Here is a 288358-nt window from a genome sequence, read left to right on the forward strand (position 1 = left end):
TTAGCGAAAGTAAGTATCTTGTGATCGCTTGCCGTGGTTTTTTTTTCCTGTGCTAACAAAGAGTCTCTGTGTGTTGATTGCAGAACCGAAGCACAGATGCCTTTCAATGTGTGTGTATTGACTATAGCTTAGAAATATAGAAGCCCTTCATAAATTCAGCAGAAAGGAATGCTAGTCTGAAATTGTTAATCTCTGTATAAAACGCATTGATTTTAGCACTTTCAGAGGTTTAAAAAATAGATAACGTTATGTGCTTCCCGACAAAGCGGCACTTCTGTTTCTAAAACTAATGACAGATATTAGGTGTTTGCTTATTATAAAAGAACTCTCTTTAATAGAAGTCGCTTATTCGCATAGGTTAGCTGTCAATAGTGATAGCTCCTTTTTGCCTCCCCTGTCATCTGAGGGTTTTAAATAATGGAGCAAAAATATCATCCCGAATTTTAGCGTACAATGTAAAAAGAGAATAAAAGTGACTTGTCTCTCATGCCAAGGAAGCAGCTAAACATTATGGTAATGAGTTAAATGATTTTAGATTAAATATACTTCTAAAAATAAGGAAGAAGCTATACCTGACAGCTGCAAGAGTTTTGTCATCACTGTTCCTAGCAACAAATTCAGCTTCTATGTGGATGGAAGCATTTCCAGCTGAGTTTGCAGCCAGAATACACTGAATCAATCCCTATAACCAGAAAAAACACACGTTACAGACTTCAACTAGGGGGAAAAAAAAACAGCAATCGAGGAAACAGTTAACTGGCAAAATGGGACAAAAACAGGGGAAAAGAGAGATGGACAAAAGGCAAACTTTTTCTTTTTTTTCCCTCTCACACAAATAACTTTCCCGAGCTGCTGTAAGCAATAATATTGGTATTTAGCATGAGTCCCAAAGACTCATATTCCACCTTTAGCCCTTTTATGTATGTAACAGCAAGAGAGAGAAGGGGAGGCACACCAAATATCCTTTCTTTTTTCTGCACCATAAAAGGGACGATGTGAATTGATGCATAACTCAAAAAACTGCCTCGGTCCCTGACATCACTTCCCAAATCACTAGGAATGTTGAGATTCTCCTGGAAGTTTTCATATGAGCATCAAGGTTCCCTACTGCAGTCAAGGCCATGGTACTATAGAGACAGGGTCTTTAGTTATAGTAATAGCAGTCAGACTTATATACCACTTCATAGTGCTTTACAACTCTCTCTAAGCAGTTTACAGAGTCAGCATATTGTTCCCAACAATCTGGGTCCTCATTTTACCAACTTCAGAAGGATGGAAGACTGAGTCAACCTTGAACTGGGATCAAACTGCTGGCAGTCAGCAGAATTAGCCTCTAATACTGCATTCTAACCACTGGGCCACCATGGCTCTTATGTCGCCTGTTCAATGTTAGAGAGGGGAAGAGATGCTCACCACTCCTTAGGTGGTGGAAATTTATTGAAAAAGTAGTGGCTAAGGAAGATGTCAGTCTTGTGAAATCTGGTAACGAACTGATGCAGAGAAGTCAAGAAGCAAGTGCATGTGCACGGTCCCGCTGCGAACCAGTAGTAAAGGTAAGTAGAACCCACCCCTGTACAGTACCAGTAGTGGGTTGCTACCGGTTCGCCCCAGATTGGGTGAACCGGTAGTGGTGGTGACAGGAGGATCTGCCCACCTGCCCAGATGTCTCTGTGCATATGAATTGGTAGTGGCCGAAATTGAAACCCAGTACTGCATAGCACACTCATAATCTCTTGAGGCATATTAGGAAATGTATGTCTAAATAACTCCTGGCTGAATAAAAATTCTATATATCCTTATTTATTGATTAGCCCTTGGGCCATATCAAAGTGTAGAGTTCCAGAAAAAAATTATTACAAAAGTTTGGTAAAACAATTTAAATTTAACATTTTTTTTTTATTTAAAAACAAACTTTATTCAATATAAAAAGATAAAAATTATACACAAAGTTCTTAACTCTAAAAATACATTCAAAACTACTTATAAACAAACTAACAAACAGGATTACCTGTCTATAATATATAAGTATACAAATATATACCTTAACCTTTGCTTCTTTTATCTTAATGACGGTGTACATTTGTTACCTTTGATTTCCTACTATATTTGAATTACCCTTTTTTCCATTGATTAATCCAATCATATCATCTGTCCCATATTTTGAAATACTGTGAGTCTTCCTTATCATTTAATTTTAAAGTTAGTCTATCCATTTCTGCGCATATAAATATCTTTTGGATTATTTTCTGATCTGTTGGCAACTGTTCTGATTTCCAGGATTGAGCTAAAGTTAATCTGGCCACCGTGATTATATGTAACATAATGTACTTTATTTCCTTTCTACTACTTTTTTTGAGTATACCTAACAGGAAAATTTCAGGTTTTAATTCAATATCTTCTTCCGTTATTTCTATTATCCAGGTTCTAATTTTTATCCAAAATTTCTTAATTTTTGGGCAAACCCACCAGAGATGATAAAAGGTTCCCTGTTTTTGTTTACATTTCCAGCATATCGGGTTGAAATTTACATCTTTGCCAATCTTGCCGGGGCTAGATACCATCTGTACCACATTTTATAATGGTTCTCTTTATATGTTGTTGCTTTTGTTATTCTATAATTATTTTCCCATATCATTTCCCATTCTTCCAATTGTATGTTTCTTCCAATATTCCTAGCCCAAGCTATCATTTGACCTTTAACTATGTTTTCTGCCAAATCGAATTCTAGTAGGTATTTGTAAAACTTTGAGATTATTTTTCCCTCTTTGGTTTCTAATAATTTATCTAACTGGTTAGGTTTTATTTCAACTCCTCCTTCATCATTGTCTTTTTTGTATCTAGTTGTATTAATAGGTAAGGCCACCAATCCATTTCTATATCCTGGTCTCTGAGCTCCTGCCGTGTTTTTAGTTTTCCATGTACACCCAAAACATCTTTATATCATATTATTTTTTTGGGTGGCTGATATATTAGGATGTATGGCTGCCTCTAATGTAGATATCCAGCCTGGGACTTTCATATAATGTTTATTTTTAATTTCCAACCAGGTGACAATTAGTGAGTTTCTAATTATATGATTTTTGAAATGTATGTTTTATTTCCAATATTCCACAGATAAGAATGCCACCCTTTAAATAAATCGTGGCCTTCCAATTTCAATATTCTTTGATTATCCAAATTGACCCAATCCTTAATCCAAATCAAACTCGCTGCTCTATAGTATTTTTCCCAGGCTGGTAGGACAAAGCCTCCTCTAGTTCTATCATCCTGTAATATTTTTAAATTTATCCTCGGTTTTTTTCCATCCCATATAAATTTTGAAGTTATTTTATTCAGATTTGTGAAGAAGGTTTTCTCTAATTTGACTGGAATAGTTTTCTCTAATTTGACCGGAATAGGAGTCCCTTTCTAGATCGGGACTCCTTACGCACAGTCACTGTCACAGTCATGCTCTCGTCATCTCCCGCCTGGACTATTGCAACACTCTCTACATGGGGCTCCCCTTGAGGAGCATTCGGAGGCTCCAACTGGCGCAGAGTGCGGCCGCGCGGGTGGTTATGGGAGCGATGTGGCGTTCCCATGTAACACCTCTCCTGCACGAGCTGCACTGGCTCCCGGTGGTCTTCCGGGTGCGCTTCAAGATTTTGGTTATCACCTTTAGAGTGCTCCATGGCTTAGGACCTGGTTATTTATGGGACTGCCTGCTACCACCAATAGCTTCCCACTGGCCAGTACGGTCTCATAGAGAGGGGCTCCTCTGGATGCCGTTGGCCAAACAATGTCGACTGGCAGCCCCCAGGGAGAGAGCTTTCTCTGTGGGAGCACCTACTATCTGGAATGAGCTCCCCCCGGAGATATGGAGGATCCCAGATCTGTACACCTTCTGTCGCGCTCTCAAGACTTTTTTATTCCATCAAGCCGGCCTGGCCTAAATCTTTCCCCTTTAAAATGTAAATTTTAATTTGTTTTTAAAATTATTGGGTGTTTTAAATTTGTCTCGGCCAAATTGTTTAATTCAGTTTTATTCTGTTTTTAAATTTTGTATTTATATGTTTTATTCTGTGGCTGTTCACCGCCCTGAGTCCTTCGGGAGTAGGGCGGTATACAAATCCAATAAATGAAATGAAATGAAATGAAATAGTTTGGAAGAAGCAAAGGAGCCTTGGGAGTATGTTCATCTTTATTGCCGCGATTCTTCCTAACAGTGATAATTTAAGTTTCTCCCATCTCTCTAGGTCTTTTTTGATTTGTTGTACTAGCTCTCCATGCACTGCCTGCCCCACCACATACATCAGACAAACCAACAGAAGAATAAGTGCACACATTGGAAAACACAAGAACTCAGTCAGAAAAGAGGAACCAACTTCTTCCCTGGTCCAACACCTTAAAGCCACAGGACACGAAATTGACTTTTAAAAGACCAGAACTATCGCCAAAACTGAACACTTTAACAACAGAATAATCAGAGAAGCCATCGAGATAGAAAAACGCCCACACAGCATGAATAAACGAGATGATACCACCTGCCTACCAGCCATTTGGGAACCCGCCCTTATTGACAAACGAGTCCCTAAGACAAAGAATGACACCAGACCCACACTCACGAAAACAACACAGGATGTCACCACCACACATCCACGCAAAACCCAAACCCACACCAATGATGAGGCATGACCACAAACCAGAAGCCAGACCACAGCTGCATCATTAGCCACTTTAAACCCCTCCAATCCATACATGAAGCAAACTGATACCCACCATGAAGAGGTGGCACGACCACGAATGTGAAGCCAAACAACAGCAACACAGCTCACCAGCTCAAATCCCCCTGCAACTCAGACTAATCCGAGCACTACCAAGCCCCCACCCAAACAGAACACACCCCCAACCAATCAGAGCACAGCCAACCCCCCATCCAATCAGAGCACAGCCAAGCCCCCAACCAATCAGAACACACCTCCACCCAATCAGAACACAGCCAAGCTCCCACCCAATCAGTTCACACTCCCACTGGCAGTTAAAAGGAAGAAATAGCTGCGATCACCCATTGCTTCTATAATCTTTTTCCATATAATTCTTGTACCCTTAATTTTCAAATTGATTTTTAGATAAGTGTCAGACTTAACTGGTAAAAGTTGCTTTTCTTCTATAGCATCTTTTGAACACAGTCTATCTATAATGGCAGACAGTCTTAAAGAAAATCCGTGCTCTAAAGTTTGACATGCCAAATGTTCCTAATAGCTGAAAAGCAATTAAGGGCCAATTTGTGAAAGTGATTAAAAATGAGGCATTGTGAACATTATGTCCATAGAGACTACATTACAGCTGTGAGTTGGTTGAAATCCCTTGACTCAAGTTCCAAGCCAACTGCCAAAATCTCAGTTCCCCCAGATTATTCATGAGGAGTACCTGTCCAGAGTGTAAATGGTTGATATCACAATGTTTCCTTTTTCAAGAGAGACGTTGCTGAGCAAACTTTACCATCTCTGCTGCAAAGCCATTCCTGTGCCTTCCAGAATGTCTAGTTCACCATGAAGTCTAGATTTCAGCAATGTTATTTTCTCCAGAATATCTCAGAACATGGGTGGAATGCAGATTTTCTGGTTTATGGATATATATGATATAAAGGTTAATTATTATTAAATGACCATCATAAACAGCAGCTCTCTTGGGCTCTCATTTCAAACATGTCCCATAAGACATTAGTGAATATTTCCTCTGGGGATACAGGGAGAGCTAAGGAGGCTATCAGGTGACAAAGAAATGCAGACCAGAAAATGCTGCCTTGCTACAGTCAGATAAATTTAAAGAAACCCTTAAGAAAATCTTAAATTTTGCTACAGCTGTCTGAAAAATAACAACAGAGAAAATCAGAAACCTCTTTTACAGAGAAGAGAATAGTCAGAATAGTGGAGATTTTGGTATAGATAAATATATTTGTTTCTGGCAAGTGGGTAAAATATGAATAATTTTGAGAAATGCAGAATGTCTGTTAAGTGGTATTTAACTGTTTTGCAGAAGGATATCAGTTGCATTTTCAAAAAAGTTGTTTTCAATCTTGCTATAGGACTGTTAGCAACAGTGGTGGGTTTTGGATTATGTTACCACATGTGTGCACCCTCACTTTGTGTGTGTGCAAGCCTGCCTTCCGTGTGTGCGCCTCAAAAATGTGTCTAAATAGGATGGCATAGGGACGGTGTGGGTGGGCCCACCACCCGTGATTTCCACTACCTGTTCGGGCGGACCGGTCTGGACCTCTGGTTAGCAGGTACCATTAGCTAAAGAATTGCTCTAAGCTAAAGAATTGCTCTAAGAATTAGAAACAGCAGTAAAAGGATCAGCCAGTTGTTCTTAATAGTTCGTGCCTGAAAATGCAGTTGCAAAGATTGGCACACTAAGTTTATACTTCAGACATGGCTGCTTCAGTTACTGTGTGTTTTCATTAGAAAAGTATTTCATCGTTATGCCTCTCCAATAAAGTTAATGGTTAAGGCAAAGCCCACCCGCTGTAAATATTTGTGTGCCACTCTGTAAATAATAGGTATTGAGCTATTGTCTGTTATAATGATAGCAACTATTTTGTATTTCCTATTTTTTTAAAATAAAACTGAATGAAGAAGAACAAAAATGGATTTTATGGATTTTTTTTCTTTTGCCACACCTACATTATAAACAAAGTTATACACAACAGGAGATGGGTAAAAAAATATTCTTATTAATTTGATGCAACTATCCTGATTATATCTTCTAGGTTTCATTCCACTTATTTGCTATGGTAGATTGTTTTCTTCATGGATTATCTCTGGTCACTTCTGCCTGATTCTTCACTTGCTTTGCCAAGGTCATCTCTCATATTACTTGATTTGTGTGAAGAATGCTATTTAACTGTGCATGCCTTCAATTAAAATTTTTGTCTGGTTCAATGACAGACAAAAATACAGTGTGTAATCATAACCTGTGATTGATTTATTCAAGTGGAAAATAATGTGGTATTCCTTTTCTATATAAGAATATTTCATAACCAATGACAATGGAGCTGAAATCTTTGCATTTTTTTCCATCTTGGTATCAAAAGGGATGGGATGGCTCAGTGGCTAAGATGGTGAGTTTTTCTATCAGAATGTTGGCAGTTCAGCGGTTCGAATCCCTAGCACTGCATAACAGAGTGGGCTCCCATTACTTGTCCCAGCTTCTGCCAACCTAGCAGTTCGAAACCATGTAAAAAATGCAAGTAGAAAAATAAGGACCACTTTGGTGGGAAGGTAACAGCACTCTGACCATATGACCATGGAGACATCTTTGGACAGCGCTGGCTCCTCGGCTTAGAAACAGAGATGAGCACCACCCCTAGAGTTGGAAACAAGTAGCACACATGTACGGGGGAACCTTTACCTTTTTATCAAAAGGCCAATATGAATGAATACTTTAAATCAAGTCAATTGAATAAGTATGAATGAATGAATTTATTTATTGATTAGCCCTTGGGCCATATCAAAGTGCAGAGTTCCAGAAACAAATCATTACAAAAGTTTGGTAAAACAATTTAAAGAAATTGGAATAACACACGATTAAAAATGCAGTTAGAGTAAAATACGATCTAAAATGAAATCAGAATAAAATACAATAGTTTGAGATACAATTTAAATATGATTAAAATTATATTATATAAGTATTTATACAATGAAATTTCTAAAATATACACATGTAGAAAGTAATATTGCTCATATTACTATTCCATTAGTTCCCAACAGATAATACAGAATTTTGTAAACCCCCTGATCCCACAATTGATTTGATTAGTAGGAACCATGAACAAACAGTACTTATCCTATACTAGCAATATTTTTAAAAAATTATTAACATTAATAATATTAGTACTATGAACTATACGAAATGCTGTATTTGATTTCTGACTCAGGCAATAGTCAGAAGCCAGACATTTGTGATTTAGTTAATATACAATAATTAAGCAGATCCTGAGTTATGTCAGTGGGTAAACCAAAGTAGTGAGTAATAATCTCTCGGTGTTCAACTGAGAAATTGTGGAATGAATGGAATTTGGATTCAGATTTTGTTTGTGTTCTACAGAAGGTAGATCACTAATCACTAATTCAGGTAACTATTATATGTGAGAAACCAACATTGATTCTTTTTCCCCCCCAGATATTAACAGGATTACCTCTGAATCAGGATTTAACTAGAAATAATAAATTCAATTGGAATAAAATAGAACAGGACTACTACCAAATAAATGCATTTACAAAGGAGCCAATAGACTGTAATTATATCTTTAAAATAAATTGCACCTAAATTGTCATAATTGTACAGAGATTGCAACTCCAAATACAAATTGCTATCTTAATGCATGCACTTAAAAGATAAAATATGTTATAATTTTCCAAGTTACCGTGAAGAGCAGCAGCGCTAAAGTTACCCACATCAACAGTATTATTAACAATATATATCTAGAAATTATGTTTCCAGATCAAAGAGGCTTTTTTTAAAAAAAAAATCAAAATATTGTGTGGTAGTAGAATATTTTTTTCTGTCTTTTAACTGAAGTTATACTCTGCGGGAATGCTATTTTTTCTCCATTTTCTAGTTAAAAGATGGAGAGTGCCAATAAAACTCTATATCTATGTTACCTATATTGTTCCCAAATTTACTACGTGAAAGGTTTTAAGGATTTGTCTCCATTTAAAACACTATATTAAGTTTTTGATAATGACAGTTTGTCTTAAGATATGGGGGGAAGAGAGAAAGTGGAGAGAAAGTAGTAAAAATGGAAAGAACTTTGGGGCACTGCCTCTACATTTCTGTCTGCATCACTGTCATATGGAAAAAGGTGGCACATTTAAATCACCCATTATATTGTACATAAAAGCAAGGTGTGGGCTCTACAGTACATTTAGATTCCTGTAATGACTTACTATATTGTAAGTGGAATACTGTAGCTGGAAGTGTTGAATACTTAGCTAGGATATTGGAAATATGCAATCCCAAGGTGTCAATAGACATATGTAAGCAGGGGTGAAATCCAGCAGGTTCTGACAGGTTCTGGAGAACCAGTAGCAGAAATTTTGAGTAGTTCGGAGAACCAGCAAATACCACTTCTGACTGGCCCCATGAGTGGAGGAGTCTGGTCCCTGGAGTGGAGTAGGAATGCAGATTTTGCAGTATCCTTCCCCTGCCATGCCCACTAAGCCACACCAACCAAGCCACATCACGCCCACCAAGCCACGTCCATGGAACCAGTAGTAAAAAAAAAATTGGATTTCACCACTACATGTAACCCATTCTTGATAGGGTGTGATTGCAAAGTATTAACAGAAATTAGTAAATCCATATAAAGTTCAGAATATTATTTATAGGCATGCTGCCTATATTTTTATCAGTTTGGAAATTCTTACCAATTTGTAATAATAGAAAACATGAATTTTTTTCTACCTTAAAAGATTTTGTTTTTCCATGACCCAAATGCCATCACACAGATTTTAAGAAATGATCTCATAGCAGCATTGGTTGTAGGAATGAAGGTCTTTAATTATCTCCTTGATGTGGATTGAATGGAGGTTACAGCTAACACAATAAGATGCATAATTGTGGGTGAGAACTAGATGGTAGCAACAGAGAAACATAGGCTCTGGGTTGCCAACTAATAATGACCTCAATATTTGCACCCCAGATATATTATCTAATTGAATCCATTTTCTCCTCAAGACAGAAAATGGATCCAGGAGAAGGATAAACATGCAGACTGAACATCATTCACTTTTTTGTCACTAGATGCATTTTGAACATGGAAATGATGTTTTATCAACTCATAGAATGGCCAACATGGAGGAGCTTTGTTTAATTATACATATGCTATCACAGAGGCACGACCAATTTGCCAATCAGAAAAAAAAATGGTAAAAATGTTCCTCCCATTTTCACTCTCCAAGTATACTTCAGTTTACCTATGATTTTATTCTTTTTTTTCTGGGAATTCCAAGGATAACAGGCCTCTTTAATTTCTTAGATTAAGGAATTCTTGGAAATAAGATGATGATAATTTGCAGCTATTTCCCATTTAAGTTTTCATTTTTTTAAAAAAAAAGGAGGTCCTCTCCTCTCCTCTCCTCTCCTCTCCTCTCCTCTCCTCTCCTCTCCTCTCCTCTCTCCTCTCTCCTCTCTCCTCTCTCCTCTCCCTCTCCTCTCCTCTCCTCTCCTCTCCTCTCCTCTCCTCTCTCTTTTTTCCCAGAAGACAGGTGACCTGGGAGTCTAGTAAGTTCCAAGGGACATGTTTGCAAGCACATTGGTATCCATAGCATCATCTTACATATTTAAAGCTTTAGTTCAATTGTTGGGGGGGACACCCAGTGGCCATATTATATTTAATGTAAATACAAAAATGTATAGCCTTTCCTGTCTATGAATGTTTTTTGGGTGTACATTTCCCCCCTTTTTATATAATGCAGTTTATACATTTTCTATCAAGTTACATGGAGATGTTTGGTTGATTCTGAAAGGTCTGCAGGTTATTTGGTTATCTGGTATTTGGGTACCTAGTATTTGAATGCCATTATATTTGAATACCAAGGCTGGGGGGCATGGGTGGTATTCACTTATTTTCCCTACTGGTTCACAAATGTGAGTGTGCGCACACATGCACAAGCTATGCTAGTATGCACCGCCTCTGCGCATGTGCATGCCCTTCCGCGCATGCACACAGCCTCAAAAATGTGCCTAAAAAGCACATCATAGAGTCAGGGTGGGTGAGTGGAGCCACCCACAATTTCCACTACTGGTTTGGGTGATCCGGACAGAACCAGCTGAATACCACCACTGCTGGGGGGACTTCTAGGTAAAGCAATGGCAGATAGATATCTCTGAAGGAACAGAGATAAGGCTGTGGTGAAGGCAACAAGCCTTTCCAAACCAGGAGAGGAAGAGAGTACTTGTACTCTGGATGGCTGCTTTTTCCAAGACACTGCAGAATTGTGGTTGCCTCATGAGTCTGAATACTGGGACACATGGAAACAATAGCAAGCCCACATCCACAGCTCAACCTGTAAGGACACTGAGTTCATTAAACCTCACTTTCTATAGCACATTGGATTTCAACCTTTTTAATGCTGAAAGTGATCTTCTGAGCCGCAGTTCAGAATGCAGCTCCCAAATGCCTGATCCTTCATTTCAGAATAAGAAGATTTACCATAAGGAACAATTTTAGGAATTCAAAGAATTTAAGATTAATGACAAAAAGGTTGATAAGAATTCAATTTAGGAACATTTAAATGATGTAAGGGACCAGTCAAATTGGAAATCTCATAACTTTTTCTGAAGTATTTTTGAAATTAAGTTAATAAAATGGGAATCTGTGTTCATGGGAACACAGATTGTTTAGACATTTAGCGAAGAGACAATTGGCAGACTTTGCAAGATAAAGAGGGGAAATTTGAGACAGAGCACATGATCATAGAGATGAGAAATAATAGAAATAGAAATAATATTGTTGCCAAGAAAACTACATGGATGTCTCCATGAAGTCATCAGGAACTAAGAAACTCAATTTCACATCCTTTATTTTTCTCTCCCCCTTCACCAACCTTTGATATATTATATCTTGTCCCTGACTTTTTTTCTCTCTTTTTATTTCTTTTCTTTTTTGTCAAAATTTCTTTTCTGTTCGGTTTCTCCTTCAGTTTCTCTTTCTGATGAGTAGGAACACTAAAGGATACTGGCATGTGGCCTGACATATTTGAAGAAAAAGTACAGATCTGACAAATGCTAATTAAAATGTAAACCAAATACTTCCACATTCCTAATTCTGGCACTGAAGTATTTGACATATGCCTGGTCTTCCATTGTAATCAATACTACGTATTTGCCAATGGGCAATAGTTGGCATGCCAACTGAACAGATTTTAATTAGCTGGACCAAGAAAATGTCTAAATGAGGAAAATAACTCATAACCCACCTGTAGTAAGAATAGATTCACACATTATTTCTGAAAATATTTCAGAAAAAAAAAAACCCAATATGGAATTACAAAAAAAGGTGTTGTTTTTTTTAAATATTCCCATTTTCTTTACTTCTTAGGATAGTCCTTACAGCACTTTTGAGTCATTCCTGCAGTTTTCCTGACAAGATTTTCAGATGTGGTTTACCTAGAGCAGAAAGACAAAGAGAGTAACTGTCCCAAGTTCACCCAGCAAGTTTTGTGTATAAGGCAGGACTAGAACTCACAGACTTCTGGTTTCTATCCTGATGCCTAAATCTGGCTCTCTTACAGCCCTTTATGATTTCACTTTAAAGCATAAATAACCACATTCAGAGTTTTTTAAAAAAGCTTTTCTGAAATGTTACATTCTCTAGTTCCAATAGCTGTTCAATTTAGGAATAAAATTATTAAAGTGTAGGTCTGAGGCAGACAAGAATTTGCACTTTATAATATACTTTTTGGAGCTATGATGAACCCAACTGTTAAATGAAGCACCAGTGTGATATAACATAAACACTGTTGTCAGAAATTATGCTCAACTGAAAATGCTAGGAAAGATTGCTCAACATTTAATCATTTATTTTTCTGTAGACCTGATAGTATTTTTTGTTTTCTTTTCAAATCTTTGATGTCTTTTTAGCATACATGTAGAAACACAGACTAGAAATCAAAGCATTTGTCTTCATTTTTCTTATTCATCTGCAATTCGATAAATATTTTAATACATACTTGAAGACTTCACTGCAGGACAAGTTCTTAACATTGGAGTTCTCAAGCAGTTTTAAAATGACAAGAAATTTCATTATTATAAAATTGGTACAGTTGCTTGAGGCAAATTTCAATTTCAGTAAAAATGCTTTTTTGTTTTGTTTTGTTTTAATGCTGTTCCCTGGTCTAGTGGCTGATGATCAGATATGTAAAGTGTTATTTTTCTTCTTTTACATTGCCCAGTTTATTTCCTAAAGCACTTTACAACACGGCATGGAAAATCCCATTCAGTTAAAAAATGGGACAGATTTTTTTTTCTTTTGTGTACATTAATTATTTCATAGATGGACAATACATTTGGAATTTTAAGATGTGGTGGGTACAGTCGCAAAATGGCTGCCACAAAAAAATTGCTTATTCATAAAATGGCTGTAACCATAATGGTTTGGCTAGTCACAAAGCAGGCATGGATAAGAAGATAAAATTTGATCCTGAGGATGATCTTATTGATCACAGTGCTTTGCTTTTATAGAGTTTTTAATTGATACATTTCTATGCATTAATTAAAAACACATTTCTTTAAAAAAAATCAGACTGGGCAGAAAGTGTTGGGAGCACTAAGGATGTCATCATACCAATGTCCTGGATTACTTAAAGGCATAATCACACTGGTGGCTTGATTTTAGTCTCTTTCCTGAAATTACTGATTTCTCTTTTCTCTCTGTTAATGAGTTGACATTTTCAATGTCTTTTCCACTTTAACCCCAAGATCTTTTCTGTAAGTAATCACAAGTCTTACTTTGCTTTTTACATTAATAACATCAATATCAACCATTATTTTGTCATCTAGGAGAGCAAATACAAGCCTGGATCCTGCTGATTTGTTCTTTCAATAGTACAATTACCCATGAGTGTTCAGCTTCAGTGAGTTACTCATCATATTGTTAAATGTCAGCTTCTGATACTGAAAATTGTTGTTCTTTCTTTTATCACAGACAGAGATGGTACCTAGTTGTTTGTCCATTTATCTGTGTTGTTATAGCACCCTTGACCCATATTGGTTTGGACTGTGCTTCAGCTACCATGGCAACCATGATACCCAATGTCATACTGGCTATGTTCTTTTTTTTAATGAAGACATGTTGACCTCACTCCAGACACCACATTTTTCACTCACTTCTTCCAAATCACTTCTGTCCTTAACAATGACTTTCCAGTGTTCAAATCTTGCAACGTCTCATTTTCTGTCACCAGTCTGATCTGAACCTCTTCAAATGTTCTGTCTCTTCTCCTTTGCCAATCCCTGCAAAGTTTATACTGCTAAAGTGTGCGTAAATAAATGTTTATATTTATATTTATGATTTCATGCCCAAGGCTTTGTCTTCAACTATCAATGGTTCTGTTTTATAATATTTATACTTCCATTATGCAACATTTTTTTTGGTTTGAAATGTATTTGCTAGGATATTTGAAATAGGATATTTTAAAAATAGAGATTCATCAATGAATTTCAGTCTTTAATGACCTTATAAATAAGGAGTTATGGGTTTTATTTCCTTATGAGAGTAATGTTTCATAAATTATTTGCACATATAATATATTCAAGTCTACAGAGTTGAATATATTTGAGACCATTGATTTCAACTAGTTTAAACATGTAATAGGTTCTGAATTTAATCCCAAAGTGAAAGAAATACAATATTTGTTATTGGAACTATTTATTGGAACTATTTATTTATAAATCATACTCAGATTTACAATCCAACCCTCCTGTTTCAATAATACAAAATCATTTGGACTCTAAACATATATATGTGCTATTCTACATAGATCTCATCATGCATTGTGAAAGGACTGATGTTCATGAAATCAGGTAACATAATAATCATATAACAGGAGTCAAAGAGAGGTAACCACATATGTCCTATGTTAGTATATTATTTTCTCCTGTTGTGTAATTAACTTTGTGGCATTTGTATCTAAAAATGTATGACCAGTACACATTATAAATATTAGTACAATGTAACTTACATGAATGTTTCAGCAGAAAGAAGCATGTAGTTGACTTTGTCTCAGTTTAGAAGGTATGCAGTGTTATTCTAGAATGGAAGGTTTCAATGGTCATAGAGTAGGCTACAAAGTTGAAGACATCTTGGACGAAAACAGTGGAAAACAGCAGAAAACAATTTCCATATTAATGCCCAACAATCCATTGTTGTATCTATGTAGTGTTCAGGAATTAGTTGCAATTTGAGGGCATACTTTGTTTTATTTACCTTTTTTAAATGTTCAGTTTGGCTACTGTTTTTGTTTGATTCATTTTTTTCACATTCAGTACCATTATTATTATTATTATTATTATTATTATTATTATTATTATTATAGGGGGAGAGCCTTCTCTGTGGGGGCACCTACCGTCTGGAATGAGCTCCCCCCAGAGATACGGAGGATTCCGGATCTGCGCACCTTCCGCTGCGCTGTGAAGACTTTTTTATTCCATCAAGCGGGCTTGGCCTAATCTCCTCCCTCTTTTAATATGTAAATTTTAATCTGTTTTTAAATTATTGGGGTGTTTTAATCTGTCTGGGCCAAAATGATTTAATTTGATTTTATCTGGTTTTAAATTTTGTGTATTTATGTATTTTATTGCTTGGCTGTTTACCGCCCTGAGTCCTTCGGGAGTAGGGCGGTATACAAATCAAATAATAAATAAATTAATTAAAAAAATTATTATTATTATTATTATTATTATTTATTAAATTTATATCCCGCCCTTCTCCCCAAAGGGACTCAGGACGGTGAACAGCCAAGAATTAAAATAACATACAATATAAAAGTTAAGATAATTAAAAATAAATTAAATTAAACGGCCTCCCAATTTAAAACCCCTAGCTATACAATTAAAAACTAACCCATAAAACCCATTAGAACAGAGGTCTCCAACCTTGGCAACTTTAAGAGTTGTAGACTTCAACTCCCAGACTTCAACTCTAGGACTTGAAGTCCACAAGTCTTAAAGTTGCCAAGGTTGGAGACCCCTGCATTAGAAGATAAGGCAATATTCATAGAAGAATTGGGAAACACAGTCAGCTAAAAAGGAAGTACTTACCCTTATGTGTCAAGTAGTGATCCCAAAAGAAATCACACTTTTTAATGGTTATCAGTTTTTGAAGAAAGGAGGGAAAGCTCCAGTTATTGATCTTCATGCTTTTTAGTCATTGTTTTAAAACCTGATGTGGTATCTAATGAAATATTTAGCATCGCAAGAAAAAAAACCAAAAGGAGCAATTTTTTTGGATTCCTGATGGGTAAAGCTGAGCCTGCTACATTTTTGCATTCCAGGTATTCAGGAAGCACAGATGTTGATCCATATCTGAATGACTGCAATGAGATAACCAATCACAATTCCTAATTCCAACACTTAAATTATTTATATTTTCCCCAACTTTCTAACAACTCCACTAAATTATTCACTTTGTGAAGTCTTAGCTACTTATCTTTCTAAAAGACTATGCCATCAATTCTCTTTTTTCTTCTTGTATCACTTTACCACATCACCTAAAATTCCCAGGGGTTGAGCCAGAGGGAGCTTGAAGGATAATGAATCATAAGAACTGTGAAAAAAAAATTCCTATCCCAATTAACTAGTTTTCCAGTAATCCTGAACTTCCCTCTCTCATGAGAGGGAAAATCTGAAGAATTGATTGTCTTAGCTGGGACATTTTTCTTCACAAGCCCATTAAACTTTAAGGCCTGTGAAAGGAGTTCTCATCCAGTCCTTTTGTTACACAAGAACAAGGCATTATTCCTGCTGTCAAGAGCAAACTGGCATCACTGTTGCTTTCATTTTGTTGTTAAATGGGGACCTAGCTAGAACCTTTCAGGTTCCAGTCATTTTGCTGTTCTTAGGACCCTTCAGCATATCCTCAGCCTACCTAAGCCTGAGGATAGCCTACTGCCTATGACTCAAGGGCAGGAATTCACAACATTCTCCTCAAACTGTCCCCCACTTTCTCCCCCTTGCTTCCTATTTATTTTTCAACAATATCACCAAAGAAACAGTGAAATTATGAATCTTTTCTGTCTTAGGCTCAGTACTCTTCAACATCTTCATAAACAATCTAGATAAGGGTCCGATGAAATGTTAGTACCACTTTATGCTGCCTTAGCAAAACCACACTTGGAATACTATGTTCAGTTTTGGTCATCATGATACAGAAAAGATGTTGGGACTTTGGAAAGAGTGTAGAGAAGAGCCACAAGGATGATTAGGAGACTGGAGGCTAAAACATAATGGTTGCAGGAACCACATATGTCTAGTCTAAAGAAGAGAGGAACTAGCTAGCAGTCTTCTAATATTTGAGAGGCTGTCACTGAGAAGAGAGACTCAACTTATTCTCCAAAGCACCTAAGGAAGGAGAATTTTTTTGACAATGAGAAGAATTAGTCAATGGAACTCCTTGCTTCCAGAAGTTAGGGATGCTCCATCACCATTACAGGTTTTAAGAAGGGATTGGAGAGTCATTTGTCTGGAATGATATAGGGCAGTCCATACTACCAAGTAAAGAAAGAGGCTGAAATCTAGAAAGGGTTTTCTTAAACTGACTTCATTTTCTGCAAGTTCATGCACAGGAACTAAGACTGAACTGCAAAAAAGCACATAAGAGAGTGTATTATTTATCCTCAGATATATGATAAATTGTATATTAATTTAATGTAGAATATCAACTTGTAATCCACAATAATTACTAGTTTGCAGCTGGATATAAATATTCGTCTGTCTGGATAGGCAGAAAGTGGGAGCTGAATTCTGAAACTCTGCACTGACTATATGATGTATTTCAAACAGATATGTGTATATAACTTCAAACTTCTGGAAAAGAAGAACCAATTCTTAAGGGAAAATGGAATATTGCCTGACCATGTTCCCATATTTTACATACATAGCTATTAACTCTTCAGCATACAACATCTACAAAATCACTCTTCACTTTTATAACTTTATGTCTTATTTAGTATGTGATTTCAGGAATTGGGAACACTGTTCCAGTAAACATTATAGGCCAATTGAAAGAGTAGATTTCTGCAATGCAACTTCAACTTAAATGATTCTCCGTTGATTAAAAGCTTCCTCATATTTTTTTGCCCTCTGACATTTGTGAAAACAGAAAAGGCTTCTGGACAGACACTGTAATACTCACACGTAGTAATCAGTTCTGTTCTTGTGAATGTCAGAAGGGGTATCCAGTTGATCAGAGGAAAGTCAAGAAATATGGTGGACTCCCTTGGAGAAGTGATGGTATGATTTTTCTTGCTTTGCAAAAGAACTCTTACAGAATAAGACTCTTGAACTTTTACTGAAGCAAAATATTCCTTTGAACATGTTTATGGTCCTATAAAATAACAACCAATGTTATTATGCTTTTCAAAGGAAAGTTAGTATGAGTCCAGATAATGATTTTTGGCTTTTGCTTAAATTACACAGTCCCATGATACCTAAGGACAAGTTGGAGAAAATAAAAAGAAGAATTCAGACCATAAGCATCCCTCTTAATACAAAGAAATTTTATTATGTTTTCCTTTGGTATTTATTTATTCTCTGAACTTCTTAGCACAATAGTCGTAATACATCAAATATGCACGATGCACATTATACTAATATATTCCAAAGAATAAAAGAGAAAAATCCTGTTGGGAAAGTGCTAATATTTATATATGTGTGTGAGTCTATAAGTAATGCAGAATGTGTGTACACTACTGAGATTTTAACATTTCCATATCTGACACAGAATTGATTTGTTTTACTTTGATTGTATCCTAAGAAATGAGACATCAAATGTAAACTTCTAAGAGAAGTTTTAGAAAATGCCATGTTTAATAATGTCCAGAGGTACTCAAATTGTTTCTGTTTTTTTTTTTTTGCATTTCCCCCCATATACTACTGCAATTAAAGACTACAAAGCATTATATGTTGATGTTTCTTGGAGGTGCAGCAGTACACATACTGTCACGTAATAAGTTGATTCAAGCATTTCCCTACATGAACATAAAGAGTTTCTTTAGAAAACAAATGCATAAAAAACACAGTGGGATTGTAAATTTGCCACTGCAATACCAAAGGGTAAAATACTCTTTTTCTGCAGGAGTATATATTTACAAACTGAAATCACACTACTCCCAAGAATATTGGGTTAGAGCTACCCGCCATATGGAAAACTATATCAATATTAGTTCTATTTCCATATAATTACTTTTTTTTTAAGAAATTCAGAAGTTTATTATTTCTGAGATCCCCAGAGAATTCTATGAAGAGTTTCAAGCTGGTTTATTTAGATTGCTTTGTAAAGTTAATAAACATGCCTCTGTTTTTCTCAGATTTCCTGGTTTTTGTGGTATTTTTTAATAATGATATCCCTTTGATACATGGACAGGATTCAGTTAGAAGCAGGCAACCGAGCCTCAAAGGCAATGGTGCAGTGGTGGGTTGCCCCCAGTTTGCACCGGTTCTATAGAACCGGTAGTAAAACCGGTGGGAGGCTCCACCCACTGACCCTGATGTCATCAAAACGCTTCTGCGCTTGAGCAGAAGAGCACGCATGTGGCCCCATTGCGAACCAGTAGTAAAGGTAAGTAGAACCCACACCTGCAGCGGTGGGATTCAGCCAATTTGCACCACTTCGAGAGAACCAGTTGTTAACTTTCTGAGCAGTTTGGTGAACTGGTTGTTGGAAGAAATCATTAGGGCAGAGAACCGGTTTGTTAAATTATTTGAATCCCACCACTGTTCAAAGGTCATTTGCAAAGATACTGGATTCAGAAGATCATACATGGAATGTCTTAAGGGCAATGGCAAGGAATTCTAGGTATTATGTTCCCAACATCTAGAACAGTGGCTAACATTTTCGGCATAGAGTGCCGAAACTGGAGCGTGCATGTGCCGGAGCGCTGGAACCTGGAAGAGAGCAGCTGGCTGGTGTTCATGCACACCAGACCAGCTGTTAGTACACATGCATGTGACAGAACCTGGAAGAGCAGCTGGTGACGGCGTGCGTGCCCACAGAGAGGGATTTGTGTGCCACCTCTGGCACCCGTGCCATAGGTTCACCATCACGGATCGAGAGAATGCATATTTTCTACTCTGAACTATCTACTCAACTCTCTCAGCTGAAACAAAGAATAAAATAACCTTTTAATAGATCAAATAGACTTGGATTCGGAGACTTGTGATTTAATCCCTACTGTATGTCTTTGCCAGTCAGTAAGTCCCAGAGTTGTTGCTATTGTTGGGCTATATGTAGGGAGATTCCCATGTTCACCACTCTTAAATTCACAGAGGATAGTGGGACATAAACATAAATATAATTTTACATACATATTATCTATCTATCTATCTATCTATCTATCTATCTATCTATCTATCTATCTATCTATCTATCTATCTATCTATCTATCTATCTTTCTACCTACTTACCTACCTAGCTACCTACCTACCCATTTTTAATTAAAGAGAAAATGCATCCTTGTTTCTCCATCAATATTTGTAAAACCTTACTTCTGCCGTAGTAGTTCTAGGCAGTGATGGGATTCAGCCAGTTCGCTTTCTCCCAGAAACTGATATAAATCTCTGGAAGGAAGCTTCAAATTTTGCCTTCTCTAACTAATCACAGTGGGATGACAGTGATCGGAATACGGGAAATCTCTGGACAGAAAGTATTGATTATTTCTCTGAATAAATAAATAAATAAAATAAATAAATAATTTTATTTCTATACCGCCCTTCTCCCGAAGGACTCAGGGCAGTGTACAGCCAATTTAAAAACACAAGACACAACAATGATTAAAAATTAAAATAATTAAATAAATTTGGCCGGATTAAAACCCCAAAAAATTTAAAATACCCCAATTAAAATTATTATGTTGATAGCCCGGCCTGGCGGAACAACAGGGTCTTCAATGCGCAATGAAACACCCGGAGGTCGGAGATCTTACGTATTTCCGGGGGCAGTTCATTACACAGGGCTGGGGCTCCCACAGAGAAGGCCCTCCCCCTGGGTGTCACCAGCCAACATAACTTGGCTGATGGCACCCTGAGGAGTGGGAGGGTGGGAGCGGACTGGTCGGTGGGAGGCTATTGGTGGCAGAAGAGGTCTCGAAGGTACCCTGGTCCTATGCCATGGAGCGCTTTAAAGGTGGTAACCAACACCTTGAATCGCACCCGGAAGACCACTGGGAGCCAGTGCAGCTCGCGCAGGAGGGGTGTCACACGGGCACAATGGGTTGCGCCCATAACCACCTGCGCGGCCGCATTCTGGACCAGTTGGAGCCTCCAAGTGCTCTTCAAGGGGAGCCCCATGTAGAGAGCATTACAATAGTCCAGCCGGGAGGTGACAAGGGCATGAGTGACCGTGCGCAAGGCGTCCCGGTCCAGAAAGGGCTGCAACTGGCGGATCAGGCGAACCTGATAAAAGGCCACCCTGGCCACGGCCATCATGTGCTCTTCTAAAGACAGCCGTGCATCCAGGAGGACACCCAGATTGCGAGCCCTCTCTGTGGGGGGCAAAGATTCACCCCCAATAGTCAGCGATGGCACCTGCTGACTATATCGGGACGCTGGCAGCCACAGCCACTCGGTCTTGGACGGGTTGAGTCTGAGCCTATTCCTCCCCATCCAGACCCGCATGGCCTCCAGGCAGCGAGACATCACATCAAGGGCATCGTTGGGGTGGTCTGGGGTGGAGATGTACAGCTGAGTATCATCAGCGTACAGATGACACTTCACCCCAAAACCACGGATGATCTCACCCAGTGGCTTTACATAAATGTTGAACAGAAGGGGCGAGAGGACCGACCCTTGTGGCACTCCCCATGCGAGACGCCTCGAGGTCGACCTCTGCCCCCTTGCCAACACGAACTGCGAATGGTCGGAGAGGAAGGAGGAGAACCACCGCAGAATGGTGCCCCCTATTCCTAACCGTCTCAACTGCTGCAGCATGATACCATGGTCGATGGTATCAAAAGCCGCTGAGAGATCTAATAGGTCTAGGACAGAGGAGCAACCCCTGTCCCGAGCCCTCCAGAGATCATCCACCAACGCGACCAATGCCGTTTCTGTGCTGTGCCCCTGCCTGAAGCCCGACTGGCACGGGTCTAGATAGATAGCTTCATCCAGGTGCCTGGGCAGTTGTCGTGCCACCACACTCTATTATCCTCCATATGCCTACTATTTACAGCCATAATTATTAACATTACATGTTACTTGGCTCTTGCACAACTTTAGTAAATCACATATACATATCATGCATCAAAATTGTCCAAGTGACACTAATGCATTACAAAATAAGGTCCTCAAAAGTGCAGACAGGTGACACAAAGAAGGATCTTTGTCTGTGGCACTTGTAAATCTAGAAGTGGCCTGCATGAGTTGCTTGTTTCAATTACTTTTTTAAAAAAATAATAATTATTTTTTAATTGTTACTCTTACAATACTAAACAGTATCAACAGTATCAACAGTAGAGTCCTTCAGGTTTCTAGGTTCTACCATATTTCAAGACTTAAAATGGACACATAACATCAAAAAAGTCATCAAAAAAGCACAACAAAGAATGTTCTTTCTGCGCCAATTCAGAAAGTTCAAACTGCCCAAAGAGCTGCTGATTCAGTTCTACAGAGGAATTATTGAATCTGTCATTTGCACCTCCATAACTGTCTGGTTTGGCTCTGCAACCAAACAAGACAGACACAGACTTCAACGGATAATTAGAACTGCAGAAAAAAACAATTGCTATCAACCTCCCTTCCATTGAGGATCTGTATACTGCACAAGTCAAAAAGAGGACTGTGAAAATATCTACAGACCCCTCACATCCTGGACATAAATTGTTTCAACTTCTACCCTCAAAACAATGCTATAGAGCACTGCACATCAGAACAACTAGACACAAGAACAGTTTTTTCCCTGAATGCCATCACTCTGCTTAACAACTAATTCCCACAACACTGACAAATAATTTACTAAGACTGTATTACTATTATTCTTCTCTTCCTTACTAGTATCTATCTGTTCCAACTTATTACTATAACCATGTTCTTGTATCTATCAATTTATATTGTTTTTACTTGTTTCCTAGTATGATTTGATAGCTTATTAGTAACATTGACTATCACTAAGTATTATATCTTTTTATTCTTGATGAATATATTTTATTCTACTTATGTATACTGAGAGCATATACACCAGACAAATTCCTTGTATGTCCAATCACACTTTGCCAATAAATAATTCTCTTCTCTTCTCTTCTCTTCTCTTCTCTTCTCTTCTCTTCTCTTCTCTTCTCTTCTCTTCTCTTCTCTTCTCTTCTATTCTATTCTATTCTGAAACGGAAACAGAAGTATGAGCTTCTGGCTAATGGATGACAGAGATAGGAGCTACAATATCCTGCCTTACCTTTTTAGAATTTTGGAGACTTATTTTGTCTGCACCAAGAAAATTGAAGAGGCTTCAAATACCGATTCAGGTAATTGCCCAAAATGTTTTCACCAACTGCTATGGAAGATATGCCATCTGAGGGATAAAGATGAAATTAAAAAAGGCTAGCATATCTTGGTTGGGGCAGTTCAGAAAAAAAGCAAAGGTAGTTAATGGTTAATTATACAATGATTTCCCATGTACAATTAGAAATAGTATTATTATGGAACTTAGTTCAAGTATCCAGGTAGGTGACTGTGTGCTGAAAAAATGTTTTTTTTAACATAGTTTGGAGATTTATTATACAGAAGAAGCAAGTGATTTTCTAACAACTATGGATTTGAAGGAATCCTACCCAACAAAATATTGTTATATTAGCTTATTTGCGTAGTTGAGATGACAATACATATTCAAGGCACCTTAACTATATTGCAGTACAGTATATAATATGTAGAATTGAAACCATTGGTATAGATTTTTTTTAAAAAAAAATCATCAGCCATCAGGATTTGCAGATGTGTGCTTAAACAGGACTATCCAAAAATAATTGACAAGGAAGCCCTGTGGAGGTGATTATCCTTGAAAACTGTTTGCTGAGTAAGAGTGATATGACTGTTTTAACAATTTTTTTAACTACCTTTGCTGCTGGTTAATTATACTTTGGATATCAATGTTTTAGACTGCAGTTGAGTGTATTTTCAGTATATAGTTTCAAGTTCATATAACATTTTAGGAACATTATGAAACTGTAATATTGTTCTTGACACACACACACAAATCTAAATATAAAATAGAAATTTATATCAAATATACATAAAGTGATAACCCAATCTAAAATTGCTCACCTCTGAAGAACAATTGCAACTTTGTAAGCTTTTGAGAAAGCTGTTTCAGAGTGGGTGCCCACCGGCCCTTAAGAGACCAATATAATCTATAGGCAGAGATCATTATTGAAAAACGTTCTCCACACTTCACCTAACTTCTTATCCCATGAGAAATATGATTCTATGGGTCAGTTCCACCCACATATAGTAAGCTACCATTAGGAAACAGTGACTTTGCATGGTGTTTAAGAAACATAAAATTTATTTGCTTCCTCATGTTAAATATGAATGAAACTTCAGCTTCTATTCAGTGGAATGTGGACAGAAGCATTTAGGAAGGGTCTATGACAATTCACTACAGCTAACTCACCATGACTAATTTGCCATGGCCAGCTCACCACAGTCAGCTTGTCATGGCCAACTGACTGTGAAGCAATTTGCCACAGCCATCTTGCCGCAGGACAACTCGCTGCAGGACAAGAGTTACACTAATATCAAAGAAATATTGGAATAGAATCATTAAAGAAAGGATGCAAAAGGAGGAACCGAATGAAATGTGAATGGCAAAAATTTTTTTTTTTATTTCTTGTAAATAATTGACTAGAATTGTTCAATTGTCTCACAGCGAGTTGCCCCATGGTGAGTTGGCCGTGGTGAGTTGTCCTGCAGCAAGTTAGCAGTGATGAGTTGGCCACGACAAGTTGGCCATGGGGAGTTGGCTGCAGCAAGTTGGCTGTGGCAAGTTGCCCCATTTTGATCTAGAAAAATTTGCTTAAATAGGGCTTCTGCTCTGTTTATAGTCACACCAAGAGTAAGCCATTTACAGGACCACAAGAATCAAGCATCAGTGCAATCAAGATAATATAATAACAGAATAACATCATAAAAAATAGATGAAAGGCAGGTAACTGAGAAAATCAAGCTTTGCATTGAATGAATGAATACACATCAAAGAGTCCTCATTGAAGGATCCTGTGTAAGGCAGCAACAATACATGAATGTAACAATAAATGCTACATTCAGGTTGATTTCTAGGATCTAGATGTTCATAACTGTATGAATTCCTTATCTTGGAACATTTCTGTCTTAGACATCTGTTCATCTTACCTCTTGCCCTTTTATTTTAATTTTATTTATTTAAAGAGAAAAGCTCCAACTTTTCTTAAATGGTTCACTTCCACTTGCTAGCTATGAGCACAGTCTAAGCTCTAACCATGCATCTCTTCCTCCTACAAGCTTCTTCTGAGATAACAATAAAATAACAATTTATTATTTTTTCTACTAGCATCCCAGTAAACATGAATATGATGTCCCCAAACAGGCCTTGCCACTCAATATAAAAAAGTTGAGACGATGAGTTGAGGTCAGGATAATATGATTTATGAAGGGTGCATATACAGCTCTATAGTTCTTATTTATATTATCCATTCTTAAGCAGGCAAAATAGCCTAGTGTAGTATAAGTCTAGCTAGAGAATTCTAAAACAAGACATCTTTAGAGGGTATTTTCTTTAAAAAAAAATGAGCCAATTTCTAGCAAAGAAAATTCTTCAGCAAAGTAGAAATGGAAAAGGGAATAGGATTTCCTTTCCCCAAGATGAAGTCATGATTAATATGCTGCATTGTGGAGACATTTTAACCTAAAACCTCTTGGGAGAGATAAAGTGTCAAAGGAACTTATATTCTTAGCTAAGAAAATGTTCTGATGGACATTGGCTCTCTGCTTCAAGAAGCATGTTGATGGAAAGTTTATAGCTATTGAAATCTGGGCAGCCCCCTTTGGGCAAAGAGAAATGATATGACCAATCAAGTATTGTTTTGGCGAATACAAAGACAATAATATTATTTGTCTGAAGATTAATTATATTTATTACTGTAAAGAAGATTCTGTGTGACAGGATAAATCAGATTACCTTGCAGAAACCACACCCTATCCAGAGGGACGTGGTGGCTCAGTGGCTAGGATGCTGAGCTTGTTGATCGAAAGGTTGGCAATTCAACGGTTCAAATCCCTAGTGCTGCGTAATGGGGTAAGCTCCCATTACTTGTCCCAGCTTCTGTCAACCTAGCAGTTTGAAAGCACATAAAACATACAAGTAGAAAAATAGGGACCACCTTTGGTGGGAAGGTAACAGCGTTCCATGCGCCTTTGGCATTTAGTCATGCCGGCCACATGACTACAGAAACATCTTCGGACAGCACTGGCTCTTTGGCTTTGAAACAGAGATGAGCACTGCCCCCTAGAGTAGGGAACGACTACACATATGTGTGAGGGGAACCTTTACATTTAACTTTTATCCAGAGTTAAAAATTGGTAATGAGATGAAGTCTGGATGCTTCTTCAGAGTGGCTTAGATTATTATTTTTCCTCATATTTATATCCACTTATATATTTAGTAACTCTGCAGAAGTAATCTCTTGCAAAACTATGAACTGTGTTCTACCAAAGCAATGCATTCTTTTTTTTTTTTAATGTAGTTGTGTAACTTTCTGAAATAAAAATCTGTTTCAGAGCCACTGGGAAGGGCGAGAGCCATGGAAAATGTTTACTCTATAGGTGGCTAGAGTAAAGGAAAATATAACCCAAATTTGAAGAGGAAATATATGTACTGAGAAACTTATATTATACAAGTAAAGTGAGGTTGGATAGACCTAATTGTTTTATAAAGATATGTAAGATGTTCTGTCTTCTCCGGATTATAATATAGATATACAGTACCGAGTACTAGATTATTAAGGTACTGTTTATAGGTATGGTAGTCTTGTTGGTTTTTGTTGTGTTGTCTTGTATGTTTTGTTTGTTATTTATATAATGTGTCGTTCTCTTTTTGTTTTTAATGGAAAATGTAAATAAAGATTATTTTTTAAAAAATAATAAAAAAAGAAAATGTTACTTTAGCATGAAGAGGCAAAGAATTGATGTAGAGAGAAAATTCTGCATGAGAACACAAATAGGAAAAGTCTACCTATGTCACCTTGAACTGTCACAAAATATATCTTTTCTAATTGCCATTGAACAGAAAGTGCAATATTAACATCTCCAGTATGTTTAGAGTTTTATATTCTACTCTGTTCTTACCAACAATAGATTCTAACCCTATGGGTTTTATAATGTAACTGATTTAAGAGAAAGTTGTAGACAATTATTATGGGTATTTTTGCTTATTTCCCTCCCAAGAAAATTAGATGTTTTAAAGGTTTGATTGCTCTCAAAATATATACATTTTTTTAACCAAAGCCATTCTGTCAAATGTTATCCTCCCTTTTTCAGTACATATTTCTTTGGTTCCTATCTATCTGTTTGCCATTATGTCTAAAATGATATTAAAAATCATTTGGATTGTATGAATGCATTTCCTGATCCAAGCTTTTACTCCTGATAAGAACATCATGCTTCATATTCAAACATTAAATTGTACTAAATTCTACTCTTTAAAAGGGGGGAAATGCACAGTTTTGGATGTGTAGTCAATTCTGAAGTGATCTTGTGCCTAAGTTCTTACTGATTGACTGATATGGCTGACATTTACCCACTGCTCTCTAGCCTGGTCATTTTAGGGAATGGTTTACCAACATTTTAGAAATATGACTGACTGGCCTTCAGTCTATTACTATAAAAAAGGCATGATGTGTGGGAAGGACATGAGTAAAACAAAGCAAGTAATGTAGAGCAGGCAAAATTTTGTAGGAATTATTATTCCTAAAAGGCCAGTTAGAATGGAAATTGTGTGTTCAGAGTGGCCCATGCAATGACCTCAGCAGGTGGTTCAGCTGCTGTTTTGCAAGGCAGTTGATTCTGAGAATTGCAACAGCACTGAATGGGGAGAATTCTCAGTAGCTTCTCCATGCTCACTGGAACGTTGTGCTCAACCACTGAATCACTCAATTGGTTATAGTAATATGATCTTCCCAATCTTATTTCAAGTGTTGGATCAGCACAATAACTTTCAGTCTCCACTTTGTTGATCATCAAGAATGACCAATTCTCTGTTTGCTTTTCTGAGGAGATTTTACAAGACAAACCTTAAACCAGAACCTTGAAAATCTGAACCCGTATCTTTCAAATATGCAAGAAACCTGGCACCAAGATGATTAGTCAAATTTTGATACAAAGACTAACTGTTGCTGGTGCAATTTTTACTTAGTAGTTTCTTGAAATTAACTTTTTCCATTTCAAGTATTACCAGAGTCCTAAAATAAAACATGCCAGGCAGGGGTGGGTTCTACGTACCTTTACTACCGGTTCGCAACGAAGGCCGCGCGCGTGTGCTTGCTTCACTCACGCATACGTGCACTCCTCTGCACATGCGCAGAAGCATTCTGATGACATCAGGGTCGGTGGGTGGAGCCTCCCACCGGTTTTACTACTGGTTCTATAGAACCAGTGCAAACCGGGGGCAACCCACCACTGATGCCATGATTCTCTGAAACCATTTCAACCAAATAACTTGTAGAAAAGGCAGCTTAAAGTCAAGCTTTTTGACTTTTGTAACTTATTTTTTTCTTCTTGCTCTCCTGAACTGTAGAAGAGAGCAGCTTCCTAAATTACAAGATTGTCCAATTATAATGTAGGTTGTAGCTGCCAGATATAGAATGACTACTACTGCACTTTATGAAAGTTGCCATTGGAAAAAAATACTCTGGAGCAGGCCTCAAAAATCTAGTGCGACACTTTCCATCTCCTGTCTTTGGTGATGTTTGTTCTAAGGGAGGACCATACAAAGGCAAATGGAAGTTTCATAACCATAATCATCATCATAAGTTTATTTGTCAAGCATATATAAGATAACAGGTAAAAGTATAGACATAATTTGAATACATGAAAAGAGTAAGTAAAAAGGAATATTAGAACAAGGATGGTAGGCATGCTGGTGCAGTTATGCACCACCAGTTTGGGTAGGCCAGAGGACCCTCCAAAAGCAGATATACCTAGGAGAAAGAAGTGGGTAGACCTTGACCAAAGGAAACTTTGATTTAATTTAATAATTCAATTTAAACCAGTCTGTGTGCTTAATAGTTTCTCCTGGTTTCAGTTTGTCAGCAATTTTGCAGGAACTCTGGAAGCCTATCCAAGATTTTAGGAGGACATATGAGACCTTCAATTCTCAGATTTCATATTTCTATTCTATGGATGTCAGTACCAAATGACACTAGAATGAGGGTTACAGCAAAAGGTCCTGACTCTCTTGGATGATTTTACTGGAGATGTCTGCATTAGCATGAAGTATTAATGATAATGTTTCATTTGATTCATCATTTTTGCTATGATTTCTTTTATGGCTGTTAATGATCAGGCTCTAATTATCTTATTTTGGACACATGTTATGGTGACTTAGCTCTTTGGAGTGGTCTACAATACTGGGAAAGGTGAAAGGAAAAAGAGGAGGACCACTAGCAGCGAGATGGATGAATTTAATTACATAGATGAAGGGGTCACCATCACCAGTTCAGCATCAGTTTCTTCATCAAGATGCTGAACTGAATTTCTGAGCTACAAGGAAAGCCAGTGATCTAATGCCCCAGTCCAAATCCCAATGTAAACATAGTGTTTACTAACTTAGAGCTATTAATGAACTCTTAGCTAAATATTGCCCACAGGGTTGTTTTGAAGGGATAAAAAAGAGAAGAGAGGAGGAAGAAGAGGCAGTGATACCACCCCCAGCAGCAACAACAGGGCATCTTCAACTTTTTCTTGTATTTACCATTTTACATACTGACAAATCTAATGTTTCTATTAATCATATCAGTTGATAAAAGAAATAGCCTTCTATAAAATCAGTATTTCTATGAAATGTAAGGGAGGAACATTTTATGTACAGGAGGTAAAGAGAAAGATTTTTATGTATTTGGATCAATGCATTCTCAGACCTTTCCTTTCCTTTCCTTTCCTTTCCTTTCCTTTCCTTTCCTTTCCTTTCCTTTCCTTTCCTTTCCTTTCCTTTCCTTTCCTTTCCTTCTTTCCTTTCCTTTCCTTCCCTTCCCTTCCCTTCCCTTCAGTGGTGGGTTTCAAAATTTTTTACTACCGGTTCTGTGGGTGTGGCTTGGTGGGAATGGCATGGCTTAGTCGCCGTGGCTTGGTGGGCATGGCAGGGGAAGGATACTGTAAAATCTCCATTCCCACCCCACTCCAGGGGAAGGATACTGTAAAATCTCCATTCCTACTCCAATCCAGGGGAAGGTTACTGCAAAATACCCATTTCCTCCCGATCAGCTGGGACTTGGAAAGCAGAGAATAGATGGGGGAGAGGCCAGTCAGAATTTTTACTACCGGTTCTCCGAACTACTCAAAATTTCTGCTACTGGTTCTCCAGAACTGGTCAGAACCTGCTGAAACCCACCTCTGCTTCCCTTCCCTTCCCACCTTGCAGAACGCATGATGTCTGAGGACTATACTGACAAGACAGGGCAAGGAATAGTAAAACAGCAAGTGGTTAGACTGTACTGTGAAAAATACATAATTGGGTTTTTTTGATGGGTCTGAAGCCCCCTCTTGCTTGAAAAAAAAACAGAATAGGAAGTGGGGGAGAAAGCATATTCAGGTCTTGATCAGATTTCAGAATCAGCCAAGGTTAACTAAGTGCTATAATCTAGTTGGACAAATGAGGAATATGGAACTTCACATTTCCTGTTAGCCATGAATCTTGTGAAAACAGGCATCTTGTGCTGAACCAGCTTTTGTGAAACTGCTTTGTTTTCTAGCACTGAACATGTTATCACATACTGATTAAATTTTTTCAGAATGAAATGGGATTAAATTATTGTAACAAAAGATGACATAATAAAATAAAAGGCTATGCATTAATGATTTACATTTCCACCCAGTCACCCCAAATACTTCTTCAATAAAATGAGTGTTCAAGCTATCGGCTTCTTGAGAGGTTGAATAGACATAGAGACCTGAGATCTTAGATTATATTATTTTATTGGATTTATCACATCTTTATTGGCAAACAACATTATTTTGTAATAACGTTAGATCAATAACTATGCATATTTGCACCCCCTCATCTTCCAGGCTCTGAACATTTGCTTTCTCCTGCTTAGTTATAAGTTACTTGACTTGGTCCTGCAGTTCAAACATTCCCTATTGAAATAAAAATCTGGACCTACCACTATATACTTGTTCCTGAATTAATTCTGAGTAATGGATTTAAGAAAACAAAGTCTCAACTTTTAAATTGGTGAATGCACATGGTGTTTCTCTGACTTGGATAGTTTTATCTGGCTAAACAAGTTCAGACCTATAGAGTGCTTGCATGGGAGGTTCACTCCCGTGTTAAAGTTGAACAATAAGCCAGAAAAAGACATGCCAAAATGCTTTCATATTGTGTTGCCTTCATTTATTAATCAGGAGGATTCACACTAACCTCAAAGGACACTCTATTTATCCAGTTGAAATGTGTGCATGGAAGCCTTTAGTATACTGAGCTGGCTTTGTTCATTTTGTTTCGGTTTATTGCAGGTTTGCACGTCTACAAAGTTAGCCCAGGATTCCTTTGTGGCTTAAGTGAAACAAAGAATGGCCTACTTGCAGCCTTTGTCAAGATTAAACTCTGAGAGCCAGAATAGCATAATCTTTTTTTTCTCCTCCTGCCTCTCATAATATCCAAAATAAGTGGTCTGAAGCTGTTGCTTTGGTCAATGATAAGACAAACTTGTAACATAAAATAGCCTTCTTTATGAGTTGTTCAATCTATTGTTGGGGCATCAGTAAATTGACATTCCTCATATGCATTCAATGTACCATTGGGACAGCGGTAAAATTCTCTGAAGTCTGCTACCGGTTCTCTGAGTCTGCTACTGAGCATGCACATCACATGCATGTGCGCCTGAGGTGCACTGGCACAGCACTAAAAAAGGAACATTTTGAAGTCTTCCGAGTCTGCAAAGGTAAGTAAAACAGCGGGGGGGGGATCCACTGTGCCACGTGATGTAGATTAGCTAGAAAGCAGGAAATCTGATGATTCTAGCTAATATAAATCACACGTCATGGCTGATAATCGCCCAGCTGATTGTCAGAAATACCACTTCGCCCGAACTGGTAGCATTTTTTACTACTGGTTCGGGAGAACCAGTCTGAACCAATAGCATTTCACCCCTGTATTGGGAGTCTTCCTTCCTTCCTTCCTTCCTTCCTTCCTTCCTTCCTTCCTTCCTTCCTTCCTTCCTTCCTTCCTTCCTCCCTCCCTCCCTCCCTCCCTCCCTCCCTCTCCCTCCCTCCCTCCCTCCCTCCTTCCTTCCTTCCTTCCTTCCTTCCTTCCTTCCTTCCTTCCTTCCTTCCTTCCTTCGTATGAATGAAAGTTTAGAGTTCTGAGTATACAGTAGTGATGGTTAGGATGTTTCAGTCATGTGCTTTTGTAGCAGACACTGGAGCATTCTGTCTTGTCTCAGAGGCAACCTAATTCACTGTCAGCGACTATGAATTCATTTTGCTCCATATTCCAAAGTATGAGTGAGAAGGAGACTCTCAGATATTTCTTAGTTTCAGGTTTACCAGCGTACCCCATCTCTCTTTTCTTGAGGTTATTACATAACCTGAGCCTATAACCATCCATCTGGTCTGCAACCTTTCCTGGAATATTGACTGTTTCCAACCCTTATAATCTAAGCATCCAACTTTTTGCTTTCAGGTATCTAAATTTGGAAACAAATAACTGAGACAAGCATTATAATTAGCAATGACTTACTCTAAAAGCATTGGTACTGCTTCTTGAATTTCAGTTAAGACTATGAATTATGGTACAATGCTTACTAATGCCCATACTGAAGAAAAGACTCTTGAATGTTTATTGCTATAGAAAGTGTGCTAATATTAAGTTTTTTAATCTGCATTTCAAAGCTTCCCTTTTCAGCAAACAGCAATAATTCTATGTACAAGCCATTATTGACCCAAAGTTCTTACCTTTTTCAGCAAACAGCAATAATTCTATCTGCAAGCCATTATTAACCCTAAGTTCCTACCTAAACTTTATTTTTTAAAATAAGAAGTGTCCTTCTTCATTATTTCTCCTTCTCAATGCAATATTCCTAGTGAACTATAATATTTTCCAGCAGTTATATCCTCTGAACTGTCTTCAAAAGCAGAACCACACAGAATGAGTTATGTGAACCTGACCTTGATACTACAAGGCAGAATTCATGATTTTTCTGGTCTAACTCAAACAAGGGAGTGGGGGGGGGGAAGGTAATATGTATTCTGACAGATTGTTTGAAATATGTACTAGATCCTGTGGCAATCTGGTGTTCCACATAAACTTTTAAAATCTTATTTGAAAATAGCTATCACAAAGAAGGGACAGGCTTGTGTACGTAATGACAAAATAGATAACCCACCCCTCCAAAGATGGTGGCTGTGAACAGGATGATTTTGTCAGCACATAAGAATAAACCAAGAGTTATGTTACTGTGCTAGCCTCCCTGCTATGTTACAGTCTCCCTGAATATGTGGCTTGATACTGTCTCAGGTTTGGCAATGTTCTTACTCAGGCATATGGTTCTAGGAGACTTCAATCTGCCATTCCTATAGGTAAATTTGAAAGCAGCACAAGGTTTCATGGATTCACAGTAGGGTCAAGTGCTTTGTCTTGGTGTGGTTGTGATGTGATTTGGAGTTATGGGACGGTAACATCCCCCTTTGTCATGGGCAGATCATTGTCTGTTGAGCCTGAAAATATTGTACATACTACTGTAGCATGTATGTACACACACACACACACACACAGAGAGAGAGAGAGAGAGAGAGAGAGAGAGAGAGAGAGAGAGAGAGAGAGAGAGATGTGGAAGATATTTGGGTGGCCCACTTCAAGCACTTAATGAACCTACTGGATTTCAAAAGGAACTTGTGGTTTTGCCTGAACTTTTCATGGTATGCATGAGTCTTTGGTTATCACCTGGAATGAAATGGTGGCATTAGACCAGATCATGACCATGACAATTTCAAAATGCATTTGGTTGTAAAGCAACAGAAGGGATGCTTAGAGTATTGCTAGAGGAAAACTTAACAATGAATCTGCTTTGATGTAGCTAAGATCCTTTGTGATAGCCTACACAGTGATATTATGAGCAGCAAAGAGTGCTTATTTCTTGACTTTTATTATGTCTTCTGAGTGTTGATCAGCAATTCTGTTCAGGATGAAGTAAGGGCTGGTGGAGCATCTTCATGATGACTGTGAAGTTTGTTCTCAACATATGGTAAATAAAATTGCTCTGAGATAGATCCACTGAGCAGCTCCTATGGAGGTGCTGTGATGTTATCTGAGAAAACTTTGAGCTGAGAGTCCTTAGGAAGAGAACAGGAGGAATGGCCACCTGTATATTAGATCTATGTCCCTCCTAGTTGGTCGAAACTTCCATGGAATAAATGTGTGGGTAGATCTATGTGGTAGTAAATGCTTTTCTGAGGTTGGAGAGGAGGTGGTTCCAGTGGCCTGAAAGAGGCAGTGGTTGGTCCTCTTCTTGAGAGATCCAGCTTATCTGGACAATTTTTATGCAGTCTCCAATCTATTTGTCAAATTTGTATGGCTGCCCATCTCACACATATAAAAAGTGAATTTGAGCAGCAAATAACATTGTTCTATTTTGCAATAGTGGTGAATATCTGTAGCTTGGGTGTAGGATGAGGGTGAAGGTTCATCCTCCAAGCTTGTGGGTTGGTTTCCGAACATTTCATTACCAGGCTAGGTAACATTTTCAGTGGAGTTTAGGGGATGTCAGTGTCAGTGTTCTTCTGTTTATAAGGGCTTTGTGTAGTCAGTAGGTCTTGTGAAGGTAAGGCCATGTCAGGTGAGGGTCCCATCAGGCCAGGATCATGTGATCAGTCTTGTGGTGGGCCTTGTGATGGGTCAGATGTGAGTCACCAATGAGAGTCTTGTGATGGGTCTTGTGATTGGTAGGTTATATCAGGTGAGGGTCATTGGGAGATGAAGTGCTGGTTGTGGAAGTTTGAGGATCAGTGCTGTCTCTGGTTGGCTGTGTGGTTGACTTGGATTCTGAGAGATTCATAGGCTGGTTGTAGGTCAATGTGTCTGTTGATAGAATTGCTTGTGGAGTGCCAGGCATCGATAAACTCAGAGCATGGTGGGTGGTAGTGTGGCCAATGATTTTTCTGTTGTTCAAATTAAACTGGTGCTGTTTGGTGTCAGTTTGGGTAGAGATTAATGATTTGGGATCATGACATTTGACTGCCAGATGGTGTTCATGGATCCTAGTTTTTAATCGATGTGATGTTTGTCCCACATAGAATTGTCTGCAATTGTTACAGTTGATTTTGTAAATTACATTGTTTCTTTCATCCTTCTGTATCTTGTCTTTGGTTCTGGATAATTCCTGGTGGAGTGTGGATAATTCCTGGTGGAGTGTGGATGTGGGTTTGTGGGCTATTGCTATTGTTCTTTGCTGGATGTTTATTTTGGCACCATTCAGAGTTATTTTATTTGTGTTGGGCAGCTGTATAAATGCTTGAAATAATTAAATTAATAATCCCTCTAATCACATTAGAATTAGTTTTTCCTTCCATAGCCAGAATGCCTGCAAGTTAATAAATATACAGGTATAAACAGGCAGCTAAGTTTCCATAAGTCTGAAACATTTTCAAAGAAGTCAACTTATTCTTGCATTCTTGGTTACTGCCATTGCAAGATCTGGATAACGATGTTTCGTTTTTGGACCTAGTGTTAATAATACCAACACTTCTGTGCAGAGAAACATGGTAATTACAGGGATAACTCTCAAAGCTGCAGGAGGTAGTCAATGATATCCATCCATGACTAGCTGCTATAGAATTGCCAGTTAATTAGGATACAATCTCACAATAGCAGTATCTTCACAATAACATAGAGCAAGCCACCATAAGGGTGAGTCATTCTTAGTGTCATATTGGAGACAGACAATCAAATGTCTTCTGGATATTGCAGATAGCAGAACAATCTGTGTCTGTGCTTTTAATTTAGGAATGTATTCATGACACTTACCGGGAATCTGGTGTTCCCAAATGTCAGTATCTTCCAAATGTAAAGGTTACTTGTACAAGATATAACTTTTATCAGCCTGAAGAAGGAAGGGATTTGGGGAGCTGTAGTCCAACTAATCTGGAAAACACTATATTGTACATTATAAAGACACAAACTATGGCCTATAGCCTTTTTTGTTTCTTTGTCCCAACAAAAGTCTCCAATAGTTGGTGTCAATTTGTAGATATTAAGGCGATTTTAAATGAATGAAATAAGTATTTTAAACATTGTAGAGACTTGATGCTTCCAAATTCTCCCTGTTATCTGAAAGACTGAAAATACTGGCTCTGGTAATTTCACATTATTACTGGCCAAAATCAAGAAAGAATCAGAAATGGTAGAGTCAGTCAGTCAGTCAGTCAGTCAGGGAGGGAGGGAGGCAGGCAGGCAGGCAGGCAAGAAGGAAGGAAGGAAGGAAGGAAGGAAGGAAGGAAGGAAGGAAGGAAGGAAGGAAGGAAGGAAGGAAGGAAGGAAGGGTGTCTCTCCCTCTAAAATTGGAAGAGAAGTTATCATTAGTATATAGACATAATTGCAACTAATAGAGCTAAGTCACAAGGAGGAACAGAGTTATATGGCACCCACAAAACCTATACTGAGGTTGGATTTTATATTACCCCATATTGTTCTGGGAAGCTGATGCATCTTTGAGCGTGTGCCTATCTATCTTTTTGCACACACAAACACAAAAACTTGCATAGATACATATTCTGAAATAATTTCTGTGTTCTTCATTAATATAGGTTAATGTTTTGCCGTTTTATTGTGTTTTAAAATTTTGAAACAATTTTGCAATCTAACCCACACATTCTAGTTGTTGGGTGTATGTGTTAAATGATAAACAGAATACACACAGTCTTCAGAGGTCCTCCAAGTTTTAGGTTCTACTTGTGGGAGAATTATGGGATGGGGAGCAGATGGAGAACTATCTATGCTGTTTTAAACTGTGTATCAGAAATGCCAATCAAAATGTAATACATGTACTGGAACCTATCTGAATGTTCGTCATCACACATCTATTAAAAGAGCCTTTGTTTTTAGCCTAGTAATGATTGTAATTAAATTGATTCATGGAAGTGGGAAGGTTGTACAGTATCACTCTGTCCCTCGCTAATTAGATTTGATTAATTTAAAGCTTAATATTTGTCAGGAATGTTCTCTAAGCATAGCTAAGGCCTTTCCATTTACAGAAATATTGCCACCCCAGCACTGTTTCTGACGTCATGTGATTCCATCTTCCATCTCTACTGGCAGCAAAGTTAATTTCTGTCTCCACTTCACTGTACTGAATTGCTGCCAAAGATCTTTCTCTCCTGTCTGTCTCAAGAGCAGGGCCAGTGCTACCATTTCATGCAGGTAGTCTTCATTTAGTGACTGCCTCACTTGCTGACCATTTTGAGGAAGACTATTGTAAGAAGAACCACTACTCACTTTGAAAATGGTTTTCAGGGCAAAAATTAGGTCCTGCTATTCAGCAGGTTCTGACAGGTTCTGGAGAACTGGTAGCGGAAATTTTGAGTAGTTTGACAAACCAGTAAATATCACCTCTGGCTGGCCCCAGAGTGGGATGGGAATGGAGATTTTGCAGTATCCTTGCCCTGCCATGCCCAACAAGCCATGCCCAACAAGCCACACTACACCCAACAAGCCATGTCCACAGAACCAGTAGTAAAAAAAATTGAATTCCACCACTGATGAGGTCTGCATGTAAACACCGTTTCACTCAACTTGAAACATACTCCACAGGTTTGACTAAAGGCCAAAAAAGCCGGACTAAATGAAAACATAATTTATTCGTAAATTCTAATTTATTTAATAAAAATACAAAAATATAAATATACATATTTATATTTGTATATATATATATATATATATATATATATTTAGATAGATAGAAAAATATGAATCAACACAGACATTTTTAACTCAATAAATATGGCAGTAATATTCATTCTTTTTTTTTATAAGGAGTAATCAGTTTATGTTATAGGATAGGGGACAGTATAGGGGACAGTAGCAAGGAAAGTGAAGTAAAGTGTTATTTTTTTTTGAACAAAAAGTTGTGTTCCCAAAGTCCTCCTGAAAGGCACAAAAAGCCTTGTAAAGATATTTTACCCACCTACCCCCCAATTAATACTGTATTGAATATCCTCTTTCTAACCTCTTAGACAAAAAAGAGGAGATATTACTTCTGTTTTAAAAAACAGTCATTTTCATTCACACTGACTTATTAAGCAAACTTTTACTAAAACATACACTTATGTTTTGTTTGTTTGTTTGTTTTTCCAAGTAAGAGAATATAGGCCACTTTAATCTAATTACAGAGGTGTTGATCTCATCAGCAAGGAGCTACTCACAAAATACTACTTTCAGGCTGTGATCTAAGAATCTCCAATATCCATGAGGTGCTCCTTCCAATAGGACATCTCCCCCTACCCAGTCTCTATAGTTATAAGGAATATTCCATGTGCATATCATGGGTCTGTCTGCACAAGGCCACTGCCTGGCCTCCTCACTCAGAAAAAAAAGGAGAAGAGAGGAGAGGAGAGGAGAGGAGATCCCTGCTCATGCACATGAATGCTGGAGCTGCATCAGTAATCTTGAAGGAGGCAGTTAGTCCTGGTCACTCTCATCTCCACCATACATGTCTGCTAATTTTTTAAATCGTGGCCCCCAGTCACTCAAATAATCATAGTCTTGATTTCCACCATCGGCGGTAAGTGACTCCAAAGAACTAAGTGAATTTGCTATAGAATCATTCCCTTCATAGGCATATGTTGCTAAAGAGTCATAAGGGGGTGCAGTTGGATCCAAGTCATTTTCCTTTAGTCTACGATGGATAAAATCTTGAATATCAATGTTTTCCCACAAAGATGCTGTCCTCCTTATCTGGAAAATAGTTTCTGGCATCACATCTCTTCTCATTTTGCTTTCCTCTCTGGCTTCAGGGTTCCTCAGCGTGCCAATATCAAAAGCTTGGGTATCTTCCTCCCCACCTCCTTCATCGTTATAGGTGACAACGTTGTCTCGGACATCATCTTTTGAAATGATCAAGGGCTCTTTTTTCCTCTGGCGCTTCATTGCAGCAAACAGCACAACCAAAACTGGAAGACAACAGTAACAATACAGATGGGCGATGAGCACTGAATAGGAAATTCATGGATTAGGAACAATGTTGGCAAAGCTAAGAACCTTTAACATTCATTAACTGCAACAGGTAAGATTAAGATAAATATTACACTCTTAATTAAATGAAGGGAGTTAAAAAGAAAAACTCATTGAAAAGAGCTTCTTTATCAATATGGAATGAAGCGCAGGAATTATTCTTTAAATATTGTTTGATGATATAATGGCCAACATATGAATGGGCTTGTTAAAATGATTAATCTAACCAGGATATATTTACAGTGCATTCAGAAAGTATTCAGAACCCTCTTCACTTTTGTCAATTTTGTTATGCTGCAGCCTGATTTCTAAAATTCTGTTTTCATTTTGTCATTAAGGGGTATTGACTATAGATTATTGAGAGAAAAAATGAATTTCAACAACTGTAGAATCAGGCTGCAGCATAACAAAATTGACAAAAGTGAAGGGAGTCTGAATACTTTTTGAATGCAGTGTATATTTGAGCCCAGTGCAAATGAGTTTCTTATGTATGTTGTGATTTATCCATAGGAGCAAGAACTTTAATTTTTAAGCCAGATTCCCACTTTCATAGGAGGAATTATGCATCTTAATATGTGCATAAGATTTTGTTTCAGTCTGACACTGATCAGGCATGAACAGTGAGCAAGATTCATACATATCCCAGAACCTAAAGACATGGAAACATTTGGCTCTGAAGGCATATTTGAAATTCTGGGGAAATGTCAGAAGTACTACCATAAATACTGCCATGGGATGAGTAGGGCAATTCAGAAAATGGGATAAGGCCAAGCCAGCAAACTAAATTAATTAAAAAAAAAGCAATACAAGCATTTTAAGGCATAGATAACTTTTAAAAAGGCTATATATTTTCTCCACTACACCTATAAATAGCTCAATTGACTTTTTCCCCTTTTCTAAAATAAATGGCATATTCTCATCTTAATCAGGTGAACTACACCTCTCCAATCCATATTCCCCTCTTTTTAAAAGAAATGCATAGAATGACATGATTGTTTCTCCAGTTTTCTCATATATTATATATGGTTCTGTTATTTGAGTTTTTATGTATACAGAGTTAATTGGTAAATACAGACCAGAATTACTGTAGCTTTGATTAGTAAAATATTTATTTTATTTATTTATTTTGTCGCATTTCTATGCCGCCCAACTCCCAAGGGATTATATGTTGTTTACCTGCATTTTTGTTATGTGATTCTGTTTGAAGGACTCTTTTGGAGTGCTTTTTATATATTATATAAATGTGCAAAATGGTGGAAAAGAATTCTTTTTCAAGGTCTCATTATCTGTTTTCTGGATAATAAGGGCCATCTCTTTTGAAATCTTAGCTTTAAAATAAAATTATGAAAACAATCCATTATCAAAATGGACTCAATGTATTCTTTTTTCCCTTCAACATCTTGTCAACTGTTATATGCTATCTATGCTTACCATTCTATATAAAATAGGTTTTCTGCTTTCTGTGTATAAAAATATTTGTTTTATTTGGAGTAAGCTCTCTTGTAATCTGTTTTCTAATTTCCCGAAATATCAATATATCAACTTTGGCCTAGTTTTGCTTTTTATCAATTCTTTTATGAATCAAAACCCCTAAAGTAGTTTTTTCCCTTTTTCCCATTCATTCACATTCCTTTTCTAGATCTTCTTAATTTTCTTCTTTTCCCCAGTCTTCCTAGCAATTTCCCTCATAGCCTTTTCCATTAGGCCAAAAGGAGCATCTTGGAAACACTAGTGGTCAGGTCATCCATTATTATGGTCGCACATTTGTATATTTAGACAATAGCACTAGGTGCCACATTCTTGAAAGCCCTTTTGTATATTTCGTATCCATGGATACCAAATGCCCAAAGAAAGCTTTCATTGTACTGAGAATCATTTAAAATGTTGCAGAAATAAATTGACTAATAAATGCAGGTGGCTTATCTGGTCTGGTCTATTCTGTTCAGAATGTTTGAACGCAGCACTGAGAGGGGGAAAAAACCCTCACAATGCTTGTTGGAATAATAACAGGATTCTTTTTCTGCCTTATCTACAGAGAGAGTTCACAGCAGCTCTTCAGTTTCCACAGTCAGCTTCCTCTAGTATTTTTCATCGTTGTTATAAGGAGAAATAACATCAAGTGTCATACTTAAAGACTGACACTTTATTTAAAAAACAGATCTTAACAGCTTGGTTTAAAAAAACAAACAAACATGCTATCAAATTACTATTTGGATGCTTTATGAACTTTTGCATGATTTCCACAAAAGTAATCTGACAGCATATTTTGAAATCCTTCAACAGTTATCTATAAATATATTTTAAGTGACTGGTTGTTGCTAGGCCTTTCCATCATCATCATTATTATTAGCATATATCATTATAGTAGCCAGGATACGACAATGCTATGGCACAACAGTAATCTGGCTTGCCAAGGGATCAGACCTGTTATAGGACATGTTTGCATGCTTCCCAAGGTGCACTACAGGAGGATAAGTTCACACCATAGAGAAAGATGCTCTTCCTGTAGCATCCACTGTTAGAGAAAAATTATTTCTCTATAGCTGTGCCTATTAATGGCTTTTGGAATGTACAGATGTGTGTGCCAATCAGAGGGCAGCTAATATGTTTGAATCTCCAGGGCCATCCCTAACGGTCACAGTTAACAGTACAAAATGAGATTCTTAACAGAAGCATTTGCTCTTCAGTTTGGTATTCAGTTTGCTGTTCAGTTTGCTCTTCTGTCTAGTATTGTATTGTATTCTAGGATCTTCCTTTAGATAACTGTGAGCAATCTGGAAGTCCATTGGAAGAGCAGTTCTGTGATATATTGTGGTATTTCTTCTGAGGAAGAATATTCATAGATAGCATAGTTTAGAGAGAATAGGTATGTATATAGATAGATAGCTGACAGTATAATTTATAATAGTAACTTAGTGATGTTTATTAATTGTATATTCATTCATTCATTCATTCATTCATTCATTCATTCATTCATTCATTTATTTATTTATTTATTTTATTCAATTTGTATACCGCCCTTCTCCTAGTGGACTCAGGGCGGTGTACAGCCAGAACTAAAACACATACCAATACAAAATTTAAAATTATTAAAAGAATTACATACTTTGGCCCAAATTTAAAACAATTTGAATTAAAACTCATTGACAGATTAAAAGCTAAAAAGCTAAAAAGCTAAAAAGCTAAAAAAACTATATATAAAAGGGGGGGTTTCATGCCAGCCCTGCTTGATGGAAAAGAAAAGTTTTCAGGGCACGGCGAAAGACCCGGAGATCCGATATCGTTCTTATCTCCGGGGGCAAATCATTCCAGAGGGCCGGAACTGCCACATATTATTATGTTTTTATTGTGTAAATAAAACCATTTGCTGTAGGCTGCTTCAGAGGCTCATTTGTTTAAGTAGAGTTTCATAGAGATAGAGGTTCATGGTTTATTGATTTATTAACCTCCACAACATCCACCAAGACCCCCTCCCTTTCCAGAGCTACTGCAACCAGGAAAATTCAAACCCATCAGGAATCGGATTGCCTGCACAGAGCACCAGCTCATCTCCCTATTGAAGTGTTACCTATCTATCTACTTGCATAGAACATACTTTCAAACTGTTAGGTGGACAGAAGCTGACACAAGTGACAGGAGCCTACCCTGCCACGCAATGTCTGGGTTCGAACTGCCAAAGCGGAAATCATCTCCAGTGTCATTAAACCAAGTGTCTCGTGTCTTTCTATCCAATACACAGCACTATCAACATCATCAACATCATCACAACACAATCCAAACTGTTCTGATTCTATTCTCCCTCTAGTATTTTTTTTTGAGTACACCTTTTAACTTTTCCCATTAAATTTTTATATTTCCAGAAAATGAACTTTAAATTTCAACAAACCAGAAGAACCAAAAACATGAAAAAATATATTTAAAACTTCTGAGTGTGAGAATCAATTTTGGTGTCATCTGATATTTTAATAAACCAAACTCTCAGATTCCATAGTGAAATGTGTTGGTTGAATTCATGGAGGGCAAGATGATTAGAGAGTAAAACTCAGGTGCATCCCATTTTCTACTCACAATTAACTGAGGTGCAATAATTCAATGTGACAAATAAAGTGAATTTTGATACCAGTTAACCAGATGGGATCTTGAATTTTAAGAATTGTACAGTACCATGTTTCCCCCAAAATAAGACCCAGTCATTCATATATATATATATATATATCCACCAAAAAAGGCGCCAGATATTTGGGGTGGGGGGTGTCTTCCACTGACTCACCTCACTTGCGTGCATCCCCCAACCTCTTTTTTTGCTGTGAGAGGCCTTTAGGAACTTTTTCTGCAACCAGCAAGGGCATCAAAGCTTTCCTGAAGGCTTCTGCAGCTGATAACAGAGCTCTGGATAGATCCGGAGCTCTGTTATTGGCTATAGAGGCCTTTAGGAAAGCCTTGCCGGCCTTGCCGTCTGCAAAAGAAGTGGGCCAGCAAGGCAGGTATCAGGATGTGCAAGGCAACTGTCCTTGCACATCCCAAGTAGGGCAGCTCCACCCCACCATCCCCAGCTTAATTTTTACCCATGCGCTTCACCCTACCCAGTGCACCCCAGAGTGGGTGGGGTCTTAATTAGGGCTTATTTGGGGGGGGGGGGTTAGGGCTTACAGTATATTGGGTGTAAGTGTAAAAATCTACTTAGGGCTTATTTTCAGGATAAGTCTTTTTTGGGGGAAAACATGGTATATAACACATGATTATTTTAAGGAGTAGGTGAATGCCTGTTTTGCAATAAGAATAATGGTAGGATTTTGATTTTAGTAATACAAATATCACCAGTGTGATAAACAGCTGATTTTGGTGCATTTACCACTGAGTAATCCCTAGAAATTAGCAATTTATTGCTATCAACAGCCGTTCCCATCTACGAAGGACCTCAGAACATGTAGTACTAATGAGCAAAATTGTTTACACATTAAGTATCTGGCAGAATCTCTAAATGTTTTTTTTAAAAACTGTAGAAATTTGAAATGAGTTATCAATCAGAAATGAAATGTACTACATTACTGTTGAATATAAAAATCAAATCTGAGTCATGCCATCATCAGTATCAGAACTATCTTTAGAAATATTCCATTTTAAAACCAACCTTTAAATAACTAAGCCAACAAGCTAAGTGCAGCCCATTGGTGATGTATGGTAGTCCACAAGTATCTCAGTCAATCTTTAATTGTGCTGCATCCTTGGCTTTACAAGACTGAGAGTTCTCCAGCACCTAAATGCTGGAGAATTTACCATTTGTGAAAGCCTGGATTAAGGAGATTCTTCTGAAAATATAGTCTCCTTGAAACAATTGTTGTTAGTTGAAAAGTCGTGTCCGACCCATCGCGACCCCATGGACAACTTTCCTCCAAGCCTTCCTGTTGTTATGGTCCGCCAGCAGCCTGTGGAGCTAGCAGTGGAGTTGGACAGTGAGGAGGCTTGGGAGGACCATTGGCCAGTCCTGGAGTCTGCGGAAGGCCCTGATAAGGGGTCTGCATCGGAGGCAGAGATAGAGCCAGGGCCATCTGGGAGTGATGCGTGGACTCCGGAGCCTCCAGAGTCAGACAGCAGAGAGGCAGAGGAACTGGAGGAGCCTGATCTTAGTGCACACATGTGCAGAGCTGCCAGAAGGCAATATCAGCTAAAGTAAAAAGGACAACTCGGGAGTAAGGCCAGGAGATGACTGACCCCTCCCATAAGGCTTAAAAAAGCAGCAAAGGCTCTTGGGCTCTTTGTAGGAAAGCAACATTGTTAAATCTGTTTCCAGTCGGCGTCTCTTGTTTCTGAACTTTGTGGAGCTTTGCCAAGAAAGGCCTTTGGCAGGGTGCCAAAGAAGATAAAGGTTTGTGATAAGGCCAAAGGACTTTTTTTGAAGGACTTGTTTTGGAATTAATTTGGACTAAGCTGGGAATGAAGTAATTCTCAGCTATTATAATAAAATAGATTTGTTTGAGACTAATTGTGTCTTGTAATGACTAAGTGAGTCTAGGTCACAACACCTGTTCTCTACCATCCCCCAGAGGCCATTTAAGCTCACGCCGACTGCTTCAGTGACTCCATCCAGCCACCTCATTCTCTGCCGTCCCCTTCTTCTTTTGCCCTCAATCATTCCCAGCATTAGGCTCTTTGAAACAATATCCAGGTACAAAGAAGGAAAAAGGAAACGGTCCACTTACTTAGCAGAATAATGATGCAGAGCAGAATGGCAATGAGTGCGCCTGTGCTAAGACCTGCCGGAAGGAGCAAAGCTTCAGCGTTACAAGACTGCATATTTCCCCTGCTGTCACAGGCACACACTCTGATGCTCAGTGTGCCCGTACTACTCTGGATGGGGTAGTCATTGTCAAATATTATTACTGGCAGGAGATAGGTGCTCATTTTACTGCGGCTATATCCATTCCGTCTGGTTACAACACCTGCCGTGTTATCTGCACCAGAAGAACCAAGACACAGAAAATTATATTTAAAACATTGTCAGCAAAGGACTCCAAGTGTAACATAGAGAGCCAATAATGAAAGCCCACCTTTGTTATCCACAATAGAGAAATTTGGATGGACTGTGTATTCTGGCACCAGTTCAAAAAAAAATTTGTGTCCACGTGGTGGTTCATCTTTATCCACAGCACTAACAGTTTGTATCAGCTGCAAGGAAATAATGATATGTTGTCAGGCAATATAAATGTTACATCTTTTGCTTTGTAGCATAATCTGCTCAGATAAATACCTGTAGCGGTGTAGAGAGAACCACATGGATCAACTTTTACTATGGTTTTACTGAGTTTAACAGATCTACATACAAAGGAGCTCTAGCACAATTTCCCACCGCTGTGAGGGACTGTTCCTTGTGATTATCCTGGCAGCATGGAAGCTTCCGGCCTAATATGGCTTCCACATGGAGCATGTGATCATCTGAGGAGTGAGGGGATGGTTTTGGGGGTTTTGATTTACTGAGGGAAAACCCGGACCTCTCAGATTCAGGTTTCCCCAGATGTGCCAGTTTACCTATTCTAGTAAAGAAAACTTTGAAAAATGCTTGCTTTGGAGTTTTACTTGGAGTTGGGGGGTTTTCTGGAATGCTGACATATCCATCAGTTGCTCAAACATAATAGCTTTCAAGCAAAGGGCCAAATAACTTCTGTGGGTTGCTGAAAACTAATAAGATTTATTTAAAAATAAATAAATAAATAACAAATGCCCAATTTTAGCATTACCAAAGTTCCAAAATGTGTAATCACAGGGACGTTTTGGTATACCATAAGCCATATTCACATTTCAAGTGGCACAACAAGGAAACCTTACATTAAGCCAGCATCCTATATGTGAACTATAGCATATTGCCCAGAATATTTTGAAGTGTGCAGGATGAGTATGATAGATGTTCCCTTCTTTTTAAAAACCATTTTCTACCTTTTCTTAATTATTGTACTTTCCATATATAATAACCGAGGTTTGTCTGGGTGAATGGTTTGCAGATGGACAAAACATCTGTAACACAAAATTATAAAACAATGACAATGTAACTGTAGGAAAAAAATATTAACAATTGGAGCTGGAAACCATCGGCAATACATAAACCAAATTTAAAACTAACAGCAGCTGCAGGGAAAAAAAAGACTTAAGAATATGCAAGGAAGGATATTAGAGGATTGGGAGAAAAAAAAACAGAATCATTAGTGCTCCAAAGACTCAAATATTAGGCAAGTTTTTCTTACGAAGGCAGTCTACTAAAGATATTCAAGAACTGCAGTAGCAGGAACAAAGGAACAATGACCTAATATGCTAATGTTAAGGTAAACTGGGGGATGGGGGATTGCAGGATAAACTGGCAGTCTGGATCCTACCCAGTTATGTCTTTCAGATAAAAACCAGCATCATCTTTCATACCAATTCAAACTGATGATTAGTGCAGTTATCAAACTCAAAGTGCAAAGTGCAATCAATTCAGCAAATTCCATTTAACAGTTTAGTTTTTTTCCCCTACTTAAAAAAAAAACAAAACATCAACCCTCCCTCCCTCAAACATCCCCCAACTTGAAATTGTCAGATTTTTTCCCCCCAAAGGCAGTCCCATGCTTAACACATTAAAATAAATCAAATGGGCTATGTGCTGATGAACTCTGAAAAAGATTTTTCTGGAAAGTAGCTAACTGGTTGGTGTAGAAAACTAAATTAATTAGCACTCCATCCACAATGCTACTGGTGATATGTTTTTTTAAAAAAAAATATTTTGTCAAGCACGTATTAGATAACATATATAAGTATAAACATGATTTGAATACATGGAATAGATATGAATAAAAGGGAACATTAGGACAGGGACGGTAGGCACGTTGGTGCACTTATGCTTGCAGACCGCTTAGGAATGGGGTGAGGTCAACAGTAGACAGTCTAAGGTTAAAATTTTGGGGGTTTGGGGATGAAATCACAGAGTCAGTAGTGCATTCCAAGCATTGACCACTCTGTTGCTGAAGTCATATTTTCTGAATCGAGTTTGGAGTGGTTTACTTTAAGTTTGTATCTATTGTGTACTCGTGTATTGTTGTGGTTGAAGCTGAAGTAATGATTGACAGGTAGGACATTGTAGCAGATAATTTCATGATTATTTATAATAATGGCTTGATTCTCACTCACAAGGAATATTTTTTTGTCTGTACTGTATCTCAGATTAATGGCTCTAATTCAGCCCATTTCTTTGTCCAAGTATTGGATGACAGCATCAACTCTGTCTCGCTTATTCCAGAAGGAAAGGACTCGTGGCTCTCCTTTTCCACACTGTCCCTACTGGCAGAACAGGAAGGCAACTATTTCTGGAGGACAGAATCCGATAACATTGCCCTCTATTAATCCTCTACTCTCTGTTAAGGACTTTTTTTTTTTTTTTTTTGTTCTAAAGTACACTTTTCCATTTTATGTTGCCTCAAGTGCATTTCAGATAACACATGTCAACAGTTCATTGACTACTCTGTAGAGAAAATAACGCCTCTTCAACTGACTCTGTGCTTACCATGCTTTCTCTTTCCTTGTAAATCTGCCTTTACCAATTCTGCAAAAATACAATGCTTGCAACACTTGCCTTATAAATAGAATGTTGCTGATTATAAAGCTGGCAGATTTTTTAATTACTATTTTTATTCTTTTCTTTTTTTTTTTTAAAAAAAAAAAAGGGATTCCCCCTGGACTTTCCAATCTCCTTCGTGACTGGTGTGCCACTGGATATATTGCCAAATATATAGGTACTTATCAGGTAAAGATAGAAAGTTCAAAGAAAGAAAATTAGTATTAAAAATAAATTATACCAGGTTTTGAACCAGCAACCTACCGTGTTTTCTTGAAAATAAGGCCCTGTCTTATATTTTTTTGAACCCTGAAATAAGTGCTTGGCCTTATTGCCATGCACTCAAAAGCCCGATTTGGCTTATTATCAGGGATGACTTATTTTGGGATAAACAGGGTACTATTCAGAAGATAAGGGCTTTAGGTATGGTGAAAGTATAGCAGTCATTGTAATAGTAATTCCAAACAGCATGATAAAAGTATAATGGAATAAAAAAGTATTTTTTTACATGCACATGCATTTTGATGCTTTATGTTTGTGTGTGTGTACACAAACATATATAACCATATATTTAAGTTTCATACATAAAGTTTAATTAAGTTTAAGCGTATTTGATGTGTGTGTGTGTGTATGTGTACATGAGCACAAGCACAAGCACAAACACAAACAAATATATATGCCCTGGAACAGATCCAGAGGAAGGAAAGTTGTTAGGAATTACTTTCCTGGAAGGAAAATGTAGAAGAGCTCAGCAGCAAGGAATTGTCCAGCGGAAGGACAATTGCAAGCTGTTGCCAAAATATTTCTCTACAGGATTTCTTAAATTGTCTTTAGAGTCAGATCAGCCTGAATACTGCTTAAATGATAAAAATGCAGATAGGCTTGTCTTTGGTTTAAAAACATTCTTTGTGATTTCTTTACATAATCTTATAAAAAAATAGTGCTTTCAAGGAAAGACCACAGGCAATTTAAAGCATGAGTGATGAAAAGGAAGTGCCTCCTAAGTCCAGCCTATATAAAAGATATTTCTGGTCTTTAAGCTTGTCTTTGCAATATATTTTTTTCTTTTTTTCTTTTGCCTTGCAAATCCTTGCCTTCTGCTTCCCTTAATAAACTTAGCCTGTGACTGCAATAATGTACTGTATACGGCTCAGGTATACTGTCTGCAAAATCTGCAGACAGATTGCTTTGTGTTTTATAGTATGCATTCTCCTAGAAACGCATAGAAAATGGCTTACTCCTAGCTGCAGCTAGTAAGTTACTGGAGTGCGCTGAATAATTCTCAGTGTTCAGTTTGGCAAGCTCAGGAGTGACCTTCTGAAGTCTCCAGTCACTTTGAGTGCCTTATGTGACAATTATAGCCACTCCACATGTGCTGCCCCACCGTCAAACACATTTCAAGTCTCTGTTCAAGTCCTTGAGATGAAACAAAATGCTCAGCTGGAGTTAGAGAGGGCACTGTGAAAATGATCCACAGCTGAAGATTTCTACTGGCAGACAAATCAAGTCCATTTTGCTTTTCACTGAAAAGGGACCAACACTGAACCACAAAGAGTAAGATTGGAAAAGTGGCAAGCAATGCTTTACAAGTGAAATGCACAACGAAATGTGTTGGTTGACTAGGTTTTGCTCCATCTCAGCACCTAGTCAGCCAGATGATCCACTTCAGAATGACTAAAAATTCAGGATGGAACAAAGTTGATTCTAAAAAGCTAAGTCACTAGAAGCAGGGAAGAACCCCAAACCTAACCCCACCTCAGATTGCGATAATCAATAATCTGCACATCTGAATTATGGCACAATGGTTTTGAATTTTAAAAAAACCAAACATAAAATTCTTAGGCTTCAATGCAAATCTACTGGAAACTGTTTTCAATGCAATTTCACTGGTTATTTGTAAGTTTGTCAACAATGCTACTCCAAAGTCTATAAGTAGTATACAAAATCTCTCAAAGTACTGATGGGTTGTCTGCTACAGCAAAGCAAGGTTGTGGCATACACTTGAAAGGAGACCAGGAACCCTGTAATTGTGGAGTCTGTCTGGCAAGAACAAAGAATGCTTATTCACAAGGAATATGCAGGTGTAAAGCTTGTAAGGATTCTGGGTGGTTAGAAAGCTGATAAAAGTAACAAAGAGTTAGGCAACTTGCAGACCTCAGATAGAAGTTAGGAATAGAGATGGCATGGAGCAAATAAAATGTGTATTAGATAACTCCTAAAGCATTCCTTAGCTAAGATCTAGGAATAGGGATGGCTGGAAACCAATAGAACAATTGTTAGATCAATACTAAAATGTTTATTAGATATTTCTCCTATATCCTGCCCTAACCCACTTTCTGCTTTAGTAAAAATGTATAAACCTTTCTTAATCTTTTGTTCTGGGTTCTTGGCATTTTGGCCAAGTAATCCTTTTCTTAGAGTGCTTCAATAAAAGGAAATAAAACCTGCACCTTGTGTCTTGTGTCCTTCATCGGCCTCGGCACCAGGCTCAGACACAAATTGGGAACAACAGTAGCATGCAGAAGAGCAGTAATATAAAAACTAAGCCTAATAAATCTAAGCCTAATAAAACAATAAGCCATAAACAAAGCAGTATTTGAAGCACTGTTTAATATCTAAAGGTTTCTACAGAAGGCCAAAAAAAGGGTGAAGGCCATTCTTGAACTAAGCTCTTTTTAAAAAGAGGGCAATCATTAGAATACCATTGTCTTTCTCCCTTCATACTGTATCTCCTTATAGGAAGGCTTTCAACAAGTGGGGGATTCTACTGGTTTAAGCCGGTTCGGGTGAACTGGTAGCAGTGGTGGGAGGCTCCGCCCACCCACCCGGACATCATTAAGGATGCTCTGCGCAAGCACAGAAGGCTCTGTGCATGCACAGAGGTGGCACACACGCTCACATTTCTGAACTGGTAGTGAAGGTAAATGAATACCACTACTGCTTTGAACATATATCCATAGAATAGAATAGAATAGAATAGAATAGAATAGAATAGAATAGAATAGAATAGAATAGAATAGAATAGAATACAATACAATAGAATAGAATAGAATAGAATAGAATAGAATAGAATAGAATAGAATAGAATAGAATAGAATAGAATAGAATTCTTTATTGGCCAAGTGTGATTGGATACACAAGGAATTTGTCTTGGTGCATACGCTCTTGGTGTATATAAAAGAAAAGATACATTTGTCAAGGCAATATTAGGCGGGTAGAAATATATGTGTGCATGAGTGTATGTACATTTTTGTGGCTTTTCTTTAGAAGCTGAAGGTGATATTGTATTTTCTTCTCCCAATAACAATCCTATGAGATATATTCAGCTAAGAAAGTATGATTAGCCAGAGTCATCCAGAAAGCTTAGGTGCTTGAGGGGAGAACCTGAACCTGGGTTGTCCTGCTATCAGGCCAACATCTTAATCCTATATAGTTTTGGCTCATATTGGTTTTACAGTGCTTGTGGTTGCTTTGCTTTTGCTCTGTAAAATTTTGATATAGAAACTGTTAATAATATACCTTTTTCCCAAATGTAAAATGGTTCTTTTCTTGTTTGTTTGTTTTTGATAATACACTCATGGCCATGGCTTTTGTATTCATTTTTCAGAAAGAACTGATTCTTCTGTATAGTTTGAATAGAGATAGAGGCTAGCAGTCTCCATTCAGTGCCTTTTGTTTGTGTTGTACTGCAGTCTATTTTGGCAGATCATGAAAATCTACTCCTGCAAAAACTTGCAATAGATTTTTCGTTCAGTGTTTTTCCCATTTGCTGTTTGTGACATAAATCTCATATTAAGGATACTGGTCCAAACTGGTACTCTCAAATATGTGAAACTCCAACTTCAATTTTTTTCTAGACAACATATGACAGTTAGCTAAGGCTTATTGCAATATTCGTATAAAATATCTTGAACATACCAGGTTAGAGAAATTGTTGAAACCCAAACTTATAAAGAAGAAGAAGAAAAGAAATAACTACCTATGCTCCCATCCTGAAAAAAAATATAGAGTTTAGAAGAAAAGGTTGTTGTTGGAGGATACAAATTATACATATAATAATTATACCATAACTATATTAATAATTCCCAGTATTCTGTCACACTTTAATAAAGATCCCAGGCAGGGAACACAAACATATATGCATAAAATAGGCCAAATACTCAGTGAACAATGAAATAGGGTCAATGGTATTTCTGAATATTATTTAAATTATTAAATACTTTTATTTCCTCTTTAAAAAGTGTTTGCCATTCTTTCTAATAAGAACAATATTTGGGGCAAAGATACAATCCTTCATTGATTAATTGATTATGTGCCATTAAATTGGTGCTGATCTTAGCAGTCATATAGATAGATGTTCTTCAAGGTATGCATTACAGATTTCTCAAGAAAGCTAGGTCTTGCCACAATGTGTCTATACTATATTTTGAAATACTCATTTGCTCCTTGAGTGTCTTGAGAACTCTGGATTGATTCGTTCAATGGTCTATTTATTTTATTGTGTTGTCGTGGCTAACACAAAATCTGCCTCTTGCACATCTCCCTCAGACCCTCATCCACCTTCACCGACCTTCACGGCACCTCTTGTGCAATCTCTTGCACATATTCGCTGACCTGCACTATGTCTGTTTGTGTAAGCTCTTGAAGTCTCTCCTCTCATGTACTCCTTGCACCCTCCCAACCCATGCTGCACTTCTCACGTACTCCTTGCACCCTTCAATATGCCTCTCACACACTTTTCATTTTAAAACATGAAGAGATTTAATTCCTAGTTTGCAACAAGATTGGTTCTTCTAGTTTACTCTCAGCTACACAAGAAATAACCTAAGATCTAATAAATTGTTATGGAAACCCCTTTGCTAAGACATTATAACCCATCTAAATCATTAGAATAGAACAGAACAGAATTATTTATTGGCCAAGTGTGATCAGACACATAAGGAATTTGTCTCCAGTGCGTAAGCTCACACTGTACATATAAACAGCAGGTCATAGGTCATATATGTTGATAGATGGGCATCTATGGAGGGAGGGTGGTGAACCAAAGTGTGTAAATAACAATATGAGTGTCCTGGTACTAATAAATAATAGTGATATTATGTCACTGCTTACTTGTTGTTCTTTTAGTACCATTGCTGTTTGTTGTAGAAGCCACTGTAATGTAGTATATCTCCTTATTCAGACTTTTCCCATTTGCTTGGAAAACTTCAATGCTATCTTTTTGTAACAACAAGGACTAGAAAAAGTGATATATCATCAGTCAAAATTATTGGTTTCTGAATAACAGTCATCCGTGGGTATTAACAATATTTTACTTTTTCAATCTTTATATAATTTGCCATATAAATGCACTGTCCCTTTCTGCTTATAGTAACACTATTTTTATGTGTAGGTCTTCTGATGGAGGAAAATTTCCATTTATCCTCCTACTTAATAGAGTTATGGAAAGACTACGAATAAAGATATGGCAGTAAGCACTCCAAATTTTGAATATACTGTAAAGTACTTCCATTGTTCACAAAAGAACCATGTTGTGAAAGATTAGTTTTTGCTTTAAATTGGTGGTTTTGCTTTTCAGAATTGCTGTTACTGCTTTAATTCAGCCTAGGTTGACATCTGCAGGCACAATAAGCCAGATAGGAGTCTAAAAACTGTCAACAATTCTAATTCCTCTGTCAAGACAAAGCTTTACAACCTTTCCTGAAGCACTGTATAAGAAATGATTTTCCATACATATATCAAATCAACTATTTACCAATTTGTAGATGTTCACAAAAGCAAGATAAGCAAGGGAATTAGAGAGACTAGTAATAAGAACTTACAGTTCCAGAGAATGTAAGAAGGAATTGTCCTAGAAGTTAAATTTTATCTATTTGTTTTAGGAAAATGTCAATTCTTTCAAGTTTTGTTGAAATGACCTTGATTTTTTTTTATTGATAGCTTTCTAAAGATGTTTTATTCCTGCCTTTATGATTTTTAGAAATAAGTCAGGCAGTGTACATAATCAACATGCCTTCTTCCTCCTATTTTCCCCACAACAAACTCATCAAGTGAGCTGGGTTGAGAGAGAGAGTGACTGGTGCAGTCACCAAGCTGGCTTTGATGCCTAAATCAGGATTAGAACTCACAGTCTCCTGGTTTTTTAATAAGTGTCTTAACAATTGGTTTGAACTGGATGATCTTGACAATATATAAAATACACATTAAAGGGAACTGATTCTATAAATACCAGACTTTCATACCACTATCCGAATAATTACTTTTTTTTATGAAGTATCCTTATAGAAGAACATTCCTCACTTGAGTCACTTTGTGTGTGCTTTTTTAACAAAATGAAATAAAAAGTAAAAATGATATAAAGTGTATAGCAAGCTGCAAGCCCATAGGCTTTACAGATATATAAAGACAAGACCATTACTGCAAATCAAAAAATATAACTAACAGACATGTGAATGGAATCTGGACATTTTATAATAAAAACACTCCAAAATAATGACAAACATATTTTGAAAGACAACATATTTAATTGAAAAAATCTCAAAGTTTAGATTTGACATGGAATGAAAGTTTCTGAACTCTTTTGTATAAGAGGATATATTGGAAGATGGGACATTGTACTCACAAATATTCTACTGTGTCATGGGGGGGGGACAACTATGGTTTAGTATGAGTTAAAGATAATTTGACCAATCCAAAGGTTATTTTTTTCCCTCACCTCTTGGTAAAGCCTTGATAAGGCCACCTCAGGAAACCATCTAAGAGAGGGGAGGAGGGGCAGGTTAAAGTTCTTAATAAAAGTAATATCAGGAGGGCAGTGTAAGTGATATAAAAAGACAAAGTATAATAGGAATACTACATTATAAAATCCATCTCTACATAAGTTAGAAAAAAAGGGACTTTGTGTAATTGCCTTTACACAAGGCAGTTACATCTTCCATTTCTGTATTTAGTTGCCTTTTTGGTAAATGTTGTCTTTATCTTATATAAGAACTAGGAAAGCTTTACATTCCAGTGTTTTGAATACTGGTAGAAAATGAAAGGTTTCATGTTAGAAGCCACAAAAACATTAAAATGATGATTTATATCCCATGACAGCACAGCACAAAAGATGTGATTGTGTATTCTGCACAGTTGCATTATGTTGTCTGTCAGAAATAAGTAAATCACAACCCTTTTCATTCAAATAATTGTTCCTGTGTTTTTCTAAAAAAAAAATAATAGTAAACACTGAGTAACATCAGAAAACATAACATTTGTTAGGCTGCAATGCTTCCATTCTACTCTCTCTAATTTGAGTTGCATTGTGCTGGCTGTAAATAGAGCCAAGCTCTAAATAATATCTGAACTCTGACTAAGGGGAAGCTTTAAAGTCACTTCAGTCAGCCTGATCTCAAGTGAGCTAAGAAGCTGGAGAGTTAAGTCAAGTCACAGCATATGGAGGAAGCTATTGAAAATGCAGTTGAGGAATGCATAGGCCTGTTCATCTCCTTCAGAATTCTTAGTGGAGCAACTTCATTGAGGTTGCCTGAACATAAATTTTACCTGTACAAAATCAATTAATTAATCAGAGGCAAGCTAAATAACTAAACAATCCTTTAGCCAACTGACAGCCCTACTCTAAAAAAGGACATTTGTTTGTATGTAAGTGTGCATTAGTAATCAGCCAAGCATATAATTCTTCCTATCTACCCTGAACTAGCTATTGATTTTCTGCTCCATATGTAATGCCCTTAAAAAAGAAGACTTTTTTTTCCTGTTGCAAGGCATCCTTAGTTAATCTGGTGTAAATACCTCTATGCAGAGAGCACAAACTGTGTCCCCAAACACATTGCTGAGCCTCACCGAGGCAGTTGAAACATGACAGCCAAATTACAGTGCTTAATATGACAGAAGGAAAAGTCCATTAGCTACACAAGTGGTAATGATATTATTGATTTGTTTTACAACATCTTTAAATGAAATTTTGTTCATTTCCCGGGGCTAGTATCTCATAAACAAAGGTAGGAAAAGGCGAGGGTGTGATCCATGATTGATTCTTGAATGTCAATTTGCATGAAAAGTGGTAATAAAAGTGTGATTTTTAAAAAACAATTGAGATGGTTTTTTTTTTTAAAAAAACAACTTTTGGGGGGAGGCCAATTGAACTTTTGAGTACAGAAATGCATAATTAAAGGAAGCTTTAATCATGTCTTTCTCTTTTCCCTAATAATGCAATTTTTAAGGCTGTGCATGCTTTGAAAATGATTTAGAAGTCTTTTGAAAGCTCAAGAACACATTGTGCTGCTGAGCACACATGTCTTTTTTCAAGCTTCTGTGTATGCCTGATAAGATTTCAAATGACCACACAGAGAAAAAGAAAAATTAAAGCGAGAAAACAGACTGGAGAAAGATGAACAAAACACACACAGGCCAACAGATTGTGTGACTTCAACAAACATAAATAGCACATGTGTATGTATGTAATGTATGTATGTATGTATGTATGTATGTATGTATGTATGTATATACACACACATTGGAATGTTATTTGGACTAGAGAAGTGTGGCCAGATGTTAGTCAATAGAGAATAGTTAAGACCGATGGGGTGGAACTACCAGCGGGCCACATAGCAGACATATAGACCATCTTAAAATACCTTGGTATCCCAAAATTTGTTAGTATCCCTCAAATACCAAGAAATCCCAAATACCTTGATATCTCACATGGGAACCATGATGAGAAGGGCAGGACATTAGCAACATCCAAGTACCAACAAAGGATAAGCATGTCCTGAAGAGTTAGTTCAATGGGAACAACAAGTTCCATGTCATTGACATTTATGCCCTGCCAATCATCAGATTCCCTGTCAGTATAGTGAATTGGCCAAAGGAGAACATGGAGGCTGCTGAAGTGAAAATTCAAAGGTTCCTCACAAAGTACAGAATATCCACCCCAAGTCCAATACTCAGAAACTGTACGTCAGCCAGAAAGAAGAAGAGCAGGATCTTGTGAGTGTCAAAGCCACCATCCTGAATGAAACACAAAGCATCTGGAATACCTTGGTAAATTGGCACCAAAAGAGGAGTGACTGAAAAAATGCTTGAGGAAGCACCAGCCATGGGTGAAAGATCAAGCAGAGGAAGTGCCATGACAATGCAAGACCCTGCATGAGATGTAGACACACTGGCTGACATTGAAAATTCTACCAGTGGCTGGAAAGGGCTGGACTGAACACTGAACATACCATTAACTAGCACCAGATCCATAGAAGCAGGGATCTACCAGATTAGACATTGTAGTCCACTGTAATTAGTTAGCATTATTGTGCCATGTAAAATAGGATTTAATTTTTATTTATTTGGATATTCACTGCAGTCAAAGCTTTTCACAATTTAGATCCAGTAAATTATCCAGTACATTAAAATATCTATGGTATAACATTAATAACATACAATAAATCTGGAAAAATATGTGTGAATTATCTAGAAGAACCTGCTAGCAGCATAACTGAGTGACCCCAAGCAGGTTCTTCTAAAACAGCAACTCTATGTCAGGTAGACTGAGATGGATTGGAGAAAATTGTTCTGGAATACCTCATACCTATATCATCTAGGACTAGCCAATTTAAACTGCCATTTAAATTGCACTTAGAAGCCAATAGAAAGTCAATCCAAGGACTAAAACACAGATGTAATGTGTTTCTGTCAGCAAGTATTTTCCAACAGCCAGACTATTGTAATTTGGACTAGCTCAAACTTTTTGAAGGTAGTCCCAGGTAGAGTGCATTCCAGATGTAAATACAAGACTGTCTTTCCCACTTGAAATCAACTTGTTCATTCAGCTGATGATGGGAATCTGAGGCCCAAACACAGTTTCTCAGTTGTAAAGTAATTAGAGTAGTAGCCTTGTTTTTTGAGGATTACATCCCTCTAATACAGGGCTGTCGAACTCCTGGCCCATGGGTCAGATGCATTACATGCTGGCCATGCCCACACCTGGTTTAGCGAAGGGGGAAATAGTCCCAATACATCATGTGACCCCGCCATGACAATGTGGGTTTGACACCTCTGCTCTAATAATTGGATTAACTAGCTTCTTCAATGATCAATGTCCAAAAATTGACTAAAGCAGAACTTTTGTGGAGTGTGCTTGGAAATTACTATGATGGTGTTTAATTTATGGTTCTATTTTTGAACTTTAAATTATTCATTTATTTTTTTTATTGCTAGTTCTATATGTGTGGTTATATTATTGTTAACTCCTGAAAGCTGTTATGTATTGCCATGAAATCAAATCAATCAATAGCATGGGGACCACATCTGCTTTCTTTCACTCAGAACTTTGGTGAAGAAAAATAGTTGTTACGGATGAGATTAATGAAATATAGAATATTTTTAAAAATAATAATAAATTCATTTCTATAATTGAGACAGAGCAAAATGCTGACACAGTTAATCAGACATGATAATATTGCTGTATTACCTGTCCTGCTTTTGCATTCTCGCAAACAAAAGTTTCATAGAACTTGGCAAACTCTGGGGCATGATCATTTATATCCAAAATCCGAATGAAGATGGGAGTCTGAGTACTTTGTTTTGGATTGCCTGAAACAAAACGGACAAGATGGAATTTGATCACAATATTATATACTTCTTTTTCTGAGATTCAAGAATAAGTGTCAGTGCCTATGTTGTAAGCATGGCACAACTCAAAGTATGTTTTAGAAATGTCGTTCTGAAATAATATAATAGCAAAAATAAAAACAAACAATGTATTCCAAGAATTAGGAGCACTTTCATGGCCATCTACCGAGGGAAACAGAGGAGTAAATAATGAAATATGAAATATGTCTCATGACATCTTGACACAAACTCCATTTTTCTTAAATCATGAGTTTCATGCAAGTAGGTAGGGGGCAGAGCTTGCATTGTGATATCATAATGTTGCTCTGTCATTTTGTCAAAAGCTTCATTTGCTACCATTGCCTGTGGGGATATCAAAGTATTTATTTGGCAGAAGGAGAGAGTATATAGATTCAGTGCAATCCTATATATCTCAATTCAGATATTTCTGTTTTCAACTGAATGTCTTACCAAGTACATTTTTTTAGTGTACATAGGACTAAAAATAATAAAACCTTTATTTTGGCCTTGGCTGTCAAGGGCTCTGTGCAATTAAGACATTTCTAAAGTTATCCCACCAAAACTGTTTTGATTGTGGCAATATAGAAATTTAATACATGAATAAAAAGCAATATTAACATTTTATATTGAAGCTGAAATCCAACACACTTTCCCATTGACTATGTAGGACTTCCTTCCAAATAAATTTGTAGAGGGACTAGGCTTTGTCATCACTTTTTAGAAACTCTCTCTAATTGCAGCAGTCCCATGTTTTTACTCTGGTAGACTAGAGAGAGAGAGCCTATTAACTTTCATGTAAAAATGAAAGAGAAGATCTAATGCTCAGCACGGCAGATGTACTTTGCAAGAAAAAGTTCACTTTCCCAAAGGTGCTTTTTCAGGAGCCAACTGGACTTTCTTGTTTTTTCTTTGAAGATGTTTCACTTCTTATCCAAGAAGCTTCTTCAGCTCTGACAAGATAGTGGGGAATGGAATCCTTCCATGACCTGGATGACTGAGAATCTCTACAGACTTTTAGCTATACAATTTGGTATGAATACCCTTTGAATGGTTTGGGAGTAGGAATGGATTTCTGGAGGTGGGGGGGGAGGGGATTGCAGACTACAGGAACTGGGGCACTACTCAGGTGACCCTGAGGACACAAATAAACCTCAAAGTGCTTCTAAAAGGATGCAAATAACCAGCTGTCTGCAAGGAATATAAATCCTTCCATTCCCCACTATCCTGAAGAAGCTTCTTAGATGAGAAGTGAAATGTCTTTAAAGAAAAAACAAGAAATTTTTGTTGCCTCCTGAAAGAGCATCTTTGGGACAACAATGATCTGGATGACGGAGAATCTCTACAGAAAAAGATCACTGGTTCAATTTTCAGTATTTTCAATTCAGATGAGTAAAATGAAACTGGACGGTTGCTTATAATAAATCAGAGAAACTATCTATTAAATTTAAAACTGATGGGTGGGACATTCTGGCAAGTTGTTGAGTAAAATTGCTCACCATGTTTGCCACAATAATTTGGTCAAGCAAAATCATTACATGTTCTCTATTTAGCGCTGATCAGTAAAAGACCAGTTAAAGCTAGTTTAAAACTATTACCTATTTTCTCACTAGATTTTATGGCTATATCATGTACAGTTTTCTTACTTTCCTTATTTTATTTTTTAAAAATCATTTTCAGGATTATTAGCAAATGCCGGAAAAAATTACACTGGTAAACTAACAAAACAAACAAATCTAGCATATCTTGAAGAAAAAAAGTATGCAAGGATTTGTTTTCCGTAGGTCTGTTCTGCCATCTAGTTGCAGCCTGGATTTTTGAAACTCATATTTGGTAGCCTTAAAAATTGTTCATCTTTATTAGCATTTAAAATGCACTAATATCTTATTTCATACATATTGTACTAAAAATGAATTTGTAAAACCTGTAAGTATAATTGTATTGGGTGTCATGTTGTATAAGCAAAAATAGTGGAACATACATTTGGTTGCTGGGTATAAAGTCATAGATCACATAAATAATAATGCATGGATAACATTTCAGCTTTCAATATAGCATTTCCTTTTCTTCCTTTCAAACTGACTTTATAGCGTACATACAACTTACTAATTTCAGTTGCAACAACAGTGAGGTTATGCCATGGGGCTGCTTCTCGATCAAGGGTCTTAGAAACAAATATTGAACCATTTCCTGAATAGATGTTGAATATTCTGTCAAAATCAGTGTGGCGATCCAAAGAATATCTACCAAATGATAAAATAAATCTTATTATCTTCTATTACAACACTGCTTTGATTTTTGATTTTTTTTGTTTTAAGAAAGGCTTAAGATACTGGACAGCTACAAAAGTTCATCCATTTAATAGTATAGAGTTAGCAATGGAGATTGTTCCCATTTTAATTTAAGGAAAAAGAAATAAAATGTATTTATTGATTGATTTGCAGAAATTTATTTAACTGTTCAACTCAAATGGCTCTTGGCATTTTTCCTGGAACAAACAGAAAACAGAAGAAAATGCAAGGAAATAGAAGAAAAGTCAACATAAATATATCTAATACTGGTTTTTCTTATTATTATTTTCATGTATCAATTAAATGTACACTTCCACAAAATAGCAAAAAAGAAAGAACTCCAGCATTTCAAAAACCTAAGCCATTCTGTTGTATTTGTACTCTTATACAGCCATGTCAAAATACCATATGATATGCAATGTTGTTATGGATACCAGTTTTGATACTGCCATTAGATGTCAGAAGTGTGCCAGTGTCTAGTTTAGGATGTATACTTGTATTTTTCATAAATCTTTCTCTTATTCTGATTTACTTCCCAAACAGTTGTAATGACAACATACAAAAGAGCCTTGATAGTACAGTGGTTTAGTGCACCCTGTTATTAACACAGCTGCCTGCAATTTCTGCTGGTTCGAATCTCTCCAAGGCTCAAGGTTGACTCAGCCTTCCATCCTTTCTAAGGTAGGTGAAATGAGGACCCAGTTTGTGGGGGCAATAAGCTGACTTTGTATAAAATATACAAAAGAATGAAGGCTATTGCTTAACGCATTGTAAGCCGCCCTGAGTCTCCGGAGAAGGGCGGCATATAAATCAAATCAAATTAAAAAAAAAAAAACCAGTAAAAAGATGTGCTAAAAAAAAAAAAAACAATTCGGTGATCGGAGTTTCCACTCTAATTAATGCTAAATTCTGAAGAACCCAACTATAATTCGTTTGCAGGGTGAGGAGCTCAGTTTTAATGGGAAATTTCCAGGGGTGAAATGTTCCCAGTTCGGACCGGATTGCCTGATCCAGTAGCGATGGAGACGGGTGGTTTGGAGAACTGGTGGCAAAAATCCCTGCTCCCCCACCAATGCCCAGCTGAGCCGCACAATCATCAGAGGCTTTTTTTTTTACTTTTAAAAGCATTTTTTCTACAACCTCTTCGGCCGAAAAAATGCTTTTAAAAGTAAAAAAAAAAAAGCCTCTGATAATCACGCGGCTCAGCTGGGATCGTCAAAGGCTTTTAAAAGAAAAAAAAAACCTTTTTTCTTTTAAATGCCTCTGACGATCCCAGCTGAGTTGCCTGATCGGCAGAGGCTTTTTAAAAAAGCGTCTGCTGATCAGGCAACTCAGCTGGGATCGTCAGAGCCTTTTGAAAGCATTTTTTACGACCTCTTCACCGAAGAGGTTGTAGAAAAAATGGTTTTAAAAGTAAAAAAAAAAAATTGGCCACACCCACCCAGTCACATTACCCCCACCACCACCAAGCCACGCCCATGTAACAAATTTTAGATTTCACCACTGGAAATTTCCTGAGGTTTTGAGAACCCAGAGAGGAAAATTGTGTTTTTTTTAATGCATTTGCCCAAGTTGTTTCTTTCTTTGCAATGTTTAATTTCTATCTTTCAGTAAGCAAACTGTGAATTGATGGATCACATTTGGGGTGGATTAAAACAATGCACATTACCCTACAATATAAAGTAATTCTTGTCTAAGATGTGATTGATAAGAAATCTTTTTTGTTTGTTTGTTTGTTTTACCACTTATGGTTGTCATTGTTAAAGTACGTTTCCAAGCTTTATGCACTTCGCAGACTATTTTTTTTAAAATATTAAACTTTTTAAAATATTACTGTTAACATTTCTTGATAACAATTGGATAATTGTTGGATAATTGCAGCATTATAAGAAATTACATATTTATATAGCAATTGTATATAACACAATCTATTTTAAAGAAATCTAACTCTATACACTCATACAGCAACATACTTAAACATAACATAACAGAAAAGATATAAGAAAAAATAAAACAAACTCAAACACCTAAGCAGCAGAAAAGATTTTAAAATCTTCAAGCCAAAAAATGTAAGGTGACTGATAACAACTTAAAAATTAAACAAAACTAAAATGTGTTTATATACTGTTAAACACAAAAACCCACACCTATTTAATGTTAAGAAAACAAAAAACAGGCTATTAAAATGATGCTAGGTTTCTCCCCTTTCATCAATATGGACATGTAGACCATATAGAATCATTACATGCATTCCCATACATACTGTATATGGCACACTGCCATTTAACAAATACATAACATTCAGGTAGTTCTCAATTTACAACCATTTGTTTAGTAAGCATTTGAAGTAACAAGAGTATTGAAAAAGTGACTTCTGATTGGTCTTCGCACTTATGACCTCAGTCATGGGATCAAAATTTGGGCACTTGGCAACTGGCATGTATTTCTGATGCATGCCATGTTCCAGGAACATAAGATCACCATTTGCAATCTTCCCACTTGTTTCCCAACAAACACAGTAAGAAGACAGATTCGCTTAAGGCGGCACATTTCATTTAGCAAATACAGTTATTTGCCTAACAGCCATGGGAATTTTTTTTAAAAATCAGGTGCAACTCGTTTAAGAATTGCTTTGCATAGCAATGAAAATTATGGTCCAAATTTTGGTCATGTCATATTATATTTAATCAGCTTTAGGACTATCTAGTAGATCTAAAGAACATTGAAATCCACAATATTACCCTTCACATTACTGTCCCTTGTTTGTGATGTATATTTGTATTAACTATAATTATGATTCATTATGAAATACTGCAGGGCATTCATTTTCAATCCAACAGTTCTTCTGCTCCACCCAAAATTAAACAGAGATATATAGATCACCTGTGGTTGGCATCAGATTGCTTCGTAAATAAAATGAGACATCAATTGTTAAATTAAATAGGCTAGAGCATTGGTGGTGATGAGATTCATAATTTCCAAAGGGGCATTGGGGAAAACTGTCTACTTTTCATGAATGAAGCTATTTTACCTTATTCAGCTTAAAGGGTGTTATGTGGGTATGTGATCCTCACATACAGCTGACAAAGACAACCAAGACTATGGAGAGTTTTAGACTGCTAAAAGCCTTGGGCTGTTTGGAGCAAACTGGTTGGATATCACAATTAGAAACTGTCATAAGAGCAGGTTGGAAATCACTATGAGTCACGGCTATAAATATTGTTCCTGCAAGACTTCTTATGCCTGATGGGCTTGTGGTGGTAGTAATGAAGATTCTTCTGTGCTTCATATTTAATCCAAGCAGAGTTGAATGCAGTCAAATACTCACCTCATTTTGGTGGCAATTAAACTTGTCTTAGAACCTGGATTCAGACTGATCTTTGACCTATCTGAAATCAGCACTTGGACAAATCCCAACCTGTGCTATCAAAGGCAAAAACTGGGAGATGGTTCTTTTTTCTGGTCAGAAATCCTTTACCAGTGATCAAAAATCGAGAACCATGAGTCTAGACAACTCAGTGTGGGCAACTCACCATGGCCAACTTGCCACCACCAACTGGCCACAGTCAATTTGCTGCAGCCAACTCACTGCAGGACAAGTCACCAGGGCCAACTTGCCACAGGACAAACTCATTGCCGGACAAGAGTCACACTATTGTCAAAGAAATGGTGGAACAGAATCATTAAAGAAAGAATGCAAAAGGGGGAACAAAATGAAATGTGAATGACTAAAATTAAAATATTATTTAAATTATTTAAATTGAATTGTTGAATTGTACCACAGCGAGTTGTCCCGCAGTAAATTGGCCACGGCAAGTTGTCCCATGGTAAGTTGGCTGCATCAAGTTGGCCATGGCGAGTTGGCTGTGGCTAGTTGGCTGCATTATTTATTTTATTTATTTATTTTTATTGCAATTTATATGCCGCCCTTCTCCCGAAGGATTCAGGGCGGCTTACAAGATAAAAATTCAACAATATGAATTAAATATAAATTAAAATCCAATTAAAATTAATTAAAATTATTACAATGTAAAAACCCCCTCAACGGGTCAGTCCATTTGATGAAAAAGCCACGTCTTCAGTTCGCGGCGGAAGGAGAGGAGGTCGGGGGCTGTCCTAAGCCCGGTGGGCAAACCGTTCCAGAGGGTCGGTGTTCCCACAGAGAACGCTCTCCCCCTGGGGGCCGCCAGCGAACATTATCTGACTGACGGCACCCTGAGGAGGACTGCTCTGTGAGAGCGCACAGGACAATGGGAGGATGGCAGAAGATGGTCCTGCCTAAGCCATGTAGCCATTAAGTTGTCCCATTCCAAGTCTCCCTAATTTTTTTCCCCACAGAGTAAGGTAACATTTGCAAACTCATCATAAGAAGGCTTGACATATCAGTGCAAAGGAATAGCAATACATATGGCAGAAAAAAATGAAAACCTTTGCACCCTCTGCCACCTTGAGAGAATGAATTAGGCACAAAAATAAATTCTTAAACATCCTGTGAATGAGATAAACCAAAGCCTCTTTTGCAGAGAAACTATAAAACCAATTGACAGAACTTTCATGTGTTCCACATTACCAGTGTTTTCGTCCCCAACCCCTGGGGGGGTGGGATCTGAATTTGATTCACAGCTGTCTATTTTCAAAATCAACTTTTTTTGCTTTACCTATATAGCTAACCAATAGAATAATGGGGAAAACATTATTTGATAGACATCAGTTTGTGCGCATTGGAAGAAAAGTTCCCAACTCCATCTCCTTGAGTACGGGTTCCCCACAGGGATGTGCCGTATGTCCGCTACTGTTCACCTTGATGACCCACGACTACTGTGCCAAATCTGCTATGAATCAAATTGTGAAGTATGTGGATGGCACGACAGTGGATGGTGTTATCCGGGATGACAATGAAGATGCTTATAGGAAAGAGGGGAAGGATCTGGTGGACTGGTGCAATAAAAATAACCTGGTTCTAAATGTTAATAAAACCAAGGAGATCATTGTAGATTTTTGAAACAGTCAGCATAGTCATACTCCACTCAGTATCAAGAATGCAGCTGTAGAGGTGGTCAACCATTTTAAGTATCTGGGGATGCAGATAATTAACAATCTGAATTGGTCTCTCCACAAGTCATCCTTAGTGAAGCATACAAACCAGCATCTGCATTTCCTGCATCGGATGAGGAGAACAGATCTTTCTACAGCTGTCCTGGCCACTTTTTACAGAGGCACAATTGAGAGTGTTTTAACAAACTGCATCCCTTTTTCCTTTGGTGGCAGCAGTGCCTCAGATAGAAAGTCCATACAAAGAGTGATAAGGACAGCCGAGAAGATTATAGGAAGCTCACTTCCTATTATTCAGGATACTGCTTATAAGCACTATGTGCTTAGAGCTGAAAGCATTGTTAGAGACCTCACACACCCATTTTACAATCTGTTTCTGTTGCTCCCATCTGGGAGGAAGTTCCGAAGTATTTCTAACTGGACTACCAGATTCTGTAACAGTTTTGTTTCCTACACCATCCATCTGGTAAACTCACAAGATTTGTTTTCTTGCCTTTCTCGGATGTATACATCCGAACTAGACCATGTTGTTATTCTGTGTCATACAATATGTGTTGGTATATGCATAATTTTGTATTTATTTATTTTGTCATGTTTATGTAGTGGATATTGGAGGTGGTGACCCTTTGAGAGCTGTATGCAATGAAATTTCATTTTAATGTATGCCGATTTGTGTACATTCAAAGTGACAATAAAGTTATTCTAACTATAAGTCTAAGTCTAACAACACATTTTTTTTCTTTATTATACCATGTCTTTTTCTCTTTTAATTTTTGTTTTTAACTACATGGGCTACCCAGAGTCATTTCAGAGTTGAACAGCCCTCTAAATCTAAGAACAGATAAATAATAATGAATTATCCAATCAGTGTTATGCTTCACAAAGTGTAATAAAAAAAAATCATTTCAATTCCTTCCACCAACCTGAAACAAAATAAATTGCTAATGCCTTCCTCCATACTTTTCAGCGTGTGTACGTGTGCATTTATTCTGATAGATGGAATAAAAACTGAATGCATACTGTGAAGTGAAACTATATTATTATAAAAAAATGCAGAATAAAAGTAATAAAAATCTTCCATAGGTTTTCTGGTTGTCTTGCCACCATTTCTCTGATGCATTTAAAGACCCCTGGGAAGTGTGAAGTCAAAGGATTGAATGGTGATTTTACCATCATGTGTTTTACTCAATACCTTTTTTCATATGTTCATATTTGTATTTTTTTCAGAAAATATACAAATAAAAACTAACAAAAGCTAACAAATAGTATGAAAGATAAATAATAGGGAAAGGGGGGGTGTCTGAAAAAAGGTACACAATATATATATAAATGACTTCCAACTTCTTCCGCGGATATAAAAAGCTTTTAAAATTCAACCCTTACTTTAACTCTATATAGGTAGTCCTTGACTTATGACCACAATTGACCCTAAATTTTCTGTTACTAAGTGAGACTTTTGTTAAGAGAGTTTTGCCCCATTTTGCAAACTTTCTTACCACAGTTGTTAAATGAATTACTGCAGTTGTTACTAAAATGATTAAGTGAATCCAGTAGTGGGATTCAATCAGTTCATACCACTTTGGCCGAACCGGTTGTTAAATTGCTGGCTGGCCCCTCCCCTTCCCATCCCTTCCAGAAGTCCCCCCGTATCCCATTTGGCTCCCAGGTAAGTGCAGGGAGGCCTACTAGGCCCAAAATGGGGCACGGGTGTGTGTTTGCGGCGTCCCCTCCGTGGCCCATTTTTCCTCCCAGGAGGCTGCAGGGAGGCCTATTAGGCCCAAAATGGGGTGTTGGGGTGCGGCACGCCCTCCCGGTCCATTTTTGCTCACAGGAGACTGCAGGAAGGCCTACTAGACCCCAATCAGGGCGTGGGGGGACAGAGCCCCCACGCAGTCCGTTTTTGCTCCTAGGGAGGTGCAGGAGGCCGAGTGCTGCCTGTCAAACCTCCTGGCCATGCCCACCGTGACCATGCCCACCCAGCTGGTCATTAGGGCAGAGAACCGGTTGTTAAATTATTTGAATCCCACCACTGAGTGAATCTGACTTTCCCATTGACTATGATGGTCAGAAGGTCTCAAATGTTGATTACATGACCCCGGGACACTGCAACCACCATAAATATGAGTCAGTTGCCAAGCATCTAAATGTTGATCACATGACCATGGAGACGCTACAATGGTCATAAGTGTGAAAAAGAGTCAGGTCACTTTTTTCATTGCCATTGTAATTTTGAACAGTCACTAAATGGACTGTTGCATACTGTAATGTCCATTGTCTCAAAAAAATTAGTAAGTTTTAACAATAATCAACTTCCTATGTCATAGCTTCCCCCCCCCATTTCCTGCAAAAAAATCCACAAAAGCTTCCAATTGTAAATGACTTTCTTCAGTGACATTTCTCTTAGAAGAGCTGATAATTTAGTGCTATTTGCCAGTTCCATCACCTTTACTAGGTGTAGGTGTCCCAGAATTGAGTATACAAAAGTCGTGCTACTGTTATTATATATAGCAATAGTACTATTTCCAGCATTTTATCCAAAATCCTTAAAATAAAAACCTCTGGTCTGAATTGTGTATTAATTTGTTTTTAATCGAATCGTAAATTTGAATCCAATATATAGCTTTTTGTTGCATATTACTACAGAAGCTGGCTTGGGTCAAGGAGGAGAGGAAGTCCAAGAAGAGAATGCTGAAGTTTTGAAGGAGCAGTGAAGCAATGGCTGGCTTTAATTTCAGGAGACAAGAGAGATGACATGAGTTGACAGAAGAGAAGAGTAATGACTAGTGGAAAAATTGTCCAATGATGTTATTGAGAACTACACAGATCAAATGAAAACTATGGCCATGATGCTGCTTCCAATAAACAGGAGTAGAAGCAGGATTGGGAGAGGAACTAGCTCAGGGGTGAAATGCTCCCGGTTCAGACCGGATTGCCCGATCTGGTAGCGAAGGAGGCGGGTGGTTCGGAGAACCAGTAGCAAAAATCCCTGCCCCCCCATTGCCCAGCTGAGCCGCGCAATCATCAGAGGCTTTTTTAATTTTTAAAAGCATTTTTTCTACAACCTCTTTGGCCGAAAAAATGCTTTTAAAAGTAAAAAAAAAAGCCTCTGATGATCGCGTGGCTAAGCTGGGATAATCAGAGGCTTAACAAAAAAAAAGCTCCTGCTGATCAAGCAAGTCAGCTGGGATCATCAGAGGCTTTTTTTAAAAAAAAAGAAAGCCTCTGCCGATCAGGCAACTCAGCTGGGATTGTCAGAGGCTTTTAAAAGCATTTTTTTACAACCTCTTCAGCTGAAGAAGTTGTAGAAAAAAATGGTTTTAAAAGTTAAAAAAAAAAAGTTGGCCACACCCCCTCAGTCATATTAACCCGCCCCCACCAAGCCACGTCCACAGAACCAGTATTAACAAATTTTACATTTCACCACTGAACTAGCTCCTCTCCCACAAACAGATGATAGTGTCAGATTAGTTGGGAATGGAGTTGATTTCAAAGTGATGCAAAGCTGTAGCAAAGTAACATTTATTTAGTCACAACTCTATTATACCAAAACAGTTTTATTGACCCTCCACTGCAGTCAATAATTATTTTAGTTATTAACTACTTTGGGCCAAGTACTAGTACAAGCACAATATGGACTGAAGTTAGCATGAATCTTTTGCTAAAATCTCTTTATTTTGTTTAAATGTAGTAAGTAATTTAAATAAGTAATTATACTTATAGTTCTTCCCTAAGAAATTAGAGTGGTGTGGGGTGAGGAACTTCCTTCATTTATTTTTTCAATGACCCTGCAAGAATGGTTAGGTTGAAAATTTGCGAGAGGCTCAAAATTACTTGCTAAATCATATTGGATTTGAACAAGCTAGACTGAGAACTAGTTTCTGAAGAGAAACATCACCTTTTTCAGCCAGTTGCCTTCCAATTACTTTTGAATACTACATTCTAGTAACCCAGACAACATGAACAGAAGTTGAACTTTGAAAATTGTGGTGGGTCCAGACTTGGATATTAATATAATATATAATGTTAAAGTCTAAGGCTACCAGTAGTAGGAATGCAAATCTGTCCTTAATGAGATTAATAAGCACCACCAATTATGTTTAATAATCTTATTGTCAATATTAAATATTAAAGTTGCTAAACTCTGAAGCACATTATAGGCAAGATCACATACTTTCAATGTAGTCTTTTCTGGAAGATAACTTACTTGATGAGGTTCTTCGTTGCATCTGGATCCTGGGCTATCACTTGCCCAATGATACTGCCTTCTCTGACATCTTCATCAACTTCTATTAAATGAGATGGTAAATTAAAAACAGGTGGCTCATCGACGTCTTCCACGTAAACTTTGACCAAAGCTGAATCTCTAAATGGTCCCAAGTAGAAAAATCGTGGGTCGGGATGAATGTTAGTCGCTTCTACTTTTAGGTTATATTGATTCTTCTTTTCAAAATCTAATTGCTTGCATCCAAATATGGAAGGCAAGGAAGAGAGAAAGGGAGAAAAAATAATAATAATTACCTAAGTACTTTTTTAAATAAATAAATAAATAAATAAGCATTTTTTGAAAACCTGTCTTCTGAATTGCGCTGCAGTTCTATACACCAGCAGTTAGCGCTGTAATGCCCTAAATTAAAGTCAATTTAAAATTAGGCCAAATCTCACAGCATCAATCATGTCACCATCTGACAGTAACTGTCATGAATGTCAGTTCAAATAAACCATTTTAAGAGATTTCAAACTACGACATATGAGATCTTGGGAAAAGGAAGCTTGTGGAAATCTTGTAAGGTTTAATGAACCAGGAAAAATTCATTTGTTTAAACACAAAAACTTAAGAAATGGAAATTAGAACTTGAAACTGACAGCTGTTGGATATATTTGTCTGTTTCACTGAACTCACTGAGTTTTACTTAGGATTACATTCTTAATAGCTTTTTCAAATACCTATGTTTATATTTTCTGTATTCAATCGTGTATCTTCCATCAATTGAATGATTTTTTTAAAATGATTTTAATGGTATCCTTTTAGCATTCCGCAAATGCTTTTCCAGGTTTTTTGTTAAACAACTTGATAAATACTTGATATAATTTAAACATCCAGTACTTTAATAGTCTTTTATTTTTAGTGTGTGTCAATATGGTTAGAAAAATAATTTGAAAAATTCATTTGAAAAATTGCTCCTTTCAATAAGAAAATACTTACTGAGTTTTAGTATAAAAAATAACATGGAAAATGAAACTCTTATAAATTAACATTCTATTTCATCCCAGTTTTGGGTTATTCTATTACTGGCAGCTAATACTATTAAAAAAGATGTCATGCCTCAAATTTCAAAGCAGAGCAGTGAATCATATTCTATTTTCAGATAGGAAGTGTTGGTTCGTGTACAACCAAATTTCAATGGTCTTGTCTTTCAAGTGTCAGTATGAATCAGTGAGATAACACACCATAGAAAGTTTTTACATATACATGAGCATCCCAAGCTCATACACAATTTGTATAGTTATTTCAACAATCAGTTCCATTGAAAACAACAGAAGGGAGTTTGTGATTGCATTTAGAACTTTGAAACAATGCAGTTACTTCTTTTTTTTATCTATTGAACTTTGTCTGTTGCAATGCTATATCATTCTGGGCTCATTCTATCAATCAATACAAATCAGTGTTTCATTTCAAAAGTGCTGAAACATGCTACATTTGGCATGAATCATTAGGTTCAATCTGCATCTCGCTGAGATCAATGGTTAAATTGCTGTTGGTTTGGGTAAATCAGAATTACACTTATTCCAAAGGAGTCCTTCAAAAATGAATGCTAAATGTAGGTCGGCCAGAAATTGTTCTTCTTTGGTATAAATCTTTCAAAAATCATTTCAAATTAATCTCGACTCAGCAGTTTCTCTAAGGATATACTGCAATATAAGTAACAGACTTTTTTTTTTTACAAGCTTAAATTTAAAAAACAAAGCACTAGATGCTGAAGAGTACATGTTAGTAGACAGGTGAAATATGGGCAACTGTTAGTAAACAGGTGAAATATGGGCAACTGTATATTGGCTTTCATGGTTAACTATCATAGCTCATACTGAATAAGACAAACATCTTGTAGCTGATTGTGGGATGTATAAATTAAATGCATGGAGGCATGCTTGGGGTAAAACTGAACTTCGTTGCAATAAGACATACTGGCTATAATGGACTGAGATTTGAAAATATTACTATTCGGTTAGCAGGAAATGTGCCATATAATACATGTATAAGTAAGGGCAATACTTCTAAAAAGTTTTATGTGAAAGCCTTGATTGATCAAAGTCATGATGGGCAACAGAAGTCAATATCCACAGGCCATTTAGGAATGGCCATATCATATGGAAGACTATGACTTGGAATATAAAGGGAATAAATGATAAATAGTATGAACTGATGGATGCACTAAAAGAAAGATAATAGAAAAGTTTTATCACACTGAAACCAAGAGAAAATGGAAACATAAAACAGACTGATACTGAGGTGGTTGAATCTTCTGAAATGGAACTAATAAATCATAGCATGAAAATGAAGATGTAGGTTAAATTTGGAAGAAATAATTCAGGAAGTAGGAACTGTTGCCAAACAGACTGTTGTGTATGTATGAGAAAAATAGGAAACCATAGATTAGTGATACTTTTATATTACATTACAGAGAATTGTAATAATGTAAGAAGCAGCGATGACTTGGGGGAAGAGAAATTGGGCAAGATTTTAAATTAATGCAGAACAGGAAGAAAATATTTTGTTAGGTGGCAAAAAAAGCTAGCTGGGGATGAGGCAAGACCATATAGAAAAAAATAAATAAATGGGCCATTTGAAGAACCAACAATGCATCAGGATACTGATTTTTGATGATTAACTTCTTCGAAAATGGTTCACTTGTTTTGAATGCATGGTTTAAGTGCAAATCTTTTCACATGCAGACATGGTAAAGGAATGGATGCAAATTAAAAGCATGACTGGTTGGTTTATAAGAAAGACTGAGACAATTATTGAAGGTTACAAGAATGATGAGAAATATTGAATATAAGGCAGATCCTTGTTCGGTAGGGCCAAAAATGAATCCTGAGGAGAAGAATGGCAATGGAAACAAGTGAAATGTACTGGAGTGATAATGGGACTTTGGTACCTAAGAAATAAGAAACAAAAAGACTAATCAAGAATGACTGGGTACTGAATGAATGTGGTGCTGCATACAAAAGGGAATTATATTCATCGGGATTATTTGGTCATGTCAAGAAAAGGATGGAGGATGGAAGTTCAAAACGAATTTATGGAGAAAGAGTTAATGGGTTAAAAGGACTAGTAGTTGGATTGTAGATATCCTAAAAAGAAAGAAAGAAAGAAAGTTTAAAGAAAATAAATCAGGGAGCTCCAATGGCTGAACTTTGAACCCAGCTCTCCTTGGGCCTAGCCTAACACCTTAACAGTGTCCTTGCACATAGCTACAGAATCTTTTACCAGCCACAACAGTTGGATTTCCCCTGCCTTTTATCTCCCTGTGAATAAACAAAGTAGGCAACACATGTCAAGAGTTCTAATTAAAGTTTTAATGAACTACATGGGTATCAAACATGCAGCATCACGTTGCCCTCACGTGACTTTTGCAATGTTTTTTCCCTTCATGGAGCTGGCATGGGCATGGCCTATGCATGAAGCATCTGGCCTGTGGGTCGCCAGTTTGACACCTCTGATGAAGCATATTCCTGCAACAGCCGTTGTTAGGGCAATCACTGGTTGTAGGAATAGCTCTAAGGCTGTGTGGAAGTATCCAAAGTTTATATATACAAATATTATCTGTGTTGCTTCTTTGGGATGTGGTAATGAATTGGGATAAATTTTGAATGAAAATAAAAGTGATTTCTTACATCTGACCTATGGACTGAATTAGTCCCCCCAGGTTCATTTGTAGCTAATGAAAACTAAGTTCAATGTAAACCATGGTTTCTGTTTCAGGCTTCTTTGAATTTTGTTGTTAGTTGTGAAGTTGTGTCCGACCCATCGTGACATCCGACCCATGTTCCTCCAGGCCTTCCTGTCCTCTACCATCCTCTTGAGTCCATTTAAGATCATGCCTACTGCTGCAGTGACTCCATCCAGCCACCTTGTTCTCTGTCATCCCCTTCTTCTTTTGCCCTCAAGCTTTCCCAGCATTAGGCTCTTCTCCAGTGAGTCCTTCCTTCTCATTAGGTGGCCAAAATATTTGAGTTTCATCTTCAGGATCTGCCTTCTAAAGAGCAGTCAGGTTTGATCTCCTCTAGGACTGACCAGTTTGATCACCTTGCAGTCCAAAGGACTTGCAGGAGTCTTCTCCAGCACTATAGTTCAAAGGCCTCAATTCTTTGGTGCTCAGCCAACTTTGAATTCTTTGAATTAACCACACTTTAATAAGAAATAGTCAATCTAATTCTTTGCAGATACTTTGAACATTAACTTCCATCAGTCTGTTGATTATTACTAATAGCAAAGAACTGTGAGAAACCAAAATATCAGGAAGACAGATTGCCTGCCTCTGGTTTAAATTATCTTGAAGCCTACCTTAGGTAAGATGACAAATTGTAGGGAATTAAAAATGGAAAAGTCTCCACCAATATAAATCTGCCCCTCCACAAAAGACCTGATGAAGATAAAAAGGATAATTTTCTCTACTAAAATTATCTATTCAGGCTTTTTGTTGAGGGACCTAATTCATATGAAAGACATGATTGAAACTAAAATTACATGAAGAGAGAAAGCTCTCATACCATTTTCATGCTGTTATAATGCTATCCTGGTTTGTTATACTGCAGTATTGTCCTGATTAATAATATGAGAGAGATGGGAAAAGAAGATATGTCAACAAGAAAAATATTCTGTTAATTAACTCTTTCATAGTTCTTATTTCTGTTAATCTAGCCTAGAAGTAATACCAATCTTGATTTGGACTACTAGTGAACTACTAAACTGTACTGGTTTCACAGAAGAAAGCATCCACATTTTATAATATTTATGTAATTTATGCATAAACACACATATATTCATCATTCCAGGTGCATATTGTTCCTATTCACTACCCTTTGACACTAGGGATAACAGATATATGTATTTGCAGATCAGCATACAGACAGATTTTCTCTCTTTTTAAAGATGATTTCTGGGCAGAGACCATCTGCTACTGGTAGATGGGCCATCAAGAGATATGTGAAGCAGATGCCTAGAGCCAGCAATTCCTTATTGGAACTCTAATTTATCCAATAAATTTTTTTTGGCCTGCAGCTGATTTCCCCATTTACTTAAACAGAGCTGACATAATGTATGGTGGACACCATAAAAAGACATTTCAAAAAGTCACGAGTTTTCAGATTCTATCATAATAATATCTCAAGTGGAAACTTCAGAACCCAAGTGCTCCTGACAAGAATTGTATCATATTTTTCCTGTTTTTATTTATCTTTATAGAACTCAATGAAATAAGTGCTATAAGGCCAGGCAGGGAGAGAGGGAAATATCCAGTAGGGATCTCTGGACAAATACCTCATTAGAAACTGGACTTCCTTTGCATCCTATTTTCAGGATACCACATAAACAGTTGGGTATTTCCAGCCTTTAGAAGGGAAATAGTAGACTTCAGCTAGCCAGCCAGCTTGCAAATTAGAATGGGACAACTCGCTACAGTCCACTCGCTGTGGCCAACTCACTACAGCCAACTTGCCATGGTCAACTCCCTGTAGCCAACTCACCACGGTCAACTTGCCATGGACCACTCGCTGCAGGACAATTTAACAATTCAATTTAATTATTTCAAATAAATAAAAACATATTTTAATTTTTGTCATTCACATTTCATTTTCTCCCTCTTTTAATGATTCAATTCCATCATTTCTTTGATATTAGTGTAACTCTTGGCCCTGTGAGTTGCCCTGTGAGTTGGCTGTGATGAGTTGGCCACAGCAAATTGTTATATACCCCTTGCAAAATTACCTTAACTTCTTTTACATGTTCAATAGAACTTTCACATTAATACTTCTAAAGTTACATGCCCACAAATTTCAATGCATCTGACAGGCAAGAACAGAAGGAAGGAAGGAAGGAAGGAAGGAAGGAAGGAAGGAAGGAAGGAAGGAAGGAAGGAAGGAAGGAAGGAAGGAAGGAAGGTTGGTTTGAAGCTTAACACCTGCTAGTTTCTCTGGAGTTGACCTTTCATGAAATCTGATCCATCCTCCAGCTGGAAAAGGAAATCTAAAACCTGAAGTGCCAAGTCCAATAAAAGACAAAGAGGAAAATAAACCTTTTTGACTGTTAAAATCCCTTCTTGTGTGTCCTTGTCAGTGATGATATCAAACATGTCAGATCCATCGCCGGCAGCAATGCTGTACTCAATTGCAGCATTTTCACCCACATCGGGGTCATTGGCTTTTATTCTGCCAAGTGAAGTCCCAAGCGGTGCAGACTCTAGAGAGCTAAACTGATATGTGCCTGGAAAATAATAATAATAATAAATTAGAAGCATAAGTGTCTATGTGTGTATATATAGATGTGCACCTAGGTATTCAACTATATAAATGACTTTAAAAATTCAACAGAAACAAGTTGCTCAGCTTCTCACTGAGTACAAGAAAAATATAAAACCCAGCAAATTTGAACACAGAGCTAATACTGGAGAAATAAACATTATAAAAGAAAATAGAATGCTGATGGAATACAATCTTCTTTGATCTGTTACCTATAAGTTTTAGATTATAGGTGTAAACAGTAGATACTTAGCAGTACTAATGGCCCAATCCAGTGTCCCTGGAAAGTATACAGGTGTATCTATTGAAATATAATTTCTAAAGTCAATGTGTATTAATTTTTAAAGTTTATAACAGATTGCAAAGTAGTCAGTCTTGGGATAAAAATGTCACCGAAATTTGCCTGAAGCTAAAATTGAAATGACTCCAGAGGGTTGTTGAGGCACGACATCTGTTATAATTTTCAGAGCAAGTTTCAAAGAATTTTAATAAGACTGGCACATTTGGAGGGAGGGCATTTTGAGGGTAAAAGTAGTATCCTGCCAGCCCACAACCACTTGCTATAGCAATTAAATAATAAACAAATAAACAAGCGAATGACTGTATTGTAGACATTGTAACATTTAAAGAGCAAGCTGGACTGTCACGTTGAACACCTTAAAGAAAACTTGGTGGCATCTAGATGAAGGTTCTTGAAAAACCAAGCGAGGTAAAATCTGGCTATTGATTAGTATACCATCAAGGTATACTAGGGCAAGGGGGCTAAAGAAATATGGAAGAAGGTGGCAATGGTAATGTCAACTCTGAAGCTGGCCCGACTGAGACCATTTTTGAGGATTCAGTGTTGACACACTGGAGCTGAGGGATAGGGATGGGGGGGAATAGAGATAGCTGGGGTTTTGTAGCCAAGACAAAACAGTTTCTCTTGGGAACCAAGGATGTTCCAACACAGGTGGATGCGGAGAGAAGAAGTGATATTATCTAGCAACTGGCTTAGCAGCTAGATTGAATAATGTGACTTATTGTTTGGGGGAAAGGGAAACTTTTACTTTTTAATTAGGTGAAAACTGCGAAAACTCTCAGAGTTGGTTTTTACCAGTCTGTGCCAATATGATCTCTCCAAATAAAACTGTTCTTTGAGGAATCTACCTGCCTCATAGTTCTGTTTGCTATGGGTATATTACTTAGAAAACTGACAGGTAAACCACTTCTGTATTATGAGCTATTATGGATTAACAGTGAAAACACTCAAGGTCCAAGTCTTCCCAAATTAATTATCTTTCTGTGAAACTCTAGAGTAAAGGAACTCTCTCCTCCTTGCTTTAGGAAGCTTTGAAAAACAAAACACCAATACTTACATTTCTTAATCCAGTTAAAAGGTTGGCTTACTTGCTGATATTGGCTATTGGGAGCTCCTGCTTATTTTCAATAGCTAATTTTAATTACACACAAGAATGGAATAATTTTAACTGCACATTTTAACTGGATGACTAATTACTGTATACTGTAATATAGCATAATAGTATCATAAGGAAAGTATCTTGAGGCTACTTCTGGGTTGAAAGGTGATATTAAAAAAAATTAAGTGACTAACGAAAGCTATTTATAAATGAAGTTATTTATATCAGTGTGTTACATAGATTTATGTGGATGCTTTGCCAAATGTGACTACACAAAAGTTGGTGAATAGATAATACGGTAGCTACTTCTTAAACTAATAGTCTCATTTGAAGGAAGATTTTTCAAGATACCAACATAGAATCTGGACCCTTTTAGAAACTGATTACTTGCTTGCAATGTTGGGATAAAGGACTCTAATGCTTGCATGGAAATTCATTACAGGTAGTCCTTAATTTATGACTGGTCACTTAACAAACGTTTGAAATTATAACAGAGTTAAGAACAGAGGTGGGTTTCAGCAGGTTCTGACCAGTTCTGGAAAACCAGTAGCGGAAATTTTGAGTAGTTCAGAGAATCGGTAGTAAAAATTCTGACTGGTCCCATCCCCATCTATTCTCTGCCCCCCAAGTCCCAGCTTATCAGGAAGAAATGGGTATTTTGCAGTTACCTTCTCCTGGAGTGGTGAGGGAATGGAGATTTTACAGTATCCTTCCCCTGCCACGCCCACCAAGACACGCCCACCAAGCCATGCCATGCCCACCAAGACACGCCCACAGAACCGGTAGTAAAAATTTTTGAAACCCACCATTGGTTAAAAACAAGTTACTTACGACCAATCTTCAAATTGTGACTGCTGTACCACCTGCAAGCTTACAATATCACACTTTGGGTGCTTGGCCACCAGCTCATATTTACGACAGGTTGCAGCATCCCATGGTCATGTGATTGTACTCTCCACCAAAAAACACCCATTTTATTATTTATTATGACCACATGATTCATTTTACATCCACATGATTTGCTTGACAACTGCATGATCACTGTAAAAATAGTTGTAAAATTGATTCCAGTCACATGGTGACTCAAATTTCCATCAAAATTCGGGTCTGAATTGTGGTTGTAAGTCAAGGACTACCTGTATCTGTGTCTCTCCTTATTCTTTTTTATAAACAACCTGGAGACTTTGATCCACAATACAGACAGTAAACACTGCATTTGTTGTCATAGAAGAAAAATATTTCTGTTTTTTTTATTATATAACTCAATGATAAAGGATTTTGTTGAATCTTTTGGCATTTCTAAGCAGGATTTCAGAAGATTCTCTCTAAAACCTTTGAAAATTAGTGTAAACTATTCTCAGGTAGATGGATCAAAGGTCTGACTTTATATATCTTGATTATTATATCCTTTTCATTTAAGAAACTTTGTTAGCTAGACACTGGGGCTCCTTCTAAAACTGCAGCAAAAAAAAAAAAAAAAAGTATGTCCTGCTTGGAAGTAATACCACAAGAGGCAATAAAGCTTATTTTATACCATAAGTATTACAAACTTATATAATTGATTATGGTGGCAAGAGATGATGGAAGTTTAAATTCTTGGATTCCAGCTTGCCTATTTCTATTTTTGACAATTTCAGATATGGTGTTCAAAGTCAACAGAAGTAATAAATTGCTGTGTACTTTTCTGATTATTAAGAAGCTGTTGAACTGTCATAAAGGGCAGGTCCACGAGGAATTTATTGCACAAGTACTTGAGGCCTAAAGTTGTCTTTAGGGTTTGTCTTTAAAACATAGGAAAGACATTTAAAAGTCACCAAAGACTCTCTGTTCTCTTACCAAACAATTTACATTGATGCAATCAGACAGAGACTTATTCTACGCATTAGGTGGAGGAGAGCAAAAGTCTGAAAAACTAAAGACTTTGCAGACTTTAATTATGCTACAAATATTTATTATTATTATTATCGGTCATCCATTATTTTAAATCTTTCCTCCCACACCATCCATAGAAACACTCACACAAATTTCCTTCCAATATCCTAAAGTCTAACTGATGGTTACAGGCTTGACTAATTAATTTTGTAGTGACATTCCAAGTTGTAAACGAATGTTCATTTGTACATTGAAATTGTTTTCTTGAAATAAGAGTCCCATCACCCACATGCAGCCAAAACTGCAGTAAGTTTGAATTCTATCATTTTAGTCTGCCACCACATTCTGTCTAATGTACAAGTCTTGCACCAACTTTATAAAAAAAAAGAAAAAGCTTATTCAGAAATAAGTCATACTGAGTGTAAACTGTCCCGCAGTAAATACACACTGAATTACTGCCACTTATCAGATACAGCAGAATAATTTAATGAATGCTAAAAAAATAAATAGGAATCCTCAATCCGTATTTTTCTACATATATTTGCACCAGAAATTTAATTAAACTTGTGCTCACATACTGAATGAATGACAGTTTAAACTATTGTAATCACCGTTCAGGTTTTTGAGTTTGAATTTCAATGGGCAAGGATTAAACTTAAACAGCCTTCAATCAATGTTGGCAAATACTGAACATGCTGTCTTCAAGAAAATCTGATGAAATGTTGATGCACCAAAAGACAGATTTTTGTCTTTTTAAAAGAAAAGTGACTCTGTTCTTCCCCTCTTCCCAAAATAAAATGAACAATTTATTCTAAATATTATGCATATTCTATAACAGCATTTAACAGGATAGTATGTATTTATTTAATAAATAAATTTGTATACCACCCATTTCACTGTTTAGGGTGACTCCAGGTCAGGGGTGAAATCCAGTAGGTTCTGACAGGTTCTGGAGAACCAGTAGTGGAAATTTTGACCAGTTCGGAAAATCAGTAGCGGAAATTTTGAGTAGTTCAGAAAACTGGCAAATACCACTTCTGGCTGGCCCCCGAGTGGGTCGGGAATGGGGATTTTGCAGTATCCTTCCCCTGCCACGCCCACCAAGCCACGCCCACAGAATCGGTAGTAAGATTTTTTGGATTTTACTACTGCTCTATGTGGATAATAATATAATAAAAATAGAGATATAAAAACCATTATAAATATAAATATATTATGTATGGGAAAAGAACTTTCCATAGGGTAATATTTCTCAACTTTAAGATATGTGGACTTCAAGTCTCACAATTCTCAGCGAGCATGCTGCCTGAGGAATTCTGGAAACTGGAAGTCCAGACACCTTAAAGTTGACATGGTTGAGAAATACTGCTTTTGGAGGAGATTAAATTAGCATACAAGGTACCAATTACCAGTTTTCAGTACATCAGATATGCACTAGGAAAAAAAGTCTGTTGTCAGCATTTTTCTGTTACAGAAGCAAATGGCTTTTTTCCAAATAACCACATATATACATTGCTTCTGTTGTTCACTACAATTTTGCCAATTTCTGTTCACTTACAGTATACTTTTTGCAGCTGATAGATGCCAAAGGCATTTGTATGAAGAAATTTAACAGTCAGTTGCTTCGTAGGGGAGTGGGAGAGGGAACTATGATGTCTGTAACGATGTCACTTCACAAATGATGCAAATTCAAGTCATTTGTATCATGGCATCATGTCACATCTATCAGACTATCAAAATGAAAGTTCATTTTTTTTCTTCACTCACCAAGGTAATTGGCTTGGCTTAGTATTTTGGATGGAGCCAGACATTGTGGTTCCTATATTGTGGTTTATGATTTAGCATTTTGTGAAATTCCAGCCAATTATCTTTATTCAATAAACCATCATTAAGCATACTGTGACTCAAGAGTGATGGGTAATCCCAGCCATTTTCTGTGATATACACATCCATATAAATTATCATAATACAATAAAGAAGAAATCATGGTCATTAAGTTCTGGTGTGGTATGATTTAATTTAGCAACCACTATAGTTTGCTAAGTATAATTTACTTTTGTTTGTTCTCTTTGGACAGACTGAACTTGTTTCCTTGGACAGACTGAACAAAAATGTTCTAAGAGAAAAGGGTAAGGAGATATTCATATTGTTGAACTGAACTTTTCTTCTGATTCTCTTCTGTATCTATTTTATTTTAAGTTAAACTTGTTCTAATGCTCTTGAAAATAAGGAATTAGATAATTTGGATACGTGTTTTATCATTTTTCCTCCATATCTATGAAATCTTTTCACTGCTGAGCTAAATTTCTTTCAGCAATTAAAACATTTGATAGAAATAGAGAAAAAGCATGATGAAAATAATCTGCAAACACAAAAATATGCCTGGCTTATTTTCCAAGTTAACTTTGCACGTAGACTACTCAAAAATCATAGTAAGGTCAACTATAGCCCATCAGACAGGTTCTTGAATTTCTTAGTGTAATATCTGAAGTGGTTTATATGTGAATAAGTGGTGGGGAAGTTCCCATATTTCATCTGCTTTCAGATGAAAATAAATAGGAGGGGGGAGAAGCTTGGTGGCAGTGATTGACTCATTTTAGGTATCATTTTAGGTATCTTGTACTGCTGAAATAAGAAGATTTTGAGAGTAATAAGCACACAAAAATCTGATTTATGGAATCAAACCATTTAGTTTAGTAACACTGAAATTAACTGGCAAAATAGTAAGTAGCAGGAGTCTTGATATACTGGATATACCAGGAACTGCATGATAATCCTCTCCAGATAACGTATTTTCCTATTGTGTGGGAAATAAATTCTATAATTGCTGACAGTCCATTATCTGCCACTAACATTCTGACTGTTATTTCAAGGTCAGCAACTCCTAAGTCTGTGATGGCGAACTTATGGCACGCATGCCACCATATTGGTGGGCACACGAGCTCAGCTCTGGCACGCATGTGCGGGCCAGCCAGCTGGTTTTCAGGCCTTCTGGGCCCACCAGAAGTAGGGAAAAAGGCTGTTTCCTGCCTCCAGAGGGCCTGGGGAGTGGGGAAGGCTCGTTTTTTTTTTTTTGTATTAAATTTGTATTAAATTTAAGTTTTTCGCTCTCCCCAGGCTCCCGAGGCTTTCTAGGTGGGACCAGAAGTTGGAAAATGGGCCATTTCTGGCCTCTGGAGGGCCTCCAGGGGGTGGGGAAGGCCGTTTTCACCTTCCCCAGGCTCTTAGAAAGTTTCTGGAGCCTGGGGAGGGCGAAAAAATGGGCCTTCCAGTCCCACCAGAAGTTGACAAACGGTCCGTTTCTGGCCTCCAGAGGGCGTCCAGGGGAGTGGGGAAGCCTGTTTTTACCCTCCCCAGGCTACAAGAGAGGGTCTGGAGCCTGGGGAGAGCAAAAAATGGGCCTACCATGCCATCACATGCCAAAAGCGGGGTGAGCGTGGGGGGGGTTGCGCACGCATGCATGGGGCACATAAAATTATGGGTGTGGGCATGCACATGTGCAAGCCATCCCCACACTCCCCCCGCTTTTGGTGCGCAATGGCAAAAAGATTAGCCATCACTGTCCTAAGTGATTCCAAACCAATGTCTGATATCTAAAATAATCACTGGCCATGTCTTCTGTTGGTGGAAAAATTAGTTTTGGGAGAAGTATGTGTGTCTATCCAATTTTGAAATGTCAACCTGTATAAATAGGATAATTAGGGAATAGAAGCATTTTCAGAATGGCTCCAATCCAAACTGAGGGAGGGAGCCCAGACAATCCAGGTTCATAACTAGCCAACAATCAAGACTTGAAGAAAGAGAGAAAAGGACTTGCCTAATCAGGATGCATTTATTAATTGTGTTCCCACATTGCTTAGACAGTCACAGGTATATTGATACAGTCATCAGTTAATAAGCCAGGATAAATTTTAAGTGGCAAGAAACAACACTATAATTATCAGATCAAAACGCAAAGCCACATTATGTTGCTTTTGCGTAAACAGAAAAGCTTGGAATGTAACTTTGGCAACCTGAGAGTCACAGTTAATGTAAAATGACATAATATGCTTTCAGGGATTTTTTTTTAACTCCTACCTAGATGGAATATACAAAAATAATGCCATTTTTGGCATTACCAACCTTTTTTCTGCTCTATTTTTTTTTTCTTGTAATATTTTATTGGTTAAGAGATAAAGAAAATATTATACACTGCATAGGGTTATTTATTTGGGCAATTAGTCTTTTTTGGGAAAGCCAATATAAAACAAGAATGGGCAGAAGGAAGCTATGTTTAATAAAGCCATAAAAATAATGGATTCAAAGGTTCAATTTGAAAATGATTTGATCAAATTACCTGCAAAACATACAGTATATTTAAATCAAATAATGGATCGGTATTTTTGGGTTGAATTGCCAAATTTGCTTGATGTGTTCTCAACTATCACATGTTGAGTCATGTGATCAGACTCAAATTGGTACCAGAAAATTGGTATATTTTGACCATATTCACATACACTTGAGAGAGGGGGAGGAGGAAGGGGGAAGAGAGGAAGAGATTATTGAATCAAGGTTGATTTGATTAATTGAGTGAATCTGACTGATTTGAATATAGTTGTGGATGTTTTGTATACGCTAATGTTTAATTCCTCACCCACCACACTTCTTATCCTCCAATTTATTCCAACACAAGCCATTATTTTTCATCTAGGACAGAGGTGGTAATTAAAACAAAGTGGTATTTAAAAACAAGGAGTGATTTCAACTACATTATAGTTATCTGACTCTTGATGTAGATGTTCTGATTCATGACAATGTGAAATTAAGTTATGTACTTCCTCAAAAAAACCAAAACCAAAAATTTGTTTCTATCTTTGCAGGCCCCAGAATTCTGTTTGACAGATTGATATGATGTTACATATGGAATCTTGAGAATTTCTGGCCTTAGTTGTCTTCAGAAATACCTCATGCCATTTAATGCATGAACATTTAGTTAAGGCAATTTTATCCGGGCTGCAAAAGTCCAGATAGTGATAAAAAGGAGTAATCATTTTCTCTTTCTCTTTGCTCCCATCTAGTAGTTCCCTTGACTATTTGCAGCCCAGATATGGTAGCCTTAAGTGACAGGATTCAATATTTCTTAATATTATGTTAATTTTACAGTACAGTTGTTTTTATTTATTTGTTGACGAATTGCAAATACATTAGAGCAGATGATAATTAAAATACCTTATTTTGAAGAAGGTTTACTATATGGCCTTGCTTGCTTTTGTCCACATAAGTTCTTTAGAAAATAATAAGAGCAGAAAAATCATTACCAAACACTTCTTCTTCCATTATGATGCTTTCATTCTCATTATGATATTGCCACCAAGTAGCTTATATTTTACAGCATATCACCTTACTCTGAGTTCAGCAGCTTGTTTGATTGATTATCCTATCACATCCCTGCATCTTAAGTAGACCTCTTACCCAAGTGATGAATGAAAATCAATACACATATTACACAAGTGTTATAAAAAATGAACTCAGGTTAGAATTAGTGGACAGAATGTTCCGCAGTATGTGGCATTTTGGAATCACATTGGTATGCAGCCTGTCCTATAGCTCAACTGCAGTAATTTTGACCTTGTTTCTAGGTACAGGAACCTATACATGAAGCAATGTAACCTCTTATGCTTTGCAAGGCCATGGTATCTTGGAACGAAGGAAGATGCATATTATTGTGAAAACCATGATTGTAAAAATAACTACAAAAAAGGGTTGGCTTTCCCAAAATTGTTTTCTATGGAAAATCCTGTAAACATATAGAAAACCAACCCTTTTGATGTTTTTTTTTTAAAGAGTGGAAAAATAGATGGTAAACAATAATGAATCAGCATAGGAATTCATAGCACTTGATCAGTAATCCCGAAAAATAGATTATATTGGGTGGAGAAGTTTTGTGTCCCTTCACTGTTGGACACAGGCACAGGCAGTGGGGGTGAGTCTGTGTTGTCTGCATCTCAAACTGAAGCACAAATGGTCCTGTAGTCTGCAATTTCTTCTGGAAATCCATTCATTTCCATTCAAAGGATGTTCATCTCAAAGTTCATAGCTAAATGTCTATGAAGATTCTCAGTTATCCAGATCATAGTTGTCCCAAAGGAAAAAGCATAGATTTCCAGGAAAAACTGCATACTTCAGACAACCCAGACTCATCCCCACAGCCTGCACATGTGAAGGAAGACAGGATGGATATATCCTGCAGAAAGCACAACTCCACAACTCAGTCCTTTCAGCAGTTCCAAGAAGGCTCCACACCCATTTGCACTACTCAGGTGACCCTGAGGATACAGACAAATCTCCAAGTGGCCTCAACAACTCTAAAAGAATGCAAATGACCAACTGTCTGCAAGGAATATAAATCCTTCCATTCCCACCATCCAGTCAGAGTTGAAGAATCTTCTTGGATGGGAAGCAAAATGTCTTCAAAGAAAAACAAGAAAACAACAACAACAACAAAAAGAAGCAAACAGAAAAAAGAATTATACACCAACTCCAAGACGAATCAGGAACTCTTTACCCCACACATTTAGAGAAGAAAAACATAGCTAAAATATTCTTTCAAAAACTTTATCGCCAGGAAGAGGTCCCGGAAGATCAAATCAAAAAATACCTCCATAAAACCAATCTCACGCACTTCACAGAAGATCACAGAGAGATGTTAAACCAGCCCATAACAATGCTGGAACTAATGGAAGCCCGCAAAAAACAAAAGAACAATAAGACTCCAGGACTGGATGGAATTCCTACTGAATTCTATAAACTTTGTCAACAATCTATAGACCAAATACTGTTACAAGTTTTTAATGAAGCATTATTGATAGCTGAAATTCCAAAATCCTGGACAGAAACTATTATTACATTAATACACAAAGAAGACTCAGATCCGACGCAAATTAAAAATTACAGACCAATTTCATTACTCAACGTGGACTATAAGCTATTCATGTCAATACTAGCTCAGAGACTCAAAGCAATAATACATAAATATATACAACCAGACCAAAATGGTTTCATACCTAAAAGACAAATCAAGAATAATTTGAGAATGATTATATATATTCTGGAATACTATGATCAGAAGATAGATAGAGAAATGGCCATAATCTCCCTTGATGCTCAGAAGGCCTTCGACAACTTAAATTGGTCTTTTTTCATAAAACAACTTGAACTAATGAACTGTGGAGAGAAATTTCATAACCTGATTAAAAAAAATTATTTCCAACAAACAGCAAAAATCTCAATAAACGGTGACATGACACAAATTTTTGATATTCAGAAAGGAGTACGACAAGGATGTCCCATGTCACCGTTAATATTTATAATAGCATTGGCGGTATTATTAAATGAAATAAGGATCGAGGAAGAAATCAAAGGACTCAAGATCCGGGGAGAGGAGTACAAATTGCTCGCCTTTGCAGACGACGTAATTTTCAACTTGGAAAACCCAAGATGATCTGGACCCAGACTGATATCGATGATAGAAGAATACAGGGAAGTCGCGGGCCTCAAAATAAACAAACAAAAAACAAAAATAATGACAAAAAATATGACCCAGACACAGAGCTTGGAATTAGAAGAAGAATTAGGAATCCAAATAGTAAAGAAAATAAAGTATTTAGGTATTTGGCTGACGGCAAAAGCAACCATGATCAAAGAAGACAATTACACGAAATTACTAAAAGAAATTTAAAAAGACCTGGAAATCTGGAATAGGCTACAACTGTCATTGATGGGCAGAATCAGTTCAATTAAAATGAATATATTACCGAGAGTACTATATCTATACCAGGTAATACCATTACATCCAGGAAGAGACTTCTTCAAAAATCTCAACAAAATCACAATGACCTACATATGGCAGGGAAAGAAGGCTAGAATTAAGATTAAAGCGCTACAAGACACACGAGACAGAGGAGGCCTCGCAGTACCAGACTGGGAGCTATATTATAAAGCAGCCGGATTGACCTGGATCAAAGAATGGATGAGATTAGATGACAAAAGAACTTTATATCTAGAAGGCTTTGATCTCATACGAGGATGGCATGCCTTCCTATGGGATGGACCAGACAAACAACACATGTACTTCCAAAGACACATAATTCAGGCCTCACTCTTCAAGATTTGCCAGGGAATCAAGAAAACTTATTATACTAAAATACCAAAATGGTGGTCCCCGATGGAGGCATTGATATTTCCAAATACTCTTGAAATAGGAAAGATGATGCGATACCAAGACTTACTGAATCATGAAGGAGAACTTACTCCAAGACATCAACTCCAAAATGGCGATATAAATATTGATTGGTGGCACTATACTCAAATATAGTCAAGATACAATGCGGATAAAATCAAATATGGAATTGCAAAAGTTCTGAACGAACTGGACAGAATTCTATTAGGAGCAGACCAGAAAATGATTACTAAAACATATAACTACCTTTTGAGAGACAAATTAATAGAAGAAACAGTTAAACATAATATGATAATGTGGGCCAGGGACATAGGACATAATATTCAATTGGCAGATTTGGAGAAATTATGGAAGCAGAACATTAAAATGACAAGAGCCACATCTTACAAGGAGAACCTCATTAAAATGTTTTATAGATGGCACCTACCACCAGCCCGACTTGCCAAAATGCACCCAAACACTCCGGCATTGTGTTGGAAATGTAAAACAAAAAAGGGGACATATTACCACACTTGGTGGAAATGTAGGAAAGCCCAACACTATTGGCAAGATATAAAAAATATTATTGAAGAAATAACAAACATTCAAATAGAAAACAGTCCAGAATTCTTTTTATTTGGCATGTTAACGGCACAATATCTTAAGGAAACGAAATATCTTATCATACACATCTTGACAGCAGCAAGACTACTGTTCGCTCAAAATTGGAAATTAGACCAACTCCCATCCAAAGACAAAATTATCGCAAAGATAACAGAGTGTGCTGAAATGAACAGATTGACGCTGGAACTCCAGGAAAAGGAAGAAAGCGAATACTATCTTGTATGGCACCAATGGTATCAATGGCTGGAAAGGAAAATCAGCAAAAATGTAGAGGACAGAAATTAGGGTAAAGACTTACATAAGGAGATGAACTCATAAGAAATGTAAATTTGTAGTGTAAAGTTATAACATTGGAATTAAATATTTAATAATCACTCTTTATTAAAATATATAAGCTCAACAACATATATTCTGTTGATGACAAAAACATATATGTAGAATGTTAGGTGGGTTTGTAGGTGGTGGGTTTTTTGTTTGTCTTTGTATTGTATTGTATTGTCTTTATATCTGTGTTTATATTTTAATAATAAAAAAAATTAAAAAAAGAAAAAGAAAAACAAGAACATCCAGTTGCCTGTTGAAAAAGCACCTTTCATTCAGATGCTTTTATTATTAGTGAACATGTTTTCATCAAAATTATTGCAACTCTTATATTTCTGGATTGACTTTATTTTATTATTATTGGACATGGTGCCATCAAAATTAATGTAATTTTGTTGAATTGTCCCAAACCGAGTTTAACTATGCTGAGTTGGCCATGGCAAGTTGGCTATGGTTAGTTATCCCATTCAAGCCTCAGTCACCTCATTGGATTAGTCCAGCTGTCATCTAACTCCACATTAGTGATTTTATTCTCCAGAAAAACTCAAGAACTGTGCCTGCTTCCAAAATCATGCCTGCTTCTGGGATTGTTGTGACCAAGGCCCAAGTAGTGATTACCAAACACAATTCAGTCCTCAACAAATTATTTTATTAAAACAGCTGAGAATTAATTCATTCTCAGCTTAGTCCAAAACAAAATTCTTAATAACCAGTCCGTCGGCCTTATAACCAACCTTTGATGTTTTTGGCAACCTGCCAAAGGCTTTTCTTGGCAAAACCCCCACAAAGTTCAAGAGACGCTGACAAGAAGTATGGGAATCAACATTGCTTTTCTATTCTACAAAAAACCCAATGGCTTGTTGCTGCTCTTTTAAGCCTTATGGGAGTGGCCAATCATCTTCTGGCCTTACTCCCAAGTTGTCCTTTTTTCTTCAGCTGCTCTTGCCTTCTGGTAGCTCTTCTCATGTGTGCACTAGGAACAGGCTCCTCTTGTTCCTCTGCCACTCTGCTGCCCATCTCTGGAGGCTCCGGAGTCAGCGCATCACTCCCAGATGGCCCTGGCCCATCTCTGCCTCCGATGCAAAGCCCTCGTCTGGGCCTTCCCCTGACTCCAGGACTGGCCCATTGTCCTCCCCACCCTCCTCACTGTCCAACTCCGCGGCCAGGTCTGCAGGCTGCTGGCGGACCACAACAGGGATGCTACCACATGGCTTCTATATAGGAAAGCTGAGCAGTGCTTTGGATGCTTCCCCTAGAGAAAGGTGATATTCAATAAATATCAGTGGAGTGAAGCATGATGTGGGGGAGGCCCAAGTGTGTGAGACCCAGTGGAGTGGAAAACAATGTGAGGGGTGTTTTAGAGGATTGGGAAGATCCTGTTAGCCATGCATGAGCTGGGTAGGTCTGCAGAGCGGGCCTGTGCCAGACCTCCTGGGGCCTTCCCCACCCCATGATACCCTGTGTTCCAAGTAATGACCTCAATGTGGAAATCTAAATGTAGGCACCTGACTTAATAACTGCCATGACTTACAGCCATAATTCTGGGCTTAATTTAGGTCATAAATTGAGGGCTACCTGTAGTCTATTATTATTGAAACCTGTGGAATATAAGTGATACTTTCCATCATTCATAATTATACAAGTTTCTTTGATGCAGCAAACAGGAAAGGACAACACATTGTTGCCCCATTCATTCATGAGTCTACTGTCATGAATGAATGGGTATGAATGAGTATGAGTATGTAGAGTACTCTATATACTCTGTATGATACTATGATTAGTTGACTGCCTATATTTAGTTTTGGTTATTTAGCACATGAATTTATATTCATTGAGCCTGTGATAAGAATGGATGATGAACTAGAAAAAAGATGTTAATTTTTGGTGAGGTTAATTGTGTTGGTTGTTCCTTGATTACTTTTAATTTTTCTAGCTTTTATAAGTGGCAGTTTCAGATACACTGTTACCCCTAACTCTTCTGGAAAGTGGAGATGATTTTCTAACATCATCACTTCTAACATCCATTCTGCTTGATTAATTCATGAAACTGTCTAATTAATTGGGGCCCTTGAGGTACAAAATGGGTTGGAAGACATTTAAAACATCAAGCACAATTGCATAAAGACTTTTTGGTACCTGAGAAAATAGGAACATTTCCCTTCCATTTCAGGTCACTAATAGAGAAAATCTCAAACAGGCATAACCAAGTGGAGCTGAGAACCCATCTCTATTTTATAGCACTCACTACACTAACAAGTAGAACATGTTACAAGTAGAAAAGATTATTGTGTTCTAAGCATTCCTAGTTGTTCAGTCTCTTATGACTAAAATACCCCAATTTGAAAGCTTTAGTTTAAAGCAAGATTTTTTTAGACATATACACAAATTAATTCTGCTATGACTTTAAATAGTTACAGTATCAATTCACTTGCAATGCTGTCACAGATGGTGAATGAATATAGAGACTTTTTGAAGATAACATAATTATTAAACATCTCATACTCTGAGGGAATCGAGGTGGATTGTCATTGACATCAGTCAGGGTGATGTTCACTGTGGTAGTTCCTGATAATCCACCCATCTGGCCTCCCATATCCTTGGCTTGGATGACCACTTGGTACTGTTCTCGATTTTCTCGGCTCATATCTGGCAAAGCAGTCTTGATTATACCTTGTGGGGGAAAATAGAGAATAGAGGCAAAAGAAAATATGAAAAAGAGTATTAAAGTGGATTTGTCCAGTTTAATATTACAGTGAGGAAAAAAACAGAGGAGTCCTATTTAGCCTGGCATTAAAATCAATGTAATTATCTTTCTAGCAAAACAGAAAACAGGTTAAAATGGCTACATATGTTAGAATAAAAGGGGTGCTTGTGTGTGAGAGAGACAGTAAGTAAGAGAGATAAGTGGAGGGAGAAGGAGAGAGAGAGAGATTTTAAAGCAAATCTTAGAGGACATAATCTAAGCATTTACAATCTTCTCCAAAATCCCAGAGGAGCATGATCTATATATGAAGCAGATGTGTTATTTCAATATATAAAAACACTTTTTAAATCAATCCTCTACGTAAATATTAAGCTATCACATGAGAAAAGAGAACTATTCTAATGTACTATATATTACATATAGGATATGTAATATATAGGAAATGTGTCAATAACCATTTGCAAACTGTAATGGCACAATTCAATTTATCAATTTATCATTGTACTGTTGTCCTTGTTGCATGCGAACAATTCCTTCTAGATCATTGTTAATTTTCAGGGTGAAAATAAAACATGGGACCTGAGACGATAAGGAAAGAGACCACATGTTTATCCACCTAGTTCTACCCTTCTCCCCATTATCTTTTTCATTATTTTTATGCTGACTCAGCAATGCACAAATGTGAAAGCCAAGATTGCTATTACTCAAACTTCTCTTACTTTGTTTCCACAAAACATTGTTATATATAAAGCAGTTTTATATAAGTGACCTGGCTCAGAACTGGGTTATGTGGAGGCTGAAGACTTTGTCTTGTTTTGTTTTGGTCTTTTGTGGCACATTAGCTATTCCAAAATGTCCTGCAACTCACACAACTTAATTCAACCAGCAGCTGTAGCTTCGCATTCACCATGCTCATGTAAACTATTTGCAAATTATGCCAGAGGACCAAGTTGATGGATCAGCTGCTCTCCTGTAGTTCATGGAAAGTTTTCAGTTTGGCTTATCTAAGAGATGATTTCCACAGCCAGTTAAACAGGCTGATAAGGCTGGCATTTGCTGAAGTCTCAAAGTTGACAAACTATTGTTCCAGAAAAAGCACCATGAAAAAAATTTCAGTTTGCTTACCTCTATCCCCAAGCTAAGAAGAGACACTAACAATTTTTTTGCCCAACAATATTCCACCCCATAACTTGAAATTAACAGTCAACATTCCAGCTGAACAAGCACGTATAACAGTATTTGAATAAATCATTTGAAACAAAAGGTGCAAAAGATTGAAAAACCCATTAAAGCTGTCAGTTCCTATACATCAGTGGAACAATGCAAAACTCAGATAACCAGAACAAAGCAAGTCAATGGATATTCTAACCTGTGTCTGGATCCACTGAGAAATATGGCTGACCCTGGAGGATGCTATATACAATTTTGGCACTGTTGCCATAGTTAGAGTCATCAGCATCAGTCGCTGTTACTTGAATAACAGAAGTGCCTGAATAACAACAAGAAGGGAAAAAAATGAAATTAAAGGAAAAAGTTATGTTGATATAAAGCCATTGGAGGAATGACATTATTTATACTTTAATATAAATAAGTAACTGGATCCTCTGTCCGTCCATCCGTCCGTCCATCCATCCATCCATTTATCTACCTATCTACTTACCTACCTCCCTACCTACCAGATAGATGGTTTTGATTCAGCGTGTGTTCAAGATCTAGCTGAAGGCCCAATAGCAATTATGATATGTTGTCACACAAAAAACAATTTGGAAGGAGTTGATACAGAGCCTCTGTCTGAATCAAGACCAAGTTCCGGACTGAAGACTAAGTTCTAATTGTAGTTGTTTTCCTTCAATATTAAGCGGCTGCTTTAAGAATCTGTTTTTAAAAAGTGTGGCTAATAAAATACATAATTTATGTAGCAATAGGGTGCAATATGTTTAAAACAATCTCTTTGAAACTATTTGGGCACATAACATTTAACCATTTATGGAAATCATGATGACAAAATGGAAAATGGATATAGGCTATGCATTGTTTAAAAAAGTGAATTTATTTACACATTTGATTGAAAAGACATGTCCAAACCATTAGATGGCTTTAAGAAAGTTCTGTACCTAACTTGGTTACAGACCAAGAAACTTTGCAATATAAGGTTAAAAAATATAACATAGAACAATTCTCCCACTTTCATATGAAGCAGATTGGAGATCTTTATTTCAACAATGGACAACATTTTCCTCACAGCTGAAAACAGTAAGCTAGTTTAAAGGTTGTAGCTAGGTTAGGTGATATCTACAACCATCCAGAAGAGATTGCAGTAAAAATGACCAAAGGTGTATAGCAAATGTTTTCAGGCACTAAACTTAGAGACAATTCACTTTTAAAGATGTTGCTAATTTTATACTCCCATTTATTGGGCACAAAGGAGGAATGTTGGGCATCATTCCTAACTCAGTTGGAATATGGCTTAATTATGACTGTCTGCACTTTCATGAAAATAATCAACATTGTCATCAACTGCCAGGTATTTTGAATTAATTGAAGAATGATGCAGTTCTTATGAATAAATATTTAGTAATGTGGTAACATATATATATGGCTATCTGATGAGAGCTAAATAGCTTGAAATAGATCTATACTAGTCTCCCTTTATTTCTTTATCAGAAAAATATAAATTTAGTATAAAAATGGTTGGTTGTGAATGTGACTGCTTGAGGGCTCCTGGATTGGAGCTGAAAGGCGAAAGGGAGCAGTTTGCTCCCTCCCACATGTTGGGGTAGACAAGATGCCTCGATAGAAAAATACTTAATCTCTCCCTTGGGTCAAGCTGATGAAGGGAGGAGAACTTGTGGCTCAGAGATTAATACAGCTGCCTAATATGTAGGCAGCCCAAGTTTGAATCCGAGTAAGGGTATGGCTATCTGATGAGAGCTAAATAGCTTGAAATAGATCTATACTAGTCTTCCTTTATTTCTTTATCAGTGAAATATAAATTTGGTATACATACATACATACATACATACATTCTTTTATGTCTATCAGCCACCATTAGTACCCTAGAGATGGAATGAGAGGGTACAACTGAAAAGTTATTTTGTATTCCACAATAACAATGTAAAAAACCAATTAAACATTAATAGAAGCAACTAATAAAAACAACAGGAATTAAACCAATCTTATATTAAAAGTCATTCAAAGCCAAGTGAAGCAAAGAAATGCTTTTTGCTGCTTGCCTAAATATCATTATGGATGAAGCTACTTTAAACTCCCTTGAGAGAGAATGGCATAATTGAGTTTTAGCTTCAGAAAAGAGCAAAACCACTGACCTAAAGTGGAGGATCCCAAATGAGTTGAAATATGCAATTAAACTTGTCTGAAATGGCCTGGAGAAGGCTTTTTTTTCTCCCATAACAAAAAAATGGACCCCTGAATGTATTTAGTATGAGTGATTGTCATTTTCTTATGAGAACATTAGTAATATTTTAGTATAGAAAAAATGAACAAAGTGGTGTTCAGATAAATTCCAAACCTGTTATTTCTGTGGGGGAGCTAAAGAAAAGCAAATCCCAATATCTCACATTATTTAGCAAACAATTGATAACAGATTAACAGAGCTGCAGACCTTACAGGTCATCTATAGTCTAACCCCCTGCCCAAGCAGGAGATCCTATATCTGTCTCTACCTAGGATCAAACTCACAGCCTCCTGATTGTGAGGCAAGAGCTCCACCTCTAGGCCACTGCAGAATCGTCAACTGACTTTATTTAAAGTGTAATTCTTCTGATGGTTCTATGGCTTGAGTAATTAGAGTATGAAATAATGATTCTGGAATTGATGGCACACAGAAGTACCTAACATTATGGGTTACCCATTCTTTTAAGCCAAAGGGCACCACTTCAATTTATTGTGTTTCCCAAGAAATATTCTCACTGCATTTTTTCTTCTGAATATCAATGTTTATGGTTGAACGAAGAAGCATATATTAGAGTTGTTTAAAGTACAGAAATAGTTTGCATCTGGTACATTAAAACTGAAACCATCAGAGACAGTTATACAAAACAAGAAGGATCTGGAGGAAATTATTATAAATTGAACTAATTTACATGGAAAACATATATGGTACTTTAGGAGATTACTACTGTACATGCAAAACTTTAAATGTCAGGCATAGTTGTAAATAATAAATAAAGGTTGTGAAGTATAAACACACACAGGTATATAATAATTATAGTCCATTTGAATACAAAGCAAAAAAAAAAAGTCTTCAGTGTTAATAAGGTTGATATGTTTATGGTACAAAGCTATTGGAGAATCTAGTTGTCTTGCTTTGGATACCATGAAGGTAACAAAGAAAACCAGTCATGGAAAGGCTGTGTAGTAGTGTTCCTGACAATACCATGGGCCCTGGTCAAGCTATGTCCTAGATAAAAGGAAATGAACTTCCAATAATCTTTTATGTCATCCTCACCACTCTCTGCACAGCCTTCCTGTCTGAAACAGTAAGACTTCCAAACCGCACAGTAACACAATATGACAGGATGCTTTCAATAGTCCTTCTATAGAAGATGATAATGACAGGGGAAGGAAGATGTGCTCTTCTCATATAAATTATTACCATAACTAATCCTCTTAATTTTTCTACCAACATTTATTGCCCACTTGGTGACTGACACCTCTAAAATGTAAATAGTCTGCAGTGAAAAACAATTTATTTGAAGTGGTATGGAAGTCTCAGAACTCTCAGTAATACCAATTTTTTAATTGCTCAATCACATATGCAAGCTACCCCATAACACAACACCTATTAAATAGCAATCATGTGCATGTAAGCCTAACATTATTCAGTAATGCATGATTCTTTGTATCCACAGATACTACTGACAAATAAAAAACCAATCAGATGAGTCTACATAGACATTGTTTTTTTTAGTTTCAAGCATTGGCAACCTTATATATAAGTTGGTGTAGTGATTAAGACATCAGGCAAGAAATAGGAGAGTTCTAGTTCCATTTTAAACAAAAAGCTAGCAATGTCCTTGGGCTATTCACTATGTCTCAACCCTAGGAAGGAGAAAATGACAAACCACATTTGAAATCTTCGCAAGAAAAGTGCAGGTACTGTCTAGGCAGTTCCAGGGGTCAACAATGACTAATGTCAGGGATCCAAGTAACACAGGTAAAAGATGGCTTCCAGGTGTGACAACTATATCATAATCTCTGTTTTTTTATCTGTCTCTAGCTATCACTTTTTGCTTCTTATTTGTCCAAACATCAACTTTACCATGATCATTTCTATTTTAATTCTGATGCTATTTGTGCTAAAGCTATATTTTCATTCCAGCCACGTTTGTAGTTGAGATTGTAATTTAATCTAATGTCAACAAACTTCAAGCCCAAATTTCATGTCACATGTTCCTTTTCCATTAGTGGTTTATGATGATGCTAATGATAAAGTCAAATGGTAATTTTATAATTTAATACCATTTATCATTTACTTAAAATGATAAACTCTAATACATATGACCTGTGTTGATAGCTACTCAGGATTCAACCAGTAACGAGGACTAATTTAGCATGCTTTCCACAAAATAAAATATAATAGCAGATATGTCCTACATTCCTTAGACATCAGGTTTGATTTTCACTTTGTTTTCTTACGTTTTCAAACTGTTAAAATCAACATAACATAATTTTGCACTTGGGTGTTCTGCCCCAGCTCCGGATTTCCGAGGATATTGACACACACCAATGGTCCTTATCAAATTTATTAAATAGCAAGAATAAACAAGACCAGCAAAGGTTGGCAACCAGCCCAGAAAACAAGATATGATAAACCAAAATACTCTGATCATAAATACGAGTTGTTTCCAGCAAGAAAGCACTAGCTGCATGCGACTTAAATAGGCTAAGGGAGTGGCCAATTATCCTCAAGCCCTACTCTCAAGTAGACCTCCTCCTCCTAAGTAGCCACTCCTGCCTTTTGGCAGCCCTGCGTGCTCGAGCATTGAGAAGAGGCTCCTCCACTTCGCTCTCTCCTTTTGAAGGAACCTCTGGAGGTTCTGAAGGCCCTGGCTGAGTCTCTGCCTCTGGCACCACATCCTCTTCAGCCTCCTCACTGTTTATTTTTTTTTTATTTTTTATTTTATTTTAAATTTATATACCGCCCTTCTCCCTGAGGACTCAGGGCGGTGTACAGCCAGAATTAAAAAACATGAAATACAAATATTAAAAACAATTAAAATATACTGTCCGATGTGAGTGCTGGCTGTGCAGGCTGCTGGCGCGACACCACACCAGCCTCCTCTTCGTCGGATCAGCCATGATCCGTGCAGGCCACTGGCGGGCCACAACATTGAGTTGGATTTAGAGCAGTGGTGAAATTCATATTTTTTTACTACCGATTCTGTGGGTGTGGCTTGGTGGGTGTGGTGTGGCTTGGTGGGCGTGGCAAGGGAAGGATATTGCAAAATCTCCATTCCCACCCCACTCTGGGACCAGCCACAGGTGGTATTTGCTGGTTCTCTGCACTACTCAAAATTTCCGCTATTGGTTCTCCAGAACCTGTCAGAACCTGCTCGATTTCACCCCTGATTTAGAGGGGATACAAAGAAACAATTTTAGGAGACTAGCTTTTGCTGTGGTCTGAATTCCGTGATAGAGTTTGTGTCCAAAAAAATCCTCAAATTCCACTGTGGCCTGTATTAACAGTGAAAATTATAATAGTGTTGACATTTTTTTATGCCAGTGCCACTTTTCCTTTCAGTATGAAGGTACTGTCATGAAAAGTTGTCTATAATTCATTTTTTTTTATGAAGTAAGTACCTCAGTTACAAAAAGTGAGAGATTTTTGCAGTTTCTTTCCATTTTCGGTTGTGGAGATATATACCCCTGCCCTCCTCACAACTATGCTGTAAATTTCTTTTTAGTTTTCTGTGAGCAGATTTCATCTCTCCCTGAGGAGATTAAAGATAATTCCTTTGGATGGAAAGTTCCCTAGGCAGACAATGAGGTGGACTACTTTAATTTTCTCATCTTGGTGAGGTCATTTCAAGATGGAGTGCAAGGTCTTTTCTACATGTTGTCAGTGGAAAAATTACTGCAACTTCCAGAAGATATTATAAGAGAAGAAACATTTCTTTCCCTCAACAAAATTCATAATGCTGTTAACCTCCATCATATCCTTCTAGGTTTCTTTTCCCCAAAGAGAATGGCATAGGAATGGTGTTCCAATTAAGTTGCAATAGCAATATCATGTATTTAAATTCTATTCTGGTATAATAATCTATGTGGAGGCCAAAACATATTGAGTGACTGTGACCCAAATGACAGCATTTCAAATTTAAGCTTTAAAATAGTCATCTTCCTTCTACCTTCCTAGGATCCACCTGTTGATTTTAAAGAAGTAACTGCAGTTCTGAATTTCTTGTCTCTTTTTACAATATTACCCACAAAGAATCCATAATGATCATTACTTATTTTGAGCTTGTAACGAAGTACAAAGTCAAACTAAAATCTTGGACTTCAAGACAGCTGATTTCAATAAATTTAGAGAGAATTTGAGAAGGATTCCATGGATGAGAATCCTCAGGGGAAAAACAATCTAAGAAGCTTGGGAAATTTTGAAAAGTGAGATTATAAAAGTCCAGTCTGGCAAAATTACAATGAAGAAGAAAAAAAAGAGATGTTAAAAGAAATTAGCATGGCTGCACAGAGAACTCTCTGATAAACTTAAACACAAAATGGGCATATATAAAAAATGGAAAGAGGAGCACATAACTAAGGAAGAACATCAGCAAATACCCTGAACCTGCAAAGATGAAATTAGGAAAGCTAAGGCCCAAAATGAACTAAAAAAGTCAAAGATAACAGGAAAAAAAGAGCTTGTGTCAACATGTAACAAGCAAGAAAAAAGTCAAGGAAATGATTGGTTCATTAATGGGAGAAAATGGCAAGAAGGTGATGAGCAGCCGAGAGAAAGCAGAACTGCTTAACTCATTTTTGCATCTGTCTTTACACAGTCCAACCTATCAAGAAAAAATATTGTAAAATGAAGGTTATGAATTCCAATCAAATAAGCAAGAAAATGTAAGAGAACATTTATCATTTTTAGATGAGTTCAAATCAGTGGTGGGATTCAAAATATTTTATTACCAGTTCTGTGGGCGTGGCTTGATGGGCGTGGCATGGCTTGGTGGGTGTGGCAGGGGAAGGATACTGTAAAATCTCCATTCCCTTCCCACTCCAGGGGAAGGTTACTGCAAAATCCCCATTTTCTCCTAATCAGCTGGGACTTGGGAGGCAGAGAATAGATGGGGGGTGAGGCCAGTCAGAGGTGGTATTTACCGGTTCTCTGAACTACTCAAAATTTCCACTACTGGTTCTCCAGAACTGGTAAGAACCTGCTGAATACCACCTCTGGTTCAAATCACCAGGACCAGATGGATTATACCCCAAGATTCTGAAAGAATTGGCAGATGTGAACTCAGAACCAGTGAATCATATCTTTCAAAGATCCTAGAGCACCTGGGAAATACCAGATGACTGGAAAAGGTTGATGTAGTTCCCATCTTTAAAAAAAAGGGGGGGGGATGGATCCATTACAGATCAGTCAGCCTTGCATCAATACCTGGAAAGATTCCTGAAAAGTTTAAAAGATAAGCAATGAATCTGCACACACCTGCAAACAAAATCATAACCAGAAGTCACCATGGGTTTGTAAAAACAGATCATGCCAAACAAATCTTATTGCATTCTTTGACAAGTGACAAAATTAGTGGACCAGCAAAATGTTGCAGATATAATTTGTCTGGACTTCAGTAAGGCATTGATAAAGTAGACAACAACCTACTATTTGATAAAATAGGAAAAAAATGTGGGTTAGACAGCATCACCATCAGACGGATTTGTAATTGGCTCACCAACTGCATTCAACATGTAGTCCTTAATGGAACTGTATCTACATGGGGCAAAATATGCAGTGGGGTAACCCAAGACTCTGTCCTAGATCCAATACTCATCAATGATTTAAACAAGGGGATAGAAGGGGAACTCATCAAATTTGCAGACAACACCAAGCTGGCAGGAACAGCCAATACTCCAGAAGGCTCAAGATACAGAAGGATCTTCAGACAGATCTGAACTCTGTGCCCTATCTAACAATATGAAATGCGAAGTAGAGAAAAGTAAGGTTTTACATTTAGGTAAGAAAAACCAAATAATCCTATATAGAATAGGTGGTACCTGACTCAACAATAGTAACTGCGAGGGGATCTTGGAGTCCTACACAATTACTTGAGCCAGCAGTATGCTGCAGCTGCCACGCAGTCCTAGGATGCTTTTTTTTTTTTTTTGCTTTAATTTATATGCCGCCCTTCTCCGGAGACTCAAGGCAGTTTACAATGCATTAAGCAATAGCCTTCATACTTTTGTATATTTATACAAAGTCAGCTTATTGCCCTCACAGTCTGGGTCCTCATTTTACCTACCTTTGAAAGGATGGAAGGCTGAGTCAACCTTGAGCCTGGTGAGATTTGAACTTGCAGTAATTGCAAGCAGCAGATGTTAATAACAATGCTTTAGTCCACTGTACTACAGGCTCTTCACAAGCTTTAATTGAGGGATAGAATCAAGGTCATGTGAAGTGCTAATACCAGTTTACAATGCCTTGGTAAGACCACATTTGGAATATTGAATCCAGTTTTGGTCACCACAATATAAAAAAGATGTTGAAATTCTAGAAAGTGTATGGAGAAGAGCAACAAAGATGATTAGGGGATTGGAAGGTAAAATATACAAAGAACTGTTGCAGGAATTGAGTATATCTAGTGTAATGAAAAAGACTAGGTCCCTTCCAACTCTGTTATTCTGTAAAAGTGAGAAAGATTTTACCCTCAGATATGTACAGCAACAAACATGCTGAAATGGTTGCAGTCTTCTAATGTTTTGTCTATTCTGTGTATCAGAGCCTAATTTTTTAAATTGGAACTGACATGGTGGTGTAACTAAAACAAGCTGCTATTATTACTCCACAATGCACTTATTGTGAAGTGGATTTGATTTAGTCAGCACAGGAGACTCCTGCCCTTCTGTTAATAAAGCATTTCTATGGTGGTGGCAAATAGTCATGACAACAGTCAAACTGAGGTGTTATTTCCAAATGGAAAGAAAATGTTTATTAGTTTTCAAGGAAGCATCTGGTTGCAGCTGTAGTTTAATATTTTAGGTGAAGGTTAAAAAGATAGTCAGTTCAAAGAAAAATCCTGAAGTCTGATTCACAGAATATGCCAAGTTTATCCTTATTATATAGTTTGGTAGCCTGTGCTTTAGTTGTCTCTATCACTAACCAAACTTAACTTTTAGAAAATGAGATTTGTCTTAATATTTAGTAGAGATTTATGACTGCAAAAGGCATCAAAGACTATTGATGCTGCTGTTATTATTATGTTTATTGGAAGAGACAAAATTCATGCTATTGTTTTCTGTTTGGCATGTAGATTTGTTATTGAATAATCTTTTCTATTTACAGCTTAATGGCCGGTGGTAGTTCTAGTGCAGGGGTGTCAAACTCGCGTAATCACAGTAGTGACACGTGATGTTCGTGACTTTTTCCCTTTGCTAAATTAGGTGTGGGCATGGCAAGCATGTGACACATCCGGCCCACCGGCCAGGAGTTTGATACCCCTGTTCTAGTATTTCTCAGAAAGACTGTTATGTAGAGCTGGATAAGACATTTAGCCTATGCATACATATATTATGTATTACTTTTGTATTTGCTGTATATAGAGGAGGGACTCTGAAGTGTTATGCCTACTAAAATCTGTTTAATGTCCCATATGTTTCAATAAAGCTGGCAATATACTGTAACAAGTTACATCTTGACTTGTACATTATATTAGTAATGTAAAGCTGATTTGGGGCAGAAACCAACATGATGAATTTTAACAGGGAGAAGTACAAAGTCCAATATTTGGGTAGGAAAAATCAAAGGCATTGACTATAGCATGGGGGAGACCACTTTGAGCAGCAACATATTAAGAAAGGATCTTGGTGCCTTAGTTAAATATGAGCTACAACTGTAAAACAAGTAAATACAGTTCTAAGATGCATCAATAGCGAATGTCAGGATCAGGAGAAGTGATTGTTCATCTATATTCTGGTTAAAATATCAAGTCCTATTCTGGGCATGCATTTTTGAAAAAATGTTGACAAAATGGAGAAGGTCCAGAAGAGCTTGATTAAGAGATTAAGGGAATAAGGGGCCTGGAAAAATAAAAATCTCTGTGAAATAGTTGGAAGCAATTTATTCAGTGTATATTTTATCTGATTGTACATTCCTGTTTATGTTTTAGGTGGTGAGCTGTCCAGAGTTTATTGGAGTCAAGTGCTATCCTAGTCAAATGAAATAATTATGCAACAAATAAGTTACTCAGAATGGAGAAGGAATGACATGAAAACTGTACTGCAGTATCTGAAGACAGGTCTTGTGGAAGACAGTGCAGAATTATTCAGGAGCTGCTCCAGAAGAAAAGACAAGAAATAATAGATTAAACCAATAAAGAATAGACTTTGGTTGGATATCTGAAAGAAATCCCTAATGGCAGAGTTGCTCAACAATGGAACAGATTGCCACAGGAAACAGTAGGCTCCCATTTGCTGGATATGCCTATCTGTTGGCCATGCTGTAATAGTGGATTCCTGTATTTAGACAGGTGGTCCCATCCTACATGTATATCCTAAGATTCTATGCTTAAAGGTATAGGTTATATACTTCAAGGTATTGGTTACCACCTTTAGAGCGCTCCATGGCTTAGGACCCGGGTACTTACAAGACTGTCTTCCTCCACCGGTAGCCTCCCACCGACCAGTATGCTCCCACAGAGAGGGCCTCCTCAGGGTGCCGTCGGCCAGACAATGCCGGCTGGTGGCCTCCGGGAGAGAGCTTTCTCTGTGGGGGCACCTACCCTCTGGAACGAGTTGCCCCCAGAGATACGGCGGCTCCCTGACCTTCGTGCTTTCTGAACTGCCCTAAAGACGTTTTTGTTTCATCAAGCGGGGCTGGCATGACCTACTCTTTTTAAAAAGAATTGTTTTAAAAAATTAGGGGTTTTAATATAGGGTTTTTAACTATGGGCCAAATTGATTTAATTGGATTTTAATATTGTTTTAAATTTTGTAGCTGTGTATTTTATTTGCTGGCTGTTCACTGCCCTGAGTCCCTCGGGAGAGGGGGCGATATATAAATATAATAAACTAACTAACTAACTAACTAAAGTGGTAAGTTCACCTTTCAGAAAATTACTGCAAAGTGATTTCGCTGCTCCTAGTGACCACAACCACTTGATGGGAAAGGGAGAGGAAGAATGTCCAATATTCCCATTACAATGATGTTAGGCTGGAGCTCAGTAGAAGAAAAATATATTCTGCATACCTAAAGACTCAAATTAAAGCTCAAGCATCTTCAATTAAAATCAAGAAAGATTCTAGAGAACTGTTGCCAGTTATTATAGAGAATGCTAAGCTATTTAAGATGATAATTAACTTGGTATCACTTTGATCTTAAAGTAATAACCAGGAATACATTTTCTGAATGTATTACATTTCAGGATGTAAAAATAGCTCTAGTGAGAAAGCGTCTAACTGACATATATGATTGCAAGAGTAGACCTTTCACTATTCAACCCTGGGATCAATCTGGATGGGTGGGGGAAGTGGCTTTTTTTTTTTTTAAATCAATATAGTATTCCCAAACTGTCTTTCTTATATAATTAATGTTATATTTGTTTGAATTTCTGTCTTGGCTTATTGAATCTGATGCTTTAGTGGAAACAATCTTCAACCAAATATTGCTGAATATGAATAAAAGTGTTCTTTGTGACACAAGCAATATTCCTCTATAATTCTTCAATAAAATAAATTAAAGTATGCTTTTCTGGCAAAAACACTGACCTGATGTGTATGGATGATCTCAAGTGTCTTGAAATAAAATTAAATGTATCCAAAAATACATGGAAGGAACAAAATTGCTATGATAGGATATTGACAGGAATGGGCATCTGGATGTCATTTTGAAACTTTAATATGGTCAGAAATAGTACTGCACAGTTGGCCATTTCTATAAAATGACAAGTTTTCCCTGAGCACAAATCTCATCTGTCCTGATTATCCCTGTTTATCAAGGAGTGATCGACAGCTCAGATTTTCCAGGATAAGAAAGTTAAATTACCTCTCTAGGTTGCTTTTGGGAAGAAGACACTAGAGATGCATTTCAAAATACTATACAAATTCCATTTCTTGGTACTCCAATGAATATGAGGCTCTTTGAATAGAATAGTGATTCTGTTAGAAATTGAAATTCTAAGAATAGAATTTAGAGAGATTTTGCTTAAACAGTATTTTCATTTTTTGGAAATAGTTTGTGTTTCTCTGAAGAAGTATATTATCTATGTGTTCTATATGCGAACAACTTCAGTTTAATATCCTTGCATTTTTTTTTACAAGTAGGTGAACATAACTGACATGTTATGAGAGCATTTAATTCCATGTTAAGTGAAACTGGACATCAATACTGAGTACTGAGTCTTTTTTGCTCTCCCCCATCCCTCTCCAGGGGATTAAAAAATACAATTTTAATTTAACATAGCCTGCTATTATTAATCAAAGTACAATGTTAATTGGAGCAGGGACGGTCTCCCCCATCCCTCAATCTTCTAACCTTACTATTGAGATACACAAAAGGAATAATTCTGTTACTTCTATCAAAATATTCTGGAATTCATCAACAACATCTAAAATCCTTAGTCCGTCTGAAATCTGTGTTAGTATTTTTGTTCTTAAACTGAGACAAATATTTAGGTATAGGTTCATTTGATTTCAGATGTGGACATTTGTCTGCAAATTAGAGATACTCACAGAATGTAAAAATGTTTGGACCTCTTGTAGAAACTTTTTTTTTTTTTAAATGTAATTTTGCTCTTAATTTTTTAACTTAGCTAAAGGAAATGATGTTTGAAATTATTTCGTAAAATTTGCTTTCTTCCTTCCTTTTGTACAACTAAAAGACAGTAAATTATTTTCCACAATACTTTAAATTGATGAGGTCTATTCACAGTAGTGATGGAATTAATATGGTGCCAAAATCTGTTCTATAATTTTTAAAAGGTTTTCTTCTCTTGCACCTCAAAAGCATATTTGTTCTTCTATCTTATTTTTAATATTCTTCATTTTTTAAAAAAATCTTGATAATATTTTGCAACAATGCTGTTGAAATTGCTACTTAGGTTTCCATTACTCTGAACCTCCAGAGTTGCCCACCTTCCGATATGAAAAATTTCCATAGGAGGTTTACTCCATAAAGTCCCTTCTTGAACTCTTATGGAAGGCACACCTGGGCAAACACAATGTGCTGATATAAGATGTGATTTTCAGACGGTAATAGTCAGGTGTTGAATAAGTGATGTGGGGGGGGGGGGAATCAGACACATTATCTGCAAAGCTCTAGATGGAATATATGCAGTATAATTTTGCAGAATTTCCTGCACAAGCATGCATGTAATAAATATGAAAGGAGAAGAAAGTGTGCAGGCATATCCATTAAGTCAAAGTGAAGGAAGCATATTTCTTCTCAGGGTTCTTGTAAAGAGGCATTTGCATCAATTTGATATTGCTGTCACAGCTCTAACTAACTACTTACATGAGCACAGTTATCTTCTGACTTGGCCACCCACAACTTAAATTGCAAAACTTTTAGTTTATGATTTGTGATCCTGGATGCTATGTAAGGCTTGAGTTGAGTGATTCTCTCATTTGCAAGAACGCTTGCTTCATTTGATCTAAGAGCTTTTAATAGATTTCTACTAAGTCTACTTATTCTTAATCAATTCACAATGCCTATTAATAAACTTCCCAGCTTGACTTTATCTGTTTATATAAGCCACATAAATTGAACTCTTGCATCATCCTCACTGCCCATCCCCTGGGCTCAAGCAAACCATTATGTTTCCCCTTATAATCAAATATAAAGCTTCTTTAGAAAATTCCACAACCATGGTCACAGGATCTAAGAAAAGTGCCCAGGTGCAACACTTTTTAACAGGAAACTATTATTATTCATTCATTCATTCTTCTATTAATACCCCACATTTGTTATTTTTTATAAGTAACTCAAGGCGGCAAACTCACACAGTGTTCCTTTCCCCTACTAATTCCCCCACAACAACAAGTGCCCTGTGAGTTGAATTCGACTAAGAGAGAAAATGGCTGGCCTAAAATCACCCAACCAGCTTTCATGCTTAAGGTGGGACCAGAACTCAGTGTCCTGGTGCCTGATACCTTAATCACCATATGCAAAAGTCTTAAAGGTGTAGCAGCTTTCTGTTCAAATAAATAGTTTGTGGAATAACCAAACTCAAACTATACTAAAAACATGGATATAATTTATCTTCCTCCCTTCCGCCCTCCCTCCTTCCCTTCCTAATCCCGCTTTCCCTTTCTTCTCCTTATTCATTTGTAGAATAGAGTAAGGAAAGGAAAGTATTATACTAGGCAATGTCATGGCTCAATGGGCAGTAAGATTTCTTCATGTTCTTTTTTAACTCTTCCCAGTATTCCAGAGTCAGCAGAAGTGATGATGATTGCATGGCTGACTTTAAAGTGATAATGGAAAAAAGAAACTATAACTTTTCATAAGATTTCCTAAATGAGTACATCAGTTCGGAGCAATAATTTAATGTGAAATACTAATAAAGCAGCAGGACATTGGGATTGCAAAATTCCTCTGTCTCTCCACACCTTTCTTGTGCCTAGATCACCATATAAAGTTCATCCCCGACTCTGATTTTTTTTCTCTTTTTGTGCAGTTCCCAAGTGTTCAGTGCTATATACTATTCCCGGGTCCCTGTACTTATGTAACTTACAACACAATTGCTCCAGTTGATGGTAACCTCCGTTTAATTGATTGCTGAATTCTTATGCACATAGTGATCAGTGTATCACTGGTTTGGTTCTGCAACCCAACAAGACAGACACAGACTTCAGAGGATAATTAGAACTGCAGAAAAAACAATTGTTACCAACCTGCCTTCCATTGAGGACCTGTGTACTGCACGAGTCAAAAAGAGGGCTGTGAAAATATTTACAGACCCCTCGCATCCTGGACATAAACTGTTTCAACTCTTACCCTCAAAATGACACTATAGAGCACTGTACACCAGAACAACTAGACACAAGAACAGTTTTTCCCCGAATGCTATCACTCTGCTAAACAAATAATTCCTTCACCACTGTCAAACTATTTACTAAGTCTGCACTACTATTAATCTTCTGATCAGTCCTATCACCCATCTCTTTCCACTAATCACTGTATGACTGTAACCTTGTTGCTGGTATTCTTATATTGATTTGATTGCTGGTATCCTAATATGATTTGATTGCTTATTTGTTTCCTATGACTATCATTAAGTGTTATACCTTATGATTCTTGATGAATGTATCTTTTCTTTTATGTACATTGAGAGCATATGCACCAAGACAAATTCCTTGTGTGTCTAATCACGCTTGGCCAATAAAGAATTCTATTCTATTCTATTCTATACAGTATGTGCCCTAACAGGAATAGATAAGCATTCATATCAGCATTGCTCAGGCTAAGGTAAACTATGTACTTGATTCTTCTGAGCTAAGGATAAGTGCCAATTTATGTACACAGTATTGGTAAAAAAAAAAAAAAAGGCAATAATAAATGACAATTAATGCTAAACTCACCCCTGAATTGAGGACAAAATATTCTCCTTCAGTTCTGTCCATTTCAATAGAAACCAGATCAATTCTGAATCATCCAAAAGTCAAGTTTAACAACTGAAAATTTAGTTCCATTTGACTAACAGTAAACAGAAATTGATTACGTATGCCGAATTTCACTTTCCATGATAAATTGGATGAAATAAAGTCAGTTCTAATATTTTCTCTTCTCTGGCATTTGCTTTATTTGGGGGCAAAAATAAAAGAGTAAGTTGAGATGGCTTGAAAGAAATATATTTTCCATTTATACCACCTTATTCTTTTCAGTATTATAAACTAAATATAATAAAATGTCAAGTGAGCAATGACAATGATTTTGAAATTATATTCTGGAGAACTCTTAGTTTTCCTTAAATCCAGCCATGAATATAGAAGATTCAATTCTCTCAGTCTCAGATTCTATACTGGGGTGCTATTCAGCAGGTTCTGACAGGTTCTGCAGAACCGGTAGCGGAAATTTTGAGTAGTTCAGAGAATTGGCAAATACCACTTCTGGTTGGCCCCAGAGTGGGGTGGAAATTAAGTTTTTACAGTATCCTTCCCCAGGAGTGGGGAGGGAATGAAGATTTTGCAGTAACCTTCCCCTGGAGTGGGATGGGAAAGGAGATTTTACAGTATCCTTCCCCAGGAGTGGGGAGGGAATGGGGATTTTGCAATATCCTTCCCCTGGAGTGAGGTGGGAATGGAGAGTTTGCAGTATCCATCCCCTGCCACTCCCAACAAGCCACGCCATGCCAACCAAGCCACACCCGCAGAACCGGTAGAAAAAAAAATTGAATTTCACCACTGATTCTATAGCGTTTCAATTTTTTATGCATCATTTATTTTCTTCAATACCGATTTCTTTAAGGTCTACATGAAATTGAAAATGTGTTTTCTTTAAACTGTCCTACACAGGCATATTCATTTTTCATGTTACTTGGTCTTCCCTTACATTCTAGACTATATGAGTGAAAGAGGACATTTAGGTCATCTGACCAACCTCTTAATTAGTGGAGGTAGGTTCGCTTCCTGCCTTGGAAATTTATTTCAATGTTGAAGTCGAGTTATTCTTTGGAATTATCCAATTAGATTCCGCCTTTTGTAACTAAAAACCATTAAACCACGGCCTGCACTATGGTTTGACAGAGAATAGGGCTTGACCTACTTCTGTGACGTATCCTTCAGATATGGAAAAGTGTTGAATAGTACTCACTCAATTTTGTCTTTTCAATGTTAAACTTTCTCAATTTATTCAAACTCTCTTAGAAAATTTACTTTCTGGACTATATTTCCCATTTAGTTTCTATTCTATGTTGTTCTTTTATGAACTTCTTCCAGTTTTGGAGATATTCTAAAAAATCTTTTTGCCCAGGACTGTACACATTACTTGTAATAAAGTCTGAAATACACAGAATAAAGTGGAACTCTTCCTTCCTATGATTTGAATGACTCCTGAGGCATCCTAAAACTGAAATGGTCACATCACATAGAAACTTCCATTCAGTTTCTAATCAATTGCTATTCCAAAATATTTTTTAATAATGACTAGTAATAAACTATGCTACCATTGTATTTTATTTCTGCTACCTTAAATGAAGATATTTGCATTTGTGTCTGTTAAATTGTATTCAATATTTTAATTTATTCATTTGTTTTAAATTGTCAATTTATTAAACTGTTTAAAAGTTTATTCCAGTGTTTTAGGATATCAGTTATACTATCTAATTTTATTTTATAAATTTGAACTTCTGGGGAAGGAATGGCTTTGAAAGACAATGCTAACAATCTCAACAGAATGAAGAGCCAATGAGTAGACTGGCTCTTGGATCATTCTTTTCTGCACAAGAAGATCTTGAGATCACCCACAAGTGTTCCAGACAACTTTTCCTCATGAGGAGAACACAAGGAAGTGGTCTCTGGAGGACTTAGAACTCTGGGAGATGAGAGAATAACCATCTTTCTCAAAATGTGGTTGGCATCTTTGAAAAGACACTATGTTTGCATAATTCCTTTTTCAATCACTACTGGAAATTGCTCGTTTTTATATGTACGTGTATATTGTGTGTATGAATAAATTAAGAACTTTTGGATTTACAAGTCTGACAACATTGGTTGAATTTCCTTCAATTTTTAGAGAGGAAAGAAATACAAATTTAAGAACTTAAAAAGTATTTTAATTATAAAAGAACCCTTCCTGTAGGGAAATGCTTTTATTTTGAATGTTTTAAAAAATTAAATCACATAAGATTTAATAAATTGGACACTAGAGGGAACTAAGGGTCACAATACAGGAGAAAATAATTAGATTTAACTTACAATTAAAGAATGAAGCAAAAATATTTTAATACTGAACATACTAAAAGATACTTTTGGACAGATGGGCTCAGAAGTTATTTACAAGTGTCTGCCTCTATAGATGGAGCCGAAAAGTGTCTGTAGGTTGTGTCTAGAAGATGTTATGAAAGAGAATCAAGTTCTATCTGACATCAATGAGACTGACATGAAGCTTCAGTTATGCTTGTTCATAATTGCCTAGTGAAAACTACTGCTTTGTTGAGAAAGCAGAACAAAAGCAGGAGTTGATATATCCACTAAGTCTTTCTTTCTTCCTTTCTTTCTTTCTTTCTTTCTTTCTTTCTTTCTTTCTTCCTTCCTTCCTTCCTTCCTTCCTCCCTCCCTCCCTCCCTCCCTTCTCTCCCTCCCTTTTCTCCTTCTGCTCCCTCTCCTGTTTTGAATGCCTAATTTTGAATACCCACTTTTTCTTCTATTAGTTTATTAGTACTTTAGTATCAGAAAATATTCCCCATTTTCTAAGCTATATGCTCCTATGATACAACTAGTCCATCATTTCCATATTCGAGAATTATAACCAAGAGTCTTGGCAGATCAGTTGAACTAAAAAAGATCCCACAAAGAGGAAAGTATGAGAGTTACTGTAATATTTCTTATTAAAATGCCTTTATTAAATGATGGTTCATTAAAAAAAAAATACTTGTCCATTAACTAGTTGGGGAACTGTGCTATTCTTTTTCATTCCTGGCTAAAAAGGCTTTCATACAAGCTGTTTCTACATTGAAAAAAAAAATAATTTTCATGCCATCCCATCCAATATATTTGTGTTTCTTTCTTTCTACAATGCCACTGAGTTCCTTAATTTGCTCTGTGCATCCATATCTGAGCTGAATGGAAGGGACCTTGACTTTAATCACTTATCTGAAGGAGGACAACTCTAACTAAGCAAAACACTGCAGTGTCAGCATTAGGTATGAGTGAAATGTGCTGAGGTGTGGACTTTAAAGACTATATAAATATATATTCCGAGAGATTAAAGAGCTACAGTTGAGGGAAGAAGATAAAATATTCTAGAAACAGTGAATAGGAAAATGAATCTGTCAAATAATTTCAAAGTATGATTTAAAAAGATACAATTTTGATGTTAATTTAAAGGTCACTTCTAGTATGAATGAGTCAGCTGGGTTAATGCTTGTTCTTTTGATGCTGTACATCGAAGATAAGAAACATAACAAAAACATCAGTGGAAAGGGAAAGATTTTGAAGAATATCTTCACTTGGGTTTAAGAATTATCTGGGGTTTAAAAAATAACTGCCTCTGAAAAGAATTACAGTTCTTCAATAACTTAGAAAATATAATACCATACTATGCTATGCTATCCACCTATCTGCCCACCCATCCACCCATCCATCTATCCACATTTTAGTACTTTATTTTATGCCACAGTATTAGACTCTTTCCATCCTGGCATTGAACACCTGGGCAATTCTACTCATTAGATAGTAATTAGATACCCAGCTGGAATAGTGGACTAGACTCAAGAAGAACTAAACATTCTGGCTAGGAAGACCAAAAAGTAATGACAATGAACCACACCCTTCATTTTCACAGCAATCTTGACAGACTTCTTACCAAGGAAAATAGGTGGGTAATATTGAAAGTACACCAGACAGTTGAAGAAGAAAAAAAGGTATTGGAAGAATTTCTGAAGGACAATGAAGAAATTGCACTGAACCTAGCATACCACGAAGGCTTACTGAGTACTGGAAGGACCATTTTTTGCACTTAGGATCATGGCAGCGTCCATGTGGTCAGGTGATAAAAATTCATATGCTTGGCAACTGACTTATATTTACAACAGTTGCAGTGTCCCAGGGGCATGTGGTCCTCTTTTGTGATCTTTTGATAAGCAAAGTTCATGGGGAAGCCAGATTCACTTAGCCATGTTACTAACATAATAACTGCAGTGATTCATTTAACAACTGTGGCAAGAAAGGTCCTAAAATAGGGCACTTAACAGACATTTTGGGCTAAATTGCTGTTGAAGTTGAGGAATTTATACGTGTGTGCGTGTGTATGTATAGATAGATGATAGATAGAAAGATAGATAGATAGATAGATAGATAGATAGATAGATAGATAGATAGATAGATAGATGATAGATAGATGGATGTAGATGTATAGATAGAGATGAGATAGAGATACACATACACATACACGTACAGTATAACCCCTGTAATCAGAACACCCATATATTTTCTGTTAAAAGAAATATCCAGACTGATAAATTAAAAAGCTTTTGTGAAAAGGACAAAATCAATGTGTTCATTGCCTATAGCTGAAGGAAAGGAGATTCAGTCACTGTTCTTTTCCATAAAAGTAAATAATCCAGTCAATGAGCCAAGGCAGCTCACAAACCATCATCATATAAATGTTAAAGTTAAGCAACTAGTAAACATTGAGATGGGGTGAACAATAAAACAAAGACTTTCTCTCACAAGATTCAAACAATGATTAATTGATTTAAGAACAAGCTTATCAATCATTGAATTATATCCAATACTCCTAAATCTCCCTTCCATAGTATGTATGTATGTATGTATGTATGTATGTATGTATGTATGTATGTATGTATGTATTTAAGCGACTGGACTGGAACTTTACAAAGGATTTTGAATCCATTCAAGGAAATTTAAAAGAGAAAAGACAGACTGTTTGGAATTAAATTCAGGCTTTGTCAGGATCTCGAATATAACCCTAACATGAAACCATACAAGCACATTAGGTTGAGAGTGCCTTAAGGTTGCCACAGTAATAAAAATGTTTAACTACTTGTTTCTTGTTAAGTGGTTGGAGGAATTTACATTGGAATTTAAATTAAGAGAGAGAGAGAGAGAGAGAGAGAGAGAGGATGGACAGACAGATGATAGATTGATAGATAGATGATGGATAGATGGATCTAATTGCTTGAATGTGGATTTTTTATGCAAAAAATATGCAAAATTGCATAATACGTAAGATGTACATTATTTAAATCAGAGTTACACAAATAATCTGAGGAGCAGAAAAATTTGATGTGGTTGTATAAATACATCTATTTTGAGGAATATGTTGTTGAATAACTAGAAAACTGTTAAAAATAATTTTATGCCTGAAAGAAGGTGGTGGTTGTTTTTACTATAAATGCTAGTATAAAATATTATACTAAATGCTAGTATAAAATATATGCTAGTATAAAAAAGTTATATTGGTCATGAATTATAAAACTGGGAAATCAATATAGAGTTTTAAAAAAGTTTAAAAGAGTTTAAAAAGGTTAACTAGAATGATCGAAGGGATCGGAATCTTCATACAGGAAAAAACATCAAACAACTGCAATATAATAAATGAATGTAACATAATACATTTTATAAAATAATGAACAAAACAATACAGATTTTTCCCCCCATCTGGTACTATTAGACGTTGAGGCTATGGCATCAAAATATTGGCTGTGGATTCAGAACTAACAGAAGATATTTCACACTGCCGCATATACTTTATTTATTTTTAAATTTATGGTACCAAAATAGTTGATGGACAGTGATACAGTTTAGATACTTTTAAAGAAAATCAAGAAATAAAAAAAGTAAATAACCTTCCATACAACTATGATAGGACCTGTATTTTCCTGTCTAATAACTTTATTAACTAATAATACTGGCCTAACATATCTTTAATAAAACTATGTTAGATTTTTTTAAAAATGCATCACTTCTCTGGCTCATCAGCAGTTCCTCTGTTGACTTATGTTGGCCAAGAAATAAATATTTTACTAGACTTAATGAATATTGAATCTGATCCAACAAACAGGTAATCTCTCAGTGTTTCAATGCTGATATAGAGATACTCAGTACTATCTGAAATTATGATGTTACATCCATCCACACTACCAATAATATTGATTTCATATTCTCAAACATTAAAAACTATAGGTATAGTTGGGGTATATCAACTAAAATAAGGATTGACTGTAATTTCCTGGTGGATATGCATTTGCTTTCTTACAATATGCAAAATGATTATTCAGTTCAAAACATTCATGGTGAATGAACACATTTGAATAACACATTTCCCTCTGATTGATTTATGGACATTATAATTTTAATGTGCATTTAATTAATGAGATGAAGTTTCTGATAAATTGCTCGTGATGAACTTCCTTATTGTGTTATTTATATACTGAAGGGCAAGGAAATACTTGCTAAGAACATTTGAAGCCCATGAAACTTACTACTGTATTTCAAGTCTAGGTGGTATTTCAACATTTCTGCTTTTTTTAAATGATGCCTAGAAAATCTTTTAGCTTGTAGTTTGTCCTTGAGAAAACAGATTTATCATGTGGTTCAGTATTGGTTCCCTAAACTACCATACTTCCTTTCATGGCTGAATTGCTGAAACTGTATTTTGTGTAACATGAACACAGGCATTTCAATAAACAGTAATTTAGAATGTCAAACTACTGTGTGCCTGCCTATCTGATTTCATGCTGGTTGCTGTTAAAATGATTTAGCTATACAATAGATATAGCAGCCATAGCATATCCAGTGTGTTTATATGGAAAAAGGGATTCAATATCAGAAATTGTTCATCTCCAATATTGATATCACTGAGATGTAAATGGTATGCACCGTAATCTTTCAAATGTTCCAGTTATTGTCAGAGGCTTCTCAGCTATCTATAAAATAATCAGGGACAGAGGGGGCTACCCTGTTTCCCCGAAAATAAGACCTCCCTGAAAATATTTAATTGCCTGCGCAGCCTGTCCCGACCATTTCCTCTGGGTAGGGTTAGGGAGACAGAGCTGGAAATCAAGTAAGATGGCAAAAGGAGCCCCGTCTTGCTCCCTGCACCCCAAAATAATAAGACCTCCTCAAAAATCAGGCCTAGAGCTTATTTTGGGGTTCAAAAACATATAAGACAGGGTCTTATTTTCGGGGAAACATGGTAGTTAGAACCTACATTACATTTCTTTTCCAGTTAACTCTCATCCAAAAGAGCAAGACTGTCCCTTTCTTGATGTTTGCCTACCAATACAATACAATAATTTCAGATGTTGATAGACCTTTATGAGACAAGGGAACATAGAGAGCTTCCATACACCTAAAGCAAATTCTAGTTTATCTAATCTAGCATTAAGAGCAACTGTCAAGAATAGGTTTTTCCAGCTATATTTGGACTTGCCAAGGACTGAACCTGGGACCTTCTGCATGCATATCACATGTTCTACCATGCTATAGTCTCTTGTCAATGTACCCAGAACTTTCAGTACTTCCTAATGTCAATGCTACTTCTTTATGAACATAAAAATCAAGACAACTGACACCCTCTGCCTGTCAAAAATATCAACTGTGAAAATTAGTTGTGCAAATAATCTTTCCTCTCTTTGTTTCCACCTGGGTCTCCAAGAAGTAGGACCTCTGTCCTGCTTGTATTGGTAGGATCTTTAATCACAGTCCATTTCAGATACAAACTAGAATGTGGGTCTGTCAAATCAACAATTTTCTTCGGTTACTAAAACACATCCAGCTGTTCATCCTTAGGGAATACCCTAAGGAAGGATGTATTCCCCTTCCTGGCAAGTAGAGAAACCAAGCTATTTGTTTAAGATTCTGGCAGTGCATATTTGCACAATTTCTTGTGTTTCAAAAGTAAACAGAATGTCAATCCTTTTTTTTCCCCAGATACAGATACATTATGGCTCTATGTCATTATGGCAAGTATATCTTTAAGCATTTAAGAGATCCAAGAACTGTAAGTAGCTTTGACGGTGTAGGACGTCAGAGATTCTGTCCTGAAAACAGTATTTATTCTTTTAAATTACTAGGAAGATATATAATATGAAGATTATTAAAACTGTTAACAATTCTTCATATTGCTTGGGTATAGCTAGATTAAGATTAAGTGTGGTTGGGGAGTTTGTGGTTCAATGAGAATCCAGCTATTGTTGCGTATACCAGGTCATCACATCAAAGCATAACATGGTTCATTTTGATATAGAACAGTGACTCTAAAATTGTAATTTGAACATATACTGGGGGTAATAGAACAATTTGTAATTGCTTGTTTCTGAGCTGAGGATGCAATTTGGGGCTGTGGAGACAGTTATGTAAGAGGACTTTTTTGTGGGGTGGGATTAATTACATTTGAGACCAGGCAAAGGAGTAATGGGGGTCAAGCAATTTAAGAATCACTGATATAGAACCTTACATTGTCACAATAACTGTTCTTCATTAACCTGGGTTTGGGACTTAGTGTATTATGTGCATTTAGATCAGCGGTTCTCAACCTGGGGGTCGCGACCCCTTTGGGGGTCGAACGGCCATTTCACAGGGGTCGCCAAAGCCCTCTCTCGCCCCCCCCACGCCTTCACTCACCCTCACCCTCTGCTCTGTTGGATCGCCCGGTCGCCGTTCGCTTACCCCGCCCACTCCCAATCTATTGCTGCCTCCAGAGTCCTAGCTGATGGCTAGAGGGAAAAAAAACTTTAAATTCTTGCCGCGGGGCTTCAAAGAGCTAGCTGCAAAGAGGTAAATTCCTGGAGCAGATTTTTTTCCCTCTAGCTATGCTGAAAAAGCAAAATTAAAAGTAAGCAGGCTGCAACATGACAAAATGAGGCAGAGAGATTTCTTTTTCTTTTTCCTCACCAAAAAAGGTAGGTGCAAAACTGCAAACAATGGGAAATTTAGGGCAAAAGAGGAGAGTTCCAAGATTTTAAAACACAAAAGAAAAAAAAGCTCTATTTAAATAGGGAATTGTAATAATTGAGATACTATTAATTGGTTAAGTTGTGGTTTGGAGGAATATATGGGGGAAATTATTTGGTTTATTATTATTGGTAAATATAATTAATTGATTTGTAAGAAATTGGATTGCATGGAAATAATTGGAATATTGATGTTCATATTGATTAATATACAAAAAAGATAGTTATATAACTAATTGATTTATATTAAAATGCTGAATTTGTATTAAACAACTGTATTACATAATTAATCAATGTGAGGATGGATATAAAAATAGATGACAATGCGAAGGGGTATAATATAGAATAGAAGGGAAAAATTGAATTTGATTAAGATTAGAGATCAGGATGAAGGGTAGTATTGTTTTTTTAAAAAAATAGATGAGGAATAAATATGGTAAAAAGGAAATATAGAAATTGTATATTTAATTGAAATGACTAAATACTGTGTTGGAAGAAATATCCTTCTGGGTTCTGCTCCAAGTGGGGAAAAAGACACTGGAAACATGGAGACTGCTTGGAAAAATGGTTTAATGGTGGACAGGATCACATGGCTTGATGGGGCCCATTGTGTTAGTTTCTGTTGCTATTGTGTTGCAAATGTCCTTTGACAAAGGATTGACTTTCTGCCTCTGGCCCATTAACAAAGGGTGGGGGGCAAGAAGGTGGGAGCTGCTTTGTCTGTAAAATATGCTTCTCCATTTCTCATCCAGGTAGGGAAATATAATATTCTGCCTTTTTAATATTTCCCAAAATATTTCATTCTTCTAGGAAAGGGGTGGGTGCTAACCTCCTACAACTGTTTAAATTTGTGAACCGGCCAAATACTCTGTTCAAGGAAAATACGTTGTATGTTTGTATGTGTGTTTCTAATTATTGCTATTTATTGCTATTTGTTCTCTTTTATTCTTTAAAGTTTAACAATTCATTCTTTATCTTAATATCTTAATATTTGTTTGGGGTTGGCTTTCTTCCCTTTCATCTTTTTTATTGTACAGCAATCTTTCTCCTCAAACCTACCACCTCTGTCTTTTCTTTCTTACTTACTTTCTCTTCCCCCCTTCTTCTCCTCCCTACTTCCTCTTCCTTTCTCTTTCTCCTCCTCTCTTCCTCCCTCTCTTACCTTCACTCCTACTCTAATTTCCCTTCCCTTCCTTCATCCCTCTCTATTGCTGTATCCTTTTATGCATATGGACTACTCAGAGGGCTGAAAAAGTTATTTTTGACTGGTCCTCGCACTTTTGACCAGTCCTCGAACTTACGACTGTCCTCACAATTTACGTATTTGTGCTATCTTGTCATCATGGTGAAGAGAAGCAGTTGTGAAATGAGTGACACGGTTGTTAAGAATGGTACAATGGGCATAAATGATGACCAGTCATAACTGCGAAGACCGGTCAAAAGTGCGAGGACCTGTCAGAAATCACATTTTTTCAGCCCTCTGGGTAGTCCTTTTGTGCACAGGGACTACTCAGAGGGCTGAAAAAGTTATTTTTGACTGGTCCTCGCACTTTTGACCAGTCCTCGAATTTACGACTGTCCTCACATTTTACGTTTTTTGCCCTATCTTATACCATGTTGAAGAGAAGCAGTTGTGAAATGAGTGACATGGTTGTTAAGAATGCTGCACAGGCATAAATGTGAGGATGGTCATAAGTGTGAGGACCAGTCAAAAGTGTGAGGACCTGTCAGAAATGACTTTTTTCAGCCCTCTGAGTAGTCCCTATACATATAGCCATGGCCACCCGATCACATGACCAGCCAGCCACGCCCACCCAGTCACATGACTTCCAAGCCACACCCACAAAATAAGCCACGCCCACAGAACCGGTAGTAAAAAAATTTAGAACCCACCCCTGGTTGGGGGTCACCACAACATGAGGAACTGTATTAAAGGGTCGCGGCATTAGGAAGGTTGAGAACCACTGATTTAGATGATACATTCCTACAGGCTTTCCTTAAATTTACTTTTTTGGTTCTATAACTTACCATTTCGTTTCACTTACCCACATAAATTATAGAGGCAGTTTTTGTTTTGTTTTTTTAATATCAAAGACAATGACAGACTGCTATGTGACATTGTATTTTACAACTGAATCACTTAGCGATGGAAATTCCAGCATCATTACCATCATTAAGAGAACAATGTACAAACTGATCTTTTTTTTTAACTTGTTTAAATTCTTTATTTTTCCCTTTATGATTTTCTTTCATTCATATATTCTGTTGCATTTGCTTGGAATTAACCATCATTAACTATAAACCTGCCTTCCCTGGGCGGGGTGGCGGGGGTGGCTTGGGAGTTCATGGCATCCATGGCGGCCATGGACCTGACTCAGATTATTCAGGGACTGACTCATAAGGGAGGGCACACACTCGATCTTGTTTTCATCTCAGAGCAGTGGCGTGTTATGTTCAGTGGGGGGGTATTTGTTGCTTCCACCCTGTCATGGACCGACCATCATCTCCTCTGGTTGGACTTCCAGAATGCTGCCCCACCTTGCTGGGATGCAGAACCGACCATCTGGTTCCTCCCCAGGCACCTGATGGACCCTGAGAGGCTCCAGACGGAGCTTGGAATGATTCCTCTCTCTCTCTCCCATGCTCTGGTCGAGACCCTGGTGGAGGCCTGGGATAGGGCGGCCGCTGGGGCTCTCAACCGTGTCATGCCTTTGAGGCCTCTGACCCGGCACAGACCCTGGCTTGCTCCTTGGTATACTGAGGAGCTTCGAGGGATGAAGCGCAGGAGGAGAGGCCTAGAGAGCCGTTGGAGGACTAGTCGTTCTGAACCTGACCGAGCCCAGCTAAGATCATTTACATGGTCTTACCTGGAGGCGATGGCAGCGGCAAAGCATACATACTTCTCTGCCCTCATCGTGTCCGCAGGTAATTGCCCGGCTGCCCTGTTCAGGGTATCCCGCTCCCTCCTGTATCACAGGGCAGGGAAGGACTCTTTGTGGGGGCAAGCTGAGGAGTTTTGCCAACATCTGTGGGACAAGACTGCTCAGATTCGGAATGGCTTGGACTCTGACTGGGCAGGGTAGGACAGTGGGGAGGCGGCAGGTCTTGTTGTTGAGAAGAGTTCGATCCTGTTACCCTGGAGGAAGTGGACAGGATCATGAGGAAGCTGGGTGCGACCACTTGCATACTGGACCCGTGTCCCTCCTGGCTGATTTATGCAGCTCGGGAGGTGACACGCAGTTGGATCCAGGAAGTGATAATGGCATCCTTGGATAGAGGGAATTTTCCCACCATCTTGAAGGAGGCGGTGGTTAGGCCCCTCCTTAAGAAACCTGCCTTGGATCCAACCATTTTGGGCAACTTTTGTCCGGTCTCCAACCTTCACTTTTTGGCGAAGGTTGTTGAGAGTGTGGTGGCATGTCAGTTTCCGGTGGCCCTGGATGAAGCAGATTGCCTCGATCCATGCCAATCGGGTTACGGGCCCGGTTACAGCACGGAGACAGCATTGGTCGCGCTGGTGGATGCTCTCTGGAGGGCTCGGGACAGGGGTCATTCCTCGGTCCTGGTCCTATTAGATCTCTCAGCGGCTTTTCCTGATGAGACTTTTGAATTTTATCATCTATTTCCTGTTGGCATTTTTGAAATTTATCATCCAGAATTTTAGAAATAAATTCTTTTAAATCTCCCACATCAAATTCTTTTTTCTGAGTCTGTAGCTGTTGAGCAGGGGGAAGCTGCGTTTCATGTTTGTGTGTGGGGGATCCCCCCCCTGTTGCCTTCCCTTTCTGCTTCTTTGAAGCCATCCTGCCACGTAGTCTAGTTTTTCTAAAGAGGGAAGTTCCTTTTCCTTTCCCTCCTGCACAAAGACTTCTAAAAAAGTCCCCCAGATTTGGTCAAATAAAAGCTGAAGTAAAGCAAAGTCAAGTATTGAAAAGGGAGAAATTTTTTAGTTGTTTCTCTTATTACAAACAAGGCAACTTTGTAGCAACTTGGAAACTTTGTAACAAAGCAAGATAACTTCACCAATCCACACTCGCTGGCTCATTAACTCTAAGGCTGAGCGCCATGTTTTTTCAAAGCACTTTCACTCATTCGCATTTTTCTCAGGTTAAAAAGTCAACAAAGCGCTAATACTTGCGTTTCCAAGTTTCAGGGTTCAAGTAATTTCGCTGTTTATTAAGGCTGGTTCTTTTCGCTTTGAGTTTCCTGCAGCCGGCTTGTTCTGCAGAAGCAGAATTGTCCCACGTCGCCCGGAGTTTCAGCAGGTTGGGAGGGAGCCACGCCTGTTCTCTCCCCAGAAACAATTCCCTGGGGGTTTACAGGGGCTCGACCTCTGCCCTGCGATCTCTGCTTCAGCAATCCTGAGGATTTTGAAGTTTCCGAGCCGCTTCTGGGTCGCGAAGCGGCTCTACAGGCGGCGGGGCTGGCGGAGCTTCAAAAGGCACCGCCATTGCCGAAGACAAGGAAACCGGAAGCGGCTTTTGATACCATCTACCATGGTATCATGCTGCGACGCCTCGAGGGGTTGGGAGTGGGTGGCACCGTTTTACGGTGGTTCGCCTCCTACCTCTCAGGTCATATGCAAGCGGTGTTGGCAGGGGTGCAGAGGTCGGCCATGAGGCCCCTCACTTGCAGGGTGCCCCAGGGGTCGGTTCTCTCGCCCCTTCTGTTCAACATTTATATGAAGCCGCTGGGAGAGATCATCAATGGTTTTGGGGTGGGGTATCATCAGTACATTGATGATACCCAGCTTTTTATATCCACCCTGAACCAGCCCAGAGATGCCCTCGATGTGATGTCCCGGTGCCTGGAGGCGGTACGGATCTGGATGGGGAATAACAGGCTTCAACTTAACCCGGCCAAGACCGAGTAGCTATGGATACCTGCATCTCGGGCCGAGCGAGAGATTCCAACGCTGTCTATTGGGGGCGAGGTGTTGCCCCCCATAGACAGGGCATGCAACTTGGGCATCCTCTTGGATTTACGGCTAAGTTTGGACGGTCATATCACGGCTGTGACCAGGGGGGCATTTGCCCAGGTTCGCCTGGTGAACCAATTATGCCCATACTTGGACCGAGATGCCCTACACACAGTCACTCATGCACTAGTCACCTCCCGGATTGACTACTGCAATGCTCTCTACCTGGGGCTGCCCGTGAAGACCACCCGGAGGCTTCAGCTGGCACAGAATGCGGCCGCACAGGTTGTTGTGGGAGGGACCCGATACTCCCATATTACACCACTCCTGCGCGGCTTGCATTGGTTGCTGGTTGCCCTACGGGTGAGGTTCAAGGTGCTGGTGTTAACCTATAAAGCCCTTCATGGCTTAGGCCCAGGTTATTTGTCGGACCACCTGCAACCAGCATCAACTTCCCATCGCCCGGTGCGCTCTCACAGAGAGGGCCTACTCAGGCTGCCGTCGGCTAGATAATGTCGGCTGGTGACTCCCAGGGGTAGAGCCTTCTCTGTGAGCACCCCCATCCTTTGGAATCAACTTCCTTGGGGCTCCGGTTGGCCCCTGACCTTCGCACCTTCCGCCGTAAATTAAAAACCTGGCTATTTATGTCCCCTGGCCTGGACTGATGGGGTAGTATATTTTAATTTTAAAAAAAAAATTCTTGATTTTTATGTATATTCGTTGTTTTTAACAGTCGCTTGGTCGACTGTCGTTGTGAGCCGCCCTGAGTCCTTGGAGATAGGGCGGCATACAAATTTTTATTAAATAAATAAATAAATAGATAAATAGATAGATAAATAAATAAATAAATAAATAAATAAATAAATAAATAATCTGGATTGCCTGTTTAAATTTAATTTTCAAAGCCTTTTAAATAAAAAACAGTGGCTAACTATGGCTAAAAGTGATTAATAGCAATATGGATAAAACAGTAAACTAGAATTAAAGTAAACTCCGGAAATAGAAGGGGATTTTTGTAAATTATGCAAGTGCGTACTTCTCAGCATGTGCCACAACTCAATGATGTTGGATTTACATAGTGTGTTTACTGTCACAAACAAATGCCCTGATTTACAACACATGCTTTTTCAAAAGGATGAACCTATATCTCCTCAGTAATAGCAATAACACTTAGACTTATATACTGCTTCATAGTGCTTAACAGCCCTCTCTAAGTGGTTTACAGAGTCAGCATATTTTCCCCAACAATCTGGATCCTCATTTTACCGACCTCGGAAGGATGGAAGGCTGAGTCAACCTTGAGCAGGTGAGAATCAAATTCCTGGAGTGAACAATGAGTTAGCCTGCAGTACTGCATTCTAACCACTGCACTGCCATGGCTCTTAGGGTCAGATGTTTAAAAGCTTTAAGAGAAAATGACAATGCTTCTGTTACAGCACTCTGGCTTCCAAAATCTGAATGTGAAACATATATAATTATTACTGAATCTGAATAAACATTTATATTCTATTCAACAGTGTTATCAGTGGCTTACTGCTGCATGGCAATAATTCTTAAAACAATGTCTGATACGTTTCCATTTGACTGTTAATGATGAAGGAAAACAATGTGGTAATCAATAGGGTGGAAAAAAGTAGACACTGCTGACAACCTGGAACAGTTCAAGTAACAAATTTGAAAGGATGTATTACTGTTTTAAATTCTCCAAACAGCCTCTAGAATACAATTGACTACTGAAAAGTGACTTAGTTCCCAATTGCCTTTCAACATTCTTTTACATTTACATGATGATAAATTATACTTACCAACTGCAGACTTTTCAGGAACATTGGCTATATAAATATCCTTCGTAAATTTGGGCTCATTGTCATTGATATCATGGATTTTAATGATAAATTCCGATTCTGGTTCCACCTGTCTTCCAGTATTTCGATCTATAGCCTTGGCACGTAACACATACAGAGACCTTTCTTCTCTGTCCAGCCTTTTTGCTGCATGAATATCTCCGGTGTTTTCATCTATAACGAATACGCTGCCAGCTCCATCTCCCGTTAATATGTATTTTAAATTTCCATCTCCTTTATCTTGGTCAGTGTGTAGCTTTAAGAAAATAAAAAGAAAGAGACAGAGAGAGTGAGTGTGAGAGAGCACATTTTATAAATAGATGCATTGTTATTAAAGAGAATCTATTTCAGCAGATATGAATAGGACTCCACAAAACTTTTGTGTAATTGAGGTCAGCAGTGGTTATCATCTCTTTCATTGATGGAGAAATAAAGAGACAAAACTTAAGATTTTGGTCACACAAAGAAAATACTTTAGCAAATGGATAAAGGACAAAGAACGTATAGAAGGTAAGATTACTGCAGTAAAACTAAAGTGAGATGGAAAATGGAAAATAGTTTCTTTCCCAGGTTGACTTGTAACCAACAGAGTTTTTAAACAGAAAACCATCCTGTTGATAGCAATTAATAACCTTTCTACTGTTTAAGTATATTGTCAATAGCTATATTGTTTTTCCGAATCATTATGTGTGTGAAGGTATTTCTTTTTAAATGAGGTGAAGTGTTTCTTTTTAAATAAGTAATGAAGAAAAGAAAATATAACAATAAAAAACTTGCCTACTTAAAATCAAATGCAGAAAATCCAGTCCAGAATCCTGCTAAAAAAAAACTGAAATATAACACAGTGCAAGTTACCTTTTGAAAACCTCAAATGTAAAGGTCCCTTGGATATGGAGAACTAATGAATAATAGTAATGAGATGAGATTTATAACAATGGTCAAAATAGCCAAGGTTTCGGGAACAATCTGACAATCCAAACTCCCCTCCTTTTGTATGTGATAATGTGTGCACAAAAGAGTTGTGGTAAAAAAAAAAAAAAAGGAGTATAATTCATATTTTAATATAAAAATTTTGAAAATGGATACCCTGTTTTCCCCAAAATAATAAGCCCAATCGGGCTTTTGAGTGCATGGCAATAAGGCCGAGCGCTTATTTCAGGGTTCAAAAAAATATAAGTCAAGGTCTTATTTTCGAGGAAACATGGTATAAAAATGAAACCATAACTTTTGGTGCTTATCAGCCTTATCCCGAAGGACTGTGGCAGACTTCTGTCGGACTCTTTACAAACTATTTGTGACTCATTACGGGCTGTGAATGAACATAATTCACAGCCGTTGAAATAAAAAGAGGTTTTTTGAGACTAATCATCTGCTTTTTACTGTCTCAGGAAGCCTAGGTCAGAAAAATAAGCTGACACTTATCTGTTGTACATTTATTTGATGCACTTGGTAGTTGTATATTTACTGTCAGAGACAGAGTATTCTGAGTTTATACTTTAATGTATTTCATTATTTTGCCTCACATAAAGGGATTGTTTTTGTTAAAAGAATATATGAAGAAATAGGCATTATTAGATTGAAAAATATATTTCATCTGAAACCTTGAGATTCTCTATTCCCTTGCAAATTTCTGTCACAGCTGCTGTCTAAGAGCTACGAAAGGGGGAAAAAAACCATCTGCAATATTTGATATTTCAGCTAAAACTATCCTGAAATTTTCCCTCAGTTGTTTCCTCAGTTGTTTTCTTCCCTGAAAAAGAATATTTTGTTTTTCTACCATATTCTCAGAGTCCCAAGGGTTAATTTTAATTCCTCTTAATGCTGTTCTGGAGCTTATTTTATTGTTGGAAGCAGTAGAGGGAGCTAATGCAGAATCTGTTGCTCTCTGTTGCTCAATTTTTCATTATTCTGAAGTCTGTGCAGCTGCTTGAAATTCCTAATTGTACAAAAAATCCTTATGATGTTTTCTTCTAATGTTTAAGTTTAATGTTTAAGTAAATCGTAGGACATAAGGAAGGCAGCAAGCCAGTGGAGAGATGATTGTATACTGTAATACAGGCCATTTAATGAATGTCAATCAAACTCTGTCCTTCTTATCAGATGAAATTTGATTGAATGGGCCAGTCTGAGAATTTCTGCTCTGGGTAGCAGGTTGGGTTAAAAGACCACCAAGGTCCCCCCCAACCCTAAAATTTCACTTTATATTAATTCCTATTTAATATAGAAATATATTAGGAACATATAAGAGCCTTGGTAGTACAGTGGTCTAAAGCACCCTGTTATTAAGACCAGCTGCCTGCAATTACTGCAGGTTCGAATCTCGCCAGGCTCCAGGTTGACTCAGCCTTCCATCCTTTCTAAGGTAGGTAAATTGAGGACCCAGTTGTGGGGGCAATAAGCTGACTTTGTATAAATATACAAAAGGATGAAGGCTATTGCTTAGCACATTGTAAGCCGCCCTGAGTCTCCGGAGAAGGGCAGCATATAAATCAAATTTAAAAAAAATAAAATAAAAAATATCTAGATGATTGGGGTCATCTATCAACACAGGGTTTACTATAATCAGTTTGCTGATGATATACATCTTTACATCTCTACCTCAGTCTAAATAGACTGCAAAATATATTTTGTTGGATTCATCCAAGTGAGGAGGACATTACTTCTCCTTTGCACTATCAAAATGTGGGGCTCAAACTAGACAGCAATGCTTGAGCTGACACAAGTTTAAAAAAATACTGTTCTCAGTGTGAAGCAGAACTGTCCACTGCAAATACAACTTCTTCCCATATTTTCCTGCTTCACATTGAAAGTATGTCAGCTCAAGCATTGCTGTCTAGTTTGAGGCCCACTGAGGCCACTAATGCCGTTCAAAAATGGTTTGCAGCCCATACTAACAATTATGTACTCTGACACAGTAAATGTGTCCATAATCCAAAATAAGGCTAAGCAAGAAATCATAACAGAAAATGTTTGAACTTGCATTGTGACAATCTGCAATTTTCATGATTTTCTGTTATTCATTCTCTCTCTCTCTCTCTCTCTCTCTCTCTCTCTCTCTCTCTCTCTCTCTCTCTCTCTCTCTCTCTCTCACACACACACACACACACACACACACACACACAGAGAGAGAGAGAGGGGGGGGAGGTGGGTGGGGGTGTTGCCAAACAAATCTTTCTTAGCTGATAGCATCTCCAGAAACAAAACACATAGTAAAATTCCCCATAAGAAAAGGGGGATTCTGCTCTGCTGGCAAGAAAGGAGGGAAAACTGTAAACATAAAGGAAAGGCAGACAAACAAACATGAATTGTAGACAGCACTGATTGCTGATGGCTTTTCATTAGTTCCAGGAGAGGTCAGGGAAAGACTTTTGAAGTCATTATGAGTGGAAGGTCCAAAGAACCCACTAATGGAATATCCAATACAAATGACTACTGTGAAAGCCACAAAAGAAGAGGAAGTCCATATACTGTCAGCCAGAAAAAGAGACTAACAGCCCACCAGAGAATGCCAGTCAACATAATTAACCCCTTTATTTACTCCCCTCATAGAGAAAATCTATCTATAGGCTGTCTAAGATTCAATAATCACTTGGTGGCACATAATCAACCAACCAATCAATCAATCACTTATTTGCAAATAGGAAGTAAGAAGGGAAATTAGAATAGAAATACCTCCATTTACTCCATGCTCTGGCTACACATGTATTCAGTGGGGGAATTATCTCACTTTAGAACCAGAAAAGTTTTATGGTAACATACTTTTTTCTCAAAGATGAGTGAATATTATTTTAACAGCCAAGGGGAAAAGCTTCAAGCAATTCTTCACCATGATGAAGCAGACATTCATGCCTCTGGAAGGTTAAGCACCACATCAAAATGGATTTCAGCAGAACTGCAAACCTAGTCTGCAGCCAAACTCTTGCTTTGCTAACAGGAAGAGGAGGGATTGTTCTACTCATGCAATGATTAAGGTACAACTGTTTTTGATCTACATTCTTTTCTAATTCCTTTATGGTTATCCTCCTTCAATAGCCTCTGTAAGTTAATTTTTAAAGCTATGCCTACAAGTAGAGCTGATTTCAAGTTTTGAGTTTAGCACTCTCTGTCTATCAAAGAGAATACTAGTTGTGTCTTCACAAGCTTTCCTGTCTCTCTTCCTTTACTTGAAACAAAATTATTTGTTTGTCATTGTGCTTTCCTCCTTCCCTTCCTCCTTTCAGGACCAGCTGACTTCACAAAGACTATGGGTAACTTCAGTAGTAGGTTCCACTTACCTTCGCTACCAGTTCGGAACCGGTTGTTTCACTTGTATGTGGTGCTTCTGCGCATGCGCAGAGTATCCATGATGACATCCGGGCAGGTAGGCAGAGCCTCCCGCCACCACCACTACCGGTTTGCCCAAACTGGGGTGAACCGGTAGAAACCCATCACTGGGTAGCTTACAAAATATCAAATGTATAATTAAAATACTATTAAAAATACTATTAAAAACATACTATAAAAAACCGTGACTACCCAGAGAAAACAACAACATTCAAAAAACATAACTAGGTGTCAATCGGTTTCCAGAATCTTTGCAGGGTAAAAACCATATCTATCTTAGAGGGACTGCTATTTCAGAAGGTTGCAATAAAGGGAAAGAGATTTAAATACAAAATATGCTGCACTGATTTTGGTTCCAGAGATTTTCCAGAGTACTGACTTTATTCTAGCTTCAAATTAAGTGGCATCTCCTTTTAAACACTCTTCTCAAACTATATTTTTCCAGTTACTGTTTCGCTTTCTCCCACTGCTACAGTGGTCACTTACAAACATTACAGATAATCCTCAATTTACAACCATAACTGAGCCCCAAAATTATGGCTGTAAGTCAATGAAAGTCAGTAACTTTATTTTCTACCACCTGTCTTACAAGAAAGTCACCAGACTGCTTCCCTTCCCCTGGGAAGGTGCACCTGTGCAAGAATTCCAAGCTATGCACTGACTTGACCCCTCCTTTCAGCTTGGTTATCAGTTGCCCAGAATCATGGTCACATGACTGTGGGATATTGCAAACAGCCATAAAGGTGAGCTGGTTACTAAGTGTCCAAAACACGATCACAGGACTGCAGGGCTATGTGGGTGGCCACTATCACTTCAAAATCATATTGTAAGTAGCTTTGGGGGGAGGAGGTGTCTGTTGTGGCTTCAAACAGTTGCTAAGCAGTAAGTTCTAAGCTGAGGAATGCCTGCATTGCATTTCTTCTCCAGTTATATCCAGCTGATCAAAGACACTTAATTGTATATTTTATCACCACTGCTATTTGGTCATCAGAGCTTAGTTACTGTATATTTCTCCATAGACATGCTTGACCTAAAGAAACCACTTCCTATGCATTAAAAGAAAGGTTGAATTTAACATTATCCACCTAGCATGGAAGAACAGTGTCAATATAATTAACATACAGATAATGCCAAAGGAACTTCTAAAATCCCACCCCCCGGGCTTCTTTGTTCTTTCTTTTGTATAAATGTAAACTTTGGGAATTGTTTCATCTCTAATTCATTAAAGAAACTGACATAAAACAGAATGTATTTGTTCGCCATTGAGGCCTTTGAACTATGGTGCTGGAGAAGACTCCTGTGACTCCTGTGAGTCCCTTGGACTGCAAGGTGATCAAACCAGTCAGTCCTAGAGGAGATCAATCCTGACTGCTCTTTAGAAGGCCAGATCCTGAAGATGAAACCTAAATACTCTGGCCATTTAATGAGAAGGAAGGACTCACTGGAGAAGAGCCTAATGCTGGGAAAGATTGAGGGCAAAAGAAGAAGGGGACGACAGAGAATGAGGTAGCTGGATGGAGTCACTGAAATAGTAGGTGTGAGCTTAAATGGACTCCAGAGGATGGTAGAGGACAGAAGGCCGGGAGGAACATTGCCCATGGGGTTGCGATGGGTCGGACATGACTTCGCCACCACCACCACCACCACCAACAACAACAACAACAACAACAACAACGTAGCATCACTATTTAGGGCACAAAAACAAAAGAACAGAATTGCTTCCATAATCATGGAGCACAGTACATTGGTACAATGGAAATTAGTCAGTGAATAATATCAATCAGCCAATCTAATATAAAGGTTATCTAATGCTCGAACTTATCATGTAGAAAAAATGAAGGCTGGTGAATTTTATGATTAAGTTCAATGTGAAAGCAACAAAACATATAAGCAAGACATGCTGCTTATGACTGAAGAGAGGAATGTGAATGTTTGTAAATATCAATAAGGAAAAATGTAATTTGAATGTATGGCCTAGGACACAACAATGAAAGCGGAAAATTACTTATTCATTTCTGCCAGTTGACAGTCTTCGTTGCTAAAAGTCTTCAAACAACCAAAATGACTATATTACTAGGTTTTCTCCAAAACATTGTCCATAAGCATGCATTTTGGCCCCCAAATGGGATTTAATGTGCCTGTTAATAGGAAAAATAAAACACCAATGATTTGAAGCAATTCAGTACAGTGAAATTTCAACTAAGCAATAACAGGATTCCAACAGGTAGTTCAAAGAGAAACTCCTGCTTGACTGTTGAAATTGACATTGGATCATATTTTTGACACAAGCATTGTACTTCTACATGAAATATTTTTGTTTTCTTTAAGAAAATATCATTTTTGAACCATACTTTTTCATCTTTGCATGGACCTGATAGGAAAAAGGCAAAGCATGATCATGTTTAGCATGGGCTAAATGAGGGAATACAGGCAGTCCTCAACTTATACCCACTTGCTTAGTACTGGTTGAAGTTATGATGGATCTCCCAGGTGGTATTTATGACATTCCGATGGCCATCACTCCCATGGTCACATGGTCGCATGTCAAGCACTTGGCAATTGGCCTGCATTTACAGTCTTTTAGAGCATCCCACAGTCATGTGATTGCATTTATGATTATGATTTTTCTGAAAATGCACATTTGCTTTCAGTTTTCAGTAAAACATGACCTTAACGAAAGCATTGGATCACTAAATGATTGTCACAAAAATGATCATAAAGTTGGATCCATTATGTTTGGTGACCTGCTTCATGTCCATCACAATGTGGTCCATTATAGTCCATTATATTATGATTGTAAGTCAAGGACGACATATATCCAAATATTATGAAGAAACTGAACCTCTGTGAAGTGTTTTTTTTTCCCTTAGTATTTTTATTAATCTTAGTATTGTCTGTTAGACATTTATATAACATTTTGGGGGGAAAAGCAAGGACATATGTTTAAATATGTCTGATTTTGAACAATTATGTGTCTATTTCTTATAATGGTAATGGGCACTTGACTCTTTTTCTCCCATGGAAGACTGGAATACCTTGAATGAGTGAGAACTGATTAAGATCAAATGCACTGATGTTTTAAAGGCATTAGCTTTATTATTTTTAAAATAATATATTTTTAAAATACATTTACATACAATACTATGTCAGTACAGGAAAGGTCTTCTAACGAATTTGCAATATAAAAAAAAATTAAATAGTAATAAGCCACACTTCAGGCTGAGATATTAAATCAGCTTTTGAATTAGCCTAATGGGACACAATTCAAAATATGAGGATTAATCAAACTGTGTACTGCTCTCTCCAGTGCTATTGTTAACAAAAGACCTGAATAATATTCCCCTGAATTTTCTCTTCTCTTATTTTAAAAAGGTGTTGCAGTTGACACTGAATGTTTAGCTGCAATTTTTCCAAATTAAAATAATGTCCTTGGAAAATGAAAACCATGTTTAAAAAACCAGGGCTGTAAAGCAGAGAACAACTACTTAATTTTCTGTGTTGGCCTTTCTACTACACTTTGCCTGCATAGATAGCTTTCGAATGAACTTACAGGTACTTTTAAAAACATGATTTATATGAATACTTTGGTACTGAGGTGATGGATTGAATAGTAATATAACTTCTACATGGCAAATTAGAGCTAGTGATTGTTCCACAAAACTGCAATTGCGAGGGTGTGTTTAAATATATCTAGCTGGAATGTTAAAATATTAAAATCCCAGTCAAAATATTTTAGTATTTGAGTCTGCAAAATTAACTACTACTTTTTCTTCATTGGCTGCAAAGAAGCTATGCTTTGGTACATTAGTAATTTAAATCTTGGCAAACAACTCATTAACATATAGTGCTGAATAACAGAAAATCTGTTTCTCTTCCAGGACTTCTGAATTTGTGGGCAGAGGAGAGATGTTCTTTATATGTTCCATAATTTTAAAAAGTTTTAGCTTACAAATTATGCATTATTCCTAAATAGCCAAAATAATATATTTTTACCCTTCAACTATATGAACTAAATTTGAATAAATAAAATAAATTTTGGGTTCTGGTAATGAACACATATGTTTTATATGTGAACTTAAAGAGAAAATAAAACACTGAACTACATTAATTCATAATAGGACACAAGGACTAGTGTTGTATTTCTTTACTAATTTTATTCTAAATCAGCAATACTTTAAGACATATAGCCTCTGTGTCTTTTCCTGGGAATGCACAGAAGCTATAGAAGAAAGTTGTAAGGTTCTAGAAAAGGCACAGATGCATTTAACAAGTTAAAAACCATTATGTTGCTACATGCTCTGAAACACCTTTTGGAGATTGGTTATATTGACCAACGGTGTTGAATCTGAAGCACCACACAGTCCAAAAAAATATGAATTGTATTCTGTTTTTAGGAAGAGACCATACTTGCAAGCTTCACGAATGAAACTTATAGTAAATAGAAAGGTCCAGAAAAAGCAGTACTGCACTGAGCATATATTAATATATGCATATGTATATTGTGGCATATGATTCTAGAAATATTGTGATGTTACTCTAACTGTATATTGATTAACGTGTGTGCATATTAAATATGTTGCTGATGACATTTGTGAATGATTGTCAATGTTCTTTCCTGAAAGAACAGTTCATTGGAATTAATGATCATTCCAGAATAATAAGATGGATTTGTAATGGATGTTGCTCTTGTGTGCGCATATTGGTTTGACACATCTTTATATTTCCATTTGCCCTGCTTCTGGATTTTTCAGAGGCATGTCCTTGAGATCCACAAGATGCACAACAATGAGCAGGTAAAAAGCACCTCTTTTCAAATCACTGAAAACAACTGGCAGCAGCTTCCAAAGCAACAATGTACACAATAAAATGAGCAACTGTTTGATTCAACAAGAGGAGCTTGATCTCTGCTTCCATGTTTTGCAAATCATCCCCTTTAAAGGTTCTGAAACACTTTTATCCAGTATATTCTGCAAGAAATCCCGATCGCAATCTCTGAATCTTTTTTTTCCCTTTTTTTTTTAATTTTTCAAAACACAAAACATAAAATACATCTTTTTAGAGCAGGTGCTTGTTCTGTCATATAATAAGTACAATTATTAAGATTCCCACAATCAATTTTGTTCCCATTTTTATTCAATTACATCTTTTTAAAAAAAAAAAAAAGAAAGAAAAAAGAAAGAAAAAAATCTTATTCTAAACATTTATCATTCAATTATTTCGCCCAACATTCTAGACTATAAACACCATTCTAAATCTCTATCATTTTAACAATCAATATTTCATATACATTTCTCAATTTAAGACCCATTACACCAAATCTATATTTCACCTCTTCTTGATCACAACTAATATCCAAATCTTATCAAAAATTTATTTCCCTTTTCTCTTAGAATTTTTACAAAATCAATCAACATTTCACTCTGTAGTTTATTACTTCCAAAGTATTTTATTTTGATTTAGTTACTCCATAGTTATTCTCTTATACAATTAAAATTATTTTGGCTAATTCATACTTTATATACTGTAACTCCAATCTGATTATTTAACTGGTTCACAGTTATATTATTATTCTCCTGTAAAGTTTCTTCCACTTCCTCCTAATTTTATTTTTTAGCTGGTTCACATCTTGATCTGCTGCTTTCCAGCAAGACTTACCTCCACTCCTGACCTTAAATTATTTTAGCTGGTTCACAGTATGATTTTAACTACACACCAACCTTATCGCCTTTACTCCTCCTATATTTATTTTATAACTGGTTTGCAACTTAAATAGTTGCTTTCCAGCAGTGCTTTCCTCCGCTCCCACCTTTATTTTTAACTGGTTCACAACTATATTTCAATTGTTCCCCAGGTATAGTTTCCTCCACTCCTAACTTTATATTTTTTGGCTAGTTCACAGTTTAGCTTTAGCTGTTACCCAATATATGCTTTCCTCCACTCCTAATCTATATATTAATTGGTTCGCAGCTTCTAGTGCATATTTTCCTACGCTCCTACCCCTATTTTTAACTGGTTCACAATTATATTTCAATTGATCCCCAGATATAGTCTCCTCCACTCCTACCTTTTTATTTTTAACTGGTTCACAGTTCATATAAACTGTTACCCAGTGTATGCTTTCCTCCACTCCTAACTCTGGTCCACAGCGTTGCTTTAACTGTTTTCCAGCTCACGCTTTTCTCCACTCCTAATTCTTTTTTTAATTTTTAACTAATTCCAAGCTTTGTTTCAACTGTTTTCTAATATAATACCTTCCTCCACTCCTACCATATTTATTAACCTGGAGCAAAACTCTACTTTAGCTAATTTCCAAAATCATATTTCACATTACTCCTAGTTTCACATATTTAATTGATTGATAACATTTTGTTTTAATTATTATCTTGCTTGCATTTTCCTCCCTTCCAACTTCTCTTATTCAATTTGTTAGCTTCAAATTACTTCACTATATATTACCCATATTGTTTTTCCATTTATTCTCCTCCATATTTCTAATTTAAAATAAATATATATTTTAACAAATATCTTCCAATGTCTTAAAAAACCTTTTCTTCTAAATTGTTGAATCTATGGAAAATTCAAAGTTTAAGAAAAAGTTAGAGCCTCCAGAGATCGTATTTTTCTTAAATCATTTGTGCTCTTATTTCTTAATCAAATTATTTGTGCATTTATATATATATTAAAACAAGGTGGTGATAGTAATAACAAGGAAAATAATAACAATAGTAATTACAATAAAAAAAATAAGGAAGTAATAGAGACCTCAGTAAAAAGGGAGTTTAAAAATAACAAAAAAAAAGAATTAAACATTATTAGAAAGAAAAAAGAGAAAAAAATAGAGAGGGAAGAAAAAAAAGCAGATGAGAGAAAGAATAAAACAAAGAGAAAAAAGAAAGATAAGAAATAGAAAGAAAGCATGGAGAAGAAAGAAAAGTATCTCTTAACATTAATCATTCACCCAATAACCATTACATTCATTTGGATCAAAATGTGATATTTTGTTAACTTGTTACTTGATTTATTCCATTGTTTTTTTTTTCTCCAATCTGTCCAAATGTATTTCTTTTCCCTTTCATTGTCATCAAAGTTATAGGTTCTGCAAAGTTAGTTCTGGAACTATTCCATATATGGTATCATCATGTCTTCCTTTTGTTGCCACACCTTTCTCTTATAATCACTTTTATTTAGTTCAGTTTCCATTATTCCATTTAATTTCTTCTTTCAAATCTTCCATAAGTCCTCCAATGAACAGATTACGTATCAGAAACCAAGGTCTCTAAGTCTTTTCTCAGTATCAATTCAGTACAAGTAACAAGCAACATAGTTTTTCTTTTCAATTAACAAATAGTCTGGGATTCAGAGCTAGCAGCCATTTTCTCCATCACCATTTGTCTTTTGTCTTTACTTTTAAAACATAGTTGTTTCCTTTTCTCCTTCCTCTCTCCCGGATATAATCCAGTCTCACTCCACAAAATCAGTCTAGCCTCATTTATCCACGGGGGGGGGGGGGAATTGTTTAAAAAATTGTAACTAAGCCATTTCCACACAGTCATAATAAGTGCTTTCTATCAATCAGGTCCTTTGTCTTTTAGCCTCTGTAGTTGTTAGCCGCTATTAAAACAAGGGCTCACTTGTTGCAATCCACATCTGAGGGCAGCTCCCGCCTGGGCAATTGTTAAACTCGCCCAGCATACAAGCTCCCTGTTCTTCTCCGCTTCTCCTCCTCTCCTCCAGCACAACCTTTCTTCCCGGTTGCCACGGTTTCGGGACAGCCGCCATGGCTGTCGTTCCACTGCCGCTGGCATGAAGGGAAAGCCTCCGGCCCCGAGGAACCTGCCCGTTCCTCTCGGCCACCCAAAGGGTCCTTTCTTATCCCCCTGTCCCTTCAAGACAGGGGAGGTCCGAAGACCTGTCGGCGGCAGCTTGGCAGATGGGGTTCTGGCAGAGCTCCGCGGGGCTCGCCATTTCCCTGTCTGTATCCCCACGGCGCCAACTGGAAGTCCTTCTGAACCTTAAATCTAGTCCAAGATTATATGAAAAACCTTGTTCACATATACTAGGTTTCCGGGGACACCTTCATATAGAAGAGGGATGGGTTCTACTTACCTCAGCTACCGCTTCACAACAGGAGTGTGCGGGTGCATGTGCAGAAGCTTCTGCACATGCACAGATCATCTATGATGATGTCCGCCTGGATGGGCAGAGCCTCCTGCCATCATTACTACCAATTCGCAAGAACCGGACAGAACCGGAAGCAACCCACCACTGATATAGAAGATTCTTAATATGCATATTTGGGAATGCATGACTTGCTATTGGGAAGAAAACTGATGATCAATTACCAAATAAACAAAACAATGGTCTTCTCTAAAAGTCCATGGTCAATAGGAGGGCTATCAACAACCATATAGAATTAATACCTTCAGATATCCTGGATGAGTTATTCATGCAAGAAAGCTTGTTCATGTTGTACAAACAGTACCTCAGCTATTTTTCAAGTGCCATTCCAGCAAAAAATAATAATTTTCTGCCTGCTGACATCAAACTGGTTCCTGAAAACACTCTGGCACATCATCTATTTGAAGTTGTGCATGGGTCATATAGGATTTTCAGACCACTTGAGTATATACAATTCAGTCTTCACAGAACTAGGTTTGGCATCCACAGCAGCAGTGAAATCCGGCTGGATATATCCAGCTCGCACGAACCGGTAGTGCCGGTAGTGGGAGGCTCTGCCCACCCACCGGGACATCATTACATCCCATTTTTGACCCTCTGTGCATGCGTACAAGGCTCTATGCATGCGCAGAAGAGGCACACGCATGCTCACACTCCCGAACCAGTAGCAAAGGTAAGTGCATTTCACCACTGATCCACAGATATGTTATTCATGCTGTCCTTAGTCTGACCTTGCCATAACAAAATGTAGATTGGATAGCAGCAAATAGCTGGTGGGATAAACTTAATCTGAGTCCATCTGGGTTGTTTGATTTCACTTTCAGTAATAATTGCTAATCCATCTGGAAGAAAGCCCTTATCTGCATTTCAAAAATCCTTGTCCTATTGAGAAGATGGAATAGCAAACACCCTTATTGGTCTCAGAAGAGCATGTCATAGAAGAGAAAGAGAAGACAAGGACAAATGATTGATTTAATGGGAATTATTGGAAAACCATCAAGAAGAATTTAAAATTAAATCAAGAAAGCAATTAATAACAGAAGGACATAGCTGTCAATGGTTTTCCCATTTATAGTTATCAAAAAAATTCAAAAAGAATCTTTTTGAAAATGGTATGGAGCTACGTCAGTCAGAATTTGAAATACAATTGTGCACTGATGATAAACATGTAAATGCTAACATGTATAAACTTTTGGTGAAATTTGAAACAGTGGAACAACAGGTTTTAGAATGTCTGAAAAGTGGGCTAAGAATTTTGGTTATAATAAACAAGTGGACCAGGGGTGAAGTGCTCCCGGTTCGGACCGGATCGCCCGATCTGGTAGCGATGGAGGCGGGTGGTTCGGAGAACCGGTAGCAAAAATCCCTGCCCGCCCCCCCACGCCCAGCTGAGCCGCACAATCATCAGAGGCTTTTTTTTTTACTTTTAAAAGCATTTTTTCTACAACCTCTTCTGCCAAAAAAATGCTTTTAAAAGTAAAAAAAAAGGCGCTGATGATTGTGCGGCTCAGCTGGGATCAGCAGAGGCATTTAAAAAAAAACTTTTTTTTCTTTTAAATGCCTCTGACACTCCAGCTGAGTTGCCTGATCAGCAGAGGCATTTAAAAGAACCTTTTTTTTCCCCTTTGAAATGCCTCTGACGCTCCAAGCTAAGTTGCCTGATCAGGCAACTCAGCTGGGATCGGCAGAGGCATTTCAAAGAAAAAAAAACCTTTTTCTTTTTCACTGAAGAGGTAGAAAAAATGGTTTTAAAAGTTTTTTTAAAAATGGCCACGCCCACCCAGTCACATTACCCACCCACCAAGCCACGCCCACAGAACCAGTAGTAACAAATTTTAGATTTCACTACTGAAGTGGACCAATAAAAACATGTTTAAAAGGTTGAAGTTTACTTTGTCTTGTGATCTTAAAGAAACAATGTATTAAATGATATATCATTGGTACATAACACAATAGAAATGATCACAAATATATAAAGGCACTTCAAATGTATCTTGGTAATTGAACATCATGAAGGGACATTTTATCATACTTGGTGGAGTTATAAAAAAAGCTAAAAAGATGGATTTAAATATATACTTTGAAACAGAAAATTTTAAAGATTAATATTCAATTGAAGCCAGCACATTTCCTTTAAGGACTAGAAAAAAGAAGAAAATTAGAAAATTATTTTAATATATGATTACTGTGGTGAGATGATTTTATGCACAAAGATTGAAAGATTTGACACTACCCACTATGGAGGAATGGATGGTGAAATTGAGAGATCTTGCTGAGATGGATAAATTAACTTCTTTGATTTGATAAAAGACACTAACTACAATTATTAGTGACTGGGAACCTCTTATAGATTTTTGTATAAAAATGAATCAAATGGACTTTTGATTTATGGCTTTGATGATTAGACAAGAGAGATTATAAAAGGAAGAGAATTTGATATTATTTTAGAGAGAGATCTTAAAATATAATTGTATTTATAATTGCTGCGAAGAATATCAGAAATAACTTCTTTGTATCTATCTTTTGTATTCTCCAACTTTCTTTTCTTGGACTTTTTGCTCTCTCTTTTTCTTTTTTCTTCTTTAGTTTCTATTAGATATCACCTTATTTAAAAATGACAATAAAAGTCATATATTAAAAATAAGGAAGACAGATATTTAGAAAAGCACATATTGTGTCTACTTTCAACTAACTTATCTAGATTAAATAGTGACCAGACTGATTTCCTATATAATGCCATCTGAACAGTTGCATTTCAATCTAGGTTGGCTACCTAGTTTTCATAGGCGCCAAACTGTATTTGATGGGAGAATCATGGCAACATATCTTTATAAACTGGTCAATTCTATACACCAATGAAACTTTTGAAGGGAAATTTGCAGTGCTCTTCCCTCTGTACTGCTGCAGGTAACATCATAAAATTTCTACCACCCGCTACTTAAAGCTTTGCAGTATGGAAGAAATCAAAATTATTGCACATATACTTTTGCACTGAAGATTTTATTTGGCCTCATGCTAAAATTTAATTTCTCCCTTTTGAGTAATAATACCAGGGCAGTCAGACAATTCTCACGAATCCTTCCTGTTAGCTAAGAAAAACGTTCATGGCATTTATTACGTTTCCAAGCTTTGTTACCCAACTTTGAGAACATGGCAAATGATGACTCCTGAAAAGCAAGTTCCACCTAGTATATAGTAATTAAAAGATAAGTTTCTTTATTTGCTTATCAGTTTGCTTTTTTTTTGCTTTTTTGTCATTAGCCCTTGGTAAAGTTTGATTTGAATACTGAGGTAAATTGGAAAGCTCTCTTTGTGTTTTGTGGTATTTGTGAATTCCGATGATTTGAAACATCTTTGATTTAGGTTTTTATATTTTGTATTTGGAGGCTATGTTTACACAATAAAACTGAACCCAGATCACTTGGTGGGTTTCTATCTGTTTCCCCCGGTTCGAGCAAACCAGTAGTGGTGATAGTGGGAGGCTCCGCCCACCTGCCCAGATGTCATCAAGGATGCATGCACAGAAGATTCTGCACACGTGCAGAAGTGTCGCATGCGAGCGAAGCAAGCACACACACACATTCACACTCCTAGTTCCAAACCAGTAGCGAAGGTAAGTGGAACCCACTACTGACCCAGATAAATAGTTGTGTTCAAACCACTTATTACTGAAAATGGATATGAGAGCTAGGATGAAAGACTCAGTTTTCCAACAGACATAAAAGGTCAAGGTGTTCAACGTGCCCCTAAAAAAGAGTTGTGTGGATATTTCAAAATCAACTTTCTGAACAGAGGCAAAATTCTGTTAGCGTTAAATCAATATCTTATAATATGATAGAAATGGACAAAGTAACAAATCTGCTATGCTTTCTGATCACACACTCCAAATCTACCCCCAGAAGCTATTATTTTACAAGCTGGACCAAGAACAAAAATAAACAGTTTTCAAATCCAGTGTGAAGCATTTATTACATTAATAAATGAGCCAGGTAACCTCTAGGCTCCTTATCAGCGCTTAACACTTGTGCTCTTTTCCTCAGATTTTGTGAATCTGTCAAAAAGTACAGTACTTCAGTCTATCTTACCCCCACAATGACAATAACAATTTAGATTGGTACAAATCGTACTACTAATTTACGGAAAAATTATTACTGTATTAAAATATGTAAAAGCCTAGCTTCTATTCCATTCCATTTTATCCTGTTCTTTCCATTCCAGTCTATTCCATCTATATTTAGGGAATAACCATCTGGAAGTTCCATGGCTTTATTTTTGTGTTTTCATTAATAAATCCTAATCTTTGTCAGTAAATTCCATTGATGTGCATAGTAATTTATATTTCGTTGTTATCTTCACTCCCATAAGTCCGTTGAAACTGAGTTACATTTCTGTTCCACATTACTTTTGAAAAGGGATAGGAAATCCCTGTTTGCTTTTTAACCAGATCACCATTTTCTGGCCACAGAAAGGTGTTGCAGAAATATGGGAAACTACCAGAAACAAAAGTTTGTAACAGATGATTCTGACTTCATTGTTGTACCTATTACAGTGACCCTACCCTAGATCCTGGATCATCCAATGTGCTTTGTGATAGCAGCAGAAATGCAAGCTGTTTTGACTTTCATGCACAAGAATTTTGTGATAGTTTGTTAGTAGGCACAACTCTCACAATACCCTCTCTTTCTACAGCCTTAAAATCATTTTCTTAAGATTCTTGGATCCTTCTGAGCATAGCCCTGAATTTTGATGGAATAATGACTAAAAACCAGGGGTGAAATGCTCCCAGTTTGGACTGGATCGCCTGATCCGGTAGCAATAGTGGCGGGTGGTTTGGAGAACCAGTAACAAAAATCCTTCCCCCCCGCATGCCCAGCTGAGCTGCACGATGATCAGAGTCTTTTAAAAAAAACTTTTGAAAGCATTTTTTCTACAACCTCTTTGGCCAAACATAGTCTCTGACGATCAGGCAACTCAGCTGGGATCGGCAGAACCTTTTAAAAGCATTTTTTTTAATAACCTGTTTGGCCAAAGCGGTTGTAGAAAAAATGCTTTTAAAAGTAAAAAAAGTTGGCCACACCCACCCAATTACATTACCCCCCCCCTCCAAGCCATGCCCACAGAACTGGTAATAACAAATTTTACATTTCACTACTGCTAAAAACTGATGGTATGACTTCCTATGCTTTGTTGTGGAAAACAAGCCTGCGCCCTCCCGTACTCTATTTTCGCTGGCAGAGGTACCATGGGCCAGGCCTTCACTGTTTCCAGGGTGGCCCTGTGGGCCAGATCTAAGCACCCCATGGACCAGATCTGGCCCCTGGGTCTTGAGTTTGACACCCTGTATAAGAGGGAGGAAAGGAAAAATGCACTCAAGATTTCAAGATTCAATTACTATCTCTTATATCAATAAATATAGTTTCAGTGAAACACATGGAGTCATTTTCTCAATCTGGCCTACTTAAAAAGGCTGACATCAACACATCTGCCCAGCCCTAATTCTGCTGGCATCCAAAACCATGGATGTTTTCCCAGGTATAGGAGTTGGGAGGCTGAAGACTCATGAGATGGATGTTATTGTAGTGACACATGTAGTTTTCCTCAAGTGCCGCTATTTATATTATGGTTGGTTGCATAGTCACCCAGATGTTTAGACTGAATTTGGCATTTTTATCCACTTATCAAGTTCTTCCTAAAGTCCTGGGATTGGCAGATGTTGTTGTTAGATGGTGTTAAAGGTATCATCAAAGGATGTAGGCTGTTCCAAGTAAATCTGCCTTTTGTAATTGACTGGTGGCAATTTTGTCAATGCCAATGATGTTCAAAGTGATTATGATGAATATTATTAATCGTGGTGATGGGATTTGGTTTTTTTTTTAAGCTTTCATTTTATGATACCCTGTTTTACCCAAAATAAGACATCCCCTGATAATAAGCCCAGTCGGGCTTTTGAGTGCATGGCAATAAGTCCAAGCGCTTATTTCAGGGTTCAAAAAAAATATAAGACAGGGTCTTATTTTCGGGAAAACACGGTAGTCACCTTGAGTTGCTGTTGCAAGGCATGCAGCCAGATAAATTGACTAAAATAAACAAACACATATGTGAAAGGACATGACTGAAACATAGCAAGTGATATTTATGCATAAGAGTCATTTTGACAGGAGAAGAGAACATTTTATTTCTGAGAAAAGCTGTGCTTGCCTTTCAGTTTTGCTTTTCTTTCGGTTTCATTCTAGAGCTGAAGCTGCAAATTACTTGTGGAAAAAAAGTAAGAGTAGAAGTACCAGGCAATTCTAAGAATAAGGAAAGGCTTGTTGTTTGTGATCCTGCTTGTTGACACTGTTTCATTTCCTCTTCAAGGCCACTAGTTATAAAGCCTCAGCAAGCCCTCAAACCATCATGTTTTGTCACCACAAGTCAGAGTGATCTGCCATGTACTGATTTGCTGTTATGCCTCAATGTCTATGAGGGATGATTGAGAATTTTGTGTGATACTTTATTCAAGAAGGATTTGGCAGAACAGGTGAACTATTTCAAAAGAGGATGAAAGTCAAAACAAGGTATAACAATATGAGGGGGAAAAAGACCTACTGCATATAGTGAGAACTATTTTTACTCTTCACTCTTAAAAGTCCAATCTTTGCATGTTAAGTTGTAAAGCTGAATTTAAATTGTATACTTTTTACTTAGCAGCTATTTCACATTTATATGACATATTAAAAATGTGTGCAGCTACACGTTTGGTACAACCTGGTACATATGGCTGCCTTAGTAGCCATGTACCTTTTGGAGATGTGCTCTGAACCCCAATGCATTAGATTCGATAATTCGTGTGTTTAGTAAGCTATGTAGCTTGTGCCACAGTGAAAATATGTTTATGCACTGAAAATTTCATCTGTTGTTTGGAGAAGGTTAGAAAGTGGAAAAAGAATGCTTAGGATATTTTCTACTTCCCTTTGGATAAGAAATCAATGTACTGTATTTTTCGGAGTATAAGACACATCTTTTTCACCAAAGAAAGAGGGTGAAAATCTGGATGCGTCTTATACTCAGAATGTAGCCCCACCCAGCTTCTCTTATGGAGGTTTCAGAGGCTGAAAAAAGCATTAGAAATGAAACTTCAGAAAAGAAGCCCCCAAACAGAGCTTCAGAAATGAAACCCCCAAATAGAGCTTCAGAGGCTTTTTTTTCTGAAGCTCTGTTTCGGAGGCTTTCAGAGGCAGAAAAAAAAGTTTTTTTCTGAAACGGAGTTTCAAAAGTTTCAGAGGCAGGAAAAAAGCAAGGCACAGAGCAGCAAGGAACCTGCTGCTAAAATTCACCTCTGGAAACAGCTAATTGGAGGTATTCTGGGAGGACGATCCACCTGCCAATCAGCTTTTTTTTTATTTTACTCCCCAAAAACTAAAGTGCATCTTATACTCTGGTGCGTCTTATACTCCGAAAAATACACTACATAGTTATATGGTATCACTGCAAGGTTATTTACAGAAAGGCAAATTGAACACATTGGAATTAAATGTCTATATGGAGATTCTCAGTCATCCGGGTCATTGTTGACTAGAAGAACCATTGGTGCTTCAGTTTGAGATACAGACAATACAGACTCCTTCCCCAAAGCCTGCACCTGTGCTCAACAGTGAAGGGACACAGGGAAGAAAACATCCTGCAGAAAGCACAGCTCCTGTCATGCCCCCTGTTAGAGCCTGAATCTGCGGGGGAAGACAAGCTGGACCCTGAGCCAACAGAGATTGAGTGGGTGGCTTCATTGGCTGCGGACCAAAATGGGGAAGGGCAAGGCCAGTCAGGCCAAGGCATTTAAGGATTAGAATAGCTTGTAGACAGAGAGGAACAGGGGCAAGATGAACATAAGTGACAGAGCTGAGACGATGAGCAAAGACCACCCCCTCCTGATCCTAGAGCACGAAGTCAAGAGAGAAGGCGAGAACAACGAGGACTGAGCCAGCTATGAGGGAGAAGAGTGCCCCACCACCCTTCACAAGGCACACCTGGGGACTGACATGTAAGGAGATGCCAGTGGGAAGGGCATTTGTCGGGAACAAGCGTGGAATTTGTGGAGCCTCATGTGCACTTGCCAACACCTGGAGATTACTGTGCTTTGTCTTGTGGGGCTTGCCTGATTTGCCTACTTCGCTGAACTTCTTGCTCTGGTTACTATTTTGCTAACCTTGCTAACTGAACTTCTTGCTTTGGTTACTGTTTTGCAAACCTTGCTTACTGGACTACTCGCAGCCAGAGGCTGTTGAAGTTGCTTGTGAGACCTTTGCTTGAAGACTTGTAGTAAACATGGGGACATCACAAACCTCAACAGAGTCCTTCAGCTTTTCTAATCTATTGATAGTCCTCATTTCAGTTTATTTCAGATATAAAACATCTGTTGTTTCTGCTAGAACTCTCTTTTGTAACTGCACTCAGTATCTTTTTTTTTTTCTTTTCATGGCAGCAATCGGGGCCACCTTGATGATAAATTACCTATCCAGAAGACAGGAAAATTAGTTTTCTTCTTAATGTCCACTGGAAAAAAACAAAAATATTACATCATCTGAAAAGTTGTAACAAACAATAATCACAGATGAGCAGCAGTTCTTCAGTATCAGGGAATGTATAAAATTCTGTCATCTTCCTGAAAGCTAAAAATAATAATCATAGCAATAATAATAGTGTCAAGCACAATAAAGACAAGAAGATTAGAAGTGAATGATGATGAGAGTGGAAAAGATTTTAACATCTACTTTACATACCAAGGAAAATGGGTGGGTTTGGAATGCTGTAAGCAGATCAGACAGTTAAGAACAAAAAAGGACATTGGGAGAAAATTTGAAGAATAGTGAAGCTAGTATACTACCATGTTTCCTTGAAAATAAGACCTACCCCCAAAATAAGCCCTAGCCTGGGATTTTTTGGGGGGGGAGGGTCTAATATAAACCGTCCCCCCAAAATAAGCCTGGGAGATGGGTATGTCCAGCACAAGAGGTGGCGACCACATGGAGATCAATGGGGTCTGGCAGCAGCCCAGACCACCAGCCCCTTGGCTCAGTGCAGATAAGTCTAAGTGTGGAGGCAGATGCAGTGGGGAGATAGGTGATATGGACATGCTATGCAGCTGCCTGGATCATGGAAGACTCACAATATGGGAGACTGCCATAGTGGCACTGGCAGCAGGTAGAGACAGAGGCATGGGGTGGGGTGGGGGAGGCAGGCAATTCTGATGCCCACACAGGCACCTGCCTGGCATGGCTCCGGGCAGGACAGAGTGGGCAGAAAATTGGGATCAATGCCCCCCCCGTGTCTCCACCTCTGCCTGGCTCTGCCATGTACTTTTTGCCCAGAAGGAGATGAAGCTTTGTCTGGTTGCAAATGAAGTACTTTGAAAGGGAGTGAATTGCTCCACTTCAAAGCATTCCATTTGCAATAAGACAAAGCTTCGAGTCTCCATCATTTCTTCATCTGGGCAAAAAGTGTTTGGGTGCCTATAGGGCACTTGGAAACAGAGTGATTTGCTCCATTCCCAAGGGCCCCATAGGCACCCAAACACTTTTTGCCCAGACGGAGAAATGACAGAGACTCAAAACTTTGTCTGTTTGCAAATGGGATGCTTTGAAATGGAGCAATTAGTGTACATTATGGAAAAGATAACACAATACCACAACCTGCAAATAGAAAGAGAATGACTGTGGAAAAAGAAAGTAAAGTTAGTACCAATAGTAATGGGCAATTTGAGTGTAATCCCAAAACAATTGGAGCATCTCTTGAACACCATTGGTATTAACAAATTCATCATCGGTCAATTGCAAAAGACAGCTTTACTTGGAACACCTTACATCCTGCAACAATATCTGTATCACCCTCAAGCATTCACATTTGCCTATCCTAGGTCCTTGGGAAGATTTGATGATCAGACAAAAATGCCAATCCAGTCTGAACATCTGGCTGACTGTGATGAACCATAACAGCATCAAGCACATGATGTCAAAAAGATTAGAAGTGAATTTAGCTGATTCATAATTTAAGTAGCTATTTCCCAGAGGTATTTTCCACCACTTCTATCTCTATTTGTTTAACTGGTTCACAGTTTGGCTTAACTATTCTCCAGTATTATCTCCTCCACTTCCTCCTAGGTTTATTTTTTGGCTGGTTCACAACTTAATCAGCTACTTTCCAGCGATGCTTTTCTCCACTTCTAACCTTATTTATTTAGGCTGGTTCACAATATAATTTTAACCACACACCGACATTATCTCCTTCACTCCTCCCAGACCTATTATGAAACTGGTTCACAACTCAAATAGTTGCTTTCCAGCAATGCTTTCCAGCAAAGTCCAAACTCAATGGAAAAAATGCCATCAAACAATTTCACGGGCACAATTTCAGTCAATACATATATACCTGGAATAGTGAACTGGACTCAAGCAGAAATAAAAGCCCTGAATAGGAAGACCAGAAAATTAATGACATTAAATCATGACTTTCATCCATCCAGCAATATTGACAGACTTTATTTAACAGGGGCAAAGGTGAGCATGGAATGTTGCAAGTACACCAGACAGTTGAAAAGTAAAAAGAGAATTGGAAGAATATTTCAAAGGCAGTGAAGAAGATGCACTGAAGTAAACCAGGAAGGTTTAGTGAGCACTGAAAGACCACACTGACTTACCCAAAGGATCAAATGAAGAACAGAGAATAGACATGGCCAGAAAAGCATTACATGGCCAGTACATTAAAAAAAAAGAAGAGGAAGAAACCACAGCCAAAGTGAACAAAAAAGATCAGGGAATAGTTAAGAGGCAAACCTGCCATATAATTCTCATGATAGTTATACAACACCCGTCGAATCTTTGCTACCTTTGAAATGCATCTAATAAATGGCCCTTGGTTCTTTCTATTTTATATAAGTAAAAATATTTCCAATATTAAAAAAAAATCCTGCTTGGAAAAGTATACGGAAAGAAAATTGTTTCTTGTCTACACATACATACAGAATAGAGATGGAAGGGACCTTGGAGGTCTTCTAGTCCAACGCTTCCTGCTCAAACAGGAGACCCTATATAACTGTGATGGTGAACCTATGGCACACGTGCAGGAAGTGGCACGCAGAACCATTTCTCCAGGCACGCGAGCCATCGCCCTCTGCTCTTCTAGGTTCCAGTGCACCAGCCAGCTGGTGTTAACACGTGCGGGAGCACTGGAAACAGAAGAGCAGCCGCCTGGTGTGCATGCACGCACCAGGTGGCTGCTCTCCTGGTTTTCAGCATGCATATGTGCACCGGCCACCTGGTCTTCCGGTTTCTGGTGTGCATGCACACATGAAGACCAGCTGGCCGGTGTGTATGGGCATGCCAGAAACCGGAAGATCATCTTCCCAGGATGCACATGTGCACCAGGTGGCTGCTCTTCCAATTTCCAGCACGCACATGCGCACCCGCCAGCTGGTCTTCACGTACACAAGTGCACCAGAAACCAGAAGACCAGGTGACCGATGTGCACACGCATGCACACCAGGCAGCTGCTCTTCCAGTTTCCAGTGTTTGCATATGTGCGCATGCGCTCACGTTTCAGCACTCGGTGCCAAAAAGGTTCGCCAACACTGCTATATAACATCCCAGCGTTAACAGCTGTTGATAAGAAAGACTAAAAAAAAAGTCTGGATAATGGATATGACAGTACCTGGGGACAGCAGAATTGAAGAGAAAGAACTAGAGAAAATCACAAAATACAAAGACCTGCAAATAGAAATGGAACATTTATGGCAAAAGAAGGCAAAATTAGTGGCAATAGTAACAGGCACCTTGGGTACAATCCCAAAAGCATCTGGAGCACTACTTGAGAACCTTCAGTATTGGCAAATCACTATCTGTTAATTGCAAAGGACAGATTTACTTTGAACCGCTCATATTCTGTGATGATATCTTTAATATTGTTAAATAACAGCTTCTGTGTTCTGTCCGGGGTTCTTGGAAAAGATTTGTTAGGTAGATAAAAATGTTAAATCTAGTCGAAATATCTGGCTGACTGTGCAATGAACTGTAATAACCACATTAAAATAAAAATGGTTCTCATTATAGTTATAAAACAGCCTCAGAATCTCTGCTGCTCATTGAAATGCATCTAATAAACTGCCCTTGGTTCTATTTTATATAAATAAAAATATTTCCAATATTAAAAAATATATATATCCTGCTTGGAAAAGTGTACACTAAGAAAACTATTTCTTGTCTACATATACATGCAGAATAGAGTTGGAAGGGACCTTGGAGGTCTTCTAGTCCAACCCTCTTGCTCAAACAGGAAATCCTATGCCATTTCAGCAAATGGCTATCCACTCTATTCATAAAAACCTCCAGTAATGAAGTTCCCACAATTTCTGAAGGCAAGCTGTTCCACTGGTTAATTGTTTTCACTGTTAGGAAGTTTGTCCTTAATTCCAGGTTGCTTAGGTTGTTGCTACGCATAGATTAGCCAATATATGGGATAGATATTTCCTTTCTGTGGCTTCATTTGGGCTTCCATAATTTGGAATTTAGAATTACTAGTAAAATTTCTAAAATTCTAAAAGTAATTTCACCCCACTTGCATTTTCTCAACTGACTCACATTTTTCTACTGTTCCCTGAAATAAGCGCTTGGCCTTATTTTCGGGGAGGTCTTATTATTTTGGGGCGCGTGGAGCAAGATGGGGCTCCTCTTGTGGTCTTATCTGATTTCCAGATCTGTATTTAAATATTTTCGGGGAGGGCTTATTTTCAGCGGGAGACTTATTTTAGTGCATGCGCTCAAAAGCCCAATTCGACTTATTATCAGGGGATGTCTTATTTTCGGGGAAACAGGGTTTATACTGTATATGAGGTTCTTATTGTAGATTGTACACTTCGAGCCACAATATTTTCTCTACTCGATGAAAGCTCCATGTTGTTATGGCCCTATTCATATTTCTTTACATATTTAAAAGATTTATTTATGCCACCATAACATTTGTGAGCATTTCAACTTTCAGATGATATACTGTATTTCCCCACAGTGTTTCCTCTATTTGGGCTGTTTTGACAGAACTCTTCATATTTTTATAGCTATATAAAGAAGGAATACAGTATATTTTTCTGCTCCATCCAACTCATCATGGGGACCATCAGATAATTGTACTTACACTTTTATACAGTTGCTTCCCAAATCTTAAATTAGATATTATAAACTGATGTTCATGCACTTAAATAATTTAATAAACATTACACCCACATTATATTATTTTTCTCTATCTTGTCATGTCTTATATATTAAATGCATTCTTGTTCAGTCTTTTTTCACAACCTGTGTTTGAAGAAAACAACATCTGAGTCAGTTCTTGATAAGAAAGGAATTATGTGTAATTTTAGATGATGGCATATTATTTATTATTATGACAGTGATTATGTGCCATTTCTACCATGGATTAGTAATATTTATTTACAATATTACCTCAGTAATACTTCATCCCATTCAATTATAATTAAATGTATTTCAGTCCCTTTAATTTCAGTTTCTTTTTAATTTCACCTATTTATTTCTCTTTAATATTACAAAAATACAATTAAGCATTTTATGTTGCTTTATTTTATGTTAGTGTTAGCAGTTGTACTAGCTATGGTAAAGAAACAGAGTTGTTATATACTGTGCCTCATGTAATTGATTGTAATCTAGGGTGCATGCTTATTGAACTCTAGCTGTAGAAAAACTATACTAACATCATGATAGCTATATAGTAAGGATGAACGGGATAGTCATGATGATCTCTTATAAGAACAAGTGAATCAAGAATGAAAGTGAATATAAGACCAATATTGTTGTCAATATTTAATTGAGAAATAAATTGTTTCATTCACATTAATGTACAATATACAGATTCCATTGCTTCTATTTGTTTAGTTATGGCTAGAGGCTTTCTTTAGGAGAAAGTAAATGAAGTCAGTGCTCAGGTATAACAGAAGCATTCAGGCTTAAAATTCTCAATGTGATAATTTGAGGCAGGGAATAGGAAATTAAGATTTGTGATTATGGTGATGAGGGAGAGTGCACATGTACAAAAAAAAGGGGGGGGGAATGAAAGAGATCCATTCCTTTTTTTTTCTTTTTGAGCAAAGAACTAGATGTTCTGTCTCTCAGTCTTTCTGAATTCATTTTAAAATGATCCAAATCTGATGCATGCGGTTTACACTGGACAGACTTATTTGGATATCAGAACAGTAGATGCATAGCTATGTTTATGTGTCATGAGGATACAAAGGATCAAAAATTAGTCATTTGTTCAACCATTGAGCATGGGGGAAAATGTCAGCCAATGCTTGCTCGCTAGCCAGAGAGTAACTCAGTGTACCATCCCACCCTATCAGTTCCATTGATAGATATGTGTGTGTATGTATGTATGAATTTATGTATTGTATGTGTATGTATGTATGTATGTATGTATGTATGTATGTATGTATGTATGTATGAAGGGACACAGTGGCTTAGTGGCTAAGACGCTGAGCTTATCGATCAAAAGGTCAGCAACTCAGCGGTTTGAATCCCTAGTGCCACGTAATGGGGTGAGCTCCCGTTACTTGTCCCAGCTTCTGCCAATCTAGCAGTTTGAAAGCACATAAAAAATGCAAGTAGAACCTTTGGTGGGAAGGTAACAGCGTTCAGTGCGTCTTTGGCGCTTAATCATGCCGGCCACATGATCACGGAGATGTCTTCGGACAGCACTGGTTCTTCAGCTTTGAAACACCCCTTAGAATCAGGAACGACTAGCACATATGTGTGAGGGGAACAAATACCATTACGTATGTATGTATGTATGTATGTATGTATGTATGTATGTATGTATGTATACACACACACACACACACACACACACAAACACTGTGCAATTTATGGAGAGCAATGCATAATGTTTACAGTTGTTTAATTTATAGCATGACTGAGTGTATTTTTTAGAAAAAATAAATTTACTATAAGGGCCTGATGTTTATGACTTATCCCATCTATGAGGCAGGGAAAATATATGAAGCCTTATAGGTACAGAAGATTTTTGCAGACTGGACAGGCAACCTATGATGAACTGAGACAAAGGCAGACATCCTGAAGGAGCTGATAAACAAATACCCAAGACTTCAATTCATAACTGGTTATACATAATTTACATAACTTGAATGTGTAATCTGCCTGGATCAATTGGCTGGTTGTAGAGACACAGCAATTGGTATACCTTAACTTGAGGGCATGGAACTGAAGCCTCGACTCCAAGTATAGAAGGATTTAGCTTGGGGACAAAAGCTAGAGGACTTACTTTCACCATATGTTGTTTGCTGAGACATGTTTGATCTTCTGCAGCTTCCTGCCTCCCTGCCTCATCCTCTACTTCCCCCGCTTCACACCGGTTCTATAGAACTAGTAGTAAAACTGGCGGGAGGCTCCACTGATCCTGACATCATCAAAACGCTTCTGCGCATGTGCACAGCCCCATTGCGAACCGGTAGTAAAGGTAAGTAGAACCCACCTCTGCTCTACTTCCTACCTTTCATTCAGCACTCAGTAAAAACGGCCACTGTATTGAGACACTTGCTTATATGTGAAAACAATGGTCTTGCCTAACTTTCTGATGCAATTGAAGAAAAAAAAAAAAAGGTTGACCAAGAATTAAAATCAGATAATGTAAATTCTGTTATGCTAAGCTTTCCAATTTTCTTGTTTTGAACCCAAGAATGAGGACAAGCAATTTAGAAGAACTGAGATTGCTTGAGTGAATGATCATCAAGGCATAGAGGTATAATCCTACAATTTAATACAATACTCATATTTAATACACTCATATCCCTTCCCCTTCACCCAAATACAAGAGAATAAGGTGTTATATTGCCTATGTCAGGACCCAAGAGCCAAGAAAGAGACATGGAGTTAGTTAAGTTAGTTTCTTTTAGTGTACTTCATTCATAGACATAATCTTGCCACATTAGAGCAACTATTTGTATGACCACAGATATGGTCTGGCAATATCTAGGGAAAAGCCATTTTAATCCTCTTCCTACCAACCAAACTTTCCAAGTTCCACAGCTTCTTTGCCCTTTAGAAAACAGCCCCTCCTTCAAGGGAATCCAGACTACATTCCACCACAGCCCCGTGGTTCTGTACCTTTCATGATGGCAAGCCTCTATTGTTTTCAAAACTCTTCCTACTGAGAAGCCAGCTGTCCTGCATTTGGACTCCATCACCTACTCATGACAACATGCTACTCCCAATTCAGCCAAGAATTTCTTCCAATAAGAGTATGGACTGCCCTCCCACAGCAGTGAAATACTGGCATTTGTGAACTGCATTCTCTATCCATGGATATAATGCCATTGGCAAGGAGATAATAGAAACTGCATGTGATTTCAAATTTAATGTCAAGGTAATATGCTATTTAGGCATGGCTAGGTTCATTAGCTTCAGATCCATGTTATTCTTACTTGTGTTCCTTCTGTACAGTACTATTTCTCTATGAATTACATTTTTTTTTAAAAAAAACTGCTTTTAAACTCTGGAAGTCTTTTCCTCAGAATTACAGTTCTTTCAAGTGGCCAAAGAGCCTAGTTATCATAGATCTAATGCAACGACAATGAGAATGAACTCACAAATATCTCTTACAATGACAGGAGATAATTAAGTGCTGTTTCTTCCAGATCTATGGTATAGTAGAGAAAGGTAACTATGATTTTTATATTACAGATACCCATTGAAATGTAACTAATGCTGTTCTATTCTATTCTGACCCAAATATAATATTTATTAGGGATTGGTATTTTCATTTTATACAGATAGAACTATGGGTAGAACTGATTCTAATTTTTAAAATAACCATTAATACTGCAGAGAAACATTTCATATATCTTTCCCCTATCTCTCTCCCGTCCTCATTCCTCACCACATACAAGTGAATGAATAAACATATCCTTCAGCCAGTAGGTAGTTTCCAGTTCCCATCCTTGGCATGTCATATTCATTGTTACCATACTACTGTGATGGCAAACCTATGGCACATGTGCCAGAGGTGGCACACAGAGCCCTCTCTATGGGCATGCATGCCGTCGCCAGCTGCTCTTCTGGTTTCCAGTGCACACATGCGCACTGACCAGCTGGTCTTCACGTGTGCTGGAACGCCAGAAAACGGCCATTATTCAGGCCAAAAACGGCCCAAAAAATGCCCCAGGCATGCACACGCCAGCCAGCTGGTCTTTGGGTTTCCAGCACTCCAACATACGTGCATGCACGCACATGCACGCACATTCTAGTTTGGGCACTCGGTGCCGAAAAGGTTCGCCATCACTGTCATAGTATATTTAAGCTATTTTATATTCCCAGGAAAAAAATGTGACATCAGAACTTCCACTTTCTTAAGTAAATTGCTCATGATTTCACTGCAGATTAGGTTAAAAGCCTTCTTCCTGATTACTTGTAAATTATACTTTGTAAATTAGTAGGAACTGCACATTTTGGACTTCAAAAGGCTGAATTAATGCTGTGATAAAATTGGATAAATTCTGATTTCTAGAAGTACTTTTTTCCCATCAGACTTTGCTGATGAATCTAACAATGTTTTTTTTTTAAAAAAAAGAATATAATCCTTGATTTACAACAGTTCATTTAATGACCGTTTAAGGTTACAACGGCACTGAATAAAGGTTGTGGCCTGTCAGTGGCCTGTGCAGCTAGTAGCTGATTCCGACAGCGAGGAGGCTGGTGTGGTGCTGCGCCAGCAGCCTGTGCAGCTGGCACTCAAGTCAGAAAATGAGGAGGCTGGAGAAGATGTGGTGCCAGAGGCAGGGATTCAGCCAGGGCTGAATTCAAAACCTCCAGAAGCTCCCATAAGTGAAGAGGAAGAAGAGGAGGAGCCTCTTCTCGATGCATGGGCGCACAGAGCTGCCAAAAGGCAGGAGTGGTTCCTCAGGAGGAGATCTCCTCGAGAGTAAGGCTTGGGGCTAATTGGCTACTCCCTTAGCCTATTTAAGGAAGGACAATGACTGAGGCAATTTGCAGGGGACAACTTCGTTCACTCTCCTTCACGTCCTGATGTTCTCTTATCAGTTTCCTGCAAATTGCTTCTGGGCTTTCTGCCAACCATAGTAAGATTACAATTATTTATTCTTTGGATTCTTGTAGGCTGTTAAGAAAGTTAATTAACAGCCTTTATTTGAAAAAGACTGATTTAATTTAGTAAACTAAGCTTTGTACAGACTTTGTGTGTGCTGCGTTCTTTGGGGTCCATAGCTGGTGCAGAACATAAATGGACTTATGAGTGTTTTTCACACTTAGAACCATTGCAGCATCCCCATGGCCATGCGATCAAAATTCAGATGCTTAGCAACTGGTTCATATTTATGATGACTGTAGTGAGCCGGGATCATGTGATTCCCTTTTTGCAATCTTCTGCCAAGCAAACTCAATGGGGAAGACAGATTCACTTAACAACCGTGTTACTGATTTAACTGCAGTGATTCATTTAGCAAGTTCGTAAAATGAGACAAAACTCTTTTAACAATGAACTCACTTAGCAACAGAAATTGTGGGCTCAGTTGTGGTCATAAGTGGAGGGCTATCTATCTAGCATCCCTCTGAGGAATCCTCTAAATTCTAGCATTAGAGGACCATTCTCCGTTCAAACAGGAATAATTCACAAAACTATTAGGTGTGAAATCTCATTTTTTTCCCCCAGCTAAAGCCTACATTCCATGTTACTGAGAAATTCCACCACCACCCGGCTCGTCCTGGCCCTCGATGAATTCTATCATGTTTCTAAATGGTCTTTTGATCGCAGTGCTTACCTTGCCCACATATTGAGTATCTGGACCAGTATATTCCTCCAGTAAAAAAAATTGATTCCACATCCATCCACGCTTTGTCCGATGCATGGCTTTTCCCTGATCCTTAGCTAGCCCCATTATTCTTTTAGCTTGCAAATACACGCTGGTCCTCTTCGGTGATAGTAAAGTAGGAATCTCGTAAAAAATACAAGTCCAAATTAGAAATGACAAGCAGTTGCAAGTTTTCATTCTTTGGGCCTTCTGCAGAGAAGTCTGCTGAACTTGGTGTGTCTTTTCCTTTAACCTGTAGAATCTTCTGTAAATGTTGTTGTATTCCTCTTTGAAATGATCTGTAAATTGGATAAATGTTTAGATGAGTTTTAAGTTTATATATCTTGATGTAACACAGCACCCCCCCCCCATTTGTGCACGTATGTTACATTTTTCAGAGCGGGGTGAAATTCAGCAGGTTCTAACAGGTTCTGGAGAACCGGTAGTGAAAATGTTGAGTAGTTTGGAGAACCGGCAAATACCATCTCTGGCTGGCCCCAGAGTGGGTTGGGAATGGAGATTTTGCAGTATCCTTCCCCCAGGAGTGGGGAGGGGATGGGGATTTTGCAGTATCCTTCCCCTGGAGTGGGGTAGGAATAGAGATTTTGCAGTATCCTTACCCTGCCACGCCCACCAAGCCACACCCACTAAGCAATACCACGTCCATCAAGCCATGCCCATAGAACCGGTAGAAAAAATTCCACCACTGCTTCAGTGGATCCTACACAGATTAAATAAAGGGCTAAGAAACATCTCCTGCAGATTATACAAATCATATTCTAATAAGATAATATGCAAAGCCAACCTAAATGAAAGGCAGAAATTCCCGAGACCCAACTTTTTTGCTCTGGCTTATCCTACAGGTGAGAATGTATCATTGTGTGCTAGCTATTTTACACAGAAGTACTAACACCATTCCTCTCCTCCCACTTTTTCTGATAGTCTTCTTGTAATATGTTTCTCCTCTGCGTATCTTTCCAATATCCCCCCCTCCCTGTTTAAACAACAGTCTGCCAATATTGACACAGACTGATCATCCTAATATCTGGAACAGGAGATTGTTTAAGTCATTCAAAATTTATGCCAAGGAATAAATTGTGTCTGCAGTAAAGCAGGTTGTTTAACTTTCCTCTATGGGGAACTGCACTTTGAAAGGAAGCTTTTTTTAAAAAAATCTCAGAGACTGCAGGGACTATGGTCAATGATTTTAAATGGTAAAATTGAGCCACTCAGAATCACCTCAGATCACAAATTGAACAGCACCTAAAATGAATGCATGAATGAAAAACCTATTATTCTAGTCAGGACTGGTCAATGAATAGATTGCTTGCAATTCTTAGCACTGCTTCTGCAGGCTCAAGATTCCTCTGTAGATACCTTGTGTTCCCCAAAATAAGATCCTGTCTTATATTTTTTTGAACCCTGAAATAAGTGCTTGGCCTTATTGCCATGCGCTCAAAAGTCCAATTGGGCTTATTATCAGGGAATGTCTTATTTTGGGGAAAACAGGGTAGGTTCTAGCTCATTTCTTTTTCTCTTTTTGGTAGGGAGAGTGGTAAGCCACTTTTAAGGGGCCCTTGATATTTTAAGCTTGAGGTTTAGAAACTATTTGAATAAATGTCATGAGGGGCCTACTTGATATTTTCAGTTGAAGCTTAGTGACTCTTTTAGTGAATGTCATCAGACTTTACAAGGCTTAAGGTATGTATTTTGTCCCATAAGCCTTTATCTGAAATATTGGGATAGAAATTTTGGTGTGATTTGATTCAAGGGACTTACAAATGACTACTTCAGCTTCAACCACAACAATACACAAGCAAATAAAAGATACAAACTCAAGGGAAGCAATCCAAACTCGATTGCAGAAAATATGACCTCAGTAACAGAGTGGTCAATGCCTGGAATGCACTACCTGACTGTAGTTTCTTCCTCAAACCCCCAAAACTTTAACCTTAAACTGTCTACTGTTGACCTCACCCCATTCCTAAGAGGTCTGTAAGGGGCATGCATAAGTGCACCAGCGTGCCTACTGTCCCTGTCCTAATATTCCTTTTTACTTACTCTTTTCATGTATTCAAATTATGTTTATACTTTTACCTGTTATCCTTTTATGCTTGACAAATATTTATTTATTTATTGTATTTATTGGTTCAATTTATATGCCGCCCTTCTCCGGAGACTCAGGGCGGCTTACAATGCGTTAAGCAATAGCCTTCACACTTTTGTACATGCCTGCTTAGTAGGGCTTTCGGCCCCCTCTAAGCGGTGTTCTTTTTATACAAAGTAAGTTTATTGCCCCCACAATCCGGGTCCTCATTTTATCTACCTTGGAAGGATGGAAGGCTGAGTCAACCTTAAGCCTGATGAGATTTGAATTTGCAGTAATTGCAGGCAGCTGGCAGCTAAATGCTACTTAACAGTACTTTAGTCCGCTGCGCCACCAAGGCTCATAGACTTATGATTTTATGATTTCATAACTTTTGATTATTATTATGATTATGATTAGACAATGCATACCTGGGGAGGTATACACTGTCCTTTCTTAAAGCCATAGGTTGCATACTTTTGAAAGAAACTTGGGTATCATAAACAAGCTACTTCTTTTATTGTTATATAGTTATTCTATTATTATTATTATCAGTCTTAGGTTTCAAGCCTTTGAAACAATGCAATTTTGGACGTCATCATGTTAATCTAGGTTGCTGCCAATCTAGCTAATGAAAAGTGTAAAGTCCTTCTTGCATTTGGATTTGTACCAGCCATGCTATGACTTAAAAGGAAGTTGTGCCCCTATGAGGTTCCCCCCCCCGCGTAGGGGTTAAAAAAAAAGACGGAGGGGGCTCAATGCCTCTCTCCAAAACTGTAACATCAGTTATAGTAGCAGATGCTCGACCACTATAGTGACAGCATATGGACCAAAAATATTTGTTTGGGAAATAACATGCAAGCAATATGCTATAGCCTTAAATTGGTTAATTTTATCTGCAATTTAAACACTGCTGCCCTTCACAAGCTTGCCAACAATAAAAATGATAAACAAACAATACTCATATATTCTCAGTTACCTGCTTTTTAATAAACTGTAAATATGGCTGGAGAGCTAGTTTGGAGCTAGAGTGGTTAAGGCATCAGATTAGAAACTAGGAGATTGTGAATTCTAATTTAGCCTTAGGCACAAAGTCATTTGGATGATCTTGAACCAATCACTCTGTCTTAGTCCTTGGAAGGAAATAATAACAAACCAGTTCTGAAAAACTTTGTCCCCCCCCCCAAAAAAAAACAACCTTGCAGGGACTTAAATGAAAGATATACAAATGCTACAAACACATACACATAAAAAAAAATCCACAATGAGTGTTGTTATTCATCTAGGAGTCTTTTTGTTAACTTAAATCCATAAATCTCTTTGTTATGAAACACATATTTTATTCTAATGCAAAGAATTTTCAACCAACCCACAATCTCAGGGGACTATTTAAAAAGAGTCATGCATATTGAGGCCTTCAGATCAGGAATGCACTGGGCATTTTGACAAATTGAACATTTATTTATATTCCTATTATTGTTTCATAAAACAGATTTTCAGATTTGCACCCATTTACATACAGTAAAACAGAATTCAGATTGCAGCAAATTAAGAGACACAGTATATTATTTAGCTGGAGATCAAAGACTATTAGTCTAGGTATATTTACTAAACATACTATATTGCATAATAGTCTATGCAGCGTAACAAGTAAGTATGTTTGCTTATTCAGCCTAACACTTGAGATCAGTAGTGGCATTCAGCTGGTTTTATCCGGTTCGAGCAAACCAGTAGCAGCGGCTGTGAGAGGCTTCACCCACCCACCCGTATGTCATCACGTCCCATTTTTGATGCTCTGCGCATGTGCACACTCACATTTGTGAACCAGTAGCGAAGGTAAGTGAATACCACTCCTGCTTGAGATGGCTTCTAATACATGGCTATCTGACTAAAACATGATTACATGCATGCTAACAAACTTTGAAGGGGGGCCGAAGAAGGGAACTAAAGCCAAATTAACTTTGACTGAGAAGTACCTTCCACTTTTATTGATACTTAGCCACCTGTCTTAAAAATTAAGTTAATGTTCCTAATTGTATCAGAAGTCCCCACTGGAAATTAGTATTAATTAGAAATTAGCTAGAGGAAAATATTATTTGAATAGTAGTGAATGTAACTGATTGTGTGGAATCATGTGATTTTATCTGAAAACTCAAATATTAACAATTTTTTTAAAAAAAAAATCCAACAATTGGAATGGGAAAAAAAAAGCACCCTACAATATGCCTCTCCAAATGCATGATAATTTTTTAAAGCCAAAAGTTAGCAAAAAAAATCTAGAGAAATAAAGAAGAAGAAGAAGAAGAAGAAGAAGAAGAAGAAGAAGAAGAAGAAGAAGAAGAAGAAGAAGAAGAAGAAGAAGAAGAAGAAGAAGAAGAAGAAGAAGAAGAAGAAAGTAGTAGTAATAGTAGTAGTACTAAGGTTTATATATGTGATATACACATGATTTTTAGAAAGTGGCTTCTATCATACTCTTGAAGCTAAATAGCAACAATTAGCAATATCGCAGGTGACCTGGATGTTTTCATTGCCTGGTAGGAAAATTACATGGCAATCATCTAACTGCCCTGCAATTGTTGCTAGAAAAGGATTAATTTTTGAAATAAACTGTAATAAAATTGCAGTGTAGTAGCATACGTGAGATAGCTTCCTTGTGTCACAAGGGCAGAAATGCTAAACTGGAAAATTATTATAGCATTCCCTTGAAATGCTACAGAGCGAAGGGTCCTGACACATGCCCTTGTAAAAGCCCAGTGATATTTAGGGTAGTGTAAGGATAGAGATTATGATGGAATAGGGTTGTGTATAAAGACAACATGCCCTGAGTCTCTCATCCAATAAAGTTGGTCCCTTCCTGGGCAGATGAGCAGGCTAAACCACAATTTTAGATTCCAGGAGGTGATGTGTAATCAATTCCTTAGCCTAATCCCTCTTTCATATATAGAAATTGGCTAAGAGTAGGCCACGTGATGTTATTTTCTAATTAAGAACCTTCTTCCATTTAGAAGTTATCACTTGGAATGAGAGGAGTACAAATCCATTGGAGTCCAGTTAAGTTTACCCTAGTAATTAATTGCCTCTATCCATCCTTTAGTTTCTACTTTGGCAAGGCTGGCCTCTAGCTAAGAACAGCATTAGCTTCACATTATACTTTTTCAAGGAACATAAACTTATTACATAGGCTGAATCGTTTCCTGTTTCTCTTCAGGCTGTAAATCTCCTAAGCTGGTGTTTAATGTGATTTTATACTTTTCCCTAGTTAAAAATTATATCTTAAAGCAACCAATTAATATGTGAGATTGGTCTTTGGGGGACATAAAAGAGTTTTATTTTGATTGGAGAAATGTTGGTCCCTATCAAATCACAGAACTCTTAGGATGGTTTAGTCAATCATTCTCTGACTCAACTAGCTCACAGACTTGTGGAGAAAATAGGAAAACTCCTCAGGAATGCTGTTTGTACACTCAATAAAAAAAGGTAGAATACACATGTAAACAACTATATCCTACTACTTGTGTTATGTTATGTTAGTGGCCTTCATTAGAACTTTATAAATCCCACAACAGAGGTGATTTAGATTTTACCAGAGTGTGTTTGAAATGTAAACTTTAAAACCATTAAAAGTCACAACATTTTTTTTTTAAAAAAAATCTTGTATTAGTGTTTCAGACACTTTTCTCAACTGTCTCTACACAAATGTATACACAGAGGCTGCTTTGCTGGGAGTAAAAAGCCTCCATACATCACTTTTGAAAGATTTGCACATTATCATATGCAGGATAATGAGCAGAAGACAATATGACTCTATCATAGAGAGTAGGAACCCCCATAATTATACATACAAATATCTCTGAGAACCTTTTTCATTTAGCAAATTTATATGGCTGCTCATATTAATAAATCACTCCAGATGGCTCAAGTTTTAAAACTCGTAATTTTTCAAGGTTTCACCTTTTCTATAGTGCTTGCAATTTGTTGGCTACACTAACTGCTTGCTATTTCCATAAACAGTACTTGAAATATTTTTTGTTTTAAATTTCATAATGTTAAGTGAATTGTTCTTTTCACCAGATGCATCGTAGTAGGACATTACATAAGTGTGTAATATATCCTGTTAAGGTGAAATGGTTCATTGTTTTATTTAACATTATTATTTGTGATGTCAACTGTGTGTCCATCTATTCTTTTGAGTAGAGATTCTTCCCTTTTTTTAAGTTACATTGCTATGAGTTAGAAGTAGGGAAGCTTCAAAAATCTCTCTCATATTTCTTTTGAGAGAAATGATGTGATCGATTGTGGTATAAATGGGAACATAATTCATGGAATTCACTAGTGTCTGCTGAAATATTTTTCAGTTTAAGAGATTGTGTAATGAAATGTGCATATTTGGAGAAGTTGCATAAACAAAGGTCATATATGGGGACACTGCATACAATACATTTCGGAAACCTGCATAGATGTACAAATTGGAGAAAATTGTAAATGAACATACATGTGGATTATCTAGCATGTCTGAAAGTTTTACTTCATATTTGGGTACAACATACTATTTAATATATCATATTACATTGGCACAGGCCTGACACAGTCTGCTCCCCAAATACCTACACGGAAAGTTTTTGTATTCAAATAAGTGCAAGATGGAATGAATTGGATCGGGAAGAAATTCTGTTAAACAGGGAATAAAATAATTATTTTTCTAACAATATTAGAGTGAAAATGAAAATGATTGGCCAAAGTGAAAATGATTGGCCAAAGAATGAGAGCGATAAAAGGATCTCTTGCTATGCTTATATAGTATATGGAATTTACTGTGTGCTGTTGAATAGTAATTAACATAATTCCATAGACTTAAATGATAAAGTCCATTTTTGCTATTCAGCATTAGTACATATTGCATCTTTAATCTTACAGGCAATATGCCACTAGATACTAGTTGCTTGGAGATAAACAACTGTGTAGAACAAAATTTTGCTAACATGCCAGTCAATAACACAGAGGCATCTGCTTAACCATTTGAGAAACAGGCAACTATAAGTAGTCCTTGACTTATGACCATAACTGGGCCAGAATTTCAGTAACTACATGATGTGATCATAAAGTGAGATGTCACATGACCACCTCACTTAGCAACTGCAATCCCGGCAGTTCCAGCTGTTGTTGTTAACTGAGAATTGCAGGTCGTTAGCATAGGAAGTTAAGGAATGTGGAGGTAAGGAATGTGGAGGTGCCTCAGGACAGGTCTTGGGAAACTTGACACAGGTTATGCATGAGTTTGATAGGACGGGATGCAGTGTGGTACTAAGCCACAGACACCTCTGGTAAGCCTCAGCTGCTCATATGGCCCAGCAACACTTACATCTGTAGGGGCACTGTAACTTCCCCCCACCTATCTCCTCCCCCATTTTGGCCATCCTATACAGCAGCATTCAGTGACAGCATCACTGGGACTGGGCAAATATCTCTGATATTTAAATATAAATATCTATGGTACTTTAGCTCTAGTGCCTCTGCTACTAGTAAAAAAACCACTTCAAGCTCCACACCATGGCCAGCCATACCAGGAACATTGCACAAAACATCAATTGCCACCACTAACTTGTGCTCAACAGCCTTTGCCACACCTTGCTGACTTGGTGGCATATTGGTTATATTGCAGTATTGCAAAATAACTCTGCCCACTGCCAGGAGTATGATTCTGACCAGCTCAAGGTTGACTCAACCATTTTTTTTCAGCGTCATCATAATTTCCAATGATTGCTGAGCAAATGGCAGTAAGTCAAGGACTATCTTTGGATGAAATAGAGTTTTGATCCAATCTAGCAGGTCTGTTTCTAAAACTGCATACAAAGTTTCTACAATGGAAGTTGGCCTTGATGGGCATTTAAACCTTGTTTAGTGTTGCTGATGCAATTGTCATTCTAGACTTTAAACAAATGCCTAAATCGTCTTCTACACCTTCTCAACATCGCTCAGTTTGGATGATTGCATTAATCTCAATTGCTGGTGAAAATATTTGATTATATACATGTCTGATAAGATTTGTATAAAATTCTTTTATCAAGAACACTACAAAACAAGATCGTGTAAAACAGCTGGTCCTTTTTTACATATTAATCTATTCAAGTAAAACATGAAAATGGGTGACACATTTTAAATTAGTTGTTATACAGCAAAATGAATATTGTAAAGCAAAACTTAAAATGCTTGTATTATTTCTAAAAAGCTAAACAGAGTGCAGTAGCCTAGGGCTGAAACAGAAACTAATTGTATTTTTTTTTCATCTATTTTTTTTTTTTCATGGAAGAAGTGTTTTAAGAAATAAAAACAATACAAGGACCCAATCTGGGTCAGTCACTGAGACCAGAGGTTTCGTCTTCTAAGCTTTTGGACTTGTGAATATGGGCTCCAGCACGAGTCTGAAAGCTCGGAAGACTAAAACACCATGTGATTGACCCAGATTGGATCTTGCAACATTATCCTGGGACATATATAGTCACCTTCATTCATAATAAACAATACAAATGTAAAAAAAAAAAAAAACCTAACAAAAAGTTTTAAAAGTTTTTTTAAAAAAATAAAAGAAACTGTACAAATGAGAAGGAAAAGACATAATTCTTGTTTAAAATAATTGGTTCTTTTATACTTCCATATACAAGCATATCTCCTTTTATTGTGCTTCACATTACTGCACTTTGCAGATATTGCACTTTTTTTTTTTTTTGTACAAGATTCTCTCCATGAGCAAAAAGATTCTGACTTGCTGAAGGCTCAGATGATTAGCATTTTTAGCACTAAAGTATTTGTTTTTAATTAAGATATGTCTATTGGTTTTTAACAAATCATGTGATTCGCTTTACTGCAATACTCACTTATTGCAGTGGTCTGGAACCAAACTTGAAATATCTCCAAGGTATGCCTGTACTTTTAACATTCTCACAATTTATCTGACTTTTAACATCAGGTTTTTTGCTATTTACTTGATTATTAAGACTAGAGATGAAAACATAATGCTTTTCTTACTTCTATAAGCTGGTTCAAATATCATATATTGCAGTTGTTAGCTGTTTTAACGGAAACATTAACATTAAGATTTAGTATGACTGGTTGAATGAAATAATGAACTTGGAAAAATAGTTACTGTAGTATCTATCCAAGGAGCTGCTGATACAGTTCTACAGAGGAATTATTGAGTCTGTCTTCTGCACCTCTATAACTGTCTGGTTTGACTCTGCAACCCAATAAGACAGACACAGACTTCAGAGGATAATTAGAACTGCAGAAAAAACAATTGCCCCTCACATCCTAAACATAAACTGTTTCAACTCCTACCCTCAAAACGATGCCATAGAGCACTGCACACCAGAACAACTAGATACAAGAACAGTTTTTCCCCGAAGGCCATCACTCTGCTAAACAAATAATTCCCTCAACACTGTCAAACTATTTACTAAGTCTGCACTACTATTAATCTTCTGATCATTCCCACCACCCATCTCCTTCCACTTATGACTGCATGACTGTAATTTTGTTGCTTGTATCCTTACGATTTATATTGATATTGTTTCCTGATTGCTTATTTGTACCCTATGACTATCATTAAGTGTTGTACCTTATGATTCTTAATGAATGTATCTTTTTTTTTTATGTACACTGAGAGCATATGCACCAAGACAAATTCCTTGTGTGTCCAATCACACTTGGCCAATAAAAAATTCTATTCTATTCTAAAATGGGGTAGGAAGGAAAATAAGGAGAAGAAAAGGGCAAAATAGAAAACACTGTGACCCCCAGAGTCAATAGTAAGTATTGATAGTTTTCACTAAACTACTAGTATTATTTTTCCTTCTCAAGTGGTCATGTCTCATTAGGGTAAATAGTTTGTGCTAATCAGTTTCTGCAAGTTATTAGATATGTGTTAGCCTTACTAACATAAGCATTATTTGTTAGTATTCTTTTACAGATTCTATAGCATACAAGGCATATACATAAAGAGAAGAAACTCAAAGAACATGAGACAGACCCAGAAGAAGATGGAGAGACAACACTAAAGACATACTACAACAACAACATTTAACAATGATTGAGGCAGCAAGAAGATCAAAAGCCAGAACTTTGTATCTCCCTTGACACATGAAGCAGTAAAAGAGGAGGAGGAGGAGGAGGAGGAGGAGGAGGAGGAGGAGGAGGAGGAGGAGGAGGAGGAGGAGGAGGAGGAGAAGAAGAAGAAGAAGAAGAAGAAGAAGAAGAAGAAGAAGAAGAAGAAGAAGAAGAAGAAGAAGAAGAAGAAGAAGAAGAAGAAGAAGAAGAAGAAGAGGAGGTGGTGGAGGAGGGAGGAGGAGGCGGAGGAGGAGGAGGAAGTGGTGGTTGGGGGGAGGGGAGGAGGAAGAGGAGGATTATTCTTTTCTAAAACATATTTGTGTTCATTATTTTATAACCAACAATGCAGTGCCTCATCAACATTCATTTTTACTCAAATGGGATAGATAGATAGATAGATAGATAGATAGATAGATAGATAGATAGATAGATAGATGGATGGATGGATGGATGGATGGATGGATGGAGGGAGGGAGGGAGGGAGGGAGGGAGGGAGGGAGGGAGGGAGGGAGAGGGAGGGGGGAAGAGAGAGAAAATTGTTTGACAGTTTTATCTTATAGGGTCCATTTTAAAGGACCTTATCTGAAAATCATTGCCATTGGTACCAGATTTTTTTCTCCTTTCCTAGTTTTCCATTCTCTTCATTTCCTTTACTTTTTTTTTTTATTAAATGCTACCAATATCCCCAGCACCCTTAATTCTTAATGCAATTTGGACCTCTTGAGATTTAATGCACAATAGAAGCCATAGCTTGAGCTGGAACATTACTATTTTTCTTTATCTGGGGATCGAATTCCATTCTGCAGGATTACACTGTGGTGCATTTATCACCCTTGTTTACTTATCTTCCTATTGCATCTGTCAGCTTTAACACTACAGAGAAAAATAGTTTTTCTGGTTAGCTCTTTGTCATACTACATTCAATTCATACCAAACATGTTTAGAAACTCTGATGCTTACACCTATTCAAGTCTTAATCATAAAGTTATTGTAAGATATGACTTAAATTAAACTACGTAACTAGTAGAACAATTTATGTATCCCCTATGTCAGTCAGCTGATTCATTCAGAGAAGTGAATCATTCATTTCTAGAATTGCTTCAATGATTTGGGTGACATACAAATCAATTGAGAGATAAATAACAAATAAATACATGGTCCAGGAGGAGGAAGAGGAGGAGAAGGAGGAGGAAGAGGAGGACATTTTTTATCCATAATCTGTTTACTATAAAACAGATATGCCACCCCATCAATTTTTGTACATGGAAGAGATCCTTGCTTGTTCTTCTCTGTCAACATAAAACTATTTTATACCAGTTATGAAATAATAAACTGGTATTCAAATGTCTTGACCAGAGGTCTTCCAGTATAGCATGGCTGGAGAATACTGGGAATTGAGGTCCACAAGTCTTAAAGCTTCCAAGTTTGAAGACCTCTGGTCTTGACCAACCCAGTAAAAAAGAACACCAGATCACAGTCTAGAGTTGTTCCCTACTAAAGGGACTAGAATTCAAAAGCAGGCTTTATAAACACTTGGATTAGAAGGGAGTTTATGAACAAAAATCTTAGTAATTGACCTGGTGCATATCATGTTCTTGAGTACCTAAATATGGTTTCCACAATGTAACAAAAGCAAATAGACACAAGGCACAATTAAACTTTGGAATTCATTACAGCAAGATATTGTGCTAGTTACCTGTTGGCTAACTCCTGAAAAGGTTTTGACCAATGAATCAATGATTATTAGCTTTAATGGCGATGTGACTGCCTAACGTACTGGGAGATTACATAGTAAAGAGATTAAGAGTACAAAAAAGAGCAACTAAGATGATTAAGGTACTAGAGGCTAAAACATATGAAGAACAGTTCCAGGAATTGGCTATGTCTAGTCTAATGAAGAGAAGGACTAGGAGTGACATGCTACCTTGCTATCCTCAATACTACCCTGTTAAAAATCTTGATGGAAGAATTAAGATGACCGTAGCAAGCATTGTCATCGGTGATGATTCCCCAAAGTTGTCCTAGAATATTAAAAAATAATGTCAAATTTAGTGATTAGCGTAATAAGAACATGAATATTTTCTTTTCATAGACGACCCTCAATATCCTCTTCTAAATAATTAGTAAGCAATTTTACATGTTTGTATTCAACTGAACACTTTTTCTCCCTCCTTGCTCTGCAATCTGCTCCTTGCTCTGCAGTCTGCAATTGCTGTGGACTGGACCATCTACTGTAAGCAGTTCTAAAATGGTAACATGGCCAGTTTATATGTAGAAAACTTTGTGGTCTATCTATATGTTAAACCACTCTATTTTCCCCTATTTTTTTACATCACTTTGATGTTGCAGCCTTTGAATAAGAATCTTTGTATTGTCTGCATCTTGAGAGGCCAGGATAAAGAACTAAAAATTGAACATGCCTCTTCGCATCAGTGAAGATGGATATGGACCAAAAAAAAAAAAATAAATCTACCAGAATCAAGTGGTAAACCTTTATTGTAACCCTTCAAATGAGCAAGTTGTACATTTCACATGCTTTCTAAATGTCAGAGAAAGTAAAACTCCCTGTTCAACCAGCCAGCCAACCAAGTGTACGGGTAAAGGAGGATATCAAATTGCATTTACATTGACTATCTTTGAGCACATGTGAGAGATTTCTAGGGGTTGGCTTCAAAGGTTTTAGCAAGGGGTTCTCTGCCCAGTTGCTGGGTGGGTGTGGCCATGTTGGGCATGGCCATGTCGGTCTCCAGCACCATGATGCGGGGGGGGGGTTGTCCTCCCTGGACTTTTGAGGCTTTCCTTGAGCCTCCAGGAGGGCGATAACAGCCTCCCCAGGCTCCAGAGGCCCTCTGGAGGCCAGAAACAGCCCATTTCTGGCCTTCCTGAACTTCTGGTAGGCCCATTTTTCACCCTCCCTGAGCCTCCATGCACACCCTGCATTTACCTGCATCCAAAATGAGCCACGTGGGGACTCCTGGAAGCGGCGGGGTGGGGGGCGCATGGGGCCTGCCAGGAGTGGGATTTGGGGGTTCTTTGAACCACTCAGAATCTTAGCTAGAGGTTTTCCCAAACCCCTGCGAACCACCAGCAGCCCACTCCTGGATATTTATAGGAATATTCCCCCTTTGCCTTCAGTAGTGACCTAGCCCAGGAAGGCCATAACACCCAAATACCATTATTTACATAAACTATTCCTAGCTCTAGATTTACAAGCATAAAATAATGCTGAAAAGAATATTTTAATATTAAAAAAGTGCAAGTAAGTACCCACGTATTCAAACATTTTATTTCATTTTTCTAGTAAAATTTAATTGGATGACTCTTACATTTTTAGTGTTAAGTTAGATTACTTTAAGAGTCTATGTGAGAGGGATTCAAGACACAGGCTATGATTTCTGAGCAGAGAAAAAAGATCAATCTTTGGAAATCTCCTGCTAATCTTCTGTATTTGCTGCTAGAGCCATAGCAGTAGTAAGGGGAAAAGAACAATGTCAGGAATTGAACTAAGATGGTCTTCCGATAGTCAAGAATCAAAGTGCCTCCATTCTTGCAACAATGGAGGTCATGAAGGCCAATCTTGCAGCTCCTGTAAAATCTTTCCTTGCGCTGCACTGCTTTTGTCCTACCTAAGCTTGTGGGACTTTAGCATAGAGCAAATTCAACACTGTGCTCCTGGAAGAGGTATACCAGCTAGGTTATTTCATGTGCCTCATTATTGGAATCCATATATCTTCCTGAAATATTCTTCAAAAACACTGAAAGTTCAAGTTTCAGTTTAGCTTTGTAGAAAATCCGATCATGCTGAGATCTGCTGAGATCTGAAATCTGCTGAGATCAATGGAGAGTTGTTAGCAACTATGCCAGTTTAGGTATTACCATATCAAGTTATGATATCAAAATGTTTCTATTTTTAAGCTATTTGTTATTATTTTATATTTTTTCAAATAATTTTATTAAGAGTTATAAATGAATAGAAGTCAATAGAAACTACAAAATATACCAAAAAGAAGGAAGGAAGGAAGGAAGGAAGGAAGGAAGGAAGGAAGGAAGGAAGGAAGGAAGGAAGGAAGGAAGGAAGGAAATAAAGTAATAATGTACTTTCTCTTCTTATGTGGATTTCATGTTCATTTTCTTCATCCTCTGGCTCTAGTGTACAATATCCTTATCGTTTTTTAAAAAATAATAATCTAAATTTTTAATCTAAATATAAAATTATTCAAAACCATTTAGCACAAATAAATGACTTTTTATTAAAACTATAATTCTAATTCTCTCTGGCCCTTAATCAGTTATTCATTTTCCAAAATCCATACACTAAGTACCCTTATGCTGCAGAGTCCAAAAAATCATGCATTTTTAAAACTTTTAAAATCAAACTTATGCCATTGCCTTTTAAGGAGGCAGAAACTCAACAGATGAATACAATAAAACATTGCTAGTCGGAAGGGTCTTAATCACTCCAATATGCAAAATAATTTGTTGAAACATTTGACTGGTCTATACCCATTCATTGCCAAGCAGTTTAACAACATACTGCAAGGAGGTGATAGAATGGGAGAGATTTATGTCAACAGAGGTATATTTCAAAGAGACTCATTTTCACAACTATTGTTTGCCATTGCTTTGAGTCCTCTGGTAATAATACTAAACAAGCTAAGTCATGCCTGTTAAACATCAAAAACATCTGCCAGTGTATCTGAAAGCTGTTTGGGAAAATACCATCTGAAATAGAATCACTGTTCAACATTGTCCACATATACAGCTAAGATATCACAATGGAGTTTGGACTGGAAAAGATATGCCACGCTTATCAAATATAGGGAAAAAATATTGAAAACGGAAAGAATCAACATGCCTTATGGAAATGACATCAAGAGTTTCAATGAAGATGATCGCTATAAGTATCTGGGCATCCTTCAAACTGACAACATCAAGCACATGAAGTCAAGAACAATGACTTGTGAATACATCAAGAGAGTGAAGATGATCTTAAAGTCTAAATTCAGTGGTGGAAATGCCATCAAGGCAATTAACATCTGGGCAATTCCAGGCATTAGATATGCAGCTGAGATGGTGGATTGAATTCAAGCAGAATGGAAAGCCCTGGATAAAAAATCTGAAGAGTGTCTATCCCAAAATATGGTGAGTCGTAATTTATAGAAATCCACAAATAAAACCAATCATCATCCATTCATCAAGGACTGATTTAGGTATTGGAGTTCTTGGCATCTAGTAACAAATAGGCTGGGCAACAAGGGTCAATAGCTGCAGGACTACTGGAAGAAAAATATATTTACCTATCACAAATATACTTGGAACAGATTATAACCTGCAGGGGTGGGATCCTACCGGTTTAACAACCGGTTTGACAAGCGCGCACGTGCACGCTTGTCAAACCGGTTGTTGGAGAAAACTCACCTTCCGCATTGTTGCCAGCAAGGAAAACAGCTGACGGGTGGCAATCTACTCTGCCACACCAATCAGCTGGGATTCGGAAACAGAAATATAAGTGAGTATAACGCAGGGGCAGGTGGGCCCACTTCAAAATTGGAATGAACTGGTTGACACACGGCTGAAAATCAGAGCTAAAGGTTCACCCAAACCAGTCTGAACTGGTAGAATCCCACGACTGATACCCTGTGATAATACCTTTAACACCCTCAAACAAGAAAATATACCTTTCTCATGTCCTTGGGAAGGATAGGTGGTAATAATGCCAAATCCAGTCTAAATAGCTGTCTGACTAAGTGACAAACACTCATCAAAATAATCCAAAAGATGTTTTTAAGATATAAGATTTAGTCAAACTTTAGAACATTATGTCTATAAAGGCTGCTTTGCAAGTGTGGTTTTGTTATAGTCCGGACTATCAGTCACTCCACTGACAAATTAATCGTAAAAATGGCTGTTTTTGTGGTCTACTCATGAGGAGAGACTGCTGGGATCATGTGGATTATCTCAACAATATCTTTGTTCCAGACATTTTATGCTGGCTCAGATCCAGCGTGCTCTGATTACCCTCACAAATGCTATCTTGCTAGCCATTGAAACCCAGCAAGGTGTAGCACATCAGGGCACTTACAGGAAGTCTCAAGGTAATGTCTTTAATTAGTTCTGCATGAACTGGCAACATTGTTGTGGAGCTTCTTCTAATCATAAACAACTTGAAAACATTACATAGAGCATCAAGTACAAATGATAAAATTACTTTCTAAACAAGGAGAAAATGCTTCCGATATTGGAACAACAATGTTTCACGTACCTTGGGTCCTGAAAGTCAGGCTTCTAAACAATTGTTTATGCTGATGTGAAGCATTAGATTGGATTAAAAAACCCAAAGATTATGTAACCTTTGGATATGTGAGTCTTGATCATTTATTTTGGCTATGAGGCTACTAACTTTCATAACCACTGCTATGGAGGAGGCAGGGCATCTCTATAATAGCCAGCAGATAGGTGGGGATCAGGTTGGAATGAAGTAATTGTTGGAGGAATGCAAGCCAAATATCAATCACTTATCACGAAATCTCCAGAACAGTAAAGCCTACAAACTTGAAATTTGGCACATATATTCCTCTTGGCTTCTAGGTGCTCGCTAAGAAAGGATTTTTCGAAATGACCATCAGAGCATTAGTATTTCATATACAGTATTATATTCACACGCTCTGATGCTAAGGAGTTAGACGTTCTACTCCCCCTCCCCACCTAAAAGGAACTCTGTCCCAACTACCAGTTGCCTTATATTAACACACTCTGATGCTACCCCTTCGCTAAACTGGGTGTGGGTATGGCCAGGGCGTGACTCATCCGGCTGCAGGCTGGGATATTCTACTTCCCCTCCCTCTCTGAACCAACTGTCAATTGCCTTATATTAACAACCTCTGATACTGCGGAGTTATACATTCTACATTAAGTTTCAGGCTTTAATTGTCAATTTATCACGCCCAATCACATCGTTTCATAGTGAAGCACAGGTGTCCAGCTAGTGCTCTATATTGGTAATACTCTGTTGGCAGGCTAGATGGCAGGCAAACATAATTTCCAGGCACTATGAAATTCTACTCTAAGAATTTGCCTCATTCTCTCCCTCTTTTGTTTTTCCTTTATACATAATTAGTCTATGGTTTGCTTTCAGGTGAACCAAAACTTGTAGGATCTGGCTAAGCCTTAATTTTAAGGAACATCTGCCAGTAGAGCCAAACTCCATTTAATGGTATATACTTTACAGGAAGTACTTTATCCTTAACAAAAGAATGCAGTTTGTGAGAGGTTAAAAAGAGTAAAATGGAGGATTATGGAGGAAATGTACATTCTTGGGGGGTGGGGGGTGGGAATGTAATGTTGTTTCCATTCCTTCTTTTCCTGAGTGGCAGCAAATGGAGGAATAATAGATGTTAAAGAGTTTGATAATAATATGTAGGAAAGTAAATTATTTTGAATATATACCCTGATTCCCCAAAAATAAGACATCCCCTGATAATAAGCCCAATTGGGCTTTTGAGCACATGCACTAAAATAAGCCCAACTGAAAATAAGCTCTCCTCAAAAAATAAGCCCTCCCCAAAAATATTTAAATGCATGTGCAGCTGGTCCCCGCCATTTCCTCTGGTTAGGGTTAGGGAGACAGAGCTGGAAATCAGGTAAGATGGCAAGATGGCATCTTGCTCCACGCACCCCAAAATAATAAGACCTCCCCGAAAATAAGGCCAAGCACTTAATTCGGGGTTCAAAAAAATATAAGATAGGAAAACATGGTAGTATGTTTAATACATAAAAATAGTTTATCATTATCTTCTTTTTGTTTTTTTTAAGCCACAGAATAATATAGCCTATAATCCTGAGATGTTCTGGTTTCAAGTACTAATCAAGTCAATCACTACTTAATTTGACAAAAGCAGCCATGATAGTTAGATGATTCCTAATTGCTAGCACCTATGCATCTCTTACTGATATATTTAGATGAATAAAGCAGATAAATTACTAATAATTCACATAGCCACCAACATCAACTTAAATAGAGAAGTTCTCATGAAGATCTTTTAAAAATTAACAAACTATCATACATTTAATATGCCCCATCTTTGTACATTCGATGTCTGGGGAATCTTACCACTTCGGTAGAATGGAGATCAAACCAACTGCTTTGAAATAATTCCCCAATGATTTAATTATCATTGCATTTTAAAATGGTCCAAACTTCAACAGCTGCTAACCACTTATTCTGATAACAAAATCAGAGTTGGATTTATTCCACCCAGCTCAGCAGCCAAAATGGTCATTTGTTATTGTGTGTCCAACATCTTGCCTGGAAAGCCCAAATGCCATGGTGCATCTGAGGACAGTCATTTCCTTGCATAAGATGAACTAATTAGTTGCTATAAAGCTTGCTCCTACTTCCCCAGCTACTCCCAAAGACAGGAATATGATCACATCCAGAAATGTGAGTGTGAATATGATCACATCCACAAAAATCCATTTGCATATTTATTCAGTAATTAAAAGGCCAAACCGTAGAAGAAACTTGGTTTCTTTTCACAAAATCAGCCAGAGATGCAGCAAGGAAAGGTAATAGTTTCAGTCTGTTATGAGCTCATCTGTTTAGCTTTTTTTCAATTCTATCCCTTTTGGCTGTGAAGAATATTCTCTCCACACAAATGCCATCCTCTGTTTACAAAGTTAGCTAAACAGATGAGCTCATAACAGACAAATCTATTACCTTCTCTCACTGCAGTTTATTATTTCCCATACAGAAAAGTTTTTACTTAATATAACAACCTTTTTCTTCAATAGCTGATTTTTTTATATATATATTGATATTCAAAGTTATGGAGATTGAAATCTTTCCTAAACCCCATAACTTTCTCCCTGTCAAATACTAAAAGGAATGGCACAGAGAGATGGGTGGTATTATTAATTTCAATAATGGTCTGATACTCTAAGAGAGTTTCTCAATTTGGAAAACTTTAAGTTGTCTTTGATTCAAGTTCCAGAATTCTTCAGCTAGTATTCTGCAATTATTTGCTAGAAACAAGTCTGCAGAAAAAAATGGGAAGGATTCAACTTTCACCATCCCGCTGGCATGAGATTACTATATTTTTCGGAGTATAAAACACACCGGAGTATAAGAGGCACCTTAGTTTTTGGGGAGGAAAATAAGAAAAAAAGCTGATTGGTGAGTGGATCAGCCTTCCAGAATACCCTTAATCAGCTGTTTCCAGAGGTGAATTTTATCAACAGGTTCGTTGGTTGTGAGCTCTGTGCCTTGCTTTTTTTTCTGCCTCTGAAACTTCTGAAACTCTGTTTCAGAAAAAACTTTTTTTTTCTGCCTCTGAAAGCCTCTGAAACAAAGCTTCAGAAAAGAGGCTTTCAGAGGCTTTTATTCTGAAGGACTATCGTACTCTGTTCAATCGCCTTTCTATGGTATTGGTATTAACCTCTTCTGAATTGTTGGTTATTATGTCATTCTCCAGATTTGTTAACATAGTTTGGTTAGAACCTTTATTGATTCTTCTTTTGTTGCTTGCCATATTATTTTAGATTAAAGCCTTTCTGAGGCTTTTTTTCTGAAGCTTCTTTCAGAGGCTTCTTTCTGAAATCTCTGTTTGCGAGGCTGGGCAGGGCTACATTCGGAGTATAAGACTCACCCAGATTTTCACCGTCTTTTTTTGGGGAAAAAGGTGTATCTTATACTCCGAAAAATATGATAAATGCAAAGACTTCAGTGATAAAGTATTTTGCTTTGGTTTCAAATATATTCCTTTTTCCTGGTATTGAATATTTGCTAGAAAAAGTAGAAAACTTATGCATTCTGAAGCATTTTGTAGCGATCATATTTAAAGCCCTAATATTTGCCTAAAAGGAAGACAACTCTCCCAGCTCCATTCATCTATTTGTTTTACCAAAGTCTCAGCAAAGAATCATTTAAGATTTCCAGTTTAAAGGTCAATTGTTTGGGGAAAACTCTAGACTTTTTTAAAAAAAAATAGTACTACATGTGACAACAGGTCTTTATCAGATGAATTATATATCATTGAAGTGGAGCAAGTGGCCAGTTTTAAGTTTCTGGGTGTTATCATAAAAGAGGACCTGACCTGGGGCACTCCCACTGCAGCACTGGTCAAAAGAGCCCAGCAGAGATTATACTATCTGAGACTTCTCAGGAAACAACAACTGAATGAAAAACTGCTGGTGGCCTTCTACTGCTGCACCATAGAGAGTATTTTAACTTACTGAACCTGTGTATGGTTTGCCAATTACACAGTGGCAGATAGGACAGCACTCCAGGGGGTTAACGCTATTGCCCAGAGGATCATTAGTTGCCCTCTTCCCTCTTTGGAAGAGCTTTATAGCTCCTGCTGCCTTAAGAAAGTTCAAAACATTCTTAAAGATCCATCTCATCCTAAGGCACCCTTTTTTTAAACTATTACCATCTGGCAGACAGTACAGGATAATAAAAACAAGGGCAAATAGGCTGAAAAACAGCTTCTATCCCAGGGCAGTAACTATATTGCAATATTAATATTAATGCAATATCGGTTTTCAATTCAATTGTATATAATGAGAAGGATGTGTGTTTGTGTTTTATGTTTATAATTATAATGTTCACTGAAGATGGCATTTAATTTCATTGTATGAGGTGCAATGACAATAAAGTAAACTAAAAAAATGCATACAACTGAAGATATATGCAGTTAAAAATAATGTATGGATACTGTATAGAAAAGAAAGCAAACAGTATTTGCAATCTGAAAAAAACAGAACAAAACAAGATGTCAGACTAAACCAAAATCGATAGACTTGCCCATCTCAACATCTAACCTGAAGTCTTCATTCTGGTCAGGTTTCACTCATATGGTCATAATCCAGAAATTATTCCCATTCGAGACCAATAGTCTGCAACTAATTGTGCAGGCTCAAACATTCCTTCTCCTTCAGAAGACCCATCTTCAGAAGACCCATCTTGCAGCCTCATCTACTTGAAGCTTCTTTCCCTACCAGACTACCTCTGTCCTAAGATCTTCTTAGACCATGAGCCAACTCCTTTTCTTAGACGTTCATATGTAATTATGATGGTGAGAATTATTAATTTTGGTGATACTCTATTTTCAAAGCCCACTTTTAATGATATAATTATTTATATACTTATATAATGAGTTTTTAAAAAAATTAATGTCAAGGAAAAATATATCAGTTTTTTGGTCTCAGAAGGTAAAGCACCTGACAGATAATGTTTGGCTCAGGAAAAAAGCAAGATCAGGTCTAGAAGGTACTGGCCAATGGGCATAGATCTAGGCCACCAGGAGAAGCTGAAAAGCATCTCATTTCTGTACCACCTCCAAGAAAGCTGCATGGACTTTGTACTTCATACTTATTATTTACTAGCTATTTACTAAGCATTGATTTCTATCTCCTGTCAGCTTGCTATTATAATGTTCTTTTTTTTACCACTTGGCTACTGGCTGTCACCTCTATCTCTTCTTCACCCTCTAGAAAGCATCTGGTAACTTACTGCTGTTCTCACCAATCACATTGTATCATTTGACACAGTAAACCTGTTGACTTACACTTAAGAATGAAACATGAGTTATGTCTTTCATGGACTTAAAACTGCTTTGCTTTTGACCCTTTCCCTCTCAATTCAGGCAACTTTAAGATGTCTGGACTTCAATTTCCAGAATTCTTCAGCTAGCATTCTTCAGTTATTTGCTACCGTAGAAACAAATCCAGTATAAAAACAAATTCAAAATTATTTTTGCAGCATTTCTGCCTATTTCTTGCAATTTACCAATTATCAGATGGTCTGATCACATTTACAATGTTCATGATTCAATTAGTGATTGTTTACTAATATTTACAAATCTAACATTTATAATCCAAACAATCCTACACTGTAGAAAAATAGAATTTCCATCTCCTGTCTTTCATTCTCCATCATTAAACCAGCAAAAAAATCTTCTACATTGCTGGGGAAACAATTTGTGATTTGGGGAAATTTTGCTATGATAAGAAACCCCACAAAATCTCACCCTTCCTACACAAAATATGCTCACTTATTAATGCACACAATATTTAGTACAGCTCCCATCAGGACTTATTGTTTCACAAGTATAAAAAAAATTGTCCTCATAAAATTGGCAAAGTTTCAGAGGATCCAGAAGCCTCTTCAAATTTGCCAAGGCTAACTATAACAATGATTGTAGCAGCATACCAGATTGAGTTCAGGGATGATTACCAAGGTAAACTAAAAACAGCATCTAGAAAGATTGAAACAACAATTTATGCAGAACATTGAAAGAAGATGGAAGGGCTGATATATGTGTGTGGCCCAACCTAATTAGGTTGTGTACATGAACAGGCAAAATGGTCTTTAGGATTAATATTTGAGGACAGTGCTAATCTATTTCAAATGAATATTCTCCCAGTTCTGGCAGATTATTTTTATTGCTGAAAGTTAATAGCGATATTGAGAATAGAAAATCTTTAGAAGATTCAGAATTGGTCTGGAAGGCCAGTATCAGTGGTCCAAAATATTCTCTATTGCTGATAAGAATGTTGAGGACTAATGATAATTTCACCATAAATAGACATTTATTTTCTTGGAGAGCAAATGTCATATGGAGTGTACTTCAAACTATTGCATTACCATGACACAAATGTTAATCAAAGTAACAATTATAAATTGTAACAGAGTGGACCTAAAAAGCAAAGCAGAGCATGTGCTGAATATTGAATTTTGGGGACTTCTGGGTGAGGTATGGCAAACTGAAGAAAGCTTTGCACAACTGGAGCTGATGACCATAGCAAAGACCAAGGAATTAACAAGTAGACTGGCTCCTTGGAAACTTTCCATATAAAGAAATAGTAGGAGATCACCCACACGTGCTCCAAATAGCTGCCCCTCACAAGGAGGGGCAACACAGCAGTTATTCATGGATTAACTGCAAGACAGCAGTTATTCATGGATTTGAGTGCTAGGACATGAGAATAACTATTTTACAACCACAGTGGAGATTTTAAAGGACACTAAATTTGCAAAGCTTATTTTTTTAGTTGCTTCATTAATGGTTCTAAGAAATCTTTGGACCAACAAATCTAAAGCCAGGTGACTTTGCCTTTGCCTTCAATCCTGAATGAAAGAAAAGTTTAATCATAATGTTAAGAATGTACAGGATCTGAAATAAATAGCAAAAAATTAAATAAGATTTTAATCTTAGAAAATTATAAATGGACAGAGTCCAGATAAAATTCGAGTATTGAAACTTTTACAATAAAATTTTTGAATTAATTATAAATAACAAACAGCTTCTCATGAGAAAGATATTCTATTTTGGCTTTTACAAGACTAATCAAAGATAAGCAATTTCATGATTTCAAAAACTGGACACTGGAGAGAATTAAAGTTTTAACTACAGGAAATATTTAAAAACTTGTAAATGTTATACATTAAAAATATTAAAGGAGACTTTGAGAAATGGAATCAGAAAATAGTCACCACAATATCAATAATGATGCCTGTTCTATGGATATTATGGAAGAAATGAGAGATATGCATAACATATTTTATCTAACAAGAAGAGATTGATATCAAAAGGGAATTATAACTGACAGTCCAACAGATTCACTTAGAAAAAGTTGTTTCACTGGATCAACAAAACAAACAAATAAACAAACCTGGTTGAGGTTTTAAAGTTTAAAAGTGTATACAAATGACAAACCAAGAGAGTGATCAGGATAATTTTTCCCAACTAGATTTATAAAAGAAGCTAGTTAAAGCCTTGAAGAAGTCTATGTGATGGGACAAATCAATCTTAAACAAATATTTGAATAACTAATGATTAAGACTTAGAAATAAAAGGAAAGATATAAAGTTAGTTTATTTGAGCAAGGTTAAAATAAAATGGATTATTACTTTAAGGACATTCTGCTGACACCAGAACTGAAAAGATTATCCACATAGCAACCTTTGAAGATTGTTGCAGTCATAATTTTTTAGAGTTCTGAACTGGTACATCTTTACAGGAGATAAATTATAGCAGAACAAATGCAGGTAATTCAATCCCTGGAATTTTTCAGTTGAGAAAATTAAGTAGTCAGTGACAAATAGAGTTCTGCTTGAGTACATGAAAAGCGACCGTTGGCAATGATGTTTGGCTAAATTGCCAAAGATTTGGCCTCCTGCCTTTTATTTGGATTTTAATGAAACTTGCTCAAATGCACCTTTCATGAAAGAGTGTTTAAACTGAAATGAATTGTCTGATACTATACCCTGTACACAGTTTTGCAATATAGTTGTCTAAATACAGAGTAGATACAGAAATGTACATTAGAGAGAATGCATACAATTGTGTATGAAGGGCGGCATAAAAACATTATAAAAACTGCTTGCGAAAATGAGCATTCTAGGAGAATAAACATATATACTAATTTTCATGTGAATGTAAGCAATCGGAAACAGATGCCAAACCTGATCTGGAAAAACGAATTTAAAAAAAAAAAAAACTCAAGGAGAAACTCCCTTTATCGCTAATAAAAATTAAAAGCAGTTACAATGAAACTATTATATATTTTTCCTAGCATTTCAGAATATAGATATGACAAAGTTCTGATTCTGTTCCACAGACCACAATAGTTGTGTTCCAAAGCTAGCTGACAATTTTTGCTTTTGAGGTGGAAGTAACGCTAATCTAATTTGAAACATTGTAATGTATTTGTCCCTATAGGTGTGAAAAGCTACTCACTGCTTTTAAAACTCTTACTGGGCATGTGCATCTTTTTTATCAGGCCTATTTTTTAAATAAACATATATATATATATATTTTCCTCAGGTTTTCGCGGATGTTTGTATGTAGGTCTTTGGTTATTCGGGTCTTCTCCCACGTAAAATTGGAAGTGTCTTGGCGACGTTTCGACGAAGTCTCATTTGTCATCTTCAGGCTGGTGTTCTTGGCTTCATGCTTTCAGGAGCAACTGGAAGCTTCCAGGAGCAACTTTGTTCCTGGAAGCACGAAGCCGAGAACACCAGCCTGAAGATGACGAATGAGACTTCGTCGAAACGTCGCCAAGACACTTCCAATTTTACGCGGGAGAAGACCCGAATAACCAAAGACCTACATATATATGCAGTTCCACTTTAAAATAAATAAAACAGTGTCCTTTACAATATCTTTTTCTCATCAATTCCTTCCCAGGCTTTTTTAAAAATTATTATTTAATTATTATTACAAGCTAATACTATTACAAGGCAGAAGTAGCTGCCTCAGAAAATTTTATCAAAGCAGCAAGTAAAATTTACTTTTATATAAGACATAGATTTCTGTGTGCAGAACAATTACTGTATACTTTACAAGAAAGAGTTATGAATGCAATCTGTTTTTTTTTTTCACTCTGCTTACTACTTTGGATAAATAATTGGTCTTGCTTAGAATTCTGAGAATATGTATTTTAGTGTGTGCTTCAGGGGTGGGCTCTAAAAATTTTTACTACCAGTTCTGTGGCTTATTTTGTGGGCATGGTTTGATGGTCATGTGACAATTCTTTAGGATTTAGCAGAGGTACTGGTTTACCAGGCTTTTAACTGCTTGCAGAGCTGTACCGGTCTACTCATTTGTTTTTGGAGGCACCGATCTACCCGTTTGTTTTTCCAGCGCACTGGTCTACCACCACCCAGCCTTTTAACACTGATCAGCTGTAGGGCAACCCTTTGAAGCCCTGCTGCAAGAGTTTAAACAGTTTTTTTTTCCTTCTAGCCGATCAGCTGGGACTTGGGAAGCAGCGAATAGATTGGGGGCAGAGCCAAATAAAAGGTAAGAATAACACGGGGGCTGGCAGGAGGGCCAAGCTCCTGAACAAAGAGAACCGATTCAGTGACATCATATTGTCACCTCTACCGGCTCGGCCGAACTGGGAGGAACCCACCACTGGGTTCCTCCTACCCAGAGTATTTGAATACTATTGAATTCCATGTATGTGCAGTCCAAAAGAGTGAATTATTACGGTAAATCTTGTAGCTTATTTTAAATGACTATGGATATTCTCAGTCATCCAGGTCATGGTTGTTCCAAAGGTGCTTTTTCAGGAGGCAATTGGACTTCCTTGTTTTTATTTGAAGACATTTCACTTCTCATCCGAGAAGCTTCTTTAGCTCTGACTGGATGGTGGGGAATGGACGAATTTATATTCCTTGCAGATAGCTGGTTATTTGTATTCTTTTAGGGAGTCATCAAGGCCACTTGGATGTTTATCTGTGTCTTAAGGGTCACAGAGAGCTATCCTCTTTGGGATGACTACACTTTGAATGGTGTAGGAGTATGGACGGATTTCCAGAAAACATTGCAGACTACAGGAACCATTTGCACTTCAGTTTGAGATGTAGACAACACAGGTTCATCCTCAACAGACTGTGCCTGTCTGTCTTCAACACAGGGCTGAAAACAACCCACAGCCAAGAAGGCTCCACACACATTTGCACTATTCAGGTGACCCTGAGTACACAGATAAACCTCCAAATGACTGTCTAAAAGAATGCAAATGACCAGCTGTCTGCAAGGAATATAACTCCTTCCATTCCCCATCATCCAGTCAGAGCTGAAAAAACTTCTTGGATGACAAGTGAAACATCTTCAAAGAAAAAACAAGAAAATCCAGTCGCCTCCTGAAAAAGCACCTTTGGGATAGCTTATTTTAATCTTTTCCCAACCCTGCTGCTCTTGTGTTTGGGTTTTCTATAATTATTTCTCTCACAGATAAAAATTTGAAATATTTTATTTAGAATAACCCCATATGAAGCTATGAGATATTATTTTCTCTATATTTACTGGGTTTTAGTTTATTTATATTACTCAACAAGTTATTTAGTCTTTCTGTGCAGCTTTATCCCTCATGAATATGGAGAAGAATCACAAATAATTCGAATGAGAAGCTGAGGAAGAGATAGAAAACTTATAGCAAACCACTTAAGTACTGCATTGAAGTCAAACTTGTTCCATTATTATGCCTATATTGGGTAAATGTCCTGCATACCGTGGCACAAACCTTTTTTGAGAAGCATTTTCCATAATGTCACTACTACCTTGTCCTCAGCCACAGTGGTGAGGTAATGTTAATCTACTGTATCTTCAGTTTTCCAATTTGGACATGGTGTTTTCTTTCTTCTCTTGACTCAAAACATCTCATGCAATTCTGAATGCCTTGGACATGAGCCTGGAATGACACAATCAGCAATGGTTTGGGTCCTCTTGGCCCAGCAATGCTTCTGTGGAATCATCTCGCCTAGTTGCTGGCATGATATTTCTACAATCAGTTTCACTTAAGCTGCAAAAATGACATAGCTCCCAAGATCCATCAGCCATATGCTGTGAATAGGTACATGGGAACTTTCAGCCAGTGCTGGCTGTTCCTCATTCATCATATTCTTTTAACAACCCCATAATCCCTTGCAGGGTGAAGTGGTGCAGTGGCCTAGAGATGGAGCTCTTGCCTCACAATCAGGAGGCTGTGGGTTTGATCCTAGGTAGAGGCAGATATTTCTCTCTCTGGGCACAATGAGAATATATCTGCTGAACAAAGCTCCACATTGGCAACAGGAAAGACAACCAGCCAGTAAACATTCAGCTCCATTCAGTTGCCCAGATTCCACCCTGCTGGCTGTTCCTCATTGCCACATTAATATTAATTTTCCTGTTCTGGTGCCAAGAAGACAATACTGCAATATTTCCAGGACTGCCCCACAGTCTACCTGTAAAGCAGATCGCCACTGAGTCTGAACAGTATTGCTGTTGTTAAACAATGTAATGTGGGATAATTTTAGGGCAAACTGTGAGTGTCAGTTTGGTGTAGTGGTTAAGGCACCAGGCTGGAAATCAGGAGACTATGAATTCTAGTCCTTACCTTAGGCATAAAGCCAACTAGGTGACATTGGGACAATCACTCACTCTCATCCCTAGGAAGAAGGCAAGAAATCACTTCTGATATCATGCCAAGAAAACTGCAAGGATTTCTCAGGCAGATGTAAAGAGTCAAGACTGGTTCAGAGGCAAAAAATAAATTGGTAGCAATTGGTGGATTCCATGCCATCCTTTCATTACTTTCTGAAACCTTATTAGTAGCTTTCTTGAATGTCTGTTCAGACAGTGTGGAAGTTCAAGTTTACCATGGTCCCATCAGATAATGAGTAGTCTGATATCAGGCTGCCTAAGTGATCAGAAGAGCTGACTTGAAATACAAATCAAAGAAACTCAATTGGACTTTTCAATGTTTTGTGCCACTGGATTTTCCCTCCCTTTTCCCTTTTTAAAGTCAGATTTTCCCACAGATCATATCTGGCCAGGCAAATGACTTGTTTTCCTCTTCCTCTACTGTATTCTTTCTATATATGCAATGTGTGTGTGTGTGTGCCCACATTTCATATGCTTTCTGTACTTAATACATAAATAAAATATGAATCTTAGATAATTCTTTGAAGATGGTCAGATCAGTCTTAGATATTGTACTTTTGTACATTCTCATAACCAAAATTAATTTTAGCCAAGTAAGAGAATCTACTGCAATATAATGTGGTATTTTTGAATCCCTTTGATAGAGATAAAGGGCAAATAGGGCCCATCCCTTCATTTAAAGTGGCTCATTAATACAACTGGAGCCTGTTTTGTTGTTGTTTAATTGGAACTTATGATAAATTTTCATTCGTACATTCTGCCGTACTCCCCAATGAGTATTCACATCCTGAAGAACATCAGAGTTGTTTTGCTTCTGTAGTCATTCATTTCGGAAGTGTCAACACTCATTTAAAGAACTAGTGTTCTGAAGACACTTGATTAGATATTCCATGTTCTGAATGTGAACATTTATGACAATCACTGTTTACCAATAGAATCCCGTAGAACATAAATTATACGGCTGTGTAATACTAGCTAAAATAGTTGCTGTGATAACTACAAGGAATTTTTTCTCCTCAAGAGTAATGTAATTGCATCATCCTTATATTCACATTAGCTTAATGGGAACATTTCTGTGATCTCTGCTTGAAAAAAATGCAATGCCATTTAAATAAAACTATATATTTCTTTCTCTTTCTTCTCATTTTTTTAAAAACTGAATTCACAGAATTGCAGCCATGTTGCTGTGCATAAGCTCTACAAGACCATGATTTTGAACTTGCATTCTTATGCTGTAATCTGTCCTAAATAATAAAAGCTGGACCTAAATATGAAACAGAATAAAGTAGGTAGAATGTTAAAAGTAGGATGATACTCCAGCAATTCACTCAATTCAACCTAAGAGGATTGTTCATGAACACTGAAGAGTCAAGACATTTAAGAAAGAAATGATGCATGCTTTATAAATATGCAGATCAAATATAGGGGGAAATGTAATGATACAAATAAAGGATGCTGAACTTTTTGTCTCCTGCTAAAAACAGTATTCAACAGGTTTTGGTCTGCTGGTATTATTACTACTACTATTACTGTATTCTGCCTGCATTGTAGAATCAATCACAGGACAGTCAGGAAATGTATGGCGCCATTCTAAAATCCAATAAAATATGCAAAAAAACAATCCATATCAAGAATACAAATATTTGATTAAAAGGTTCAATTATTAATCAAAGACTCTACTATATCAAAATGTATATACTTAGATTAATTGTTTTCATGGATGTGAGGTAAAAGACTACCATAAGGAGTTTGGGAGTAAGGAAAAAACCCAACCTTGTAGTCTCTAAAAATCTGCTTTAGATTAGGTGTAAAATAGACCAAATAGAACTATGCAGGCAAGAGAATGACAGAGTAAGGAACTCAATTAACTAAATTTTTTGTTAAACATGGGCAATTAAATTTTAATGGTTTGTTGGTAATACTCACTCCAACAGAAAATTATCAAAATTAGGAATGGAGATTCTACTACTGATATGAAGATCTTTCATTTAATTTTCAGGTTTACTCAAACCAAATCTCCATGACTGATACCTTGCAAAGAACCCTTACATGATAAATACTCTTATTTTTGGTATTAATTTAAAGGTTTCTGGCTCATAGTTGTCAGACTGTGAAACATTTCAATGTTTTCTTCTTGAATACAACCCTGAGGTAAATACTGTCATATTCTGGACACTGGTTCATTGTTTTTTTAAAAAAAATATTGTAACATGATGACTTTCTTACTATGGTAATGGTAGGTATCATGATACCCTTCAGAAGATGTTTAACTTTTAACTAGCAGCAATCAGAATAAGTAGGACCAGCAGAAAAAAATATGTAAAGTTGTCCCACTTATGTATCTGACTAAGGAGAATTCAAGATTCTACTTTAGAACTTATTCTACTTTAGGATAAACAAAACATAAAGTTGAAAATCCAATGTGTGAGGGAGTGAAGTTGGCATCATGGTGTGCTCTTTTCGGAATTAGGAGTAGTCATCCTTACATTAGGTACAGACAAGATTCTACACACACACACACACTTCCCTCAGGCATTGATCCATTCCCTCAGAATTGTATTCACCCCACCTAGTTATCTAATGCTAAATAAAACAGGGACAGGTGTGTAGCAGGCAAAATGAATGCAGGTGTGTAGCTGGAAAGGAGATGTCTGGAGATTGGCAGCTATTACAAAAAGGCAAGAGGAAAACCATTTAACTGTCAGGATTACAAACTATGATGAAGTAGCATATGCGTGGAGTTTTGCTGGAAGCTCAATAGCAGTAGCAACTAGAAGAGAAGTAAACACACTGAAACAATACTTCATCCCAACTAGTGCAAGAATGTTTGGAAAAAGGCAAAGGCTCTATGCACCTTTATTCACTTTGAAACATTATCTTGCAAATCCTAGAAGCATGAAATTGACTCAGAGCAAAAGCTTATATATGCTAAGCACTGTGAAACACTGTGTTGTGTCCAGTCCTTGGAGAGCAAAGAACCCTCACATAATAAATACTATTGTTTTTGATTTTACCTGTAATTTAAATAGCTGATATCATCAGGTTGCTCATAAGCAAGCCAGAAGAAGATCTTAAAGAATCACAGTGTTTGGGGAACTGTCAAGCAATCCATTACTTAAGACAGGAATCCAAATTAGATATTTCCTGACAAATGGTTGACCACAGTCTTCAGAAAGTGAATTTTACTTTTTTCCTTGGCTGTTTTTGTAACAAAAAAATGCTGGTTCCATTGACAGGGATAAGTTTAAATGGGACATTTCCCCCTCCCCCACCTTGGGATTGAATTAGGTTGGGAAAAAGTTTCCTCTTTTTCTTATTTCTCTCAATAGAATATGCCAAGTGCTTTATACAATTATTACTTTAGTTCTTTTTTTCTTTTCACTTTAAGCATGTTTGAACACAATAGTGTTCTTATTTTTCCTAGTAACTTCATTAAAATATATTCTTGTGAATCATTTCTCCCATCAAATAGGGAGAAAATCTGAGAAAAAAAATGCAACATAAAGTTCAGATGTTGCATAAAATAGACTGTTAAAACTCACAATTCCAACAAACAATACTTAATTTTAATGTCTTTTTTCAAAACGTATTTGCAAACAGAACAAAAAACTAGAACATGTAGTCATTACTTAACTTAATGACCACAACTGAGACTGGCAACTCTGTCACTAAGCAATGCAGTCATTAAATGAAACATGTGATTACACCCAATTCACATCAGTTCCAATTTGTCATTAAGCAAATCACCTGAAGTCATTACACATGACATCATGTGATTGTGAGTTATTAATTCCTGCTGGTTTTCCCCTAAAAACAAGAGAAGAATTGAGAATGCAAAATGTGGAAATAGAGTGGTGGTCATATTTGCAATTAAAATCCAGATATAAATCTGATATGGAAAAAACTGGAATTCAAATGGAACCAAATCAGTTGGATAAAATTTTATTAGGCCCCAATGAGAAATTAATAACCAAAATTTATAATTTTCTATTGGAATATAAACTAGCAGAGGAAGTAGTTAAAGAGAATATGATCACATGGGCGACGAATTTTGGGTATGCAATAGAATTAAATAAGTGGGAAAATTTGTGGAAAAATATTAATAAATTAACATTATCTGTACCATACAAAGAAAATGCTTATAAATTGTTCTATAGGTGGCATCTACCACCGGCGCGAATTTCTAAAATGTTTCCCGGCACATCTCCACTCTGTTGGAAATGTAAAGCGCATAAAGGGACATATTATCATATATGGTGGTCATGTTCCAAAGCTAAAAAATTCTGGAACAATATAAAAATGCAACTAGAACAAATAATAACTCAAAAGGTGCCATTAAAGCCAGAAACCTATTTATTAGGAATACCTACAAGCAAATATGAAAAAGAAATAATATATTTAATAACACACATTTTGACTGCAGCAAGAATTATATACGCACAAAATTGGAAACAAGAAGAGGTCCCGACTCAAGAGAAATTAATATCCAAAATTATGGAATGCGCTGAGATGGATAAACTTACCGAGGAGATCCAAGGAAAAGAAGAATCTGAATATTATCTGGTCTGGCAAAAATGGTATAAATGGTTAGAGGGAAGTGAAAAAAGAAGAGAAGAAGAAAGAAAGAAAAATTGAATAAAAGAAAAGATATCAATAGAGTAAAATAAAGTTTTAAATCAAATGAAATTTAAGAAAGAGACACGAGATATCAATAAAATAATATCATTATATAAGGTGAGAGAAATATTGTATATTGAAGAATATAGGATATTGATATTGTAACAATTCAGATATTATAGGTAGATGTTATAAAGATGATATTTGTTGTAAATTGTTTTACTTGCATTTATAAATGTATTATGTGGTTTCTTAAATTAATAAAAATTAAAAAAAAAATTCCTGCTGGTTTTCCCATTGACTTTGCATGTCAAAAGCCAGCTATATTTATATTATATTATTATATTATATAATAATAATAATAATAATAATAATAATAATAATAATAATAATAATAATAATAACATGTCAAGTGACCAAAGTGAGATTGTCATAAATGTGTGACAGCTAAATGGTGATCATATGACCATCAGCTCTGTGAGGACTCTAAATTTGAGGGCCAGTCATAAATCTACCTTTACAGTGCCACTGTAAGTTTAAATGGACATTAAACAAATGTCCGTTAACTAAGGACTGCCTGTCCTATGTTATTTCAGCCTGAATAAAAAGTACAGAAACTTTTTCCTGAATTAAATGGAACATTTTCTCTCATGTTTGATCAGTAGGTAATAGCAGAGAAATTAAATAGTATTTAATATCATCCAAACAACCACAATTGGGGATATAAAAATATTCTGGCAGCCGAGAAATCCATGATAAGATGTCTGCTGATTCTCTGCCCCAAAGTCCATTTTAAAAATAGTTGCTACACAGAAGATTACTAACAGATGAAAATCTGTAGTTCTTTCAGAGTTCCCTTAAAGCAGTAGTACACAACTTCAGTCATTTGAGGTTTCTGAAGTACATGAAAGTCTGCTCTCTAGAGCAGACAAAGTAAGGATCCACTTAAGTCTTGGGAATGCTTAAGATACTCAACTTGATTTTTAATTACTCTACTTCTAAAAAGTAGAGAACCAATTTGGTGTAGTGGTTAAGGCACCAGGCTGGAAACTAGGAGATTTTTCTAGTCATGTCTTAGGTTAAGAAGCCAGCTTAAGCTACTCATTCTCTCTCAGCCCTGGGAAGGAGGTAAACACTTCTGAAAAACCTTATGAAGAAAACTGCCACACAGTAGCCTAGAATCAATACTGACTTGAGGGGACAAAAAAATATAAGAAGAGGTAAAATAAAATAAAAAAATAGAATAAAATGAACCAATTACTTTAAGGGGTGCACAAAGATAAAGGGTGAGCCACAAGCTGTCCCCGGGCTCAAAGCATTGGTTCAGAATGGCTGCCCATTTTAAACTACATTTTATACATGTTCAAAATGTATTTTCCCACTGGACCAAGTAGGCTGGCCATTTAGGCTGGCCATTTAGATGGACTTGAGTCCACCTAATAGTTCAATTCAAGTTATCAAGGTGGAATGATTTCTAAATCAGGATTCCTCCTTGCCTCATATATGAGGTTCATATATGAACTATATTGATTTTTTATTTTTTTTTTGAAAAGGAAGTTAGACAGTTGTAGAATAAGAAATCATTGTGCAGAAGAAGGATGTGGGAAAGATAAACAGTTGACAAGATAGTAAAGATAATTACTGCCAAGTTCTGCTGGGTCTACAGACTGATCGCAAGTTATGTTTTGCCTAGATTGCAATATTGCACAAGCTGGGAAGTAGTGTAAATAACCAGACTATATGGACGGTAGTGAATGGTTGAAATTAATTATTCAAAAGATAATACATTTTAAATGGAATCATCATAGGTAGATTTTTTGCTGCAAATTTCTGTATGCTTTTAATTGAATCATTTTTATTTTCAGATGAATTGTCATCAAAACCTGCCAAGGTTAATATTTGGTAACTTTGCTGAATAGGCCATGGTTGTTTAATCTGAATGAATAAAGAGGTTAATGATGATAATAATGATTCACATTCCCTGGGAGTATTGGCCTCCCCTGGGAAGAGAACCTTGCCAAAAGATTGCTAGAATGCTAGAATTATTAAAGCAATGTTCCTGAATAAGCTGTCTATCTCGGTTGAATTCTGTGGATACATATATAGACCATGAACAATAGAAAGGTGCAAGTGCAGATGGCATTAACTGAAGTGTAATGTTAAATTAAGGATGTGGATTGTTTCTGGAGTGACTACAATATTTGTTTTGTGCAAATGGAAAAGACTATATTTGACCTAATAATGGAACCAGTGTCACTGAACAATGTCTATGTTCAGGATCACCTGAACAGGAGATAATGTGACCTGAGAAGATTCTATTGTGTCTGTTCCACTCTTTTGCCTGTTGATGTTGCAGAAATGAAGGAAGAATGATTCACAACACAAAAGGGCAAAAATGAAACTGCAGTACGCAAAATAAATAAATAAATAAAACAAAATGCTTCTGAAATATAAGAGGCACATTCTTGTTTTGGAACATGAGTTTATGGATGTTATACTGAGAATTATTATTTCTAATTCTTTATGTATTTTAATAAAGAAGAGTAGTGAAGAAGTACCCAACTGAAGCTTTGATGAAAGATTTTTTTACCGTATTCACACTTCCACTAAAGTGGGATTTAAATAAAAGCTTGTCAGGGATAGTCTTTATTTCAATAAGAAGTTCCAATCTGCCCACACAAATTAGTAATATATTTACTGTGTATTTAGTGTGTGTGTGATTTAAATGGATTCACTGTTGTTACATTTTTTATCTTGTCCTTGTCTGCTGAATCATATGCCACTTGCCACATGGAGAGAAAAGAAAGAATGAAGTAAATAAATTAACTATACTTGTCAAGTTTTGGAGCAAAAGACAACAACATGAATGCCACTTTTTTTTAAAAAAATTGCAAACACTAATAAAGCAATCAGGCACATTTATGTTTCATTGAGTGACACAGAGTGACAGCATGCATTATTCACGAGAAGAAAATATGTGCTTGTTGGCTGTTTGTTACCTACAATTTATTTCAATTTTCAAAATGAATAGAACTGAATATTTGTTGTTTATCACTGCTACACATATCAAAAAGTTCAGTGGCATTCTTGGTGCTGACTTTTTTTTTATCCTTTTGATTTTCATGGACTTATTTGTTAACCAGTCTGGTGAAGTGGTTAAGATACCATATTAGTAACCAGGAACTATGAGTTCTAGTCCTGTCTTAGGCACAAAGCCAACTGACATTAGTCAATCAGTGTCCCTTACCCCTAGAAAACAGGCAATGGAAAACCACTTTTGAAATTTTGCCAAGAAAACTGGAGGATCTTGTCTAGGCATTGTCTTGAAGGCTTACACACAAAAAATTGTTTTCAACACTGGCCCTGCATTCCAATTTAACCAAGAGGTATGACCCAGGATGCTTATGTAAAAGGAACCTTTTGTGATTATGAATATGGATAGGATTCATTCATTGATGAAATTCAATTTTTTTTTACTACAAGTTCTGTGGGCGTGGCTTGGTGGGCATGGCTTGGTGGGCATGGCGGGGGAAGGATACTGCAAAATCTCCATTCCCACCCCACTCCAGTGGAAGAATACTGCAAAATCCCCATTCCCTCCCCATTCCTGGGGGAATGATATTACAAAATCTCCATTCCCACCCCATTCTGAGACCAGCCAGAGGTGGTATTTGCCGGTTCTCCGAATTACTCAAAATTTCTACTACCAGTTCTCCAAACTACTCAAAATTTCCACTACTGGTTCTCCAGAACCTGTCAGAACCTGCTGGATTTCACCCCTGGATTCATTGCTAACCTTGTGATGTCTATCTTATAGCAGTAGAGCCACAACTGGAGGGAAGAAGTCTTCACAGAATAAGAACATTTCCCTATTTTGTGGGGGGGGGAGGGGGTAGCATAGTAACAATTGTGTACCACTAGGCTAGCCACAAGTTGGGCAGCCTAGGTTACAGACAACAGTGTCCCTACAGAGAAGGTTATATTTTCAGGCTGGCAGATGGGTTTTATTAATGTTATACATACTGTAAATCTATTCATGAAGCTTCAAGGCTCTGCAGAGATTTAAAATCGGTCTGTCTCATCCACAATTCCAGACACATCTAACCTGGCAATATTAAACACACAATGCTCTACCTCCTCCCTATTCACTACTTTCATTATCTCTTGAAGGAGACTGGAAATGATTGGCAGCTACCTTCCTGCTCTCTGATACCAAGACAATTCCTCGTGATCACAGAAAGAAGAGAGTTGACAAGGATGGATTTTGTTCCTCTCCTTGCTCCTTGTATTCACTACAGCATATGCAGCCTCTTCTGCTCTTCCTTTCTATTAGTGGCTCATTCATAAGTAGTTTCTTTTTTCCTTTTCCTTACTTATAGGTAGAAAAAGGTAAATAGATTTGAGCTAAAATAGATTTGACTCCATTTGTAATACCATTTTTTTCTAGTCATCTTCAAATAATTTAGTCTGCTGGCTCAAATCTCAGTTTTACTATTTTTATGACTTTTTTTATAAATATACACAATTTATTCCAGCTTCTACTCTTAAGATTAAGTTCTCCCCACTCAAATACCACGGGAAGTAAGAAAGAGTATATTAGTATACAATTAGTATACAAATTATTTTATCCCTTCCCAAAGTCAAGTCATAAATTTGTTTCCCTGTTATGTGATGAAGCAATTGATTTCTCTTTTAGTTATCACATATTACATTAGTGGGAATAATCAGAAATTCAAAATTAATATATATTATTGAACACATAAAAAGTATTTTTCTTTAGAGTGTTAGCCAAATTCAAACCTTATTTCCTTAAATCTAAGATCTCCTTTCCAAAAGTATTTGGCATAAATTATTTGTACTGAGCTAGAAAAGGCAAATTGATAAAAACATTTAAACTTTGGGCAAAACTACTTTCTGAGTAACAAATACTATGGGAAAGTCAGGGCAAACTACCAGTTCACGGGCCACAGGGATAACCATCCCAAATCAGTGATACACAAGGAAATGTTGTGTTTAAACCAATAAAACATATAAGAAGATAGATTAGAAATGTGTTCAGTTAATATTTTTATCTAAATTCAGCAGATATATTTGGAGTACTTGTCTTCATATAGATCTCTCTATTCAAAAAGTGGGCACCAAAATACAGAGACCAAAAAGTTGGCATTTTAAAAAAAGGCATTTTAAAAATATACATACATTAGAAAAATGCACATATGGAATCTTTGAGAAGGAAGGAAGGAAGGAAGGAAGGAAGGAAGGAAGGAAGGAAGGAAGGAAGGAAGGAAGGAAGGAAGGAAATATGTTTGTGGGTAAAATGTGGGAAAGAATGGAAAGAGATTCATTCGACACTACTTGTTCCAAATATCAAGCTTTCAATCTTCTTTTGTTAGAAATGCAATACTAGGTACATCTGCATTTTTTTAAAAAAAATCCAGGTTTCAGTCAAGAAGCAAATTAGAATGTATGTTCAGCTTTTAGACCCCTCTACCTGCAGTCTTAGATCATTTACAATAGTCTCTGTTGGGGCTTGCTAAATCTTGGCTTGGGGTTTGTAGCAGAACAAAACTTCAGCCTTTCTACCTAGAATCATAGAATGGGTTGATCTCATCCAGGTTGGTATTTTCTCCATGATCTTGGCTTTCCAGCCCTATCCCAAGGCAATTCTTTATAAGAAATTTGACTGTTTCTAACAGTACTAATGATCTCAAGTGAATAACAATGAGCAGAGTATATTTGCCATTATTCTCTGCTTAGAAATTCACATAAAAGACGTGGATTTTTGTTTTTTGGCGGAAACTATATGTTCAGAAATAAGAGTAAATCTGAGAAAGCAGAGTTTCTGAAATGGCTGTATTTAGAAAGAACTGAGATTGCAGAACACGGTAGTATATAAAGCTTGATCTATTCCCCTTTATTTTCTCATGTAAGGTGAGCACAAAGCAATGTTTATTGGGAAAAGTTGCAGCAGTTGGGGAAAATTCCAGCAATTCAAAAATAAAATAAAATGAATTATGTAACATACTGTATGAATTGTTACAATATTTTAAGGGGCAATCAATATTGGAAATGCTTTAGTCATAGCCTTGATCAAAGTGCCATGGAAGTTCCATAAGGAACCCAAACCAATACACATTTCTCAGAATTTGCTGAGGAAGGAGCATTAAACTTCTTTAAATTTGTACAAAATCCCTAACCAAAAACATGACCCAATTTTATTGGGAAATAGCTGGAAGGAAAAAATAGCTTAGGGGGAAAAAAAACCCTTTATTTTTTATTTTTTTTAATAAAATACTGATGATGCCAAGAATTTTGATGGTCCAGATTTGTGATTCATTTCCCTTGGCTTGCTTTTATGTTGCCCTTTAGTAGCAATATGGGCTTCAGTTTTTTTAATGCTAACTTCTCCATAAACCCTTTTCAGGGAATGCAAAATGTTCTCAGTCCCCACTCAGATATTATTATTCATATCCAAGTATTTGTGCATCTCTAGACAGCATTTACTGAGGACAGCTGCTCTAAGCCATACAACTTCAGAGAGAGAAAGAGAGAGAGAGAGAGAGAGAGACAGAGACAGAGACAGAGACAGAGACAGAGACAGAGAGGGGGGGAGAGAGAGAGAGAGAGAAGGAGGGGGGAGGGAGAGAGAGAGAGAGAGGGAGGGGGAGGGAGAGAAGGAGGAGGAGGAGGAGGAGGAGGAGGAGGAGGAGGAGGAGGAGGAGGAGGAGGAGAAGGAGGAGAAGGAGGAGGAGGAGAAGAAGAAGAAGAAGAAGAAGAAGAAGAAGAAGAAGAAGAAGAAGAAGAAGAAGAAGAAGAAGAAGAAGAAGAAGAAGAAGAAGAAGAAGAAGAAACCCGAACACCTATTGACTGATTGAAAAATAATGTCAGCTGCACTCCTTCTTCCATGCACGTTTCATAAATGTCAGGTTCTTCTTATTTCATGCCCTTATGCTTAATGGAATTTGGTTTTCTGTTATCTCCAATTTCCTAATGTCACACTCTGGGATGCTTCTAATCAACTTGGCTATTGCCAATGTCTTTACCTAAGCAAGTTTATATTTCTGATCAGATTTTACACATTTTACATTATTGTGGGGGCAAAAAGAGAAGGAAACTAGAATAATTTTAAAGCCAGGGGCTTCTGATGTCATTTTTTTTTTTTAAATCTAAAAGCAGACCTCTAAATCATCAAGTTGTGACATTTGGTAAGATCTGGGCTGCAAATGCCCAGACAACCACTAGAGAGCAGCAAGAAGGTTAAAGTCATATGTGTCATTTTTGCAGCCATTTTTTGTTGACTGGATTTCAGTAGTTGAAATTTGGTAACGCTAAATTTGCCAGTGGAATGTCTTATAAGAAAGTATATCTGTGATTTTGTGCATACTTCCTCAGAAGTCACTATTTCAGATAGTAAGAATGATTTTATATTATGCATAATATTCATAGGAAACTTTGTGTTACACTATTTACCGCATTCATACCCAATAGCCTCAGGAAGCTGAAAATTTGTACATTCATTTTATGGTAAAGTATTCAGTCTCAAAAAGCTGATAGTGTTATTAAAAAAAAACTAAGTTAATACAGAATTAAAAGTGTTACACATATCAGGTGTAACTATTAAATGGTCAAGGATAAAAATAAAGTTTCTGTCTGTCTGTCAGTTTGAACTATGAGCTAGAAAACCCCAGTGTAAATCTGTAGCATTTTTTTCCTGACATTCTTATGCATGGGTAACCGAACCATCGTTTGCTTATTTAATCCAATTTTATGGGATTATGATCTTCTGAGTCACAACTATCAAACTGGGCACAACATTAACCTAAAATGTGATTTACTAGTTTGTAGTTATGGACTTTCCAAACTTGAATTCAGAGGTAGAAAAATTCAATAGAGATGCTTCAAGAATATACATGAAAAGATTCATCCTGTGAAATAATGCTAATTTCCTTTCATTAAAAAGAAATCAAACAATTCTTACTATAAGTTTACTATAAGTGCAAACGTATGCTATAAGCTATCCTTTTCTCCATAACAAGATCTATAGAAAGGAGTCATAGCAAATTTTATGATAATTACTCACTTCACAATTATTAGCAATGAACTGCTAATAATTAATTGCTACAAAAAAAAAGCACCTAAGCTTTCCATAGGCTCTCAACCAGTAAACCTCAATAATCAAAAGAGATGATGTTGGTTAACAGTGGTCAATTTTATTTGCTGATGTCCAGCATCAACTCTGGAATATGTTTTTTGGATCTGTAGTTTCAAATTAGTTACATGCAACTGGGTAGCCTGCCCACACATTACTATACAGTCTCCTTCAAAGAATGCATCCTTGTTTTGACACAAGTCATCACAGTGTGGCATCCTGTAGACACAGTACTCTCAGTGATCCTACAAATACGGGTAAAATGCTTTCAAACAGAATATGCTAAACAGGGATATCGTGAAATCCATTTGGAGGATTTCAGACAGGCATCTGCCAAGGATACTTTAGATATCAAAGAACCTGGCTCACAGGAGATGGCAGCACATGATTTCACTTAGTACCTGCCAGGTCTATCATTCTAGGTGATTGAGTGATTGGTACTCATCAACTCTATGCCAGGTTTTGTTAGCATCCCTTCCTCCTTCCTTTCTCTCTCAAGCTGATCTAATTTACTGCAGAATTTCTGTCTCCTTGATTCCCAGAATAATCAATTAAACAGGTTAACAACCTTTTCAAAATTTAAGTTAGATTGACAAGGCACCTGCAAGCCTGTAAAATATTTTATTACTTATCTATAATAAAAACTATTTAAGGAATAAACAAATGTTCTGCCTCAAAAATAATAGATTAAATACAGAAAAGGGAGGAGGGAACGCTCAGATTTCATCTTGGTTTTATTTTGCCACTCTATGGAATGCTGCAGCTCTAATCCAAAGAACAAAGGTCTTGATTGGCTCTTCTGAAGTTGTTTTGTCTCTGCAAGTCCAGATTTTTTTTATTCCATAATAAAAGAACCAGCAAACATCCCAAATTAAGACTTTTTTTTAACATAATGCACTGTTTTAAATACTAACACGGTCTGCTTTGTTTGAAAGTTATTCTACTTCAATGGATTTAATGTTGTTTGTAGGACCACCTACCATAGTCCATGCTACCTACATGCTTGTGAATATAAAAGTTTGCATTATTTCTAATAAATACTGACCATATTGCTTGCCAATAGCTTTAGCTAGTTCCATTCTCAAATCACATTTGTTTACTGTCAATATGTCCATTTTTAGGAATTGGTGTTTCACTAGCTTGGGTATTGCTTCAGAATGTCAGGAAATTTTTTAGGAGGAAATGTACCCTATCCTAATGGAACTCAGTAGGAGATCACTATGATCTTCAGAAAATGATGTGCATAAAAAGCCAACTGCTGCTCAGGTATTATGAAACAACCCCCCTCCCCCCCCAATAAATCAAATGCTCATCATAGTGAGGAAATCAACCTTCTCAAATTCAGTGTATTCACTCAAAAGCACATCACTGTCTATCTGCGGATGAGAATGTGCATTTAACTGAAAGTACTACAGTATGCATATAAAACAAAATCAAAGGCATATCTGACTTACACTGTTGATTCTTAATATAAGATTGAAAGCTTCCTTTGGGCTAGGAAGTTAAAACTTACAGATTGAACAATACTACCAAGATCAAAAGCAAAAGTATCTTCTTAATTATCTTAATTATTAATTATTAAGAATCCTTATGATTCTTGATGAATGTATCTTTTCTTTTATGTACACTGAGAGCGTATGCACCAAGACAAATTCCTTGTATGTCCAATCACACTTGCCCAATAAAAAATTCTATTCTATTCTATTCTATTCTATTCTATTCTATTCTATTCTATTCTATTCTATTCTATTCTATTCTATTCTATTCTATTCTATTCTATCTTCTGAAAGTGCTATAACTCTCAAACATCAATAGAATCACAAGTTGTGCTTGAGAAAAAAAAATCAGCATAAATTAAACTGGTTCTATTCTCTTTCAACTTTATCATTTCCCAGATGATCCCCTTATAGTTCTAACATGGTAAACACAAATGTAAATTACGTCCTACCAGGATCTTGTCCATTTCTATTTGGAGCCATTATTTAAGTCTACCTGGCATAGGATGAATGGGTTTAGTACACAGACAGCCCATACAATTGCAGCGGAATATTGATTTCCTTTACAGTTCACATTCATTATTTCAGAGTCGAGGATCTGGATGTTCTGTGAAGCCATTATGGAATTCTTGGCATGCATAACTGAAAATGTAGGTGGAAAACAATACCAAACAAATAGAAATTGCTGGTGAGAGAACTGTCAGTGAATTACCCTTTCAGATGAGTCAGATCCGTGAAAAGAAATATCTTGATTAGGATATTCTTCCTGAATTCCTATTTCCTTTCAGTGGCATTGTTGATCAGAACTGCCAGTCCAGAATGAGGTTATGAGTTGGCAAAGAAGTTTGCCTAGCTATTCCACTCTCAAATTTGCCAACTGTGCATTCAACACATACATCCCTGACTGTGAACAAAAATAATGCCGAAAGCAGAGTTCTGTGCTATTTGGAAGCTTGAACTCCGTCAGCAATGCAAGTCAAACTAATAAATGCTTTGTAAAATCAAAATCAGTGTCAACCAATATTTTTGCCCCTTGAAAGTAAACATAGTCCTTACAGATTAATGATTTATTTATTTATTTTTATTTTACAGAAAATACTAGATACATCTTTCCCCCTTTGGTTAATTAAAATAATGTAGACTTATTATTTATTAATAATTTATTAAGGCTTAGTCATTTATAGCTTGCTCCCTAGGCAGATCAAGTAATATTGCTATAGAAATATTGCATGCAAGAAATGAAGCCTATGAATTAAGCAGAAGTTTAAAACCCCGCTCGGCTGAACCAGCTCTGCCAACAGATAAGTAGAATCCAGCTCCATTCCTGTTGGCAAACTGTCCAATGGATTCCATGCATATCCTTCCTGTGTGCATTTGCATGCAAGTGCGCAAGGAAGCACTTTAAATCGGAGTTCAAGTTTCAAAAATGTGTAGTAGCTCTTGTCGCTGACTACCCATTTCTCGGCGCACGCCTTTATTTCTATCTTCATGCAAGCCTCTCCATCCCGCCGCAAAAATGAGAGAGGGGGGGGGAGGGAGCGAGCGAGGGAGAATAGCCAAAAAATACAGTGTCTAACATTCAAATGAAGCCTGTTGTTCGAGAATCTAAGGCGAAACGAGAGAGATTACTCACCTCCTTCTTGCTGGTGAAAGCGGCTGAAGCTTTACTTCCAGCTGACGCTGTTCAAGGTTGCTTTAGTTCCTCATCTGCCTGTGGATCTTCGCTCCAACGCTGTGTCTACACAGACCTTCCTCCCCCGCTCTAGCTCTCTCTCTCCCTCTCCCTTTCCTTGTCCCTGCCTCTCTCCTTCTGCATCACTTTTAACTTCAGCAAGTAGCAAACTGAAGCCGTAGACACCACCACCCCCCCTCGGTCTGATTGATTTGGGTTCAGAACCTCTGCTTAAAAAAGCACCATCCTTCCTAGGCTAAGAGCTCATGCTACTGATGAAGCAGTAGCCAGGGCTGGATCTGTGGCTTTGGGGAACAGGGGCGGAAGGTGTAAAGGAATGTGAACGTTGGGAGGGAAGGAAGGGGGGGGTGTTGGCTGTACCAAACACCCAGTGATTTGCAAGTGAATGAAGGAGGAGGGCATACGCAGGAGGGCTTTGACAAGGACTACCCATTACTAGAAAGGAACCTCAGTTAAAGAGTTTCATTTTATGTTCAATCCTGGAATAAGGGACATCAGTGTATGCAGCCTGTAAATTAGCTGTGTGGGAGATTTTTTTGATTACGCTGGTCCCTTTTACTGTGATTTAATGTCAACTGGGTACATACCCATCACCTTACATAGTTGCATTGCCCTCTGCAATCAGTATTTTAAGATTTAAGAGGAAACTTGCTTGCCTGCTTGCCACTATGATAAAAAAAAAAAAAGGCGCCAGAAATTAAAACACTAGAAACATGCTAACTGGGCAAAAATAACCCTCTTACAAACTAAGAGGAGTTGATTTTGTAAACTTAGAATAGGTTTGATTTTCAGTGTAATCACTTGATCTATTGAAACCTTTGCTCATGATTGTACCTTTTGCACAGTGCCTACGTATAAGAAAGTCCAACAGTCAACCAGATAGCATTTTTATCCACTTGTCATAGTCCTTTCCAAGGATGTGGAATAGGCAAATATTGTTTCATATAGCATTAAAGGTATCATCACAGGATGTAAGCAATTCCAAGTAAAGCTGCTTTTGCAATTGACTGATGGTGAATTTGTCAATGCCAGTGGTGTTCAAATGATGCTCCAGTTGATTTGGAATTGTACCCAAAGCTCCTATTACTCTTTATGCTACCTTTGCTTTCTTTTGTCACAGTGGTTTGACCTCTAATTGCAGGTCTTTATATTTTGTGATTTCTCTGGGTATTGCCACATCTACCATCCAGACTTTTTTGTCTTCCTTACTGACAATTGTCAAGTATGGAGTGTTAGATGGCAGGTGCTTATCTGTTTGTCTTCTGAAGTCTCAGAGCATTTTAACATCTACGTTGCCTTTTATTTTGTCTATTTTGTAGTCCCAGCAATTTTTGCTTGCAGGCAAATGGTATCCATTGTTGCTAATTTGGCATGCCATTGTTTCTTCAGCTTCTTTGCAGAGGTGTCTGTTGCTGTCTGCTCAGTTCTGCCTTTCTATGCATTTGTTCTTAAGATTGGTCTCATGCAGCCAGAATCGTTGTCTCTTTCTTCAACTTTCCTGCTCTTAACCATTGCTAGGACTGGTCATCTGCTTTGTTTGCTAGCTTTTTAAAATATTTTTAATGTACTGGCCATGTAATATATTGCTTTGCTATTTTTACTATTGTTATTATTCTTAATTTGGTTTCTCTTGTACAGAAGTTTGTTTTTGTCATATAGAGCTTTAGTGCATCTTCTTCACTGTCCTTCAAATATTCTTCCGGTGCCTTTTTTATTCTTTATCTGTTTGGTGTAGCTGCCAGTTCTTTAGATGGGTTGGCCTTGATTGCATCAAGCTTTCCCCAAGAACCTAGGATGTTATAATATATTGGTATAGTACATCTGATTATTTAAAGTAAAATTTTCAGCAGAAGCTCTGAGTTGTAGTGTCAGCTGCCATATCATATAGTGGGATTTTTTGGCAGTCTTGAAACTTGAATGGATTTTCATATTTGTTGGGAAGGGCATAGTTTCATTCTCCCTAACATCTCCACCTTTTAAGTTAATTGGAAGTGCTCTATTAATTCTGCTTCAGATGGCATGTCTGCATTTTAGGACAGATATCATTCAGACAACATAGACTCGATCAAATATCTATTCTTACAGTATGATGGTTCAGAATGATCTTGCATAATAGCCAAAATCTAACTACATCATTGTAAATCACTATAGAATGATCTCATTTCAAAGTTGATCTTAAAAACACTTGTTAAAAATTGTGGGGTGGGACATCACCCTATCCTGGCTTAGAGTGATAGTATGATATAATACATCTATTCAACGCAATTGTATAATTCAATAGAACAGGTCAAAACAGATTTATTCATACATCCATATTTTTATTTAAGTCCCTATTCTTCCTAATGAAAAAAAATTCAAGAATAAAACTGGGGTGAAGAGGAGTACTATCCATTATATTATTCTGCACAAACTTTATTATTATTATTATTGGTTAATCTTTAGTGAGATTCACAGCCTTTGAGGCTGGTTAATAGCTCAGCAGCTCAAGTCTTAACCAAGGACCTAGGAACTGTTAAGGTATCGTCGGAGGATGTAAGCTGTTCCGAGTAAGGTGGTTTTTTGTAGAATCAAAATGTTCAAGTCCGGTAAATTTAGAATTTCTAAAAAGCCCTTTGGGTATTACTCTAAGAGCTCCAATTACAATCGGGACAATACACAATTTCTTTTTCCACAGTCGCTCAACTTCAATTTGCAAGTCCCGGTACTTTATGATTTTTTCTTGCTGCTTATCTTCAATCCGTGCATCACCAGGTATTGTAATATCAATGAACCATGCTTTTTTCTTTTCAACTATTGTAATGTCAGGTGTATTGTGGACCAAGTGCCTGTCAGTCTGAATCCTGAAGTCCCACAAGATCTTGAGTTTCTCATTCTCTAAAACTTTCTCAACCTGATGTTCCCATTGGTTTTTGCTGTACTCAAATCCAAACTTCTGGCACAATTTCCAGTGAATGATCTTAGCAACACGGTCATGGCATTGTAGGTAGTCAGTTTGTGAAATGTTGCTGCACCCACTGATGATGATGATGATGATGATGATGATGATGATGATGATGATTTTCAAATATTTTTTTAAAGGTAACCACTAAAGCCTTTTTTCAGAATATTTACATTACAACTTTGGAGATAAATATCATTTCAATCAATATCCTTACTGGCACTTAAAATTAAGATAGTACTGGTATTTACTTCTTTATTCCAAATGCATTGTGGATAGAGAACAAGAGGATTTTGAAGATAACTTTTTAAACACTTTGTCTTCATAAACATCAATCAAAGTCTATTACCTTTTTTTAAAAAAAAAACACCTTTGAACAGTCTACTATGAAATGTCAGCAAAAGATTTGGAGATATTTTTGAGTGCATGTTATTTTTTTTTTAGATTTTGGCTGAGCCTCTTCTTTGCTTGTTATTCTACTACTGTATGGCATCAACTGTAACTGCATCTTCAGATACATCCAATATAACCACCAGGATGTTGGTTTCACTTTATGACCAATATAAACATTTCTATAAGCAAAGCAAAACAAAAACAAAAACTGGCAGCAAGCTATTTTCCATCCAAGCTTGTCCATTCTTTCTATAATAGAGAGTAGAATAACAGAGTTGGAAGGGACCTTGGAGGTCTTCTGGTTCAACCCAAAGCTCGAGCAGGAGAGTCAATACTATTTCAGACAAATGGCTGTCCAGTCTCTTCTTGAAAGCCTCCAATGATGGGACACCCACAAGGCAAGCCATTCCACTGGTTCATTGTTCTCACTATTAGGAAATTCCTCCTAGGTTGCTTCTTTCCTTGATTAGTTTCCATCCATTGCTTCTTGTCTTGCCTTCTGGTACTTTGGAAAATAATTTGTCCCCCTCATCTTTGTGGCAGCTCCTCAAATACTGGAATACTGCCATCATATCTCCCCTAAAGAAAAGTCCTTCGTTTCACTAAGGTAGATATCCCCAATTCCTGCAACTATTCTTCATGTTTTAGCCTCCAGATCGCTAATCATCTTTGTTGCTCTTCTCTGCACTCTTTCCAGAGTGCAGTTTTAATGAGTTTTGATGAAAAGCCCAGTTTTGATGAAAAGTCTTGTTTCAGGGAACCAAGAGTTTTTGATTTGAAAGCCGATGCTTTGCAACATTTTAATTGGTCTTAATGGATCAATAAAAGAGCTGTAAGTAAGTCAGGCATTCCCATTCCCTTTCTTATAAATTGGCAGTATTTGGACTGTGCCTCTCCCTAGAATTCCCAAAACAAATTAATTATGCAATCTTAATGGAAGATGCTGCCCTAAAGTCAGTCTCAGAAACTCACATTTCTTCTTTCAAGGACAGTCTGTTTTACAGACATGCTACATATATTGATGATTAATTGGAAGATTTCCTGAGCATAACTACATGATTTAATGACAGTTTTAAAGCATTTTTCACTTGAAAATTTAGCTACTGCTTTCATGATGCTATGTATATGGGGAAATAAAACACAGAATTTATATAGTCCTCCTTCTTATAGAAATATTGTATTAAACAATATTACAGTAAGCACTATATAAGAAACAAGGGAAAAATACATCTATATTTTGCTACTTTTGAAGTAAGATAAGGCAATATTCAGAAAATTTTTTCATACTTAAGTACATAAAGAAATGCAACTTGTCATGAAAGCATAAGTATGGATCAAAAAGAAGATTTTTATATGACAATGTGACAATGTGATAATGTCACAGCTATTGTAACTGAACACCAAGAAGAGGAAAATCTGAGTGATTTGTGTTGCTGAAGAAAATCCCATGAGGTAAGAAAAAGAAGGGAATAGAGAAAATAAGATAAATGTAGAATGTGCTAAAAGCTTTGGTTGGGTTGGGTTTGCTTTTATTTAAACCCTCTCCTGCACTCTTGGTTTTTATGTTGTATTTCTTTCTTTATGTTTGCTTTGTTTTAATTGTTATGTAGCTTTAACCAGTTCTACATTTTCTTATGGCTAGCAACCTGGTTTTATTTAGGGGCATAATCCTGAAACTATCTTCTTTATAAATGTAGAGTCTAGAGTAGTATAAGACTTCGGTATAATGCAGTTAAAGAAAATATAGAACACTTAACAATTAGTAAGCCTCTCTGAACTCCAAGAAGCTTACTCAGGAGTTCCGTACAGAATGTCCGTTACACTTCAGAAAGGTACCGGCCTCATTGAAATTACTAAAATCAGCAAAAATATCCCATTTAGAGAAGACTGTTTAGAAGACATATGGAAGGAAGAGAGGTAGCAATCCCAACTTCCAATCTTGTAGTATATAATTTATACGTACAGGATTTCAGACTAGCATTTAGTAGAGCAGCCATGAAGACTCTGAAAAAAATGCCATGATGTTCCTAACCCTCCAAAGATCAGATTCATACAAGCCATGATATTCCCTCCCTCCCTCCCTCCCTCTCTCTCATTATAAACACACGCACACACAGTTACAATATAAGCCTTTCACAGAAAGTGACACATTGATATATACATATTATTTTATATAGCTGCCACCTCATGAATAAAATCTAAATTAATATATATTTAGGTGACATAAATAACCTCATGGTCATTCAATTTTTAAGTGATAATGCTATAAATATCACTGTACTAAAATGTTATTCAGAATTTTTTTTTACCATTCTCATGCAACCTAACAGTAAACATGGCAAAATTGTAATATTGGGGGGGGGGATTTTGTAGTTGTACAGTTTTATTGTACAGTCATGTTTCCAGCAGACTGTAATCTTCTTTACTTCCTATACTTTGCAAAAGAAAAGAAATCAGCCCTCAACAGAATCTGCTGACAGCAACAAAGGGGGGGAGGGAGGAGTAGGAGAAGAATATTTCCTTTTTTAATTTTTTTTTTCAATATGCTAGATAACTGAAATTGAAGTAGAGAACTGTGAGGAAGTCCAGTGCTCAGTCACTAACAATGTGGTCATAGAAGGCTTCATAAGAACCATTGTCACCATCACCATCCTTACAAATCACTATCATTAGAACTACTCAGATGTTCATAAAAAATTCTATTAAATGGTAGGTACAGATATAAAATAATGAAAAATCAAACTATTGCTAATTAATTATAATGTAATCTGACAAAATAGTATTTAGATGCCTGTGTAATTGTTTACTGTGATGAACAACTATGTAGCCTGTTTCTTTAATTTTAATTTAGGCATAGATTGGATGGTCTTCTCTATAAAGCTGCAAAATCTATGAAATACTAGAAAGCAGGTGTTTCTTTATCACCAGAAATCAGGAGGAGTCTGACTGAGATTCATTCATAACATTTTCATCATCTGGATTCATTGAAATGAATCTCTCATCAAATTTTATCATGTTTTCAGCAACTTCCATGAACTAACAATCTCATCTTAGCTACAGGATGAATCCACTTCCTTGATGTCACAGCAAAACTGCACAATCAATACAGAATTACTACATTTAACAGGAAATGAATAGGTTACCATGCATATCTATATACTTCCTGCTTCCATTCAGAACACAATATCAAAAATATGAATTTCCAGGGTCTTTGCTACAATTACATTTGTTCTGATCCATTTGACAGAGATGCTCGATTGGCAGAAATAAAGCAGACATTCAAGGTGCTGAACCATCTACCAGTAAGATGAACAGATAAATCAATAGAACCAAATTGATTTCCAGGGGGACCTATTAAAAGACAGACCACAGAAACAGAACAATGTGGCATCACTGGTTGTCACCTACTGTCGTGGCCCGTCAGCGGCCTGTGCAGCTAGTAGCTGATTCCAACAGTGAGGAGGCTGGTGTGGTGCTGCAGCTGTGCAGCTGACACTCGAGTCAGACAATGAGGAGGCTGGAGAAGATGTGGTGCCAGAGGCAGGGATTCAGCCAGGGCCTTCAGAACCTCCAGAAGCTCCTATAAGTGAAGAGGAAGAAGAGGAGGAGCCTCTTCTTGATGCACGGGCACACAGAGCTGCCAAAAGGCAGGAGTGGTTCCTCAGGAGGAGGTCTCCTCGAGAGTAAGGCTTGGGGCTAATTGGCCACTCCCTTAGTCAATTTAAGGAAGGATGATGACTGAGGCAATTTGCAGGGAACAACGTTCACTCTCCTTCACGTCCTGATCTTAGTTCTCTTATCAGTTTCCTGCAAATTGCTTCTGGGCTTTCTGCCAACCATAGTAAGATTACGATTATTTATTCTTTGGATTCTTGTAGGCTGTTAAGAAAGTTAATTAACAGCCTTTATTTGAAAAAGACTGATTTAATTTAGTAAACTAAGGTTTGTACAGACTTTGTGTGTGCTGCGTTCTTTGGGGTCTGTAGCTGGGGCAGAATATCTACAGCTCTCAGTTCAAACCATTCAAATGTGTTATTAAGAAGGTATAGTCCATTCTGGATAATTGAATCACTGCTGAATGGGTTGTACATGTATAGGGACAGCCTCCCAGCCTGAATCAGATTCCCACAAGAACAATAAGACAATAATGTTAACATGGAAACAAAGCCCTGCAACACATCTAAATGCCCCTACAGTTACACTAATAGCATATAATATAATAGGCTTTAACAAGTATGCAAAGAATAGATAAAAATGCATGTGTTCTTCCTCTAATGTGATATATGCAATCTGGATTCTACATATGAAATATAGACCAGACTTTATGCAAAAGAATGAATGAATAGAAATGGTGGTCACATGACCTCAGGACTTAAAGCAAGAGTAAGGTAATAACAGGACTTGAACCACCCAGACTACTCTAGTGCAATCTTCTAGATCACTGTATTACAATCTTCATTGCAATTTTAGCATAGTCATTTTGAAACAAGAAACTTTAGCATTAGAGTTGAGCAAGATCATCCCAACAATGGCCAATATGGGGTCTGGAGGCTAAAAGATAGCTAAAAGATTCCAATTGCAGGAATTGGGTAAAAAGAAGGACTAGGGGTGACATTGTAGCAGTTCCAATATTTGAGGGGCAAAGAAGAGGGGGACAACCTATTCTCCAAAGCACTTGAAGGTTGAACAAGAAGCAATGGATGGAAACTAACCAAGGAGAGAACCAACCTAGAACTAAGGAAAAATTTCCTGTCAGTGAGAATAATCAGTGGAATGATTTTCTCCAGAAATTGTGGGTGCTCCAACACTGGCAGTTATTAAAAGAAGAGAGTGAACAACTGTATTAAGCTTGGGTGAGGGGCTGGACTAGATGACCTACAAGGTCCCTTCCAACTCTGTTAATCTGTTACAATGTATTGTTGAGTTTAAATACAGGTATGACTTATGACCACAATTGGGACTACAATTTCCACTGCTAAGCAAAATGGCCGTTGAGTGAATCACCCTTGATTTTGCAACCTTTTTTGCCACAATTGTTAAGCTTATCCCTGCAGTCGTTAAGTGAATCATGTGGCTGTTAAGCGAATCTGGCTTTCCCCATTGACTTTGCTTGTCGGAAGCCAGCTGGAAAGATCACGAATGGCTGCAACTGTCATAAATAGATGCTGATTACCAAGGGCCCAAATTCTGATCACATGACTATGGGGATGCTGCAATGTTTTTAAGTGCAACTCTAAGTTACGTTTTTCAGTGCTGTTATAACTTTTTTTTTTTTTATAACTGTTATAAACTTCAAATGGTTGCTCAATGGATGGCTGTAATATGAGAACTATCTGTACAATATACAGTATCAAAAAATTTCAGGGTATCTCAAAAAGTCTTAACAAACAGGTTTTTAAATATTATAGTAGTTAATTTGCAAAGTTTCATCTTTCACACATGTGACCTGGATCTGTTAATTTATTTGTCTCTCTCCCTACCTCTCCATTTAAATCCAACATCAATTTACTCACTCCATAAATCAAATGAAGTGAGATGTAGCTCACAAAAGCTTATGTTTCTTAATAAAATTTGTTAGAAAAATGCTAAATGGTACCACCGTATTTTACTCATTTACTAGAAGTATAGAGCAAGTCTGAAAAAGAATATATATATTTTTTCTTGTCTGCTAATTAAAGCACATGCAAACACTCAAGCTTACAATTAGGCAGTTTAATCAATCTGCATGGGCCTAAGCCTTTTAAAATACATTACTGGATCACAATCCCCAAAACATAAACTTGCACCAAATGCCTGTTTAAAATCATATTTAGGGTTTATTAAGGCACAGTGTAGCAAAGAGAAGCACAGGTGGGTGTTAGCCATAAAGAAGATGATTAAAATTCCAAGAATTTCAAAGACATCTAAATTGGAGATTGAACTGCAAAATTAGTTTTCCAATAAGTTGGTCAAGGCTTTAAGCAAATCTAGCTCAAATCAAAATGCTAATATGTTCACTATATAGAGACATTATAGTGCTAGATTTCTTGAAAGCTTAGGAAAACTTCATAACCTGGGTGACTTAAAGTTTTGTTTTCTTCTTTCTTCTCTGAGAAAATTTAATGAATGAAAAGCATCTTATAAATTCCTTCCTTGTTATTTATAGAAAGAAATCTTTCTACTTTGTTATATGTGCAAGGGATCAAATGAGATTTATGCAGATACCTTGGTAGAATAGCTACACTTTAGCCCTATGTAGTCTATGATTATAAGGGCAGATTCTTCCCATTAAAACACATATGTATGACATTTTATTTTAAACAGTATTTGGGAAGAAATGTCTCACACATTAAGTTACCATGCTCATTGGAAATTGTCTGTAGTGAATAACTGGATAACTAGATGAAACCCTGCAGAATTTCTGAAAACTAATATGCACATAGAGAGATGTATAAAAACATGAATTGGTTGGGCTCCAGAAAAGGATTAAGTATAATAAGATGCCAAGAGTTTCCATCAAGGCTATATCATAGAACTTGCTGAGAACAAGTCGGGGACCCTGATTGCTTAGAAATTATAGTTTTTTGATGAACAAAGTACAAGGAAGCTAAGTAGAATGGATTTGTTGAATCTATAGAAATTATCCATTGTAGAAAATAGGAGCTTCCTGAATATTATAATAGTCCCTTTTCTAATTTTAGAAATAAATCTCTACTCCTTCTATTGGTTCAAAAATGAGCGGTTTCCCTTTATCTTTTGTAGTTAATTTTTGCCCAATATTGACATTTTATTAATGATCAATTTTAATTTATCAATTGCAGAATAGACAGTAGTTTCATCCTAGGTACATAGTAGTTCTAAATATGTACAAATATGTAAACAAGGGACAGAAGGGGATTATTAGAGGGAGAAAAAAAATAGATAACAATATTGCTGTTCTAATTCCTAGAGCTAAAAGGCAAATTATAATCCACAATAATCAGCAAATTTAGTTTTATTATTTCAATTTTTCTATCCAAAAAAATGTGAGGTAACTATAAAATTATCAACTGCAATTTACCCCCTTAATAATTTCCACAATTTCTCAGTATTATTGTATTTTCCACTAATAATGAATAAACTATGTCTACAATCTTGTAAAAAGATTGTTCATTTTTATCATTAACTCTATATTCTTCCCAGAACAAAGAAAAGTTGCAAATATTAAACATTTCAATAAGAATTTCTGCTTCCCAGATCTGAACCGTGAGATTTTGCTACAAGGCAAAATGACATTTTAAGCCATTTTGCTTATTACCTGGAAATTATCTTCATTATGACTGCTTTGGGCATAAACTCAGCAATTTTAATACCCTGAAACATGATTATTCAAATACCTTTGAGAATATTAATAAACATTTAGACTCTCTTTAAAACATCCAATCTGCAATAACAAGATTAGAAGATTATGTTTTCCTGATGTTGTATCTGTTTATAAATTCTTCAGATACATGACCTTTTGCCCCACTCCGAATAATCGGGATCAGTTTTTGGTTTGTTCAGTTTCACATTTTATTTGCTAAAAATATGTTTGGTCCCTTTCTGCATGAATTTATGAACTGGCCTGCAAAAAAATAAAAAAGCAGAAATACACTTTCATGGCGTCTTCTTCTCCAATAAATCCCCTTATGCATTTCCCCCCTGTTTATTTTCTTAATCTTTAAGCAGACATAATCAATGTGTAAATGAACTACTGTCAGTGTGGCGAAGATATAGAATAAAGCCCAGCTTGAACCAAAGATACTCATGGATTGGCTTTGGAACAGTTACTTCTCTTAACCTAACCTATCAACAGTTTATAGTTATGTTGAAAAAATAAAGGCAGGAGTACACTGCCTTGTACTCCTGAAGCAAATGCATATCTAACAAACAAATAAAAATTTCAAAATTCAGGCTTTAATCTGCACTTGGTTTATTCTATCTCAGTTACTGACTCCAAGATGTAAACAAGAACATATCTGATCCTAGACAAAGCTCTTCCCACCTGCTAATATATATGTTCCAGAGGTAGTTACAGAATCAACATAATTTACACTTGAAAGAGAAAGAAGGGGAGATTTGCAGTAGTTAAGGCAACATCTTGGCTTTCATAGTTTCTGGAAAATAAAGCATTGCTTCAATTTTATTTTATTTTGCCATCCCACAATGTCTGCCTGAAGATTTATGCTTAATTATCAGTCTCCAACTATTGTCTTATATTTCGCTTTACATAAAACATGAAGATTTATCCCCATTGGTTTTCATATTTTATAAAATAATTAAAACCCAGAAGCTAAGAGTTAGAATATTGAATGTAATGTTCTAATTAAACTTTGATTGTCCACAAGCTAATATTAAAGCTTTCAGAAGTTTCTCTTTCTTGTATTCTCAATCCAAAATTTTCATGCTGTTTTTTTTAAGTCTTTTTTCATAATCAATGCAAACTGTTGAAGGGTGGCAAAAAATGAAGAACTTAAAAATAAGATATTCCATCAAAGATACTGGTATTTTATTGTTTCAAGAATTAGTTCAGGCAGATAATACGTATCTGGAATATGCCATTGTTGAATAGCAGACTGTTTTCCAAAACAGCCAATGTACTGAAGATCTGGTTGAGGTTGAGTCCAACCTTGACCTTGGAACACATTGGGTGATTTTGGATTAATCAGCCTAATCCACTCTATTGGCTTCTTTTTGTTGGCATAAAATAAAGGGGAATCTCCATGTACAGTAAATCACCTTGAACTCTTGGAGGGAAGTCGGTATCAGTCTAAAAAAAAAAAAAAAATCAGTGTTATAGCTTCCAAAATTTTAAACTGATTATTACAGGCTTGTCTGCATTACACATCTATGTTACAAGTGGTTTGCCCACTGCTATAGAATTAGGAATATTTTTTTTAAATGTAGAACTAGAGTAAAGTCAATGAACAATAATAATCTAGTAGATAATCTTTGATGAAGTGAGAAATGAGAAGTTCTCTTTTCTTAAGCTCTCTTTTTATAGGCCAGTTTGAATTCCCAAATCATTGTAGCTTTGGTTGTAATTGATTGATGATTTTTTACCAATCTCTAAAAACCAATAATCTTTGTCAATGCCCTGTTCATGCACCTCTATCAAGACTTCATTATCATCTCAGGAAATTCAAGAAATTATCAGAATGGTGAATTTACTAATTCTATACTTTTTCACAACCTGGTAAATTTTGGAAGGTCTTTAAACATTTTCTGCTTAGATATATGCAATCATTTATTGCTTTGAGCAAGTGCAACATTTGTCTGGCCCTCTGCACCTTAATATCCTACTATTCCCACCTTTTGTTCCCTAAATTTGCTGCTGGATCTGAGAATGAACTATAATTCAGTGTGAGCACAACTCTCTATTTGATCCAACACATGGAGCTGGACTATAGTATTTTTCAATACTACAAGTGGACATGAGTATAGCTTCCTCCACAGAGGTTGTGGAGAGCAAGAGGCAGAATTGGCGATACTCAAGGAAGTAGAGAACAAAGACACTTCCTCTACACTTTAGTGTTGATGCATTCTTTATGATCCTTCTACTTTTTAATGAAAACCTTATTGTATTCCAAATGGAGCAAAGGAAAAAGATGTGGTACTCTGTCCTAAAATTTCCAGCTTATCTTAGCATATGTGTAGTACAGGATATTTTCACTACAAGAACTGGAACTCATATTATTTTGTGAACATACTACCATTGACATTCCACCTTTTTGTAATTTAAGCAACTCAGTTTAGGAGGAGAAAAGGGGTTTCATATTACCCTACTAATGGTCACTCATGCCCTAGTCTCCTCCCGTCTTGACTATTGCAATGCACTCTACATGGGCCTGCCCCTGAAGAGCATCTGGTAGCTCCAGTTGGTGCAAAATGCAGTAGCCTGCATTATTTTATGCTGACCTCAGTGTGTACATGTATCACCTCTCCTGTGGGAACTACACTGGTTGCTAATTTGCTTCTGGGTGCAATTCAAGATGCTGGTTGTCACATTCAAAGCCCTTCATGCTTGGCACCAGGTTATCTGAGGGACAGTCTCTTGCTGGTCACATATACCTGACCCACTAGAGCAGGGAGGGAAGGAATAATTATGGGTCCCATCCAGTGGTGGGTTGCCCATGGTTCGCAATGGTTCTATAGAACCGGTAGTAAAACTGGTGGGAGGCTCCGTCCACTGACCCTGACACATGAGCAGAAGAGAGAGTGTGTGCATGAGTGAAGCAAGCATATGCGTGTGGCCCCGTTGCGAACTGGTAGTAAAGATAAGTAGAACCGACCCCTGGTCCCATCCCCTAGGGAGATATTTCTGGTGGGACCTAGGAGAAGGACTTCTCTGTGGTGACTCCCTTTCTCTGGAACATTATTCCCCCAGAGATTAGACTGCCCCCCACTTTAACACTCTTTCAGAAGGCACTGAAGGTGTGGTTCTGCCAGCGAGCCTGGGGAATGCAGAGTTGGCTGGATCCCATTAAATGGCTTGTATGAATGTGTATTGTCACTGGGATGGTGGGTTATTATTTTATTATTTTTATTTTTTATATGATGTTTTTATATCTGTGTAAGCCGCCTTGAGTCACCATGTGTGAGTAAACGGCAATATAAATTTTCTAAAAAAATAAAATAAAAAATGAAATAATTTAAAGTCAGAATATTTTGCTAAATTAAAGCAGATTTAATTTAGGGGAAAATTTGCTGACCATCTCAATCTTCCTTCAACATATACCATCTCTCCAGTCCTCCACATTTATACCTTTACAAAAAGTGGTAAATGCCTTCTGTTCCAGGCAATGCAAAGTTAAGTGTAGGCTTTATAAATTATGACTGGAAATCATATTATCAAACTTTTTAGATTGTTTTTCTGGCATGCTTATATACTGAATATGGATAGAGGTAAAATAATATACAAAGAAAACAAGGCACTCCTAGCATTTTTCATGGTTGCTAATCAGCCATCAGCAGTACGTACTACTATTCCGAGTCATACTAAATGATTTTGAGGCACCATCTCTGTTAATTCTCATATAGATAGATAGATAGATAGATAGATAGATAGATAGATAGATAGATAGATATAGATATATAGATATATGCCAAATATCACTCACTCATCACAAAATTTCCAGAATGGTAAAGCCTACAAACTTGAAATTTGGCACGTATGTTCCTCTTGGCTTCTAGGTGCTTGCTAAGAAAGGAATTTTCGAAATGACCATCAGATCATTAGTATTTCATGTACAGTATTATATTCACGTGCTCTGATGCTAAGGAGTTAGACGTTCTACTCCCCCTCCCCACCTGAAAGAAACTCTGTCCCAACTGCCAGTTGCCTTATATTAACACGTTCTGATGCTACCCCTTTGCTAAACTGGGTGTGGGCGTGGTCAGCACGTGACTCATTCAGCCTGTGGGCTGGGACATTGTACTCCCCTCCCCCTCTGTTCCAACTGCCAGTTGCCTTCTATTAACACTCTCTGATGCTACAGAGTTACACATTTTACATTAAGTTTCAGGCTTTAAGTGTCAATTTATCATGCCCAATCACATAGTTTCGTAGTGAAGCACGGGTGTCCAGCTAGTACAATAAATAAAATCTCAGGGAAGACGATTTCTTTTTAAATGGGTTGCTACTGCTAACTGGTTATTGAAGGGCCAGGGTAAAGAGGTTTTCCAAAAACAGAGGAAAAACAAAAAGACACTGAAGGCATTCTTCATTACTTTGCTTTTTCATATTTGTGGGTATGAAATTCAGCTTTTATTTATTTATCTACTTGCTGTCTGAATAAAAGCTACAGTAGCTACTTAGATACTCAAGTGTGTTTTTTTAAAGCACATATTTGTGGCACTTCCTAATTTAAAATGCACCTATATTTATAGTCTTACGCCATTGAGGCTTTTTTAAGGGAAGAAGAAGATCAAAATATCTTAAATAATAAAGTTCCTATCCCATTGTGCTTATGCTAAAAATTTCCTGCTCATGCTATTAGGTTTGTCTCCCTGAATTTATGGTTGGTTTAAAATAAGTTTTTTGATTACCAAATGGTGCATTAGAACATTGTGAGCCTCCACAAAGACAGAATATAAACATAATGACAAAGCAGTGGCTTTAAATTTTCAGTACATATATACCTAATGAAAGTTTTAGAACAATATATATAGTAGAGTTATAGTAAAGTTATAGAACTATATGTGTGTGTGTGTGTATGTGTGTGTATACACACACACATGTAGTGATAGATAGATTGCTAATATAAAAAAGGTAAGAGTTCCCCTCACACATATGTGCTAGTCGTTCCCGACTCTAGGGGGCGGTGCTCATTTCCGTTTCAAAGCCAAAGAGCCAGCACTGTCCAAAGATGTCTCCGTGGTCATGTGGCCGGCATGACTAAAAGCCAAAGGTGCATGGAAAGCTGTTACCTTCCCACCAAAAGTGGTCCCTATTTTTGTACTTGCATTTTTTTACATGATTTTGAACTGCTAGGTTGGCAAAAGTAATGGGAGCTCACCCCATTACATGGCACTAGGGATTCGAACCACTGAACTGCTGACCTTCCTATCGACAAGCTCAGTGTCTTAGCCACTGAGCCACCACATCCCTCATTGCTAATATACAGGCACCCAAAATGGTATGTAAGTACAGAATGTACCCGTTAAAGTGCTATATGCATGACTCATGCTGATAGGATCTCAAAATGTTTCCTATATTTGAAATGTATTCTATTTGAAAAACATCAATAGTTATATTTAAGTTATGTTCCTCACTTCTAAATGAATGTGTATCTATCTCTGTATGTGTGTGTGTGTGTGTGTATACACACACACACATTTTTATGCAAAAATTGACATTCCCTTTCTTCTTTTTTCAAAGGAGAGTATTTCTTCCTTCTCTTCCCCCGGTCCACTATTTTCTTTCAGCACAGATGTCCACAGGGAGAAAATGTTATGCATCAGCTCCAAATTATGAACAGGTATTAGTCACAGATCTCCATAAAAAGATTGGCTCTTCTGCTTCTGAAGCAGAGAATTATCTGTTGCCAGGCGGAACTGCACTTATTATTGAGGGAAATAGGCAGAAGGATCTCTGCACGAACATTTCCTTGCAGCCCTTTTCCCCTGAGGAACACCTTTTGAAGGAAAGTTCTGGGCACATTTAGCCTTTTCTCCATATCTTATCTTCATTCAGCCCTTTAACTTGACAAGTCCTTCTTTGTGACTGGAGAAAAATATCCTACATTCTCCCTGAGCAGCTTTCTAACCTTCCCACAGAAAAGTGGATCATTTCAAGTTTACCCTGCAACAAGGCAATCCGAATTGCAAGTGAGTCCCATCTAATTCTTACAAGTTGCACCTGCTATGCTTCATTTCTGCCAGCTGACATCGCAGCACCATAGATGTGGAAAAGTTTGTGCTACGATGTGGGCTCGCCACAAGGTTAAGACAATATTCATGCCGGGGATAAAAATATCTCAATACTTTGTAAAAATATAATCTGTGCCCTTTTGAGCAAGCTTGAAATAAAATAGATGTTTTATTTTGGTGGATATTGTCATTCCCAACTCTTTCCTCAAATGTCCGTAGTTGCTGCTGAATCTGATTAGCAAGGCTAGGTTTGCAAGTTTGCAATATTCGCAATATTGTTAGCCAGAGATTAGCCGTCTCTGTTTTAAACTTTCAGTAGCCTGCTTAAGAGATGAACGATCAATCTGACGAATCTTCCATTTAAAGAAGTGTAATAGCAAGAGAGAGTAGCTATACTTAGACGCATGTTGTACACAGATCTGATTTAGATCAGACTTCCATTTCTGTGGAATGACACAAGGTTGGAAAATAATATCTGCAGAGGGACAGACTGACGAAACACCAAAGCAATCGATAGAAGGGAAATGTAAAATATATTTTAAAAGCATAATGTTTCTTCATGGTCTTTTTACTTTCTTTGTGGATAGGATATGGACAGATGAATATAGGGATAAAATCCCTGTAAAAATGTTGATTGCTTCAAATCATAACATATATTTACAAAGGCACAGCCTGTAGAATGGTAAGGCTTTGTAGCTTCAATCTTTTAAGAAATGATTCCCAAATTTTCAGTTAAAGACAGACTAGAATGGAGTATAGTTTATTGTCATTATGGCCAATGCCAAAACTTTATTGTTCCCTATAATGATAAAAATAATGGATTCTCAAAAATGAACTTACTGTAATAGTTAATATTTAATTTTGCTATTGTCTTTATCAGTTAGCTGTGGTGGCACAGTTTTTAGAATGCAGCATTCCAATCTAACTTTGCCCACTGCCAGGAGTCTGATCTCAACTAGCTCAAGGTTGACTCAGCCTTCCATCCAGGGGTGAAATGCTACCGGTTCAGGCCAGTTCGCCTGAACCGGTAGTAAAAAATGCTACTGGTTTGCCAAACCGGTAGTAAAAAAGGTTAAAAAAAAGTTCCAAAGATCAACTGAGCTGATCTTAACCGGTAGTAAAAAATGCTTAAAAAGTGAAAAAAACAAAAACAAAACAAAACACCAGTTCTGACGATCACATGTTGCTCAGCTGATCGTCGGAACTTTTTTCCCCCCCACTTTTTAAGCATTTTTTACTACCGGTTCTCCAGAATGCTTTAAAAAGGTTAAAAAAAAGGTTCCGACGATCACAGCTGTGGCACATAATCATCGGAACCTATTTTTAAACTTTTTTAAAGCATTTTTTTACTACCAGTTCTCCGGAGAACCGGTAGTAAAAAATGCTTTTAAAAAGTTATGTAATAGTACATAACCCACAATCACTTTGAGAGTGAGATGGGCAGTTCCAAAATATGATAGATGAGATAGACAGATAGAACGCATGTATTTTGAAGCTATAGCTGGTGCGAAATGTGGCAGCCTAGGGATGATGGATGTATCCTGACATGCCCCCTATTTAAGAAACTGCACTAGTCACCAATCTGTTTCCAAGTACAAGTCAGGATGTTGGTTTGTATCTTTATGGCAATGGGTAGCTCCAGACTGGTTTCTCTGCCTTTTCCTATACTTCTTTCGCCCGTCTGACTAGGTTTATTTGTTTATAAATCAAATTTATATGGCTATCCATCTCTCATAAGGTGAGTCTGGGCAGCAAACAATAAACCAAGTAAAAAAATTAATTATTGAGTAGTGCCAAATATAAATTTGGTAGGTACAGGTGTTTGAATTTTCTCCGTTTTATATGATTTTGATTCTGCATTTGGTTTATTCTATGAGATAGCTACTCAGACACTTCAAGAATGGATGGCATACAAATCAATCAATTGTACAAAAAAGGCAATCATTCAATATCTCAAGCACAAAGCTATATAGTACTCCATATGAATATTTTAATATGCTATAATTTGCAAGATACAATTTGGAAAGTTTGCAGTTTCATCTCTTATTCAAATTAATTTGCCATTTGATTCTCTGCATGCAAGAATATATCATCTGCGATTATATCTGCTTGCACAAAGCAGCCTTTCCCAGAAAATACATGTTTCAAAAGAGGAAATACTGTAGAAAAGAGAATCAAAGTCTATACATATGACAACGTTTGATATTTTAGTGAAAGCATTCAATCTTTTCCTTTAAAATAAAGATTCCTTGCACATCAGGTGACATTCTTCAAACAAAATTTGGGGCTGTATCCCAAAACATCACAGTGTAATCTAGGCTACATGATTTAGCTTTCAGTTTTGAAATTCTGAATGACTAATGCGTATGGGAAAGAAAATTACAAAATGAGACATACTAAAACCGCAGGCCCACAACAAAAGGCAGAAGCAAAAGAAAAAGGATATTTGAGTGTCTTACAGATTCCTTTGTGCAGGTCAGAGAAAATAGGTCATAAATACTGGGAAATTTTCCATTCCATTCATGAAGCAATTAAAATTCCAGGACTGACTGATAATGGAATTTTGATGAGAAGTGGGGAATCAACCAAAGGATTAACAGATTTTATTATTGTTCCTTCTTTGTACAGAGATAAATAATAGGATGTATCATTTGGCTTTCTTGCATAATTGAAAACAAATGCATTCCCCTGAATGAAACAAAAGCAGAGTATCCATTTCACAATGACACATCATCTTACAAGAACACCACTGACAATTAATTGCTCTTTGTCATTGGAGCAACTCAATTAGAATTAATGCAATATATTTGAGGAGTTTTTGTTTTTGTTTTGTTTTTAATGAAGTCTAAAGAATTGTCATATATATATATACGACATGTGTATATATATATACACACACACATAGAGTTCGTCCTTGACTTACCACCGCAATGGTTCCCAAAATTTCTGTTATTAATTGAAACATTTGTTAATTGAGTTTTGACCCATTTTATGACCTTTCTTGCCTCAGTTGTTAAATGAATCACTTCAGGTGATAAGTTAGTAGCCCGGTTATTAAGAGAATCAGACTTCCCCATTGACTTTCTTGTCAAAAGTTTGCAAAGGTGATCCCATGACCTTGGAACACAGCAACCATAATAAATATTAACCAATTGCCAAGCATCTGAATTTTGATCACATGATCATGGGGATGCTCCAAAGATCGTAACATTGAATCAGTAAGTGAACTGTTATAAGTCAAGCAATATAGATAGATAGATGATAGATAATAGATAGATAGATAGATAGATAGATAGATAGATAGATAGAGATAGAGATAGAGATAGAGATAGAGATAGAGATAGAGATAGAGATATATAGATATAGATATAGATATGTTGTTGTTAGTCGTGAAGTCATGTCCGACCCATTGCGACTCCATAGACAATGTTCCTCCAGGCCTTCCTGTCCTCTACCACCCTCTGGAGTCCATTTAAGCTCACACCTACTGCTTCAGTGACTCCATCCAGCCACCTCATTCTCTGTCATCCCTTTCTTTTTTGGCCTCAATCGTTCCCAGCATTAGGTTCTTCCCCAGTGAGTCCTTCCTTCTCATTAGGTGGCAAAAGTATTTCAGTTTCATCTTCAGAATGTGACTTTCTAAAGAGCAATCAGGGTTGATCTCCTCTAGGACTGACCGGTTTGATCACCTTGCAGTCCAGAGGATACGCAGGAGTCTTCTCCAGCACCATAGTTCAAAGACCTCAATTCTTTGGCGTTCAGCCTTTCATATGGTCCAACTTTCACAGCCATTCATTGCAACTGGAAAAACCATAGCCTTGACTAAACACACTTTTGTTGGAAGGGTTATGTGTCTGCTTTTTAGAATGCTGTCTAGATTTTCCATAGCGTTCCTCCCCAGAAGCAAGTGTCTTTTAATATCTTGGAGATATTTAGATATATAAGCATATATATATGCTTTCTTCTCTTATTGTAGGTTTTTGTATGTATTTTTCTTCAACCGGGTATTTTCCTACATAAACCAAGCTTCTCAAATTGCCATAGCTCAGTGAAATCACATCCACTATCCTAGGCTTCTTCAGACAGCAAACCTGCAATTTTGCTGCCTATTGGGAGACTAATATAGATCTATTTCTGATGATTGGTCCTCATCAATTAGCCACACCCTTACCATATGTTCCCTCCCCTTAGAGGCTAAGTAATGTGATTTCACTGAGCTATGGCTGCAATTTGAGAAACTTGGTTTACGTAGGAAAATACCCAATTGAAGAAAAATACATACAAAAACCTATAATAAGAGAAGAAAGCAAATACTTAGCCTCTACAGGCTAAGCTCATTGGGAGGGAAGGTCTTTTCTCAACCCCCCCCCCAAAAAAAAAACAAAAAAAAAAACCAAGACTATGGATAACATGACAGAGCTGCTAGACTGGCTGGTAACCTCACTGAGTTATGTAAACAAATCTCTTTCAGTGAGATATGATTTAGACTTAGTGCATCAGATATAGAATAACTGACCTAGTTTGTAATTAAAACAAGACAAAGAAAATCATTTCTTTTATAAACAGGAGAGGGAAATTCACTTTATTGTGGCAATAGTACTTATCATCATCATCATTGTCCAGGAAATGTATGAATAAAAGTATACATTAGGAAATGTTTGTGCAAATGAATATAATATTAAATAATATTTAGGTGCACACTTCTGTTAAATTGGGGAGGGGGATCCTGAGCTGAACAGAATTTGAAATTGATCAGGTGAAGTATACGTAGAATATGTGTGCTGTACTAATTAGTATGTGTAGTGAGGGCTGGGGAGACTTGGGTTCAAATCCAATTTAAGCCATAGAAGCCCACTGGGTGACTTTGAGACAATTTCTCTTTCTCAACTCTGTCTATCTAACAGGATTGGCGTTGTGGGGATAAATTGAAAGGGAGATTATCTTGCAAGCCTCCTTGAGCCTTGCAAGAAAAGGAAGGATATAAATATAACAAGTAGACACTAATGAAATGAACAATATTGTCAATTGATGTATTTATTTACTGAAATTATATACTGCTACAATCCGAAGTGTCTCGAGTGACCCACCAAATCCTCAAGAAGTTAAAGAGGTTTTTGTTTCTTATGTACAAAGCCAAGGAACAGAAGACAGCTAAAACACTGTTTGTTCCCATATCATCACACTGGGACCTTGGGCATAAGACTGCATTTATCTCATATTGAAAAATTGAAGTGTTCAAGGCTCTTCAGATATTTAAAAGAAGGGCACCTGTCCATATAAACTAGCATGAGATTGTTCCAGTCAAAATGCAAGTAATGCATGTTGTGGGAAACTCATCCCACATCAGGTTTGTTTCTTAAAATGTAAGAAATACAAACAAAATATGTTGATTGTTTATATGCAATGGCTTACTTTTAATTCTTACCTATGAATTTATTCTTGCCTATGAAAAAGGCAAATTTACTTGTGTAAGCTGCTGAAGAATAGCAGTTATACTTTGTTTTGTCTTTCCACCCACACATTTCTTCCAAAATTAATTTGTGTGAAAATCCTTTGTATTTGTAGATAGAATAGATAAAAATCAATTGATTGATCGATAGATAGATAGATGGGAGATAGTTAGATAGATATGCAATACTGAAACTTGAAGCAGCTTTCTAAAATAAGTCTTAAGATAAGATAAGATAAGATAAGATAAGATAAGATAAGATAAGATAAGATAAGATAAGATAAGATAAGATAGGTAGGTAGGTAGGTAGGTAGGTAGGTAGGTAGATATGCAATACCGAAACTTGAAGCAGCTTTCTATAATAAGTCTTAAAATAAGATAGATAGATAGATAGATAGATAGATAGATAGATAGATAGATGATAGATAGATAGATAGATAGATAGATAGATAGATAGATAGATAGGTAGGTAGGTAGGTAGATAGATGATAGATGATAGATAATGAATAGATGGATGGATGGATGGATGGATGGATGGATGGATGGATGATAGGTAGGTAGGTAGGTGGGTGTGTATATAGATAGATGATAGATAGGTAGAAAGGTAGATAGATAGATAGGTAGGTAGGTAGGTGGATGGATGGATGGATGGATAGATAGATAGATAGATAGATAGATAGATAGATAGATAGATAGATAGATAGATAGATGATATGCAATACCAAAACTTGAAGCAGCTTTCTAAAATAAGTCTTAAAATTAGATAGATAGATAGATAGATAGATAGATAGATAGATAGATAGAGATAGATAGATAGATAGATAGATAGATAGATAGATAGATAGATAGATAGATAGATAGATAGATATGCAATAAAGAAATATGAAGCAGCTCTCTAAAATAAGCCTTAGAATGGAATATAAAAATCTATGGGCTTTTCCTCTCAAGGACAGAGAAAAAGCATTTCTAAATATGACTTTAAGAGATTTAGAACTAATTGCCATATATTTTAAATCTTATTCATGGAATAGCAATTGAATTAAGGAAGGCCATCCTCTACTAATTAGTTGAAATAAATTTCTCAGATTCCAATATCTCCAATTAAAACAATCATGTTTTCATTAAGTTCATAATGAAACCTTGAATTAACTAATTCAGAGGTCTGAGAGAACATATATGTCTGCCCTGAAACACTCTGTACTTTCCATTATCCAACAGTTTAGAGTAACTTTTAAATAACATGCAGCATCCCTATGACTATCATTAAGTGTTGTACCTTATGATTCTTGACGAATGTATCTTATCTTTTTATGTACACCGAGAACGTATGCACCAAGACAAATTCTTTGTGTGTCCAATCACACTTGGCCAATAAAGAATTCCATTCCATTCCATTCCATTCCATTCCATTCCATTCCATTCCATTCTATTCTATTCTATTCTATTCTATTCTATTCTATTCTATTCTATTCTATTCTATCATTGCCTTGTTACTAATTCACTGATTATTGTGGAATTAGATTCATAATTGTCAGGGTAATACTACTCACAGACAGGGTCATATGTTTAATAAACAAACCACTAGATTGATCACTTGTACACTTCATTACATGGTGTTTATATGCCACCTGATATTAAATACCGTAGATTGTGTGGGTTACATAATGTAGATGCTTAACAAGTATCTTAACCAAGTACTATGTATTTTGATCAGCACCAACTCCCAAAATCTCTAGTAGAGATTTAGTCAAGGATTTAATTTTTTTTTTAAATTGAGGTTGCCCAAAAGTTTGAGACTCCATATACAATGTGGTTTGATACTGATCTATAGTCCCAATGTCTGATGAAATCATTCCCACACTTTACTGAAAATCACTCATGGTAATCATTAACATGTTAGGTAATCACCTCTCCACTGGTTTAGTAAAGTATAGTAATGCAGCAAGTATGCAATAATACCAAGAGCATTTCAGAATGATTTACAAATAGAAGAGTATGGCTTTTATGAATGAGGAAGTGTGGAGATAACATTTCCATTAAAGGTGAAGGGGTGACTTTGCTTCTAAGAGGAAGAATTGAAGATGCAAAGGAATTCTTTAAATGATGAGACAATATGAACGTCACTTAGTTCAAATAAACCTATAAGCTAATGAGAGTATTTTACATTGATCAGATCTATCTAACATTCATGTTCATAACCTAAGACTTTAAAAGGAAGTAACCAAAGCTACAACTCTCTAATTTGACAACTATGCAAACTTTGGTGGATTTTTTTTTTAATGTTTCACTAATCTTTTCAGTTTCCCTATAATTCTGACAGATATTCTACTGAAATGAGCTTTTCATACTGATCTGACATTTGTTCCACATAAATTTAGTGATAACTGTAAAAACTCTTAATCATTCTTCTTCTTAAGGTGACTATCAACAGAACTTGAAAGTTTTGAGATGGAGAAACTGATAAATCCACAAAGATAGAAGTGTCAGAAATTTGGCAATACTTGAATGTCTTAAATTTAGAACTAAACTTCAGATCTACAGTGACGTGTTTACAACCTGTTCTGAGGTTTAAAGATTCCAAAAATATTTATCCTCATGGAATCTGTGAGAATTTTATGTAACCCTGGCAAACTGTATAATGCAAGAATCCTTTCTCTTAAGAAAAGTGTGGGAGAACTAAATGAATAGATTTTTTCATCTCTCTTTAATCATTCATGGTGAGGAAATGCTGTCCAGATGCATGAATTTACTGAATCTCTCACTATATCTCTCACTATATATCTCTGTCATTTTTTTCATATCCATTATTATTTTTGGATGGATCAAATAAAAGAAACAAATTGGCAGTGGGATCCTTTGATGAATATTATGATCTTTAATATAATAAGGTTTTTGTCCTTTTATCATAGGGGACTCTTAAGAGTTCTTTCTTTGTTTCTTTTTCTGTTTGATTCTATCACAATCATGTGCGAAATCCTATTTAGGTGAACTTTTCTAGTGAAAAGTTGTTCTTCCATCTAAAATGTGGGCAGGATTCAAAAGCAATAAATATACACTGAGGTAAAAGCTGAGAAGATTTAAGCATAATATAGACAGGAAGTATCTATAGATAAGGCAATAAAACAAGACAGCTTTCTTTAGCTTCGTTAAATAAAGAAGTGTACATACATGAAAATATAAGTCTCATATTCCTTTGGTAGCTGGATTGTTCTGCATTTAATTCCAGATAGTGCACAACACCTTTCCCAGATATGTCTAAATTGACACTCAAAGTACTTGGGTTGTCTGCCAACTCTTATACTTTTTACAAAATGCAGGGGTTGTAAATAACACAACATCTGGAGGGAGATTGGCTGTACAACTTGGATGAAACCCAAACATTGGAATAATTGCCATATGTCAGAATAAGAGTTGACAATGACTTGATGGAACATCATCAATCAAATCTTCCCCAGGTGTTGGACCAGGGAGTATGTGTTAAGATAAATATTATCTCTGTCAATTTGTATCAGGTTGTCAGGTTTCTAAAAGCTTATATAACATTCCATTGCAATTACTCATCCTTATAATTACACATATTTATTGTTTATACTTCTTGCCTAGTTGTTATCATGAGCATCAGCTCATCCATCTTGCCCTCCCTGTCAAGGGCCTGGTCTTGTCAAAGCACTTCTAAAGAAATACATGACACTATTTAATATATATATATTAAAAAAGACCAATTAAACAGGGACAATTATAGAAGACTGTCTATTTGGAGGGGGGGGACCTAAAGCTTTAATTATCAATGTATGCACAAGCATGCAAAACTGAAGCCATTTTACAGAGCTAAGCACAGGAAAAAGGCACATGTCACTTAAGATTTCTTGCCATTACAACTATTGTCTGTGCTAATACCAATACCAGAGATGACACTGTTTCTACTCAAAACAACAGCAATAGTAGCAAACTTAAAATATCTGAGTCCAATTTATCTGAAATGTTACATTATCTGTAAAGATAATCACAATTACTGTTTATTAAGTCAGTATTATGCGTAAATAGGATTACACTGAATATTTTAAACACTTAAAAATAAAAGTGCTAAAAATGTAAAAAAAATGTAGAAAGCATTAACAAATCACTAATTGCCAGTGGGATTATTTGTTTTGCCAAGCCCCCCCCTTCTCCAAAGTCTTGAAGTAATAATATGTGTAATGACATAATGAAAAAATCTATTCTTGTTCTAATTTGGAGGAGGAGGAGGAGGAGGAGGAGGAGGAGGAGGAATCGATAGGTGATCTAGTCTAAACATCTGGATGACTGTTTGTTAAACATTAGTAATAATAATAATAATAATAATAATAATAACTACTACTACTACTACTACTACTACTACTACTACTACTACTACTACTACTTATCACCCATCCATATATAAACATAAAGTGGAAAAAGTTATAGAAAATGAGAAGGTGAAGATCTTGTGGGACTTTCAAATACAGACTGATCGTCACTTGGAACACAACTCGCCAGATATCACAGTTGTCAAAAACTGAAACATCCTGGACATAAACTGTTTCAACTTCTACCCTCAAAATGATGCTATAGGGAAGGGGTCTGCAACCTTAAACACTCAAAAAGCCATTTGGACCCATTTTCCACAGAAAAGAAAATACTGGGAGCCACAAAACCCATCCCGTGCCTGACTATTTCTTGAGTGGCCACAAAACTAGCATATGTAGTTGAATTAAACATTCTGTTTTCTTCTAAAACTTTTCTTTTCTTGGATTTATCCATGGTTGGCCTACCCGGGATTGAAAATCTCAATAGATCATGTGGCAGCGGGTATCGCACATTGGTGGTTGTGGCAATATTTTGAGTGACAAGGAGCTGCAGCAGAGGGGTGAAAGAGCCACATGCAGCTCCAGAGCCACAGGTTGCTGACCCCTGTTATAGGGCATCAGAACAACTAGACTCAAGGACAGTTTTTTTCCCCATGCCATCACTCTGCTAAACAACTAATTTCCACAACACTGTCAAACTATCTAGAAAGGCAATATTACCATCATTATTCTCACCTTCCCTATTACTTGTCTCCTTATCTTCTCATGACTATAACTTTGTTGCTTGTATTTTATTATTTATATTGTTTATTTAGTATCCTAGTATGATTTATGTTGATTGCTTATTTAGTATCCATGACTATCACTAAGTGTTGCATCTAATGTTTTATGATGGATGTATTTTTTAAATGACTATGATAATGATCTATCACTATTGTTGTATGTACACTGAGAGCTTATGCACCAGAGACAAATTCCTTGTGTGTCTAATTTACACTTGGCCAGTAAATAATTCTATTCTGTTCTAAAATAGGTACAAAGAACAGCAACAAGAATGATCAGCAAACTGGAAACTATGTGTTATGAGGAGATGTTTATTTAATATTAGGGAAAATGATTTAGGGGAGAAATTATATTACTTTTCAATACCTAAAAATTGGTCAAAAGAAGGTTGAGGCGTCTATTATTTCACAAAATAATGGATTTAGATTACAGAAAGGCTGATTTCCAATTTAATATTAGAAAACAAACTCTATAATGAATTTGACACTAAAATTAATTATCAAGGGAGACAGTGGACTTAGTGTCACTATATGTGATCAAATAAGGACCTAAGACATCTTTCTGGCATGTTTTAACTTCGATTCCTGTAATGAGTGGTGGATTGTATAGAATGGCCTTGATCTCTCCTTCAAACCGTATCATTCATTAAGTTTATTGCAAATACACAGACTCATAACAGCACACATAAGTAAGTCGTTCTTAGACTTAGATATATATATATAGTGTTGATTGTTGTTGCAATGAGGATGAGGGGTTATTGCTTTTTTATTGTTTTTATTTAAGGAATCTGCCTGGAGTTACTGAGAGTGAATTGGGCAGCCATATAAATTTTCTTAAATAAACAAAATAAATAAAAATAAAATCAGCCAGTCCAATTATGCTTGTTTTCATCACATTGTTGGGAACATTATTTACTCTCTTCCAGACTCCAAGCAGTAGAACAATGACAAAAATTGTTAACTTATAAAATCAACAATTATCTTCAGTAACAATCCAAATGAAACAGATTTGCTTGTTTGACTTTGTAAAGTCCTTATCTTTCACTTAACTCTTCAGTTTTTCTCCCTGTTTCTTCTTGTATCAAAAGTCCACCTTTCAGAGCTAAATCAAGCTAGTAGTTCATGGAAGTTACACGTGATGTATTGATTTCTTTGTCTCTTTGCAGAAAAAGCATTTGTATGCCATATAGAACTGTGTGTGTACAGCTCTAAATGTTAAGCATTTGTAAGTCTTTGCAGTATAATCAATATAATGTTTATAACTGTAATATTTCCATTCTTCCTCCAAGTATGTCAACAACTAGATTTTTAAATGAGTCAGTTAAGAGACCTTGATCCCATTGAAGATATGATAAAAACAAGAGCGGAGGCTTATTCAGCAAATGGGTAGAAAGAGAGGAAGAGGTAAAAAATCTATTCTGTTACCCACATAATGTTTACAGTTGTAATTATTTCAATTATCCTTCCAGGGATGTTAACAACTCTGGGTCAGTCAAGAGATCTTGATCCAACAAATTGTACAATAAAAAGAAGAGGTGGGATTTAGTTAGCAAGTAGGAAGAAAGAGGTGAAATACCCATTATTAAGTCTATTAATTTTAAAATAAATCTCTCAAAGTAGAACTGTGACAGAAATGAGTAATGAAGGAAATGGATGAAAGAGGAGTCCTGGTGGCACAGTGGTTAGAATGCAGTATTTCAGGCAAACTCTGTCCACAGCCAGGAGTTTGATCCTAATGGGACTCAAGATTGACTCAGCCTTCCATCCTTCTGAGGTTGGTAAAGTGAGGACCCAGATTGTTGGGGACAATATGCTGACATTATAAACCACTCTGGGAGTGCTGTAAAAAGCACTATCGGGCAGTATATAAGTCTAAGTGCTATTGCTAATAGTTGTGGCTTGAAGGGCCAACAAATGCAAGTGGAATTTTATTTAAATGGGCTGGGATGGACAAGTTCCTAGAGCAATCAAGCTACCAAGAGGAAAGTGAAAGAAACTGCCCTATCAGATTTGGCAAAACCAGTTGCTATGGCCATTTTGCAAGGTAAAGAAGAGAGTTGGTTTGTTTAAATATATACCATGCTTCTAAAGCCCACTCTACCTTTAAGGAAATGGCTTAGCATGTTGACTACAAACTGCTGGCTCTGAGAAAGTCTCCTTGCGGAACAAAATGAGATTCATCTTGCTGAATTATTGTTATTTACAGTTATTCTTATAGCTGTGTGATACTCTCTCCATATAGCAGTGTTTTTCAGCCTTAGTAACTTTAAGATAGGTGGATGTAAAATCCAAGGTGTTGAAATTTGCCCATCTTAAAGTTGCAAAGGTTAAGAAGTACTACTATGTAGAATTGGTTCTGTTTTTCCATTTCATATAATAAAATGTTCTATTATATTCATAGTTAGAGAATTGAATATTTTTCTTATTGGGTACCACAGAGGGAAGAAAAACAAATATCTTCCCTAAAGTACCCTCAAGCCTGATGAAGATTTGGCAGCTGGCTTTTTTTTCAAACAAACAAACACAGGAAGAAATCTAAACTGCTTAGGAGCTAATTAGATCTGGAGCCATCTAGTGCAACCAAAAATTGATTCTGTAGAAGAGGAGAGGAGAGGAGAGGAGAGGAGAGGAGAGGAGAGGAGAGGAGAGGAGAGGAGAGGAGAGGACAAGAGAAGAGAAGAGAAGAGGAGAGGAGAGGAGAGGAGAGGAGAGGAGAGGAGAGGAGAGGAGAGGAGAGGAGAGGAGAAGAGAAGAGAAGAGAAGAGAAGAGAAGAGAAGAGAAGAGAAGAGAAGAGAAGAGAAGAGAAGAGAAGAGAAGAGAAGAGAAGAGAAGAGAAGAGAAGAGAAGAGAAGAGAAGATGCTTGCTCCTAGGGAGGAAAACTATGGCAAATCTAGACAGAATTCTAAAAAGCAGAGACATCACCCTGCCAACAAAAGTGTGTATAGTCAAGGCTATGGTTTTCCCAGTTGCAATGTATGGTATGAAAGTTGGACCATAAGAAAAGCTGAGCACCAAAGAATTGAGGCCTTTGAACTATGGTGTTGGAGAAGACTCCTGTGAGTCCCTTGGACTGCAAGGTGATCAAACTGGTCAGTCCTAGAGGAGATCAACCCTGACTGCTCTTTAGAAGGCCAGATCCTGAAGATGAAACTGAAATACTTTGGCCACCTAATGAGAAGGAAGGACTCACTGGAGAAGAGCCTAATGCTGGGAAAGATTGAGGGCAAAAGAAGAAGGGGATGATAGAGAATGAGGTGGCTGGATGGAGTCACTGAAGCAGTAGGTGTGAGCTTAAATGGACTCAAGAGGATGGTAGAGGATAGGAAAGCCTGGAGGAACATTGTCCATGGGGTTGTGGGTTGGACACGACTTCGCAACTAACAACAAAATCCTGCCCAAAATCAATATGCCTCAAATTTTGCAAGAGATTGTCATTAGGAAAAAAAAAAAGAGAGAGAGAGAAACTGCAGTTTCTTAGAGGAAGAAGAATCCCTAGTCAATATTATTTTTTTAAATCTATCTTGCGTATTTCTTATATTTATACTTATTTATTTAAAGGCTTTATTAAAATAAAATAAATTTACATTCTAGTGTAAGAAGATCAAAACTATCTATAGGATAGGAAGGCAAATGCTTTGACTTGGATTTTACAACAAAATTATCTAATTTTATACTTTTTAATCAATATGCAATCAAGTATGAAATTAAGTTTCAGGCTCATTCTTTGAATATTGCAGAGGGTTTCATACATAGAATTGTGCCTTAAAAGATTACATTTGTAAAGAAATTCAGATAGAAAACTGTGTTGGATTGCAAAGAATTATTTGCAAAAAATGTATTAGTACATACAAAATGCACACAACACTATAAATAATATAGTCAATTATTCAAGTTTGGAATAATTGATATGGAAATGACATAAACCAATGGGAAAACTGGAAAAAGTTTCTCTTTCTTAATAAAACAATTCCTTCTAACCAAGAATAGAATAAATCAGTTGATGTGTTCATATGTTCAGGTTTCTGAAGATATTTACATGTTATTAGTACCAACCCCTCATATTCCTTGCAAAGCATTTAAAATTCTCAGGTTGTATGATTGAATACACTTCAACTTAATTATTTTGCAAGATGTGGGAAAAAAATCTATGTTTTCTGAATTAAATTAATTAGGCTGACTTTCATGACAAATAAAGGCTGTGTTGATATCATTTGCCTTGCAATGTTTTTATTTGTGTTTTATATCTAGTCAACTTCAGATTCTGTATTGTCTTGACAGAGGTAGTTAGGGCACTTGATGGTGAAAGGTTATAAATAGATTTAAAATAATAAAAGTTGACTTTAGAGGACAGTGACTGAATCTAGCATAAGGATCAAAGGTGGGAACAGTGAATACGAAGCTGAATGCTCAATATGTTGCAAACTTATGTATTTAATTTTGTTGATTATGATTATTCTGTTTTGCATTGCTCCCATGATCCCTGGTTCATTTACATAGGGATACAAGAAAAAACTGATTTTTCAATGAAGCTGTATTTTCTAGATTTCAGCTTGTTGTCAGTGTTAAAAGTCACTTTCAGTCAAACTGCACAGCAGCATATTGTCAGTATTTTGAAGACATGCAAAGGTAAATCTCTGCACATATGGCCTAATGGTCTTTACTTGAATCTATTTATTTTCTTCACATACCCACAGATTTGGAATGGGATGCATATCCAGAGCCAGATCCAGAGAAAGATAAGTAGCTAAGCCTTCAGTTAAATGCATATTTGCTGTGTGTGTCCTTGAATATGTTTACACATAATGTCAGGATATATTTGTTCAGAATACTCAGTCAGCTATCAAGTCTTTCAATGTGCAATTGATATAATGGTCATCTGAAGATGGTTGGTTGAGGTCTGAGGATTGGGAAATGGGTTGTGATAATGTGAAATCTTCACACAGGTATAAATAAAATTATATAACTAAATAAGCAATTTGAGGTTCAATGTGGGAGTAACATTGATAATTATAGCTAACTCCATCCCCACTTACCTTTTTAAAAATATTTTGATCCTTTAGTTGATAGAGAAGCTGTGTGTTTCATTCAAATTCCATTTATAATGTTGTGGTGATTTATGGTGAATCATCCACATTTCCTATAGGACTCCTGTAGGGTAGCAAAATTAAATTACAGTCTCTGGCATGAGGTAGATCAAAAGAAGAGGGAAAATCCAAAGAAGCTTGGCATTCACTGACCTTCAATATAATTCAATCTGGTTGCATATGGACTAGCAATAGGCAAAGCTCTCAGGAGGTGTTGTTTTTTTTTTCATAACTGCTTAAGAACTTACTCTTGACAGAGTAGCAATCCATCTGATTAGAGAGAAGTTCAGCTACGTTACCTTTAATACGACTTCTCAGTTATACCTGAGAAATTACCAGTCAGTTGTTAGGGAATATCTCCCACAGCACTTTTATCAGAGAGTTTCAATACAATCTCCCTGGTTATTTAGCACACAAGCACACACATGGATACACACATATGTGAGTGCAGAGTTCCAGAGCAAGCATCAGGTGAGGCAATGGCAGCAGTATAGAAGGGAGCTCTCTCCACACATAGAAATGACTATTTAAAGCACTGACTGTTCACCTAACATTTAGCCTCTATTAACCACCTAAGCTATATGTCTCTAGCTTTCTGCCCTTTTCCAGCTATTGCTGACATAAACCAGAGGATTTTTTTGCCTGTAGCTTTAGCATTTGCATCTAAGTATGTGCATTCAACAGAGCTAATCCCTAAAGCCAGTACATGATTCTTCCTTCTCCTCTCCACCCAACCCTAAAATGAGTAATAAAGTAATTGGGAGCAATGTTTGTACATCAGTAGCCCCTCTTCTATTACAGCTTTTCAAAATAAGGTAATTGGGAAAGCTAAAGTGTTTCTATTTTAAAGGCAAATCCTTTCCTAGTTTTCTATGCATATATGCACTCATGCTAGCCCACAGCTGGGAATAATGTAAGAATCTTGGCTCTGATATAAAATTCCTATAACTGTCAGAACAACTTAAAATGCAAAGCAACCCAACCAGGTGAACATAATCCCATTTTAATAAGTATTTAGAGGGTTATTTCTTTTTCTTTCTGTTTTTTTAAAAACATGATTAGTTGTCTTTTAACTGGAGGACTTGGAGGAATAATCCAATTTATTAAAATAAACTTGGAGGTTTATTGATATTAGACTGATGTCTTCGCTGTTGGTAGCATATCATTATTTTAGGGATTGTTGTTTATCTGGCGGTGTACATACTTCAAAATTGGTGATGCTTGAAACTACAAATGCATGTATTGGTCTTTTATCAGGAATGGCTCATACACAATACTAGAAAGCTTCTCACACATCTTTTGTGCTCGATTCAGAGTACAGCACAGAAAAAAATAGACAACTGCAATATACAGCTGTAAATCCCAAAGATGCTTTTCAAGAAGACAACAGGACTTTGTTGTTTTTTTCTTTGAAACTGTTTTGTTTCTCATCCAAGAAGCTTCTTCAGTTGGATGATTGAGAATCTCCAAAGACATACAGCTGTAGGAGTAAAAGTTTAGTCAAGCTTTGTTTTCTGCTTTTCAGTGATAGATGTGGATAGTCATTAAACAAAGGTTAAGGTTATCCTTGTGGCACAATGCACAAATGTTGTATCTTGCTCTTGTGACAAAGATAAATCTAGTGGAATATAGATTAGGTGAGGAAATTACGTAGGTCTCTGCCCTGATTCTGGTTAGCACAACTGAAGCCTACATGTTTAAATTCAATAAACGCTTTCAAACTTACCCAATAAAGACTAACATTTTTAACAACATGTTATCTAAAAATGCATGATTATAATTCATTTTGTCTTGCAAAGTAATGCAGAGAATAAAATGTCAGAAAATGTCAGAAGGGGTTTAACTGTTTCCTTGCCCTGCTACTTTTCTTCAAAAGCAAACTAGCTTACAGATCCCACAAGTTTGCAATTCAGGGGAGCAAATTAGAAGAGAAATAGAGAAAATAATTAAATCATGGAAGGATTAATTGAGTTCTCCCCAGGCCAAAAAGTTCTTTCCCCATGGTAGCTTTTTTGAAACTGTGCACACTATATTAAATGTATTTATGCAATACATTATGTACTGTTGATTTTTCAAATTCCAAACACAATTATTACTTTCAAATAAGCAAGTACAATGACCTCCCAACACACAATTGTAATTATATTTTTTAAAGATAATAAAAGATATATTCAGGAGGTGTAATGTTTAATTCATTATGAATTATCTGGAAATTTATATCCTTTGATTTTGCTTGGCTTTGACTTGGTTGCAGGGCTTAACAACTGTATCTTTAAAGCCATATTTAATTTCATAAAGTTTATAACCTGATTTCTGGAAGCATTCAGTTTTGGTCTCTAGATAAGAGAAAACATTGCATTCCTTGGCTGCTTGTAATATTGTGATGAGGATTTCAGAATGAGAAGACCAGAGAAAGGTGGCAGGAGTGAAGGACAGGCGGAAAGCTTGACTATGCCGGTTTATGTTTGTAATAAATATTTGATTTAAATATGGAAACATTCTATAATCAAATATTTGGATATCATAAGCACCATGATTACCATTTCAATTATTTCTTCTTTAAGTGTTTATTAAAGATATTCCTCTGCATACACTCATATGTAAAAGCCAAAGGATGCACACTAAAACCTCATTGTCCTTTAACTCTTCTCATTAGGTTCTCAGAGATATTGGGTAGAGATAGTTCTAACTGGATTTGGTTTTGCATGGTATTACCCCTTCCAGAAGCTTGAACTCTATGCACTTAGAATTTCAGAGATGGGCAACAAAAATGGTACAAGGTCTGAGGGACAAAACATATCAGAAGAGATAGAAGGAAGTGAATATGTCCAGCCTGGAAGACAGAAGGGAAGCGGGAAGGGACATGATTGAAACCGGTGATGAAATCCGGCCGGATCTATCTGGCTTCCTCAAACTGGTAGTGCTGGCAGTGGGAGGCTCCACCCACCCACCAGGATGTCATTGTGTCCTGTTTTTGACCCTCTGCGTAAGCACAGAAAAGGCGCGTGCTCACATTCCCAAACGGGTAGCAAAGATAAGTGCATTTCATTGCTGATTGAAACCATTAAATATATTAAGAGTGTGAATAAATTTCTAAAAGGCAGTATTTTCAATATTAAGCAAAAATCAAGAACATGGGACAAAATCTCAAACTGACAGGAGGGAAGTTCAAAAAGTAATGTTAGAAAGTATTACTTCACAGAAAGAGTAGTAGAAACTTGGAGCCAACTTCCAGCAGAGGTAGTGGGTCAATCATCAGTAACTGAGTATAAACGTGCTTGGGATTAACATATATCCATCATCCAATAAAAATTAAATTGAAATTAAAATAATTAAAAATAATAAATAAATGACAAGAAAGAAAAACAAAAAATCCTCAGTAGGCAGACTCGATTGGGCCCTGGGTCATTTTCTGCCTTTCTATGTTTATATTTCCATAGAGCTGATCAGTTTGTGATTCTGAGTCTAATTTACAGTGCCTTTTACAAGTAAGCAATTCAGACATTATACAAGCTGTTAAAAAGCTGCCTGATGGTCTCATGATTAGCTGAAAAGATAAAACAAAACTGTGCCTTTCTTCCCCCATTAGACCAGAGTACAATTTTCAACCAAACACAAGACTGAATTGAATTTTCTTTACAGAACTGCTTGTTGGATATATTTCTTTTCATCCTTTTCTTCTTGTTGCAGACCTCAGAAACATGTGAATTACAGGATAAGAATGTCAACAACATGTTTCAGTGAAAAGAGAATTGAATTATTCTGTTAATGGCTTCCATCTATGGGCAAAGTATCATAACATTGGCCTTTTGCTGCTGCTTATTCTGCTTAAGAATGTAAGCTGGTTTACAGACAAAGTAATGACAAAGTATGACAAAAAATAAAATTAAAAAACTCCCAAGAATGTAAAATTATTCAGCAAACAGAATATCAAAACTCAGAAAAAGAAATGATATAAAAACTCAGCAAGAAGTATGAAATTAGTCATAAATTGTATTCCATTGAGTGGAATAAAAAGGTTTTCTAGTCTGCATCTAAAACGGGAAAATAGTGGTTGACAAATTTCCACAAAGAGAAAGTTTACAATACTCAGTTGAGAAGGCTCTATACTTGGATTCCACCAATCTTTTATTTATCAATGGGACAAAAAAAAAAAAAAAAAAACCCACCCCTTGATGGTACTTTTATAATTCAGATTTTTTGTTTTGACAGATTGCAAATTTTAGGTCATTCAGAACTTTAAAGGCAACAGTAGCACTTTGTATTGATCTAGCTATATATGGTCTCTGTAACATTCGTTTCTCAAGGACTTAACAGATATTTTACATTCGTAAGCAAAGTGTAAAAAGAAACATCTTTACTTTCCTCGTGAGGTTCTTCTACCAAAAGTATTTTTCTTGTTTGTTTTTGTCCTCACAAATGTTTCTCTTCTTATGCAAGAAGCTTCTTCAGTTCAAGAACTTTTAGATGAACTGAAGAAGGTTCTTGGATGAGGAGCAAAACATATTCAAGGAAAAAAACCAAGAAAATGCAGTTGCCTTTTGGAAAGGCACCTTTGTGACAACCATAACCTGGATGATTGACAATCTCCATAGACATGGTTCTTTTACCTTTTTTTTCGTCCTTTGCTTCCTCTGTTCCTATTTAAAATAACAGGTATCCTTTTAAAGTGCCCTATTCTATTCCTCTGACTCAAGCCATTTCTTCACTGATGATACATTATCTTGCAGAATCACAATTGAAATTCTGTAGCTATTCCTTTCTTTGAATGTGAAGAATCCAAGCAATAGTTCAGGCCTTTTTCTTTTGTTTCCAGTCTTTCAGCACTGCTATCTGATTAATTTAATTCTGATTTTCTTGCTAATGTCTCCAGCATAGTGTCAAGCAAAACACTGATGGTGATCAAACTATTAAGGAAGCTTATTTACAGTGATGGTGTTGAGGGGCATTTAGAGGTAGGTTTACACGTCGTTTTACTTTTTAAGCAACATATATACAGATAGTCTTCACTTAACAAAGGTATTTGGGACTGGAATTTCAGTTGTAAAGTGATGCTGTCATAGAGTGCAATGTCACATGACCTTGACACTTAGCAACAGCTATTCCAGCAGTCCCCAGATACCATTGTTAAATGAGGACCACACAATCGTTAAGCAAGGTTGTCATGCAATCGTGATTTCTGACTTCTTGCCGACTTCCCCATTGACTTTGTTAATGGGAAGCTAACAGAATGGTGATCATGTGATTGTGGGACCCTGCCCCAGTCAGAAACAGTGCTGAGTTCCCAGATCATGATCACCTGATTGTGGGGATGGGAGCAACCACCACTCATTGTGGGAGCAATCACCACTCATTCTGTCCCATCGCAAGTTTGAACAGTCACTGAATGAATGTTATACAGTGGTGGGATGCTGCTGGTTTAACAACTGGTTCGGTGATCGCGCGCTTCGCTTTGCGCATGTGCGTAATTTTACAAATGCTAACCTTCTGTGTTACCACTTGGGAGTAACACAGCTGAGGCATGGCAATCCACTCTGTCGCGCCAATCAGCTGAGAAGATAAAGGTAAGTAAAGCTCAGGGGCAGGTGGGTGGGCCGACCTGATCATCGGAGTGAACTGGTTTGTTCCCAGCTGATCGTCGGAGCTACCAGTTCCCCTGAACTGGTCCGAACTGGTAGAATCCCACCCCTGATGTTATATAAAGACTAACCGTCTACAGTTGGAAGAGCATTCAGCAGCAGAGCACATTTTCTCCTGTCTTTCTTCCCTTGTTTCAATACAAGACCTCCACAATTTAATCTAGAGAATTGGTAGAGCTGATTCTTGGGACAACAGCTGGGAATAGATACATGACTGTGGCTGAGGTTTCCAGCATCCTGTCATAGTCAGTTGACTCCATCACTGACTATTGGGGGTGAGATCTTGACCCCCTCAGAGAGGGCTCACAACTTGGGTGTCCTCCTGGACTCGCAGCTGTCCCTGGAAGACCATCTGACGGCTGTAGCCAGGGGGGCTTTTTATCAGGTTCACCTGATTTACCAGTTGCGTCCCTTTCTGGAGCGGGATTCCTTATGCACAGTCACTCACACCCTCGTCACTTCCCACCTGGACTATTGTAACGGTCTCTACATGGGGCTCCCCTTGAAGAGACCCGGAGGCTCCAACTGGTCCAGAAAGTGGCTGCGCGGGTAATTATGGGAACGACCCGATGCTCTCATGTAACACCGCTCCTGCATGAGCTGCACTGGCTCCCGGTGGTCTTCCAGGTGCGATTCAAGGTGTTGGTTGCCACTTTTAAAGCGCTCCATGGCATGGGCCCTGGGTATCTACGAGACCGCCTTCTGCCACCGATAGCCTCCCATCAACTGGTATGCTCCCACAGAGAGGGGCTCCTCCGGGTGCCGTCAGCTAGACAATGCCAGCTGATGACCCCCAGGGGGAGAGCATTCTCTGTGGGGGTCCCTATCCTCTGGAATGAGCTGCCCCCAGAGATTCGTAGGATTACCGACCTGCATACCTTTCCCGGTGCCCTAAAAACATTACTATTTCAACAAGCAGGGCTGGCCTAAATAATAATAATATTTTTACTATTTTAATAGGTTGTTTTATTAGAATTTTTGGCTAATTGATTTAATTGTTTTAACTTGTTTTTAATTTTTCTATAATCATTGTTTTATTTCTGGCTGTACACCACCCTGAGTACTTCAGGAGAAGGGCGGTATAGAAATATAAATAAATAAATAAATAAATAAATAAATAAATAAATAAATAAACAAACAAATAAATAAATAAATAAATAAATAAATAAATAAATGACAGAGAAGAGAGAGGGGCAAAAATACCTCTTGACTACTTAGCCCTTTAATTTTAATATGACTAATAACACATATTAAAAAGGGGGAGAGAAACCATTTTATCTTGAATATATTTGACCTTTCTTTTGCTTCTTTTGCACTGTTTTGATCCAATATGTTTATTGCTAATTTTTTTGCAAGTAATTTTCCCTAATATCTTTTTAGCATTACTTGCTGGTTTTTATGCAAACTACATCATAATCTTTGGAAGACGAAAGTATCAGCACAGAATAAAACTTCCACATATTGGCTGCAAAAATCTTGGCTAGTACTAGATGGCAACAAAGAGCCTCAGAAAACTCTAAGTCTTTGCTGTGATGAGCAAATGTGATTTTTACATCCAGATAAGGTAAGTTTTATGGTTGAAATGTATTGTTTGTGTAGAAATTTTGGAAGTGCTGTGTACAGCTCAAGTGTATTTACATTACAATGGGAACTGACACATTTTCCCTATTTTCTCAACCTATATTTGATATGTAAATCTTTGTCGTTCATTGCTGAGCCTTTCTATTAATTCCATTAATTGTTAGATTATCAGCTCCTCTTTTTGTCTCCTTCTCATCTTTCACAGGTGCTTTCCAAAATGTCCTTTCTTTCTATTTCCTTCTACATTAAATGTATATACCAGCACATCTGTTTACTGTGCTGATGTTTCAACCATGAAGTGAAACTGCAGAAACAACAATTGCTACCTGAAGTGAATGAACAGAGGCTCTGGCATTTCAAAATCAATATCATGAGAGAATGCAGACTTGTCTAGGAGAAATATCATGATGCTGCTCTATTTGGTTTCATAAATAATGTGTTACTGGAAAATAAAAATACTGTGTGCTATGGCTTTTCTTCACATATCTCAGTGTGGAACAATTGTGGAAATGGCAGACCTCCTGAGATTTTTAGCATCAATTAAACTGAAGTCTGAAGCAGATGCTACCCAGGCTTCATTTTAAACAGAGTTTCAGGATTTCTTATTAGCTGTACTAAATAAGACAACATTGAGATTGTTAATACTATCTTCTTTTATAGGTAATATTATGGCTGTACAATCCCTATTAAGTGGGATTGGGTTTATTGAATTTTCTCACGTAATGAAGTTATTGCAAGTAAGATTTCATTGTATAAAGAAAGCTGATGTAGCCTATTATTTACCAGACTGTTATTTTAAAAAAAGTTATTATTTTCAAATTCTGCCTTACCCATGCATGAGTAAACTTGCGAGATTTACCTTCACAATATTAGCTGGGGTGTGAAAAGATTTCCTCTGCATAAATTGTATGATTGCAGATTGTGCCTCTTCAAGAGAACAAAATACAAACTCTTGCATAAATGCATATGGGCAGTGTCTTATTACAGAGTCTGTCCCTGCCCCCTTAATATGAAGTTGAATATTTGGAAGGAGTTCAAAATATAGTAAGCAACCATTGGCCTAGTTTGTCCCAGAAGTGTAATAGGGACTTAAGTGAAAAATTGATGCTAAACGTGCTGTGTAATAGCTGCACCCATTTATGTCTTAAATCATTTGAGCAAACAAACCCCAAACAAGTGGACAATTAACATATCAAAATAAAAACACAAATGTTTAAAGCAGCAACATCAGAGAGATATCCTGGCAAAGTTGAAAAACTACCAGAGAAGCCAGAAGCTTTATGAAGTGTAGCCTCCAAGAACAACCCACAGAAATGAAATAGCTTTTTCTGATTGCTGAAAACTTATGAGCGTTTATATCTCTCAAGGTTATTTTATATTCTGATCACTACAAGGGAGAAGGTTCCATTATTAATGTTCACAGACGCTTTTTGTGGAGGAAAAGGAAAAGGAAAACAATTACAGAAAAAGTTTTCTGTAATTCTGTTAAGAGAAGCATTTCTTGAGATGTTCTGGAACCGGTATATTCCAGATTTAATACAGCATATAAAAGAAAATGATCTAATCTTACCCAAAGGTTAGTTCCATAGAGGATATTCACCCTAATTTGGAGTAACATCTCAAATCAAATACAGGAAGCATTGGTTGATTATGTACTATCAACTCAGTGCCAAGTCTTAGTAACTACATAGATTTTATCCAAGATGATCTGTCCTTAACCTGTCCTTCACCTCTTCCAGCAGTGTTTCTATTGCTATTGTAATTGAGTCCATGCACCTTGCTGCTGCTCATCCTCTTCTATTTCTTTTCACCTTTCCAAAGCACTAGTGATTTCCCTAGAGAGCTAGGTCTTCAAATAATGTATCCGAAGTATGACCATTTGAGTTTGGTCATTTATGCCTTGAATGAGAATTCAGCATGGATTTTGCTCATTTTATTATTTTTTTTCCCACTTGGCTAACCATGATATTCTCAGGAATTTTCTCCACGTCCATTCTTTTGCTTCCATAGAATGTCACAGGGAATACCATGGATCATACAGTTGCGATCTTTGTAGAAATAGACACATCATGGCATCTGAATATTTTTACAAGACTTTAATTGGTGCCCTACCAAGTGCATGTTTCTTGACTGCTTGTTCCTTACTACTGTTGATAGTCAGGTCTTAAAGCTGTCCACCACTTCAATCTCTTCACTGTAATTTCTGTGGCTGGTTACTATATACGTTGTGATTAATTTGGTCTTATTTACATTTAATTTTACTCCTGTTTTTCCCCCCGCTGTGCTCCTTTACTTTCATTGCTAGACCTTGCAGATCATTTGCATTTTCAGCAGAGAAGTATCATTAGCATAGCACAGGTTATTGATGTTTCTTCCTCTAATTTTAAAGCCTCAATCATCTTCTTCCAATCCTATTTCCCTTGGGATATAGTCTGCAAATAAATTGAATAAACAAGGAGTGAGTATGCAGCCTTTTCTCACTCCTTCATCAACCTGGAACCCCTCTGTACTATGTAATGTTTATATAATGATTTCTGTTTGGTGTACAGTTGTTGCATAAAAATGATGAGATTCCCACTTTTTAAGTAACTTCTGTAGCTTTACTTGTTTGTTATTGAATGATCTTAAGCATTATTTTGCTAGCATATGAAATTAAGGATGTTGTACAATGTTTGCACACTCTATTAAGTCTCCTTTCTTTGCTATGGTATACAGATTGTTTTCTTCTGGCCTGTTGTCCAGAAGTTGTTGCCACATCTTTATTAAAAGTTTTACTGATTCTTTTCTGTTGCTCACCATGTTTTTGTAGATACTCCAAAGATTTCTGTAGCCTTCTGACTTGGTAATAACCCGAATGCTGCCTAAACTTCATCTGCCAATACCAGATGATAAATAAATGTATATTTCTTATAAATATTTATACTTGTACCTACAATATCTTGGATCTTGACTGTCTTTATTGTACAAAATGTCAGTTTTCTCCTTCCATCTTTGAATCAATTATTTTTCGGTATCCTTTAATTTACCAATTTTATGTTGAAACCTCCTTCTGAGTTCAGAGATCTTTTGGAAGATTCTCATTGTTTTTTCCATGTATATTTTAATCTTTCATATCTTTACAAAAGCTGTAATATTGTTTCTTGTCTCTTCCAACAGCTAAATTAAATTCTTTGTTAGGTGTGTTCCTCAGATTTTTGTCCTTTTAGTCTTTGATTTCTCTTTGTCTTCCTGAGAATTTCCACCATTAGTTCTGACATACACTCTGCCTTTTCCTGTTTCTTGAGTTTTGCCAGTCTATTTCATATTCCTCCTTAATTAATTACTTAGGTTGATTTCACAGTTCTTCTGGTTGCTGATCAATAAGGTTCAGGACCTCAAAGTGATTCCTGATGTTCTTCTTGAAAATGGTAGTTATGCTAAGTATCATATAGTGGAAATTTATTTGCTTTCTTCTCCTGCTTTAGCTTAATTTGGAACTTACATATGACCTATCTATTCCACAGTCAATTCCTGATCATGTCTTTGATGCTGTAACTACTCTTTGACCCCTTTTAGCAATAATATAGACAGTTTGATTTAATATATTACATCTGCTGATGTCCATGCATAGAATCATCAATTTGGTTGTTTGAAGACCTGTTATAGCAAAGAAGTCTTTGAATTGATACAAATTCATCATGCATTGTTCTGCATCATTTCAGTTCCCTGGGCCATATGGTCCAACTTCTTTTCTGTCCTTAATATTGATACTTTGAGTATTCCACATTTTCACTAGAAACAGCACAAACATTGTATTTTTGTCAAGTTCAAATCGAACTTGATCATAAAATTTATCAGCCTCTTCAAAGCAACACAGTTTACTCATTTTTCATGACCTGAGTAGTGAGCAGTGCAATCTTCTGATTGAAAGTATCCAGGTCCAGTACATCTCCATTCCCTAATGCCAAGATGTCAATGTGGACTTGATTCATTTGGATGTTGGACCTTTTCCATGTTCATGCTTTTTATATTCCCATGTTTCCATATTGGCAAATAGATGTCGCAAAGGCTTTAATTTTACCACATTGGATTCCAAATTCTTCCTCGGTAGCATGTTGAGTGCCATCTGACTTTAGGGGGCCATTACTTGGCACAACATTATGAATCATTTGATATCCACGTCGTTTTATTGATAAAACATAAGAATGATTTGCCATTGCATCCTCATTTAGAATATGAAATGTATAGTAATCACCTACCTCCAGCATCTTCCTATATTACTGCTTGTTTTAGCTCTTCAGAAAAGGTACCATTGTAGAAACCGGAAGCATCATAGCGAGACCGTGAAAATTCAGCCAGACAAACTGTTGTTGGGGGGTCTTCGGACTGGAACTGTCATGTAGGGATTGTGAAGAAGGAGAGGCATCTTGGACGACCAAGAGGAACAGGCACATTCCTCGAAAGGTTGGAGGGAGTTCTTCAGACTGGTGGTGGGGGTGGCGGCCATTGTAAAATGACCGCACTGAAGCTGGGGCAACTGGATTAAGTTTTTGTGCAGGAGCGGTGTTTGAATGGAGTGAGTGATTGGCCAACTCACAAGTAAAAGAAAATTTCAATTTGGAACATTAAAAGGTTTCCCGGAATTGAAATGAGTGGCTAATTGGCACTTGGGAAATTCTAGGGAGGGAACAGAACAAAGAGGACGCTAGAATATTAAAGCCCAAGAAAGTTTTTATATCTATAATTGGATTTGGATAAACTAAAAATAATAAAATAAAAGAATCTGAGAAAAAGTATTTTTTATGTGAATTTAAAATATTTTTGACAGCTTTGACATTTAGTTGGTTTGAAAATATTATGGATTTGAGAGAGACATCTGCTGGCAGAAAGAGAGTACTGCAATATTTGTTGGAAGATAGAAGAGAAAGTACAGCTGTGACCTTGACTACTAAAATCTAATTTGGAAACTGTGGGAACTTTTAAGGAGTATTTGTCTTTCTACATTGCTTGGTTTCAATTCTCAACTGCTGTGGAAGATAACAAATCTTTAACTTGGAGGACAGGATAAATACTTGAATTGGACATTATTTGAAAACAAAAAGGGACTATATTGATTTTAAATTTTAATTAAATGTGACATAATTCAAAAGTGTTAATAATTTCTTAAATTGGCAATATGGCGTCTTGGATGTGTGAGAAATTAATTGAGATGTTTAAAAATATGTGTGAATCACTAAAGGGTAATAAAAAGTCAGAAATTTTGCTGGAACACACAGAACAGGAAATAGGGGAGAAGGTGGTAAAAGAGAGCATAAATGAGGAGCAAGAAAATAATATTGAAGGAAAAGGAATTGAATGCAAAAAGCATTAGATGATTTCACTGGGATTTACAATGGCAAAAAAAAGAGTGGATGGGAGGGGGGAACATCCCTCAAAAAAGAATCAATCAAAGGGTAAAGAGGGAAAGAGTGGAAAGAAATCAGGAGAAAGCTATATTACTTGAATAATATATCTAAAAGTGAGAAAAAGGATTCAGAAGAAAAGATATAATAAATATAAAAAGAAAAAGAAGAAATTAAGAGAATGGGATAAAAAGAGAAAACTATCAAGAAGTGGAATTTTGGAGAGACCAAGAGAAAATGGTTAAAGAAGGGAAGATTAGTGGAAAGGAGGAAGGGAAATAAGGTACATACCAGGGGTGAAATACTCCTGGTTCGGACCGGATCACCCGATCCAGTAGCGATGGTGGCGGGTGGTTCGGAGAACCGGTAGCAAAAATCCCTGTGCATCCCCATCATGCCCAGCTGAGCTGCACGATCATCAGAGGCTTTTTTTTTAACTTTTAAAAGCATTTTTTCTACAACCTCTTCTGCCGAAAAAAATGCTTTCAAAAATTAAAAAAAAAAGCCTCTGATGATCACGCAGCTCAGCTGGGATCGTCAGAGGCTTTTCAAAGCATTTTTTTCTGCAACCTCTTCGGCTGAAGAGGTTATAGGAAAAAAAGTGCCTTTAAAAGCCTCTCTGACGATCCCAGCTGAGTTGCCTGATAGGCAGAGGCTTTTCAAAGCATTTTTTGTACCAAGCCACACCAAGCCACGCCACACAACCGGTAGTAACAAATTTTACATTTCACCCCTGGTACATACTAGTAATTTAAGGGAACTGTATTAATATTATTAATTGTGAATGGTCAACTAAGTTAAAGGATTTTAATGTAAGATTTGAATATGATGATGTATATTGCTTATAGTGAAACAGAATAGCAGACAAAATGTGAAATGGCAATTTGGTTTAATTTTGAAGACAATTCAAATTAAGAGGCAAAGTTGAAATGTTAAAAAGTGGAATGAGGATTTTGAGAAATATATTCTGTAATGGAGAAATAAGATAATTAATTGATATTATTGTAAGAGATTAGGAATTAAGGGCGGATAGTAATACTGTTTATGTATTATGTATTAAGAAGAAATTAAGATAAAATAAAGAAGTGTGGAAAAAGAATATTATGGCTAAAATTGGAAACATGTAAAATGGACTTGGGGAAAAAAAAGAATAATATGGCAGAAGCTGAAATAACAAGATATGGTGAAAAATGATTAATTTGTGATAAAGAATTATATAAAAGAGATGAATATGGAAAAAAATGGGATGATTGGAATAGATTATAAAGATTAATATATTTAAGATGTCTTAAGATGTGACTTGGTTAACACTCTGTTCATAAAATATATATGATGAAAGAAAAATTCTAATAAAACTTGTTTACAAAAAAAAAAAGAAAGAAAGAAAATAAAATAAAAATAAAAGGTACCATTGTACATGGGTGAATTCCTAACAACAATAATCTGCTGCAACAAATTAATTGAAGTAAGGGCTCATAACTAATGTGCTGCAGGGGACAGATCTTTTCAGGGTTCTATATTATTTGTAGTTATAGACAATGCTGATGCAGCATAATATTGTGATTATCATAAAATATATGTGCATATATTGATGCTAAAATATCCAAGAACATGATCATTGCCGGACAAATAAATGTTAAGCTGGTTTCACAATTCTGAAAGCTGGAAAATAATGACTCTGTGTGATTAAAAATTGCATTATAAAAAACTAATAATTAGCAGACTAATTGCATAATGTAAGACAATTTGTAGAAAGAATGTGGAATGCTTCACTAGTGAGGTTTTCTTTGTTTCAATTCTATTATTTGAAACCAAAATTACTTTAAAGTAATTTTAAAAAATCTCTGTGGTTCTTGAATAACATCAGTTGTTCAGATATGTGTTTATTCTTCTACCCTGCTTCTCAGAAACAAATACATCACAGTGATTAAACTTTAAATTTATAAACTATATGTAATCCATTCAACATGTAATTATTTATACCTTAACTTACCTTTTTCAAACAGTATGAATATTTATTATGGAGTTTTTCCATTTACATCTGTAATCTTGACTTCTTTACCTCTACCACACACACACCACAGTTGAAATCTTTTTGATACCACATAAAATTAGTATAGCAAAATGTATATAAAATAGATAATTGATAGAAATTATTCCCTCTGGATAAAGGAATGGAACATCTAAACCAATATTCTAAACTTCATTTGAAAACAAAACATGATGCAGAGAAATGCTTCAATAGTAAATCCTTCTTAAATAGTGCTTCCTAGATGTTTAATTTTCCTTCAAGGTTGCATATTTCCCACAGAATGAGGTACATCTTCAAATCTTTGGCATCCGTTGAACTAAATCAAGGATAATGATCTTGTGGCTTTCCAATTATTGAATCATACTCCAAGACCTGGCTTTGCCAGTGATACTGGATATTGGGAGGTGTAGTTTTACAATACCAGGAAGGTCAAAGTTTGTTTGGCCCTGATTAAATAAACAGTAGATCAAGCAGCGCAGTAGTTTAAAGGCGGAGCTCTCACCTCACAATCAGGAGATTGTGAGTTCAACACTAGATAGCATCAGATATTTCTCTGGGCACAATGGGTAACTGTCTGCTGCGAATTCCACATAAGCATCAGGAAGGGCATCCAGCAGTAAATGCTCAAGCTCCATTCAGTCATCCCAACTCTACCCTGATGCTAGGGATTACAGGGTCATTAAAAGAAAGGGGGGAAAAACTAAAATAAACAGTAGCTCACTTTGATTAATTTAATTTTTCCCAGGTTTATAGAAAGCTGTGATATGACTAGTCAGCTTTCTTTTTACATTTCTTGATAGAAGTTTGAATAGTTTTAGTAGTGTTTTCTTTCTTTTCTTTCTTTTCTTTTCTTTTTTTGAAGAGTAATGGCGTCTGAGTGGCGCAGCAGACTAATGCTACTGTTAAAAGGTAGTATTTAGCTTCCAGCTGCCTGCAATTACTGCAAGTTCAATTCTCACCAGGCTCAAGGTTGACTCAGCCTTCCATCCTTTCTAAGGTAGGTAAAATGAGGACCCGGTTTGTGGGGGCAATAAGCTGACTTTGTATAAAATATACAAAAGTATGAAGGCTATTGCTTAATGCCTTGTAAGCCGCCCTGAGTCTCCGGAGAAGGGCGGCATATAAATCAAAAATAAAATAAAAAAATAAAAATAAAAAACAAGTGAAAGTGAATATTTTATTAAAATGTGAAGGGGATTCTATACCATTCTCACTTTTGAATTCCATTCTCTAAAAGCCTCAATTTCTTTGGTTCTACCCAATATCAATCTTCACACGAGCAATCATGTTTTTTTCTCAGGCTTGTTATGGTATTTGTGTAACAAATATACAAAACCTGTAGGATAATATCAAGAGATTTCTGGTAATAAAGAGAAGGGATCTTTAGCTGAAAGCTTGGGATTTTAAAGCTTTTCTTTAAAAGCATATATATATATATATATATATATATATATATATATATATATATATATATATATATATATATATATATATATATATATATATATATATATATATATATATATATATATAATCTGACAATTGTATGCACATCTATATTTATATAGAAAATTGTACCACAACATTGTTAAAAACTCTTTATGAAGCCATCTGGCATTAACTAGCTATAAAATATAATTGTTTGCACTATTGACTTTTTAGCTGAGAGAGAGAAAACTCTGGTATTAGTACTGTCTTAAAACTTCTTGAATAACAGGTGTTACAAAACTCTGAATTTTACAGTATTCTTTCCCTCCTCTTCACAGTGTGTGATTCTATACTCTTATTTCAAAAGTTAGCACTTTACTGCAAGCTGTCACTCTTACAAACAGGATGATGATTTTTATGCTATTCAAAGGAGACCAAAAAACTGTAGCCACATTGTGCATTTAATAGGCTGGTAGCACATTGGACCCCCTGGGTTTTCAGCACAGGGAAAAACAAAATTGCCATTGGATGAAACATGTCTCCAGTTGGATGACCAAGCAACATGACATCCTCATGGTTCATTAATGATGCTTTGTGAAGCAGCTGGCCCACAGATCATGGAAATAGATCTGAAGTACAGCAGGCCTCATTTAATCTCATGCAGCATTGATAAACAAGTATGATTTGCTGGGTTCTATTTCTTAAAAAAAAAAAAGAAGAAGAACAATTAAAAAGAAAATAATGATTTCCATTCTTGATTATTGAACAGGATGGTACATGATCCTAATAACTAAGAAACAATACTAGAAAAGGATCATTTTGTCCTAAAGTAAAGCTGGAAAATGTTCATACTATTCGGTTTGCTGCAATTCTTCTCACACTTCATTAAATAATTAAGCTGTTTATGTTGTGGGACCAAATAAAGCAACATTAAGAATCCTGTGGGTTGTATCCAATTGTGTTCCTCTGCTGAAGGAATAACATCTGCCACCACTTTCCTGTTCATCCTCCACAGGTTGCTCAAATTATCCCTGAAATGTCAGAGTCTCCATGGATCAGATTTGTGGAAAAATCAAACTATGCAAGTCGAGATTTGTTCTAATATAATTTTATGCACCCCTATGGGTTTTCTCTGGATTTTTCATTCTTCATTCTTTTATCTTCCATTCCTAGGACTTGGTGAAGAATTCTATTTTATCATCCTACCATCGGTACCATGACACACAAACACAAAAACTGCAATAAAAATGAGTACAAATTATTTCAATTTTCTAAATGTCTACAGTCCAGAACATCCAACATATAGCCAAGATCCTGTACTAGTGATGAAATAATTCTTCATTATCCGTACGTAGTCTCTCTGACTAAATTCTTTACCTTGTTGAAGAGAAATGTCCACAGAGCAGTCATAATCGTTTTGAACATAAATTCAGGTTGCCTCAAAATCATGACTTGCAAAACAGTTTCAAGTTTTGGTTTCAAAAACTAGTGTTCTGACCTAGGCTTCCTGAGTCATTAAAACACATAGGTAGTCCCAAAAACCTCTTTTATTGCAATAGCTGTGAAATCTGTTAATTCACAGATGAGTTATAGTCTTTTGGGAGAAGTCCTTCAGGATAATCACCCATCTTTATCTCCCTTGACATGCTGCCAAAGACCTAATTGGCAAAGCCACACAGAGTCCAGAATCAAACAGAACTTCAGGCTTTAAGCTGAACCGAATGAACAAGTGTTGCTTCCTGCAAAGGCCCATGTGCCTTTGCTCCTCTTTTAAGCCTTATGTGGGAGGGGCCAATAATCTCTCAGCCGTACTCCTGAGTCGTCCCTTTTCTTTTAGCTGTTCTTGCCTTCTGGCAGCTCTGCATGAGTACACACTGAGAACAGGCTCCCACTGTTCCTCACTGCCTCACTGAGGTCCAACTCTGGAGGCTTCCAAGGCAGTGCATACCTCCCAGATGGCCCTTTCTCTGCCTCCAATGCAGAGCCCTCATCCAAACTTTCCCCAGACTCCAGGACTGGCCCATGGTCCTCCCCAGCCTCCTCACTGTCTGACTCTGCTGCCAGCTCCGCAGGCTGCTGGCGGACTACAACAACTAGATGCAACCCGGTATATTGTATATGGTATATTGTAACCAGATTAAATTAAATGCATGCATAATCATAATGAAAATAGTTGAGAGTAGGGCTTTCAGGAAAAAATAACAGCATTCTTATAATGTCTTCACCAAGGATAGAATTCAAAGTATTGCATTTTTATTTAGCAATCTGCCTGAACAAGGGCTGCTCATTCATTTCAACACTTGAAGGACGTACACATTCCATGAATGTTGTCTAAAATCTGTATTATGTAGCTTAATGGGAAGTAGTTTATATAAATGTTGTTGGATGTTCATGTTTATGATTTGTTCTGAGTGTGATAAGATGGCAGATTTATTTTTGCATGAAGACCTAGTAGAAAGAGGACATCTAAGAAAAACAGTACAAAGCAATACGTGCATTCAGGATGCAAGTGGCCCATATCAGAAATGCTGCAAATTCTGCAGGATGCAGACTGCCCCTCTTCTGAAAAACAGATGATTCATCTAGGTTTGGAAGAATATTTCTGGAAATACATAGTAGTAGATTTGAATGATTTCAAGTTGGGGAAATTATGTTCTCCCTAAATTTGATTATGTCATTTGAGTATGTCATTAAAATTAGTCAAGAAAGTTCCTTTCACAAAATTCACATTGGCTTGCAAATTTCATTAAAAAGCAAAGAGACCTTCAGGTCCTGATAATGTCAGAGGCATGTCCATGCATGTTTTCTGGACAACAGTACAAAAGTGGTTTGTCATTGTCGTCCTCCTCCACCTCCTCCTCTCAGTCTAGACAAAGACATGTGATTTCTGGTAGTTTCCTGTGCACGTTTTGACTACATTTTTCAGGATCCACCAAATTCAGCTGCAGATTATAACTTTGATTCTGTCAAATTAGCCTTTATTCAGTCCTAGACCAGCAAATAGCCACATCTTGAAGGCAATTCAAAACTCCAATAGTTTTGAATCCATCCAGATGGGTGCGTGTGTGCTCATTTAGGATTTAGGGTCTGAGTAAAATTTGCATATCTCTGTATCTATCCAAGGGAATCAACCTGTTTTTGTTTCACTTTGAATCACTAAATTGAGACACAGACTCAGATCCTGTGATCTGCACACACCATAAAAACCACCTGTCTACTCCAAGGCTCAGGAAAAAGCACTGATAATAAAGATAGTACATGAGGGAGACAAAAGTTCCTCCGAACACTTCTTTCATGCATTATTCTAATAAGCATTTTTTTTTTAAATTTTAATTTATATGCCGCCCTTCTCTGGAGACTCAGGGAGGCTTACAATGCACTAAGCAATAGCCTTCATTCTTTTATATATTTATACAAAGTCAGCTTATTGCCCCCACAACTGGGTCCTCAATTTACCTACCTTAGAAAGGATGGAAGGCTGAGTCAACTTTGAGCCTGGCAAGATTCGAACCTGCAGTAATTGCAGGCAGCTGGTCTTAATAACAGGGTGCTTTAGACCACTGTACTACCAAGGCTCTTCAATATTGACTGAACAGAAATTATATGAGAAATAATCAAATAGAGAATCTAAATATTTTCCTATTTATCTCCAATATTTCCTCTAGGATAGACCTTGCCAGGTTATACAAAATGTTGAAGATCACATGCCCAAAATATGTGGGATAGTAGGTCCAGTACTGTTGAGGGGTGAAGTAGCCTAAAAAATCTGGATGGTTTATGCCACTCATTTGGCATCTTAAAACCCAGGTTTGTGCCAAGAGGCACAACATTTGGGATGGGGGTCTCACAGAAGGTCCTGGTCTGTACTTTTTGCACTCCTGCTGTAAGAGTAAGGCATCACATGCAATCATTTGTTCTTTAATTTTATCACAGCAACAACAACTAGGGTGATAGGTTGGATAAAGAAAAAATGACTTCCTAAAAAGTTATCAGTGATTTCCCCATGTCCCAGTATAGTTAAATCTGATTCTTCAGTTTTCTAAACTCTAGATCACACTTATTCCCACTTAGAACCTGGCTTTCTTACATCCAGTGAATTGTTTAAAATTCCTCCCAATACTAATGAACCTGTTTTACACCATATAGCAATATGCTTATCCATATGGTAAACTTAAATTAAGAAAGGAACATATTTGCGCACTTCCATAGTGTTAGTCAGAATCAGGTAGGAGGTGTTGATCGTAAAAGACCTCAAATGAGATTACAAAAATATCGAAGAGAAGATAAATTTTCAATTGCAAATTTAACTAAGCCCCCCAAAATCCCAGGTTAAGTGGTTATGGCGGTCGCTCTCTCTTTCTCTTTCTTTCCCTCTCTCTCTCTCCCTCCCTCTCTCTCTCTTCATAGTTTTTATTGAAGAAATTTTTAACAAAGAAAACCATAGAAAATAAAGAAAATAAAGAAAAAACAGTAAATAGTGAAGAAAAAAAAAAGAAAATGAAGAGAAAGATTATAAAGAAGCAGCTTCTGATTTTCTCAATAGCAGTTATGATTACCTTTATATTTTGTCCTCTCTGTCTAATGTAAGGTTACCTCATAATTTCTTTCTTTCCATAAGACACCCTTTCTTCCCAAGTTTGTTGCAGCACTAAAGCTTCCCCAGTAGAGTATTCAATTCAATTTATTGCAGTCAAAGATGTGCAATAAATAAACAAATAACATTTAAGACAGAGTTAAAATACATTTGTAAAATAACCTATCTAGTGTCTAATAGCTGAGACCCAGGATATAATCTATATTAAATTATAATGTAAATACTAAAATTGTATAATGATATCTAAGATTATAACACAGTAAAGATATCTAAAACGATTAATATCAGAAAAATGATAACACTTAAATAAATTACACTTATAGGGAATGCATTCATAGATATTGGCCCCTCATTTGCGGGGTGCCTCAGGGCTCAGTCCTCTCTCCCCTCCTATTTAACATCTACATGAAGCCGCTGGGTGAGATCATCTGATGATACCGGGTGAGGTATCAGCAATACGCTGATAATACCCAGCTGTATAGCTCTACCCCGCGTCAATTTCTCTACCCCGCGTCAATTCAGTGAGGCGGTGGATGTGATGTGCCGGTGCCTGGAGGCCATGAGGGTCTGGATGGGAGTCAACAGGCTCAGACTTAACCCAGACAAGATTGAATGGCTGTGGGTATTGCCTCCTAAAGACTATGTTGATTGTCCATCCTTGATTCTGGGGGGGGGAAGAAATTGTCCCCCTCAGAATGGGCTCGCAATTTGGGTGTCCTCCTAGACTCACAGCTAAGATTAGAGCAACATCTGTCAGCTGTGGCTAGGGGGACCTTTGCACAGGTTTGCCTGGTGCACCAATTGCGACCCTACTTGGATCAGGAGATTCTCCTCACAGTCACTCATGCCCTTGTCACCTCACAGTTAGATTATTGCAACACGTTCTACATGGGGCTACCCTTGAAAAGTGTTCGGAGACTACAGTTGGTCCAGAACGCAGCCACACGAGCTGTCGTGGGTACACCTAGGTACACCCACATTACATCAATTTTCCGCGAGCTGCACTGGCTCCCTATTGGTCTCTGGTCACAATTCAAGGTGTTGGTTATACCTTTAAAGCCCTACATGGCTCAGGGCCAGGTTATCTTCGAGACCGCCTTCTACCACATAGCTCCCAGCGACTGGTAAGATCCCACAGAGTTGGTCTCCTCTGGGTCCCATCAGCTAAACAGTGCTGGCTGCGGGCCCATGGCCTCCTCTGTGGCTGCCCCAGCTCTCTGGAACCAGTTACCTCCTGAGATCCGGACCATCTCCACCCTATTGGCCTTCCGAAAAGCAGTGAAGACCTGGCTTTTCTGGCAGGCCTGGGGCCGTTGATCTCACTGTTGCGATCTGGCAAGATCCAGCCATGAATGGTGTGAATGAGTTTTAATTGTTTTTAATGTTTTAATCTTTAATGTTTTTATATATGGTTAGGATATCTAATAATCAGAGGAAGTATGTATCTGGTTTGGATGTCTCTATAAAATGAGCAGCAGAGAAGAATATATTCTGTAGTTGCCATCTCTCCAGAATCACAGGGGCAGAGACTTTCAGCCCCTATAACTTTTTTTAAAATTTATATCCTATACTTCAGAGGGGACAGTATTCTATGAGGCAAGACAGAAAGCTTTCTGAGCTACCCATAAAACACAAGCTCAAACCCATAAACACAAGCTCATTTTCCTCTGTCTCTCTCCCTCCCTCTCCCTTTCTCCCACCCACCCACCACCCACCTTCCCTCTCTCTTCCATATCCCTTTCTCCCTCTCTTCCCCTCTCCCTCTCTTCCTCTCTCCCTCTTCCATATCCCTTTCTCCCTCTCTTCCCCTCTCCCTCTCTTCCCCTCTCCCTCTCTCCTCTCCCTCTCTCCCTCTCCTTCTCTCCACTCTCCCTCTCCCTCTCACCTGGCAAAAAGTCCCTAAGGGGTTTCCAGTTAATGGTAAATTTAGTTGTTGATCTTTCTCTAATCAACCAAGTTAATTCTGTCATCTCTTCTAGTTCTGCCATCTGCATCAACCATTTCTCCATTGTGGATATTTCAGAGCCTTTCCATTTCTATTCATATAATAGTCTCACCACAATAATCATATACAAAAATAATCTTCCATGGCTCTTTTCTAATTGGCAAACCATTAATCCCAGAAAGAAAAAATGTTCTTTTCAATTAAATTTTGATCTTTAAAAATGAAAGAAAAAAAGATTCTTCATGTTGTCCACATTTCCAACATAAATTTGAAGTACCTTTATATATTCTGGAACAATTTTCCTACAGTTGGTATACCATTTTATAAAAATTCTCTTTCAGATTATATAATGTAAATTTCAGTCCTTTTAGTCAAATATTTTCCCACTGTTCCAACAATACAATGTATCCAAAGTTCTTAGCCCATTTTATCACATGGTCTTTCACTTATTCTTCTGTTTCAAATTTCAATAAAAGTTTATACATTTATCAATTACTTGTTCATCATTTTTACATAGCTCAACTTCAAAATCTCTCTTTGACAGCTCAGTTCCAAATATCCTATTATCTACCTTAAATTTTTAGCTTAACCATCATATAAAAATCATTGAAAACTAAAATATCTGTAGCCAGTTGCTCTCTTGATTTCATCTTATATTCTACATGTTTCTATTCTAACCACTCTGGATAAGTTAGCCATTTTCTTTAGCTATTGTTTCTTTGAAAACCATATAGTATTTCTTACATTTCTTGAGTTCCTAAAAATGAATTTTCCAGACTTCCTCATCCAGAATTGACAGATGGGCAGAGAAAAATGAAGATTCATTTTAAAGATGAAAGATCAGAGGAAGCTACAGAATTTCAGTAAGCTCTACCTGGTGGTGTGATAATTTTATGATTTGTGGCCACAAACTCTACATTAGAAAATAAAATTTGAAAGCTTTGTGATTGTTGACAGGTCTTAAGATTTGCAGCAATGACTTCAGTGGAACTGTCAGTTAAAAACTGATATATTGGATGTACAAATTTGCTGTTTGCTTCATGAAATTTAAATCAAGATTCCTCTAGTATTGACAAATGAAAGCTCCATCTCATATATCTAGTTGCTGTGATGTATTATTTCAGAACAAATATAGTAGATTCTGTATTTGAATATTTTCACTTTTAAAAGTGAAAATGGAGCAAGAAAATTCTGAAAATATTTTTTCCTAATTTTGAAGCTACAGATCTTTTATCTAGTAACCAGTGAAACATTTTCCCTACCATCAATTTTAAGTGGTATATTTCTCTTTGTTTGGAGCAACAGGTTATTAATTCTAATTTTTAGCTCTAAAATTATATCTAATTTTGTGATATAATATTTAGATTTAAATTAGAAAATCCTGGATTCCAGCCCCTATTTAGACAAGTTATTCAGCATGATCTACAGGCGTTCTCAGCTTTACCTATCTTAATATTGCAATAATAAGTAAACCTAACACAATTACTTCTTTTCTATGTGGAAAAAAAAACTCGTCTTAGTGGCTTGGCCTTGAATGGATATGAGCTTGCCAGAAACTGACACATTACTTAGGTGGTAGGGTGTTTTGTGTGTGTGTGTGTGTGTGTGTGTGTGTGTGTGTGTGTGTGTGTTTTAAATGAGAACCATTTTACACTTCCTGACCCATTTAGGAATTAGTGCAGCATAAACTGATTGCAATTTAGAATACACACTTTCATTTGGGTCTTCTCAAATTATTCAAGCCTATAAGTATATTGGCCTAGTGCATGCTGTTCCTTCAGGTATAATTAAAGGTACTGGTCTTGTGTGTTAACTAGGATTGGGTGAATATGAATCAGAGGATAAGGTATCAATGACTCTTTAGTAATAAAATCTAAGACCCAGCACCTATGAGACAGATTTACAGGGATATAAAACAAACAAAGTTTGAGAGGTTCTCAGGAATGTATCCAGTCCACATTAAATTATGGAGAGAGATGTTTTATAGGCTTAGCATCCTGAACTAGGGGAGTCTATATTTATTCATTATGTTTTGGATAGGACTACTATTTTAGCTGTAACACATCTGAGGGATATCAGATTCAGAAAATCTTAACAAGGAAAGTTGTCTAAACAAGCATCAAAACCAGTGGTGGGATTCAGCCAGTTCGCACCACTTCGGGAGAACCGGTTGTTAACTTTCTGAGCAGTTTGGCAAACCGGTTGTTGGAAGAAATCATTAGGGCAGAGAACCAGTTGTTAAATTGCTTGAATCCCACCACTGACCAATAGCAGGTTGTTCCATCATAAATTTGGGTATGTAAAATCAATAAAGTTGTGTCCCTGACTTATTTTTAAGTCACAGTTTTGAGTTTAAGTTGAGGAGTGGGGTAACTCCTCTTGTAGTGTCCTACGTTTTGAGAAAGAAACTAAGAAAAATTAAATGAATGAATAAAATAAGCGAAATCTCAAAGTATCTAGATCAGGGCTGTCAAACTCCTGGCCTGCGGGCCAGATGCATCATGCGCTGGCCATGCCCATGCCCGGTTTAGTGAGGGGGAAAAAAGTCCTGATACATCATGTGACACCACCGTGAGGACGTGAGTTTGACACCCCTGATCTAGATGAAAAAAAGCCTGTGTCTGCTTAAAAGCTGGTTTGATATTCCTTTTTATATTCTGAAATCTCTGAAGGGGTTATATTTTTTAAATTACACATATGACAGCAATAGAAATAACATAACTGAGTGGAAATTAAAGAGTCACTTCTATTAGAACTGGCTGACAGAGACCAACAGAGCTCTCAGCTACTTGATGCTTCTTCTCTTACCATCCTATGACCACTGGAGAGCTTTTTAAGATGAATGACTATTAGTTTAGGATGTGCTGTGGGCGATGCTATGAATCATTGGGCATATGAAATGACAGGCATCTGCAACTCATCATCTCAGTTTTAGACCTACCATCTGTGTGATTTTCCTCAACGATTTCTGTCAACTTTATAACCAGCAGCAAGTTCCTGCCTTGGAAACTACCATATGAGAAAAGGATGCAATGAAAATGCAGCAGAGTTACAAATCTGGAGTGTAAATTTATAGGGTTCTGAATGTGATTATGTTTGTTCACGGGAGATTCAAGGTATATTTATTGGCCAAATTTTCAGATTATTCTAATTTATAAAGTAATTCTTCCTTCTTATTTGGTCATGGCCACATATATGGTTTTAACCCATGTAATTCAAAGATTAGGACAGCAATAGCAATAGCACTTAGACTTATACATCACTTCACAGTGCTTTATAGCCCTCTCTTCATGGTTTATAGAGTCAGCATATTGCCCCCAACAATCTAGGTCCACATTTTATTGACCTCGGAAGGATGGAAGGCTAAGTCAACCCGAGCCTTGTGAGATTTGAACTGCCAAATTGCAGGCAGCTGGCAATCAGCAGAAGTAGCCTGCAATACTGCACTCTAACCACTGCACCACCGCGGCTCTTAAAATAGACCTAATAATGCAAAGCTATCTAGGGCAGGTAGCATTGCTCCAATGTTTGCCAACATTCCAGTAGGATATTTCATTTCTTTCATTTACATTATTTATAATGGCAAAGAATGCAAGTTATACTAGGACATTATGTGTATCGTTTCCTCAGTTAAACTATATCAAAGGAAATCCAGAGACTTTTTATTTCACATTGTAATTTTTAAGAAAAACATTTCACTTGAATCAAAATTTAGAGAAAATGAGGACACTTCTCCTAAAATAATCCTGAAGGAAAAGAATCTCAATGGCATGAGAGGAATCTCTGAGAAACATTTTTTATTTACCGATATTTGTTTATTTAATAACTTTGTATGCAACCCAACTCCCAATAACTCTGTGTGGATCACAAATAAAAGCATAATGAAATAAAACAAGCTCATCCTCACAAAAGATTTCTACATCCTTAGACAATCCAGCCTATTGTTGCATATCAAGCAACAGAACAGGTAGACATAGTAGAAGACGGCTGGAAGAATACCCATCCACTCACCCCCCTTCTTGTCATCACTCACCCTAGTAGAATTTATTGTACATCTTATTCTGAGAAGTGCATCTGCAAATGACCTGCGATAAAACAGCTGTGCTGAGCAGTTTAAACCACTATGTGTGGAGTTACCACTGTAATTTAAATTTCTCCAGAGAGCACTTTACTGCAGGATGTTTGCTAGCAAGCAAAAGGAATTTTCTGCAGTAAATTATGTAATAAATGATGTAAGTGTCCCTGTGAAGGCAGGCCACTGAGATGTTAATTAAAGTGCCACAATAGTGGAATCTTTTGAATGCCACGTCAACATATATCTCAAAGACTCTGCTTCTGAGACAGTGCTTATGATAGACTGTGCCTTGACCTTTGAATGAGAATCAAAAGAAGCAACTGATATGGAACCTGATAAACTTGGAGCTTCTGAAATAGCAAAGTGGCCATGTATTAATTTGTATACAGAATTTCAGCAAAATGGAAATAAACTGCACTGTAAATTGAAATATAAAACCCTCCCATTGCATACTGTGCAGAGGCTACCATATGAGGACAAAGCATACATTGCAAAGATCGCTTGGAGGTGAGAGATACTTCTAATGTAATCTAGTGGATCCCCTGTATGGATCACCCTTGTGATTATGTAGGACAGATGGGGAGGAGCTAACCACCAGATTGCAAGAAAATAAGCTAGCAGTCAATTGAGGAGACTTAAACTCATTGGTAGCCTCACATTCCAATGAACAAGGACACACATTCAATTTCACAGCTACTAAGATTGTTGACGATGCAGGTACAAAGATAGCCAGAGAAATAATTGAAGCCTGGGAAATGGGCCCTTGTCAGTCAATAGGAGTGCTCATTTACCAGTAGCTTAACAGGTACTTAGGAACCGAGGGCTTGGCAGCACAAGGAAACAACAGCCAATCACCAGCCATCAATGCACCAATCAACCAATAGGAAGGAAGCACATAAATACTACTCACAGAATAGTCCAAAGAGAAATATTCTAGTAGAGTGAAGATCCCTGAAGATAGGTTTCAGCAGAAGTCCAAAAGCTCAAAAGAGTAAACCTCTATAGCATCATTTTGAGGGTAGGAGTTGAAACAGTTTATGTCTGGGATGCGAGGGGTCTGTAAATATTTTCACAGCCCTCTTTTTGACTCATGCAGTATACAGTATGTAGGAAAGACTGAGCAAAAATTAAATCTATATTAAAGCCTCTGGGGCTTCACAACATTTGGTTAATATAGTTCAGGAAGAGGATTTGCCATAGGGATCAAAGGATAATGACAAAGGACAATGGCAGTTAGAAGGAAAGGATGCAATTAAAAGAAGTTATGTAGAAGGAGAATTGTATGTCTGGTGTAAAAAAAAGAGAGAGCAAGAGAGTAAGAGAAAATGTTTACAATGGATTCAATTCCCACAGTAGTCATTTAAAGATAATATTAAAAAAAATTGAAAATGTGATTTTTTGCTTTTCATGAGGCAAGTATAAAAATTTTGCCCTCATAGTAATTGGGTTTGATTTACATGAACTGAGATTAGCCTGTATGTCTGGCTAATTATAACTTTCCAATATTAAGAGGACTAGTATATGATTTCTGACTGTGTGTCATTCCATAAATGCAAAACTATAAATAATGTTCATCAAGCACCAGTAAAAAGAAAAGAAATTATGGGAGAACAGGAAATCTTCAAAAATAGCAAACAAAAATTAAACAAGGTAGCATGAATAGTTGGAGGTAGGAATGTAATCAATATTTAAGGCCTTAACACAGTGGTGGGTTGCCCCCGGTTCAGACTGGTTCGCAAGAACTGGTAGTAAAACTGCCAGGAAGCTCCGCCCACTGACCTGGATATCATCAAAATAGATCTGCGCAGGCGCAGAAGCTTCTGCGCAGGCACAGAAGAGCGTGTGTGTGCACACGGGCACAATGCAAACCAGTAGTAAAGATAAGTAGAACTCACCCCTGCCTTAATATCTTCCTAAATTTAGGAAACTATGAACTTAACCCTATGATAAGCATGGAAAATCAAAGAGTAAGTGAAAGTTTTTGATATGATGATTTTTTTGGTTACTTTGTATTCTTCCAGACTAGACACCATATTTCAAAAATGAGACTGACAGATCTCAGTTAAAATATGTTGGTTAATACACTTTACAATCCCACTTTTACAACTCCATAAAAGAAATACTACCGGTATGTTGCCCTGTAAATTTTTTTTCAAGTTTTCAGTAAATTTCACCCAGTGTCAAAAGAAGAAAAATCCTAATACAGCCTTAAAAGCAATTGTATCATCAAATTGCCTTTTTTAAAAACTCAAACTACAGTGTCCTTTTATATATTATACATAAACAAATCAAAATAATTAACATCACATTAATTCTTCATCACTGACATTTTATTTCTGTACCGTTGGGCAAGGAGTGGGCGGGGAGGGTTAGATATGTTAACGTTGTCATATAATCATTTCCCTGATTAAGTAAGGCAATTATTTATTACCGCCATTAGTGTCTTAACTGCAATAGGAAAAAGATGGAGAAAGAGAATATAGATTTGCAGTACAATACAATTTTGTCCAACTTCATGATGTATCCTTCATATATTCATGTCACAAGCAAGAGATACATATTGCTGTCACTAAACATAAGTGAAGCTGAACAAATGGGTTTTAAACTTTGACTGGAAAATATAGTCAATCTGCTGCTCCTGATATCCTATGGAAGGACATTGCAAAGACAAGCAGGAACTACTTATGTAGAATTAAACCTGCTTTCTTAAACTGTTGTTTGGAGTTGTAAGAATCAGAGCATTTGTTTTCTCTCTGGAGTTAGTATGGCTAAACATTGCTCTGGACCAGCTACATGTATTTATTTTGGTATTTCATTATATATGCATAATAATAGACTAGAATAGAATTCTTTATTGGCCAAGTGTGATTGGACACACAAGGAATTTGTCTTGGTGCATACGCTCTCAGTGTACATAAAAGAAAAGATACATTTGTCAAGAATCATAAGGTACAACACTTAATGATAGTCATAGGGAACAAATAAATAATCAAATCATATTAGGAAACAGTCAATATAAATTGTAAGAATACCAGCAACAAGGTTACAGTCATACAGTCATAAGTGGGAGGAGATGGGTGATAGGAATGATGACAACATGAACAGTAGTGCAGACTTAGTAAATAGTTTGACAGTGTTGAGGGAATTATTTGTTTAGCAGAGTGATGGCGTTCGGGAAAAAACTGTTCTTGTGTCTAGTTGTTCTGGTGTGCAGTGCTCTATAGTAACAATAAGAGTATCAACAATATAATGCAGTAATAATACAATGGATAAATATACCTTCATGTTCAGGTAGGCTTTGTCTTACAACAATAATTGGAACCAGTTGTTAGGCAGTTGTTAAGTAACTTGTACCTAATTTTACAACCTTAATGACTGTTACGTGAATCACTGCTATTAAATGAATCATGCAGTTGTTAAGTGAATTTGCTTCTCCCCATTGATTTTGACTCAATGGAATCCAGTTGGGAACGTAGTAAATAGGATCACATGATCCCAGGATGTTGCAATCATCATAAATATATGCCAGTTGCCAAGAGCCTGAATTTTGATTACATGACCATGGGAATGTTATGATGGTTATTAAATGTGAGGACCAGTTGTAACTCACATTTTTTTTAGTGCCTTTGTAACTTTGAACAGTTGCTAAATGATTGTAAGTCAAGGATTACCCGTTGATCCCATTTAACCTGTCCAAAGGGCTTCCTGAAATTCCATGTATTAGCAAAGGCCTGAAAAATTGGGACCTTTCCACTTTCAGGATAGAATACTGCAAAGGAGAAGAATTGCCAGTGAGGATCCCTACAGATATAGATGTTGTAACCTAGGCTTACTGAGTCATTAAAACACACGAGCAGTCCCAAAAACCTCTTTTATTGCAACAGCTGTGAATTACTTTCATTCACAGCTGAGTCCCAATTAATTGCAAAAAGTCCTTCAGAAGAAGTCCTTTAGGATAATCACCAACCTTTATCTCCCTTGATATGCTGTCAAAGACCTACTTGGCAAAGCCACACAGAATGCAGAATCACACACAGATGCCGACTGGGAACAGAATTAACAATGTTGCTTTCCTGCAAAGGGCCCACGTGCCTTTGCTCCTCTTTTAAGCCTTATAGGAGGGGCCAATCATCTCTAGGCCTTACTCCTGAGTCGTCCCTTTTGTGTTAACTGTTCTTGCCTTTTGGCAGCTCTGCGCATGCGCGTGCTAGGAACAGGTTCCTCCTGTTCCTTTGCCTCTCTGATATCCGACTCTGGAGGCTCCGGAATCAGCGCATAACTCCCAGATGGCCCTGGCTATATCTCTGCCTCCAATGCAGAGCCCTCGTCCGAACCTTCCCCAGACTCCAGGACTGGCCCACGTTCCTCCCCAACCTTTTCACTGTCCAACTCCATTGTCAGCTCTGCAGGCTGCAGAGAAAGAAACACATGTATCATATTACTTTGATATGGCCCAAGGGCTAATCAATAAAGTAAACTCATATATCATAATAGACTACTGATTATAGAGAAGTGGCACCAATTATAGAGAAGATGAGACAAGGCCGACTTCGCTGGAAGGGACATGTCCAGAGAGCAGCACCTTCTACTGTAGCCAAGACGGCCTACCAACTAGAATTCAATGGCTGACGACCTCACGGGCATCCAAATCAGAGATGGCAAGACACCATCAACAAAGTTATGCAAGCCGTGGGCCTGTGCCCTGAAGACGCAACTGACAGTGCAAAGTGGCATTCAGTGATCTGAAAAGCGGACCCTGCACTTGTGGGAATACGCTAGGAAGAAGAAGTAGAAGATATAACATAATAGACTACGGGTACTTCTGTGCCATTATTAGATGTTGAACTGTTTCATTCAGGAATGTGAGCTGTGAATTCTCACCGCAGTGTCACTAACTATCCTGATTATCCAGATTTGCAGTTAGAGGCAGAGCTCTCTTTCTGCTATTGTCTGTCCAAGAGCTGATTACAATATGATCAAGGTGCTAGCAAGAAAGCTATTTAGCTTTCATTTCCAAATGAATGAAAGCTAAAGATAATATAATAACAATGTATTATAGGAAACAATGTTAGGCATTATAATGAAGGTATTATAACATCAGTGATTGAGACATTTATATAATACAGCAGTGTTCAAGTACATAAAAAGAAGCTAGAGGAAAGATGATCAAGAATTAGTCTCCATGACTCAGAAAGCAGGAGCAGAATAAATACAGGTAGTCCTCGATTTACAACAGTTCGCTTAGTGACTGTTGGACATTACAGCGGCACTGAAAAATGTGACTTATGACCATTTCTCACACTTATGACTGTTGCAGCATCCCCATGGTCACTTATGATTTATATTCAGATGCTTGACAACTGACTCACATTTATGACGGTGGCAGTGTGTCCCGGGGTCATGTGATCCCGTTTTGCGACCTTCTGACAAGCAAAGTCAAAGGGTCCCTCAACAACCGGGTTACTAATTTAACAACTGCAGCGATTCACTTAACAAACGTGGCAAAGAAAAGTCATAAAATGAGGTAAAACTCACTCAACCAATTTCTCACTTAGCAACAGGAATTGTGGGCTCAATTGTGGTCGTAAGTTGAGGACTTCCTCTAGATGTTGTTTTCAGCTGCTAGATTGAATTGAAACATAAGGAAAAACTTCCTTTCAGTAAGATCTGTCTAACATTGAAACTGTTTATAGGGGCTTATTGTGGGTTTTTCTCTCCCTGGACCATTTTTTGTTTTGGAGGAGTCCCCACTCATAAATGGATTAATTGGTGTTCTTGCAGGTTTATCCGTGTGCTCCTTTCCAGCTCTACAGTTCTATGATTCTAAGATTCTGTTCCCCCTTTTTTTCTTCTCTTGGAAATGCACAAAAAGCAGCCAATAATATTATGACAAAGTACTAAAAAAAATAAAAAGAACACAATAAAAAAGTTCTAATAACTATATAGCTTTAAATGATATAGCTAATAAAATGGCTACACCAAGATTGATACAGAAACGTGAAATAACACAAAACAAACATAAGAGCAGTGGTGAAATCCATTTTTTTTACTATCGGTTCTGTGGCTTGGTGGGTGTGGTGTGGCTTGGTGGGCGTGGCTTGGTGGGCATGGCAGGGGAAGGATACTGCAAAATTCTCCATTCCCTCCCCACTCCCGGGGAAGGATACTGCAAAATCCCCATTCCCTCTCTACTCCTGGGGGAAGGATATTGTAAAATGGACGTTGCTTACCTGAACGTCCCTTCTAAGCACTGGAGAATCCAAAAGCGAGGGTTATTCATCAGTTCAGTAGTCAGTTCTGAGTGTATGTGTCTTTAAATTTTGTGGCCACGCCTCCTTCTGTACTTCAGAGGGTCAGTTTTTGTTCACGAAGAAATTAGTTCAAGGAGACGTGAGAGGTCCACTTCCAGCAGCCTGACTGGGCGGGTTGGATTCTCCAGCAGCGCGCTTAGAAGGGACGTTCAGGTAAGCAACGTCCATTCTCCAGCACGCTGCTTGGAGAATCCAAAAGCGAGGGACATGTCCAAGCAAGTTGAAATTAGGGTGGGATGGAAGGCTGCACCTGCATGACCGGAGCAGAACACACAGATTGCCGACACACAGAACCCGCCAGCCAAAGGAGGCGTCAGCTGAGGCAAATGAATCAACTTTGTAGTGACAGATGAACGTAGTCAGTGACGTCCAAGTTGCTGCCTTGCAGATATCCGCAATGGTGGCCTGAGTCACCCAGGCAGCTGTGGTGAAAGCACTTCGTGTAGAATGCAGTAAAATCCTGCCAGGGACTGGTTTTTTTTGAAGGGTGTATGCCTTGGATATGCAGGCCTTCAGCCATCTCCAGATGGTGGACGAGAAGATCTTCCGTCCCATCATCGCTGGCAGAAAGGAGACAAACAGCACTTCCGACTTACGGGAATGGCTAGTCCTCCGAATATACCTGCGCAAGGCCCTGTGGACATCTAAGGTGTACCATTGGGCCTCTCACGGATGCCTCGGGTCTGGGCAGAAGTCTGGAAGGACCAACTCCTGCTGACGGTGGTAGAGGGAGTTGACCTTCGGCAGAAAAGACAGGTCCAGTCGAAGAACCACCCGGTTAGAGTAGAACGTGCAGAGGTCTTCTCATACGGATAAGGCCGCCAATTTGGAAACGTGGCGGGCTGAGGTAATCGCGACCAAGAAGGCAGTCTTTAAGGTGAGAAACCGTAGGCTGATGGAACCTAACGGCTCGAAGGGAGGCTGTGTAAGTACTTGGAGGACCAACGACAAGTCCCAGGTCGGGTATCGGTGTATGGTCGGGGGTCTCAGGTTTGCCGCACCCTGGAGAAAACCTCGGATCCTCGCATCGTGCGAGAGAGGCCAGTCATTTTTGGTGGAAAGGATAGTGGACAAGGCTGCCACTTGTCGACGGAGCGTGTTCAGCGCAAGTCCCTTGTCCAGACCGTCTTGAAGGAAATCTATCACCTCAGCAATAGATGCGGATGTAGGGTCCATGTGGCCCCTGGAGCACCAATTGCAGAACAAAGACCAGGTGGTGTTATAGATGCGACACGTGGAGGGATGCCGGGATGCCTGGATAGTAGAGATCGCCTTCCCTGAGATGTTGTCCCTTCTCAGAAGGATCCACTCAAGCACCAGGTGGTCAGCTGCAACCATTGAGGATCTGGATGCTGTACAACCCCCTGGCTGAGAGATATCCTGTCGTCCGGAATGCACCATGGAGGAGCAACTGACAGATTCAGCAGATCCGTGTACTAGGCCCTCCATGGCCAGTGAGGAGTGACTAGTAGAACTTCGGCCTTCTCGCACAGGATCTTGCAGATGAGACGCGGAATGAGTGGAATTGGAGGGAAGCGTATAGCAACCCCGGAGTCCAGGGAACTGCGAGTGCGTTGATTTCCTCTGCATGCGGACAAGGGTGGCGAGCGAAGAACCGAGGGAGCTGTGCATTGTCCTGTCGAGTGAACAGGTCTACGACTGGAAGCCCGAAGCGATGGGACAACTCGCAGAAGATTACTGGGTGGAGATGCCACTCTGAGTTGTCTATTTGTGTTCTGCTCAGCCAATCCGCGGTTAAGTTTGTCGTTCCGGAGATGTGTTGAGCTCGTAGGGAGAGGAGATGACACTCCGCCCAAGACAGCAGTCGGGATGCCTCGTCCATCAACGGTTTCAAGCAAGTTCCTCCCTCGTGGTTCACGTGTGCCATTGCCGTCATATTGTCCATCCGGACTAATATGTGATGACCCTCCACTGATGGTTGAAAGTGGAGGAGAGCGAGGCAGACTGCATGGAGTTTGAACCAGTTGATCTCGTTCTGGCAATCCAACGGCAACCAACTGCCCTGGGCGACTTGGGACTGCATGTGAGCGCCCAATCCGGTCAGACTGGCATCTGTCATTATCAGAAGACAATGCGGCTGCAAGAAGGCGCAGTCTTTCGTCAGAGCTGATGAGGTCCACTAGCGAAGAGACCCGCAAACCTCTGCCGGGAGAGATATTCAAATTGCTGCGGCGGGAGCGCTGGTTACGGGAGCATGAACCATTGAAGCTGTCAACCATGAAAATGCGCCCACAGGACAATGGAGATGCATGAAATCATCTTCCTGAGAAGATGAGACAGTAGTAGGAGAGGGACGGACTGGAGCGAGATGATCTGTCGAATCAACACCCGGATGCTGACGCATCGATCTGGGGACAGAAAAACCAGTCCCTTGTTGGAATCTATGTTGGAGCCCAGGTGTAAGATCCTGGTAGTGGGGTACAAGTGGCTCTTTGGCAGGTTCAAGGAGAAGCCGTGTTGCTGAAGACAGTGGCAAACCGTGGCCAGGTCCCGTGTGGCGTGGTTCTGTGTGAATGACAAGATGAGCACATCGTCCAGATAACAAAGTACTCTGATTGGCACCTGTCGAAGATGTGCAGCCACAGCAGACAGGATTTTTGTAAAAGTCCTGGGGGTGGAAGAGAGCCCAAAGGGCATCGCCTTGTACTGAAAATGCTGATGATTGTAAGAAAAATGGAGGAAACGACGTTGGGAGGGTCAGATAGGGATGTGGAGATAGGCCTCCTTGAGATCCACGGAGGTCATCCAATCCCCCTGCCGGATGCATCCCAGAATAGATTTCAGGGATTGCATTTTGAACTGGTGGTATAGTATGTACTTGTTCAGCTCTTTGAGATTGAGAATTCCTCTGCAACCTCTGGAAAAGCTTGAATAGAAACCGGTCCCATGGTGTTCTGCGGGAACCGGCTCTATGGTGGAAATATCGATGAGATGTTGAATTTCCTCCTCCATCAGTCGGCATTTGGTCAGGTTGGATGACACGGGGCATTGAATGAACCTGTTGTGGGGACAGGACTGAAGTTCTAAGGTCAGTCCCAGCTGGATCGTTTGGAGCACCCACCCGTCTGATGTCGTGGATTCCCATTGGGCTGTGAAGTGCTGAAGGCGGCCGCCAATGGGAAGGTGGTGAAAGGCGTTATTTGCCTCTTCGAAAGGCACAGGTCCCCGTACCTCTGAAGGGGCGCTTGGACTGGGTCGAGCGTCTGCCACGATCTGTCGTAGAAATGATCAGGACCTTGGAAATACTATCTCGTGGTGAAGGATCCGCTGGGACCCGGGTCAGTACGAAAGGGCTGCCGGTGACCGTATGGTGGAAGTTTGCGCTCAATCCACCGATAAGACGAGGGCATGACCTTGCGCTTGTCCTTGTCTTCCACAAGAATCGGGTCTAACGCTTCCCCAAAGAGATGTGACCCTTTATAGGGGGCCGATGAGAGCCTCCACTTTGACTTCATATCCGCTTTCCAGTGCCTCAGCCATAGGAGACGTCTGGATGTCACCGAAGAAACTAGGGCATGACATGCGAACTTGGTGGCATTGAGTGAAGCGTCAGCAGAATATTAGGTGGCTGCCACGATCTTATTAATGTCTTGGTAGACTCTCGTGTCTTCCGGCAGTAAGCGTTCTTGAAGTTGGCGCAACCAAATGAGAGTCGCTCTGTTGAAAAACAACGCCGAGGTCACTGTCTTGACAGCCCAGGCCACCGCGTTGTGTGTTTTGCGGGCTGTGAGTTCCGCCTTCCGGTCCTCCGTCTGGAGGCTGTCGGCGATGTCGTGAGACAGGAGCGACGAGGATGAAGTCAGGTTAGCGACAGGAGCATCCACTGCAGGCAAGGCCAGAACGTCTTGTAGAGACGGGGCCGAACAATATAACTTATGGTCAAGGCCGGTTGGGGCCGGTAAGGAAGACAGCAGATTCCAAGATGGTTGTACAACTTCTGTGAAAAGTTGAGGACACGGAATGAACGACTGTTCAGTCTTAGGCATGTTAAACAGAGCGTCATGCGGTTGAGGTGTCTTTGGCGTATCGGAGAGGCCCTCCGAGGTGGCCATATGGGTAGACCTCTTTGTCTTGTGAAGCAAGGACTTAAACAGAGACAGCCAAAATAGTCCAGTGAAAGCTGGCCTATCAGGGAGAAGATCATCATCATCGGAAAACTCCATGTCTCTTGGGGCCTCCTCGTCTTCCAGGGAAGAGTCCTCAGCTTGTGCAGACTCCAATTGGGCCAAATAGCGATCTGCCGGGTCATCAGAAAGAGAGCCCCGAGGAGCCAGAGGAGGTGGTGAAGGAGGTGGTGGAGGAGGAGGAGGAGGAGGAGGAGGAGGAGGAGGAGGAGGAGGAGGAGGAGGAGGAGGAGGAGGAGGAGGAGCAGTCATAGAAACCGGCCTGTACAACATAGGTTGGTGTGCACTAGCAGCTAATGTTTTAGATACAGTTTGAGAAATGATATTCTCAATGTCACAAGCTAGCATGACATGTGAAGTTCCCCCCAGGCGGAGCCCCGCAGCCATGGGGCGTAAGTAGCCTCTGGAGGAGGGCGCTGAGCAGGTGGTCTAGTCTGAGATAAATCCACCAGAACTGCAATGTCGTGCGATACAGCAGTAGGAGGATGTACTACTGCAGGTATCGGAGGAGATTCAATCACTGGAGAGAGGCCTTGGTACACAGAAGTCATGATCCCCGAATGGGGAATGGAATGCATCACAGAGCTAGCAGAAGGAATGATTGCAGGCGAGTCAGACAACTGAGCCTGTCGTTGAGCCAGATCGAAATGTTGCTCGAGTGCCTTATGGCGTCTGTCGGCATCCTTGGCGGCAGCCGCAGAAGATGTCCGACTTCTCATTGAGATGGCCGGAGCGGTGGTATTAGCGGTCTTATCTGGCTTTTTTGTCTTTTTCTGTGCAGGACCTAGAGAGGATGGAGCCTCAGAAGGACCAGAACTGTGCTCCAAATCGGAAGAAAGCTCGCAGTCAGACATGTTGGCAATGCTGAAGACATGAGGAGAGCAAGGGTAAGTATGTATAGTGAGAAACTATTAATCGAGAAACTTCCCTTATTCGTATTTATTTATTTATTTATTTATTTATTTATTTATTTATTTTTATTTTTTTTTGGTTATATATATATATATATATATATATATATATATATATATATATATATATATATATATATATATATATATATATATATATATATATATATATATATATATTTGTGATAAAACATTTTACCATAAAAGAGGCTGATTGGTAACATAAACTCTCCCCCCCTCTTTTTTTTAAAAAAATTTCTTTCGTTTTATATATATTTGTTTGCACAAATACACTCAAGAAATACCACTGGCAGAAATTAACATATGTCAGTCAGGCATGAGTCAAGAAGGGCTGCATCCAGAAAAACTAGGAGGGGAAAGCCCCAAGGCAGCCTCCTGCAGTTTGCCTTGCTAACAGCAGAGGGCGGCAAACACAGGCATCTTATTAATCCATCACCAGGAATGAGACTCTTGGCATTTAAAATGGCCTGTCACCCCCAGCTACAGACATTGTGCTGGCAGGTACCTTTAGTAGCCCCAGCTCACCACAGTAGAGCTGTCACGGGCATGAAACCAAGGTACAGGGAGCCCCTGTTAGGCTGCGACGCTGTTGCCGGTCAGAATTTATATCGGAAGGCAATCAGCGGCTGCGCAGCTCGTTCCCAGGCAAAACTTGAGTTGCAGGCTTGCTGCACATGCGCAAGCCTGTTACCGGGCAGATACTCGGCCAGAGGAAGCGAAACCGTGCTCCGCCATTATGGCGACCTCCTTTTGCAAGCCGGATAGCGAAAACGCCGGCATTGGCTTCATCGGCGAATCGCTCCTTCCCCCCACAGTAGAATAAGCATGTAGCTGCTCAAAAGCAGCTCTCGCGCCAGAAATTAATACCCTGGTAGAGTTTACCACTGAGAGCAGGGCAGGGACTCTAAAAGCGGCAATTTATGTTTAAGAAAGCTTGAGTTTGCCGCTGAGAGCAGGGCAGGGACTCATTAGCCGCCCCAGTACTTACAAATAATTAATTATAACAGAAGAAGGTTCCCTGGCAACGTAGGGCTTCTTATTAAGGGGAAATTAGATATGGCCAGACCGGATAAGGCTATAAGACTTACCCAGTCAATGTTAATGACAAAAAAGGAAGGAGAAATATTTTATTTTCAAACCCAAATCTAATCCAAATTCAATGTCAAGTCCAATCCGAGTTCAAAAGGGAGAATCCAAAAGTGAAGAATTTATTCAAAAGTTCAGGCACCAGAGAGAAGCAAAAAACAAGTCTGATTAACTGACTGAGTGAATAAAAACTGACCCTCTGAAGTACAGAAGGAGGTGTGGCCACAAAATTTAAAGACACATACACTCAGAACTGACTACTGAACTGATGAATAACCCTCGCTTTTGGATTCTCCAAGCAGCGCGCTGGAGAATCTTCATTCCCACTCCATTCTGGGGCCAGCCAGAGGTATTATTTGCAGGTTCTCTGAACTACTCAAAATTTCCACTGTCGGTTCTCCAAACTGCTCAAAGTTTCCGCTACTGGTTCTCCAGAACCTGTCAGAACCTGCTGGATTTCAGCCATGCATAAGAGAGATAAAATAACAAGCATGCCATTCCTTTCCCACTGATACACAGAGGTTTTTTTTTTAGTCTGCATAAATGCCTGCCAAGCACTAATGCATATATTCATTCTAGTATATTATCAAGGGATATTCATGGAGAATGCTACTTTGGTTGTGGCCCTTATAGGCATGAATTTCACATTTATAATTCAAAACTAGTTAAAATAGTGGAATGTCTTCTTTTTTTTTTTAATGCATTTGATTCCAAGCAGACACTTGCAAAACACATCTATCACAAAGGTTATGGTTTAAAGTTATCTATCCTTTTCCCCTTTTTAGAACAAAATATCAGCCGATGTCATGTATAATTCTGAACTATACTAGGGATATAAACTATGAGTGGCTCTGAAATATGCTGGCAAGGGAAATATATTTTACAAAAGAATAATTGTTTTACCAGAAGCAGCCCCCCACAGTACTCAGATCATTCCCAACCACTGAATTTCTTTAAGAAGAATAAAGTAAGTAAGTAAGTAAGTAAGTAAGTAAGTAAGTAAGTAAGTAAGTAAGTAAGTAAGTAACAAAGAAAGAAAGAGACAGACAGACAAAAGAGATAGATAGATAGATAGATAGATAGATAGATAGATAGATAGATAGATAGATAGATAGATAGATAGATAGATAGATAGATAGATAGATAGGAAGGAAAGAGAAAGAAAGGAAGGAAGGAAGGAAGGAAGGAAGGAAGGAAGGAAGGAAGAAAGAAAGAAAGAAAGAAAGAAAGAAAGGAAGGAAGGAAGGAAGGAAGGAAGGAAGGAAGGAAGGAAGGAAGGAAGGAAGGAAGGAAGGAAGGAAGGAAGGAAGGAAGGAAGAAAACAGAAATATTTAAATGGATAAAACCTAGACTCAGCATTGCTGGATTAGTTACTAGGTAACCAGTTTACAATTATATAAATTCACCAGGAGAGAAATGAGATGGTCTGAATTCTATTTACTGGTTCCTGCTGAAAAAGAGATAGTGTTCTCGTATGTGCAATGTTGCATTATTATACATGCATTTTTCTTTCATATTCAAGCAATTTGACAGTCATTTATACCACTGACATTTATACTGTGACTAATGACTTCACAGGGACTATTGTGAATTTGTTCCAGTATAGCTTAAAGCAAAAAGAAATTAAATTATTTTACAGTGGAAATCATTCTGGGTAAAATGCCGTACATAATTGAATAGGAATTGCATAATACAATGAGTTCCACTCATCTGGTTATGTCAACTACTACTGGATTAAGGCATCAGTGGCTTGGAAAATTTAACCATTAGAAGTCAATTTCACTGCTGAAGGTTGTAAAAAAACATACATTTCTATTAATATTTAGCGGAAAGGATACGAGAGATATTTCATCATGTGTCAGGAGATACAGGGAGAAGATTTATTTCACTTCAGCAAGATCTCCAAATGAACATTTATCATTCAGTTTTTGCATCTGTTGGTCCCATTATTAACTTTGAAAGTGCTGCAAACTGAGTTTAGGTTGTAATTTTCCATATAGAAAAAAAAATGGATTTCTGGTATTAAAAACTCAACCTCCTATAAACAATGCAGGAGTTCTGATTCTGCCTCACTACTACATTAACATTTATACTTGCAGATTATCATAATAGTGAGCCTGGTTCACATTTCTATATTTAGGATTTTTTACATCTATGTAAAATTCAGGATAGTAAAAGCAGTAAGTGGATATTACTCAGTTCTCTTTTATTCTTACCCCACACTCAATATTACAAGTTCTGAATTTGTATCCAAGGTCCTTAACTGACTAAATATAGCTGAAGCTTAAGATTGTCAAGACAGAAATATATTAACTAAAATACAGACTGACCTTGACACCAATATAAATCTGTTTTAGATAGCAATTCATTTCCATTTAAGAGTCAAGTCTGCAGTTTGGGAATTGTCTTCCTATTGTTCCATTAGGATAAGATGCCTACATAGCAATTACCAATGTAATCATTTCCTATTTTATGCTAATATATCGGATGATGCTTTCCTCCATCTTGCGAACTTCTATTCAATAAAAACGTGGAATGTATTTTTTAAATACCGTAAATATTTGACTAATGTTAATTTTTAGTTACCATTTGAATGTAATAGTTCAGTATTTCCCAGCCTTAGCAACTCCAAATGTTTGGATTCAATTGTCATAATTCTGTAACCAGCATGGCTATTGCTGAGAGTTCTGGGACTTGAAATCCACAAATCTGGAAGCTGCTGATATCGGAAAATACCGCAATAGGCAAATACTAATCTGAACTAAGATATTACAGTTTTTGAAGGAGAGATATAAACCTAATATGTTTACTCAGAAGTAAATTCCATGTTCAATGGGATTTACTTCCAAGTAAGCGGGTTTTTATATACATCCTCAGTTTTATCCCCCTATATTAGTATAATCAGGAGATGAACTATTGGAAATTAGGCTATCCATAACTCTACTCCTAATTAGTTTCCTGACCTTGCATGCCTTCAGAATAATGCAGACTTTACAGCAATAAGAAGAAATGTAAGAAAATGCTTTCCACAGAGTCAAGCAATTGGTCCATCTAGTGTAGATTTAATGGTACTACTGAGCAGTTCCTCTCTGATTTCAGAAATGAGTTTTTCACCTCTACTTTGAGATGGATTGTAACCAAGGATTGAGTCTGGGCCACTCTGCATCCAAAACACACACTCACTTTGTTATTAAGCTATAGCTTGAAAATTGTTCAGTATTGAATGCCTAATAAATAACGAAACCACGAAGCAGGATACCATATGGCATGCCTTAACTAATTCTTCATTTTCAAAGCATAATACAAAAGGAAGTGATAAAAAGTCATAATTTTTCAAGGTGGCATGTATACTGGCAACTCAAAATCATACTGAATTCCATCAAATGACAGAGAGGAAAGGACTATGTAGATACAAATAAGTCTTGTTTTACGCCACTAAAATTAGCAAATACAAGAACTGAGATTTCTTATTGTGGAGCAGCGGCAAATCTCAGACGTGAAATGGAGCACTTTTCAGATGGAGAACAATAATGAAACAGTTCAAATGGAAAGTGATGAATAACCCCCCAAAAAACGATGGCTGGAAGTGTGGAAACTCTGGACAGAGGTTGCTTCTGTTTCTTCTGGAACCATGAGCGCATATTTATTTATTTTTTTATTGAAAAAGTTTTTCAAATACAGATTTCCCCCCCTTTTCCCCCCCTCCTCCCTAACCCCCCTCCCCCTCCCCTCCCACTGTGGCTTCTCCAGAATAAAACCCAAATTAATAACAGATTATATAATACTTTACCATCCTTTTTACTCCACCCCCCATATACTGACCCTTTCTTTCTAACAATATTATTATATCCCCCTTATACTATACATTTCAAAGCAACATTCAACTATAAAATTATATAATAAATCCTAATTTGGCAATTTCAACTCATAATCTATCCATTTCCTCCTCCCCCATACATATATCTCTTAATTCAAATTTTTACGTATATTAATATAACATAACATCCCTTTTCCTAAACTAAACAATCAGTAAACTAGCCTATCTCCACCCACTTTCCTGCAGGTCTACCATACATAATATTTTCAATATCTTTGTTCTTCTGCCCACACCACTAAAAAAATATTTCCATGTATAGATAAAATCCTCAAATGACTTTAAGCTTGTAATCCATACGGTATCTTCTGTAATGTCTTTCAGCTGGATTGTTAATTCCATCACCCATGTTAGGGTAACATCAAATTCTAGTTCCAACAGTATGTTCAGTATCTTCAATTACCATCTGCCCCCATCAATAATAAATGTTTTCGTATATAAAAAACCACCCGAGTGACTTAATATTTATATTCCATATAGTGTCTTCTGTAATGTCTTTCATCTAGATTATTAATTCCAATTAATACCCATATTAGGATAACAACCAGATCTTCTGCATGCCCCAGTCCCATAGTTCTCTTTGCCTTATAGCTCAGCATAAACATAATCCATTTGTTAAAGAGTCCAAAATAGAAAGTTCCAATCCACTCAGTTAAAGGCCATCTTCCACATCCCAGAAACACAGCACTGCAGAGATCTGTCACTCTCCTCAAGATAGTATAAACCAATACTTTGCCTCAGCTATATTTTCATGTTTTTAATCGTCTCTTAAGTAACTGGCATTACACTGTTGTTTAGTCTAGAAATTTTTATTTTTGTAGGACCTGCTTCTTCTTTTCTTAACTTTTTGTGGCTTAGATCTCCATCCTGGTTGCCTTTCTAGGAGTTGTATATCAACTGATTGATTTCCATGCTGGTCTGTAACTTGATAATTCATCACATTAGAATCCAAAGCCGCCTCTCTTGTATTTATAGGTAATCCAACTACAACCTCTGAAGGAGAATCCATAAGCGGCTCGTCCACAAAAGCCTCTGTAACTTGTTGTTTTTCCATTACCTCCGCCTCCATCTGCTTAGCCTGGGTTTCAATCTCTTGTTGATTTTGCTTTTCTTTATTCCCCACGTGTGTTATACATGGAGATGTTGAGTCCATTTTAAGAACCTTATAATAAAATTCTTCCACTTTTTCAACAGTATTTAGTTGGTATCTTTCTCCTTGATATCTCAATATTATTCCAACTGGAGCATCCCACCTAAATGGGATGTTTTGTTTCTTTAGCTCAGTCACCAAAAAACCAAAATTATTTCTATCTTTTAGCATCTTGGGCGGTAGCTCTTTAAATATCCAAATCTTCCTTCCATACATTTCAAGAGTGGAGTTAAAAGACTTTTGCACAATATCATTTCTTATTCCTTTATCGGTAAAGTAAATCACCACATCTCTAGGCAACTGCCTTTGCTTTACCTCCCAAGAATTTGCTCTGTAGGCCTTATCAATCTTACAGGATACCTCTTCAGGACTAACCTTTAAAATCCCAGCCAGAACTTCAGCAGACATCTTTCTCAAATCTTCTCTTTTATCTTCCTGTATTCCCCTAATTCTGACCGCAAATTCCATAAATCTGAATTGCATCATTATGACTTCATTTCCAATCCTTTGTTTTATATTATCTGCATTGTAAGCCTTGTAGTCAGCTTCCTTTATTTTTAGCTCTACTTCTGAGCTATTTTCTTGAATCATTGTTAAATCATTTTCAATTCTTTGTATTTTATTATCCAAATTATGAATCTTGTAATCAACTTCCTTCATATTAGACTCTATTTCTGAATTAAACTTTTCATCCATCTTTATCATTGCATCTAAGAAACTTATCATATGTTGCTTGAATTTATCATACTTTTGTTGAACCAACTCTTTAATTTCCTGTCTAATTTTTTCAAGATTCTGGTTCACAATCTCATCATGTCTTGCCATCTCCTCCAATACAAATTGCGTTAGATCTTTAAAGCCATTCCTCTGCATCTGCAAACTCAAAACTTCATGTGGTTTATGAATGGGGGAGCCCCCCCCCCCCACAGCTTGGTTGTCTGGCTTTGTGAGTTTTAACGCCATCCTGCCACAGAGGCAGATTTTTTTTTCTTTTTTCCCCTTTAAAGAAGAAGACTTCTCTCCAAACAATATCAATATCAAGTCTCTAAGAAGGAAGAAGCATGAAATAAGAATTTTTCTCTTCACTTCTAGCCAGCACTGTTATCTCAGTTACTTTGTAACATATTAAACTAGTCAAACGGAAGGACTTTCGCTTTCAGCTCTTCTCAAGCCTCAGCCAGTCGCCAGTTTAAACTTTCTTTTTTTTCCCCTTCCACTCTTCTTTGCTTTTAAAGTCAGTCTTAGGGTTGTTAGAAGTACTTGCAATTTAGGGTCCCAGGTCCAGATTTCATTCTTCTTATTCAAAAAGTCTGTTAGTTTTTGTTGGTTGGTCTGGTCCCATCGCCTGGCTCTGCAAAGCGCAGAGTTCGCCCGAAGCCCGGAGCAGCGGCGAGGAAAATAGGGAGCCTCATACTGCTTCCTCCCCAGAGGTAAAAAAGAACTCTGGGGACTTCGCAGAGGGCTCTACCTGCCCTCGCCGGCTCTGTCTCACGTTTCCTTATGGAAACGGAGTTTTTCGAGCTGCCTTTCAGGTGTAAAGGCGGCTCTTTACGGGCGATGGGGCTGGCGGTCTCAAAGGACCATCTGGCGGCGACAGAAGCCAGACCAGAAGCCTCATGAGCGCATATTTACATGAACATCTAAAGTCATTCTTTTCCATTGCCCCAAGTAGACAGCAAACTGAGTTTCCTCAAGAAGATTCAGAATATTATCATGAAAACACCCTTCTTCTTGATTCAAAGAACAATACATTTCTTAGTTGTAGTGCATGTCCTAGATGCCTTTTGTTAGAAGTGAAAATATTTGGAGCAGTACTGATTTTATATATAGTAAATGCATTCTGAATCAGGAAAGATGGACATAATATCTATGTGCTGTTGAGATGTGACATTAAAATGTCCATAACAGAAAGGTTCTTGAGTCTATTGTCTAATAGTGAAGCAATCTAGCAGCCCTAAATATTTTCCATAGAAAGAAATCCTTCCACAGTTGGTCAGATTGCACAGTAAGATTAATATTATGTAGCATAAGATTATTATGCTTATGTGACAGGTTTATTCAGATACAGTATCCTTTGCCAAGAGAAATATCTCATTAACACATGGGAAGGATTATTTGCAATTAAAACACATTTAATTCCCTTACGTCTTAGGAAATATTTCATACATTCAAATTTAACATGATTGCCAAATGTCAATTACTTTATTTGGGCACATTCATAGCTAAAAGTATTGTTAATCTTTTCTCTTGCTTAAATTTGTGAGACTACTGTAGATAAATCCACCTGTCCCTTGAAGCCAAATAAATCTCATTTAGGTTCCTTTAAATAGACAATCTTTGAACTATGGTTCTGGAGAAGACTCCTGCAAGTCCCTTGGACTGCAAGGCGATCAAACCAGTCAGTCTTAGAGGAGATCAACCCTGACTGCTTTTAGAAGGCCAGATCCTGAAGATGAAACTGAAATATTTTGGCCACTTAATGAGAAGGAACGACTCACTGGAGAAGAACCTAATGCTGGGAACGATTGAAGGCAAAAGAAGAATGGGACGACAGAGAATGAGGTGGCTGGATGGAGTCACTGAAGCAGTCGGCATGAGCTTAAATGGTCTCCAGGGGATGGTAGAGGACAGGAAGGCCTAAAGGAATGTTGTCCATGAGGTCGCGATGGATCGGACATGACTTCACAACTAACAACAACAAGTTGACAATGCACTGATAGCATTATCTATATCTTCTGAAATCAATTTCTTCTGACATTTGGCATAGTTGATCTATTTAGAATTATAGATTACTGCAAAGCCATCTTATTTAATACAACTCAGTTGGTTTCATTATTTGATAAGTATTTTATGTAAGGTTATGATTAATTATAGTTTCTTTGGAAACTATTAAGAATATATCAATTATAGATAGATATTTTAAAAAAGAAAAATATGTAAACAAATTTCATTTGCATTTATATTTTGATTTATCTGAAATTCATTCCCATATAATTAAGCATGCTTGTATTTATTTTTTGATTCACATGGTACTGGAAGCCTAGACCTCAAGCAATTTGTTCTTTTCTATTTCTTTCTCCTGAATCTGCTTTGAGCAGTCACATCTTTAAATACATTATTAGCCCATGATATAGTAAAATTGGTAATTAAACAATTAGTTTTTTTTAATTAGATTTCTCTGATGATATGAAGAATTCCTGGGTGTCACAATCACCTGCCCTTTAATAAATGGATTAAATTTATTGTTTAATTTAATAAGTGAACTAAACTCTAGCTCTTTTACTTGACTTCTTAGATGTCCAAAAGACACTTATTAAAAAGACCTTTATGTGACATTTTTGACATTTCAAATTAAAAATGGAATGCAACCAGCATTGCACATTCAAAGAGATTTGAGCTTCTTTCTTCACTTATTTAAAAACTCTTGCTGACAAGGGACAACTACAAAAAGTAGTTATGTTATGAAATAAGAGCTGAAAGGGGAAAAAAAAGATTCTCAGTGAATATGCTAAGCTCCCCTTCCCATAAAACAACAAGCAAAAAAAGCCCTTCAAATTTACCTCTCTTATATCCATTGAATATGCTTTGCTTATACTAAAGAAAAGTAATATTATTAAATTAAATTAATCTGTTAAGCCATCTATTAGTCATCTATTGTATAATTGTATTTGTTATAAATAAATAAATGATTTAGTACTAATTTGGAAGAAGAAGCAGAGAAAGTTTCACTCAAGTTAGGATTTTTGAGGACACTTCCAAAAACTATCCATGTCTTTATAGAAGTGACATTGATCTGAATCACTGGGAATACAACAAATATTTTTCCAGTATGAAGAATCACATTCAATGGGGGAAAAAAATCACAAAGATCATAAAGAAAAAAAGTAGAACAGAGAAGTGCCTTACTATATGAGTCTTTCATCTGCACCTCTATAACTGTCTGATTTGGTTCTTCAACTCAACAAGACAGACACAAACTTCAGAGGATAATTAGAACTGCAGAAAAAACAATTACTATGAACTTGCCTTCCATTGAGGACTTGTATACTGCACAAGTCAAAAAGAGGGTTGTGAAAATATTTACAAACCCCTCACACTCTGGACATAAATTTCATCAACTCCGACCCTAGAAACGAGGCTATAGAGCACTGCACACCAAGACAACTAGACACAATAATAGGTTTTTCCCTAACACCATCACTCTGCTAAGCAAATAATTTCGTCAACACTGTCAAACTATTCACTAAGGCTGCATTACTATTACTATTAGTCTTCTCATTGTTCCCATCACCATCTCCTCCCACTTATGACTGCATGACCGTAACTTTGTTGCTTGTATCCTTGTGATTTATATTGATAGATTGTTTCCTGATTGCTTATTTGTACCCTATGACTATCATTAAGTGTTGTACCCTATGATTCTTGATGAATCTATTTTGTCTTTTTATGTACACTGAGAGCATATGCAACAAAGACAAATTCCTTGTGTGTCCAACCACACTTGGCCAATAAATAATTCTATTCTATTCTATTCTATTCTATTCTATTCTATTCTATTCTATTCTATTCTATTCTATTCTATTCTATTCTATTCTATTCTATTCTATTATTCATATATATATATATATATATATATATATATATATATATATATATATATATATATATATATATATATATATATATATATTGTACTGTTTTCTAAAGTTAAATCCTAGAATAAAGTAAAAAAAAACATTTCTTCATCTATTCCTTCTGAGCATTTGGAGAGAATCTAATAATGCTAGTGATTTCATTTCTGTCTTTACACTGTATAACTGTTAAGTCATAGAAACAGAAGATGTTATTTTTTCAGAGTTTTCACTTTGATAGTTGGCAGATTGTATGCAATTGCTCATTTGCATGTGTTACATTAAAACTTTATAATCCACTCACTTGATAGAAATTGTCAAAATGGGAAACAACCACAAAAATATATTACTAGAAATTATATATTATAAAGCGTATATTTCTATATAGAGTTAAAGTAATAACTAAAAATATCTCACCCCCTAAGAAAACAGGTCTGATTTAAATAATGATCTACTTAAGAACTTCTGCTAAATCTGGGGAGGGCAGGGAGATTGATAATCAAAACCTTGAGTACTGTTAAAAAGAATAAGATCATTTCCTTTTTGCATTGAAATAAAGATTTTAAATTGTTATTTAACTACACACTGTTGTTGATTAGAGAGATAGATAAAAGGAAAGCTGAAAAAGTAGAGGTCGGAGGAACAAATAATTTGGGTCTGAACTGGCTGAAACAAAGAAATGGTAATAGTTTTTGTAAAGTCCCTTTTACAGTTTTAAAAGGATGGCTTATATTTTTGAAGGTTCACAGGTAACATTTTGAATAAGATAAGAGGTTGAGAAAGAGAGATGTTTATCATTTTGGTACTGTATTTCTTTCTCTGTCTTTTTTGACATTCATGCAATTGAGTAGAGATAACCTTCCTAAGAATTGTAATGTAAATATCTTTTCAATATTATTTGAATATCAAAGAGCTTATGAGAATTCACTCAATTCACACGTAAATCTTATCACTGACAATAATCTTCTCAGTAGAAAAAAATCTATTAATCCAAAAATCTTAGGAATTTCTCTTTAAAGTTTTTATTGGGTGTTATGAAACTTTATATATACACACTGAACATTTTATAACAACCTCCTTGAAATATTATTCAATTTCTATAGTCACTGATCTCAAATAAGTGACTGGGTGGTGAATAATTGTAAAAACAATTATAATGTAATTTAAATTAAATATAATAGAATGACAGAATAAAAAAATAACAGAATTGGAAAGGACCTTGGATGTCTTTTAGTCTAACTCTCTGCTCAAGTAGGAAAACCTATACCATTTCAGACAAATCATTGTCCCATTCTTCTTAAAAACCTTCAGTCTTGGAACATCCACAACTTCTGGAGGCAAGTCATTTCACTGATTAATTCTAACAGTCAAGAACTTTGTCCTTAGTTTCTCTCCTTAATTAATTTCAACCCCTTGCTTCTTGTCCTATCTTCAAGTGCTTTAGAGAATAGGTTGACCCTCTCTTCTTTATGGCAGCCCTCAAATATTTGAATATTGCTATCCTGTCACCCCCCTGCTCCTTCTTTTCATTAAACTAGACCTACCCAATTCCAGTAACTGTTCTTCATTTGTTTTGACCTACAGTTCCCTAACCATCTGTGTTGCTCTTCTCTGTACTCTTTCTATAGTCTCAACATCTTTTCTATATCATGGTGACTAAAACTGAAAATTGACTAAAACTAAAATTCAAATATACACAAAAGCTGAAAATAATCACCATAGGTATCAATATGGTCAGGAAACAGGTTTCTTCAGACCATCAGAGGCCTACTCCTGAGCACAAAGCCATGTCTTCAAGACCAGGAGGATTGGGGTTATTCTCAACTCTGACCCAAGAATGTCCAGGTGACTGGGATTATGGCTGAGAAGACACACCTCCTTGTGCTCACTAGCCAACATTCCATAATGGGCAGAAATTCCACTGGTGTATCATGTAAAGTCCAATTGTCATTTTAAAGGAGATATTTGGGATTAGGCAGAGCAATTTCAGTTTATGGAAAGATGCTGCTGAGAAAAGAGCTTTCTTATTCCTGCCACTAAGATTGGTAATGCTAGGAATGAGGTAGATATTCTTTCCTTGCAAGAACATCTTAGTCTTTTAAGAGTTACAGTGTTCCATGCAAAAACTGTTGAGGCAGGTAGGTGGACATAGTGATAACAGGTGCACTCTTTCTGGAATATATTTAAATATATTTAGCCTAGAGTAAGGTTGCCATACTTCTAGTGAACCAATTTTATATAATAGCAGTAACTCTGCTACTATTGTAAGTGCAAATATAAAACTAGGAAATTTATTATTTGCATCTATGCTTGTTCAGATTTTTTCCATATTTTATTATTATAATGTTCAACTAATAATATTTAATATTATTTTTTAAAAAGACAAATAGTTAATAGTTTGCACTTGAGAAATATCTGCTTTATGGGTGAAAGCTGAGTAACAGTTCATTATTAAATTTTATTTTATTTTTTTCTTTGCAATCTGTCTGCATGTTTCTCCAATAACTCTGTCAAACAGCCACAAGATATAAAAATATTTTTCTATATAGGAGAGAAAAACAGAGGCATATCTACACACACCCACACCCTGTGATCAGGGTGTGGGTGTAATGTGTAATTATTTTTATTAGTTATTTTAAAATAGGGCAGCGTGATGGCTCAGCAGTTAAAGATGCTGGGCTCATCAGCTGGAAAGCCAGCTGCCTAGGTTCAAGACTTGAGCTCCATGCAATGGGGTGAGCTCTTGTCCTTGACCTAGGTCCTGCCAACCTAGGAGCTCGAAAGCATGCAAATGCGAATAGATCAATAGATACTACTTCTACAGGAAGGTAACAATGCTCCATGATATAATGCTGGCCACATGAACATGGAAACATCTTTGGATAGCACTGGCTCAATGGCCTCAAAACAGAGATGAGCACTTCCCCCTATAATCACAATGACTAGCAGAATAAAATCCGCATGGACTCCTTACCTTAAGATATAAGGACATAAAAACTTCAATTGTTATATTGGCAAAACATTAAAATAATAAACAAGCATGAATTGAGCCTAAAGTTTTGGTCAGATTTTTATTTATTCAGTTCCTTTTGCAAGCACTAAAGTCAATTGTAGGAGCCAGTTTGTTGCATTGATTAAGATACCAGACTAGAAACAGAAGGGAAGGAGTCAATAATTTTATCAGACTAACTGTATTCATCTTTCCTGGGAGGGGAGGGGGGTAAGAGATCTCCTTCCAAAGAATAGATAAGATCTGGATGAGTTTTATTTTGCATTTATTTATTAATCCAACCCCTTTCTAAAATATTAAAAATATAATTTATTGGCCAAATACGAGGAATTAAAAATTCAGGGGCCTCAAAATCCTGGAGTGGTTGTCAACGATGGAAGCCCAGATCTATCCAAATGCCATGGACTATAACAAAACAAAAACTTATAAAGATCTGTTAAACAATCAGGGGGAACTAAGAACGAGGCAAGAACTAAAAGAGATGGGTACAGACATTGACTGGTGGCCGTATATACAAGTAAAATCAAGATACAATAAAGATTTGACTCAATTTGAATTTCAAAAAGGTCAAACAGAATTAGATAAAATTTTGCAAGGGACACAGGACAAACTGATCAAAAATATTTACAATTACTTACGAGGATATAAATTAGAAGAAGAGGTAGTGAAAGAAAATATGATAACCTGGGCAAAAATTTTCGGTTATAGTATTCAATTAGACAAATGGGAAAAACTATGGAAAATAAATTATAAAATGACAATGTCTGTATCCTATAAAGAAAATCTCTATAAAATGTTTTATAGGTGGCACTTGCCACCAGCCAGATTGGCAAGAATATTCCCCGGCATGCCATCAACATGTTGGAAATGCAACCACCACAAAGGCACCTATTACCATATGTGGTGGACCTGCCCAATGGCGAAACAATATTGGCAAAGGATCAAAATACAAATAGAGGAAATAACACACCAAAAGATAGAACTAAGACCAGAAAGCTTCTTATTAGGCATAGTGAATGGATACTATGAAAAAGAAACAACCTATTTAATTATACATATGATAACAGCAGCACGAATACTATACGTGCAACACTGGAAGAGTAGTGATATACCAACACCAGATAAAGTAATCAATAAAATTATGGAATGTGCGGAATTAGATAGACTCACAAAGGAATTACAAATAGGAAAGAACATGACTTTTACTTAGTATGGGAAAAGTGGTATAGTTGGTTGAAAGATAGGAAAGAGATGAAGCAATAGGAAGTAAACAAAATGACCAAATATAATATGATGGAAACAAAGAACAAACATAGGTTAACAAAGATCAATATTAGATAGATAAAAGGGAATGACCAAATAAGGAAGAGTCAAAATACAAAGAGAAATGTATATTATAGTTGCGACAAACTGGACATGTATTGAAATGGATGTTTATATGTTTTTATGTTTTGTACATTTCATTGTTCTGTTTAGTTTATACTTATAAATAAAAATTGGAGGGAAAAAAAATAAATATCTTCTAATTATGTCAGGACAAAAAAAAAAAATTCAGGGGCCTCAAACTTTGAACCATAAATTTGAATCTTAAAACCACTATAACTTGAACTTGAAAAAAGTTATCTCATCTTGTGGACCTACTATACTAGCTACTTTTGAGGGGGGTGGGTTGTTGCAACATTATGGCTCGGAAAATGGAATTGAATTGCTTTATTTACATGCTTGACCTTTGGAAGATCAAACATGTTGCCTATAACAAAGAAAAATGTGATTTGATTAATACAGCTGAAGTTATTACTCTCATGCCACATTTCCTAGCAGAACAATTTATCAAAAACCATTTTTTTTCAGGACAAAATTATGGATTTAGCACGATATTTAACTTTTTAAACATCTGTGTATGCATGGATATTTATCTGTGTGAAAAAATCTGTTCAATTCCTCAGTTCTACTTTTTGTTTGGAAAACATGAAAAATGTCAACTCGCAAAGCATTCCTGACCAGCTCCCGAGTTGCCACAGGAAGGGGGATGGGAAAACCAAGATGCATTGAGGAACTTGCATTTCAGTCAAAATGAAGCACATTTCATTGGCAACGTCAAGGTCATTGCCAGGGGAACCCACAGTGGCTGGAGTGAGTGACTTCTACAACCCGCAAAATTACTTCGTTGGAGAATGTGACTGATGACACACCTTGGGGGGAAGGGGAAACAGGGTCAGAGCCAAGTCACGAATTAAGTGAGGTCAGAGTTAGCTTCACTTGGATCTTGCCGACATGAAGCTCCTAATACGTAACTGGATTTCTTTTGAAGCTTGGCTTGAGGCTCATGATTTAATTAGGGCAGTGGCATGCGAACCTATGGCACACATGCCAGAAGTGGCATTCAGAGCCTGTTGCTCTTCCGGGTTCTGGCGTACACATGCGCACTGTTAAGGATGATGGTTCTAACCCAATAACTCACTAATCAAAGAGTATTTTATTTTCAGTCTTTTATTTTAGACCTGGATAGATCCTAGGCCTCTTTATTCAATAGTTATTAACCTTATGTTTATCTCTTACAGATACACAGCTGGAACTGGGACAAGATTACCTCAGAGAGTCCTTTTTATACCAAAGGGGAAGAGTCAGGAATCAGATAGGATTATGGAAATGAGGGGGCATGTGATATTGTTAACCCTTGCAGAACTGTAAGGAGGTAGGGATACAGACAAGATATAGACAAGTTAGACATTTTACATAACACGCACCGGCCAGATGGTCTTTGTGTGTGCATGTGTGCCAGAAACTGGAAGACTAGGTGACCAGTGTGCATCTGCATGCCAGAAACCAGAAGCTCAGCTTCCTGGCATGCACATGCACACTGGGGAACTGCTCTTCTGGTTTCCGGCACTCCAATATGTGTGTGCCCGGGAGCTGCTATTCTGGTTTCCAGCACTCCCCCCCCATGCGTGAGGTCCCATTTCAGCACTTGATGCCAAAAAGCTTCGCCAACACTAAATTAGGGCATCGGTCGGAATCCTGACAAAAATATTGCTTTGTTGCTTGGGTGGGGTTTTGATTGCCTATCTGTATTACAAAAGATACCTGGTGAGTTTTTCATGAATTTCCCATCAAATGAAAATACAAAGCACATTTGGGATATTTCTCTTAGAGGAAATCAATTAAGGAACTGCCAAAACATTTATGTAGTCTTAACACAAATATAATGTCATGATCAACAATACTGTAGTTACTGTCCCTATTAATACTGCATTGGGTCATATGACCCATAGAATATTTGCACATCACATACTGACCACCACATTTTAGTAAGGACAATGAAAAATTGAAACCTGGCCAGAGATAAGTAATCAAGATGATAAAGGATGTAAAAAGGAAAATCTATGAGGAATGGATGGATAAGTTTGATATATTTCATTTCAAGAAGAGAAGACTACAGGGAGCTCTAACTGTTTTCAAGTATCTAAAATACTGTTATGAGAAAGTAAGCTGAATTATTTAGGTTTGCCCCAGAAATACAGGTCAAGAAAAAGCAGATTTAATTTACAAGGAAGTACATTTCCTAATATAAAAAAAGATGATGGAATCTCCTTCAAGGAAAGTCTTTTAAACAGAGGCTGGATAACCTTTTGTCAAGTATTCTATATCAATGAATTCCTGCCCTGGTCTGTGGATTATACAAGCTGATCTTCAAAATCTCTCCAGGACTCACATTCTGTGATTTACACACTTCTGGATAGGGATATTTCAAAGCTGCTGTGAGACACTAAGGAGATAACTAGAATCAGTGTCTAGCAGTTGACATGAGAAGATGAGAAACTTAAATGTATAGCAAAATAGTAGTGAAGATTTTGATGATCCCCTTTCAAAGTACCCTAAAGGAGTAGAAGGCAGAAGGTAATGGAAATTAAGCTGTTTTAGGGCATCAGCAGCGGAAACACATGTTTCCTTTTGACTAATCTTTTTCCAGTTAGTAGCTGAACTACAAATACTTACTGGTAGATAATTCAGAAATTTGTTGAGTAGTTTCTCATGTGTCAATGAAGCTTCTGTAGCCAGATGAGAATATAGAGTACTTTCAAGTCAATCTGAGAAAGCCTTGATGGTTAGTGTCGATAAGTGATGCTTTTATTTTATTTTTTTAAAAAAGTTTTGTTTTATGTGCTAGTTTAAACAGGCAAAGATTTATTTCCCATTCTGACGTACTAATTGAATAGGCACTGACACAGAAGAATAATGTGATGTTTAATTGTACTGATGGGGAAAAAATACAACTTGGCTTTAGCTGACTTGTTGAAATGTCTTGAAAATTTAGAGATTTTATTTATTTGTATCTAGATTTATATCTGTTTGAACTTAGTCATTGA

The 288358-nt window shown here is 37.2% G+C and overlaps 1 protein-coding gene across 1 annotated transcript; it reads right to left on the minus strand.

Annotated features, from left to right (window-relative positions):
* Positions 1 to 37888: 37888 nt before the first annotated feature.
* CDH9 (cadherin 9) lies at positions 37889 to 200167 on the minus strand. The gene is made up of 12 exons (XM_034411935.3): positions 199777 to 200167; positions 155733 to 156061; positions 124370 to 124664; positions 93202 to 93321; positions 91631 to 91798; positions 76492 to 76679; positions 70401 to 70654; positions 60960 to 61096; positions 58696 to 58817; positions 45703 to 45820; positions 45355 to 45606; positions 37889 to 39093 (listed from the first exon to the last, which is right to left on the minus strand). The coding sequence occupies exons 2-12, from the start codon at positions 155958 to 155960 to the stop codon at positions 38603 to 38605; spliced, it is 2373 nt and encodes a 790-aa protein (XP_034267826.1). The 5' UTR covers positions 155961 to 156061; positions 199777 to 200167; the 3' UTR covers positions 37889 to 38602.
* Between the last annotated feature and the right edge of the window lie 88191 nt (positions 200168 to 288358).

This window comes from Pantherophis guttatus, chromosome 3 (genome assembly GCF_059756535.1).
Source record: "Pantherophis guttatus breed Tessera chromosome 3, ASM5975653v1, whole genome shotgun sequence".
In the NCBI taxonomy this organism is placed as follows: domain Eukaryota; kingdom Metazoa; phylum Chordata; class Lepidosauria; order Squamata; family Colubridae; genus Pantherophis; species Pantherophis guttatus.

Coding starts and splice junctions, on each gene's coding strand:
- CDH9 (XM_034411935.3), bottom strand. CDS start 155,960: ATGAAAACTTGCAACTGCTTGTCATTTCTAATTTGGACTTGTATTTTT. Junction 124,665..155,732: donor ATACTCAATATGTGGGCAAG/GTAAGCACTGCG, acceptor ATTTTCTTAAAG/CTACACACTGACCAAGATAA. Junction 58,818..60,959: donor TGTTGTTGCAACTGAAATTA/GTAAGTTGTATG, acceptor GTTTTGTTTCAG/GCAATCCAAAACAAAGTACT.